This window comes from Metopolophium dirhodum, chromosome 3, assembly GCF_019925205.1.
Source record: "Metopolophium dirhodum isolate CAU chromosome 3, ASM1992520v1, whole genome shotgun sequence".
Taxonomy (NCBI): domain Eukaryota; kingdom Metazoa; phylum Arthropoda; class Insecta; order Hemiptera; family Aphididae; genus Metopolophium; species Metopolophium dirhodum.
Genome location: NC_083562.1, coordinates 9,746,170 through 10,034,527, shown reverse-complemented (window position 1 = coordinate 10,034,527; position 288,358 = coordinate 9,746,170). Strand labels below are relative to the sequence as shown.

At 31.5% G+C, this 288,358-nt stretch overlaps 8 protein-coding genes and 2 pseudogenes across 10 annotated transcripts; 4 read left to right on the top strand and 6 right to left on the bottom strand.

Moving 5' to 3' along the window:
* Window positions 1-6,893: 6,893 nt before the first annotated feature.
* LOC132941031 (forkhead box protein D1-like) lies at window positions 6,894-16,757 on the bottom strand. Its single transcript, XM_061008880.1, has 3 exons — window positions 16,115-16,757; window positions 12,417-13,164; window positions 6,894-8,190 (listed from the first exon to the last, which is right to left on the bottom strand). Exons 1-3 carry the CDS (start codon window positions 16,430-16,432, stop codon window positions 8,048-8,050), a joined length of 1,209 nt encoding a protein of 402 aa, XP_060864863.1. The 5' UTR covers window positions 16,433-16,757; the 3' UTR covers window positions 6,894-8,047.
* A 27,408-nt stretch (window positions 16,758-44,165) lies between these two features.
* Window positions 44,166-45,211, bottom strand: LOC132940325 (uncharacterized; annotated as a pseudogene).
* Window positions 45,212-77,983: 32,772 nt separating this feature from the next.
* LOC132940412 (uncharacterized) lies at window positions 77,984-79,029 on the top strand (annotated as a pseudogene).
* A 24,563-nt stretch (window positions 79,030-103,592) lies between these two features.
* Window positions 103,593-110,658, bottom strand: LOC132941047 (ribosome quality control complex subunit TCF25). Its single transcript, XM_061008895.1, has 11 exons — window positions 110,519-110,658; window positions 109,858-110,013; window positions 109,579-109,770; window positions 109,295-109,515; window positions 108,195-108,280; window positions 107,999-108,129; window positions 107,741-107,934; window positions 105,831-106,241; window positions 105,485-105,737; window positions 104,095-104,270; window positions 103,593-104,028 (listed from the first exon to the last, which is right to left on the bottom strand). The coding sequence occupies exons 1-11, from the start codon at window positions 110,555-110,557 to the stop codon at window positions 103,812-103,814; spliced, it is 2,076 nt and encodes a 691-aa protein (XP_060864878.1). The 5' UTR covers window positions 110,558-110,658; the 3' UTR covers window positions 103,593-103,811.
* LOC132941048 (histidine--tRNA ligase, cytoplasmic) lies at window positions 110,484-112,091 on the top strand. The gene has a single exon (XM_061008896.1). It carries the CDS (start codon window positions 110,499-110,501, stop codon window positions 111,981-111,983), a length of 1,485 nt encoding a protein of 494 aa, XP_060864879.1. The 5' UTR covers window positions 110,484-110,498; the 3' UTR covers window positions 111,984-112,091.
* A 402-nt stretch (window positions 112,092-112,493) lies between these two features.
* LOC132940127 (ankyrin repeat domain-containing protein SOWAHD-like) lies at window positions 112,494-125,730 on the bottom strand. Its single transcript, XM_061007549.1, has 6 exons — window positions 125,674-125,730; window positions 119,933-120,005; window positions 119,460-119,552; window positions 115,528-115,557; window positions 114,594-114,736; window positions 112,494-113,760 (listed from the first exon to the last, which is right to left on the bottom strand). Exons 1-6 carry the CDS (start codon window positions 125,728-125,730, stop codon window positions 113,557-113,559), a joined length of 600 nt encoding a protein of 199 aa, XP_060863532.1. The 3' UTR covers window positions 112,494-113,556.
* A 4,722-nt stretch (window positions 125,731-130,452) lies between these two features.
* LOC132940930 (uncharacterized) lies at window positions 130,453-132,172 on the top strand. Its single transcript, XM_061008732.1, has 2 exons — window positions 130,453-130,747; window positions 131,709-132,172. The coding sequence occupies exons 1-2, from the start codon at window positions 130,453-130,455 to the stop codon at window positions 132,170-132,172; spliced, it is 759 nt and encodes a 252-aa protein (XP_060864715.1).
* Window positions 132,173-145,816: 13,644 nt separating this feature from the next.
* LOC132941049 (ankyrin repeat domain-containing protein SOWAHB-like) lies at window positions 145,817-203,717 on the bottom strand. Of its 2 annotated transcripts, XM_061008897.1 has the most exons (9): window positions 203,408-203,714; window positions 203,277-203,341; window positions 203,002-203,210; window positions 202,757-202,922; window positions 202,447-202,581; window positions 192,262-192,300; window positions 192,099-192,200; window positions 145,977-145,988; window positions 145,817-145,855 (listed from the first exon to the last, which is right to left on the bottom strand). In XM_061008897.1, the coding sequence occupies exons 1-9, from the start codon at window positions 203,532-203,534 to the stop codon at window positions 145,832-145,834; spliced, it is 879 nt and encodes a 292-aa protein (XP_060864880.1). In that variant the 5' UTR covers window positions 203,535-203,714; the 3' UTR covers window positions 145,817-145,831. The 2 variants fall into 2 exon arrangements, with proteins under 2 accessions (XP_060864880.1, XP_060864881.1); XM_061008898.1 differs by lacking the exon at window positions 202,447-202,581 and having other exon boundaries at window positions 203,408-203,717.
* Window positions 203,718-216,550: 12,833 nt separating this feature from the next.
* On the bottom strand, window positions 216,551-217,629 carry LOC132942152 (uncharacterized). The gene is made up of 2 exons (XM_061010462.1): window positions 217,330-217,629; window positions 216,551-217,252 (listed from the first exon to the last, which is right to left on the bottom strand). Exons 1-2 carry the CDS (start codon window positions 217,498-217,500, stop codon window positions 216,623-216,625), a joined length of 801 nt encoding a protein of 266 aa, XP_060866445.1. The 5' UTR covers window positions 217,501-217,629; the 3' UTR covers window positions 216,551-216,622.
* A 4,104-nt stretch (window positions 217,630-221,733) lies between these two features.
* Window positions 221,734-287,649, top strand: LOC132940955 (homeobox protein caupolican-like). Of its 2 annotated transcripts, none has more exons than XM_061008768.1 (8): window positions 221,734-222,679; window positions 268,464-268,787; window positions 277,897-278,009; window positions 279,500-279,843; window positions 282,001-282,331; window positions 282,939-283,436; window positions 283,594-283,709; window positions 286,928-287,649. In XM_061008768.1, exons 1-7 carry the CDS (start codon window positions 222,422-222,424, stop codon window positions 283,682-283,684), a joined length of 1,959 nt encoding a protein of 652 aa, XP_060864751.1. In that variant the 5' UTR covers window positions 221,734-222,421; the 3' UTR covers window positions 283,685-283,709; window positions 286,928-287,649. The 2 variants fall into 2 exon arrangements, with proteins under 2 accessions (XP_060864751.1, XP_060864752.1); XM_061008769.1 differs by lacking the exon at window positions 221,734-222,679 and adding an exon at window positions 256,735-257,314.
* The last annotated feature ends 709 nt before the right edge of the window (window positions 287,650-288,358 follow it).

Genomic DNA, 288,358 nt, shown 5'->3' with positions numbered 1-288,358 from the left:
TTTTAATACCAATGTTAATTAATATTAGTCAATTCATTATTGTTTTTATTTTAAAGTCTTCCAAATGTACTAGACCACTCAAACTCTTCCGCTCGATATGTATATAGTTATATCACACACACACACACACATATATATATATATATATTATAATATAGGTAAATGCTAATAGGTATACTATATACATAACTATATATGTATATATTATAATAGATATAAACTATATTCAGGCTCTAATTGTTAAAAAGTATTTTTGAGCAGATTTTTTATGTGAACAATTATTATTCATTCAGGTCAGAGTTTTTATAATGTAGGTACAATTATAATACTATATAGTATACATACCTACTGTCACAGATAGTTAGAATGTAATTTGTGTTTGAAATTGGGTGAAGCCAAGTTGTGACAGAAGAGGGCCCAGTAGAAATGCATGGGGAAAAATACGTTGGTTTATGACGAGAAAGCATTTATACACGTCTACTTGAATAATTGGAACTTGGGATGTCCGTTATGCAAATTGACGACCCGTTACGACAAAAAACAACATTTAAAAGCTCAAGTTTGGGTATCCGTTTAAGGTTGAAAATATATTTTGTGTCACGCCTCAATGACATTTTTACATTTCAAACCTACCGACGAAAATAATTAAAATAATATAACCTTAACACTCGTAAGGATACTGAAATCTTGTCTCAACTTTACCTTGGTCGTCAAATTGCCAAAAAGAAATTGTTAGAAAATCAAGAGATACATAATATGCACACAGCTGCGGTAGACCCACGATGTACAACGATTATTCAAGTTTGTGAATTTAAAGATTTCAAACGTATCGAGCGAGATAATAGTTGTAGATTATAATATAATATAATGTTATACTATAATATATTATTGTATAAGTAATCGGACGACTTACGTTATTGCCCGTTGCCCAGGTATTTAAATTCGAAGAGGTTGTCAATTCAAACGTTTTGGAAACCCTATCAATTAACATGCTAAATAACTTGTAAGTTAAGCTAAGTCAATTTATTTATGGTAATTCGTAATATATATATAATATATAACGTATATATATATATTTCATCATGATTATAATATAATAATTATTGTCATTGCAGGTATACTATATTAATATTATATATTGTTAACAGAGTTTGAAATATTTTAACTAAAAGGAAAATCTACCAAATACACCATTATCATTATACTGTAATGACTTTTCGTTTTGCGTATTTATTTATGTCGTACCCACATCTATACCTACTATACCTAAACCATATTGTAGTGTGCAGGCGTAGTACAATATTCGTCCACAAAGCTATACCTACAAAAGTAAGTCGGTATACTACACACCTGCAGTGACCTGCGAAATGCGACAATGCGTATAAATGATGGTACGTAATATAATGCAAATAATTATTGTGTATATAATGCACACACAATTATTTATGCAATTTACGACGCGGGTGTAAGATAATCCTTGCCTCCGTCGTTGTTCCTATATATATATATATATATATATATGGATTAATAATTGAACTCGATAACTCGTAATATCATAACGCTATGCATATATTGCACGGTGTCGATAAAAACGTAAGTACAAACCGATAGTATATTTTTCACACTGGTTCAAAAAAAAAAAAATTAAAACACCAGATGTTTAATGGATATCGTTCTCCGATCTAGTCCTTTGTCGGCGGGCCGCTTTGTAATAAAGAGCGGCTCGCGCGGAAGTGTGTCTCCAAATACAGACGGATATTATACGTATACTTGTATAATATGGGGTGAAAAAAATTTAGAGATTCTAAATATGAAATAATGCACATTTATCGGTGGCGGCGTGAAAAAAAAAAACTAAGAATATGATAATAAGTGCTTACTGCGCTCGTACTGCTTAATGTTTTTACTATTTTTTATTTAATGGAACTTTTCCGATATATAGACCTCAATTTTGTTTATTTTTCAATCATCTGCACTACACTGTGGACTGCAATGATAAATAGATTGACTGAACTAGTGTGCAGACGAGATATAATATCGTACAACAGCGTACCTATAGTTAATTTTAAAGAATTCCGGGCATAGGGTATAAGTTTTAATAGGATGAATTATTCAATCAACTATGACTATGATTATTTATCTATAATAATATAATATGCCTACCTACGCCTAATATGAAATAATTCACAATACCTGACCCAGTGACCCTGGTATAATATACATCATCGCCGCTTTCGAATTATTTGCCATTTCAACTTTTTTCGTAATAAATATATTATTATACTGCAGCTGAAGGCAGCATACGAGAGTTTGAAAGATACATGGCGCTTTCATCAACATCATTCCGCATAGTGAGCATTTTTTTTAATTCAGATTTTTTGAATTTTTTTTAATGCTGAAAGACCATATTTTCATACCTATAATTGGATAATTTTACCATTAAGTATAATCTGTGGTAGATCGAAATTCGAACGAGTAGTTCCTGAGCTATTATAATCTTCATGTAGGTACTAAAGACAAAAGTCCTGGTTTGACATAAAGTATAAAATAGGTAGATGTAATATTTAGTCTAGTATTTACGTATAGTAGGTAGTCGATTTTTTTTTTACAAATTATAAGATATTAATAAATTAATATAATTTTCCGATCATCATATAGGTACAACATCTTGTAAAACTATTATTATATGTATATAGTACTAAAAGTTAAGTTAAGTATTGTTAAACTTTCGATTTGGACGGATCAGCGTTTAAAAAATCTTATGTTTAACAATTTACAGTAAAAAAGGAATGGTTCTATTATTTGAAAAATAAGTTTGTAGGTAACCACATGACAAATTATCCTTAAATGGTACAAAAACCTATATACCAATTTTAAAATACGGTCTTACTATAATATATAAATCTATATAACTATATAACCTGATTAAAAATTTCAAAAATCAGAATTTGTAGAAATGCGTTGTTATAGGAAAAAGATAGGCGTGTGTGTGTGTTTGGTGATACCAGACACACCCTGTATATATTTTACACTAAATTTAATATTTGACTGCAGGGGATATCCGATGTATAGTACCTATACAATCGCAACCATCGACTATCGACCACAAGTTTACAAACCACGTTTCGCCAGGTATCATAATCCAGGTATATAATACATTTGCGTGATCGTGACAAAATGTTTTGCTGACATCTCTCAAAAGTGGGCGTGATGAGTGCGTATGTGAATCGGTCAAACAGAAAACGCGTTGAGCTTTGACGTCAGCTGAAATCGATCGAGTGTTTATAAAGGATGTTACTCTACGTCACTACGGGACGTGAATCAGTAATTACTGCAGCCAGTCCAGGTATGATCTTCATATTATATGTAATAGATAGTATTGACGACATTAATAGGTATAATAACCAATAATGAACGATAGCAACAAAATAAAAATTCGAAAAACTTAGTTTGCATATGGTTATGTTGGTACTATTGTATACTATTATACCGTTTATAAGACATAGTATATCATCACATTTATGGACGAAATGTATAACTATATTTCATTCAAAAATATGATGATCGTTGCATATGTCTATAACTATGCATCGCTGCATATATGTAGATGAATAAATCACATTATCATTTATCACCTAAGGAAGAGACCTCGTATCACCATCAAGTGTACTAACAATAGATACAATACGGCTTATAAATATTAGATTCTGAATTTTGAGTGGAACGGTAAATGTATTGGTTTTACAATGATGGTTTTTATTTTTTTTAGTGTTTGCCATCGCTTAATCTTAATTGATTAGTGAAAATACTTAAAAGTTCAATTTTGGGGTGGTTTCTAGTAATAAATTGACAAATTGGATCTACTTGATATTTTGAGGGTCACCAATTTCTAGTACTTCTTTAAATATACCGGAAATAAAAAAAATTAAGAAAAAACTTTTATATTTTGTTTTTTTGTTGTACAGTTTTTTTATCGACTTGTGTATGATACAGTGTTTGTTTTTACGTAAAAAAAACTTAAAAAAGGCTCTTCATAAGCAGTTCTTACCCCAATTAAATGATATTGAAAATTCATACCTATGAACTTGATACATTTTACTATTACTTAAATCACCATTTTATATTCACAATGTATTTTTTAAATAATAAATAAAAAGAACCAAATACGATTACTACATTTTTCAATTTATGTTATAAAATACCTGCCTACAACATTATACTGGTTTATAATAATGCGACGCAAAACCGTTAAATCATTCATTTTATTTTACTATTACAAATTGGTAATTAATGATTATTATATTATGACTGATGCACGTTTTGTCAATAATTTAAATATTAAGACCTAACTATAAATATCTCAGTTATGAAAATATCCCCGAATGTGTCGTAATAAGATATTATAATATCGTACAATATTCAAAACCACTATTATTAATTATGATTTGTCTTATCGTAGTGTAGACACTTTTTTATTTTTTTTATTTTGGCACGGGAAAATGTAAAAACAGTTCGATAGTTTTGCCACACTAGACAACTTATAGCAATGACTGTACTTACACTTCATGGTCGTGCACTATGCACAATATATGTTTCAAAAAAATGTCAGCAATTGTGGCAATAAATATTATTTGTATGTACATAGTGTACACTGCCGGCACAGTTGTAGTTGTTCTAAAATTACTTTTTGACAACACTATTACACTGGTTTGTTGCAATTATATTATTTACGTATCGAACCTGCAATGAGTAAATAATAGTGAAATATAGATAGTAGTTGTTTTTCATATTTATGTATGTACTATATTATTATCTATATGCCTACAAATTCTAGACGAGTTAAAAAAATTAGTTGACTTGCCCAGCCTTGCCAATAATAATATAGTATTTGATCAAAGTAAATCAATTCATAATATTGCTACTAAACAATTATTAAGATCAACTTGGATAAGTTTTTTCTAAGAATTTTCATAATTACTCATTCATTCCTGAATTGTACTGCACATTATGGGGTGTACGTTGAGCATATTTACTTGCATTCAATAATAATAATAATAATAAATAAACAACTTACTTTCGTGTATAATTCCACTGTCTTCCAGCTTCGAATTATTTGTGATTTTTTTTTAATGCGAGATATCAAATCAATTTATATATTATATATTATAATTTCTTACTATATAGGTACCTGCAGTGCTAAAAGTACCCTAAAATGGCTAAAACAGATCACCTATAGGTACTTTGTTTGTATTATTTTAAAAATATCATTAAAATAAACAATACCATTTGAGCCCGATTTAATTTTTTTGGCAAATGTACCTCTAAAGTGAATGGGCTTATTGCGCGTGTTTCTTTTATTTATTATGTATAGTTTGCAATAAAACGGACGGAAAAATATGTACAGTGCTGATGTAGGTACATAATATCGTATTTAATATTTAAATACAGAGGTTTAAGTTGGATAATGGTAGAGACTATATAAAGATAACCTATATGGCTATATATTTACGAAAACGTACGACGTTTATGATATTATTTTCATAGGTAGCATTTAAATAAGGAATGCCCTGTGAATAAAAAATCGATCCATATTTTCTTCTATAACGAGATGTTTTTTTTACGTTCGACGCTCTGAGTTATGTATTGATGCCGAGGGATTTCATCAATTCCACCAATCATATTTTTATTCGAGGAAAAGGTAAGTCGATTCTCACCACAGTATCGATTCCCTCTGTTTTGCATGTACCAATTTGAGCAATCGTTTTCTAAAAAAATGCACCTATGCGCGTTTAATATTATAGTATCATTGGTTGCTTGATACGTGTATTATGTGTATAGAAACGAACAGTTATATTATTCCTAAAAGTTTATTTTTTAGTTAATCATTACTGCAGTTAAGAGTTAAGACAGTTAAGGAGTATCCAGGTAAAAATATATGTGCGTATGGTGATTGGTGGATTGAAAGGTTGCTTTGTAACTACCTGTATGTACTGTTTACAGGCAGAATCGATAGGTTCCCGTTTGCGATACTGGGTACTATTGACAGCATCCTATTCTATAAAGGAAGCAGTCCGCTCCCCCACTATCATCTATATATATTATTTATATTTTTAGTGAACGTAAAATAAAAATAATAAAAGTTCAATCATTCACATAACGTTTATTATAACGTATATACCTATATATATTTTATTTTTTTTTTGCTTCCTTTCGTTTCTTCCGGAGGCGATTTTCATTTTCATTTTTATTTGTATTTTTTTTTATAATATAAAATTAAAGGATACAAAATCGGTACGAATTCTTTGACTCCGGGCCATGTTTACACGAAGGGATTCTGTTTACGTTTCGGATGCGTTTTATTGTCTAGAAGTTCGATGTAGGTACGCGCTCTTGCCTACACTCACACACACACACATGGGGAGTGGAAGAGTGTTGTAAACTATTAAACACGAGACGCGCGCGGGGAAACACATACAACACTACGCGTTAACACATGTTCAGCCAAATCGGCGTTTCTGACGAGAAAAAAATAAAATTAAAACGATTTTTTGTGTATTCCAAAAGTCCGCATGACATGGTAATGTATAATAATATAATATACCATGTATATATTACATATTGTATAAGTGTGTGTGTGTGTGTGTGTGTGTGTGTGTTTGAGTACCACACGTATGGGTCCGGGTGGTCCGTTTGGGTATCTATACGATTATTGAATATATATGTACCTACCGCGTTTACTGTCTTGCACGTTTTAACCTTTTTTTAATTTCCACCTCCAACCATATTTAAAACGCGCTCCGTTTATGTACGCGCAGTGATAAGTGCGTTTGAGATTTCTCCTCGCAAAAAAAGGAAAAAAAATGCTGTTTATAATGTCTACACAGATGCACGGTGAATGGACCTTTAATTATATAATATATATTTTGTACATATATACGCAAAGAACATCAAAACTATATAATATATACACATACTAAAATACATGGTTTTTGTGCGTTATGTTTTATTTCTTAACAAAACGGTTTTAAAAGTACTTAAGATAATTGTATAACTATTTACATATACGTAGTAATACATATTGATTTAAATATACTATTTTCAGCCTTTTAATCAATACAAAATATCGAACATTCACATTTTGTCGATAAATTAATATTATATTATATTATATAGAGACTAGAGACGTTCGATATTCGTATTCGCACAACTGATGGTTGGGCCAATTATTAAATTATTTACAAAATTTTGAAAAAATATATTAATTTATAAATAAATTATATACATCACACTTTAAACTTAAAATTAAAACTTCATGACATATAACTAACATCATGTAATATTTTTGTTGCATACATACTGAGAGATTAAATTAATTTTTGTTCGGTATCTTTAATTTATTATGATTTTTTTTATATCTGTTGGTATAGTTAATATGTGTTCAATTTGTAAAAACAAAAAGTTTCTTTTAAAAAAAAGGATAAACTAAGAAATATGTGTGTTGCTTTAAATGTTTATTTTTAAATAACCTATCATAAATAGATTTAAAATATTATTATTCCGTTACTTATATAATATTATACTGTTCTCACAGCGCACTCCTCACATGCACTGGAGTCAGTTATAAAATGTTGTATGAATGCCTTATGAGCTGATCTGGTTAATCAAATAATTCAGATTAAGGATAACATATTCTGATATTCATTAAAACTTAAAAGTGAAAGACATATTGTTGAAAGGAATCACGCGATAACCTAATGCTTCGATTTGGCTATCCATCCATTTTAATGTTTACGAGCGTCATATACATTTCGTGATGTACGATAATATTAAACATACATTTAGCCAAAATATATCTTATTTTTTATTTATATATACAAAAGAAAATTATAGGTACCCGATTTCAATGAGAAATACTTTTTGAAGTTTCTACGGTTTCTATTGTGTTACTGCGCAGTGTTAATAAACGCTTGATACTTTTTAGAAATGTGAAAGTCCGACGCGTAATATACGTCGTGTACGATATACTCATATTATATAAGACGAAAGCCTAACAAAACTTTGGACAGTCATAATAATGGTGGAGACTTATGTGTTGTGGTAATCCGCTAGTGGTGTTCATAGCGTTGTCCATGACAGTCTGTTGTGTTTGTCCGGCCGCAGTCGCCGATCTTCTAGCAGCCGTACTATAACCTGAAACGAATAGATGGAAAAAAAATAAATATTAAAATTAATAGGTGTTCAATAAATAACAGATTAACGTCGTCGTCGACGTCGACGTCAGACTCTAGACGACTAAAAATATGATATTATATAATGGCTGGCGTCTGCGAGCGTATATACATTTTTCACACCCACTTGGCCACTTGTACCTTTTTGACTTTTAGCCAATGTGTGGCGAAATCGACACGTTTAACTAAGAAGGAAAAAATATGTCATCGTATTTCACAGTCAACAAGTGGTTTTGTTTTAAATTATATATTTCATGTATATATGTACATATATTTTGACAAGGCCACGTGCGTTTCGGAGGACCTACGCGATCGGTGACGAGACCTCTTGACCTTGCATACGAAAATAATTAAATACCTATATATATATATATAATGCGACTGCACGGTGCAGAACACTCGTCGTCATCTTGCACCCAGCTCTGCACATTATATTATTATTATATACCTACTCTCAACTCTCGCTCTCTGTGAGACACCGTATATGTATAATGTATATAATGGTGAGTATTTTACACTGTAGCACACACGACCACACTGCAGTGCTCACCCGAGGGGGTGTCCCACACAATTAGACGTTGCGGTCGTCTAAATACGTGGAGGTCAAAGGGATCGTATCGTACATAATAATAATATGTAGGTCAGAATAAAAAATACAATATCAATATGCATAAAAAACCATGGTTTGACCCATTTATGTTATATATTATATTTATTATAATAAGACAACGAGGTTTTCTTTTTATAGGACACTGTTTGTCAGTCACAACACACTATTTATTGCCAACATGTGATATAAAATTGGTCCACGGGGGTTTATTTTTTATGAATGCACAACGAAACGCATTTAAACGATGCGTGCTCGCGACCTAAACACTGTTCGTAAACAACTAAAAACGCCATGTCGTACGATATAAACGATATGCACACAAAGGTCGCGTTTGTTTCACTTTTTAAAATCGTCGGACTATTATATATTATAATACACACACATATATATAATATATATTATGTATATGTACGTCATGTTTAAAATGCGGTTCAACGAGTATTCAGTAAATCCGAATCGACAAAAACCACATCGATACTACATATTATTTATTACTCTGACAAACAGAAACAATAATGATTTGTTTAAAAAATAAAAAGTGAAAAGTATTACTTTTGAGTACAAGATTCGAAAAAAAAAACTTCGTCCCGGGAGCATATAATATTATGACGGTTATTATAAATACAAAATACCTACGCGTAAATAGACCGTGCAGTTGTTGTAAATCGGTCCGAAGATCCCGATAAAAAATTATCACTATTATTTTAACTTTTAAGAGTGTAATATAGGTACGCGTAATAATACGACGATGATCACTATATATCAGCGCGTTAATTTTATTATTTTAATTCAGGCTCGGGTTATAATACTATTATAGTAATTATTATTATTATTGCTCTGTGCTGCGTTTGGTTTGTGTCCACCCGAAGCGTAGTTTTCTGCGTGGCAATAACAATAACGATAAATACTCGGAGTACTCGTGCCACTTGGTTTCGATATCACAAGTATTAAAATATAGTATGACTATAATAATAATAATAATAATAATATGGCCACAGTGCATAAGGCCCGTGAGGATTATTGTGTTAGCAGCTCGTAATAACCATTAGGCTGTTTTGTGCGTGTGTACCAGTACGGTGTCTGTATAACGACCGAGTTTTAAATTAATATCATTATTATCATTATTATTATTATTATTATTGTTCATGGGTGGTTGGGAGTATTTAGCATTTAAGGTAACATTTTTATTTGATTTGGGGAATAACATAGAGACTTTTGGTAGAGGCTGCTGCAAGTGTGTCGAGTAAAATTATATTTTGTTTGTCATGGCCAGCGGCTGGTAATAAAATAATAATAATAATGTATTAACGTTTAGTTGTTTACTATATTTTTATTTATGTGAAAAGTTTTTAGTTTTGAGAAATTAGAAAAGCATTAGGTTTCTTTATCAAAAATAATTTTTCTTTTGAAACTGTATACAACCCTCTTACAGCGGCGCTTGAAACCCATATATAAAATATATTGTACGACCTGTTATTATTAAATTATTTATATATTACTGACGCCTGATGGAAAATTTCTAAAAGCTTAATGTAGAAAAGCAGTTTCTTTGTAGATAATACATTTAACATGCTTACATATAGTTGAATACATCATATCTTAGAGAGTTCATTTTAAAATTTCCTAGTTTTTTTTATCATAAAATCTTATAAACCTGCTTAATTTATTATTCGGCGAGCATGCTCCAATTTTAAAACAAAATAATTTCCGTTTCTGGATAAACCAAATTCAGAATCGCTTTTAAATGGGTTTTTACTGCGTTTAAATGACTGTACCTGTCAAAACCGTTTTGCATTTTGTTGTTGTAAACTATTTTTACAGAGTGGCATTTATAGTCAATCAATATCTAACCTATAATAGTCCACAGCGAGTTATTAGGTAATTTAAAGTTTTTATGAAAAATAAATATTTTATGATATCAAAGAAAAAGATTATTTTATTATAACTAATATTTTTGAGTCATAAAAAGGTATCCCTACAGGTATGTGTAGTAAACTATTTGAACACATTTGAAGCATTTGAAGCATTTGATCACACTACGCCTGTAAGTATGCTCGGCATATTTGAAATGAATAAAAATTCAAAATTGAATAAATATTAAACTATGAAAGAATACATTTAAAATCATTTTTTTCTTATCGCTGTAATAATAGCAAAACAATAATTAATTTAACGTCTATTAATCTATATAATAATTATATTTTCCCTGTCACAATATCAAAAAATAGATCGTCTTTATTGCTTTATTATTTAATGTAAATTTATGCTTCAAACGCATAGGCGAAACTAGGGTTAAAATTCTGCGGGGGCTAACAAAACTATTTATTAAAAATAACCTATAAGAGGCTTATATCTAAATCAATTAGGGATATTTTTAGGGGGGGCTAAATCTTAGTCAGGGGGGCTAACCCCCCTCCCCCCTAGTTGCGCCAATGTTCAAACGTAAAAAAATCTATTTTTTTCAATATTAATTAAGGTACGATGTTATAATTTACAAAGTACCTATTTTAGGTATCAATACAGTATTTTAACATTACATATACCTATAAATTATAATATATACTATTATAATATAATTATAGTAAATAATGATGCTATAATTAATACATAATATAATATATAATTTACTTTGCATACATGATTTAGATATTATATGTACGCTGTATCTTATTATTATTAAAAAAAAAAAATAGTTAATAGAGGATGCGATCGAAATTTATAATTCTGTTTGTTAATACAATCGATTTAAATTCATTAGTTAGGTAGTTAGGTAGTTAATTTTCAAAGATTTATTTCAAAATTTAAACTGTAATTTATTAGAGTTATCTTATTCTTTATTTAAAAATGCTTTACTAATTAATTTTCTAGTTATACAACTTTAATTAATATACTTATAAGTCTATAGACGTTTGGTTTCTTTTGATTTTTTTGCGAGTTCCAATATTTTATGGAAACAATTTATTAATAAAAACTTTAGAAATATATTCTATAATATTGTATTACACCTTATAATAGGCACAACGCACACATGACATATTATAATGACGTACACTATTAAGCGCTTGAGTATCACGTAATGGATATAGTATATATCATATTATTATATGCATATGGATATTTTTTTCAATAGGATCGTTGACATAAAATGTATTGAATGAAATGCAAAAAATCCTTTACGACCAGACATATAGTTTGTAGGTTAAGACCTGAGATCGAGGTCACCGGAACGCTTGATGTGCAAATTCTTGTTTTGACACAACCTGCAGGTGATGTCGTATAAAGTTCTAATTGAATCGTTATTGCCTCTTGACTCTTCACCTACACGCCACGAGTGGTCAAACACTCCATAGTCCATAGTCACCGCACAATACAACAAACGTGCTCACATATTTGTCGCCGTACTATCCCCCTCAACCATTCATACAAATATGAAATATATACAACGCTATCGATTCAACAACCTCTATAAAGTATACTCGTTTACTACACTGTACAGTATGACTATATAATATGTATAGCTAATGATTTTTATAGATAAAATGGGTTTTACTTGTAAAAAAAATTAAGGAGGTACTCACCATTGTCGTGAGTCAAGTTATACTGGCAACCGTAATCAAACTGTTCTTGGTAACCACCTGCACCTCCGACGTAACCGTCAGACTTTTGGCTTTGCCAAAAGCTGGCCGCAAAATGGTCCAATTGGTCGTTTCTGCTGCAGTACCCTCCACCACCGCTGACACCAATTCCACCATTGCCTGCACCACTACTGTAGTCCTGTTGCTGTTGCTGCTGGTGGTGGTATCCCGCGACCATTGCAGCCGTGGCGTCCTTGTAGTCGTACTGGTCGTGCAGGTAACACGCCGCCGCCTGTGACTGTGGTTGCGGTTGTTGCGTATGCGGTTGAGTGGCAATTGATTGCTGTTGCTGTTGCTGTGGAGGCTGTGATGGCTGTGGAGGTGGCAGAACCGGTGACGGCTGTGTCTGTGGCAACGACTGCGGTTGCTGCTGTTGGACGGACGGATGATGGTGATGCTGTTGCTGTTGCTGCAACTGTAGATTCTGGTGATGGTGATGGTGGTGGAGGTGCTGGTGGTACTGTGACGTTTGGTAACCATTACCGACGCCACCGATCGGTCCAGCAGTCTTCTGTTGGCACTTGCGACGAAATCCCCGGGGTCTTCGCCTGAACGAGCTCTCTTCAAACATCAACTCCGAAGCTGGATCCACCGTCCAGTAGTGACCTTTGCCTGGACGTCCAAGCCCTTTCGGTAGCTTGATGAAACATTCGTTAAGTGATAGGTTATGCCGCACTGAGTTTTTCCATCCCTATGCAAAATCATTAGTTTTACTACATAGTTAAATAGTTTTATATGATATAATATATTTAACAATGTATGCATGAATTCGGATAACGCGTATTTAAATGCCAAACATCAATACTGTAAGTATAACGCACACATAGAAAGGTGCGTAATTTATCATAATATTAAATATAATATTTCCACTTTCATAGGTTTTTATTTTACGTTACGCGATCCGCAGCATAGAATTTATGGTACATACATAAAGAGGAGGAGTGATTCGGAAAAGATAAAAATAAAACGATTTAAAGTAAATGTATAATTAAATATAATTTTATGATTTATTGTATAATACTTAAATATAATTTTCAAATTTTAAGTTTTTTTGAGACGTGCATCTAAAAGCTTGGTGTGCCGCCATGTGAGTATACTTGGTAATCGGTATCCCGGTAAAATATACTATTTCAGGTACGGGAGACATTTAGGATAAAGTGTTTACAGCGAGTACGGAGAATTTACAGGTCAACAGAGTTATGTTTATTAATTTACTTATTTATTTAAACTTAATAAAAAGAATTAGGTATCCACATCTTATATATACGTGAATAATAGTTATATACTATACCTATTATAATGAAAACAATTGAATTACAATCCTTATGATATTGGTTTAGATTGAGTTGGATAATATAGTATAATATTATCAATGGTTGGAACAATTGGAAATCACTATTGTTGATGTATACACTATAGTGCTATACCGTTTTAATGTTACAAAAATATAAATACAAATAAAAAGTTCACTACATTAATAACTACTTTTATGCAAATGTATAGAGCGCTTTATAAAACGAAGTACTTAAGTACTTTTTTTTAGTTTTTTAGCAGCAATAAATGCTGGTAACCGGTGAATAAAAAAAGTCTTAAGTGAAGCTGATATAAGTGGTAACCTTAAACTATCCACAAAAACGGCACAATTTGGATGTTACATAATATTGTAGTATTTTGTTAGAATATAATATTATGATGTGTACCTATAGGTACATTTTTTTATTTAAAATGGATCTTATTCATTAATTTTTAGTACAAATTAATAGAAATACTATACAATTTACGAACTGTAAATGCTTGTAAAAAGTAGTGTTCAAAGAAGTAAAATAGAAATGTTCGCTGTATTTACAATAAACAATTGCTACTGTAGTACTGTAGCTAACTAGTAACTATACTGAAACAACACAGTACAACAATACCTACACCGTTTCAAAAAAAAGTATTGTGCTACTATAGCGACGCTACAACCAGTACACTACTTCTAAGTTCCAACCATTGAAAATATTATAATTTTAAATGGCTATATAACACGCGAGTACAGAAAAACAGCAGACCAGGCGCAAGTAAAAACATTCGTATTATAGTTAAATCGTATTGTTAAATTTTCAAATAGATATGAACCTCGCGTTGAAAACGTAAAGCCGACGTTGGAGTTTTGTACCGATTTTTCCGTCGACATAAATTATTAGTTTTGTTTCGTTTGATCACATAATATTATTATATTAACATCAATTGTTTTCAAAATCACAATACAGTTAGATTCAATTGTAAACGTTACAATATTATCTTAATTCTTAATTATTTGATGCAATTGCAATAAGTAAAATGTTAACTATACAGCATACACATAAAAAATGTCAACACAACACAAATTGTATTAAGTTGATATTTACTTTCGAAAGTCTGGAAAATGTAAAACGAATGAATGCTGTACAAATATAATATAAAATGTAGATACAAACACGAATATCAAGTATTATATATGTACCTAAATGTGAAAAGAGAATTACACATATTTTACAAGAATTCAAATAGAAAAAAATCAAAAAGCTAATGTTTATTTTTGATACCAAGCAGTTTGTTTAAGGAAAAATAAACTAGTTTTATTTTACGTCTTTAATATTTAAAATGTAAAGTTATAAATTATACTAAAAAAGTATTATTTATTTTGTGAGATTTTGAGCTACCTACTAAATGTATTTATAATATTATACATATTTTAAAATGATGAACATAAAACTGGCTATACAAAAAATTTCACCCCGAGAAATTTATGTTTCCTTTTAGTCACCCCCCCCCCCTCCAAAAAAATAAAATATGACTTCTATCACTATTCAGAATTCTCTATAGAATAATACACTTATTTAGGAGTCATCATGGTATAGCATCAAGGTATAGCAATTAACACTCGATTACACTTTAACACAAAAAACTACTGAATTTATACAGGTATTTATTTACCATTTATATTACTATAATAATAATAGTATTTATTGTAAAATAGCCAAAAACAAAGACTGTTTAAAATAAATCAACGAATTTTACATATTATATATTAATACGTTATTATTTATTAATCTTTATATACATAGACATATTATAGCCATATAGGTAGATACTAACATTATAATTTATAATATTATATAGGTACATATTATATAAATATACAGTAGTCAATAATATTATTGTCTTATACACGCAGACAGTTTGAATAATTTACCTAATATGTTTTGACCAACTATAAAACATAAAAATACACCCATAAGTACTGTATACATATTAAACTCGAATCTACTTTTACTATATACACAAACTGCATACCTACTATAAAGTGTATACTACTACACTGTGGGAGAGAAAGAGAATTACTTTTATTTAAAAAAAAAAAAAATACTATAAGTGGGTACCTATCTACGAATAGTTAATTTTATTATTTTCCAAAAAAAAAGGTCGATTGAATATTATTTAAAAGATAAACAATACATTTTAAGTATAGGTACCTCCAAGTATATGTATATCGTGTACTATTATGTATATACCCACTATACTGCAATAGGTAATAGACCTAGCTATACGGTTATACACTGTGATTATTCTTATCATATATTTCAAGTAACAATATATTATGCGGTACGTGTATTTACCTGATAGGAACCTCTGAAGAAAGGGAATCTGTGCTGGAGGAAAGAGTATATTTCGCTGAGGGTGAGCCTTTTCACCGGTGAACTCTGGATTGCCATGACGATTAAAGCTATATACGAGTAGGGTGGTTTTTCGGACCTGCCTGTCCCGACGCCACCAGTTGTTGCCACCGTTTTCGCTGTCGTCCCGACGCCGTTGTTCTTCTTACAATTGTTATTGTTGTTGTTGTTGTTATTGTTGTTGTTATTATTATTGCTGTTGTTGAGAGATTTTCTCTCGTCATTTTCGTCTTCAGTCTTAACGATCATCATAATATCCATACCGTTATTATTTCGATAGCGCTCGCGCTCGAGCGACCGTCGTTTTATTATAATATTATAAGGTACACGCCAATAACCAAAATAATCGTTTTAAAAAAATTTGAAATGCGATTTTTTTTCTATTAATCAAAAAAGTAAAAAATATAAAAATACGCAAAACCGCAACTAATTATTGTTATTGTATTTCATCGAGGCTCGCACGTATAAAATATACACAAAGTTAATATTTACACGAACGAGTACCGTAAACGCGTATACCGGACCGTTAATATTGTTTACACCCGTCGTACACGGTTCACGCATTACCAATGCAACCGGTTGGAGTGACCGGGCGGACTGTCACCCCGGGCGGAGCGGCGGCTGGACCAGAGAGGAAAAAATGGGCAGGACGGTCGTCGGCCAATCCGTGGCCACCGCCGTTCTCGATAATGCGATGATAATAATAATGATGATAATGATTATAGAGGGACACGCAGCCTTCGACGCCGCCGCCGACACCTCGGCGATGTGCCAACACCAAAGCGTGTGCCATACCCATACAACATACGTCATATTATGTTGTCGATTTCATACGAACAAATTTAAAATACCCAATAAGTATAATAACAATAATAGTACACACATAACACTGTAGAAATGTATAATATATATATATATATATATATATGTATATAACTATAATACGTTAATGCTTGTATAATGATGATCATATAGGCGCAAATATAGCGTTTGGGATTTGGAGGGGCCTTACTTTGATAATATCGAATAAGCTTAAAATCAAATAATGTTTGAGGGGGCGGTTTAGCCCCTAAAGCCCTACCCTCTTCGCGCCTGTGATGCGATTGATGGTGAATTATAGCTCCCCGTGCTTAGATTTGGCTATCCCGGTCGAATGCGCAAGTGTGTGCGCTGTGCATTTGAAAACATGTATAACCATATATCCTAAGATATGTCATTCGTTTATATAAATAATAAATATGATATATTCTTATAAACGGACAATTCGATTAACAACCATTGTGTTTATTGTATTACTATAATTTCAATTGCAATACTATGAATGTATATATACTATATATAGTCTGTAATCTATATGACTTCGTAATAACATATCCTAAGATACCTATAATATGTCATAAGAGGAACAAACTATTAAACGCACCGTAAACAACAGACTGAAATGCACAACTATTTTACTCGAGAAATAAATGGCAGTATCAAGATATAAACCCATTGTTATATAACTTGAAGAAAACGTTTATAGGGAAATAAATAATTTAAAATATACGACAATATAGTCAATAATACCAAGCTGAAAGTGAATAGAAGATAAAAAAAAGACTTAAGACTTAATAACACAGAAAAAAATAAATAATAATACGACGAAAGTATTTAAAAAAAAATAGAAGGATAGAGGATATTTATTTTATTGACGCAATTCATGTCAAAAGTTATTTGCTAACATTTTAAGTTTTAACCTTCAGTCCTCAACTGCAAGTAGGTAGGTTACCTCTAAAAGATTAAAATATTAAAAATTATAATTACTTTATATATGTATTATCTATATAGTATATATTATATAAAATACATTTTTCTGACTGACTGATTCATCGCATCAGTTTTTACATTGTTTTAGATTCTGAGCGGATCAATGAATATTATATTAATATAATATGTATAATCAATATTCATTATACTGATTTTAAATAATGTGCAGTGTTTTTATCTTTATTTTTTGTAACTGTCATAACCGTTTTTTTTTATAAAAATCAATAAAATTTTACTTTTTGGGTCAAAAAGCGTGAATATTTAATACAAGGTTACTAAAATATTGTTACAATAGTAGTAGAAAAATATTAAAAATACATATTGGCACAATTTTTTTTTTATAAGAATTTAAATTTGATTTTTGACAACATTTATGAAATTTAAAACTAAAAAAAAGGTGGGAAAAAGGGTATCGCTCTGCTGCACAGAAGGTTATAAGTGGGTCACTATAATGGATAGTGTTAAATTTGAATTCAATGATATAATATCATTGTAGAAGAAAAACGATTCCGAGCGAAGACGGTCAGTCATTGATATTACTAAGTATATATAGTATATTTGATGATATTATTTTGAATAAAGTAATATATATTTAACCTATTTACGTGGAACCTTGTTTTAAATTTTCAATCCTTAACTATAAAAGTTGAACATCTTGTAAATTTTCAATATGAACTTTAAATGATTATAAAAAAAAAAAAAAAACGTGCCTATGTATGATTAATATTTTTTGTCTGCTATTGTAACAATATATCAGGAGCCTTGTATTTTTCACGCTTTTTGACTCACAATTACTATTTTATTGATATTTATGGTAAAAAAATTGAAATTTGAAATTGTCCGTAAACAGCTCAAAACGAGTTAAGATATTTTCAAAACTACGATGTATGAAAAAAGTTTATTACAAAGTCTATACGTATAACAACTATGGAACTAGACATGTGGATATTACGCACACCCTCGCCCTAAAATATTTTAACACCATACTGACTAGCAATGTCCTTTAACGACTTATTTTTGTTTATTCGGTAATCCTATGCAATTACATGTTGTATTTTTTAGTGTTATATAAACTATGCGTTTATGTAGAATATAATAATATGTATCTAAAGTAGGGAAAAAATAAATATATAATAATGTATACATCGGATAAAGTCATAAAGTTAATATATATAGATTTTAGTGACACGGACTTACTTTTTTGAAAGAAGTGGTATAATATTGAGATGGGAAATATAATATATTTGAAATGAGTACAACTGCAGAAGTTGTAGCAATATAAGGAAGGTCAACATCACAATTTTACTTAGATGTCGGTTTGAGATAATCTTAACATTTATTCCACGAAGAGAATATATTATAGAGAGTACATATACGATACTATACGATGCAATAAAATGTTTAAAACTAAAGTTCACACTACATTCTAAGGGGTAAAAGAATGTATAATATGAACAAAAAAAAAAAATATTTAAATTCTTTAAAATAATATAAGGTTTTACCATAATATGAGAAATGCGATTAAATTCTTATAACTATTATAGAGTATAGGTTATGCATAAAAACATTGTTTTTTTTCCATACAGCAGATTATGTTATACTGCAGGGTGATTTTTATAAGCATGCTCGCCCTATTTTTATGATTAAATTTTGATTTTTCGAATTTTCGAATACACTTGAAGACCATACTATCGAATCCTTAAGATTTGTTGAACCGCTTAAGGATGATCCTGTGACAATACAAATTTCCGTTTTTCAAATAGGACCCCCCCCTCCCATTTTTTTCATGTACCTATATAACTTTGTGTACTAAGGATAATAATATATGTCTATATGGTAATGGGTTTAGAAGATGGGGGACGATTTTAAAAAGTTAGTATAATAAAATTACTATCGATTTATGAATATAAACAGTTTGTAAAACAATTTAAGTGTAATAAATACTACATAAATTATTACGTATAGTTTTTATTTTTATAAAACCATTTTTAAGGATTATTATCCTTATAGTATAAACATTTTAATATCTCAGAAATTACTCATTACAATTTTGATTTAGATACATTAAAATGTTCAAAAAAATCATCCGCTAGATAATTTGCAGTTAAAGGGTTATTTGAAAAATAGAAGTTTGTATCGCCACAGGACACTTCTTAAGTGGTACAAAAAATATCAGAAATTTAAAAATATGTTCTTTAGGTACCTACATACTTCAAAATTCTAAAATTCTTATCAGTATTCGAATAAAATATGTAAATGTATAGAAAAAAATGTGAAAAGTGAGCATGCTTAAAAAATCATCCTGTATATCTATAGGGTCTATTAAATAAGACCTTACTGTTTATTTCCATATCTAATCAGTTATCACATATACCTATTAAATAATACTATACATTTGCAATTTACCACTGTATACTAAGTACCTCTACATTGTTTCATAATATTATGTTAGTATTAAGTGACCAATAATCATATTATTGTTTTATATAAATATACAATGCACAATATAAATAATATAAAAGTGTGAGTAGTACCTTCTTGTATTTTTTAACGTTTACCCGGGTAAAAATAATATATCCTGTATAATATGTATATTATATTCCCTACCATAAGTATAGTAGCATTGATAATTGAGTATGGATACATAAAACTATAAAGGTGCACAATATATTGATATATTATGATGGTACTACACATTTTAGATTATGAGCAGAGCGATGAATAATGATGAGTGTTTTTTTTTTTGTAGGTATGTGTAAACGAGTTATAGTAGAAAAAATGTGTTTATTTTCAACTTCAATGTCTTTTCTGCTAGGAAACTGATTTTAGTGATATTTTTGGTAGGTAGAAATTACCATTTACCGGTAGATGTAATTTTCAAAATAATCGGGAAAATTAAAGAAAAAATTAGGGAAAATCGAAATTTGTACGCTTAACCAATTTTTGACAAAATCATTTTTTTTATAATTCAAAAACTAATAACTGTACTACATAGGTACCAACAAGTGTTTTCATTAGTGTTCTATGCATCGTATAATATTCAAAATATTTTGACATTTTCTGAGTCATTTAAAAACAGTTGACATTTTCGATTTTTCAACGAATAATGATTTTAGTTATTTTATTGTGCTGCAATAATTCAAAAATATTTTTCGTGGGGATTCGAAACTGTTACGTATATCATTATATTTTATATTCTCACAATGACATGGCATAAATATATCATAGACTGGCAGACCGTTTTCGCTCAGAATCATTTTTCTCGTGCAATGATTTATCATCGAATTCAAATTCAACACATATATTGTACAGATACTTAAACTCAAGATCTACTACATGTGTAGCAGAGCGCCAGAGCGATTACTTATACATTCCCCATTTTTTGAATCCATGGTAATTAGGTACTGTATAATACACAATTAATAATTAACAAGTATAATTCATAAATTATGTTTAAAGTACATAATATATTATAACCTAGACAATATAATATAATACGATAATTTCGAGTATATAAGTAAAGTGTAAATATTTTTAACATTTATAATTTGTATAATTGTAGGTAGGTACGAGATATAAGTAACGTGATTTTTGGCGCGGACTGTGCATATACCTATAAATAAAGTATTTCGTTGTACTTTGAGTAGACATGTTTATGCTATAGGTTTAATTATATAGTACCCGCTTATAAACAGGATGAAATATTTTAAAAATCGATGTTTTAAATTGTATTACGCTGTATTATATAAAATTTAAAATATCGTATTCGGTGTCGATAATAATTAACGACAGACCACACTCCTACATTCAACTATTTATACCTAAATTTTAGTCATGAATGTGCCACCCCCGAAACGTGATGAATGGCGGTGTACAATATATTATTATATTGTACAGATACGAGAGCAGTATTCATTCAGTCGACCGCGACGGCATGGCGCTGTGAAATTTCAAAATCTTATACCTACGCAGCAGCTGTACCGTAGCAGTATTATAATAGTCTGTACAGTATAATATAAACGCGCGTACAATGCGCAGAGCTTTGCGGCTCGCGATTCGATAATATATTTTTTCCCGTAATAACAACAATGTGTTACGTTATATTATTTATATACGATGCACCAATGAAATATTCAATCGTCGAGAGGACTGTAAACAGTCGGACCGAACAGTCATCGTCTTCCGATCATCAGTTGCCGCCGACCGCGGCCGACAGCTAACACACCAGTTGCGTAGTGTATAATAATAATAATAATAATAATAATAATAGTGTAATATAGGTGCTAGATGTACAATATTGTTCATCTATATATATATATTATATTTTACAGATCAGTTTTCTTCTCCTCGTGTACATAGGCGATCTGTGTTATTATCCGTCGAATTATATATTTAAAAATATACACCGCGCGCGGTCATTAGGGTCGACTATTTATACGGTCTGAATAGACTTTGATTGGTTTATTATTAACGACTCTGACGAAATGTTTTTTTCTCGTTTTTCTGAGCGTGTTATGCCGCGGACCGTAATAATAATAATAATATGTATAATGGTAACGCGGAGAAAACCGTTGGCAACCATACCGTTTTCCTTCAACACCGATCAACGGAAAATATCGCGGTTACTGCTATAGCGTGTAAAGTCGGGTTTCCACTACGTACCGTGTACACAGTTGCATATATAGTTCCTCGTCTTGTAGGTAACCAACACTTTATTTATTTGTTACGTAGGTATTACGACTACGTATTGCGCCCCCCCCCCCCCCCCCGACACGTCGCACATTGAACAAAATAAATATAATATTTTCAATTTGGTTTCGATTAACCGTCAGCGGTTCTTCAGTACAGCGACTTGAGTTACCGGTTACCGTATTTCAGGCCGCGATGCACTGTAACCGTATTCCGTGTAAGCCATGTGCACAACGTGTTACCGCATTATCCCAAAAATAGTTGAACATATTTAACTGCTTCACCACTGAATTAATTTTAACAATATTATATTATAACTTGGCGAATAACATGGAAATTCTGAACGTTGACCACATGGTCTACACGGAACATGATGGTGATAGGTTAATAGTACCCTAGGCACCTAAAACCTGCCCACCTATTAATGTTAAATTAATTTGAATTTCGTACGGCCGCTTAATTAGCGGCGCATATCGTTTGAAATCAATTTCACGACGCGAGCCATACTTCACCCATCATTGTCTGAAGATTGAAACATATCTATTACCTTAACATAAACACAAATTATCAAAATTCATCGTAAACGAAATCAATAACATATAATATAATATTATTATTTATTATGATAAAAATATGACAGGATACCTGTCTAAATACAGGAAGTACAAATCATTTAAGACGGTTTTCGATTTGGGATAATAAATACAATAGTCGCTATGTATAATATGATCGTTTTCAATTTCAATTTTATTCGAATAATAAATTGTTTAAATACTTTTCAGTTATTTTATTTTAGATTAAACAGATTATATTAAGTAGGTATTATAAAAATATTTCGTATTCGTAACACCTATATTATAATAATTGTTTATTATATTAATTATTTAGCCGCTACCTACGCTTACCAAAGCTATATAGTTTGATGTGCCGATGATCGTATAGTTTTCATTCATCGGCTACACAATGAGTGTATGTAACATTTATAGAGTTGGTGACAAGATATAATATGTGATGCGTTTTACAATAAATTAATATCTATCTCGCGTGGTATTGGACGATTTCAAATGTTTATTCGATGCCACAGTGATTCATCGCTTAAAATTAGAGCGTGTTGATGACGTGAAATCTTTGAGCGCGAATTACTACGTAATATTATGTGTATTTTCATTGTAAATTGTATTACTACCAAAAGTCCCCCCTCGGGACTTGTACACAATCGTATAATACAGCATTACACGAATATGTTTTCGATTTATTTCACTGAAAGCTCACACGAGACTTTCGTAATTACACAAACGATTTGGATTTATAATTAATAAGGTTAGTGTTTACCGTTTACACTACGACCATACACACGCTGCTATAACGTGCTCACGTGCTCGACTATTTGATTTTCAATGATGATCGGTTTCGGGAAAAATAATCATTATTTATTTACTTTTTATTATTATTGATCACGTATAATGACACGGTTTCATAACCCAGCAAATAGAGAACATTTCGCAAACGTTCGACGAAAAATCCATTTGAACGTACAACCAGCAGAAAACGATTGTTGGTTTAACTTCCAACATTGGTCATATAATATATATTTACAATCAATGTTTTACTTAGTTATTTGGTATATACAACTACAACAAACAGTGCAAACAACGCAGAGTAAACATTACTGCAGTGACTCAGCGTTCGAAACGTACATTACTGTATATTAGATATTTACAACCAATACCTTTCAACATTTATTATTCAATTCAATTAATCACGTCTTAATCAAAATACTTGTGTAAAAATTTAAAATTGAGACTCAAAATGTCGAATACAAATTACAAACTATAGTTTTTCGTTTTATATATAAACCTACGAGTTTTTTTTTTGTAAATCATACATGCACACGTGGTCATTAGGGCTAACATCATATAGCAGGCCGCAGTCAGATATTATACAATGTAAATACAGGAAACTATAAACTTTTATACATTTATTTGTCTTAAAATTTTTTTACATAACAATTAAATTTTAAAAAGTCGGATTAAAATAACGTTACAACGCATACGTTACAACTATATAATATGCAATATAAATGATAGATAAATATTAAATAGTAAAAAGTAAATACAACACAAGTGTATGGTGGCCTACTAATTTCTCATGAAAATGTATTTTTGTGATCGTACAATTTATTTTGTTGACAAATTTAGTAGGGATTTTAAAACTGTAATATTGTAAATGAAAATATGAAATGTTATATGTCGTTGATAGAAAATTTTGTAGATAGATTTTTATAGGATCTCACAGCGAACACTTTGCGAGATGTTTATGTTTTTTTTATCTTAAGTTTAGCAGAAAGCATTTATCAGCTGGAGCTGTACGGCCGTAATAAGGGTTATAGGTATCTATCCAAATACCTGACAGAGTCCAACCCGTCAAAATAATCGTTAATTGTCTCGAAAACTTAAGTACCAACTTTTTTATCTTGAAAGTTAAATTTTGTAGTAGAGCAGAAAACCAATTGAAAATTTAACGACCAGACCTGAAGTATCTCACTGAAGTAAATCTCGTTTGCAAAATTATTTCATAATTCACAATGACACTATACACACCGACACTATATAGGTGCTGAGGCGCCTACTGCACTATACTGGTCTACTTCTGAAGAAAAATTCCTTTTCGTTGGATAAAGTTTATTACAAAATATACTATATTAATGATTTTTACTTGTCATAGTTCTATAAAAATTAAATTATTATTACAATAAACGTGTTGACGTGTGCACGAAGGTGATTTTAACATACGTTCATAATTTTTGTATTGAACCTTATATAGTATAATATTATGCTTAATGTGCAGTATTATTATATCAATAAAAGTGTATAACGCCTGCACGTTATTTAATTTTAATAAAATAGTAATTAATAACTATATTTTGATATCAGAACCGCATCAACATTTAAGTGTTTGCGTTTGTTTACACAATTACGATTTACTCATGAACCTAATATTTACCTAACCGAAATCTCTACCTATGGATAATATTATATTGTTTTCAATAGATAGATATAGTAGGTATCATTTATGGATTTAAATCAGGAATTATTTAATGAATATTCGAATAATAATTAGTTATCTAAAATACATTAACGGTACACACACAAACTGTTTACAATATAAAGTGCCGATATAATAGACTACAATAATTTGAAAACATAAATTGTAAAATTGATTCACATAAAAACAATAAAAAACGAAAAATTTATCTTTTTGGAAAATTTGACAGTATTATATGATAAATATTTAAAAACATATATTCTAATTATGTTTGCTACGTTTGGAGGAATGCATTCAATAATGTTCGTCGGAGAGAAGATTTTTTTCATCCGCTTTTAAAAAAAAATAACGGACGTTATTTATGGTTCCGAGGTACGTATTTAATACATGGATATAATATTTTCCATAATATAATAAATCGTGAGCAATAATAAATTTTACAATAATTTACGCAACACGATGCCACTAAGTAAGTTTGACACGGTAATTGTTTTCGATATTTTTTTTTCTCGCGAACGACAAATCAAATATTTTTCGGTCTTTGTCAAACCGCCGCGTACTAAGTGCACTCGTTCGCACCTCGTATACACAAACGCGATCCGAATGGCGATCGGGAGAGGGGTGAAATTGGATTATAGAGATAAAAAAAAAAGTCGAAAGGAACAAGAAAAAAATAAAAGCACTTATTGTCACTTTGAATACCGCTGCTGGATCGTCGCGCACGTGCATATATTTTTTATCGATGCCATTATATAGGCCAAACTGCCGAACATATTATTATTTTCTCCTCGGCGCGATCAGCTTTCGTCTGCTGCCCTCTATACGCGCCACGATTATTCCGTACAAAGTATAATGTAATAATATGTATTATTTTCTGCTGTGGAACCATTTATAATAATTATATACATATCATAATATAGCCAGCCATTCAATAGGTCGACTGACACATATTTTATCCTAGGCGCGCTGAGCTCAATTTAGAACCCCGTGGCCTAATATTGTATTTGGTATTAGGTATTCAAGGTGTACGAACATCCCAGCGGAAAATAAAACTACGATATTAACTACAAAACATGTCCACGTTAACATATTTTATAAAAATTATTAAAAATATTATATACGCAAAATATAATACACCTATTATCGATGTTATGTAATATTATATGTATGTTAAAATTTCAATAATAAAAATAATATAGCTTGTTAATTGATATTATAATATATGTATATTATTATCCTATTTTTTTTTGATTTTTATCAATATTTTGTAAAAATGTAGGGGAGACCGGGGCTAGTTGACTCGTTTTTTACATTTGTATTTTTAATTTATTCAGTTTTATGACTTTAAAGCTCAAAATACACCCAACAATTCAGTAACTTGTAAACTACATAATTAATTTAAATTGCCATCTTAATTATTAATTCATAATTGACAAAACAAATAAAACTAAAAAAAAATCAGGCCAACTTACCCCGTACACGGGGGGCAAGTTGAGATGACCACTGGGGCAAGTTGTCACATATATGAATATATTCAGTTTTTCCTCATTTATTAATTTATTTAAATTTAGGTATTGTTAAAATATAACAAACATAATCTTGGTTTTGTGTATCCTATTGGATTATTAAAAATCTCAGAGTTATTAATATATTTTTAAAGTAACGAAATAAAGTTTTTACAGGTATATTAAAATCATCTGACACACTTTTATTAGAACACTTTTCATTCAAATTTTTTTTAACTGCACGTTCCATAACATCATCTGATATATGTCCTCTATCTATCTTGCGTTTGTAATTTCGAACCATCTATATAAACAAATCCAAATTTTTAGTTACATTATTTAAAACAATTTATACAAGACAACATTTTTAGAAGGTCAGCTAGCCTCAAATCATTTTTTTATACTTTTGAAGCAATTATGAACATCATGGATAATATTATGATTAAACAATACCTGAATCGTGTTCTACATACCTTTTATAGTTGTTTTACTCTGCTGCAAACGTTTAAAAAAATACAATTTAACTAGGTAAAAACAACATTTTTAAAACGTTAAAAAAAAACTACAGTTGATAACAATATTTTATTGATTACAAGATTAAGGAATAATCATATAATCACTACGATTCGTACTGTGATAAACAACGATGGTTTTAATGCAATGCTGTTAATGAAGTGTGTCCAACTTAAAAGCTCGATTTTTAAAAATCTACTTGGTCAACTTACCCCGGTACCCAACTAGCCCCGGTCTCCCCTAATAACTAGAAGATATTTTATTATTTATAACAATGATTTGAATCCTGGATTAACAATCATTTGATTTACATATTATGGTGAAAATTTTATTTTACAATTAGGTACCTACATTGATTTGAAATATACAAAAATATCAAATATAACAAATGGTATTCAAAGGTTTCAATACGTCCCACAATGCCTATAATAGAAAATTCCGGATCAAATAACAATAAATAATAATAATAATACTTATTTATATAATACTAGCTGAAACGGCGCACTTCGTTGCCCGTAAAAAATGACAACTCTTAAAACAATTGTGATTGTTCAACTCCTTTTGGGTGTAACTTGCTGCAGGAAGTACAACTCAGCCACCTTTGATGTATGATGTACCTTTATAGTCTATATAAGTAACTGTATGTACAACTACCTAACAATATAAAATTCATCAGTTTTACTGTGTAAAATACTTCTAAGTATACATCCTTTTACGAATAAAAAAATAGAATAAGCGCCTTTTGGAAGAAAAAAACAAATAAATTTATAGCCATCATAATTCCTGACAAATAATTTCCTGAATTAACTATTGTTCTTGACGAAAATTAAGCGCCACTGTTGATAACGGCCATGATGGGCGCTCGGTTACTTGTGTCTCCTACGAGTTGACATCGGCATTCAACGTGCTAATAAAATAACGAATAACTGTGTAGGTAATACCTATTATAATTTTTTTAGAAATATGTTTAATTTATATATATTTTAAGTTTATGACATTTTTATTTTTCATAAATTTAAGAGCGCCTTACCGCCCCCAGACAGCAAATGTTTGCCCAAAAATATTATCATAACATTATAATAATATTATTCGTGATTATAATATTATTATCATGTTGTTATAATATTATCATTTCAAAATGCTGTCTGGGTGCTTTTATACCAACAGCGCCCGTGGCAAGGATACCCACTTGCCTCCCCCTATCAAGATCCTGCACTGCATACATCAGTGACGTAGCCACGCTTATAAAATGGTGGGGGGGGGAGGGTAAGTATAAACTGAACTAAGTTTTTTACAGTTTTCGTTTAATATAATTAATATAGATAATGTATTTAATATGGGAAAATACAATGGGGGGGGGGGGGGTTTGAACACCGAAAATCCCCCTGGCTACGCCACTGTGCATACATTCATACATACATAGTAGTAAGTATAAGTTTGTTGTACATGTGCATACAGACGCCTTCCGTAAGCGCGTAACGAGCGTTCGGGTGTTTATACAAAGTGAGAGCGCATGATGGGTTTCCATGGGCTGCCGTCGACGACCGGTGGCGGCGACTCGATGATTAAAAACAGAACGTCGAGAATTTTTTTCCTCTCGTCCTCCGCACGGACCGAAATATCTGTTCTTCCTGTTTACTCATCACCTCCATAAAAAAAAAAAAAAGGATTTATTGCCAGTGAACGTATACGTGTATAGTATATATATTATATTTACGGGCGTTCGACAGCTCGTCGTCGAAGGGAAATTTCCCTTGTGATTTTTATTGCGCGACCGTCATCGTCGTCGTCACCGATAAAACTGAACAGGGGTAAGTATAGGACGGTAGTTCTGGTTACTTTCGGTCGCGGCCGCCGACACCCGCGTAAATTATTTTTCATTTTTACAACCTCCCCGTACATACCAGACTGTGAAATATCCGTCCAGTATTTTCCTCACCACCCCCCCCCCCCCCCCGCTCGCACGTTCTATATATTATATCAGTTTTCGGTGTAAGACAAAAAATAAACACCGTATATTATATTGTATGGTAAAATCACGACCGCTGTACGGTAGACGTCGATTTTATATCGTCGTTTAGGTTTTTTTTTCCTTACATCTAAGCGTTCGCACATCATAATATACAATGCGTGTGATTTTATTATATAGACGCGGACGACGGAAAAGATTTTTAAAAATAATAATAATAATAATATTATACTACCTACTATACAATATGTATAATAATACACGTGTGGTGGTTCGAGGTCGGACGATCCGCGCCATAAAAGTTTACGACGCATCCGTCGTAGTTGTCATGGAAACTGTATATTATAATGTTATTGTGTCATGTACGCGTCTATAGTCTATAATATTCTTATTATATAGTTATTACATTTACACTATGTTCCTAAAACCTGCAGGTTGTAGTGAGAAGCGCATCGACGAACACCAGGAGCAAAGGGGACGTATAAAACGCTCACTATACAACGGAATCGGCCCAAATCGAATGCAGGGGGGACTATCCAAAATTCCAAGCTCACGTTTGAAAAGTTTGACAACAAAAATAATATATATACATAATGTATTATTATGTATTAGGTTAATACTATTGCCGTAATATAAATACAACATCCTCAAGACTCGAGATAAACATTTTTCTAAACCGAGATTCTTTTCCGGTACCTCTGATCAAGTTTTGTCATATTTATACGTCGCTCCTAAAAAAAAATATAGATCATATATTTATTTTAATATCAACAAAAATAAAGAAAAGTTATTATTGATAGGTATTACCTACGTAATATAAACTGAGTTTTACTAAGTATAATCACGCACAATTATTTACCGTGGATTTAGGACGATACATTTTGCCATCCGCCCATCCCCCGAAAAAACAAATCGACAATTGGCGCCCGTCATAATTGTAGGTATTAAATAATATATACCCAGCAAAATGTGTAGACCGCGTGATATATCTAAAAACAGTTTGTTAAATTATACATTTTATCGGTTGTGTAAGCTATAAATTATAATTTATAGGTCCATTTCAATGGCCCCCCCACTTTCGAAATTTGAACTTCTGACCACGCCAAACGTTTGTGCATCGTTTGCGCAGAAATGTGCACCAAGTCCAATCGTTTGTGCACAAAAACTGAAAGCTCTATCCCCAAAACAAAATGGGGGGGGGGCGTTGAAACGGTAGCACCCCCACATTGAATATTTGGATTTTTGAATGTGCCAAACGTTTGTACATCGTTTGTGCAGAAATGTGCACCAGGTCCCGACGTTTGTGCACAAAAACTCCCAGCGCTATCCAAAAAACAAAGTGAGGGGTATTAACACGAGGGTCCCCCTTTTTTGAAATTTTAAATATAATTGTCATATTAATGAATGTTGTTTACGTACCTAATAGGTTTAATAGAATTTTACTATTGCCATGTAAACGTATGACAAATAAAATCTTCAAATATTTTTAATTTATCAAGAAAGCATTATCTTGTTCTAATGTTTTTGATTTCAAAATTGTATGAATAAATACAGTTTTTTCTTTATGCATTTCTTTACTTTATATTTTATATTATATTTTTCTGATGAAAATGTGTTTATGGACAGGTACCTCAACTCGATGTTGCTGTATGTCCGGTCCAATAATGTAAGTTATAAGTCATTGTGTATATTTTAATACAATAAAAGCATAGTAAAAAAATAATTAATAGACTATATTAATATAGTACCTACTTAATTAATTTAATATACCTAACCGTACCTATATACATATAAAAATATTATAATAATATATTATTTATATTTGAATTCATTAGAACAATGGCGTATCAGATGTCGCTCCCAAACCGGCCGACATCCATCTGCATAACTGTGAGTTGAAAACGTCTATATTTAAAAATTGTTATAGTATAATATTTATCTAATAAATTAATTTTCTTTAGTATTCCGCAAGAATGAGCGGTATAGTTTGAAAACTTACCAAAGTTATCTGGTGGATGTCGGTACGTTGGTGAGCAGCCGTCGCACATAGGTCTGATGTACCTATGGAAAGTTATTATTGGATCGGTCATAATATTACGTTGAGAAGTTATCTGTCCATAAACTTATTTTCAGATTTGTAGGCCAATTCCGTTGCCATTTTTAAATAATTCTTTGTTTTTATTAATGTTGAGGTGTAACAGCATTTTAGGGGCTATTGTAATTCCCACTTCCAGGACTTTATCATACATACAGCCGACAGCCCGATGACCTACATTTTTGTGTATTCTGGTCTACCCTATGATGGCCGCGAAGTAACGATCACGTTACCGTTTATCAGATTGCTCAGTTTGAAAGTATAAGTTTGGGTATAAAGGAAACATATTTTAATCATGCAAAATTAGATAAACTAAAAGACAAAAATAATAAGTAAATACGTCGTGTTAAAAATAGTTTTTAATTAATATAGGTAGGACAGCCAGGACAGGTACCTATTATGTAGGTAGGTACTTATCTAAAACTCGTTTATCAGGAATTAAATAAAAGGGAGGTCAATTAAAAAAAAGTGCAGGGTAAGTGGATATCGCTCTGCTGTACAGTAGGTTACAAGTGGGTCACTGTAATGAATGGTGTTAAATTTGAATTCAAAGATATAATATCATTGTATAAGAAAAACGATTCTGAGCGAAAACGGTCCGTCAGCCGATGATATTACCAAGTATATTTGATGATATTATAGTGAATAAAGTAACTTATATATAACCTATTTACGTGGAACCTTGTTTTAAATTTTTAATCCTTAGCTACAAAAGTTGAACATTTTATAAATTACAAAATAATTATTAAATTATAAATTTGATAAATTTTGTCAAAATTTTAACTTTAAATGCTTATAAATAAGAACCGTGACTAAGGATTTTTAATTTTATACGAAAAACGATTTTAAGTGGAGACGATTTGTCAGCCTAGGATATTGTATACTATATTTATATTGATATTATTAAATATTATTAATACCGTAGCCGGTTAAGTTGAATTATTATTATTTGTTTATTATCGTATTTCTATATGATAATATATTTTAGACGTTTCAATTACCCACGAATAATATTTTTAAAATAGGCATATGTATATATTACAAGTAACAACGAATTAAGAACGATATTGCGAAAAATAATTTCCGGAAATCATTAGTTTTTAACTGAAAACGACAGGGAAGTCTGAACTTGGCGGTCAGTCTTATTTTTAAGTTATATGTATTATAACGAATAGAAATTTTTGGTATTTTCATATGTACCCGGTGTACCACACTGCGCTTGCTCGAACAATTAAAATCAAAAACATCCCTCGACTTGTTATGTAAAACCACCATGGGTGGGTGTCAGAATTATTTTTGCATCATCAATTTTAAAACGTTGATTTACCTAGATTAAAAAAAAAATTAATTTGTAATACTTAAGCTCGGTAAACTTTAAGCGTTGTACAAGTGTGTAAAACACCGAAAATCGTGAACTTCGTAAGCCTATACCATAAAAACCAATGATTTGCAGGTAGTCGAGTTTTGGACAAGTACCTACATAGGTAACTTATAATAATTCATATTGTAAATTAATTAGGTACCAAAAAAATATAACTTCTCAAACACTTTGTCTATTGGCACTGGCGGGAGAATGTATTAGAATGTCTATAAACTTGCGGACCAGTTTGTATAGTTAAATTTGGCATGCGAACTATAATTGAAATAGAAAACCAGAATAGGTGCATTGCAGATCACAAAGATTTCTGTAAAAGAACATACATAAATTTATAAATATACCGTATAGGTATACTGAGTACTTATATAATAATATATAAGTTCATTGGATTTATCATAGTAAATAATATATTTTATAATATCTATGGCATAATATATTTTATAATATCTATGGCAATCGTCAATTGTCGAAATTCGTCGGCGACGGTTAACAATCCTAATAGTTTCAGAAATACTATTGTATTATAAATATAATATATTGTATATTTTGATTTCAGTGAACAAAAAAATAATAGGCCACAAATATAAACGGTCAGTTCGTTAAACCGGATAAGTTGTAACACAAACTCGCAAATTTCGTTTGATCAGGTTATTTTCATAAAATATTTCAATACTTTCAAGTTTCAGCTAATCGGAGTGAGATGAATAGATAAATATGTATGAAGATAGCTGTTTCTTCGGCGATGGCGGCACTCTAGCTACGTTTCACCGGAAGAGTAGATGTTTACGAGTAAGTTTGTTTTCATATTATTACCTACTATTTTACATTTACTTTTTAGACTTAAATTAAATATTTATTGCCACGGACAATCTGTTAACTAGGTGACGTAGAAGCATTTATATCTAAGTTTAATCCCAATAGTGCAATGTATAAAATACGCGAGACCGTCTTCGTTTCACCACGCCAAGTTTAATACGCACCTTTTTGCATGTTATACTATACGCCGGGTATCACCTTAGGTTTGCGCGAAGTATTTAAAACAATATAATGTTATTAATCTTTATATTTTATATTTTTATATACATAAATACATTATACACCTCATATATTTTATTAGCATACTTACACCGTTTTTAGTGTAGCTCATACAATTATGAATTTATAGTTAATGGAAATGCGGATGTTTATACTTCATAGATATTTTTTTAGTTAATAATCGTGTAAATAATTTGATTAAACAATAAGGTACTTACCTACTCATCATTAGTATCAATTTTATTATATTACGTGTAAAATCACCAACACAAGGTGCAGACTGCGTTTAAAAAATTAAAAACATAAAATAAAATATAAAATAATGTTGTAGCAGAAGCTGGAAACTGTAGTTTATTTTAATTTATAATCCAATTAATGTAACCGAGAATGTAACTGTTAAATTCATCATTGAATGATTATTCAGAGATCACTTTGGGATAAATTTAAATTAAATTAAAAATAATTAAAAACATTTTGTGAAAGGAATAAGATTACTGCTAATATTTAAGTCTTAATTATTATTAACAAATAAATACAAATAATAGATTTTTTGATAGGTTTTTACTATTAACATTCAGTGTAAATATAGTTTCTGATCGACTTACCAATATGTAATAAACCTATATGTAATAAAATAATTATTCGTATCAAATAATCCTAACAATTTAATGCAAGGATTCTCATAAATTGATCTTACAGCAGCCTTAAAACACCAAAAATACATTTGTACATCATTTACAAAATTTTAGTTCCCTATTATGGTGTAGGTATTAATACAAACAATAAATTGCTATTCGAAAACACAATTTCGTATACCTATTATTATTTACTAAATACCTACAATTAAATTAAACTAAAAATAAACATATGATTACATACCGAGTGCCTATAATATAATATTATATATGAAAATTGAATCTTTATTACGAATACTTATCGTTTACACAGACCACAAGAAAAAATAATTAAAAATATTAAAAAAAAAAAAACACACATCATTGTAAAAATATAGTTGGTAATATAGTATTTGATGAATTTACTGTATACGTTTATGGCTTTATGTTAACTCTAAAATCCAGTAATCACATTTTTATTTAATAATTCATAAAATACAATATGCTCTTATAAAAATATTCTTGTGCTTCTGATATCTATTCACCACCTTAATCAATAATTAAATTGATAAACGAAAATAATAATTTAAATAATACCTATATCATATTATTATAATTCAAATTCAAAATTATAAACTATTTTGGTTTATTGTCATATCAAATTTCAATGAACAAATTGTTCCTTAACACAGAACTCTTTGATATAAAAAGTTGCATTATATTATATCCGTGGATTCATCATATTGACGTGCCTAGTATAATATCTATCATTTATTTATTTAATCTATGGCAAATCTCCAAGTCGTTGCAGAAGACACAGTCGATTAAAAATTCTAAAATTTCAATAAGCAAAGAAGATATGAGCAAAAAACTTACTGCGTTTCGTATAATTTTATTTTTCATAAATCACAATATTCTAAGTTCTGGCTGTATTCTGGAGCGTTTCCTCGTAGGCGTCGCAGTTCACACACGTCACGGATTCCGCCGAAAGAGTCGATAATTAAAGTAAGTTTGTTTTTATATTCTTTTGGGGCTTAAATTTACTTTTAAGACTTAAAACAAATATTTAATATCACGAAAAATGTGCTATCCAAGTGTTGTAGGCGCATATTTTAGTTCCGGACTAGAAATGTATTAAATACGCGAGATATAAACGTCGTCGTCGTTTTTCCAGTCCCTGTTTGTAGAATAATTATAATTAATAGGGGCATACCTCTATACAGGGTACTTAATATAAATATATAAATATTTTGGTTTAATTTATAGAAATATATGTTATGACTTATAACTGATAATAGCCATAAGATACAATTTTAATTAATAACTGATAATTTTTTTTTCCAAATACAACGTTATAAGTTATAGGTAACTATTAATTTAGTGTCACATACTTAACTTCTATTGTTCACCTAATATCTATATTCTATATCATAGGGATTAGGGATGTATAACCATGTACACATAAAAGTATATTCACGGAATGGTCAACTGCCTATCCTGACGTGTGCGCACTTATGAATAATATACTTACTCATATACTCGTATAGGTATATAAATATACCTATATAAATAGTGTAATACTACATACACGAATGTGTTACCTATTATGTCCCTAAAAGTTCAACAGTTATTATTATATTTATTTATTTTTTAAATATAGGTAGGTACATTATAAGACTAATTAAAATCACATTTTTTTTTATTTTTTTGAACACAATGTTTTAAAAATTATTAATTAATATATAATTTATTGGTATAGTGCTAAATAAATTAATGAAATAAAACAAACACAACTTCTATAATTATTAGTAATAATAATATATCCACGTATAAATTATTAAAATACAAAACGAAAAACGATTCTGAGCAAAGATATCGTTGACTAATAAATAATATTGAGTTTAAAGTAATTTATTTTTTCGGTAGAAAATCGGTATAAATATGAATTGTAAATATTTTTTTTATTTTCATACCATGACGCGTGTCTGAAAAATTGTTTATATTAGGTGTTTAAGATGTTAGATTTCGGTTCGGCTGATTGTCCACCCCCTCACTCTTCAGCATCAATGATTATTTATAATATTTAAATATAAACCGCATTTTCTGAATTTTCTAAAACATTGCTTTCCAAGCAAAGAATTCGTTTCATATATTATCAACGAATTGAAAAATGAAATTAGAACATATATGAGATATTTATTTTATATGGGATATAGTCAATTTTATAAAAACTTATTAGAAAAAAATTAAATACAATTAAATAAAGGTAATTTTTTTTCTTATATTTCTATTTTTTTACGTACCCATTATGTTCGATACTATAACTTCAGTCTTCAGTTATAGAAAACAACACTTGCCAATATGGAATTACTGTCGAATTTTTTTATTTTAAAATATTAAATAGCATCTGATCGACTGATGTGCTATAATGAAACTTAAAATATAACGAATACACTACCTATACACTTATCTAAATTCTATTTTATATTCGTTTAAATTGGACTTTTAATTTTTCTGGCCATTTTATTAAGCTTTGTAATATAAGTGCATTAAATCGTATTTTTAAGGCATTTTTCTTATTTTTAATGCATTTAAATCCACGTCCTATTTATAACTTAACGTTATTTTGTATATACCAATCGATTAGTGTACACAATAAAAAATATAATATTATTGATGGGTTAATAGGTTGATAACTATTATGTAGGTAGGTACAGTTTTGTAAGCTTCAATGTATCGTTCTTATAATTTATAAAGTAACTAAATGAGTCAAATGATTTTGTCAAGGGGTGGGGGGGGGATATGGCTGATTTTTTAACATGCACTATTTCAAGGGCTCTTAACCTAAGGGGCGCACCACTCTAAGGAGGAGTGACACAATTTCGTAAGGGGGGGGGGGGGATGACGTGAAAATGTTTAAAAAAAAAACACGAATTTATTTAGTTATTTTGTTATTTAGGTAATACATATTAATTAATAGGTATTTCTTAAATTTTTTTTATTATTTTATTTGAAACATTATTTTTAAATATTGGGATCAATAAAACTATTTTTATATAATTACTATTTTATATAAATTAGAATTTGTTTATAAACCAAGTAATAAATAAATGGTTACCAAGTAAAAAAAACCATTATCTATATTATAAATTTGAATTCAATTTACCACATTTGCGTCTACTAGAAACAAATAAATGTTTTTTTGAAGATAATGTAAAAATATCCATCATCCATCGGTTAGGACCATATATAATATTATATATATATTCTATGATTAGGACGGTGAGGTTATAATTATAAATAATCTATGGCAAATGACAATCGTTTGAGACGAACAGCGATTCCAATACGTACTCACATATTTCGTTCCATTCTGGTTATTAAGCTAGGAGCCTATTTTTATAAATGTCATTAATCTCAATACTTCCAGACTGAACTTTTGGATCGGAGATATGAAGACGCGCGCTGCATTTTGCTTGGCGGAGACACACAGCTCTGACACTAGACAATATTATACACTCAAACGGAACGCGTTTCGCCGGAAGAATAAATAATTACGTAAGTTTTGTCCTACTACTCTGTTGACGCGGTAGACCTAATTTAAATATTTATTGTCAGACAAACTTATATACCCGCTAGACGTAGAGTAGTTTTTAAAATCCAGTTGTTATAGGTGTACAAAAATTAGGATATTATGAAAAATACCTTAAATTATAATACTTTGCCTACAACTGTTAATTTATTGTTATAGTAGAATAATGTTTAAAATTTTAAATCAATGATTAGGCAATGCTTTTATAAGTAGGAAGGTAGGTTTTTATACCTACCTAACAAAATAAGAAAATACATAATGATTAATGTTATTTAATATGATTTGTAAGTACATAGCAGATTAAACCTATCACCTGGTGACGATTATTTTTGTTTTATACGTTCTTCGTAATTCAGTTCCGTCACGATAGTTTTAGTTTTCGTTAAATGTAAATTGTAAAACATACATTTTCTATGCATACGGGATACCGTCATTAAATATTTGGGTTTTAAGAGAACACCTCAATCGTACGTTTTATTTTGGGAGTTTTGCGGGATATGCCTATAGGAAATTTTCTTCAAATTTTCACATTTCACTATTTGATATTGTGATATTATTTGTACCTAGGTTAAGTTTCTGTTTTAGAATCGATATATATTATGTTACCTAGGTATATCACATTCTTAATTTAAATTCTGGTAGTCGAGTATTGGATAAGTACATTGGCGCAACTAGGTTGATGCACAGGGGACTTGTGCACCCCCAAGTTTAAAATGTGCACCCCCAAAATATAAAAGACTTAATCTATTATATTTTGATTATTTTGAAGTAAAAATTATCAATAAATACAAAAATGCTGACCATACTGTATATTGAGGAATATAATGAGTGGATACTTCACTATTATGTCCTGACATTCCCAGTTATAACTTTATAACCTAATATTATGAAATAACCTTTAGCTTACGTAGGTATTTGATGTTGTATAGAACAGGTTACAATTACGTCGTTATTACTTATTTGTGTAAAAATGATCATAGTACCTAATAATATTTTCTTATAAATTAACAAAATAAATTAGAAAACAGGATAACGATGTTTCTCTTTATCTTTGGCAAAATAAAAGACTGTCCATGATTCATGAATGTGAGCGCGTTTATATTGTTTACTTGTTTATAATTTGTTATAATTCATAAAACAAGTGGGAGCGCGTTAAATAGCCAACAATATTTCAGTTAAATTGTGTTGTTCAAAAAACTGTTATGGTGTTATTTTATGAAAATTAAATATATCAATGTTTATTCAATTATTTATAATATTAAACAAATAATAAGACCTATAGAACCTATATTATTTAAAAGAAAAAGAAAATACAAGAAATTGACAATCTAGATTTTCCAACTTTAAATATAACTTTTGTTCAAATCAATATTTAAAATTTTTTTTTATATATAAAATTAATATTTTTATTTTTTAATATTGAAAATAAAAATTTCAAATTTAATTAAAATTTTTTGGAAAAATTCAAAATAGCCAATTTTGTAAATCAGATTACAAGAATAATTTTAATGGTTAAAACATGTATCTAAGTCAAGTAGTTAATTTTTTAGAATATTTTAAGATATCAATATTTTTTTGAGTAAATTAATTTAGAATGTAATAACTTTTTTTCAAAATATTTTTTCACAATTTTTGTCATACTTTTAAGTAGCGTATTTTATTTTTTTTTTTTGTCAGATCTTTCTATTATACCCTGTATATAGAGTGTGAGTCTGGGAATTCTTTATAATTTGTGCACCCTCAAAAATATAGGGCTAGTTGCGCCTATGGACAAGTACCTACGTAACTTATAATTCGTATCGTAATTTAATAACTAAAGAAATATAATTTCCCCAACAGTGTCTAGAGCCACCGGCAGCAGAATGCATTATAGAATGTCTATAAACTAGTGGTCTAGTATAATTATGGTTAAAATTGGCATGCGACCAACAACTGGGGGCTTGTTCTGGAAACTTTAAATGATCTAATAAGGTTCATCTCATTATTTGAATTTAATTAATTTTTAAGCGATTGTTGTGTTAATCAATTTTTTAATTTATTTCATTCAACACACTCGTCTCAGTTTTCTAGTACCTCTAGATTTCTTACAAAATTCATATCGATCATCTCACAGCTTTCATATTCAAAACCAAAAAAATATGTATTTTTATCTTATTTCAATCTTTTTCATCGAACACCATTATATATTACAGATCATTAAGATACTAGTATTGTATACTAGATAAGTTTTAATTAGCGAGATGTAGAGAGAGATGGAGATGGAGCGAGATGTAGACGGATAAAGATAGCCTAGCTGTTTCTTCGATGACAGCGTGTGCTGCAGTACAGCTAGGTTTCACTGGAAGAGTCGATGTTTATGCGTAAGTTTGTTTTTATATTATTTTGATCTTACATTTACTTTTTAGACTTGAATTAAATATTTATTGTCGCGGAAAATCTGTTAACTAAGTAACGTAGAAGCATATACGTTTACTACTGTCTACCAAAGGCGCAATGTATAATAATAATAAATTATACGCCAGTCCGAATAATCCAAACGCTGTCTTACTCGTAGTCGAGTTCTAGTTGATAACTGACTTGTGAATAAATGTAATTTTTGTTAGGTATAAAAATAAAACTAATAAATCCTTGAATACAACATTTAAAAATACAAACTCTGTGTAATAAAAATTAATATTAGGTATTTATTGGTAGGTTTATATAATATCTGTAGACTGTAACGCATAGGTCATTAGAATATTGTAGAACATTTTACTGCATAAGATGCATGTTATTTCACAAATGGTATTCGTCAGTGAACATTTTCAAACTGGGGATAATATATCATAAGCAGATTGAAATGTGTGAACGTTTCAGTGTTTCGAAGACTAAGTTTCGTAGCAGATTTTGATTCCGTCACGGGGTATGTATTTTCTTATTTCTCAATAGGTTTTTTTTTATTATAGTTAATTGATCAGGGGATGTATTGCCCGAAAATTTTTAATATTTGCATTGTAACTATACTGGTATAACACTATTCGGGCTATCAATAAAGTCGTGTTCAAAATTAGAAAATTGGTGAGGTATGATATTTTTTTAAGCAATTCTTTCGAGTAGGGAATTCGCTCAATAATATTTAAATATTTTCACCGATAATCAAGTACGATGACTTGTAGGTAACTAGAGACTGAGTGAATAGGAATTAGGAAGTGTGTGATATGGCGAAGATAAGGAAATGGGTCAACAGGATTTCAGAATGTTTGGTGTATGAAAGGGAAAGATGAAAAAGAAATGTAAGGTTAGGGTAGGTAAGTGGAGTGAGAGTAGCAGATATGAGAATAATAAGTAAGGTGTGAAGGTACAAAAGAGGATAGAATAAGAAATTAATTAATTAAGGGTAGTGTAGGGTAGTGAAATGATGGACGAGAAGACTGAAGAAGAGATGGATAGACAGAATACCGATCATATGGAGGTGTGGAATGAGAGTGGCTGAACCTGTATATAGCTGTGAGAGACGGGGGAAGAAAAAGTGTAAAGGTAGAATAATTATGTTAACAATGCCGAATACGTAGGAAAAGATCTTGAATTGCAAAAGCCTTATTGACTCTTCGGCTTCAACTAACCATAGGTTTACCTAACTAACTTTCTTATGACTCATTAGGACACTTTGAATAAAAAGATCCTGAGATGCAGGTTGCCGAACTTAAGTGTTTGATTATCAAATTGATCCTTTGATTGTTGACACCTTAATCCATGCTATGGATGAAGCCCATAGATAATAAGACCGCTGATAAGACCATTATGTCCTATCAATATCTTTATTATACTCTGTCCTACGAGAGAACATGCCGGTTCTGCGCATCCCCCTGCGTCACCCTGCTGTCGAAACTGGTTCCCCAGTGACGGGTATGAAGCGTGGGGGGACTAGTTTTGGTCGGTGCGCGGCATGATCTCTCGTGGGACAGAGTATATCTATGATGGAGCCATACCCAGCTCACTCGTGTAAACTTGTTGCCGGTTGGGATGTCAGCGCACTACTTGTTTTCCATCTTTGACCCACGTGTAGCATACCAAATGTAATATTAAGAAAACACTACAATGATTGGGTCAGAGAAAGAAATAAATGGTGCGCTAAAAATCTGACATCCTCTTAGTGTTATCAAGTTGAAGAAGCAGTTGATTGTTGACAATTTGACATTTAACATTAACTGTGGTAGGTATTACGATTGGAAGTAAAAGTGATCAGCAGGGCTGTTTATTTAATGCAAAGATAAAGTGTTAAATATTTGCCTGCATGTATGCACTAAAAACAGGCAAATATATGCACTGAAATATTCAAAAATATGCACTTAAAATTCAAAAAAATACTGAATGAAAACGTTTTTATTAATTTTTTTTTAAATCAATAAATTATAATTCAAATTGGTTTACAAAAAAAATTCTTTATTTACACACTTGGTAGGTAGGTATGTAGGTAGGTAACGGATGAACCGAAAATATAAAAACATTTTAAGAAAATAAGCATAAATACGAAGAAATCATGAGAACATGCAATTATATTAACTAATCCAAAAAAAAACGCATATTGGTAACGGTGTTGTAATAATAGGGATCTCCCAAAAAAAATACGTACTAATAGTTCAAACAAATCATAATAGCTAACTGTAATAAATATTAATTTATGAAAAAGTATATTAAAAAGCATTATTATATTATAAATGAAACAAAACTATGAACTATGGACCGTGACATAATATAGGTATTTCTATATTTTTAGCTCCATAATTTCTGTTAAAATATTAGGAAAATGTATTAAGTACCGTAAAAGTGCTAAATTTGAGCTATTACTTAAAATATTATATTCATAACAAATTATCATAGAAGGTTAGGTACTGTTATTCCACATACTTATTATAGTTTAATTTAACTACAACATTCTAGTAGAGTCTGATAAAATTTGGTTCCACGACTTTGATCATACAAACTTTAAATACTAAACTATGGGTCTGAAATGTAGTTTATATAGATCTAAATAATCCAAAACATATTTAGCTTCAAAATATAAAAATAAAGTGCCTTGTATTGTAGTAGGTAGGTAACTTTCAAAAAAAAAACTAAAAAAAATCATACTTGAAATCTATGTATAATATACGTATATTGTAATAAATGTTCAAATGTTTACTATAGTACATTAAAAAAAATTAACTTAAGTTCAATATAATACATTATAACAGGTGTTCAAATAAACATTTCATACCAAAAATTTTGTTAATTCACACAGTCTCTCTTCAATTTTAAATTTTTCTTCAAATTATCTACAAAATAAAAATGTTTAGTTTTTTTTTTTTTTTTATTAATTAAACATAAGACTTTCCTAGCCTAAGGCTATCTAAATCTAGGGATATTGAAAGTTTACATAATTTTTAACATTATAACATAATAATTAAGATTTTTAAGTACTATGGATAATTACAATTGGTATAAAATATAGTACGACATATAAAATTAATGATATTTGTTATCATGAGCAAAATGTATACAAATAGATAAAATAGCAACGTGTTTATAATATAAACTAAAGTAAATAAAGATAAGTAATTGTAGGTATGGTCTGATATACGATGAAAAGATAGATAAAAAGGGAAAAACCTGTACACTATGGACAGAAACGTTTATTGACAATCTCGGTAAGGAGATTAATTAGTGGAGTAATTAAAGAGTTAAAATTAGAAATAAATTCTGATAAAACATTTGTGATGGATTCCATGGAAGAGGTTACCGTTTTGGTCGCTGCAGCATAGGATTTCCTTGGAAGCTGCCGAGCATGATCTCCTGAGACATCGTTTGACGAAGACTTCGTAGGCGTTGGTACATTTGTATTTTTGCGTTTTTTTGTAACGGATTGATAAACACGGCATCCTTTGTAGTTGGCCGTGTGTACCTCAGAACAGAGCGCGCATTTGGCTGGACTATCTCGGTCCTTTGTGCAGTTCACGGAGCGGTGGTCTCCACCGCATTTGACGCACCTAGATTCAGGTTGACAGTAGTTATCGGTATGGCCGTAGGCTTGACAATTATGGCACTGAGGCGGACCACGGCGGGACAGATGAGGTTTTTCGATTATAACTTTGGTATCAAGTAGCGAAGTGATATTGAAAATATCTTTGTTATTATTCTGACGATATAAATCAACAAAAAATAATGGGAGACCGCGTCTATTTTTATCTTGGACATTGATAACTTGTTTCACAGAATGTCCTTCTTCCGACAAGCCGACAGAAATTACCGTACACAATGTGGAATGGTGGAGATTTCTTATTGCGACTCTTAATGAGCGATTAACGCGAGCTTGAAAAGTATGAAAACTGGAATCAGTTTTATTGAGATGATTCAGAATAGTGTTGTAGTTGAGTACGCCTCTGGGATATACGATCAGGTATGATTTAGTAGACTTACAGGTAAATGCGTTTGGACCGGTCAACCTTGTTAGTTCATTTGTGAAGGCGGAGAAATTTGAGATGTTGGAGATGTAAAACGGAGGTGGCGTGACGTCTTGTGTATCGAGCGTAGGCTGCTCGATATTTTGTTTTGCAGGACCTGATTTTTCGTTGCAAACTGTCGCACTGTTGGTGGATGTATTAAATATGTTGTCACTAGAATCATCAGAGTACAAGGCGGCATACCGATTAGGTGTAACGAATTTTTTTGACTTTTTATCAGCAACTTTTGGCGAAATTGACAAATTTGAAAAATTGCGTTTGTTAGACATTGATGTCTGGAGCGAGTCGCCACCGGTGTCGTGGACTTTGTCTACCATATTATCGAACTGCGAGTGCGATAACGGAGCTCTTAAGCAACTACGTGCGTGCACGTTGAGCGTAATAGCCGGACTTATAAATGTTTAGTAAATTGGAAGACTTGATTAAGTATTTAATCATTTATCTAAAAGAGATGTGCCGGGTCGCCACATTACTATATCGAGGGGCCATTGTGCAAGTGTCGTTCATAAATATCATAACATATAAAATATTAGAAATACAAACTTAATATTTCACTAACAGTAAATATTATAAAAAAATATTACGAAATGTACTATACTCATATTATATTATGATTGTATTAGTTACAAACTCTTGAATTAAGAGTTATGTTTGAGGATTTAATTAATTTCCTAAAAGGAAATGCCTCAAGGTTGCCTCAGTAAGTTGAGGAACCGTAATTAAAGTGCCGTCCACCAATAAAGTACCCGAAAAAAAAACGATTAATTCAAATATAGAAGGTACTTATAATATGATATACTTTTATCAAAGTATGATTGTGTTAGCCACAGTCTTGTGTAAATTATATTGTCTTAAGTTTTCCCAATCTAATAATACAAAATACTGAAAATAAATGAAATCACAAAATTAGTACAATAGAGAGACTGTGCATTGATTTACAAATTTGTCTTAAATTTACTTTTTGCATAGATAATAATATGAAGGTGGGCTGGGCTTTTAATATCAGAGTATGGGGCCCAGACCCACACTGTTTACACGAGTGAGCTGGGTATGGCTCCATCATAGATAATAAAGATATAACATAATGGTCTTAACAGCGGTCTTCGAGGGGAACAATTGAGGCCAAATAAAGTATACCTATATCGAGTATCGACTATCAATATAAAGAAGCCTCAATTTCCTTCCGCGGGAACGCGGCCTCAAATGTATTTAACATAGGCGTGGTCCATCCATATCTTTATTATCTATGGGCTTCACCCATAGCATGGATTAAGGTGTCAACAATCTAAGGATCAACTTGATAATCAAACACTTAAGTTCAGCAACCTGCAAATCAGAATATTTTTATTCAAAGTGTCCTAATAAGTCATAAGAAGGTTAGTTAGGTAAATCTATGGTTAGTTGAAGCTATGGTAATGATAGACGACTACCATCACCGGTCGTGAGCTTTGCGATGATCTCTTCCTACTAACTATCAAGGTAATCGATATTGTAAACATAATAATGAAAGGAAATATTTAAATATTATTAATTTGGTTAGGTTAGGTTAGGTTAGGATAGGGCAGGAAATTAGATGTTAACTAATTATCATAGTTTTTAACACGGTCTTAGACGGTCAGCAAGAGTTGTACCAGTATAGTTATTAAAAACTTAAATACAGCCAACATTAAATAATGATTTTTTTACCACAACAAATTATAAAATGTATTTTAAAATATAACAAAATATTATTTTAAGGTTTTCAATACTTATGAGTTTTTGTAAATAGAAAATGTATAAAATCAATAGTTTTAATTTAATATATGGTTTTGTGTTTTAATATCCTATTGTCAAAGAATTCTCAGGGTTTCCTTTCCACATTTTTTAACATTATACTAAATCTAACTTTTTTCCGCACATATTTACAAAGACTAAAACAGATATCTGACTATGTTTTTATTTGCATTTAGACTTTATAGTTTGTAGTTTAATATTGACTGTAGACCCACCAAACACAATATTATTTTAAATTAAACATTTTATGTCCTTTATAAATTACAATCACATAGTAGAGTTCGTGCAGGACCTTTTATCATTTAATTTCTTTGCATCCTTTATAATTTACATTCATTTTTATACATTTTCTAATACATATATTACCGTGATACACCTCTGATCATAATAACTGTTCGCATTATTATAATGTAAATAACACCTAGTTTTTGGTTTGTAGTTAATATGTATTGCAGTATTTAGCTTCCAGCGTATTCTTTTGTTTAGTGTTATTTCACCCAGATTTCTCAAACAATTTTTTTTTCACTTCATTGAACTCTAGTAGATTTTTTTGTATAAAAATTTTTCAAGATTAACCGGCTATACCTGGGAGTACGCTGAGTACCTGTGTATATAATATATAATTTGAAAAGAGACTGGCTAGGTTCTCTCATGTTCCCCATTCAATTTATTTTTTTATATATTTAACTTTTTTTGATTCTTTTATATATATCTTTTTTTAAAACATTAACAACTTGGTGCCATATGATTTTTTTAAAATTTTTTATCTGCTTCTTAAAATGCGTTTGCTTGCGGTAGCCCACGTTCCCCTTTCAATTTTTTTTCTCAAATTTAATTCAATTGATTTTTAATATGAATATTTTCAAATTTGTGAGTCTTCAGAGAATTTTTTTCTGTTATTTAATTCCTATCTAGATCTTTCTATATAGATTTTTTAAACACTGACAAGCCGGCGCCAACACCCTCCTTCACATTTTTTTTTTGTAATGTAACTCTACTTGAATATTTAGAATTGACGTGAAAATTGATAACTTGGTGCCTGTAAATAATCATTCTTTAATGAACTAAATGTTTTAAATAGTTTTTTCTGTTTAAGATTCTGGGCATTTTCGTTTGAAATTTGTAATGTGTATTCCTACGTAAATTTTTTCAAATTTATTTTTAAGTTTTCTAAAATGGAATTTGCCTGCGGGCGCCAATACCCTCCTTCAATTTTTTTTTTTATGATTTTACCTCTAGCCAAATTTTTTAAACATTGACAACCTTTGAATAATCCTTATCTTTAATGAACTAAATATTTTAAATGGTTTTTTTTGTTTAAGATTCTGTGCATTTTAGTTTGTACTTTGTAATGTGTATTCCTACAGTAAAATGTATTGAAAATTTTTTTTTGGTTAGGTTAGGTTATCTATAATCTAGTACCTCTTGAATAATCCTTATTTAATGAAATAAATATTTTAAATAGTTTTTTCTGTTTAATATTCTAGGCATTTTAGTTTGTACTTTGTAATGTGTATTCCTACGATTAAATTTTTCCAAAATTTTTTTTTGGTTTCCTAAAATGCATTTGCCTGCGGGCGCCAATACCCTCCTTCAACTTTTTTTTTATGATTTTACCTCTAGCTAAATGTTTTAAACATTGACAATCTGGTACCTCTTGAATAATCCTTATCTTTAATGAAATAAATATTTTAAATGGTTTTTTTTTGTTTAAGATTCTGGGCATTTTAGTTTGTACTTTGTAATGTGTATTCCTACAGTTAAATTTTTTCAAAATTTTTTTTTGGTTTCCTAAAAAGCATTTGCCTGCGGGCGCCAACACCCTCCTTCAATTTTTTTTTTATGATTTTACCTCTAGCCAAATTTTTTAAACTTTGACAATCGGGTACCCTTTGAAAAATCCTTGTTTCATGAACTAAATATTTCAAATGGTTTTTTTTTGTTTAAGATTCTAGGCATTTTAGTTTGTACTTTGTAATGTGTATTCCTACAGTTAGTTTTTTCCAAATTTAACCTCTAGCCAATTTTTATAAACGTTTAATGAAATAAATATTTTAAATAGTTTTTTCAGTTAAAGTTGGTTTATTTTAAATTTTTTTTTTGGTTTCCTAAAATGCATTTGCCTGCGGGCGCCAACACCCTCCTTCAATTTTTTTTTAAGTAATGTAACTCTAGTTGAATATTTTGTATTGAATTAAAAATTGATAACTTGGTGCCCTATGAATAATCCTTATATTTAATGAACTAAATATTTTAAATGGTTTTTTTTGTTTATAATTCTGGGCATTTTAGTTTGTACTTTGTAATGTGTATTCCTACAGTTAGTTTTTTTCAAAATTTTTTTTTGGTTTCCTAAAATGCATTTGCTTGCGGGCGCCAATACCCTCCTTCAATTTATTATTTAAATTTTAACTTCTAGCCAAATTTTTTAAACATTGACAATCTGGTACCTCTTGAATAATACTTGTTTAATGAAATAAATATTTTAAATAGTTTTTTCAGTTAAAGTTAGTTTATTTCAAATTTTTTTTTTGGTTTCCTTAAATGCATTTGCCTGCGGGCGCCAACACCCTCCTCCAATTTTTTTTTTTAGGATTTAACCTCTAGCCAAACTTTTTAAACCATGACTATCGGGTACCCTTGAATAATCCTTATCTTTAATGAATTAAATATTTTAAATGGTTTTTTTTGTTTAAGATTCTGGGCATTTTAGTTTGTACTTAGTAATGAGTATTTCTACAGTTAGTTTTTTTCAAAATTTTTTTTTTGTTTCCTAAAAAGCATTTGCCTGCGGGCGCCAACACCCTCCTTCAATTTTTTTTTAAGTAATGTAACTCTAGTTGAATATTTTGTATTGACTTAAAAATTGATAACTTGGTGCCCTATGAATAATCCTTATATTTAATGAACTAAATATTTTAAATAGTTTTTTCTGTTTAAGACACTGGGCATTTTAGTTTGTACTTTGTAATGTGTATTCCTACAGTTAGTTTTTTCCAAATTTAACCTCTAGCCAATTTTTTTAAACGTTTAATGAAATAAATATTTTAAATAGTTTTTTCAGTTAAAGTTGGTTTATTTTAAATTTTTTTTTGGTTTCCTAAAATGCATTTGCCTGCGGGCGCCAACACCCTCCTTCAATTTTTTTTTATTATTTTACATCAAGCCAAGTTTTTAAATTTTGACAATCGGGTACCCTTGAATAATCCTTATCTTTAATGAACTAAATATTTTAAATGGTTTTTTTTGTTTAAGATTCTGGGCATTTTAGTTTGTACTTTGTAATGAGTATTTCTACAGTTAGCTTTTTCAAAATTTTTTTTTTGTTTCCTAAAAAGCATTTGCCTGCGGGCGCCAACACCCTCCTTCAATTTTTTTTTAAGTAATGTAACTCTAGTTGAATATTTTGTATTGAATTAAAAATTGATAACTTGGTGCCCTATGAATAATCCTTATATTTAATGAACTAAATATTTTAAATGGTTTTTTTTGTTTAAAATTCTGGGCATTTTAGTTTGTACTTTGTAATGTGTATTCCTACAGTTAGTTTTTTTCAAAATTTTTTTTTGGTTTCCTAAAATGCATTTGCTTGCGGGCGCCAATACCCTCCTTCAATTTATTATTTAAATTTTAACTTCTAGCCAAATTTTTTAAACATTGACAATCTGGTACCTCTTGAATAATACTTGTTTAATGAAATAAATATTTTAAATAGTTTTTTCAGTTAAAGTTAGTTTATTTCAAATTTTTTTTTTGGTTTCCTTAAATGCATTTGTCTGCGGGCGCCAACACCCTCCTCCAATTTTTTTTTTTTAGGATTTAACCTCTAGCCAAATATTTTAAACATTGACAATCTAGTACCTATTGAATAATCCTTGTTTCATGAACTAAATATTTTAAATGGTTTTTTTTGTTTAAGATTCTGGGCATTTTAGTTTGTACTTTGTAATGCGTATTTCTACAGTATTTCTACAGTTAGTTTTTTTCAAAATTTTTTTTTGGTTTCCTAAAATGCATTTGCCTGCGGGTGCCAACACCCTCTTCAATTTTTTTTTTTATGATTTAACCTCTTGCCAAACTTTTTAAACCATGACTATCGGGTACCCTTGAATAATCCTTATCTTTAATGAATTAAATATTTTGAATAGTTTTTTCTGTTTAAGATTCTGGGCATTTTAGTTTGTACTTTGTAATGAGTATTTCTACAATTAGCTTTTTCAAAATTTTTTTTTTGTTTCCTAAAAAGCATTTGCCTGCGGGCGCCAACACCCTCCTTCAATTTTTTTTTAAGTAATGTAACTCTAGTTGAATATTTTGTATTGAATTAAAAATTGATAACTTGGTGCCTTATGAATAATCCTTATCTTTAATGAATTAAATATTTTGAATAGTTTTTTCTGTTTAAGATTCTGGGCATTTTAGTTTGTACTTTGTAATGTATATTCCTACACTTAATTTTTTTCAAAATTTTTTTTTGGTTTCCTAAAAAGCATTTGCCTGCGGGCGCCAACACCCTCCTTCAATTTTTTTTTTATGATTTTACTTCTAGCCAAATATTTTAAACATTGACAATCTAGTACCTCTTGAATAATCCTTGTTTCATGAACTAAATATTTTAAATGGTTTTTTTTGTTTAAGATTCTGGGCATTTTAGTTTGTACTTTGTAATGCGTATTTCTACAGTATTTCTACAGTTAGTTTTTTTCAAAATTTTTTTTTGGTTTCCTAAAATGCATTTGCCTGCGGGCGCCAATACCCTCCTTCATTTTTTTTTTAATTTATGTAACTCTAGTTGAATATTTTGTATTGACTTGAAAATTGATAATTTGGTGCCCTATTAATAATCCTTATCTTTAATGAACTAAATATTTTGAATGGTTTTTTTTGTTTATAATTCTGGGCATTTTAAATTGTACTTTGTAATGTGTATTCCTACAGTTAGTTTTTTCCAAATTTTTTTTTTGGTCCCCTAAAAGGCAATTGCTTTTATAAATATTGAATATTAAATATTGATTTTGAAGTTTTTTTGAATTATTCAATAATATTTGAAGATGGAAATAGATATTTTTCATAGAATAGCTACATAAATTAATTTTTATATTGGTATCGCCATTCTTATAATTAGTAGGGAATGTTGGTACAGTTGGTTGGGTTTTTAGTTTTTTAATACATGATAAATTCAAAAATGTGTTCAAAATTTAAATTATTCAAAAATTAATTTGGCGGGAATTTTTCTTTTGTCATTCTTAATGTCGATACTTTTTTTAGAATATAAATTTGATTTCAAGGCTTGGCTGCGTTGAATCTTGAAGACTTTAAGCCGATACGACCAATATTGAATGATTTACGTTTTCGATATAATACGAATTTGAAAAATATATCAAACAATTTAAAAGGCTTGACTGCGTTGTATCTTATAGGCTTCAAGTCGATACGACTAATATTGATGAAGTTAGGATTTCAAGTATTTGAAAAAATACTATAAATCTAAAGTTCAATTTTTGGAACTCAAATCAGCTATGATAAATTCTCATTAAGTACCTACTTTAGCAAAAGTATTCAAATACTTTTTAATCACTTGAATACGCGTATTTTACATACTTTTCTAAACAGGTATCTGTATTTGAATACTCTTAAAAAGTATTTTTCTAGTAAGTATTATATTAATTGTTAAACTAACATTCTAATAGATTATAGATTTAAACAATAATTTAACAACTGTCTTCCAGAATACAGAATATAATATATAATGTATTATATATGGATACATTTACGACTTATGTTACACTTATAAGTTATAATATATTTACAAGACTTATATTTATTTATTTGATTTTTTTGTTTATTATAGTCAACAAATAATACCTTTTGGATAAATTAGGTATTCACAGAGTTAATTTAAAATTATTTTAATAAATCATAACATTGTTATTACTTATTTGTTAACTGTTTTCAAAATTTACATTAACAGTAGTAATATTTAAAATAAAATTGTCAAAATTGTACTTCATTGTTAATATAGTCGTTAAACGTCTGTGTTAAAATATTTCCTTATTTATATGAAAAAAACATTATATAGCCATATAGGTAGTATTATTTAAACATTGTTAATTAATCAAAAGTTCATATTATATAATATCCATTTTTAACTTAGAATATAAATTTAAAACCATAGTACATGCAGTGCTTCTCTACCTATGTTGTGTTAAAATAAATTAAATTATTTATCTAAGTAATCACTGTAGCTTATGAAAAAAACAGTCTGTTGTGGCATTGTTCATGTACAAAATGTATCTGAACCACTCAGAACACTCTGAAAAAAAGTTCTTATGATGTGCCTGATAGTTATTAATATAGTATAGTGCAGTGGTCGGCAACCTTTTGAAGAAGGTAAAAAGAAAATAATAACTGTTTAAAACTTTAAAATAATAGAGCATAAAAATTACAGTTTTTAATAATATATTAATTATAATATAAAAGTATGGAAATTACAACTGCTTTAGGCTTAATTTGATTTTTGTTGTTGGATATTGTTTATTATTTTTTAAATTTCCACATTAAAATTTCTTGTGCTGGCTCGAAGTACATGGTGGAGATGGTCATTAATTAAACGTGAACGGTATGGATTTTTAATTTTTTTCATATGAGAAAAGGCCTGTTCACACACGTAAGTGGATCCAAACATACTGAAGTATTTTGCAGCTATATTTTTAATTTTTGAAAATGATGCCAGAAGTTCAACGAAAAACAGTAAAGGAGATGCTTTGAATGAGTCTTTTAAGATATCTTGTGACTGCAAATCTATTATTTCCATTTGAAGCGCAAGATCAACATCTTCATAATCAATATTAAATGGATTGGCGAGTAGTTGAAAAACGCAACGTTTTACTTTACTGAACAGAATAGAAAATTAATATTATAATCCAAATACACTCGTCGTATCTACTCTAGGTATCTTATCGGTAACTGTCAAGGTATATCTACCATTATAAAATATGACTGATAGAAACGTTCAATTATATATTTTCTACAATATGATTTTTTTGATATAATATTCGATTAAATGTCATTGTCGTAGAATATAAAGCGGGCCACCGGTTGCCGACCACTGGTATAGTGTGTACTGAAAGAATTCAGATTTGTTTGTTTGATTAATATAGTATTAAAACAATTTTGTTAATTTAACACAAGAAATCGATAATATTTTTAATATTTTTTAAAAAAATTAACTTAAATTATAAACTTGCTGTATATTTTATTATGATTGCTTCTAACAGTAATTCAAGAAAGATAATGTGTTTATTGGTACAAATGTATGTTTTCTTGCCAATTATAAAAATATTGAGTGCTGAGTGCGTATAATATTACATATAAATAATAATGTTTATTTTAGTAACAGTAAAAAACTGTATGAGGGATACATTTTCAATTCAGAATTAAATTAAAAGTGTAAAATTAAATGTTATACCCAAAATACGTATTATAATATGTAACAACTAATAGTTATTAGGTTATGTTGCGTTCGGTTGTAAATTTAAATTTTCCAAAAAGAGGGTGTCTCGTTTCAATGGCCCCCCCCACTTTATTTTTTGGATAGCGCTGGGAGTTTTAGTGCACAAACGTCGGGACCTGGTGCACATTTCTGCACAAACGATGCACAAACGTTTGGCACATTCAAAAATCCAAATATTCAATGTGGGGGGGGGGGCTACCGTTTCAATGGCCCCCCCCCCATTTTGTTTTAGGGATAGAGCTTTCAGTTTTTGTGCACAAACGATTGGACTTGGTGCACATTTCTGCACAAACGATGCACAAACGTTTGGCGTGGTCAGAAGTTCAAATTTCGAAAGTGGGAGGGGGGGGGGCATTGAAATTGACCTATAATTTATGACCGATTATTATAGTAGTTGGTATATCTTATCCTATTTTAAAATGCGCCTCAGCCCTCAACTGATTGTGTTACACAGTTTTTGTTACTTTGTTAGTGACACTAAGGCCCTGCAGACGCCCACTAATGCAGTAAAAAAAACTGCCATAACCCACTGCATGCGGGGCACTGCACGCCCACTGCAATTATTACCTGAGTGATAGTTTAATTTCAATTTTTTAAATGCATTATGCTTCAAAAAAAAAAAAAAAATTGGCCGTGGACCTTTAACTGTCCTGAATTGTTTAACCGTCACTGCAGAATTCACATGGGTGAGGGTTCTTCTTAATTATCAGTTGGTCAGGTGTAACTTATTCGGAGACAATATTTTATAATATTATTAATTCGTTATTATGTTATGTGGTTTTTCACATCAACGAATTTGATTGAATTTACGAGTATTTAAGTGTTTTGACGTTTCCATATATTTTGCCTGCCATTCATGTTAATTGTATATCTGTAGTATTTATAATATGTCGTATATTTTGTCCGAGAATTGGTGCGTAAGTACGTTTGGGTTGGATATACCTATTTTGTTTTAGCAATTTTGTTGACTTCTATAAAACTGGTGTGGCTGTCGAGTGCCCACCGAGAATGTTATTTCTTTAATTTTTTATTTTGTCCTTTCTTCAAGCTATTGTTATTTGAATGAGCATTACGACGATTTAATTGTATTTATTCCCATATTAAACAATAATGTTCGGTGTTCACGTGTCACATAATATTATTTCATATCTGTTAAATAGATTAAAATGTAACTTAATATAATATATTTCATCGTAATGAACTAATAATATTAGCTTACCTCAGTTACAGGGTGGTTTTGCGGAATCCACTGCACAGCTACTCCGACACAACATACGAACGTTTAAAATGTAGTTCAAGGCTTTTTGCAAGCCTTATACATAAGTACCAAAATTATGTATAGATATAAGGTTAACCGTTAACACTGATCGCGAACGTTGTTTATACTCTTATTACCTACATATTATTACACTATGTATTGTCATATTATATATTACACCGCCAAAATAGTTTCTCTCGTCATACAAATCATCGTTTTCATTGATTTTAGAGTAAAATAATAATCGTACCTATATTCAACTATACGATATTTACAATAATGTAATTATACCTACTGCAATTGTTCTACACACACAATATAACTGCGGCTGTTTCAGCACGTCTCGAGTCGTGATCTGCACGCCTGTCGTTGATGAGTAGACGTTAAGTATAGATCTGCACAAGTGCAGTCAGCGTCGCATATTGTATAGCTTCAGAGATTTTCACTTCCGGGCTTCCGGCATCTATTGTCGTTAACTAGAGCCGCCCGTCGGTTTTCGTCCGTATTCTAACAATGGTTTGAACAGGTTTTGTCTATTATTAGTGCCAACACCAACGGATCGACATAAACTTAACTCAGTCCGTGTAGGTACTATAATACAGAGTGTACGATTTCAATTAGTGTTAACAACGAATTTCGATATCCAATCAACGGATTAGGTTATAGTAGTCTATTTAAGTAAGTGCTCGGTCATAGAATGTGTATCTATAGTATCTATTTGGGGGCGTCGGAGCCGGCGCGTTTTTACCAACATGTCTTACGAGAAAAACCCTCACGCCCTGTACAATAGTCGGATTTCGTTTTTTTCTTTATTATTATTTAAAAGAAGAGAACATATTATTTTATTGTAGGGTTGGATCAAAGCTTGATTTTCAACGTTGTAATTAAAGACGCTAAAATATACTTTTGAATAATACACAATGTTTGTTATTTTTCAAACTTATTTTTCTAGCACAAGTAAAACGAAACTTCGGGTTTTGATCCAAACTGAAAAAAGTTTTCATCTTTCAGAAAAAAAAAAATTATCAAATTTTGATACATCGTGAGGCGTGATAGTTTTTCCGGTGGAATAATTTTTGTTGATACAATGCACTGTATCAACCCTCCCTCTATATTATAGGCATCGGGTAGAAGATTAGTGAAAAACTATTAAAATTAAGGTGGCAACTAAAGTATAAAATTAAGATTTTATAGAACTGTGGAAAATTGGAAAAACCAACATCGACACCTTCAAGTACGCTGCATAACTGGTCGTTTTGGACCATTCAACCAGCATGTACGGGCTGATCCTAATTTTCGTATTTTCGATGACGCTGCGCAGGTATATATGATATTTGTTTTTTTTTTAATTTAATTTTTTTTGTACCTACAATACTTTTGTAGTTTTACTATACACACAGGTATATTCAAGATTTTAAATTAAATAACTAATAAGGTTTCAGGTCAACAATATAGTTCTAATATAGTAGTTAAATCGTGTATTAAATTATATTTACCGGCAACAATAATAAACTATGTCGATCTTGTATTCGAGCATTATTACATGGTAATTTATACATATAATATAATATTTTAATGTTATGATAATAGACACGATTGCTCAGTATTGCGAAACTCACTTAAACGATACCTACATTTTTGAATTTTTCTTTTTTTTTTTTTTATAATTTTTATTTACAATCTGTTACAATAAAATGAACAATAAGTAAAATAGATAATAGAATAAGTGGCTTGAAGAAAGGACGGATTTAAGAAGCCTTCCAGTGAAGACACTTTGTCAGCTGTTTATATACATTTCAATAAGTTTCAATAAGTTAACAATAAAGTTATGAATAGAAATAAAGATTAGGTAGTTAACTAAATAACTAAATTAATAGGTCCCGACACCACCGCCTTTTTAGTCTTTTCCTAGGATTGTCGGGTATGTTTGCCGATGCAAGTCCTTTGATTAGGGGACTATCATGATTTTTAACAGATAAGTTAAATCGTCTATAAAAAGTTCTAGCTACATCACAGACGGGTGAGATGGCGAGATCGTTATGTAGGATCTGGTTGGACACGTAGAAAGGTGCTTTAGTTATGGCTCGGAGCGTTTTGGATTGGAAGCGTTGGATACGGTTAGTGTTAGAAATTTTTGCAGAGCCCCATAATTGAATTCCGTACGTCCACATTGATTTAAGATAAAGTTTATATATTAGAAGCTTGGTTGGTAGTTTTATGTGGTTGGAGGTTAGGAGAGAGCGGAGAAGACGAAATCGATTGTTTAAGGATAGTAGTTTGCTGTTAAGATGAGGAGACCATGTGTGGCGTTGGTCAATAATTATGCCTAGATAGCGAGTGCTCTGCGTGGTTGGCAAGATTTGCTCATTTAAAGTAATAGATGGGCATATTCCCTTCCTAAGAGTGAAGGTACATTGTATAGATTTAGATTTGTTTATTTTCACACCCCACTCCTTATACCATTTTTCGAGGAGGGATAGGTGTTCTTGGATATGCGAGAAAGCAATGGATGGATCATGGTTATTGGTTAAAATAGCTTTATCATCGGCAAAGTCAGCGATGAGGCTAGTGGGCAGCGTGGGTTGATCAGATACGAATATATTAAATAACAGAGGAGCAGTGACTGCGCCCTGGGGGACTCCTGCATTTATGGGTTTTGGTGAGGAATTAGATGAACCATAACGTACCGAGAAGAAACGATCTTCTAGGTAGGACTTGAGTATAAGATAATAAGTAGACGGTAGGTTGAGTTTCAGCTTAAATAAAAGCCCTGCGTGCCAGACTCGGTCAAAGGCTTGAGAAACGTCAAGGAAGGCCCCAGTGCAATATTGTTTTTCTTCTAGAGAAAATGATATTTTATCTACTATACGGTGAATTTGATGTATCGTGGAGTGTTTGGTACGAAAACCAAACTGAGAGTCAGGTAACACTTTGGAGTCAGCGATAATGTTTAAGATTCTTTTTAATAATATTTTTTCAAACACTTTCGACAATATTGGGAGCAGGCTAATAGGTCTATATGATGTTGGACAGTCGGGTGGTTTTTTTGGTTTGAGAATGAGTATGATAGTGGAAAACTTCCATAATATAGGGAAGTAAGATAATCGGAGCATTGAGTTAAATATATAGGTGAGAAGTACGATAACTTTTTTTGGAAGCTGGTTGAGTATTTCAGAAGTTAATAGATCATAGCCAGGAGACTTTTTCCTGGGGGGTTTAGATATTATATAGCGAATTTCAGCAGGAGATATATGCTTCGGTGGGAGAGACATTTGTAATGGTGAGTTGAGAAATTGTTCAACTATATTAATTTTTTCCGGAAGGAGAATGGTATTGTGAGGTTGAAAAGTATCAGCGTGATGGTTTGCAAATATGTTAGCTTTCTCCTCATCAGAGTGTGCCCAGTTTCCATTTGCATTGCGTAGGGTGGCTGGGGGATTTCGTATACGAAGAAGTTGTTTGGTAGCCTTCCAGAGAGAACCGTCCTTAGTCGTAAGCGATTCTAAGTGGTTAGTATAAGATTTGTTTCTATAGTTTGCTAGGGTCCGTTTGAGTTTTTGAGCAAGCATATTGTAGTGGAATTTATCAGTGGGATATTTTGATCTTTGCCATAGGCAGCGAGCGTGACGTTTTTGTGCTATGAGACTACGGATGTAAAGGGGAATGATCATGTTACATGTGTGTGATTGCGTGGGTTGCGCTGATTCCCATGCTGAAGTTTGGATGTTGGATGTAAAAAGATTCACTGCTTCATCGATGTCATTGGTTGTCTTTAGGCGGACTTTTAGACTGGTTTTTTCCAGTATTGACTTATGGAAGTTATCCCAGTTGATATGAGAGTGTAATGGTGTTGGGTTGCGTTGGTTGGATAGAGGCTGGCAGTCGATTGAGAGTAGAATGGGGGAATGATCTGAGCATGGAGCTTGTAGATTTGTAATTAATGAGTGGAGTGTGTTGGGAATTTTGGTTACAAATATAACAAATATATCCGGTCGTTTGAGGTCGTCCAGTGAGATTAATTGTGGGTTTTTGTTTATTACACTATGTAAGAGTAAGTTCCCACGAGGGTTTGTGACCCGGCATCCCCATTGAATGTTTTTAGAGTTTATGTCACCACCAACTATAAAGTTATGTCCGAGGGTATTAAAATAGATATTGAATTGATTAGTGGATATATTATGTTTAGGAGGACAGTAAATGGCTGCTATGGAAACAGGTATATTGTTGATTATTATGGATATAGCGCACGACTGCATATAGTCGGTTTGGAATTTTTGGAGTGGATGAGATGTGAGAGAAGACCTAACATAGATAGCGGATCCTGCATGAGGAGTCCCGTCCGGATGGTTGGTATGATGTAGACGAAAGCCTGGTATATTGAGAGAGTAACTATTAGTGAAATAGGTCTCGGATATTAAAGCGATATCAATTTTTTTTTCTTGAAGTGTTATGAGGAATTCATCTTTATGGTTTTTTAGTCCGTTTGCGTTCCATGAAAGGATCATGATAGAGTTTTGGGTGACTGAGTTATTTGTTGTGTGTGTCATTTAAAAGTTTAGACATGAGTGCTGTGATGAGAGAGATAAGTGGGTTAATTAGACATTTAAGTTCTTCTAAAAATTTTTTTATATCATTATTATCAGGACTGGGTATAGGTAGGGTGTTGGAGGACGGAGTTGGCGGTGGTGCGTTACCTGTATTTGCTGTTGCTTCTGCGTATGATTGGTTTATTCGAGTACTTGGATTTTGCGTTGATGGTTGCGGATTTGACTGGTAATTGGGTTTCGTAGTTCGGTTGGTTGATTGCGATTGGTGATGTTGGTTGTTATGTCTTGAGTTGGCTGGTAGGCGGCGACGTTGTTGCAGCTCTTTGTATATAGCACAGCCTTTGTAGTTGGCTTGGTGTTCGCCTTCACAAAGAGCACATTTGGCCGGCAGGTCAGGTGATTTTGTGCAAGTTGTGGTAAGATGGGTTCCACCGCATTTCACGCAGCGAGGAGAGTGTGAGCAATAGCTTTTTGTATGACCGTAAGTCTGGCAGTTTTGACATTGAGGAATTTCACGGCGTTTATGAGGTTCCTCAACTATGATTTTGGTATTGAGTAGGGCCGTTATGTTGAATATTTCCTTATTAATAGATTCAGGAGCAAATTCGACAAAGAATAAGGGCAGTGGAATTTTGGTTTTTTGGTGTTTTATGTTTGTCACTTGCCTTACGATGAATCCTAATTCTTCAAATGCTGATGCTATTTCAGTAGGATCGGTTGTGTGGTGAATATTTTTAATCACTACTCTGAATGATTTTTCAGATTGAAGCTGAAATGTATGGTATTCTGCTTTCTTATCGTTTAAAAAGTGGATAAGTGTTCTATAGGTATCGGGTGTATTTGTTTGAATTTTTAAATGCGAGGTAGTTGATTTTCAGATAAAACTATCCGGTCCAATTATTTCGGTAAATGCATTTCTAAGATCGGCAAAGTTGATTGTTCCTTTTACGTATAATGGTGGTGGTAGTTCTATTTTTTTTGTTTGAGTAATTACGAGTTCAGATTCATTTTGATTATAAACATCATTATTATCGGCAATATTTGGATCGCTGGAAGGTTCGTCTGTAGATAAAAAGGAGAACCGGTTTGGCGAGAAGAATAATTTTGTTTTTTTTCCCTGGTTGTCGCTTGGAGTAACAGGAGAATTAGGAAGACTACGTTTCGAAGACTTTTGTTGTTGCCATTCAGAGTTTGATAATGTAAAATCATTATTAATTGCATGGGTATCTGATTGTTTTACTATCTTAATTGGCGGTATGGTTTTGGGTAGATTATTTTTAATTGGATTCTTGGGAATGGTGCAGTTGTCTAATCTGTAGTCCAAGGTCACCGTGCTGGCGGCGCCCAACGATGACAGATAGTGAAATTTTGCGTATTTTATAATAATAACTGGTTAATTAATAATTTAATTTTAATATTATATTACATTACTTGAGAGTTGGGATGGCTGCTGGGCAAGTGACTTGCAAGCGTGAGTTTGAAGTTTGTTGTGTATATATATTTTAAAACAAATTAGATTAAAATCCGTTAACGAATATTGCATAAAACGGCTCAGAGACAACGTATCGTACAGAAGAAAAATACATTTCAAAGTTCAAACTAAAATGCCCAGAATATTAAACAGAAAAAACTATTTAAAATATTTATTTCATTAAACAAGGATTATTCAAGTGGTACTAGATTGTCAATGTTTAAAAAATTTGGCTAGAGGTAAAATCATAAAAAAAAATTGAAGGAGGGTATTCGCGCCCGCAGGCAAATTGCATTTTAGAAAACTTAAAAATAAATTTGAAAAAATTTACGTAGGAATACACATTACAAATTTCAAACGAAAATGCCCAGAATCTTAAACAGAAAAAACTATTTAAAACATTTAGTTCATTAAAGAATGATTATTTACAGGCACCAAGTTATCAATGTTCACGTCAATTCTAAATATTCAAGTAGAGTTACATTAAAAAAAAATATGAAGGAGGGTGTTGGCGCCGGCTTGTCAGTGTTAAAAAAAAAATTGAAGGATTGTGTTGGCACCCGCAGGCAAATGCATTTTAGGAAACCAAAAAAAAATTTGGAAAAAATTTTACTGTAGGAATACACATTACAAAGTACAAACTAAAATGCCTAGAATATTAAACAAAAAAAACCATTTAAAATATTTAGTTCAATAAAGATAAGGATTATTCAAGGGTACCTAAATAGTCAATGTTTAAAAAATTTGGCTAGAGGTAAAATCATAAAAAAAAATTGAAGGAGGGTGTTGGCGCCCGCAGGCAAATGCATTTTAGGAAACCAAAAAAAAAATTTGGAAAAAACTAACTTTAACTGAAAAAACTATTTAAAATATTTATTTCATTAAACGTTTAAAAAAATTGGCTAGAAGTTAAATTTAAAAAAAAAATTGAAGGAGGGTATTGGTGCCCGCAGGCAAATACATTTTAGGAAACCAAAAAAAAAATTTGGAAAAAACTAACTGTAGGAATACACATTACAAAGTACAAACTAAAATGCCCAGAGTCTTAAACAGAAAAAACTATTCAAAATATTTAGTTCAATAAAGATAAAGATTATTCAAGGGTACCTAAATTGTCAATGTTTAAAAAATTTGACTAGAGATAAAATCATAAAAAAAAAATTGAAGGAGGGTGTTGGCGCCCACAGGCAAATGCATTTTAGGAAACCAAAAAAAAATTTGAAAAAAAACTAACTGTAGGAATACACATAACAAAGTACAAACTAAAATGCCTAGAATATTAAACACAAAAAACTATTTAAAATATTTATTTCATTAAAGATAAGAATTATTCAAGAGTACCCGATTGTCAGTGTTTAAAAAATTTGGCAAGAGGTAAAATCATAAAAAAAAAGTTGAAGGAGGGTGTTGGTGCCCGCAGGCAAATGCATTTTAGAAAACAAAAAAAAAAATTTGGAAAAAATTTTACAGAAGAAAAATACATTTCAAAGTTCAAACTAAAATGCCCAGAATCTTAAACAGAAAAAACTATTAACATATTTATTTCATTAAAGAATGATTATTCATAGGGCACCAAGTTATCAATTTTCAAGTCAATACAAAATATTCAACTAGAGTTACATTCCTAAAAATTGAAAGAGGGTGTTGGCGCTCACAGGCAAATGCATTTAAGGAAACCAAAAAAAAATTTTGAAAAAAATTAACTGTAGGAATACACATTACAAAGTACAAACTAAAATGCCTAGAATATTAAACAGAAAAAACTATTCAAAATATTTAGTTCATTAAAGAATGATTATTCATATGGCACCAAGTTATCAATTTTCAAGTCAATACAAAACATTCAACTAGTTTTACATAACTAAAAAAAAAATTGAAAGAGGGTGTTGGCGCCTGCAGGCAATTGCATTTTCGGAAATCAAAAAAAATTTTGAAAAAAACTAACTGTAGGAATACACATTACAAAGTACAAACTAAAATGCCCAGAATATTAAACAGAAAAAACTATTTAAAATATTTATTTCATTAAAGATAAGGATTATTCAAGGGTACCCGATTGTCAATGTTTAAAAAATTTGGATAGAGGTAAAATCATAAAAAAAAAAATTGAAGGAGGGTGTTGGCGCCCGCAGGCAAATGCTTTTTAGGAAACCAAAAAAAAAAAATGAAAAAATTTAAATGTAGGAATACACATTACAAAGTACAAACTAAAATGCCCAGAGTCTTAAACAGAAAAAACTATTCAAAATATTTAGTTCATTAAAGAATGATTATTCATAGGGCACCAAGTTATCAATTTTCAAGTCAATACAAAATATTCAACTAGAGTTACAATCCTAAAAAAAAAAAATTGAAAGAAGGTGTTGGCGCCTGCAGGCAATTGCATTTTCGGAAATCAAAAAAAATTTTGAAAAAAACTAACTGTAGGAATACACATTACAAAGTACAAACTAAAATGCCCAGAATATTAAACAGAAAAAACTATTTAAAATATTTATTTCATTAAAGATAAGGATTATTCAAGGGTACCCGATTGTCAATGTTTAAAAAATTTGGATAGAGGTAAAATCATAAAAAAAAAAATTGAAGGAGGGTGTTGGCGCCCGCAGGCAAATGCTTTTTAGGAAACCAAAAAAAAAAAATGAAAAAATTTAAATGTAGGAATACACATTACAAAGTACAAACTAAAATGCCCAGAGTCTTAAACAGAAAAAACTATTCAAAATATTTAGTTCATTAAAGAATGATTATTCATAGGGCACCAAGTTATCAATTTTCAAGTCAATACAAAATATTCAACTAGAGTTACAATCCTAAAAAAAAAAAATTGAAAGAAGGTGTTGGCGCCTGCAGGCAATTGCATTTTCGGAAATCAAAAAAAATTTTGAAAAAAACTAACTGTAGGAATACACATTACAAAGTACAAACTAAAATGCCCAGAATATTAAACAGAAAAAACTATTTAAAATATTTATTTCATTAAAGATAAGGATTATTCAAGGGTACCCGATTGTCAATGTTTAAAAAATTTGGATAGAGGTAAAATCATAAAAAAAAAAATTGAAGGAGGGTGTTGGCGCCCGCAGGCAAATGCTTTTTAGGAAACCAAAAAAAAAAAATGAAAAAATTTAAATGTAGGAATACACATTACAAAGTACAAACTAAAATGCCCAGAGTCTTAAACAGAAAAAACTATTCAAAATATTTAGTTCATTAAAGAATGATTATTCATAGGGCACCAAGTTATCAATTTTCAAGTCAATACAAAATATTCAACTAGAGTTACAATCCTAAAAAAAAAAAATTGAAAGAAGGTGTTGGCGCCTGCAGGCAATTGCATTTTAGGAAACCAAAAAAAATTTAGAAAAAATTTTACAGAAGAAAAATACATTACAAAGTACAAACTAAAATGCCCAGAATATTAAACAGAAAAAACTATTTAAAATATTTTTTTCATTAAACAAGGATTATTCAAGAGGTACTATATTATAGATAACCTAACCTAACCAAAAAAAAATTTTCAATACATTTTACTGTAGGAATACACATTACAAAGTACAAACTAAAATGCCCAGAATCTTAAACAAAAAAAAACCATTTAAAATATTTAGTTCAATAAAGATAAGGATTATTCAAGGGTACCTAAATTGTCAATGTTTAAAAAATTTGGCTAGAGGTAAAATCATAAAAAAAAAATTGAAGGAGGGTGTTTGCGCCCGCAGGCAAATGCATTTTAGGAACCCAAAAAAAAATTTGAAATAAACTAACTGTGGAAATACTCATTACAAAGTACAAACTAAAATGCCCAGAATCTTAAACAGAAAAAACTATTTAAAATATTTATTTCATTAAACAAGGATTATTCAAGAGGTACTAGATTGTCAATGTTTAAAATATTTGGCTAGAAGTAAAATCATAAAAAAAAAATTGAAGGAGGGTGTTGGTGCCCGCAGGCAAATGCTTTTTAGGAAACCAAAAAAAAAAAATGAAAAAATTTAAATGTAGGAATACACATTACAAAGTAAAAACTAAAATGCCCAGAGTCTTAAACAGAAAAAACTATTCAAAATATTTAGTTCATTAAAGAATGATTATTCATAGGGCACCAAGTTATCAATTTTCAAGTCAATACAAAATATTCAACTAGAGTTACAATCCTAAAAAAAAAAAATTGAAAGAGGGTGTTGGCGCCTGCAGGCAATTGCATTTTCGGAAATCAAAAGAAATTTTGAAAAAAACTAACTGTAGGAATACACATTACAAAGTACAAACTAAAATGCCCAGAATATTAAACAGAAGAAACTATTTAAAATATTTATTTCATTAAAGATAAGGATTATTCAAGGGTACCCGATTGTCAATGTTTAAAAAATTTGGATAGAGGTAAAATCATAAAAAAAAAAATTGAAGGAGGGTGTTGGCCCCCGCAGGCAAATGCTTTTTAGGAAACCAAAAAAAAAAAATGAAAAAATTTAAATGTAGGAATACACATTACAAAGTACAAACTAAAATGCCCAGAGTCTTAAACAGAAAAAACTATTCAAAATATTTAGTTCATTAAAGAATGATTATTCATAGGGCACCAAGTTATCAATTTTCAAGTCAATACAAAATATTCAACTAGAGTTACAATCCTAAAAAAAAAAAATTGAAAGAGGGTGTTGGCGCCTGCAGTCAAATGCATTTTAGGAAACCAAAAAAAATTTAGAAAAAATTTTACAGAAGAAAAATACATTACAAAGTACAAACTAAAATGCCCAGAATATTAAACAGAAAAAACTATTTAAAATATTTTTTTCATTAAACAAGGATTATTCAAGAGGTACTATATTATAGATAACCTAACCTAACCAAAAAAAAATTTTCAATACATTTTACTGTAGGAATACACATTACAAAGTACAAACTAAAATGCCCAGAATCTTAAACAAAAAAAACCATTTAAAATATTTAGTTCAATAAAGATAAGGATTATTCAAGGGTACCTAAATTGTCAATGTTTAAAAAATTTGGCTAGAGGTAAAATCATAAAAAAAAAATTGAAGGAGGGTGTTTGCGCCCGCAGGCAAATGCATTTTAGGAACCCAAAAAAAAATTTGAAATAAACTAACTGTGGAAATACTCATTACAAAGTACAAACTAAAATGCCCAGAATCTTAAACAGAAAAAACTATTTAAAATATTTATTTCATTAAACAAGGATTATTCAAGAGGTACTAGATTGTCAATGTTTAAAATATTTGGCTAGAAGTAAAATCATAAAAAAAAAATTGAAGGAGGGTGTTGGTGCCCGCAGGCAAATGCTTTTTAGGAAACCAAAAAAAAAAAATGAAAAAATTTAAATGTAGGAATACACATTACAAAGTAAAAACTAAAATGCCCAGAGTCTTAAACAGAAAAAACTATTCAAAATATTTAGTTCATTAAAGAATGATTATTCATAGGGCACCAAGTTATCAATTTTCAAGTCAATACAAAATATTCAACTAGAGTTACAATCCTAAAAAAAAAAAATTGAAAGAGGGTGTTGGCGCCTGCAGGCAATTGCATTTTCGGAAATCAAAAGAAATTTTGAAAAAAACTAACTGTAGGAATACACATTACAAAGTACAAACTAAAATGCCCAGAATATTAAACAGAAGAAACTATTTAAAATATTTATTTCATTAAAGATAAGGATTATTCAAGGGTACCCGATTGTCAATGTTTAAAAAATTTGGATAGAGGTAAAATCATAAAAAAAAAAATTGAAGGAGGGTGTTGGCCCCCGCAGGCAAATGCTTTTTAGGAAACCAAAAAAAAAAAATGAAAAAATTTAAATGTAGGAATACACATTACAAAGTACAAACTAAAATGCCCAGAGTCTTAAACAGAAAAAACTATTCAAAATATTTAGTTCATTAAAGAATGATTATTCATAGGGCACCAAGTTATCAATTTTCAAGTCAATACAAAATATTCAACTAGAGTTACAATCCTAAAAAAAAAAAATTGAAAGAGGGTGTTGGCGCCTGCAGTCAAATGCATTTTAGGAAACCAAAAAAAATTTAGAAAAAATTTTACAGAAGAAAAATACATTACAAAGTACAAACTAAAATGCCCAGAATATTAAACAGAAAAAACTATTTAAAATATTTTTTTCATTAAACAAGGATTATTCAAGAGGTACTATATTATAGATAACCTAACCTAACCAAAAAAAAATTTTCAATACATTTTACTGTAGGAATACACATTACAAAGTACAAACTAAAATGCCCAGAATCTTAAACAAAAAAAACCATTTAAAATATTTAGTTCAATAAAGATAAGGATTATTCAAGGGTACCTAAATTGTCAATGTTTAAAAAATTTGGCTAGAGGTAAAATCATAAAAAAAAAATTGAAGGAGGGTGTTTGCGCCCGCAGGCAAATGCATTTTAGGAACCCAAAAAAAAATTTGAAATAAACTAACTGTGGAAATACTCATTACAAAGTACAAACTAAAATGCCCAGAATCTTAAACAGAAAAAACTATTTAAAATATTTATTTCATTAAACAAGGATTATTCAAGAGGTACTAGATTGTCAATGTTTAAAATATTTGGCTAGAAGTAAAATCATAAAAAAAAAATTGAAGGAGGGTGTTGGTGCCCGCAGGCAAATGCTTTTTAGGAAACCAAAAAAAAAAAAATGAAAAAATTTAAATGTAGGAATACACATTACAAAGTAAAAACTAAAATGCCCAGAGTCTTAAACAGAAAAAACTATTCAAAATATTTAGTTCATTAAAGAATGATTATTCATAGGGCACCAAGTTATCAATTTTCAAGTCAATACAAAATATTCAACTAGAGTTACAATCCTAAAAAAAAAAAATTGAAAGAGGGTGTTGGCGCCTGCAGGCAATTGCATTTTCGGAAATCAAAAGAAATTTTGAAAAAAACTAACTGTAGGAATACACATTACAAAGTACAAACTAAAATGCCCAGAATATTAAACAGAAGAAACTATTTAAAATATTTATTTCATTAAAGATAAGGATTATTCAAGGGTACCCGATTGTCAATGTTTAAAAAATTTGGATAGAGGTAAAATCATAAAAAAAAAAATTGAAGGAGGGTGTTGGCCCCCGCAGGCAAATGCATTTTAGGAAACCAAAAAAAATTTAGAAAAAATTTTACAGAAGAAAAATACATTACAAAGTACAAACTAAAATGCCCAGAATATTAAACAAAAAAAAACCATTTAAAATATTTAGTTCAATAAAGATAAGGATTATTCAAGGGTACCTAAATTGTCAATGTTTAAAATATTTGGCTAGAAGTAAAATCATAAAAAAAAAATTGAAGGAGGGTGTTGGCGCCCGCAGGCAAATGCTTTTTAGGAAACCAAAAAAAAATTTTGAAAAAAATTAAGTGTAGGAATATACATTACAAAGTACAAACTAAAATGCCCAGAGTCTTAAACAGAAAAAACTATTCAAAATATTTAGTTCATTAAAGAATGATTATTCATAGGGCACCAAGTTATCAATTTTCAAGTCAATACAAAATATTCAACTAGAGTTACAATCCTAAAAAAAAAAAATTGAAAGAAGGTGTTGGCGCCTGCAGGCAATTGCATTTTCGGAAATCAAAAAAAATTTTGAAAAAAACTAACTGTAGGAATACACATTACAAAGTACAAACTAAAATGCCCAGAATATTAAACAGAAAAAACTATTTAAAATATTTATTTCATTAAAGATAAGGATTATTCAAGGGTACCCGATTGTCAATGTTTAAAAAATTTGGATAGAGGTAAAATCATAAAAAAAAAAATTGAAGGAGGGTGTTGGCGCCCGCAGGCAAATGCTTTTTAGGAAACCAAAAAAAAAAAATGAAAAAATTTAAATGTAGGAATACACATTACAAAGTACAAACTAAAATGCCCAGAGTCTTAAACAGAAAAAACTATTCAAAATATTTAGTTCATTAAAGAATGATTATTCATAGGGCACCAAGTTATCAATTTTCAAGTCAATACAAAATATTCAACTAGAGTTACAATCCTAAAAAAAAAAAATTGAAAGAAGGTGTTGGCGCCTGCAGGCAATTGCATTTTCGGAAATCAAAAAAAATTTTGAAAAAAACTAACTGTAGGAATACACATTACAAAGTACAAACTAAAATGCCCAGAATATTAAACAGAAAAAACTATTTAAAATATTTATTTCATTAAAGATAAGGATTATTCAAGGGTACCCGATTGTCAATGTTTAAAAAATTTGGATAGAGGTAAAATCATAAAAAAAAAAATTGAAGGAGGGTGTTGGCGCCCGCAGGCAAATGCTTTTTAGGAAACCAAAAAAAAAAAATGAAAAAATTTAAATGTAGGAATACACATTACAAAGTACAAACTAAAATGCCCAGAGTCTTAAACAGAAAAAACTATTCAAAATATTTAGTTCATTAAAGAATGATTATTCATAGGGCACCAAGTTATCAATTTTCAAGTCAATACAAAATATTCAACTAGAGTTACAATCCTAAAAAAAAAAAATTGAAAGAAGGTGTTGGCGCCTGCAGGCAATTGCATTTTAGGAAACCAAAAAAAATTTAGAAAAAATTTTACAGAAGAAAAATACATTACAAAGTACAAACTAAAATGCCCAGAATATTAAACAGAAAAAACTATTTAAAATATTTTTTTCATTAAACAAGGATTATTCAAGAGGTACTATATTATAGATAACCTAACCTAACCAAAAAAAAATTTTCAATACATTTTACTGTAGGAATACACATTACAAAGTACAAACTAAAATGCCCAGAATCTTAAACAAAAAAAACCATTTAAAATATTTAGTTCAATAAAGATAAGGATTATTCAAGGGTACCTAAATTGTCAATGTTTAAAAAATTTGGCTAGAGGTAAAATCATAAAAAAAAAATTGAAGGAGGGTGTTTGCGCCCGCAGGCAAATGCATTTTAGGAACCCAAAAAAAAATTTGAAATAAACTAACTGTGGAAATACTCATTACAAAGTACAAACTAAAATGCCCAGAATCTTAAACAGAAAAAACTATTTAAAATATTTATTTCATTAAACAAGGATTATTCAAGAGGTACTAGATTGTCAATGTTTAAAATATTTGGCTAGAAGTAAAATCATAAAAAAAAAATTGAAGGAGGGTGTTGGTGCCCGCAGGCAAATGCTTTTTAGGAAACCAAAAAAAAAAAATGAAAAAATTTAAATGTAGGAATACACATTACAAAGTAAAAACTAAAATGCCCAGAGTCTTAAACAGAAAAAACTATTCAAAATATTTAGTTCATTAAAGAATGATTATTCATAGGGCACCAAGTTATCAATTTTCAAGTCAATACAAAATATTCAACTAGAGTTACAATCCTAAAAAAAAAAAATTGAAAGAGGGTGTTGGCGCCTGCAGGCAATTGCATTTTCGGAAATCAAAAGAAATTTTGAAAAAAACTAACTGTAGGAATACACATTACAAAGTACAAACTAAAATGCCCAGAATATTAAACAGAAGAAACTATTTAAAATATTTATTTCATTAAAGATAAGGATTATTCAAGGGTACCCGATTGTCAATGTTTAAAAAATTTGGATAGAGGTAAAATCATAAAAAAAAAAATTGAAGGAGGGTGTTGGCCCCCGCAGGCAAATGCTTTTTAGGAAACCAAAAAAAAAAAATGAAAAAATTTAAATGTAGGAATACACATTACAAAGTACAAACTAAAATGCCCAGAGTCTTAAACAGAAAAAACTATTCAAAATATTTAGTTCATTAAAGAATGATTATTCATAGGGCACCAAGTTATCAATTTTCAAGTCAATACAAAATATTCAACTAGAGTTACAATCCTAAAAAAAAAAAATTGAAAGAGGGTGTTGGCGCCTGCAGTCAAATGCATTTTAGGAAACCAAAAAAAATTTAGAAAAAATTTTACAGAAGAAAAATACATTACAAAGTACAAACTAAAATGCCCAGAATATTAAACAGAAAAAACTATTTAAAATATTTTTTTCATTAAACAAGGATTATTCAAGAGGTACTATATTATAGATAACCTAACCTAACCAAAAAAAAATTTTCAATACATTTTACTGTAGGAATACACATTACAAAGTACAAACTAAAATGCCCAGAATCTTAAACAAAAAAAAACCATTTAAAATATTTAGTTCAATAAAGATAAGGATTATTCAAGGGTACCTAAATTGTCAATGTTTAAAAAATTTGGCTAGAGGTAAAATCATAAAAAAAAAATTGAAGGAGGGTGTTTGCGCCCGCAGGCAAATGCATTTTAGGAACCCAAAAAAAAATTTGAAATAAACTAACTGTGGAAATACTCATTACAAAGTACAAACTAAAATGCCCAGAATCTTAAACAGAAAAAACTATTTAAAATATTTATTTCATTAAACAAGGATTATTCAAGAGGTACTAGATTGTCAATGTTTAAAATATTTGGCTAGAAGTAAAATCATAAAAAAAAAATTGAAGGAGGGTGTTGGTGCCCGCAGGCAAATGCTTTTTAGGAAACCAAAAAAAAAAAATGAAAAAATTTAAATGTAGGAATACACATTACAAAGTAAAAACTAAAATGCCCAGAGTCTTAAACAGAAAAAACTATTCAAAATATTTAGTTCATTAAAGAATGATTATTCATAGGGCACCAAGTTATCAATTTTCAAGTCAATACAAAATATTCAACTAGAGTTACAATCCTAAAAAAAAAAAATTGAAAGAGGGTGTTGGCGCCTGCAGGCAATTGCATTTTCGGAAATCAAAAGAAATTTTGAAAAAAACTAACTGTAGGAATACACATTACAAAGTACAAACTAAAATGCCCAGAATATTAAACAGAAGAAACTATTTAAAATATTTATTTCATTAAAGATAAGGATTATTCAAGGGTACCCGATTGTCAATGTTTAAAAAATTTGGATAGAGGTAAAATCATAAAAAAAAAAATTGAAGGAGGGTGTTGGCCCCCGCAGGCAAATGCTTTTTAGGAAACCAAAAAAAAAAAATGAAAAAATTTAAATGTAGGAATACACATTACAAAGTACAAACTAAAATGCCCAGAGTCTTAAACAGAAAAAACTATTCAAAATATTTAGTTCATTAAAGAATGATTATTCATAGGGCACCAAGTTATCAATTTTCAAGTCAATACAAAATATTCAACTAGAGTTACAATCCTAAAAAAAAAAAATTGAAAGAGGGTGTTGGCGCCTGCAGTCAAATGCATTTTAGGAAACCAAAAAAAATTTAGAAAAAATTTTACAGAAGAAAAATACATTACAAAGTACAAACTAAAATGCCCAGAATATTAAACAGAAAAAACTATTTAAAATATTTTTTTCATTAAACAAGGATTATTCAAGAGGTACTATATTATAGATAACCTAACCTAACCAAAAAAAAATTTTCAATACATTTTACTGTAGGAATACACATTACAAAGTACAAACTAAAATGCCCAGAATCTTAAACAAAAAAAACCATTTAAAATATTTAGTTCAATAAAGATAAGGATTATTCAAGGGTACCTAAATTGTCAATGTTTAAAAAATTTGGCTAGAGGTAAAATCATAAAAAAAAAATTGAAGGAGGGTGTTTGCGCCCGCAGGCAAATGCATTTTAGGAACCCAAAAAAAAATTTGAAATAAACTAACTGTGGAAATACTCATTACAAAGTACAAACTAAAATGCCCAGAATCTTAAACAGAAAAAACTATTTAAAATATTTATTTCATTAAACAAGGATTATTCAAGAGGTACTAGATTGTCAATGTTTAAAATATTTGGCTAGAAGTAAAATCATAAAAAAAAAATTGAAGGAGGGTGTTGGTGCCCGCAGGCAAATGCTTTTTAGGAAACCAAAAAAAAAAAATGAAAAAATTTAAATGTAGGAATACACATTACAAAGTAAAAACTAAAATGCCCAGAGTCTTAAACAGAAAAAACTATTCAAAATATTTAGTTCATTAAAGAATGATTATTCATAGGGCACCAAGTTATCAATTTTCAAGTCAATACAAAATATTCAACTAGAGTTACAATCCTAAAAAAAAAAAATTGAAAGAGGGTGTTGGCGCCTGCAGGCAATTGCATTTTCGGAAATCAAAAGAAATTTTGAAAAAAACTAACTGTAGGAATACACATTACAAAGTACAAACTAAAATGCCCAGAATATTAAACAGAAGAAACTATTTAAAATATTTATTTCATTAAAGATAAGGATTATTCAAGGGTACCCGATTGTCAATGTTTAAAAAATTTGGATAGAGGTAAAATCATAAAAAAAAAAATTGAAGGAGGGTGTTGGCCCCCGCAGGCAAATGCATTTTAGGAAACCAAAAAAAATTTAGAAAAAATTTTACAGAAGAAAAATACATTACAAAGTACAAACTAAAATGCCCAGAATATTAAACAAAAAAAACCATTTAAAATATTTAGTTCAATAAAGATAAGGATTATTCAAGGGTACCTAAATTGTCAATGTTTAAAAAATTTGGCTAGAGGTAAAATCATAAAAAAAAAATTGAAGGAGGGTGTTTGCGCCCGCAGGCAAATGCATTTTAGGAACCCAAAAAAAAATTTGAAATAAACTAACTGTGGAAATACTCATTACAAAGTACAAACTAAAATGCCCAGAATCTTAAACAGAAAAAACTATTTAAAATATTTATTTCATTAAACAAGGATTATTCAAGAGGTACTAGATTGTCAATGTTTAAAATATTTGGCTAGAAGTAAAATCATAAAAAAAAAATTGAAGGAGGGTGTTGGCGCCCGCAGGCAAATGCTTTTTAGGAAACCAAAAAAAAATTTTGAAAAAAATTAAGTGTAGGAATATACATTACAAAGTACAAACTAAAATGCCCAGAATCTTAAACAGAAAAAACTATTCAAAATATTTAATTCATTAAAGATAAGGATTATTCATAAGGCACCAAGTTATCAATTTTTAATTCAATACAAAATATTCAACTAGAGTAACATTACTTAAAAAAAAATTGAAGGAGGGTGTTGGCGCCCGCAGGCAAATGCTTTTTAGGAAACAAAAAAAAAATTTTGAAAAAGCTAATTGTAGAAATACTCATTACAAAGTACAAACTAAAATGCCCAGAATCTTAAACAGAAAAAACTATTCAAAATATTTAATTCATTAAAGATAAGGATTATTCAAGGGTACCCGATAGTCATGGTTTAAAAAGTTTGGCAAGAGGTTAAATCATAAAAAAAAAATTGAAGAGGGTGTTGGCACCCGCAGGCAAATGCATTTTAGGAAACCAAAAAAAAATTTTGAAAAAAACTAACTGTAGAAATACTCATTACAAAGTACAAACTAAAATGCCCAGAATCTTAAACAGAAAAAACTATTTAAAATATTTATTTCATTTAACAAGGATTATTCAAGAGGTACTAGATTGTCAATGTTTAAAATATTTGTCTAGAGGTTAAATCCTAAAAAAAAAAATTGGAGGAGGGTGTTGGCGCCCGCAGGCAAATGCATTTAAGGAAACCAAAAAAAAAATTTGAAATAAACTAACTTTAACTGAAAAAACTATTTAAAATATTTATTTCATTAAACAAGTATTATTCAAGAGGTACCAGATTGTCAATGTTTAAAAAATTTGGCTAGAAGTTAAAATTTAAATAATAAATTGAAGGAGGGTATTGGCGCCCGCAGGCAAATGCTTTTTAGGAAACAAAAAAAAAATTTTAAACAAAAAAATGCCCAGAATCTTAAACAAAAAAAACCATTTAAAATATTTAGTTCATTAAAGATAAGGATTATTCAAAGGTTGTCAATGTTTAAAAAATTTGGCTAGAGGTAAAATCATAAAAAAAAAAATTGAAGGAGGGTATTGGCGCCCGCAGGCAAATTCCATTTTAGAAAACTTAAAAATAAATTTGAAAAAATTTACGTAGGAATACACATTACAAATTTCAAACGAAAATGCCCAGAATCTTAAACAGAAAAAACTATTTAAAACATTTAGTTCATTAAAGAATGATTATTTACAGGCACCAAGTTATCAATTTTCACGTCAATTCTAAATATTCAAGTAGAGTTACATTACAAAAAAAAAATGTGAAGGAGGGTGTTGGCGCCGGCTTGTCAGTGTTTAAAAAATCTATATAGAAAGATCTAGATAGGAATTAAATAACAGAAAAAAATTCTCTGAAGACTCACAAATTTGAAAATATTCATATTAAAAATCAATTGAATTAAATTTGAGAAAAAAAATTGAAAGGGGAACGTGGGCTACCGCAAGCAAACGCATTTTAAGAAGCAGATAAAAAATTTTAAAAAAATCATATGGCACCAAGTTGTTAATGTTTTAAAAAAAGATATATATAAAAGAATCAAAAAAAGTTAAATATATAAAAAAATAAATTGAATGGGGAACATGAGAGAACCTAGCCAGTCTCTTTTCAAATTATATATTATATACACAGGTACTCAGCGTACTCCTAGGTATAGCCGGTTAATCTTGAAAAATTTTTATACAAAAAAATCTACTAGAGTTCAATGAAGTGAAAAAAAAATTGTTTGAGAAATCTGGGTGAAATAACACTAAACAAAAGAATACGCTGGAAGCTAAATACTGCAATACATATTAACTACAAACCAAAAACTAGGTGTTATTTACATTATAATAATGCGAACAGTTATTATGATCAGAGGTGTATCACGGTAATATATGTATTAGAAAATGTATAAAAATGAATGTAAATTATAAAGGATGCAAAGAAATTAAATGATAAAAGGTCCTGCACGAACTCTACTATGTGATTGTAATTTATAAAGGACATAAAATGTTTAATTTAAAATAATATTGTGTTTGGTGGGTCTACAGTCAATATTAAACTACAAACTATAAAGTCTAAATGCAAATAAAAACATAGTCAGATATCTGTTTTAGTCTTTGTAAATATGTGCGGAAAAAAGTTAGATTTAGTATAATGTTAAAAAATGTGGAAAGGAAACCCTGAGAATTCTTTGACAATAGGATATTAAAACACAAAACCATATATTAAATTAAAACTATTGATTTTATACATTTTCTATTTACAAAAACTCATAAGTATTGAAAACCTTAAAATAATATTTTGTTATATTTTAAAATACATTTTATAATTTGTTGTGGTAAAAAAATCATTATTTAATGTTGGCTGTATTTAAGTTTTTAATAACTATACTGGTACAACTCTTGCTGACCGTCTAAGACCGTGTTAAAAACTATGATAATTAGTTAACATCTAATTTCCTGCCCTATCCTAACCTAACCTAACCTAACCAAATTAATAATATTTAAATATTTCCTTTCATTATTATGTTTACAATATCGATTACCTTGATAGTTAGTAGGAAGAGATCATCGCAAAGCTCACGACCGGTGATGGTAGTCGTCTATCATTACCATAGCTTCAACTAACCATAGATTTACCTAACTAACCTTCTTATGACTTATTAGGACACTTTGAATAAAAATATTCTGATTTGCAGGTTGCTGAACTTAAGTGTTTGATTATCAAGTTGATCCTTAGATTGTTGACACCTTAATCCATGCTATGGGTGAAGCCCATAGATAATAAAGATATGGATGGACCACGCCTATGTTAAATACATTTGAGGCCGCGTTCCCGCGGAAGGAAATTGAGGCTTCTTTATATTGATAGTCGATACTCGATATAGGTATACTTTATTTGGCCTCAATTGTTCCCCTCGAAGACCGCTGTTAAGACCATTATGTTATATCTTTATTATCTATGATGGAGCCATACCCAGCTCACTCGTGTAAACAGTGTGGGTCTGGGCCCCATACTCTGATATTAAAAGCCCAGCCCACCTTCATATTATTATCTATGCAAAAAGTAAATTTAAGACAAATTTGTAAATCAATGCACAGTCTCTCTATTGTACTAATTTTGTGATTTCATTTATTTTCAGTATTTTGTATTATTAGATTGGGAAAACTTAAGACAATATAATTTACACAAGACTGTGGCTAACACAATCATACTTTGATAAAAGTATATCATATTATAAGTACCTTCTATATTTGAATTAATCGTTTTTTTTTCGGGTACTTTATTGGTGGACGGCACTTTAATTACGGTTCCTCAACTTACTGAGGCAACCTTGAGGCATTTCCTTTTAGGAAATTAATTAAATCCTCAAACATAACTCTTAATTCAAGAGTTTGTAACTAATACAATCATAATATAATATGAGTATAGTACATTTCGTAATATTTTTTTATAATATTTACTGTTAGTGAAATATTAAGTTTGTATTTCTAATATTTTATATGTTATGATATTTATGAACGACACTTGCACAATGGCCCCTCGATATAGTAATGTGGCGACCCGGCACATCTCTTTTAGATAAATGATTAAATACTTAATCAAGTCTTCCAATTTACTAAACATTTATAAGTCCGGCTATTACGCTCAACGTGCACGCACGTAGTTGCTTAAGAGCTCCGTTATCGCACTCGCAGTTCGATAATATGGTAGACAAAGTCCACGACACCGGTGGCGACTCGCTCCAGACATCAATGTCTAACAAACGCAATTTTTCAAATTTGTCAATTTCGCCAAAAGTTGCTGATAAAAAGTCAAAAAAATTCGTTACACCTAATCGGTATGCCGCCTTGTACTCTGATGATTCTAGTGACAACATATTTAATACATCCACCAACAGTGCGACAGTTTGCAACGAAAAATCAGGTCCTGCAAAACAAAATATCGAGCAGCCTACGCTCGATACACAAGACGTCACGCCACCTCCGTTTTACATCTCCAACATCTCAAATTTCTCCGCCTTCACAAATGAACTAACAAGGTTGACCGGTCCAAACGCATTTACCTGTAAGTCTACTAAATCATACCTGATCGTATATCCCAGAGGCGTACTCAACTACAACACTATTCTGAATCATCTCAATAAAACTGATTCCAGTTTTCATACTTTTCAAGCTCGCGTTAATCGCTCATTAAGAGTCGCAATAAGAAATCTCCACCATTCCACATTGTGTACGGTAATTTCTGTCGGCTTGTCGGAAGAAGGACATTCTGTGAAACAAGTTATCAATGTCCAAGATAAAAATAGACGCGGTCTCCCATTATTTTTTGTTGATTTATATCGTCAGAATAATAACAAAGATATTTTCAATATCACTTCGCTACTTGATACCAAAGTTATAATCGAAAAACCTCATCTGTCCCGCCGTGGTCCGCCTCAGTGCCATAATTGTCAAGCCTACGGCCATACCGATAACTACTGTCAACCTGAATCTAGGTGCGTCAAATGCGGTGGAGACCACCGCTCCGTGAACTGCACAAAGGACCGAGATAGTCCAGCCAAATGCGCGCTCTGTTCTGAGGTACACACGGCCAACTACAAAGGATGCCGTGTTTATCAATCCGTTACAAAAAAACGCAAAAATACAAATGTACCAACGCCTACGAAGTCTTCGTCAAACGATGTCTCAGGAGATCATGCTCGGCAGCTTCCAAGGAAATCCTATGCTGCAGCGACCAAAACGGTAACCTCTTCCATGGAATCCATCACAAATGTTTTATCAGAATTTATTTCTAATTTTAACTCTTTAATTACTCCACTAATTAATCTCCTTACCGAGATTGTCAATAAACGTTTCTGTCCATAGTGTACAGGTTTTTCCCTTTTTATCTATCTTTTCATCGTATATCAGACCATACCTACAATTACTTATCTTTATTTACTTTAGTTTATATTATAAACACGTTGCTATTTTATCTATTTGTATACATTTTGCTCATGATAACAAATATCATTAATTTTATATGTCGTACTATATTTTATACCAATTGTAATTATCCATAGTACTTAAAAATCTTAATTATTATGTTATAATGTTAAAAATTATGTAAACTTTCAATATCCCTAGATTTAGATAGCCTTAGGCTAGGAAAGTCTTATGTTTAATTAATAAAAAAAAAAAAAAAACTAAACATTTTTATTTTGTAGATAATTTGAAGAAAAATTTAAAATTGAAGAGAGACTGTGTGAATTAACAAAATTTTTGGTATGAAATGTTTATTTGAACACCTGTTATAATGTATTATATTGAACTTAAGTTAATTTTTTTTAATGTACTATAGTAAACATTTGAACATTTATTACAATATACGTATATTATACATAGATTTCAAGTATGATTTTTTTTAGTTTTTTTTTTGAAAGTTACCTACCTACTACAATACAAGGCACTTTATTTTTATATTTTGAAGCTAAATATGTTTTGGATTATTTAGATCTATATAAACTACATTTCAGACCCATAGTTTAGTATTTAAAGTTTGTATGATCAAAGTCGTGGAACCAAATTTTATCAGACTCTACTAGAATGTTGTAGTTAAATTAAACTATAATAAGTATGTGGAATAACAGTACCTAACCTTCTATGATAATTTGTTATGAATATAATATTTTAAGTAATAGCTCAAATTTAGCACTTTTACGGTACTTAATACATTTTCCTAATATTTTAACAGAAATTATGGAGCTAAAAATATAGAAATACCTATATTATGTCACGGTCCATAGTTCATAGTTTTGTTTCATTTATAATATAATAATGCTTTTTAATATACTTTTTCATAAATTAATATTTATTACAGTTAGCTATTATGATTTGTTTGAACTATTAGTACGTATTTTTTTTGGGAGATCCCTATTATTACAACACCGTTACCAATATGCGTTTTTTTTTGGATTAGTTAATATAATTGCATGTTCTCATGATTTCTTCGTATTTATGCTTATTTTCTTAAAATGTTTTTATATTTTCGGTTCATCCGTTACCTACCTACATACCTACCTACCAAGTGTGTAAATAAAGAATTTTTTTTGTAAACCAATTTGAATTATAATTTATTGATTTAAAAAAAAATTAATAAAAACGTTTTCATTCAGTATTTTTTTGAATTTTAAGTGCATATTTTTGAATATTTCAGTGCATATATTTGCCTGTTTTTAGTGCATACATGCAGGCAAATATTTAACACTTTATCTTTGCATTAAATAAACAGCCCTGCTGATCACTTTTACTTCCAATCGTAATACCTACCACAGTTAATGTTAAATGTCAAATTGTCAACAATCAACTGCTTCTTCAACTTGATAACACTAAGAGGATGTCAGATTTTTAGCGCACCATTTATTTCTTTCTCTGACCCAATCATTGTAGTGTTTTCTTAATATTACATTTGGTATGCTACACGTGGGTCAAAGATGGAAAACAAGTAGTGCGCTGACATCCCAACCGGCAACAAGTTTACACGAGTGAGCTGGGTATGGCTCCATCATAGATATACTCTGTCCCACGAGAGATCATGCCGCGCACCGACCAAAACTAGTCCCCCCACGCTTCATACCCGTCACTGGGGAACCAGTTTCGACAGCAGGGTGACGCAGGGGGATGCGCAGAACCGGCATGTTCTCTCGTAGGACAGAGTATAATAAAGATATTGATAGGACATAATGGTCTTATCAGCGGTCTTATTATCTATGGGCTTCATCCATAGCATGGATTAAGGTGTCAACAATCAAAGGATCAATTTGATAATCAAACACTTAAGTTCGGCAACCTGCATCTCAGGATCTTTTTATTCAAAGTGTCCTAATGAGTCATAAGAAAGTTAGTTAGGTAAACCTATGGTTAGTTGAAGCCGAAGAGTCAATAAGGCTTTTGCAATTCAAGATCTTTTCCTACGTATTCGGCATTGTTAACATAATTATTCTACCTTTACACTTTTTCTTCCCCCGTCTCTCACAGCTATATACAGGTTCAGCCACTCTCATTCCACACCTCCATATGATCGGTATTCTGTCTATCCATCTCTTCTTCAGTCTTCTCGTCCATCATTTCACTACCCTACACTACCCTTAATTAATTAATTTCTTATTCTATCCTCTTTTGTACCTTCACACCTTACTTATTATTCTCATATCTGCTACTCTCACTCCACTTACCTACCCTAACCTTACATTTCTTTTTCATCTTTCCCTTTCATACACCAAACATTCTGAAATCCTGTTGACCCATTTCCTTATCTTCGCCATATCACACACTTCCTAATTCCTATTCACTCAGTCTCTAGTTACCTACAAGTCATCGTACTTGATTATCGGTGAAAATATTTAAATATTATTGAGCGAATTCCCTACTCGAAAGAATTGCTTAAAAAAATATCATACCTCACCAATTTTCTAATTTTGAACACGACTTTATTGATAGCCCGAATAGTGTTATACCAGTATAGTTACAATGCAAATATTAAAAATTTTCGGGCAATACATCCCCTGATCAATTAACTATAATAAAAAAAAACCTATTGAGAAATAAGAAAATACATACCCCGTGACGGAATCAAAATCTGCTACGAAACTTAGTCTTCGAAACACTGAAACGTTCACACATTTCAATCTGCTTATGATATATTATTCCCAGTTTGAAAATGTTCACTGACGAATACCATTTGTGAAATAACATGCATCTTATGCAGTAAAATGTTCTACAATATTCTAATGACCTATGCGTTACAGTCTACAGATATTATATAAACCTACCAATAAATACCTAATATTAATTTTTATTACACAGAGTTTGTATTTTTAAATGTTGTATTCAAGGATTTATTAGTTTTATTTTTATACCTAACAAAAATTACATTTATTCACAAGTCAGTTATCAACTAGAACTCGACTACGAGTAAGACAGCGTTTGGATTATTCGGACTGGCGTATAATTTATTATTATTATACATTGCGCCTTTGGTAGACAGTAGTAAACGTATATGCTTCTACGTTACTTAGTTAACAGATTTTCCGCGACAATAAATATTTAATTCAAGTCTAAAAAGTAAATGTAAGATCAAAATAATATAAAAACAAACTTACGCATAAACATCGACTCTTCCAGTGAAACCTAGCTGTACTGCAGCACACGCTGTCATCGAAGAAACAGCTAGGCTATCTTTATCCGTCTACATCTCGCTCCATCTCCATCTCTCTCTACATCTCGCTAATTGAAACTTATCTAGTATACAATACTAGTATCTTAATGATCTGTAATATATAATGGTGTTCGATGAAAAAGATTGAAATAAGATAAAAATACATATTTTTTTGGTTTTGAATATGAAAGCTGTGAGATGATCGATATGAATTTTGTAAGAAATCTAGAGGTACTAGAAAACTGAGACGAGTGTGTTGAATGAAATAAATTAAAAAATTGATTAACACAACAATCGCTTAAAAATTAATTAAATTCAAATAATGAGATGAACCTTATTAGATCATTTAAAGTTTCCAGAACAAGCCCCCAGTTGTTGGTCGCATGCCAATTTTAACCATAATTATACTAGACCACTAGTTTATAGACATTCTATAATGCATTCTGCTGCCGGTGGCTCTAGACACTGTTGGGGAAATTATATTTCTTTAGTTATTAAATTACGATACGAATTATAAGTTACGTAGGTACTTGTCCATAGGCGCAACTAGCCCTATATTTTTGAGGGTGCACAAATTATAAAGAATTCCCAGACTCACACTCTATATACAGGGTATAATAGAAAGATCTGACAAAAAAAAAAATAAAATACGCTACTTAAAAGTATGACAAAAATTGTGAAAAAATATTTTGAAAAAAAGTTATTACATTCTAAATTAATTTACTCAAAAAAATATTGATATCTTAAAATATTCTAAAAAATTAACTACTTGACTTAGATACATGTTTTAACCATTAAAATTATTCTTGTAATCTGATTTACAAAATTGGCTATTTTGAATTTTTCCAAAAAATTTTAATTAAATTTGAAATTTTTATTTTCAATATTAAAAAATAAAAATATTAATTTTATATATAAAAAAAAATTTTAAATATTGATTTGAACAAAAGTTATATTTAAAGTTGGAAAATCTAGATTGTCAATTTCTTGTATTTTCTTTTTCTTTTAAATAATATAGGTTCTATAGGTCTTATTATTTGTTTAATATTATAAATAATTGAATAAACATTGATATATTTAATTTTCATAAAATAACACCATAACAGTTTTTTGAACAACACAATTTAACTGAAATATTGTTGGCTATTTAACGCGCTCCCACTTGTTTTATGAATTATAACAAATTATAAACAAGTAAACAATATAAACGCGCTCACATTCAAGAATCATGGACAGTCTTTTATTTTGCCAAAGATAAAGAGAAACATCGTTATCCTGTTTTCTAATTTATTTTGTTAATTTATAAGAAAATATTATTAGGTACTATGATCATTTTTACACAAATAAGTAATAACGACGTAATTGTAACCTGTTCTATACAACATCAAATACCTACGTAAGCTAAAGGTTATTTCATAATATTAGGTTATAAAGTTATAACTGGGAATGTCAGGACATAATAGTGAAGTATCCACTCATTATATTCCTCAATATACAGTATGGTCAGCATTTTTGTATTTATTGATAATTTTTACTTCAAAATAATCAAAATATAATAGATTAAGTCTTTTATATTTTGGGGGTGCACATTTTAAACTTGGGGGTGCACAAGTCCCCTGTGCATCAACCTAGTTGCGCCAATGTACTTATCCAATACTCGACTACCAGAATTTAAATTAAGAATGTGATATACCTAGGTAACATAATATATATCGATTCTAAAACAGAAACTTAACCTAGGTACAAATAATATCACAATATCAAATAGTGAAATGTGAAAATTTGAAGAAAATTTCCTATAGGCATATCCCGCAAAACTCCCAAAATAAAACGTACGATTGAGGTGTTCTCTTAAAACCCAAATATTTAATGACGGTATCCCGTATGCATAGAAAATGTATGTTTTACAATTTACATTTAACGAAAACTAAAACTATCGTGACGGAACTGAATTACGAAGAACGTATAAAACAAAAATAATCGTCACCAGGTGATAGGTTTAATCTGCTATGTACTTACAAATCATATTAAATAACATTAATCATTATGTATTTTCTTATTTTGTTAGGTAGGTATAAAAACCTACCTTCCTACTTATAAAAGCATTGCCTAATCATTGATTTAAAATTTTAAACATTATTCTACTATAACAATAAATTAACAGTTGTAGGCAAAGTATTATAATTTAAGGTATTTTTCATAATATCCTAATTTTTGTACACCTATAACAACTGGATTTTAAAAACTACTCTACGTCTAGCGGGTATATAAGTTTGTCTGACAATAAATATTTAAATTAGGTCTACCGCGTCAACAGAGTAGTAGGACAAAACTTACGTAATTATTTATTCTTCCGGCGAAACGCGTTCCGTTTGAGTGTATAATATTGTCTAGTGTCAGAGCTGTGTGTCTCCGCCAAGCAAAATGCAGCGCGCGTCTTCATATCTCCGATCCAAAAGTTCAGTCTGGAAGTATTGAGATTAATGACATTTATAAAAATAGGCTCCTAGCTTAATAACCAGAATGGAACGAAATATGTGAGTACGTATTGGAATCGCTGTTCGTCTCAAACGATTGTCATTTGCCATAGATTATTTATAATTATAACCTCACCGTCCTAATCATAGAATATATATATAATATTATATATGGTCCTAACCGATGGATGATGGATATTTTTACATTATCTTCAAAAAAACATTTATTTGTTTCTAGTAGACGCAAATGTGGTAAATTGAATTCAAATTTATAATATAGATAATGGTTTTTTTACTTGGTAACCATTTATTTATTACTTGGTTTATAAACAAATTCTAATTTATATAAAATAGTAATTATATAAAAATAGTTTTATTGATCCCAATATTTAAAAATAATGTTTCAAATAAAATAATAAAAAAAATTTAAGAAATACCTATTAATTAATATGTATTACCTAAATAACAAAATAACTAAATAAATTCGTGTTTTTTTTTTAAACATTTTCACGTCATCCCCCCCCCCCCCCTTACGAAATTGTGTCACTCCTCCTTAGAGTGGTGCGCCCCTTAGGTTAAGAGCCCTTGAAATAGTGCATGTTAAAAAATCAGCCATATCCCCCCCCCCACCCCTTGACAAAATCATTTGACTCATTTAGTTACTTTATAAATTATAAGAACGATACATTGAAGCTTACAAAACTGTACCTACCTACATAATAGTTATCAACCTATTAACCCATCAATAATATTATATTTTTTATTGTGTACACTAATCGATTGGTATATACAAAATAACGTTAAGTTATAAATAGGACGTGGATTTAAATGCATTAAAAATAAGAAAAATGCCTTAAAAATACGATTTAATGCACTTATATTACAAAGCTTAATAAAATGGCCAGAAAAATTAAAAGTCCAATTTAAACGAATATAAAATAGAATTTAGATAAGTGTATAGGTAGTGTATTCGTTATATTTTAAGTTTCATTATAGCACATCAGTCGATCAGATGCTATTTAATATTTTAAAATAAAAAAATTCGACAGTAATTCCATATTGGCAAGTGTTGTTTTCTATAACTGAAGACTGAAGTTATAGTATCGAACATAATGGGTACGTAAAAAAATAGAAATATAAGAAAAAAAATTACCTTTATTTAATTGTATTTAATTTTTTTCTAATAAGTTTTTATAAAATTGACTATATCCCATATAAAATAAATATCTCATATATGTTCTAATTTCATTTTTCAATTCGTTGATAATATATGAAACGAATTCTTTGCTTGGAAAGCAATGTTTTAGAAAATTCAGAAAATGCGGTTTATATTTAAATATTATAAATAATCATTGATGCTGAAGAGTGAGGGGGTGGACAATCAGCCGAACCGAAATCTAACATCTTAAACACCTAATATAAACAATTTTTCAGACACGCGTCATGGTATGAAAATAAAAAAAATATTTACAATTCATATTTATACCGATTTTCTACCGAAAAAATAAATTACTTTAAACTCAATATTATTTATTAGTCAACGATATCTTTGCTCAGAATCGTTTTTCGTTTTGTATTTTAATAATTTATACGTGGATATATTATTATTACTAATAATTATAGAAGTTGTGTTTGTTTTATTTCATTAATTTATTTAGCACTATACCAATAAATTATATATTAATTAATAATTTTTAAAACATTGTGTTCAAAAAAATAAAAAAAAATGTGATTTTAATTAGTCTTATAATGTACCTACCTATATTTAAAAAATAAATAAATATAATAATAACTGTTGAACTTTTAGGGACATAATAGGTAACACATTCGTGTATGTAGTATTACACTATTTATATAGGTATATTTATATACCTATACGAGTATATGAGTAAGTATATTATTCATAAGTGCGCACACGTCAGGATAGGCAGTTGACCATTCCGTGAATATACTTTTATGTGTACATGGTTATACATCCCTAATCCCTATGATATAGAATATAGATATTAGGTGAACAATAGAAGTTAAGTATGTGACACTAAATTAATAGTTACCTATAACTTATAACGTTGTATTTGGAAAAAAAAATTATCAGTTATTAATTAAAATTGTATCTTATGGCTATTATCAGTTATAAGTCATAACATATATTTCTATAAATTAAACCAAAATATTTATATATTTATATTAAGTACCCTGTATAGAGGTATGCCCCTATTAATTATAATTATTCTACAAACAGGGACTGGAAAAACGACGACGACGTTTATATCTCGCGTATTTAATACATTTCTAGTCCGGAACTAAAATATGCGCCTACAACACTTGGATAGCACATTTTTCGTGATATTAAATATTTGTTTTAAGTCTTAAAAGTAAATTTAAGCCCCAAAAGAATATAAAAACAAACTTACTTTAATTATCGACTCTTTCGGCGGAATCCGTGACGTGTGTGAACTGCGACGCCTACGAGGAAACGCTCCAGAATACAGCCAGAACTTAGAATATTGTGATTTATGAAAAATAAAATTATACGAAACGCAGTAAGTTTTTTGCTCATATCTTCTTTGCTTATTGAAATTTTAGAATTTTTAATCGACTGTGTCTTCTGCAACGACTTGGAGATTTGCCATAGATTAAATAAATAAATGATAGATATTATACTAGGCACGTCAATATGATGAATCCACGGATATAATATAATGCAACTTTTTATATCAAAGAGTTCTGTGTTAAGGAACAATTTGTTCATTGAAATTTGATATGACAATAAACCAAAATAGTTTATAATTTTGAATTTGAATTATAATAATATGATATAGGTATTATTTAAATTATTATTTTCGTTTATCAATTTAATTATTGATTAAGGTGGTGAATAGATATCAGAAGCACAAGAATATTTTTATAAGAGCATATTGTATTTTATGAATTATTAAATAAAAATGTGATTACTGGATTTTAGAGTTAACATAAAGCCATAAACGTATACAGTAAATTCATCAAATACTATATTACCAACTATATTTTTACAATGATGTGTGTTTTTTTTTTTTTAATATTTTTAATTATTTTTTCTTGTGGTCTGTGTAAACGATAAGTATTCGTAATAAAGATTCAATTTTCATATATAATATTATATTATAGGCACTCGGTATGTAATCATATGTTTATTTTTAGTTTAATTTAATTGTAGGTATTTAGTAAATAATAATAGGTATACGAAATTGTGTTTTCGAATAGCAATTTATTGTTTGTATTAATACCTACACCATAATAGGGAACTAAAATTTTGTAAATGATGTACAAATGTATTTTTGGTGTTTTAAGGCTGCTGTAAGATCAATTTATGAGAATCCTTGCATTAAATTGTTAGGATTATTTGATACGAATAATTATTTTATTACATATAGGTTTATTACATATTGGTAAGTCGATCAGAAACTATATTTACACTGAATGTTAATAGTAAAAACCTATCAAAAAATCTATTATTTGTATTTATTTGTTAATAATAATTAAGACTTAAATATTAGCAGTAATCTTATTCCTTTCACAAAATGTTTTTAATTATTTTTAATTTAATTTAAATTTATCCCAAAGTGATCTCTGAATAATCATTCAATGATGAATTTAACAGTTACATTCTCGGTTACATTAATTGGATTATAAATTAAAATAAACTACAGTTTCCAGCTTCTGCTACAACATTATTTTATATTTTATTTTATGTTTTTAATTTTTTAAACGCAGTCTGCACCTTGTGTTGGTGATTTTACACGTAATATAATAAAATTGATACTAATGATGAGTAGGTAAGTACCTTATTGTTTAATCAAATTATTTACACGATTATTAACTAAAAAAATATCTATGAAGTATAAACATCCGCATTTCCATTAACTATAAATTCATAATTGTATGAGCTACACTAAAAACGGTGTAAGTATGCTAATAAAATATATGAGGTGTATAATGTATTTATGTATATAAAAATATAAAATATAAAGATTAATAACATTATATTGTTTTAAATACTTCGCGCAAACCTAAGGTGATACCCGGCGTATAGTATAACATGCAAAAAGGTGCGTATTAAACTTGGCGTGGTGAAACGAAGACGGTCTCGCGTATTTTATACATTGCACTATTGGGATTAAACTTAGATATAAATGCTTCTACGTCACCTAGTTAACAGATTGTCCGTGGCAATAAATATTTAATTTAAGTCTAAAAAGTAAATGTAAAATAGTAGGTAATAATATGAAAACAAACTTACTCGTAAACATCTACTCTTCCGGTGAAACGTAGCTAGAGTGCCGCCATCGCCGAAGAAACAGCTATCTTCATACATATTTATCTATTCATCTCACTCCGATAAGCTGAAACTTGGAAGTATCGAAATATTTTATGAAAGTAACCTGATCAAACGAAATTTGGCAGTTTGTGTTACAACTTATCCGGTTTAACGAACTGACCGTTTATATTTGTGGCCTATTATTTTTTTGTTCACTGAAATCAAAATATACAATATATTATATTTATAATACAATAGTATTTCTGAAACTATTAGCATTGTTAACCGTCGCCGACGAATTTCGACAATTGACGATTGCCATAGATATTATAAAATATATTATGCCATAGATGTTATAAAATATATTATTTACTATGATAAATCCAATGAACTTATATATTATTATATAAGTACTCAGTATACCTATACGGTATATTTATAAATGTATGTATGTTCTTTTACAGAAATCTTTGTGATCTGCAATGCACCTATTCTGGTTTTCTATTTCAATTATAGTTCGCATGCCAAATTTAACTATACAAACTGGTCCGCAAGTTTATAGACATTCTAATACATTCTCCCACCAGTGCCAATAGACAAAGTGTTTGAGAAGTTATATTTTTTTGGTACCTAATTAATTTACAATATGAATTATTATAAGTTACCTATGTAGGTACTTGTCCAAAACTCGACTACCTGCAAATCATTGGTTTTTATGGTATAGGCTTACGAAGTTCACGATTTTCGGTGTTTTACACACTTGTACAACGCTTAAAGTTTACCGAGCTTAAGTATTACAAATTAATTTTTTTTTTAATCTAGGTAAATCAACGTTTTAAAATTGATGATGCAAAAATAATTCTGACACCCACCCATGGTGGTTTTACATAACAAGTCGAGGGATGTTTTTGATTTTAATTGTTCGAGCAAGCGCAGTGTAGTACACCGGGTACATATGAAAATACCAAAAATTTCTATTAGTTATAATACATATAACTTAAAAATAAGACTGACCGCCAAGTTCAGACTTCCCTGTCGTTTTCAGTTAAAAACTAATGATTTCCGGCAATTATTTTTCGCAATATTGTTCTTAATTCGTTGTTACTTGTAATATATACATATGCCTATTTTAAAAATATTATTCGTGGGTAATTGAAACGTCTAAAATATATTATCATATAGAAATACGATAATAAACAAATAATAATAATTCAACTTAACCGGCTACGGTATTAATAATATTTAATAATATCAATATAAATATAGTATACAATATCCTAGGCTGACAAATCGTCTCCACTTAAAATCGTTTTTCGTATAAAATTAAAAATCCTTAGTCACGGTTCTTATTTATAAGCATTTAAAGTTAAAATTTTGACAAAATTTATCAAATTTATAATTTAATAATTATTTTGTAATTTATAAAATGTTCAACTTTTGTAGCTAAGGATTAAAAATTTAAAACAAGGTTCCACGTAAATAGGTTATATATAAGTTACTTTATTCACTATAATATCATCAAATATACTTGGTAATATCATCGGCTGACGGACCGTTTTCGCTCAGAATCGTTTTTCTTATACAATGATATTATATCTTTGAATTCAAATTTAACACCATCCATTACAGTGACCCACTTGTAACCTACTGTACAGCAGAGCGATATCCACTTACCCTGCACTTTTTTTTAATTGACCTCCCTTTTATTTAATTCCTGATAAACGAGTTTTAGATAAGTACCTACCTACATAATAGGTACCTGTCCTGGCTGTCCTACCTATATTAATTAAAAACTATTTTTAACACGACGTATTTACTTATTATTTTTGTCTTTTAGTTTATCTAATTTTGCATGATTAAAATATGTTTCCTTTATACCCAAATAATTTTTAAGTACCTACAAATAATATAGAACTCAATTTTATTTTAACAATAAATACTTTTATTAATACAGTGTTGACTTTGTAGATGGGTAGTAATAAATTAACTGTACATTCAGGATTACATGCATTCAGGTGAATAATTATAAGAATGCAATGATAGATGTAAGATGTAAGATGTTAGATGTAAGATGTAAGATGTATTGTTGATTCATCAATACGATGCTGGGTGGACTTGAGGACTTCCCATGTTCAGCGACCGGCGTCGACCCGTTTTGTGGCACAGCGGAAACTTCGTACAGCTGACTGTTCGACAAAGACACTGTAATATTATTTGAAAAATATTATTTATACTTAATCGTAATAACTGGGTATAATGAGTTTAATATTATATTATATTACAATACATATTAAGTACCTATATTATTAGCTTCTAATAATTGGGACGTCATTTTTGTAGATATTGATCAGGACAAAATGATGCTGGCCCAGCGCTATGCCACGGTTTATGGCGTACCTATCCGATGAAATTGTTGGAGACTCTTTCAAACTGAGCAATCTGATAAACGGTGACGTGATCGTTACTTCGCGGCCATCATAGGGTAGACCAGAATACACAAACATGTAGGTCATCGGGCTGTCGGCTGTATATATGATAAAGTCCTGGAAGTGGGAATTACAATAGCCCCTAAAATGCTGTTACACCTCAACCTTAATAAAAACAAAGAATTATTAAAAAATGGCAACGGAATTGGCCTACAAATCTGAAAATAAGGTTATGGACAGATAACTTCTCAACGTAATATTATGACCGATCCATTAATAACCTTCCATAGGTACATCAGACCTATGTGCGACGGCTGCTCACCAACGTACCGGCATCCACCAGATAACTTTGGTAAGTTTTCAAACTATACCGCTCATTCTTGCGGAATGCTAAAGAAAATTAATTTATTAGATAAATATTATACTATAACAATTTTTAAATATAGATGTTTTCAACTCACAGTTATGCAGATGGATGTCGGCCGGTTTGGGAGCGACTTCTGATACGCCATTGTTCTAATGAATTCAAACATAAATAATATATTATTATAATATTTTTATATGTATATAGGTACGGTTAGGTATATTAAATTAATTAAGTAGGTACTATATTAATATAGTCTATTAACTGTTTTTTTACTATGCTTTTATTGTATTAAAATATACACAATGACTTATAACTTACATTATTGGACCGGACATACAGCAACATCGAGTTGAGGTACCTGTCCATAAACACATTTTCATCAGCAAAATATAATATAAAATATAAAGTAAAGAAATGCATAAAGAAAAAACTGTATTTATTCATACAATTTTGAAATCAAAAACATTAGAACAAGATAATGCTTTCTTGATAAACTAAAAATATTTGAAGATTTTATTTGTCATACGTTTACATGGCAATAGTAAAATTCTATTAAACCTATTAGGTACGTAAACAACATTTATTAATATGTCAAATATTTAAAATTTCAAAAAAGGGGGACCCTCGTGTTAATACCCCTCACTTTGTTTTTTGGATAGCGCTGGGAGTTTTTGTGCACAAACGTCGGGACCTGGTGCACATTTCTGCACAAACGATGCACAAACGTTTGACACCTTAAAAATTTCAATTTTCCAAAAAGAGGGTGTCTCGTTTCAATGCCCTCCCCCCACTTTGTTTTTTGGATAGCGCTGGGAGTTTTTGTGCACAAACGATGCACAAACGTTTGGCGTGGTCAGAAGTTCAAATTTCGAAAGTGGGGGGGGGGGGGCATTGAAATGGACCTATAATTTATGACCGATTATTACACTAGTTGGTATATCTTATCCTATTTTAAAATGCGCCTCAGCCCTCAACTGATTGTGTTACACAGTTTTTGTTACTTTGTTAGTGACACTAAGGCCCTGCGGACGCCCACCAGTGCAATGAAAAAAAACTGCCATAACCCACTACATGCGGGGCACTGCACGCCCACTGCAATTATTACCTGAGTGATAGTTTAATTTCAATTTTTTAAATGCATTATGCTTCAAAAAAAAAAAAAAATTGGCCGTGGAATTTTAACTGTCCTGAATTGTTTAACCGTCACTGCAGAATTCACATGGGTGAGGGTTCTTCTTAATTATCAGTTGGTCGGGTGTAACTTATTCGGAGACAATATTTTATAATATTATTAATTCGTTATTATGTTATGTGGTTTTTCACATCAACGAATTTGATTGAATTTACGAGTATTTAAGTGTTTTGACGTTTCCATATATTTTGCCTGCCATTCATGTTAATTGTATATCTGTAGTATTTATAATAATATGTCGTATATTTTGTCCGAGAATTGGTGCGTAAGTACGTTTGGGTTGGATATACCTATTTTGTTTTAGCAATTTTGTTGACTTCTATAAAACTGGTGTGGCTGTCGAGTTCCCACCGAGAATGTTATTTCTTTAATTTTTAATTTTGTCCTTTCTTCAAGCTATTGTTATTTGAATGAGCATTACGACGATTAAATTGTATTTAATCCCATATTAAACAATAATGTTCGGTGTTCACGTGTCACATAATATTATTTCATATCTGTTAAATAGATTAAAATGTAACTTAATATAATATATTTCATCGTAATGAACTAATAATATTAGCTTACCTCAAATTTACAGGGTGGTTTTGCGGAATCCACTGCACAGCTACTCCGACACAACATACGGACGTTTAAAATGTAGTTCAAGGCTTTTTGCAAGCCTTATACATAAGTACCAAATTTATGTATAGATATAAGGTTAACCGTTAACACTGATCGCGAACGTTGTTTATACTCTTATTACCTACATATTATTACACTATGTATTGTCATATTATATATTACACCGCCAAAATAGTTTCTCTCGTCATACAAATCATCGTTTTCATTGATTTTAGAGTAAAATAATAATCGTACCTATATTCAACTATACGATATTTACAATAATGTAATTATACCTACTGCAATTGTTCTACACACACAATATAACTGCGGCTGTTTCAGCACGTCTCGAGTCGTGATCTGCATGCCTGTCGTTGATGAGTAGACGTTAAGTATAGATCTGCACAAGTGCAGTCAGCGTCGCATATTGTATAGCTTCAGAGATTTTCACTTCCGGGCTTCCGGCATCTATTGTCGTTAACTATGAGCCGCCCGTCGGTTTTCGTCCGTATCCTAACAATGGTTTGAACAGGTTTTGTCTATTATATTAGTGCCAACACCAACGGATCGATATTAACTTAACTCAGTCCGTGTAGGTACTATAATACAGAGTGTACGATTTCAATTAGTGTTAACAACGAATTTCGATATCCAATCAACGGATTAGGTTATAGTAGTCTATTTAAGTAAGTGCTCGGTCATAGAATGTGTATCTATAGTATCTATTTGGGGGCGTCGGAGCCGGCGCGTTTTTACCAACATGTCTTACGAGGAAAACCCTCACGCCCTGTACAATAGTCGGATTTCGTTTTTTTCTTTATTATTATTTAAAAGAAGAGAACATATTATTTTATTGTAGGGTTGGATCAAAGCTTGATTTTCAACGTTGTAATTAAAGACGCTAAAATATACTTTTGAATAATACACAATGTTTGTTATTTTTCAAACTTATTTTTCTAGCACAAGTAAAACGAAACTTCGGGTTTTGATCCGAACTGAAAAAAGTTTTCATCTTTCAGAAAAAAAAAAATTATCAAATTTTGATACATCGTGAGGCGTGATAGTTTTTCCGGTGGAATAATTTTTGTTGATACAATGCACTGTATCAACCCTTCCTCTATATTATAGGCATCGGGTAGAAGATTAGTGAAAAACTATTAAAATTAAGGTGGCAACTAAAGTATAAAATTAAGATTTTATAGAACTGTGGAAAATTGGAAAAACCAACATCGACACCTTCAAGTACGCTGCATAACTGGTCGTTTTGGACCATTCAACCAGCATGTACGGGCTGATCCTAATTTTCGTATTTTCGATGACGCTGCGCAGGTATATATGATATTTGTTTTTTTTTTTATTTAATTTTTTTTGTACCTACAATACTTTTGTAGTTTTACTATACACACAGGTATATTCAAGATTTTAAATTAAATAACTAATAAGGTTTCAGGTCAACAATATAGTTCTAATATAGTAGGTAAATCGTGTATTAAATTATATTTACCGGCAACAATAATAAACTATGTCGATCTTGTATTCGAGCATTATTACATGGTAATTTATACATATAATATAATATTTTAATGTTATGATAATAGACACGATTGCTCAGTATTGCGAAACTCACTTAAACGACACCTTCATTTTTGAATTTTTCTGTAATCTTGTAAATAGTTTTCAAACAAATTAAAATTTATTAAATAAAGATGCGTTGTAAAAAATAAAACTAAATGTAAACATTAAACCCCGTTATGTTTTAAATTTTCCATCTTCGTATATAGCCATATATTATTATGTAACCCGTAAATTGTAATGTTCACCTACTACCTGTACAATATATTTTAATAAATTATAATACATGCTATGCAATAGTATACATATAACATTGTGTGGCAAGGGCGGGAAGTGAGCTGTTTCAGTCGCGGGCGACGTGTCCGGCACGAACAATAATAATATATATTTTATTATTATTTTTTGCACTACCTACCTATAGTAATAATTATAATCCAATATCAAAAATCTATTGATTAGTACATATTTTGGGCACTGCAGTCAAAATGTCAAACCCAGAAAAACACTCGTACGTACAGTTTTGCGCATGAAATGTTTAATGGCCTTTTAATTGTTAATTAATAATGTATATACAGCGTAATATGTGGTTCGTAAAATATCGCTTTGGCCAACCAATATTAATACGTCTTGTATTCTGCCAAGTCTTTTTAATCAATTATTAATTAATCTCTTAAAATCTGGGAGAAAGAATAATTCATAGTTTTTTTTTTTTTATTTAAATACAATATAGTAGCCGATACAATTAGTAAGAAATGTATTTATTTATGTAATAAAACAATAAAGTATGTCTATCATATTATTATCTAAATTCAATCTTACAAAATCATAATTCATACGACTGTTTGAAAAAACATCTGAAATGATAGTGGCGCTATAGTTAGTGAGAAAACTTTCGAAATTCCTTCAGTGAAAATACAAAAATTATGATGTTACGCGTACATAATATAACGCGTATGGTTATTCCCAGACAGCAATTTTTTGTTCAAAAATATTATTATAACATTACAATAACGAATAGTATTAGTATGATGTTATTATATTATCATTACGAAATGCTGTGTGGGTTACTAATTATTAACACACAAAATATTCTGTTGTTGGTAAAAAAATATGCGTCGGTATTTATTATATATGAATTTCGGGCACTCGTCGTGCATTGAAGTACCTATATAATATATTATTATCGATTGCAACGCCGGAAGCGAGACGTACAAATGTCAATAAGTAGTACTTATTGTAGCCTTATTTGTAACCTTATTAAGTACCTATATCGGTTAGGTGAATGTGAGACGAAAACGTTCTGTTACAATGAAAACGGCGCGTAAAAAGATTTCATCGATATAATACACTACTATGCGTACAATTCCCGCCGCAAATCGGTCGTCGCAAAAAACTTATAAACTTATTATTTTTTATCTATTCGCATAATAAAATCCCAATGGTTCATCACTATAGCGGGGTAGTAGTAGACGCGTGACGTCGAGAGGGGGGCGGGGGAGGCGCAGGACGTACGGTGGTGTACCTGTGTTGTATACTCCTCGTATTGTTGTATTGGCCGGATAATATAATACAATATTAAATAAAAGCCGGCGCAAAAGTCGCGTTGGGTTTGAAACGATCGCTGCACGGTGGCGCCCGGTGTGTGTGTGTGTGCATTCCGTTATAATAATGTACATTAAAAAAGGATACGGAGAAAAAGGCTTCGCAACGATGACGTCAATCCTCGTCCGTCCCAGGATACCATGGTAACCGCGAGTCGCCCGTGACGTCAACCGCGGTGCCGCGGCGGGTCGGCGCACTCGGAAACGCGTACGCACGTTTGGTCGCATAAACTTGCCCCCGTAAAAGGTAACACGCGAAACGATGTTTTCATTGCCCGTGTCGGTGGACGCGACGTGACAACATTGTTGTTGCGATTGTTGTTGACTCGGTGCCGGCTATCCTATATTCGAGGTGTACCCGTGTCGATACACCTTATGGGCGGGTGGTCGTGGACCACGGTGTGGTGTACAGTGGGTAATCATGACTAATGACCCTAAATTAATAAAAACAATATATTTAATAATCCAACCGGTGGCTATAAGTGTAATATATAGTTAAATACGAATAAGAAATATAATATATATATATATATATGTATAGAAATACTATAGGTATAGTTAACACTAAATAGTAAATATCATATTGGACTATTGGACGTAGAAATTGTTGCATTTTCAATGTCTCACATAAACAGTTGAATAAAATTAGCTCAGAACATTATATAATATATTTTTATATTGTGAACATTATATATTGATAAGTATAATCATTAATTAATGTTTATACTTACCTATAGCGGAGATAAGAAAATTTTTATATTTCATTCGTTTCATTTATTCTGTGGCTATAATTAAAATATTATTAGTTATTGTTTGCCGTGCTGTCGTTAATCGTTATTAATTATTATTTATTATTTATTATATTATTGAGTACGAAGTATAATAACTTAACTATTTGAATTTAAAAATACAAAGTTATGTCTGATTGACCATTTTTACATGCAAATATAGTATAAAATAGGGTAGTAAATTGAATAAAAAAATGTTAATTTATTTTAGATTCTGAGTGCAATGATGTGTTATTTTTTTGTGTCTATAGTCATTAAAAGGTATAAAAAAGGCACAATAAAAATGCTTCAATTTTCTTATACAGCATATTTTCTGGTTGGAAAGTGAATCTAGTTGTGTACTTCGGGGGGTCAAAAGTAATGAGAAATAGTTGGGAAAAACAAACAACAAATTAAGGAAATTTGAGATTTTTACACAATACTAGTTTTAAAAAAATAACCGTAGAAGCATCAAATTTTCACAGAATGTTTTATATTAGCAATTTTTATGCACCATAACATTTTCGAAATATCGTGATGCTTTTTTAACTATTTATAAATTATAACCAAAAGAAAATTTCTAGTTTTATTAATTTTTAATTTATCGTTGTCGGTACAACATTTTTAGAAAAACTCAGTTTTTCAGTCGAAAAACTTGAATTCGTAATACATCGGTCCTCATCATGCGTTTTTGTTATACCTAGTGGAAATTAAAAAAAGTTGAGCGTAAATCCACATTAGGTTTTTATGAACGTCTGAACTTAAAATGTTGACAAAATTCATCAAAATCACAAAAATTGGCAATTTAATTCGAGTTAGAAATTCATACAAATTTTTGTATGTATATCTAAGGTTTGAAACTTTGAAAATTACCTTTAAGTTTTTCTACATTTAACAAAACAAAAATGTACGGGAAAGCCAAATTCAATTTTTACGAGTTTTGAGTTAGACATTGGATATTTACCCGTAATTTAACAAATTGTCCTACAATTTTCTTATTTTGTTGTTATTCAAAAACCATTAACCAGTAAGCACTTGACATTTTCATTAAATGATTATTTTATAATTTACTATACATTATAACCTTTTAAAAATATGTTGACTCGCTACGAGGTGTTTATAGACATTTAAAATAATCAATTTTTTTAGTTTTTGATTATATAAATGTTAATAAAAATGTATTCGTTGTGTGAAAAAGCTTGAAAGTTTATCACAAGGTTCCTTATAAGTTGTTAAAATATAGCAGTTGATAAATATTAAAGATTCATAAGCACGTTTTTTTATGAGTATTTAAAGTTCAAATTTTGACAACATTTATCAAAATGTTGAAAATTTTTAAATTGATTTTACTTAGTTGAAAAATTATAAAATGTTGAAATTGATGGTGAAAATGCTGTAAGGATTAAAAAGTTAAAACAAGGATTCTCATAAAAATAGTTCATACTATAACCAAAAAATATAAAAATAAAAACTAGGTTATTTTTTACAGACATTTTAAGTTTGAAAGAAATTACATTTAAAAAAAGAAAATAATGATTTTAGTTATTTTGTTGTAATTTAAAAATGTTATTCGTGGGTAGATGACACTTTTAGAGAGTATTATATTTTTTACAAACAATAATAATTTCAAATGCGATTTTGTTGTAAGATTAATTTAACCTAGGTAATGTTGTACTAATAGTAAAACAAACTACTTTATTCAAAATATTATCAGGTATCATGAAATAAACGGTCTTGGCTTTGAATCGTTTTTTGTAGGTATACAATAATTTTATATTATTGAATTGAAATCTAACACCATCTATTACAGTGACCCACTTGTAACCGGCTACTGCCTACTGTAGAGCAGTGTGACACCCACTTGGTCGCTTTTTTCTTCTTGAATTTGTAGGTGTCTATAGTTTAAAAAAATAAACTATCGGTTACTAAATTGTGTATCAGAGTTGGCGGGTGGGTAATTAAATTCAAAATTTGATACACCTTTATTTTGTTTGATAGCCGCCACTGGACTTGTTGTCGTTGTCGTTGTGGTCGCATTACAATAAATATCCAACGGAGAGTTGCGTTCACCGCAGGCACAATATTGAGACATTCAATTTTTTACCGGACGTTTCCATTTTAAGACCACATATATAAAATATACAACATCATAGTGACGCGAAGATAATAATATATATTTAATAGGTACCCAACTTTGTTCAGAGGTTCAGAGGTGGTTTTGGAATGTAACACAAAATTGTGGGTAAAACTATATACAAAATATATATATATACAATGTAGTGTGTACCCACATAATAATATACATTACAATTTATAATAAAGGTTCACTGCTTCGCAGAAAACATTATAATTATAATCACCGTTGTCCTATTCTCTGAAATTCGAGACGAATCCAAGTGAACAGTTTGGAAATAAAGTCAAAGTCAAACGAAATACAACAATAAATGTGTTTATATCTAAAAAATATTATTCATATTACATTTTTAGATTCTGAGCGGAGCGAGCAAGCTAGTGGTTTTACAATGATGTTTGTTGTTTTTTTTATCCTGTAAACAAAATGTCCAACAGAAGTAGTGCTTCGATTTCAACACATAGTATCTTATCGTTTAGCGAATTGGATCAAGATGGTACCGTAGAGGTCATTTTTCGATTTTCTCAATAGTTTTTTTAACTCTACGGGAAAAATCACAATCATTTAGAAACGAATAAAATTAAAAAAATACCTAATTCCCCACTAGAGGTATATTATATACAATTAATGGTTACTTTTTAGTGCATAACATTTATAATTCTTACATTTCCTTTCGTCAGCTCAGAATCGTTTTTATCGAATGCAATCATTGCATTCAAATCGAAGGCAAATGATGGACATTTTCCCCCGACTGTTTTCGGTTTAGTAATACATCCCCCCCCCCCCCAATATATTTTTGATGCTGACATTTCCACCCCATTTTTTTAAAAAGTTTGTTATTGACTAACAATATTGAATTTAATAATAATTTACTATTTATTAGTTATTATTTAATGTGAATTATTTTTTTTAAATAAAATATAAAAAAGATTTTATATTTTATATAATAGATTATAGATGTATGTGTTTGATCAACTGAACTACTTTAAACAATAAAAATTTAAAAAGAAATAAGTATAAAATAAAAAATAATTAATAAAAATGGCTAAAAATTCAGACAAAAATGATACACTTTGTATCAAACATTTGATTTCTGATTCTTTTGTCAAAACAGTACCAGTTTAGATATTTAACAATTTAATGATTGCTAGTGAATTGTATTCAAGTAGTTCAGTTGATCAAAAATATACATCTATAATTTAATATATTTATGAAAATATTAAATAGTAAATTTAAAAAAAAAATGGGGCGAAAATGTCCGCATCAAAAATATATTGGGGGGAAAAAACACATAAACCGAAGAAAAATGTTTTGTTGAAGTAATAAAATGCAAATGACATGAAAGTACAATCAAAAATTTAAAACTAATTAAATTGGTTTTTTTTTTTCATTTTACTATTTGACGCTGGGTTTGTTCAATTTTATTGTCTCATGAAAAATGTACCTATTATAATCACTTGGTAGATGTTTACGGTCTTACTGTTGTAGAATAACACAACCAGGTGCATAGATAAAGGGGGTATTTTGGGTGTCCAATTTAAAAAATCATGAATAAGCGTCAGATCACAACAGTAAGTAATGTTATTAATTAAATACCTACCTTATTAAACATTTATTTGTTCAGTATAATTTATATAACACCAAAAATAATACATCAAATGAGTATATTTAATACTCCTTGTTACATAAAAATGTTCACTCACGAGTCAGGAGTCTACATAAACAGTGTATGGTGACTGTTTAACATGATTAGTAGAAATGGTGCATAATATTTTAAATGATTGATAAATATTGAATTACATTTAGTAGCTGCATAATAAAAGATGTATATTATCTAAAATAATTAGCAATCGTTAGAATAGTTCTTCCTTTTTTTAAATAATAATTTACACTATTTATAATTTGTATATAGGTATTATATTTGTTACATAATTGTATGATAAATGCATTTGTTTTACAAAATTAATTAGAAAAGTATCTTTTAAATAGAACACAAACTTTTAGACAAAATTAAAGTAATTTAACAAACGTAAAATACTAATATTAGGATCAATATTTGTATTTTTTGAATATTAACAAAAATTATTAGATTTTCATATTGGTACATACCTACTAGTGGTGGTAGGCTAGTACAAATTTTATATTCCAGCACATTCTAAAGTTAAATTTCAAAAACTATAAAATAGTCACTTCTCTTTTCAAAATAAGTTTATGAATACCTACTGAACATTTATAAGTATGCTGAGAATATTTACTAAAATATTTTAAATGATTGATTATTATTACACAAAATATAAATATATAATATATACTATAAGAAAAAAAATGTATTTGTTTAAAATTTGACAAAAGATTGTTAAGATATTCTTTTTTGCTGATTACAAATCAGTAATTTCAATTGAAAAAAATCAAAATGATAAATTGATAATCTACTATACACCACAATAAATTGTATGCACAAATATTTTTAGAGAAAATAGACAAAGGGAAAGGAATTTGAATTTACTTTTGTAAGAAATGAAACAGGCAAGACTATACTATATAGAGCACAAAATAATAAAATAAATTAATATTGTACAAAAATACTCAATATTACATTAAAAAATCTTGAAATTTGGTTATTGATTTTAGTTAATCTTGAAACAAATATAATTTGTTCTACCCACAGTTAAAGTAATCATATAATGATTAAAAAACTTTCTAAATGGGTTTTATATATCAAGCATTGAACCCTTTACCCTCATTAACCTTTCTGAGTGTTAAATTACTTTTGATATACCTACATAATTTGATATACAATATTGTTGAATTTTTATTCTAAAATTAAATACTGTTGAATATATTTGTATAAACTCGTTATAAAATAAAGTACAAAAATGTTTGCTTAAATTTTATAATTATGTTCGATAAACTGTCTTTGTAGTTCCATCTAACTCTTGTGTAACTAGGATTGAATTAGGTAGTAATAATGGCATAAGCTAATAAAAAATTAAGATTGTGTTTGTTCAACTTAAAGTTTTTATGAAATTGTTTAAAATAAATTTATTTTCATTTCATAACCCTAATCAAAAACAGATGAATTTATTATTATACAACATGAATGTATATATTATTTGTATAATTGTTGTACCTATTATGGAAATAGTAGTATAAATACTTCTCAATGAGGCATGATAAACGGCCAATGAAATTAATCAAAAAATCCTCAATATTAGTCTACTGGTGCTCACGGTTGATATTTTTATAAGTAACAATGTGGATTGATTCAATAGTCATGTTTGCATGTTAATTAATGGATTGATTTAGTAGGTCATGTGATAAAAGGTATAGACTATGGGTTGTTAGGTATTTTAAATTGTACTGAATACTATAAGTAATTTTAAGACTTTACTTTAGTTTAGGTCTAAATATAAATTGTAAATTAAAAGGGTGAAAATAAAAATTTCTAATTCTGTGCTCTAATGTTATTTATTTAATACACATTGAGAAGGAGAACAAAAAAAATAAATATAAGTTACAGTGAGACATGATAAATCAAACATAGTTGGATACAATTATCAACTTTTAATATAAGACATACAATAATAGCCTAAAGATTTATTAGTTTTTGTATGCATGAAGAAATAAGAAAATGGTTGTATTGAGTAGTATGGGCAGAGTTAAAATTGTTTGTGATAAAAAAAATAATTAAAAATTTTTTTAATATTTCGTCTATACACAAATTTAATTATATAGACATTTAGTTAAAATAAGATTACAATAGAATATAATACACACATAAGAATGAGCCCAGTCTTCTAATGCAAAATAATTTAAATTTAATCAAACTTAAAAATAATTATAAGATAATTGGAACACAAAAAAAAAATTCTGAAAAATCATTAAGTTTATTAAATGTTACTATTATGCTGTATCCGTGAGCTCAGAATCGTCATCTATATCGCCATCTGCCGGTACATTTGGTGAGTGTACATTGGACAGCAAATCTCTCATGGCGTCCAATAAAGAGTTGACACTTTGACGTAAATCACTCCTCATTTCTTCAATTTGCTCACCGACCATTGTTATTACAGGTCTTGCAACAGCTTCGGCCTCAGCTGCTAACTCTTCGTCAACATTACTGAAAGTTAAAGATAACACACAATTTTATAAAATTGTATCTTTAGATACAATGTTGATAAATTACCTTTCATCAGAAAGGGCTTGAAACACAGGGTTTAGTGACCGGAAGAACGTAGAGAAAAGTGAATGGTTTTCTACAGCCGTTCTACTGATGCTATCATGAGATGATCTGGAATTGTAAAATGATGTACCGTCTGGCGGTGGAAACGGGTCCATAATGAGAATTGGATTTGTCACAGCCTGACAACAAACATAAATTAGAGAAACATTATATATAATTGATGAGTATTTAATAGTATTTATTTTTTTATCAATATTGCTATAAGTAATGTCAATAATTAAAACTAAGAATTATGTACAATGTTACTATTATATATATATTTTTTTAAATAGATTTCTGATTGTATAATTTAATACACAGGTAATTATTTTACTATAAAAGGAAAGAACATTCATTAAATGTGTTTAGCTTACATTTCCAAATAAAATCAACAAAAATAACATATTATATATTAATTAAAAATGTATGTTTTCTAATTCATACTTTTGTTTATTGCAATGTAATAAATATTCCAATTTCATTCAAATTTAATTTCGAAAAAACAAAATTTAAATTTATTTTAATATGATTAATCGTTAATGTCATTACATTATAACATTGGATGGTAAAATTTGTTTAGTCTTTAAAACATGGGTCAGTAACCCACCACATCAAACCAATTGTGTAGCTCGCATAATACATTTATAATTTACATTCAATTAAACATAAAGAAAACATTACTGTGCACATAATCTTAGTAGATGTAAGACTATTTCTTGAATAATTTCCATTTGTAAAATATTGTGTAGTGTACTATATTCTGCAGTGTTTAGCATAAAATGTACTGTTAACGGCTGTCAGTAAAAAATGATTGTCATATACGAATACAATATTAATAAACACCTATCTATCCTAAAAAAACAAGCAAAATGTTATATTTTTGTGGCCCTTGATAAAATTTCTACAAGTGTGGCCGTTCAAAAAAAAAAATTAGAGTGTTGAATATAATACAATTTTAGCGCAAAACTTGGCTCACAGAAAAACACGTTCATCCTTCATTAAATTTTCTTTTTATTAAAAATTAACTTTTTTCAAGTCACATAATTTTGGATTTTAAAAACTAAATTTTCAGAAGATATAATAAATGTCCATATATTATTATTACAGATCTTTGAGTATTTTTGTGGCATTAATTTTAAGTTAAATAAAAAAATCTAAGTCCAATAAAAAACTTAAGGGGCCTCACTACCATGTCTTTTATTGTCAAAAATTACTGTTTCTAATTCCAACAATACATGTCAAAAGAGACTATTCTAAGCGGCACAATAGGTATTTCCCTGTAATTTCTCGACTTTTGTAATTTCAACTACTTTTAGTTAACCAATTTTTAACATATCTATCAATCTAAAATTACCTCAGCTGGTGGTGCGATTGTGTCACTCATGTCTGACAATAACAAATGTCTGTGTATATTCAATGGTGGTTTGGCACTGTATAAAGTGGCTCGTAAATTTTCCATGTTTTTCACTACTGGGTCCTTAGCGTCTACTCTATCAAGTACAATTTGCACGTTGCGTTCAAGCCATGGTAACAGTTGAACTTCTTTCCATATATGATAACTCCTCGTTACATACATGGATATTAAGTAAGACAATGATTTCGGTTGTCTATAAAACCAAATTTTTATAAATTAATGTATGGTCAAACAACTATAATGTGTTATAAGCATTAAATATATATTATTTAATATGTAAACATACGTTTCAGTAGCATAGGTTGTGAAAAAAGAATGTGCATTGACTCTTTTATCAGCCTGGATGGAACACTTTTCTAATAAAGGTATTAGAACTCCAGGAAACATCATTAATGCTTCTTGCAACAATGTATGTGCAGGTTCAACGTCACCTTTCTGCCATTTAGCAACAGCAAGAGAAAACTTGATATTAGGAAGCTGTGTTAGATTTCTTGCGGAATCAAAAGCATTCACAAAATGAATGAACCATGTATATTCGGAAGAACGTAAAGCGTAAAAATCGATACATAGAACTACAGCAAGAGGATCATCCATTGGGGATAAGGACAAAAGAAGTTTGCAGAATTCCAAAGCTGTACGATAACAAGCTCTAAGTCCAACAAATGTTAAATGTCTGTATAAAGTCAGGAACAACGCTCTATAATCAACAATAACATAAAATATAAATAAATTATAAATTTTATATTGACATAATATACACAAATCATACATTTAAACTAAATACCTAAGTAATTATGTTAATATCCATATGTATTTTTACCACATAATATTCATAAAATCCACATTAAAATTAGATTTATCTGTTAAATACAAAAATTAAATTTTTGTTTTTTTTTTTTAATTAACCCAGTTTTTAATAAAATAAAAAGTTTATTGCTGCTTTTTTTTTATTAGAGAAGAAAAGTTTTATTGAAAGTCAATTTGAAATTATATTTACTATTAGAAGATACAGCTATTAAGTCTATCATCTATCAACACTAATCACTATCAAGAAGGCTGCAGCTGGTTTTGTCAAAAGTCAAAACTAATGTAGATTTGACCAATCTAAACATTAATTTTGTTTGTCATAATGTTTTTCAATATATTTATATTTTGTATTATAAAATAAACCTTAAGGGGGCTGGAAGGGGCTCCAGTCAATGAAAAAAAAGTGACTTTTAGATCAATAAGCTAGGCAAAACTGGAAAATTTGGTTTGACAGATTTTAATTTTAAAAACAGATTATGATTGATCAACAAGTTTACTAGAGAATGATTGAGGCGATTTTGAATATTCCAATTATTGTTAGTGTTATAATAAATAATATAAATACAAAAATATCATATTTTTATTCTTGGATATCACAGCTGAAAAAAAATATTCAAAATCACTTCGATCATTCCTTAGTAAACTTGTTGATCATAATCCGTTTTCAAAATTAAAATCTGTCAAACCAAATTCTTCCAGTTTTGTCCAGTTTATTGATCTAAAAGTCACTTTTTTTCATTGGCTGCAGCCCCCTTAAGAGGACCTTATATACACACAGATTTATTAACTGTAATAATGTAGTAACTTTTACATCATTGGAAACAAAATTCTGTACCTCAGATTTATTGTTCTAGTAAATTAACCTAATATTGCTTAAGGTTCAAATAACAACCTAGGAATAATGATCATCATAAGTGTGCACAGTTGGAATCGGCAGGGATAAATAATAGGTAATAGCTAATAAGTATTCACATTTACACTTAAGCAGTCAACTATTGTAGTCAGTAGTTACTAGTTTACATACTCTCATATCAATGATGTATAATTGTATTCCTTATATTATTTCCATACCAAATGTTAACAATTATTTGTATACATTATATACTCCTATTATAAACACTTAATATCTACTACCTATAGGCTATAATATTATAATATTACAATTGTTTACAACTAAAAAAAATATGTTCACAAACTAGACAACAACAATAGTCTACTTTGACTATCTAGTGTGCACACTTATAATGACCAACAATGTATCAAAATCGCCAGGTTTTTAAAATTAAAACTAATATGGATATTTTCAAAAATGTCAGCAGTAATAAACCAAACAATGAAAACCTTAACATACTAATGGACATTAGATACTTATTTAATATAATAAAATACCTATTTTCATGTAAACGGTAGTCTAAACGACATTTTCCATTTGACAAACTAAACATGGGATGGAATGAATTTTCCAATGAGTACAATGCTTGTTCAGTGAGTTCAGCCGCAACTGGCAAGTCTTCACTAAGTCGTGCCCATTCTGTCATTTGTAACAGTACGTCAACGTGGTATGGATGGTTATTGATAATATTCTAGAAATTAAATTAAGATAAGCATAATATCTTCTTTTATAGTTTAAACTTAATTGAAACCAACCACTAGATTTCCCGATGACATATGAGACACAGCTGTGTAGAGTTGCATTTGAACTTGTTGGTATTCTGGACTATGTTCAAAGGCAAAATACATAATACCATTTTTGCTTTCCAAATATTTCATTGTTGAACCTACAATTTATTGTTATTTTTATGCAACTTAAACAAAAATGTTACTTGAGTACCAATGTATGTACCTGATTTTCCGACGGGTGGCCAATTGTCTTTAGGTGTCACCAACCAAGTGGTTTTCAAATGATTTCTTCCTCTAAACTTGCGTTTGCTAAAAATTAAAAACATGTTTATGTTATATTTTCATTCACTTATTAGTTTTTAGTAAGTGTCTATTAAATCAGCAATTATAATTTATTACAATATAAATTAAATGTATACTTAATTAATAATAAGCTCTTGTACAACACCAAAATATGCTCATTCAAACATCTATATCAATACTTCCATTACCATTTATTTAAAAGTAGTAATATAAAAAGGTAAATTAAAAAAAAAGTTGAAAATAGCGTTGTACATGATATATATAGAAAATGTTGCTTTTTAATAATTAATATAAAATTATAAGGAAATTTAATTATATTTTGTAAATTTTAAAATGTTTTATGATACTTGTTAATAAATAAAGTTAATAAATTAAAATGTGAAATTTATATTTTTTCGCCTATTGATATTATTCCAAAGTACATTGATATAGTCATATAATACAATTTATTATTTGGAAATAATTAAATTAAACTTGGTTTAAAATTAAAAAAAAAGGAATAATAATAATATAAATATAACAGAAGCTAAGTTATCCTTAGAAATATAATATATTATGTTGATTCCGTTTCCTTCCTCAAAATCACATTTATGTATTTAATGATTTATTATTGAATGGAAAATTTAATACATCCATTAAAGTTTTTTTCATTACAAATTTAATGACAAGGTGAATTAGGAACCTACTATAAAGCAGAGAAAATTATATTTGTTGTATGCATCATATTATAGACTTAAAGCCTGGCCATTAACGTTACATTTATATACATTTGTAACATTGTTATTTATGTATCTGTTTATAACAAAATAATTTATTTCAAGCGGAAAAAATAGTACAAGTTAAAATATAAAACCGAGGTAAAAATTATTTAGTAATAATACTTATTATCAAAAAATAAATTTTATTACATTTTATTCTAAATATCTTATAATTTGCTATAGTTAATTAAAAAAATTGTATAGGTACAATGTGTTCTCGAAAATTGGGTACACTCAAATCAATGAAATTATTAATTTTTACCTTAACTCAGCTTGATGAACAACACGTCCAAACATTTTGCGCAGTTCATTATTTGGGTTAAGATTTCGATGCTGTACAGACAAAATATTTTTGAAAAATATAGTATCACGGTTGCTCAGCATATTCTGTGAAGAGGTAGCTTCATCATCTTCATCTTCACCTTTGTCGGGTACTTCACCCAATATTTTATTCACTTCACGAACACTTCTTTCCACTTCGTCCTAAAGAAGATAATTTTAAACTAGGTATACTTAATATTATTGTTCAATTTGACATTTACTTACCTCAACATTATCTTCACTGCTACGAGTATGTGATGACAATACTTTACCAGACTTCTTTCTCTTTTTCTTCTTTTTCCTTCTAATGTTCTCTTTATCGTACGACATATTTTCATCTTTCTTGTTTACGGAACCAGTAGTCTCATGGTCATCGTCTTCTTTGACTTCAGACTCAGACATAGAACCATTATTCAACTGAAAAAAAATAATAGTTCACATAACAATAATAACAATATTGTTTGTCAGTAAATGTTTCTATTTCGATAAGACGTTCAAACTCACCAAATCGTACATGTTTAAGTGTCGCTTTTTGTTTACACCACCAGAACTGGTTTCAGTATCATCGCTCGCATCGTCTTTAACAGGTGGCAGGTCACGATCGTCCTGCAAGCCCATTTTTCGCAACACCCTCGAAGACATTGTGAATTTGGTGATTGACTGAAACACTCGGAATTTGTATTCTTACATATTTCGCGATGACATCAAAAAGGAATGGATTCTTTAATCTTTTTTACGGCGTTGGAGATTCAGTGATTGTAATAACTTTTGATAGTGATATATTTTAACGTGATATTACGATAAAATTTTTTTTTGGACTTTAATGAAAACTAACAATATTATAAAGCAATAATAATAATAATAATGAAAAACACCAACAGTCAGTGTCGTGGTAGACGTCACAATAATAATTTACTTAATTTACATTCACACCACTACAATTTTACTGATTGGAATGAAATTTATTTTATCACATATCACAATTATCTTAAATAACAGCTGGACGATTTGTAGGTTAGGTAATTAATTTTAGTAAGCTTATAACCAGTGTCACCAGCACCATGACCACGGCCATATAGATCTATATGGACGTGACCATGACTGATAAGTGATAACCCAGTGATAATCACTAATCAGTTATCAGTATGTTGAAAAATATACTCACGCTTTCACGGTTTTCGAACAAAGTGAAATTGCGTAGCATTCGTTCGTGTCAGAATTTGTATTGTCTCAACATGTCTGACGAACAGGATAAACCTCGGGAAAAGCCGCAGGAGAAGTCTTCCAAAGTCCAATTGAAGACGCCCAAGGGTACACGCGACTACGGCCCCGAACACATGGCCATCCGGAATGACGTACTCGGACGGATTACTGAAGTGTTCAAGCGTCACGGTGCCGTCAACATAGACACACCGATATTTGAGCTCAAAGACGTGCTGACAGGTAAGTACGGCGAGGACTCAAAACTTATCTACGATCTTGCCGATCAAGGTGGCGAATCACTGTCGCTGCGATATGACCTGACCGTGCCGTTTGCACGTTACCTGGCCATGAACAAGATCACCAACATTAAGCGATACCAAATTGCCAAGGTGTACAGGCGAGACAATCCATCCATTACCAGGGGCCGTTACAGGGAATTTTATCAGTGTGATTACGACATAGCTGGCCAATATGACGAGATGATACCGGAAGCCGAATGTGTATTTGTCGCTGCTGAAATAATGAAAACGTTAGACGCAGGCAACTTCAAAGTGAAAGTCAATCACAGGCTCTTGTTGGATGGACTGTTTGAATCATGTGGCGTACCGACAGAGAAGTTTAGGACAATTTGTTCTTCAGTAGACAAACTGGACAAGTCACCGTGGGAAGAAGTTAAAAATGAAATGATTAACGAAAAAGGATTGTCTGAAGAAGTAGCCGATAAAATTGGAACATATGTGCAGATGAACGGAACCGATGAACTGGTCACAGCTCTGTTTAAAGACGATGTGCTTACCAAGTCTACAATGGCAGTACAAGGGCTTGAATCAATGAAACTGTTTTTTGAATACATTAAAGTATTCGGAATTGAAGATCTTGTATCTTTTGATTTAAGTTTAGCTAGAGGTTTAGATTACTATACAGGAATAATTTATGAAGTAGTTTTATTAGATAAAGGCCAATCTGTTGGCAGTGTAGCTGGCGGTGGTCGCTATGATAATCTTGTTGGTATGTTCCATCCAAAAAACAAAACCATACCATGTGTGGGTATATCAATTGGTGTTGAAAGGTTATTCACTGTAATCGAAGCTAAACTTGCTAAAGAGAAACAAAAAATACGTACTACAGAGGTGCAAGTGTTTGTGGCTGCTGCTCAGAAAAATTTGGTCGAACATAGAATGACAGCGTGCAAAGATTTGTGGAATGCCGGTGTTAAAACTGAACATTCGTATAAGAAAAACCCTAAATTGTTGGTTCAACTGCAGCACTGTGAAGAGAATGCGATTCCATGGGCTGTCATAATTGGCGAAGAAGAAGTAGCTAAAGGTGTAGTTAAATTAAGAAATGTTACTACTAGGCAAGAAGAAGAAGTTAAGAGGGAAGACCTCGTTGAAGAAGTATTCAAAAGGTTAAATATTAAAAACTAGTATATTTTTGGTGAAGTACCTACACATTTTGGTATTAAGTAATTTTTTTATGATGTGGTTTGTCAATGGTTGATTCCTAATAAAAATAAAAACAGTTTTTTTTTATTACTTGTTTTGTTATTATTCTCTACATAATATTATATTTGGTTATATACTATAATCCCAAGTTTATGATGCTGCATATTTATTTAATAATCCCAAGTTTCTCATGCTGTATTATTTAAAATGTACATGTTCAAGCGTTTAGTATTTGAATAATCTGTCAATTACATATAATATTGTCTATTATTAATGTTAGTTACATTAAATTTGTCTTGATAGTAAGTTATACACCGTTAAATATATAAGAAGTCACATAACAAAATTGGAAAATTATGGTTTAATGAGGGCATAAGGTTAGGTGAAATTAAGAATTATTCAAAAGGTAGGTAATCTCAGACCTGACCTTAATTATGTTTGTAGTCACTAGTCTGTGGGAAAAAATAGTTATGATATGTAAGTAAACATGGCTGATCAAAAATATTTGTAGATATTTACTGTATATTAATAATTGATGAAAATGTTACGTCCTAAAGTAAATTAATACTTGTACAAATTTAAAGAACTTAACAACAAAATTATAAAATAGATAATATTAATAACAGTGAGCATTTTAACTTTAAATAACCCGATAACATAACCATTATTACTACAATTAATCTTAAAAAAGCTGATCGTCAATAAAATGTAGTATTAATATTGAGAAACAACACGGACTATAATCTATCAAAGTCCGTGGTAACAATGATTGCCTATAATGCTAAAATAATTATAAACAAAATACAATAAATAATATTATATAAGTACAATTGGATATTGAGATATCAATAATAATATATTAAACAGTAGGTATGTAAAATGAAACGCCTTTTTGGTCCTTTGTAAAATATTGTTAATGACATATCAGCAAAGTAAGTAGGTAGCTCAAAAAACGTTTGGTAAAAGTGTCCGCTGAACTGAATACAACATTATATCCGATCAAGTTATTTAAAGTAGGTACAAAAAAAAGTAAAACAAAATGTTAAGCGTTTGCGCACAAAAAATAAAAATAAAATAAAACTTCCTCTGACCGACGACATAAAATCGCAACAGACTAATAGTTATAATATTTATAGTAATAATAATATTAGATAATATCTATATATAGTACACAAACTGTCAGACCGTATGCGTATAGTCAAGTATGTGTCACATAAGACATATTGCCTATTATGTGTGACACGTAAATATCGACTATGCATGTGGACATGGTTGTTACCATAGACCTATTAACTAGTTAATAGGTCTACGGTTGTTACATATTGCTAATAATACTTTGGGTGTGTTGAATGTCGATCGTGATGATATTATGATGTGGATGACTATGGATGAGACAATGATAGAGTATAATAATGAACCCATTGTATTGTTATTTCACCCGAGACCGACTATCTACGCAGCAGAAAAGCGTCTCGAAAGTCGGCAGCAAAGCCCCGCATACCACCGACGACCGACATGGGTATAATACAGTGTGATGTCCGACACGACACGGCGGTCACGACGGTTGATGCCAATTCGTGCCAAATCCGCAGGCCGTGTCCGAGTCCGAGTCGCCAGTGACGACGATTTCCGCGGATTTCCTCTTGTCTGGCGACCGGTCGGCCGGGGCCGAGGCCCTCCTCAGAAAGTCCTGTGGCCGCTTGGACTTCCTCTTCTTAATCGCAACGCTTTTCGGAGGGGGCATTCTCTTGGCGTCGTTCTGCACCGAAAACAAAAATTAACTCGAATTAACACGCTGCACATATTATTATATGATTTGTCCCCTCCCCTCCACCCCCATTCTTAGATTTAGCCCTAAAAAAAATTGTGTACGGTTTTAAAGCCTCAATACCACATTTTATTTTATTTTTTGAAAAATATAATTTATTATATTCGACTTTCTTGTCGAAAACTTTTCTTTGTCAAGAATATTATAGACGACAGACGTAAGGCTATATTGGCTACGTTGAACTATAATACTACAGTTTACAAGTGAGGTTTACAAATTTGGCAAAAGGTAATCATATAATATGTATATTATGTGATTATATAAATATAACAAATATAATACTATAAGTAGTCACTTAGTAGTGACTATAGTGAAGAAATTTGAAATCAATTCACAATAACAGGGCAGAAAATTATTGTTGTTAAATTACCATTACCATTTCAATTATTTTATTCAAATAAAATAATGATTAATATTATAATTTAAGTTTGTTCTGAATTTATTTTGTTTTTACTATGCCTGTTACAACTGATAATTTGTATTTAATAAAATTGAGTGTTGTTGATGGTTTTGATTAAATTAATATTATTTTTTTTTTACTATAGCCAACGTCCCCTAGTATTTTGACCCTAGTTGCGCCTTCAAGTTCCTGCATCAAATATGCGGACACGACACTACCACAACTGTTAAGTCGAATAATAATTGCAGTCAGCAGTTGCAGTAACAGCCGTCGTGACGTGGCGTTGCAATTCAATATTTAGTATTTTTTATTATTATTTATTGATTTATTATCGCCACCGTATAAGGTCGTGCTTTTAGTAAACCTGTTGTATGTTGTCGGCAGAGCCCCAAGTCTTGTGGATCTTTTCCGCGTTGTGTCCGACGCCCAGGAAGTTGCTGAACGCCTCCGTGGTCCGTTTAACGCGCACGTTCAGGGACCCGATCCTCAGAAATCTTAGGTCCTTTTCTGCACGCCGAGAAGGAAAAAATGACAAAACGATAAAACGAAACCGACGAGACGATTTTTTTTAGTAGTAAAAAATTACTGCAGCTCGTTTGGCACATATTATACGTATATATATATATTAATTAATATCATATTATACAGATTAAATATTAAATGAATATAATACGATTTATATAATATTAAATACCTGTTCATTATGAACATAGGGATTGGGTACAATAATTTTAGTTTGCAGACCATGCTGCATAAACCCTTGCGTCTTATTTGAGTATTTATACGATCATTTATTATAATAATAATAATATGTGTATATATATACGATATAATATGGCATAGTGCACTGCAGTGTAAATAATAATAATATATGTTAGGGGCGCCATTTCTAAGTGGGCAAATGTATATAATAGCTAAACTGCTAAGGGACAATGCCCATTTTATCTAGGACGAACTTAATCAGGAATTATCCACTAAAACTATAACCAAAAGTTGATACAGAGATATTTTTTAAAATAACTGAAGAAATACCAGTATAAACTGAATTGAATGTTGAAAATATATAATAATGAATAATTAAAAACGTTCGCTTTTCGGACACATTTCAGAAAAAATTGTTCGCGTCACGCCCAAGAAAGTTGTATATCTATACTTCAAAACCTTAAATAATATGGGTGTAAAAATAAAATCTTGTTCCTCCACCCCCCGAAATGGCGCCACTGTTATATTATATTTATGTATTATATTATTATGTGCTACGTGAAAACATAAAGCGATTAGATGCGCTCGAGACTTACCCATGTGTTTGTGTTTTCGGGCGTTTAGTTCTGCAAACAAACAAACACTACAGTATATTATGAACGAAAGTACAAAAAACGAGATAAACAAAAAAAAAAAAAACACAGAAAAACGTGTCTAGACTTTAAGTAGGAGAAAACTCGATCGGAAACATAAGACAGAAGGTATATGGATATCATTGAAGAGGACAGAGACTGCGGTCTGCGCCGTGTTAACTAATTGTCTAACCGACAGAGCCGTTCGTGCGTGTATGTACATTGTACATATTATATTACAGTAGCTATATATACGTATATTATATTGTTTTCAGCAAACTTTTTAGGCGAAAAGCGTTGTTATGATATTTCTTAAAAGTTTCTATAGCAGAGCTGTTTCAGGTAGGGTAGCATATTATAGTACAGCATGCGCGATTTGTATAATTGCATAGCGTCAGTTTAATGTACATAATATATATATATATATATATTATAACATAGTATAAGAAGAGACTATAGTAATATACATATTATTATTATACATTTATAGGTACACATACACACACACACACACACATACACATTACATGCTGTATAGGTTATACGCTTGTAATAATATAATATTATAATGTCTTTGTGTTATACGGTGCCGAGTACCTATACTGCTACAAGAGCGCATATAGCACAATAATATGTAAGTATGTACATAGAAAATGAAAGCCACACCACTCTTATATAAAAACTGTACTTGCCTTTCCGCGTCCAACAGCCCTATAAGCAAAACAAATAAGTACGGTTAAGTATCGTCGGGTTTCGTCGTAGGTACACTGTAGTAGGGGAGATGACAATTATTATAATACATATTTTCTTAGTATGGGTAAAGTTGATATTATTATATATTATACTATTGTAATATGCATAATATTATATTAAGACATCAAGTCCGGTGCGCGTAGGAGATTAATTTAACAAACGCGAATAGCCTGCAAACGCATTATTCGTTTCGTTAGCGCGCGAAATGTTAACACTATAGTCCAAGTAAAAACATATAATTAGTATTGTTATAATACGGTATTACATAATGGAACAGCAGCCACATGCTTTGCACACGCGCGTCTAAAATAGTATTATACTATGAGGTATTGCAGGCGACACACGTCTCCGCGGTCGTCACAAAACGTAAAACGAAAAAAAACGTGCATTATTAATAACAATTATTACCGTATTTTATACAGTATGACTTACATAATATTATGTTCAGATTTGGTCGTATTATAGTATTACGGACTGTGACTGGCATGCAGCATAAGTAGGTATTAATAACGATATGTACGCATGCAGTGCAACAATATCATGTTCGTTTATTATATATTATATTTTATAGGGCAAAGCAAATCGGTGACTGCAGTTGCTGTAGGATTAGGAAAACGTACGCCAGTGAATATAGCACACGTGAAATGTATTCGTCCAAACCAAATAGTAAAAAAATGTATAGGTTATAATAATTTTTCACCGAACATTTACCAGCAGTTTCACGGACCGGGGAAAAAATATTAAGCGTCTGCCGCTACCCGCTGGCAATTTGTTTGCAGAAAAACTTTATTTACTGTATTAACTTTTTTACGCACTCAATAAACATCATCCCTCGGATTGGGGTTGTTAAGTGGTAGCTTATATATACATACACAATAATATTTGATTTAAACAATTATAAAACTAAAACTTTTTTTTTCTTTTTTCTTTTTTTTTTTTAATCCTGGAATTAATTTGATCAAAACACTTATAGATACCTACACTCTAATTTTTGTACGTAAATTTGAAATTATTCATGTAACGAAGGTACATTTACATAAAACGTCATTTTAACCAAATAATAAAACCACGACAACAAGTATTCAGTTACAAAGTAGGTAATTAAAGTATAATGATTGTTGTTTTATTTTTTTTTCTAGAACTTCTGAAGATAACTTTTTGTAGAGATCAAAAGAGATTTAACAAACATTTTTTATCTTAGGTTTTACGTAGGTATATTAAATTCGCTTTTTATCGATTGTAATAAACTTTATTATTTATAAAGGGCACAAAAGATATCTGTTTTATAATTGAGTGCAAACAAATCTCAGTACGTATATACGTTATTATCTTCAATTAATATTATAATATTCAGATAAGATCGAAAAATTCAGACAGTTGGATGAAGATAAATAATAAGAATTTAATTTAAAAAATGCCTAAACTTCAGTAATATGAAGACATTGAAGTCAATCAATACAATATAAACATTTGTCTAAGAATTCTCGATTTTAGAATAAATTACTTATATAAGATAGGTACTTACAATATTATACAACCAGGATAATAATTGAATAATTATTGTAAATTACGGTCGAAGACAATTATTATGTTGTTGTTATAGAATGGTTTAAAAGAAGCTGGCATTAGCTACCAAATATTGAATTTGTTTTTCCATTATAATAGACTTTGTTTAAATAATTAAGACAGGTAATAATATAAGTAGTAATATATAATACATAATAATTGTATATTGTTAATTTCATTATATGTTCTTGGTTCATCATCGCACAAAAGGTACAATAAAATTAATAAATATACATTTATATTATATATTTATAAAATAGCTTTCTGTGGCTATTCAAATTATGTATATTATATTAACAAAGATGACTCGTGTACAAGTAACGAATTCAAATCAACAATTCTAAACAATTATTAACTAAAACAATAATACATAACATTGATAAAAATTAAAAATGGTTTGATATATTTTAGGGAAATACGCATGTTAAATAATTAATTAGGATTAAACGCCTTGTCCCGGTAACTACTACTAAATGTACAATAATTACTGCGCATATGTGTAAGCAATATTATTAGGTACTTATATAGTTAGTTTGTGAAAGTGAAAACCATGCACCGCGAAAATACGACATATATTATTTGTATTATATACAATACGCTTTACTGTCTATTGCAAATGCATAGTACAGACAAATGCAGCAGAGGGATTGTTTTTGATTTCATTACATGTGTCGCACATTTATTTGGTATTCCGTTACCAAAAAGCGTTTTATAATGTGATTTACCGCAAAACGATATGAAAAGAATGTTTACAAGTTATATACAATAAGGTATTATAACCGTATTGAATTTAAATTAAATTTTATGACACAGTTTGACGGCGGTACCTATATGGGGCTATATTATTATGATATATTATATGTAATAATATTATATCGATTTCGTCAAAGATGTGTACCTATACACTACCTTTGCGTATTATAATAAGATACGTTTTATTATAATATTATTATATTGTGGCGGGAGCTATTATAATATTATATATCTGAACTCGATACGGGCCGACATGTCGGATTACAGAAAAGTCGAGTATTATTATACTATTTATTAAATGTGCGTGTAACGACGATCGGTGTTCGTGTGACGGGCAGGAGGGTGGAGAGAGGGTGTCGAGGGTTGTTGGCGATGCGTGTGGTATAATTATTATTATTGGTGTGTGTACCTATAATATATTATATGCAAATAGGACGTAGGTAAGTCGTACGTCGTATATTATATACATTGTGAATAATACGTATAATGTGGGTTTTACCGATTATATAGACGTGTGTGTGTGTGTGTGTGTGTGTAAACTGTGAATAATATCATATCGTGTTGCGTATCGTTATTATTATTATAGAACTATGACAGGGCGGAGAAGTAGTACAGGGCGGAAGACGGCCTAGCGCCGTCGCCGACACCGTCACCGCAGTGTTTGTCTCTGGCGGATTTGGACGACGGGGCTACTACTTGGACGGCATGCGAGAATGACAAGGAAGACAAGTTGGCGGTTTTTTTAGCGCGCCGCTTCGGCCTCGGCAAAGAGCTGAACAGCAGCAGCTTAGCGGCCGTCGAGGGCTTTTCGCGGGCATACTCACTGCGATAAGTGTCCGCCGACAGGCTCGTGTCCTGGTTCGTCTGGTACTGCCTTGGCTTCCGTCCGCTGTAGTCCCGCACGTTCGGGTCGGCTCCTGAAGCGCCGTTTTAATTATATGTATGTTATATTATTTTAGATCAGTGGCGGATTTAAGGGGTTACCGCCACCGTTATACAGATTAATTCAAGCGCGCCCGCAGAATAAAATCCCACCTGCAGCGAGGAATCCCACCATATGGGGCAAGATAAAAATTACATTTATAATCTATTGTTAGTTAAAGTGATATCGGTATTAAATTAAATGCAATGGCCTCTTTGCCCCCCCCCCCCTCCCTGCGTGCGCCCTTGTAGATCATATTTTAGGTACATATTATAAACTTGATAAATAGACTCGCCGTACTAACGATTGCCATTCTGCAGGCGGCGTTTTTATATTACAGCTATGATATTATTATTGACAGCGTATTTCGCTTACCGTACGACTCGACCAGTATCTTGTAGATCTCTTCGTGTCCGAACTGCAGGGCTAAGTGACACGGCGTGTAACCCTACGGAAATCAATCTCGTCGTTAGAACGAACACGCGATAAATAAATATTATAATACGTTGATTTGCCGCCCTACTCGCTTAAAATCACTTGAAATAATGTTGGAATATTTAAGGGAAATTATTACAATAATCAAAATGTAAAATATTTACATCGATTGACTCTATAATATCACATACATTTTAAATGTATAGGTAAATCGAAAAACTATGAGTAGTAATTATAATATAATATTTAATTATTGTGGTGGCTCTCTAATATAAATAAGTATTATTGTATACATTTTCCAAAATCATATCAGAAATATTTATTAGAAAATATTCATCGACGGGTGATAATGTTGTCGTAGCGGTTATGGCGCTTATAAGAAAAATACACATGGGTTCACCGTTCCCAATTGGAACGTATAGGAAAGTTGCGGAAATATCATTTTGTGGGCGGCAAATATTTGGCCGCCCCACAAACTCCCGTCTGCAGGCAACAACATTATATATAATAATAATAATAATACTATTTTACTACCACTATTATTATATATTATATTAAATATAAACTATAGTTGATAATAATGTTCGACGGTGGAGGTGCCATGGCCGAAGGGGCGAAAGGTATAATGACGAAACTGCATCGCGGTGCATAATAATATGCAGTATAATAATATGATGTATTACATATATTATATTATTATTAATCCTTTATCTAAAGTGTTACCGCAGTTTGACGCGGCGCCTGAGTAATTTTAACCAACGTCAAACACATTCTTTATTGTATACCTACGAAGCTTTTCTGCAGCCCATCGTTTCGGTTTGAATTATTATATATTATTGTAGAGTATTAGAAGGGTCTTTCGTTATAAATATATGTTATAATTGCTAGCGGAAATAAGTAGGAATATATATTATTGCGTATATAATAATAAGTGAATAAGTGCATTGACGCCCAGGAAGGGGTGCGAACATTATTCAACAACAATAATATCTTTTATGCTAATATACACACATATATTATATATATAGATATGTTTATTATATTATGCGATGGCGTTGCTGCAGGGGTGCAGGATTGTCGCGAGAGTGCTATGATTTGTCACCCTTTTTGATTTTTAAATCGTTTCGTAAACGTCCTAGAGGACAATTAAAATTTCGAACAGATGTCGTCGGCCGAGTATTGTATTCTATTTATATATATGGAAATTGAATGAAACGAGCGTACACACACATAAAAAAAAAATGACAACAGTGTCAAGGGGTTTGTACAAAGAGGGTAGGTATACATATTGTATAGTATTATATACGTGATTTTAAATTCTCTCTTGTTTTTCGAATATTATGCGGTTCGTCACGCTTCTCAGTTGTTTATTGTTTAAATGCCAAACCCTTTCTTCGCAGTATTGAAAATTAGTTTTATACTTACTCCATTCTAATTTGTTCCAATTGTTGTGCAAGGATCCATGTAAAAAAAAAAAAAAAAAAACAAAACAAAAATAAGAGCTTGAATTAATATTAAACATTCAGTTGACTCTAGTCGGGATTTTGTTCTGGAAAGGGGGTAAACTTTTGAAATCCCAATGGAAATCCATTTTTGCGTACACAAAATGTGGAACTTTTTACGGTATTCGGTCATACCTTCAAAAAGAAAGCATTTTACTTTTCAAGTACGCTTTTCGACTATCGTGTATATAGAAATCTCAGGTTTAGTTTCGTTCAACTTCAGTTTTTAATAAAACTGAAATATACCAAGTTCAATATTATAATGATTTGCTTAATAGACGTTCTATATAGGAAGAACTTAAATGGAAATATGCAGAGGACTATATTATGTCTATATTAGGTACTATAATAATTAAGCACATAAACGGTGGTAACTTGTAATTAATATATAATGGAGGCCAAAAATCATCCGTTTCGTACACACAAATACACAAATACACATTAATATAATATCCTTTTGTATTATAGGTACAGATTATTTTTCTTAAAATTCTTCTTAAGGATCGTCAGCGTTCAATCACAAATTAAATTACGGGAGACGTAACGCTATAATTTCCACTATCACCTTGTCGTGTATACATTGTCGTGGTTTGGTAAATTATGTTTGGTTACAGTTGTTTTAAGTGGCTATTATAGTGCCTCACTGTTCGAGAACAGCATTTTTCTCGTTCTTCACCAAATTAAATAATATTGTTTAAGATAAAACGATTTCACTAGTCATTAATAAACACATTTATATAACCATATTGAACCACCTAATCCACAGTGGAATAGTTTTAGCTTTTTGGTAGGTCGTAGGTATATAATATGTATTATATACTGTAGTTTATATTGTGGTAACGGGTTGACCACATGGTTCACACGGAATACAATGACAGCCCCTTTACATGGAGACGACGGAGTATTGATAAACACTATAACCACACGTCGATCGGGTTGGGATATTTACTTAAAGGTTACCTGTGGGCTGTGGTATCTATTGATATGTTGGTAGATAACATTAATCGAGCAAGCAATCAGGGAGTATCGTTTCATACGGATAATCGAACACAGGCCAAGTGGAATGGCGCTTTAAACGTTATTAACTTATAAATATTAGCGGAGAAATAACGGGAATCGAGAAAGAGTTTTAGCGAAAGGTTAACACTCCACGACCTCCACAACTCGCGAATAATATTTGTTATATAAGACTATAGGCGGGTTTCCACTAGATACGTGTACGTGTACGTGCATAAAAACACTTTTCTGTGATTGGTTGGTGTACATGGTAAGATTTTGGTATACCAGGGTGTTATACGTTCTTACCACGAGCTTGACCATTTATACCATGAAGTTGGATCCAGTTCAACTTTTCACGTGTACACGGCTCTATATTGATAACATAAGAATATATGAGATAACTAATATGTTACCAATCCTAACCGATCTAACCCATATTAACCGATGGGAAATGTTTGTAAGACCGTTCTTACGCGAACGTATTCGGACCATATATGCACGTAAACGTACACGTATGTAGTGGAAACCCACCTTTATCGCGGTGGTGCAGTATAATGGTATAATATTATGTTTATGATACCTATATTCTGGTGAGCGCTGGTCGTCGTAGTCGGGTCCGCACCGCACTGATCGGTAACACGCGCTGAGATAAGAATGTGCGATACACGCGCTGCCCACAACAACAACAACACACACATAAATTTATTATTATTACGTATTTACGTGTACGGGTTGCAGCAGTGGCGGCGATTTCTATTTTTTTTTCTTTTTAATAAAAATAATTTTTGTTTTACCTCCACCCGCCGACGCCTCCGCGGCACTTTCGTCCCGCCCCGCAGTTTTACTACATGTAAATCGACGAAACTGGCTTAACGGTAGCCGTCGCTTAGATATTATCGCGGTCGCGTATCTGGACGGTGAATCGATATTCGTCGTAAAAACACCACAACGTAAGTACACCTCGTAGGTATATATGAGTATATTATACTGCATTAAACACGGTGCAGCAATGTATAACGGAGCCAGAGCGATCGCTTTATAGCAGTCCCCGGGGGCGTCGTCGTCTTCGTTACGAGGGAAGAACGACTTCTTCGCGTTTTTTCTCCGCAGCAGAGATTAGAATAATATAAGCCGACCGCGTATCTCCGGGGGGGAGTCTTTCCACGGAGGACGACGACGACGACGATGACGACAACGATATCATTATATTGTGTAAAAATGACGGCGCGGACAGACGACGGATATTATAGTAATAATATTATAAAACTGGATACGCAGAGGACGAGGAGCTGATGTGCGGCGTGCGCGAGCGCGAACGGTCGGATCGCGCTGCTATTATATAATTATTATTAAACCGAATCTCTGTATACATATAATTATTGTTATTACTGGAACGCGTATTATTCTACACAGTACACACACACACACACAATCTCTATAATAAAATAATAATATAATATACGTACATACGCGTATACGGTACCACCGGGCGCATATAATATAATATATATATATATTATATAAACGTATATAATGAATAATGTATTATTAAAAATCGTTATAATATTATTATCGCTATAGTTATCTCCTGCGTATAGGGAGCTCGCTCCGTAGGAATGTTACTAAAATATTATATATATTTTATTATTATATTATAATATACTAATCGTTTCGGACCTCGGGCAACGTACATTATATATATATATATGTAATATGCACAGTACACTGCAGTACGGCGACTGGCGAGGACTTCAGGAATTCGGACGATTCGCAAAAGTAATCGTTCGTATATACATAACATATTAACATATAACTATATTTATATAAGTCGTCTCGTCGATTTCAGACGTAAACCTAGTCCAGGTAAACCTGCAGCTCTTTTTTCTGAACGATAGTCTTACAAATTATTATTATTCTTCACTTCTGTTTATAGTTTATACGGATTCATTACAGATACAACTGTATAATATTATAGTAAAGGTCGGTTAGGTCGATAGTAATAAATAATAATGTTGCAGGTTAGGCATATAATATAAATGCGGAAATATCAGTGATTGGTGTATACCTTTTGATGTAATGAGGTACTTCAATACAGTTACCGATGCTTCTATGCAAATTCGTAGGCGCTGCAAAGTAATTTTTAGATTTAGAAAATAAAATTTAGAGCATGGGCTTTTATTGTAGAACGGATAAAGTGAAACTGTGAATTCTGCGATGTCCACAAATTTTCATTTTTTTAAAACACGTCTGTGAACATAACATTTTTGGACACGTGAATGTTTTATAAATTTAGAATGAAAGTTGTTTGTTTTAGTTAAAAACTGCAAAATTATCGAAAAAAGTAGCAAAATATACGTTATTTACATTTACAGTGTACAATTTATTGTTGTGTCCCTAAACGCAAGAGGGAAAACGCCCCAAACAAAGCGGTAGGTACCTATATTCCTAAATACGCTACTTGCATCGGTCCAAAATAGTAGTCTATAATAATAAATTAGAACAGTTCGCTATTTCCAATTACTGATTGTTACAGCATAATTAAAATCACTTTAATCATATATAATATTACCATAGTTTATAATACATCCACTGCAGATGGTTATTATACACTGCACATTCGAATTTTATAATTCAACTCTCAAGAGGAATGAATTTTTCAAAACTATATCATGAATGCAACCTTGCCATCCTAACCCAACCGGCATCATGCTAACACCTGCAGAGCACAAACCACAAAAATGATTGCGATTGTGACTTTGAAATCGAAAAAAAAAATACAATATATATTATATTATAATAACGGATCCAGTGAGTTGCGCAAACCGTTTCCTATTATTGTAATAATACCTATAATATAATATGATGAAAGATTTATTTTATGGATTAAAATCGTCATTTTTCGATGTCCTACACTCCTACGTCTAATCAACAACATAGCTTATATGTAATTATTATTTATTAATTGAAAATCTATACCTGTCACCTGTGTAGTTGTTATGCGTTTCTAAATGATCGTCTATCGGTGCCGACACCCAGTAGGTAATAATAATATTATGACGACTGTGTATTTGTGTGTAAACGATATAGGTACAAAATAATGGTAATTGTCGTGGCTCGCGCACGATGGAAAATAATATAACATAAAAACACGAAAAGCACTCGATCGTTCGTTTTGCTTACCGTTTTAGCGTTGACGTTGGCAGTGTACGTGCCGGCCAACATTTTCACCAGGTCCATGTTTCCGTGTTTCGCCGCCCAGTGTAACGCCGTCTGAAAAAAAAAACGCAACCCGCATTATATTATTATAAATTATAATAATATTATATTAATATTATTTATTTATTTGTTGTGTGTGTGTGTTTACAGTGCGAGTCGTGTATAGTATTATTATTTTACTCGCACGCACATAATAATATTATATATAATATTATAATAGGTATACCTAATCCGCTCGAACGACTAATTAATCTTGCATGTTGCACACTAATTTGTAGGCTATTAGCCACGTAAAACTAGTTCTCGAGGAATAATAATTTTCGTATACACATTTTATTATAATATATTATACGCGCATAGTTTGTTGTTCCCAAACACAACGAGGCATTGTATCAGCTGCTGCCTCTGCAGTTGCCAACTCCTCCTCGGCTCTTCGAACGGCGGTGGCGCGCGCGGCTGTGACGATTCCGAGCGCGGCCCCGGATAATAATAATGATAATAATAATATAATTATTATTATTTTGTTTAATTTACACCTGTACACGACAGCGATAACCCTTTCCCGCGATATTACACGCCGTATAGTAGTGGCGCAGTAGTAGTACAGTTGCAGTAGTTGTGTGTGCAAGAGTATGTATAAACTATATTATATATAGGTACAACGGTACACTCGTTAAACAGATATTACACTATATACGCGCCCCCGAGGGACTCGGTTCATTATTTAATTGCGCACGCACACTGTGTACGAAGACGCACACTCGGGCTTATGATCTATATATTATATAATATACACAACTCGTCATTAGTCTTTTACACTGTATAAAGTATAAACATATAAACGTATTAAAGAAGTATACGTTAAGAGTATATTACGTTATGTAGAACTGTAGAAGTATTATATTCGTGTGTCGTGGGTGAGCTGAATGAACTGAATTGTTCCATAATGTAGTTATACTTTCGTTTCCACCAAACGAAACCTAAAAGGTCTAAGAAGATCAAATGCACAAGTGCACGCAACTACCTCGTATTAAAAGATAAAGATTTTTTTTTCAAATTCGAATAATATGTATTTTGATGATTTTTTTGCTAGAAGGGGGGGGGGGGGGGGGGTTGTGTAATTATGGTGGGAACGAGTTATTCCCTCATCTTAAGTAGGTAGTACTTCTCAAACTGACAAGCTGCAATCGGTCTACTGATTCGTGAATTGAATACATACCTATATAACACATATTATAGGTATATATTATACTTATAGACCCAGATTCGAGAGTATTTACATTATACTATACAGTATATATCCACGCATGAAGTATGAAGTACACTATAAATAAACATACCTACTTGAGCGGTATTCCTCCTCGTTATATACATGTCGGATAATTTTCGTTACGTCTTGAAGCGCGCTTAGACCCAATTAAATTAAAATATAATAACACACTGACGGCCCTCTAAATATATGTATATAGATGTATAACTACTCGTTATTATCCGCACGCATAACTTCATTTTACATTGTAAAAGTTACACGCAGCATACATGTATGCGGATACTTGCGGCGACCGGGAAAATTAACACAATTCGAAGATTATTTAACATAAATATTACATACTTATATTATTGTAGTATTTGAATAAGTTTTGAAAGTTGTAATTTTATTTGTGCGGTAACCAAGTTCATCCGTCGCAATACGGTTTTTTCTTCGCACGTTTTTATATTTGCACATAACTACTTATATACATACGTTTATAATAATATACATACTACGTAATTAAAACAAACAATCTAACAACAATATATAAATATAATAATATATACACACATTTATTATACAAGCACGTCTCCCTCGCCGGTTATTATATGTATATAATATGTATTATATATTATTATACCCACGAAGACCGGGTAGGTACAGGCGGTACAGCAATCGAAATCGCTCGCAAACATTTCGTTCGCGTATGTATACGACAACAATAATAATAATAATTATTATACACAATAGCTCGTTTTGTCCGAATAGAAAAACTATTTATAATCGACCGGTTTGGAAATGCATAAAACTATACGCACACGAATACCTATATAATATTATACAATAATAATTGTATTCCTACTAATGGTTTTTATTATTATTATTATTATTATTATAGGTATATCGTCGCGTATACACCATGGGTCCATATATATATATACAGTTATTTAACTGGTCGTTTATATGATAATTTATAATAATAACGTCGTTGGGCAATATATTTATATGTATATTATAATATGGTGAAATGTATACGATAATGCTGCACAATCCATATACACGGGTACCTAAGTATATTCGATAAATACAATATTGTTGTAATATGTATACGCGGATCGTTAATTAAAAAAAAAGGTCGTCGCAAAGTTCGACTTTGTGTATCTGTTGGCAGTATATTTATGGTATATTGGCATAATGTGTGAACTGTGAGATATTACCGCGCGTTTCTCGGGGAATTCAATTCTCCAAACCAGAAATAATAAATTTTAAAAACAGAAGGCTATAGTGGTACCTATATGTAACCCAATACACATAAAAATTAAAAACGGCTCGTTCGAGACACTTAAATTTCGGTGCGCTGCAAATCGTAACGCTGCCGTGAGCACAAAATAATATAAAGTAATATAAATGCGCCCATGTTGGTTGTAGGACTTTTGAAGGACATGCGGTGGGGGGAGGGTGGTTGTTGGCTGGCTCCCCGAGGACGAGTATAATATAAATCAAAGAGAAAAACGTGTGTACACGAGTCGATTTTTTTTTTGCTCAATATGTTCCCTGCCCGTTGCATCCGCCGAAGACCATATTGCCGTGCCGGGTTCGCGGAAGGATACTGTTCCGTCGTCGTGCATACTGCAGCAATATCGTATATACAGCAGCTCTGCACATTACTGCACGGGCCGACTAAATGATACGCTGACCCGGGACACCAAATGTTTAGACGAGCGTATATACTATACATGCATAAAATAGAATCGGTTGTCTGTGCAATTGGACTCCTCTGAACGAGACGATAAATCGCGGCCGGGTTGTCAACGCTAAAAGGTCGGACGCACGTGTGATTCGGGGAAACGAAAAAAATAAAAACGTTTTTCGGCAGTCTGCAGGGTAATATACCTAGCTGGTTCCGGTGCCGGAAAACGCATCATCGTCGCCGTTTGTACAACGTGACAGTATCCAGACTCTGCGAGCAGCCGTCGCGTCAGGTTTACGACGCGCGCACCTATTAGTAAAATATTATTATAACCTACTATTATTCTATTATACTGTGCGAATAATAAACGGAACGTATATTCCACGGGCGATGCCGAGTTCCAAGATACTTTCCTCGAGTGCGACCATTGTCCGCTGGCTCGCGTGAAACGACTCTATTTCTTCCGGCCATATACCGGTCTTTATATTATTATTGTCCAAGTACACGTGTAGCACAATATATATGATAACAGTGCATATTTGTACGCCACAGCAATTTACTATGACCATACATCGATATATTATAATATACTTATATATTATTACTATTATATTGTACAATGAACGCGCGCGAGGAATATGCGGTGCGACATTTGACCCCATATAATGTATACATACAGATATAGGTAAATACTTATACTTATATTGTGCGAAGCCCGTTCTCGATTTAACACGTGTACCCGCGCAAACGGCTACTATATTATTATATTATATTGTTGTACGGTCGGCGTCGAGTTTTCTAAATAGTTTCTTCTGCAGAAGATCTTCTTATCTCACGTGCACTATCTGCATCGCATTGTGTTATAATATAATAATAATAATAATAATAATAGTGATATTATTATTATTATTATTATATCATCGCTTTGCAGTAGAATATTATACCGGCGGCAGCACAACTCACGAGAGTATACGGCTTGATTACGGCCGCCGTCTGAGCTGCAGGTCGTCGCGTAGTCTTGACCGCGCATTGCAAGCAGTTAATAATAATAATAATAATAATAATAATAATCATAATAATAGTAATGTGTAATACACTTCATGGGGGTTTGCATTGATGTACGATACCCATATATAATACATATATAAATACATTATTATAATGTTATTACACGTACGGGTGTGGCTGATTGAGCAAATGCGTGACGTATATATTTCCGCGCAAAATTTTCATGTTAATCGTGTGAATGTACTCGAGGCGGGTAATACAGAAATTATTAATTTGAAAGTATAAAAATGTATTTTTCAACATTTTATCATATTGGCACAAATATTTTGATTGTGCAGGGGGGTGAAGGGGGTTGCAAAAAATATTTATATAGTAACCTTGTTGACTTATAAAAATACATTTTTAAATAATTTTTTATTGAAAATATGCAATCGACCGTTGGAGCACCGGGCCTAATTCTTTATAATGCGTGTGTGCACGGGCGCGAAAAACCAAGTACCACTTCGTAACCGACAATATTAGTGATATCACTATTATATATACTTATATCCCACAGATATTGTTGATGAGAATTTTTAGACCTGTTCCTTCTCGCAGTTTTTGAGCGTGTATGCCGTCGACATAATGTGGCGTGGTTACCTCGGTGATACAAAACTTGATGACACTATACACGTATAATAATAATAAAATATTATTGTTACATTAGGGACTCAGACCTATCTATATGGAATATACTGCCATTGCATGAATGCACTAGCTGCGTCATATTATAATATTATATCGTTTGAAAATTATGGCTCCGATCGTGGTCAATGCGGCCATGGAACAGTTGACCGTGCACAGTGCCTCCTACCGGCCGCTCCCGCTCCCGTTGCCGGTGCGCCGCTGCCGGACACCTGTTAAACGGTCACTAGCTCCGTCGGTCGTCATCACAGCACACCGAGAAGCATATCGTTGGAGAGACCCACAGGAACCGATTAAGTCGAAGCCACCTCCAGATCACGGGTTCCTGGCCGGAGACGGTGTTGACCGTTTCCACTGCACGTCGTACCAAATGCATTACCCAGTAAAAGACGGATTGCACCGCGGTAATAATTAAAGTCAGCTAGTCGACAATACCGTTCTTCACGATACCGTTCGTTTGCAATCCAGTACAAAACAGCCCCCCCCCCACCTCCCACACAGAGTACTCGGGAAGCATATGATCATTAGTTGTACACATTCATTAGGTTCATGTTTATATAGAATAATATACGATTCAGGAAAAAACGTGTTAACTCTAATCGTTTGAAGTAAATAAAGTATATTATACATATATATATATAATACGAGTATACGACATTATTTTCTTGTATCTATGAAATGTATCAATATTTTATGAGAATTTTGAACAGCTTTATATGTACATAATATTATTTACTTTATTCACCGTGTTACCGTCACTCGAGTAGGGTATATATTATTATATTATGACCTATTGCAATATTGAATATAGGTACACGAGAAAAATGATGATTCGAGAATACAAATTGAATATTATGTTGAATACCTATGTCTATACATAATTTATCGATAACTATAATTCTTTCAAATCTTAATATAAAAATAAATAAAACAATGGATATAGATAAGCTAGAGGTCCTATTTGATAAAAAAAAAACTGTTGAAATCGCTAATTCTTAGATGCCGTAAAATATCGAAAATGTGGTCTTTCAGTATAATATATAATATACAATATATATATGGTCAATGAATTTTAAAAACCACAACTTTAATAAATAGAAGATTATGGATTAACATTACGGTATGGTGGTGGGCGGTAAGTGCTGGTATAAATATCTTGTATATATACGTCGCATATAGTAAAAAGTTGTTAAAAATGCAATAGTATACAATATATTATAGGTATCTATATAGATAGATACGCGGATGGCGGATACGGTGGGTTTCCGAAAAGTTTAAATAATAATATTATAATATAATATGTATACCGTAGACGTCAAACGTGTAATGTCACTGGTAAAATGTTGAAAATATTAATTTTTACAGCTCGACCGGTCACCCCTCCCGGCCGGCCGTCGCTGGTACATATTTCAATGGAAGCCGAGACAACTACAGGTAACGCGTACCGCCGCCCCGCTACAACGAAACTTTGGCGACGCCCTTCGAGTGCCTACAAAGTGTCGCCGGAACCGATGGAAACGACATCAGTGCACCGGGCGAGTTACAAACCTCCACCGTGTAATTTTGACTCAAAGGCAAAGGCTGATATCTGCCCTAGACGCGCTTTTGTCGACGAATCACTAAGGTCCAGGATGCCTATTAAAAGTCACACCACTTACACGACCTCATATTACACGAGCCATCCGAATTTAAAACTTCTAGGACAGATACCAGAAAAATTGGGTCAGATGCAGGGTTCGTCGAATGAAACACCAAGAGCCCTCACCAAAAAAATATTTAATAGCAATAAACTGGTTAAATGTACGAGAAAAATTGAACACACGACATAAATAGCTTATTTGAATAATGATTTTTCAGTTCTAAATTGTAGTTATTACAATATGTAATATTGGGGGACGGAGTGGCCGAGCGGACTTAGGCGTCGGTTACGACGCACACCGACGCCAGTTCAAAACCTCGGCTGCGGGCGGCATTTTTCTTCGGGCAAGTCATGGTGTCCGGGCATGGTAGATGCCTACGGGTGCCCACTAAAAAACCTACCAAACTAACAAACACACGTGTTAAACCTACAGTACCCTCCCCACAGTTAAAAACCACCCAATGGCCTAAGTTGCCGCGGGTTGATAAATGAAAAAAAAAAGAAAAGAATATGTGATATTATGTATATTATATTGATCAACGCTAATAATTAATGCATACATATTACATTGTATATTATGGTCGACAATTAGCAGAAATGGAGTACAGAGAAATACGATGCATATTATATTAAATTTGAAATTAGGATATCAATAGAAAGTTAATTTGAGATTTATTAGACGTTTTAAAACGAATCTCAAAATACTAAATTTGCAGTAACACCCCTTACGTGAACAATAAATTGTGTGCATTATGCGCATAACGCGCGATACATAGTGTTAAATTCTTACACCCCTAAAATGCATCGGCTGTACAAATTATGGCACCCGACACAGCTTCCTGTTGTATATTATATTATAGCTGCACTGTTGCGGTTTGAATGTGCATTTGCATCGTGTGCTTTTCACCCGCACAATTAAGCGCGGCCGGTAAATCACATGGCTATCATCTGTAGCAAATTGCACGCCGTTAATATCCCCCAAAATGCAATTTATACGCAGCTAGTTTTCTCTATAAAGCGAGTGCAATTAAACGCACCGAGCAACAAGTCACACGCGGGTATACCCGCCGTCGTCGCGCAGCATACGCTACTACGCTGAGTAATGAAATATTTTCGAATAATTAAAACGTCTTAGCAACACACGGTACGCAAAATACGACTATTTAGGAAATTCAATTAAAGTCTACAGGTCGACATGCTTACAGATAATATTATATAATCAACTAAATACCATTAAACGCTGTCGGCACTCGTCGAGAATATTATTGTGTACCTACTTTATACACATCTGTACGCGCCGAAAAAGAAAAATGCATTCGAATCTTATCGTACGATATTAGAATATAGTGTGATTTAAGAGGATGTCAGCGCGCTATTGTTTTCTCTCTCTGGCCAACACGCAACATAGAAAAAACGGATTTACGCAGAATCATTTTTTCTATGTTTTTAAGTAATCTTAGTTCACCCATTACAAAAAAGATAGAGAATAATATTTTTGAGGGAATGTCATATCGATTTGTCTAAATATTGTCTCAAAACAATATTTAAACATAATTTAAATGTATAACATTATTTTGTTTATTTTAAAAGTCGAATACAAAGTCAAATAACAATAAAATATAAAATTGATGTCATTCCCTCAAAATATTACTCTCAATCTTTTCTGTACTGGGTGATTTTACTCTAAGATAACTTAAAAAACATAGTAAAAATGATTCTGAGTTAATGTAGGTACCTATTATGTCTACGCTGCGCGTGGGCCAGAGAGTGAAAACAAATAGTGCGTTGACATCCTATTCAAACACCGATTGATGGGGTACGTTCACGTAACATTTTTACAGTTTGTATAATATCCGATTAAAAATATACACTTAATTTTTTTTCCATGTCCGCAACCGCAAGTGTACCTATATACTATACACGATGTACGATTTCCAACACGGTTTAATGTTTAGTATGTATAAATAATATATTTGCACTGCATTACGAGGGGGAAAAAACGTAATTTATATTTAATTTAGGCGACGACGAGGTGGTCAATTTTCGGTGTTGAATTTCGAATCGCTAAAGTTACGACCATAGTGCATATAGCACACAAGCACACACACACACACGTACACACATCCGTACGCGTGTATGCGGTCGCACACAATTCGCGCAGACCTCCCGAAGACCTGAACGGATCTCAATAAATCGAGTGCGGCCCTGTGTACCTGTACGGACCGGGCCCGATAAATCTGTACGATTTTTATCCCCGCGGACGGTCGGTCGTAAGTAAGTACACACATATACTTGTGCGTCAGTGTATATATAATATATACAATAGAGTGCCGACTGCCGAGAGATAACCGGCTGAACGCGCGGTGGTTTATTGCTTCCTCCGCAAACTGGTCTCGTTGCGGCATCGGATCATATGTATATATAATATGCACGCACACATACAAGAGAGACGATATAGTGTACATGCTGTACGGACACAATAAACGACGGGCATAATTTTTTAAGCGGATTTTATACCATTTTAACGAAACGGAGATTTCTCAAAGGGGAACGACGCGAATTACAGCGCACCGTGCCCCTGTATATAACATATTATCAAGTACAACCTTTGTCAGTTTCGTTTCCTCGCGGCGGCGGCCCCATTGGAGTTCAGCGCCCCGTGCGCGATGACACTCGGCGCGGTAAAAGAAAAAAAAGAGCTATAGGGGTTGTTTTGTTTTGTTTTTTCCATTCGGTAGCGGATTTTGCACACACGGACCGCGGCGTTTGACGAACAAAAGTGTGTCGCGGCCAAAGACTGATATAATATAATATTATGGCGCCGACAATGGGCAACGACGAGTTGTTATAATATTATATAAATGGGGGACATCGGCGCGACGGTCTTCAAATGTACGACGACGGATACGATACGCGTCTGCATTATACGCAGTAACGTGCGGCGGGCTGAGGTTTCGACGGGATTACAATTCGTACACGACACAGTGCGCGGGTGTTGTTGTCGATCACAATATACGCATATTATGGTACCTAAGACCGCGATCTATTATGTTGTACACACATGAAAGCGACCGCGGCACACTTAGACACGCGGTTATCCGAAATTATTATTCGTCAACGATTCGGGAGAAATATAATAATAATAGGTACCTAATAATAAGATTACACACCGCGGGTAGGTATATATTATTATTGTTTACGCTGCAGCGGCGTGTGTGTATAAAAAATATATTTAGCGGACGCCGCCGCACGAGATGCGAATCGAAAATTTCAAATGTTTACCGTATATTGCGGCGAATTATCCACAAAGGATGACGCGTATCAACGTATACGCACAATGTATACGTTTATAATACGAACCTACTTATTGAAATATACCTTTTGTCAAAGGAAAACTGTATCCTAAAACCTGCGTACAATTTGATGTTTTGCATTTGTCAAAATACGTTGAATCTCCGGGACTGTACAGTGTGCACTCCACAATAAAAATTGATAGGTAAAATAATATATTATATTATGCGGGTACGGAAGTATTATTCCGTTGTCCGGAAAAAACAGATACTCTAGTCCGTGTGGTAAGTGCGTATGCATATTATGTAAAATGTATATTAAAATAACGATAGCTTGAGCTGAATAATATTATGTCTTTTGACAGATGTTTTTTTTGCATTTCTTAATTTAAAGACATGTGTTTTTTCTATAAGTGTACAACACTAGACATATGAATTAGAACATTAAATTATAGAATATGCACATTATATATTATAATATAATACAAAATGTCTTTCGGGTATTTAAAATGTACAGTGAACGCGTCTAAGTTTTAACAGTTATAAGTTTATAAACTTATGTAAATGTGTTTAGAAAACGGATTTTAATCATTTTTCCATCCGAAAATCTTGAAATTAGGGGGTAGAAATATATTTTGACGTTGAAAAAATCGTTACAAACACGTAGGTACTGACTGATTAAAAAAATGTTTAACACATTGCAAAAAAATGACGATTATACAATTCATGTTTGACAACGACCAGTATAACAGATATTATGTAGAAAACATTTGCATAACTTAAATATGCACAAACTGATATGGAGTCTATAGTTTATGCAATTTTTGAAATGTGCACATAAGTATTATACCTATATATAACGTTGTATGGGAACAACTCTCATGTACATACAACAGAATTCACGATGAATAAATATGATTTTATATCCTGTAGTTGCTCGTTTATATTATTAACTCTACTATTTGCTATAAGCGTGGCGACTGGCGAAGTATATTGGCAGAATATAACATTAATCAATAATCAAGAATAGTATTTTAAGTTTTGCACGACTATACACACGTATACACTATATGTCACTATTATACAGGCACTGATGGTAGGCAGGTGCTTTAGCGGCCTTCAGAAAGGTATCGTTTTTTTTTTTTTTGGTTATAGGTACATAAAGTACTAAAAATAATCGAAAATCATTCTTGAGTAGGCACTAATTGTACGGGCTAACGAATATCGGCTCCAATATCGAATACACAGCTATAGTATAAAAAGTATACATAATATAAGGGTACGCAAACAAAAGCGATCGATGAAAATAACGTTTGATTTTTAAAAATGAATAATATGTACGTTACGGATGTGCAGCGTCACAAACTTAGTGTACTGCAGTACTTTCGACACCCATTGTTTGACACAACTATAAATAATTCGTTACGCCAACTGAAAATTATCTAACTATTTACTACAACCAAATTTAGTTTTCCGTGTGTACAAAGCTGTAACTAGAAAAGGCGAGGTGTGAAAGTAAAAAAAAAAAAAATACGACCTAATAAACGACGTTTTAATAATAATTATGTGTACAGTAATTTTTTTGCACGGAAAAATCAAATATTGTCATAAGGTTAAACACGGTGATTTACACAAAAGATAAACATACTGTATGTACGGGTAGGTATATAATTATTTCAAGTGGTCATTTTCGGTTTTTGTTTTTTTGTGGTTGTTTGTTTGAACGAGACAACTCGAGACACCTGCACGGCCGTCGTAGAAAATGCAAACCGTCCGCTTCTTAATGACTTTTAATAACGAGTTATCGAATTTGACTTTAATTGTAGTAACAGGTGATTTCATAAAACGGGCGGCGGGGTAGAAAAAATAACAGGTGATAATGCATCCTTTATGCAATAAATAGGTTACTCCGGGGGATATATTAGAGACAATTACCGGTGGAAACTCTGGAATTTATAACAACGGCTACCGTGGTGGTGGCGGCATGCATATTAATATGACCCTGCTCGTTTGCTGTATTACTTCATAATATACTATTATTATTATAATTTTACCTGCACACACATATCATTGCGATTATATTATTATTCAGAGTGTATTTTGTCCCCCGGAAAAAGGTTTGCCCACGTGGCATCATAGGTATAAACTTCAATTTTTGTCCCATGATAATATAATATGACCACATTGTTTTATTTTGGAAAATTATATCGTGATGGGCATTAATTATTTCATTAATTTTTCGTCGTACTACAATAAGTCTAAACAGTAATAATTAGTTGTGATCTTTAAAATGTAGGTACTCTAAAAAAAAAAATGTTTTCTTCACGTTATTGTTGGATTTTTTTGTATGGAAAAAAATATTTCTGAATATATTAAAACGTATAGCTATACCTATTCTTCATAAACTTGTTTTAGTTTTTCAATTATTTTATATTTATAATAAAATCTAAAATTGTAATGCATAGGTACGTTTTACATAGTTATTCATACACATATATTTATATATACAATACACGTCTATATATTATATTATATAGTGATAAAGGTATAAGGATATAAGGTATTATATTATATAGTTATATATCTAAAGGTTTATTGTTAAATTGCCGGAAATTATAGTAAAATATATCGCACAAACTGCATATTTTAGAGAACACATTTTAATTACATATTATATCGTGATGTAAAAAACTGCTGAGGGCAAAATAATAATTTTTAATGAACGTTAAAGTCGAACTCCATTACAAAATGAGTGAGATGTTATGAAAGGAAATCAACAAAAATAAAATTATTTTTATATGTGTGGAAATACTATACGTGTAAGCAATAAATGAAATATCGGTTCGTATTTGTAACCAACAATATATACCGCTAAGCAATCGGTTGAACGCATCTTATAAATATGGTATACATATTATAAAAAACCACATAGGGTTATATTGTATTTGATTGTTTTCTAAATTTTTTGTTTTTAAAACAACCATTATGTTTGAGTACCAAATAATAATTAAATTATAGTGCACATTATACAGGCATGTAACAATAAATATACGTCACGCATATAATATAGCTGCCAGAGTACCAAAAATAGTTTTTTTTCTCGAAATGTATTCTTCATTTCTCTTAAAAACACGTTATTGAAACTCTGTATAGCAACTTAGATTAGGGTAAAAGCGATGGGTACGTTTTAAGCCACTAAATATCGATAGTATGATAGCTCTGATACCATATAGTACAATACACATATTTACCTGTACCAATCTACATATTGTATAACATTAATGTAGGTACATATAAATATTATGCATTAGGTATATTGTACCTTTACACTTAACACTTTATAATACGGCTGGTGTGAATATTATCGAAATATGCATTTTTAAATATTTATTATTTTACACTGACCACAAAACACGTGCCGGATAAAGCCATGAACCCGGATGTCGGTGGCGGGGGTGTTTTACATTAGGCCAATAACTTTACAAGTCTGCGCTTGCACTCCTACGAAAACAACCCATAAACTGTAACACGTCCTGACACGGTATATATGATAATCAAACCCTCTCCCTCCCCCACACTCACACATACGACGACTGTATATATACCTGCACGATGTATCGCATTAAACTGTTTAATACGCTTAACTCATATTATACAAATATGATAATTAATTGGAAACAATGGCAGGCCGATTTTAATTAGCATTATTCAACAGTGCGTCGGTGTATGTGAGGAAACTGTCGGTCAAAGTTCCGGTGGTCGCCACTCGGGTACGGGTAGAAATTTTTCTTTCTCACTCCCTCGCCACGTGATTGTGTGCATTTTCAATTGATTAAATTTCTCACAGCGTATACGTATATGGTATAATGGTATGTATGGTAATAATAATAATAATAATATCGTATTTGTATTAAACCATATTATATACATTATTATACTTGGTATAAAAACTAAACTAATAAGTCATATTAAAGAATAATATATTATGGATGTATAATACTCACATACTGTGGTAGATACGGTTGCATGTCCGAATTCATTCGGGAACGGGCGAGTCGTCCACATGGAACAAAACACATTACACAAATTAGTTATAATACACATCCAATATTATGATATTATTATATTGTTTTAAGTATACGGCAATTTGATGTTCAAAACCCATAACTGCCGTCGAGTGTAGCACTTAATAAAGGAACTATATACATTATATATTTATATACATATACAATATAATATAAATTATAAGACACAAAAACACATTTATAAAAACACGGAGATAATAATGATTGTAGGTTAATGATAATAATATGATGTATGTATACAAACTTTCAAAATGTATACATTTTTCTTTTTGATAAATGTCTTTTTTGAATTATGTGCACACTAAAGTACATATTTTATACATAAAAAAATACATGTTTTAACATTTTAATTTATAAACTAATAAATTGTTCGTTCTTTGAAATATGTTTATTACGTCTAAATATATAATTTCGATGGAATTTTTATCATACACCAAATACGCGATTATGTTGGAATTTATTTTAGATTAAATACTTAATATATATTTTATTGATATTCATATAACGTTACAATATTATTAATAAAAAAAATATTAGTAATAAGGAGTGAAATCGAATCCTGCTATGTATGTACCTATATATAAATGAAAATGAAGCAGTACGTTTTTTTGTTTTACATAAAATGTCGTGGGCTTTTTAAAGCCTATGCGCTTATTTCTTAAACATCATATACAACCAGCGACTTCTAATTTATTCTGGGAACGTCATTATTATATTATGGTCGGAAAAATAAAATACAAAAGTCTTAGATATTTTTAGGAAACATAAAGTTTTTTTTTATGTCGCTAAAATCTTTATCTATATACGCCACGGGCACCCGTGTTCCGGGCCGACAGCGCCAAAAATCATGAGCCCATAAATTTCGGGCGAACAAAAATTAAGGACATCCCTTGCGCCGCGAACGCAATAATCGTATATATACGAGCGTCGTATAATAATAATAAAATTATTATTATTACACACACATGCGCACTCATATATGTAATATGTGTATTATACGATAATAATATATAAAATAAACTCATATGTATGTGTGTGCGTGTGTGTGTGTGTTTAGAAGCCAATTTCAAACAACGTCGAAAAATCTCGATTCGTGATAAGAGCCCCACGCCGTAATATCCACGCATGTCTCGTAGGCTACCGTGTTGGTTGAACACACATAAATTATACGCGGATATCTGTGCGGTGGATCTGAATTATGGTGAGCACCACGGTAGAAAACCCGAGGAAACATATATCATAAAAATAAAAAATAAAAAAAAAATATAAATAATAATAATAAAAAAAAAAAATTATACTCGCACAACATTTATATATATTGTTTTACCTCGGCCATATACAGAAACGATGACGCCTACCGAAAAAAGTTTAGCCTACGTGTGTAGACGCTGAGAACGTGGTATGTAAATATTACGTGTACACATATATATTATATATATTATTATAGTATATAAATACACGAGCGCGTATGCGCGTTTGTAAAACCACATTCTTCAGAAATTATGACCGAAAAAATACACACACGCGCGCACTCGTTTGTAAGTTTGCTTATCATTTCGTATTCTAAACGTGCGCGAGCTCTGCATCGTGAAAGATCACCACCGCATTTTCCGAATGTTTTGGTGACGGCGGCGGCGGGGCACGGAAAAATAAGAAGCGAAAGAAAATACACGTTTATATTGTTTGTATATATATAATATTATTTTTTTCCCGTGCTTCTAAAAAATTAATTGGACGGACAACCGACCGGGCGGTTATACATTTCGAAAAAATATTACACAAATATAATATACTTATATACTATATCCTATACTGTTTTGGTTTTTTTTTTTTCGTCTTAATTTTATATATCCCGAGCAATTATCTTATAATCCATCATTACGGCTCGGTTATTCATATACGCATGAAATGTTGGCAATGCAATGTATAGTATTGTGTGTGTGCGTGTGTTTCTGTATAAAAAACACGATCCATCTTTTTTGCAACTGACAAATTCATTTACAACATTCTACATAAATTATACTTGTTTCGTTTCAAAAACAGTAACGAAAAGTTTTATTTGTACAAACAACGCGAGAGATACTCAATTATTGTGCTCTTTCGATATAACTATATTATACAATTGAAAATATTTATATTTATATATTTAAAGATATTTTGAAAAATGTAGTTGTTCGACATTCGAGTGTACTTATAATTAATAATTAATATATGTCCAAGTAAACTATTATTACTACCGCGAATATATACTTTTCTATTGCGTAAATTTCCATAATTTTATCAACATGTTAGTATAGTAATTATAGTTTTATTATGTTCAAATATCTATTTAACGATTGTATTTATACGTAATACATGATAATTATGTTTTAATAATTCAACGAATATTTTAGTAAATTTGCTATTAAGGACTTTTTAATTTTGTAAACATCAACAATTATTAAGAATAACGACCTAAATAGTTTAATATATATACTATTAAGTTAAACCTAGTTGAAATATACCATGAAAGTCGATTTATATACTCAAATAGAACAACATTTCGAAACAAGTACGAATTAATAGTATATTCGATTCCAGTAACTGTAAGTGCTTTGTATTTTCCGTGTGAAATACAAATACTAAAATACAATAAAATGTAATATTCTTGAGCAGTTATTGCAGTTATATACTTATACAGTAATAAATGGTTAAAATAGTGCCAAGACTGGATAAATATAACAAATAAATAAATATTGAAATCATTTATCTCTGTGAGAGTATTTTGAGTGTATACTATATATCCGAATAACACACAACAGAGTGCGGACTCTATAGAATAGAAATATTTTTGGACGATTTTAAAATGATTAGGATTTTTCGAATTTCTCGCGGGGACGCGTCGTGGACAACTGTAAGTCGCAAATACCACTTAATTACGAATGATTTATTACACTACGCTAGAGTACTAAAACGTAAGAATCCTTTTATTTTTAAACGAAAACGAATTCCGGTATGTTAATCACTACACAATAGAGCGCTTTATCGCGTCGACAAGAGGGAGCGGAAAGACACCGACGAATACAAATTATATATATATATATACGCATGTAGTATGGATATCTGACATTTATTATTTTATATTATATAAACAAGACGTATACGCACAATATAATATACAGTCATAATCATCACCACCATCACAATATTATGATTACTAGCTCGGCTAGTACGAGTGCTGCAATAAAGGACACGACTGCATGTCTTCATACGTATACGTACATTACACTCGTACATACGAACACGTCTAATTTCGATCGCGCCGAGTGGGTGTAATTTACTTTGCTGTTTATTTTTCTTCTCATTTTTATAATCGGTGAAAATGTCAACCGTGACATTTGCTGCAGCTACCGTACATCATGGGTACACTGAAAGTATCGTGTAAATAAATACAAAAAATACTATAGTACTATTACTATACTTACTAGTTGGTACTTAGTAGTTATACTGATACATATGCGCTGTATACAGATGACATTTGAAGAGTCACCATATTATATACCATAGGTATATATAATATATAAACCGTTGTTATACAACAATTTCTCGCGAGAATATACAACAAAGTAATAATATCAACACACACACACACACACAAACACACATTATGCGCGTGTGTGTATTATACGTTTTCTAAACGCGGTTATTATAACGTGAAAAAAAAAACAAAAATGTTTATGTAAAATGAATGTAAATTTTATTAGGACAGGTGTCCTCATTAGCATGAACCTAGACCCGGAGGGAGTTATTGCGGCGGCGGGTAGTATACTTACGACGGCGTACACACATGCACATACACACATATTCACATAAATACATAGATACATATATACGTACGTACATACACATATACATATAAATATTACATGTATACTATATAGGAGTAATTTTTTTCCTCATCCGACCCGAAACGGCTTCCGTGGCTTCGTATATTATATGCGTACATCACCTCTTATCGGCACGACGGATCTGACCGAATACCATCCCTGGCCGGCCGGCAGCCCTTGGGCAATCTCGGCCGTCCGTCGTATTAACGCTCTAATTGTCGGTTATATTATATAGACGCGCACCCGACGCCGCAGCCCCCCCCCTCTCCCCCGAGGCCCCCGGCCGGACGCCTTCTCACGCGCGCGCTCGCGGAACAAATTTCAAGGGGGAAAATAAAAAAAAAATATTAAAAATATAATACGTATACATAGGTATACATAATATTATGTTATTTCTTAATAGTCCTCCCGCGGACACTATCGTACGGTTCGATCGCGGAGAACATTTTATAATTTTTTTTTTAATATATATATACAAAAAAAAAGCACGCTACAATGGTTTGTACGCGTTTATTCGTATATAATAAAATATAATATCGGTGCAGTATATAAGTACATTACTGCAGGTATAGGGTATTATCCGTTCCTATACACAATATAATATTATATATTATATAGGTACAGATACAGATACGCCGGTCATCGCGTATATTATATTATGTGCTCCGAATTAATGGCCACCCCGGGCCGGATAACGTTCTAAATATACACACGCATTTAATATATATATATATGAACAAATATTTTTTAAATATCAAAAACGATAGAGATTCCGAAAGATTAGAAAACCCACCTGAAATCATATCTACACGATCGACAACCGGCCGATCATCGGCGGACACGTTATAATACGCGGGTGTAGTGTATTATAATACATGTATAATAATATGCATTATACATTATAATATAGTTTTTACTACTACATAATAATAATATTACAATATATATTATGTCCCTACTACTGGTTATAAACTGGACTTAAAATCTGGACGTCAGCGATACTGTCGTCACGGACAGGATTTAGTTCACTCTATATAGACCTATACCCAACTACTGTTGTAATGTACACAATTCCGTGCACAAACAAAATAGTATACATACACAACGTGAACGATCAAAGTTATCTTCGTAATTTACAGAAGTGTTGATATATCAATATAAAGTATAATATGTATATAAATATATAATGTATGGTATCCTTCAAGTTTATCATGTTGCATACCTATTCTTATCACTACACATCGGCTCGAGTATAATATAATGAGTACCTATATATGATCGCTACTCGTTACTCCCTTTCCGCATGAACTTTAGATTAGGGAAAAAAGATGTTTTGTTCGTTATATTTCATATTGACAATCATAGATTTATAAGAAAAACGGAAACAAAACATTTTTTAGGTATTTAATTATTCAGAGACTAAGCCAACTATAAAGTACTATTGTACTAATCGTAACTTTCATATCATACAGTGCTTAATAATTTTCCAAAATGATATTCAAAAAACCTTATGAACCTTAATATAATAAAAATATGTCAACGGGTGCAGAGTCATAGGCCATAGGTACCTACTATATAATAATATTATAATATATAAGTTTAATCTGCTTCGCAAGTTAATGCGCTTTAATCAAAACTCCTACGAATAGCAAAGTATATTTGTCGGATTTATATAGGAAACGGAAACCGCTCAACGGCTCAAGTACGGTTTGTACTTTAAAGGATTATAATCCAACAACCGTATAATCACACAACAAATTAAGGGAGTATTTACATACACGATATACGAACGGTTTTTGGAACTTTTTTTTTATTGAATTATTAAAATACATACACATGTGTTACGCGTAAACGTACATTTGCAGTTAGTTAATATTCCATTCGGCATAATAATATAACGTGTGTACCTATATTAATTTTATCATCTCTTTACAACGAATATGTTTACAAGTATACTTTTAATCAACAGTTAAACCTACTAAACCGGAACGTTGTTCAGTTCATGTTTCCACTCTGATCGTTTTGTTTTATTATTTATGAAATTGATCAGTTTTTTTTCCCACTGCATTACATATAGTGGACGAAGGTGGAAAAAAATATTGATGAAAACGATATTTTAACACGTCAACAAATATGTCTGAAGAAAAAAAATCTAACCGTATAGGTACGTAAGTCATTTAGATATGCATATAATTCTGTACATTATGTAAATGCAGCCAAGGAAAAAACGCGTTCTGGTTAATGTTGTATAATTATAGAAAAACTGCTGAGAATATCAATCATTAGATAGGTAGATACATTAAAAATTGTCAACAAAAATAAAAAATACCGTCTCTGCATTAAAACCTTAGAATGCTTAATAGTTAATTCTAAACTTTAGAACGTTTACAGGAACACAATACACAAAGGCACATTATTGCTACAGTATATTATAATAGGTAGTGAAGTTATGAAGTTCAAACGTGATTTCTAAGTAGCACATTGATTAAAAAATTCCAACGTATTGATATAAATTAATTATATTCCTAATTTGCATAATACATAGGTTTAGTAAATAGTTTGGTCACTTACCACGCCATTATTCTATTATTAATTATTATAATAGATACTAAATATAACCAATACTCACGCTCTGTTGTAGTATCCGGAAAAAGGCCAAGTCAAACAACAGGTGATGAAAAATGCGAAAACAACAATAATTAATATATACGGTTTCAAATAAGAAATAGGTCGTATAAAAAGTGTTTACTTACAGTGATAGGGTCCTGAGTTTGAGAATAACAAATTTTGACCGGAAACAAAAAAAAACATTTTGAATTAGTATACAATTTAATTGAACTAACTCTTATGTGATATTTATACATATAATATATGGCTACGTATATTATATACGTTTATAAATATTATAACATAAAAAAAAAATATTGTTATAAACCAACAAATTGCCATTGGATTAAAGTAGGTACCTATACCAATATTATATTTTTAAAAATTTAGGCATATATTTTCATTTTTCATATATACTTAATTTTTGTTATTTATATATAAATTATAATTTGCTACCTAAGAAAAAAACATCTAAGAAATAAAAAAAAAAACAAAAGTTATAATTTTTCCAACTGTTTGATAACAATTTATTAGCCGTCAAGACAAACAGCTTTTTTAATATAAAAAAATGGTTTAAGATTAAATTTAATGCATCAATATTCGCCCACACTTAACATTTACTATGTAAAAATATATATTCTATATATTCATGAAGTTACAAATAGAAGACATAAATAATAATTAGAGGTCTGAAACACATGACTTAAAATGTTTAAATATCACTAAATAAATTTAAATACCAATATGTAAGACATATTATAAGTACTGTAAATAATGTTCGTAATTTATCTTATTAACATGATCTTTATTTCACGCAATAAAAGCGTAACCTATCCTGTTAATTACAGAGTTATTAATAACATAATACCTATATTTTGAAACTTAATGTTCGTTTTAATTTATTTACGGTGAATTGCGTATAAAAAAATGTTCATAATAATAAATATCTTTTTTTGGAAACAATGTACTTACATTTGAAATAATATTTACTTAAGGCAAGTATGAAAACATTTTTTTTTTTGTGTAAAATTTTCAAAATTTCTTATAAAATTGAATGTAAATCATAGAAAGAAAACGTGCATATTGATATAAGTAGTTAATAATTGTAGGTAGCTAGATATACTTTAAACTTATTTAATTATAATAATAATATGTATTATACACCTTTACATTTGTTGATTATAATTACACTTAATAAGTGATTGTTCTTTGCCAGTTATATAGCTAGATGTTAATAAAACGAATGATTAACATCATTATAAACGTAATTAAATTAATGAAACAATGAATACCTCAAATGTTTAAAAAGAATAATACTAAAAAAATTAATTAATTTTAAAATGTTTTTATTATTTAGTTTAACTGCAATCAATATAATATATTATGTGTAATACATACAAAATTATATACATATAATATATAAACAAATATCAAATGTATATAAAACAATTCATTATTATATAATGTTTGATTATTGTTAATCAAACGATTTCATCAGTTAGAATTACTATAATTAGTAATTACTATCAATTTTTTTTTAAAATGATCGGAAATGACTACAAATTATACAAGTCAAACAAGTTTTGATATAAACTAAGATAAAGTGGATGTAGGTATATACGTAATATGTTACTAATGTTCCGGCGTCTATAAATCGAAGTTAAAACCAATAGGTAGTCGGATTAATTTTTTTGTTCACTATTTCGGTTAATACAACTTTACTCGTTAATGCGATTAACGCGATAGATACACTATATTACACAAACTATTACACTGTTATACTAATCAACGTTTAAATTGAATGACTAAATTTAAAATGATCGTTGTATCAAAAACTTTTAATTGTTGATCCTGAGTAAAGCTAAGAATATATTAGAGTGTTAGACAATTAACCGATTAAAATAAATAAATAATAAGTATATTGGTACCTACTAGAGAAATGTTATTTTATTTTTATCATTTTTCCTAAGAAAATCTACCAACAATTTGAGGGAAAATTATTAAATTTATGCAGTAAAATCAATTATAATACGAACGTACGCGGTGCAGTCTCAATGTCCCATGTATCTTTTTTTATTCAACGTTTAATCGTTTTAGTCCTTTTACTATTTATGTACTCATTGTAAACTATTTCAGTTTTTAAAATGTGAAACTTTTAACTGCAGATTTTGGTAATTTGGATTTTACGGTCTACTTCATAAATGGAAAACCATATATATACACAGTACACAAGTAACATTATTATAGCATTATCCTATTGCCATAATAATATATTAGCTACATACTTACAGAGCTTAGTGATTAAAATCGTTAAAATTATTAAATAATATTGGATAATATCTTATTTAACCAATGTCGCGTGAAATTTAATTTTAGTGATATTTAAAATAATAATATTCAGTAATTTGTATTTAAATTGTATTATTTCTACAATATTTTCATTAGCTAATTAAAAAAAAACAACACGTGTACATTAGGTTCTTGGTAAATTATTTACCTTGAGTATAATAATTATATTTTCTTACTACCCATTAACTGTTATAAGTACTAATCAGTTCACCCAAAAACATTTTAAAATACAAATAGGAGTAAATAACATTATAATTATCACGTTAAATAAAAATATAGGTACCTAAATATAATATGATACACCGGCAATGGCATAGCAAAACATAGGTAGGTATACTATTATAAAAGGTACAATACGTAGGTTTGCATATATTTTTTACGTATTTGTAAACAATTACCATTTTAACTATAATTACACGAGTATTGCTAATCTATTGAATTTGAAAGATCTTAAGTGTTCCAGACTAACTTGTACAGGTATATCATAGAATTGTGTGCGTCAACGTATACTTAGATCTGTCTGTATAATCTTCACCGTAAAACACCGTCATCACCGCGTGGTTCATCGCACGTTATCGAACGGAGGATAATATAATTCCGACACAAACAGTCATTAAAAAGTTTCGCGCAAGCCATACGGTAGTTTCACGTTTATTATTATTATTGCTTTAACCTACCTACATTATGGAACGAACCGACATCATACTCTCGCCGGGTCGACAATCCGATGAGGCATCAACGTGTCAATTTATACGATTTTCTCACGGTTCGTCGGGTAAAATCCAACGGTATCATAATAAAATATAATAATATACAGCTGGTCGTTGTAGTATTAAAAACACGGGGATAAGCACGCATTATCATTATCGGACTCCAGCGAGCGAGCGCGCGCGTGCGCACGAGAAAAAGAAAGATACCGGCGTCGTGGCCATTGGCGCGCGCGCGAGCTCCCGAGTGGCACTTGATAAAGACGCTCGGCTCGTACGACGCGGAGGCGGCGGCGGATATTTGGGTACCCCGGCAGCATCACCAACAGCATACCGGCAGCAGTGATTAATAGGAAGCAACCCAAATCATTGTAATTTTCGTCGGTAGGCACATATATTATTATGTGTACAACAGTATATAATGTGCACACCGACTGACACTATGTGCGTGTGCGTGCGAGGCTACCGCGAAGGAACAATATACGAAGAAAATATGAAAATACAAATCGTCTGCGCTCAATTACATAGTAAACTATATATATGTACGCTATACCGCGGGTGCCCATTATCTAGTCACCGTCCTAAGTGGATATTAATAACACCTCTCGTAAACGCATCAGTGGCGGGTGCTCTCCGCGCATTTGCGTCTCGACTGCCTATATATATATATATATATATTTACACACGATCACATTACTACTATTATCATCATCATTGTTATTGTTTTATTGTACTATTACAATTATTATTACTATTATATTGTTATTGCAGCTAGCGAGAACACGTGTATACGTTGAGATTATAATATGCGCGTAACCTACCTGTACGTCCATCCTCATTGTCATCATCGTCTCATAACGACACAGACAGCAGCAGTAGGTTTTGCTGTGATTTCGTACATAATATATTATTATGTGCGGTACAACTTAATAAATTTTGTGTTCCTACGTATTATACTTGTACCACAATATACTGTGTCAAGACTTAAGACTCCACCAACGCAATTAGGTCAACGCCACTGACGCAACCGAGTCTACAATATAATATAATGTCTATTCCCACTCGAATAAACATGGTAATAAGCTGCAGACTACGATTTTTTTTTTCGTAGTCTGTTAGAAATTGAAAAGAAATTTTTTCATAACCACTTCAAGTTGTTTCCTAAGTATTATGAATTAAACGTACCTATATAATAAAAACAATTTTCGGTAAATTATTGGCACATAAGAATAATATGACAACTCAACTATAATAATTATAATAAGTTTAAACATAATATCATAAAAAAAATTATGTCTACCTATGTTATACGGTATAGAACCTGAATTTATTCATTATAGGTGTTGTAGAATTGGAAATTTTAACGGTTAAGAAATTGCAATGAATTACAGAAAAATAACTTATTTTTAAAATACTGTTAGACCATTATTTTATTAAATTTGCTAAAGGAGAAAATATGAAAGCTGACCTTTTCTTATCTTTTGTTAAAAACGATAAATATTACTTGAATAAGTAGTAATAGCTATATCGTCAAGTATGATTATGTAAAATGTTTAGTTTAAAGACATTGTAGAGTGTTAACATATTTTTGAGTAAAATACCTGCCAGCTATAAAAAAAATATATATATTGTACATGCATTAATGACTTGCTGAAGTTTGAGATAAAATGAAGCAATAGAGGAATCGAGTTTTTTTTTATAATAATAGAATAATGGTAGTTTTAAGATTGTAAATACATTACTATGAAATACAAATCATTATTTTTTTTTATTTAGTTAATCTAAAGAATAATTGTGTTACCTTTCAGACAAACCAAAAATAGTTTCACTTTGAAAAATATTTTGTCTTTTCTAGAATAAATCTATAGATTACATATTATATGTTATTAAACTTAGTAAGTATTTATGCTTAAAACAAACAAAATATAAAACATGATAATGCATCGGCTTGTATGCAATCGTAATCCTATATTCCTTTAATGGTGTGTACGTATTAGTTTTTCATTTAAACATATACTATATAAAACAACCATTATGTTAATACAACTATTTATTTAGAACCCATTTAAGATTTTTTGTCTGTTTACTTATTGGAATAAACCGTTTTACATAAAAAACGCGGCACTCTATAAAGGTATTCTAATGAAAAAAAGAACTAAGTTTATTATATATAGTAAAATCAAGATAGTAAAAACCTATATGTCGCATAATAAACGTTTCGTATACAAATATATATATACAATATAAGTAAATACTAAATAGTAACTCAACCCATTAATAAAAACAGTGTTCACTAACACACGACAATATTTATCACATCATTAAACGGATTAAAGACAACTCAAGACTCAACATAGATCTAAATAGTAGCCAGTCGACTATGACAAATAGAGATAACACTATGTACAACAATCAGGTATAATAAATGTACCTATATACTTCAGTAAATTAAGATAATACTTTTTGGTTAAATAAGTATAACTTCGTATGATTATAATGTATAATATTATGCATGCATAATCGAAAACAATTGAATTTTTAAAACAGCAATATTTCAATACCTACACAATGCACACTCAAACAGATTAATTAAGGGGATAACGATTTTTTAAGGAGAACCAACCTATAATTACCTACCAAGGATGATTACAAATATATATGAATTTTCAACGGCTTACTAAACTTAATTTTTACCATTTATTTTTAACTACAGGAAAATTCATTAAATAAGTACGATTAAAAATCTAGAAATATATCGCATTCCATATCATCATATACTTACAACAAAATAATGTATACTATAGAGAACTACGACTTAAGGTTTAAATATAGTTGCTCAACCTGCAGCCAAGTTGAAAGTTGCCAAAATATTTAATAAATTCTGCAGTCCGTGCAGGTGACAAAATATAAGGTAAAAGAGGGTGAAAAACACCAAAACGATATTTTGAGAATATACGAATATTATGATATTATAGTCTTAACTACGTGATTACGTATATTATAAAATACAGGGAGGAGGGTGCCCGTAAGTCGTTGGAAAAAAATAAAAATCGTAAACCAGTTCAAAATCGGACGTGGGGTTCTCGTCGTAAACACAGATAGACTCAAATATTGTTTTTTTTTTTTTTTAATTATTATGGTCGATAAAAAAAATGATGCAATAAAACTAAGCTGCAGCAGGATTTACGACGCAGAATAAACAAGAACCGTAAATCATTGCGCGGGCCGCGACTATATTATAATATGTTTAAGAAACAGAGCGTGTTTTTTCGCCGAAAAGTGCATCACAACTATATAATAATAATATACATATTTTATATATATTTATATAAACGCGCGTCTTGTATAATATAGTGACAAAGTCGCTCGAATAATAATAGTAATAATAATAAAAATACTCCTATCAAACGACCGGATGTCGGGAAGAAAGAAAAAGAATCAACCATCAATAAATTACCGGCGTCCGGGACTTTAACGCTTTTTTCTCCTTGGTCCGATTTCTATATAATATTATTATTTTATACCGTGCGCGCGCTCGCTCGCCGCGCCGGACTGCAAGAGAGCATCTCAAATTATTATTACAATATTGTTTATAGACGCACCGTGCGCGAGCCCGTTGTTTAATGGGCTGTTTAATTGCCAGACCGACGACGGCGGCGGCGGCGACGCGACGGCCAGCAAACACCGCGTACAGCCAATACTTTAACTACAGGGTGTCCCTGAAAATAATTGTTTTTTGTAATTGTTCGAGTAATTAAAAACCCGAGATAACCTGATCGTCTAAAGGTCAAATTTGTATGGAAAAGAAATAAATACAATGCACTACAGAATGTATCTATATCCAGTTCTATTAAACGTTTGTATGAAGGATCAGCGTATACCGATTTGAAGTGTATCCACTGTATCCTAGCCGAGTATATTATGCCTATGTGAAATTAATAATAATTTAGCTTTCAAGTTTGATCGAAGAAAAATAGATATTTTAACAACTGCCGTCCGTACATAATATAATCTGATATACATAATATACTGCAGAGAAATGTTATTTGGGTACGGTGTGACTTATATGTATGCGCGGCGAGACGACTGCACACTGTATAATATACGAATTGATATAAGTATTTTTTTTTTTTTTTTTGAGTTTATTGTACACGGTGTGAGTGTGTGCAGTGTGTTTTTGAAGGCGGAAAAAATTATTACACACACATGATATACGTCGTCAAGGGTATCTGTATAATTGTGTGCGCACATATATAATATATAAATATAAAAAAAAACCAAATAAATAAAACAACGGCGCGGCGACGTCTGCTCCGCGGACGGTCGCCGTAGACGGTACGGGTCTTGGCGGCGGGCTTTTAATTACGACGTCGTTTTCGGCTACGTCGACGGTATTTTAGGATTGGGTGTCGGACAGTGGCCCGGTGCCAACAGGACCGAAGATTTAGTGAGCTTAGCTCGCATTCTCCCTCCCCCCCCTCAGCCCCACCAACCCCGACGACGATGACCGGGATTGTGGCACGCGGTTTTCGAACGCCACCGCGATCCGATGGCGCATAATATCGTCGTATAAATATATCATTATTGTTATAGTAATACGTTTGTACGCCGTAGTTGACCACGAATTATACCGTTTCGTATAATATACGTATTTTTATAAGATATTTGTTCACTGCCGGTGGATTGCATCGGACGTTATTGAATCGGGTAAAAGTTATATCAATTCAAGCGGTTAATTCGAAAATCTGACAGTCTCGCTTACGCGCGCGCTGCAGGAGAATATATTATTTGCATATTATAATAGTTGTAACTTGTAATTATTCACTACACATATATATTTTAAGCCACACGTCCACCGTGGTCACGCCACACTGTTGACGATGTCAAGTTACATGTCATCGATTAAACGTATTTAATAACAGAACGCAAGCGATAAATCGTTAAACTTCGTATTATAGCTATAAAATTGTCATATTAAATATTACATAGATGGATAATAGGTACGTCGGTTTAATGTAGGTATATCGACATATCGTATATTCTAAATATATTATAAAGAAACGTTTGTAAATTTGACGCGAAAAACGTCGGATGAGATGACTATAATATTATTATAATTCACGCCTTCTACCTAAATGATCTTTTAGGAGGATTTGCCATACCATATTCGAATGCACTTCGCTCGCAATTCGTATATTGATTTTGTATAAAGTTGTTGTATGGTCGATCACAATGTTGTATACACAACGCGTATATTATGCGTGAAAATGATTTAACCTTATTTACCTTCGTTAAGTATGTACCTTGTTTTCGTATATATATATATATTAATATAAAACAAATAATTGACGCGCGTGGCCGATATTTCACTAGATAGACGGTAATATAGAACAACGACAATATAAAAACGCAACATAGAATTGCACGTCCGGGACGCCGCCGCAAAGTCCGAAAATGTTACCGTCTGTCGGCGGCATCCGCCGATTGCCGAGATTCCATGACGCCCACCGCAAGTGCAACGCGCGTCCCGCCGCAGTGGCCGACCCTCTTCCACCGGAGCGCGGCATCGTCCCCTATTATATTATACAGCCACGCGTTTGTATGCGATAAATAAAATCGGCTACAAAACACACACACACACACACACACACACACACACACACACACACACACACACACACACACACACACACACACACACACACACACATGATTAACATAAATGTGCGGTTAACGACCAAGACCGCGTGATACGGAATATAAGTATGTATATAAAAAAAAAAAAGAAAAAACAATAAATAAATAATAAGAAATAAAGAAGAAATACAAAACAAAACGAAGAGGAGGATAAATACCGAATGGAATTCGAGAGAAAGAGAGAGAGAGAGAGAGACACGGTCTTCGCCGTCGTCGACGCATAGACTTCTCCTCTCCGTATATATATGTATAAATGAACACGCACACATGCGTATAATACATATACTATATATATATATATATATATATATATATTATATAGTGTGCGCGCGTGTGTGTATTGTGTAAAGCTTGGGAACATTATTACCCCTTGCATAGTTGACCGCTCTAAGTGCATTTGCTTGTCGGGACCGACCCCGACCCCGTCCACCGCGGCGGCCCGGCCAATGGAAATATCCTCCTCCGGGTTCGCCGCCGCCGCCGTGCACTGTTTTATTATAAACACACAACAATTAATTACCGGATCAGATACGGATACGGATCGCCGCCGTACGCGATTCTCATTTGAATCGGACGATTTATTATCCGCGAGACTATTTTTTCCCCCCCTTCTACTTTTCTTCTCTATTTTTTTCCTCCTTCAGGTTTCACTCCGTAAAAAAGCGTATGAGCGTGTGTGTGACATTGCGTGGTGTACATAATATATATAGGTATATTATATTATATATTACGTATAATGCTGCAGTATATACCAGATACCTTCACATTTTCAACTCGATGTCTGTAATCACCGCAGGAGATTTTGGCACAAATTTCAAATTTGATATAAACCGCTTTTTTACGATATTTGTCTTATACCACTATCAATGTACCTACACGGATTGTTATCTGTTCATTGTACCTATATAATATTTAATTGTATGGTTAAATACTATATTAGGTATACCTACACATTGTCATTACTATATCAAGTCATTATTTTTCACATTTCTGCAGCACACAATAACGTTATAACGACAATATATAACAAGCAATTGAGAATTATAGTATATAGTAGTAGTCTTTATCGTATTTATTGTTCATCACATAATTATTGAAATGACTTATTGGGTTTATTAGAGAAGCGTATTCATCGTTGTAAAAACAAAATAACATCTAAAACTGTAAGCCATATTTTACTCACAGACGATTTATTCTGAACACGTCAATAGGAAGAAAATTTGCAGTAAGTACCTATATGAAGTCACTCATAATTTCGTTACGCTATCCTAATCATTGAGATAATAATGTAAGTAATTTCTGAAAAATCGTATTGTTCTCTCGTTTTGACGCGTGAATAATTTAATGTGCACAGAGCATTCGAAATCCTCAGGGAATGAATTGTATGAAGCGAAACTTTCCAAAAAGTTTGACTTTTTGCCTTTGTTCGTGAGATTTCTGGACATCTGTTCTTTCGACTTGTTGGAAAACTCGGATTTCCGGTCACGGCCCAAGAAAAGGAAGAGGAAAAAAATCGAAATAGATTAGCCGGTAACAATCCATTATTTTTAGATTAAAGTGTTATTTTATTTATGGTTCACACCACTGCCGCCGTCGCCGGACGGGTTCATGATTAATGACGTTGGGTTAGCTTTATTGGCGTTAAGAGGGGAGATGAAAGAGCGGAGGGGTTGTATGTTAAGAGATACGACGAGGCAAATAATAATATATATATATATTTATAATATATTTTATAATACACACGCATACACGGACACGTTCACATATACACGACGAGACGCCAGTCTAGGATCGGAAATGATAACGACTCGGCCGGATATTTGATTAATCGTACACGGTTTCCTCCGGAGAGACAAAATAAAACTTAATGACAGCCATTAGTTTACGAAACGGGTTAAAGAAAAAAAAATAGTTTTTTTTTTGTCAATAGTAAACGAACGATACACGAGTTGTGCAGGAGTGAGGGTATTAGAAGGAGTGAATTAATTTTTCGTTAAACCGAGGTGGTTTTGGGTGTTTTTTGTAATCGGTTTTTGATTTGACACACAGTCGACCATGAATTTGTTCAACGGAATAATAACGAGTTGAAAACGGACAAGAAAGAGAGATGGATATACTAAACACAGATGGAAAAAATTCCAACAAAAAGCTGTTTCCCGGCCAATCGATTTCGAATCCATCTGAATAATTGAACGCTCCTTATAACGGAGAGGGTCGCATATACATTTCGGAATTTATTTAATAGGATTTAGGGCGGAATTTAATGTATATTTACATTTTATTTTTTATATATTTACGTCATCTTCCCACTGATTTTATATGAACGCTATGTAAATAATCCTTTTAAAATATATTTATAAATTAAGTAAGGTTCACGCACTAGTCCTGGATTAAAGTATATATAATGTGTATACAATATATTATAATTCCTCGAGTGTGTACATAGATTTCAAATGTAATCATCATATTACACGCCGAACGGTATTTCAAACGATTAAAATGATACGAAATCAATTTTAATTTCTCTCGCATATGACATTGTTACAGTTAAAAAATAATTCGAAAAACTAGGTTGTTAATCTTGACATGAAATAACCATGTATTTATACGGCCAAACACGATGTAAACGACTTGTACACCACGATTAGCGTGCGGATAATACGATCGAGTACAAATTTGTGATTGAAAGATTATTATCTACGCTGTATAATGGCGGTAACTTTGTGACTGTCAAAGTTATTGCTATCTCTATAATGAGTGCCGCTTAATCATCAGATAATGCATGGGAACTTTAAAACAGCTAGTTTAATCATTAATTACGACATCAATTCAATGTTATATAATAATAATAATAATACAAATAAAAATACCCAATTAAAAATACTAGCTAATGTGGTAATGAATTCAACTATTGGTATTTATAAATCAATAAAAAAATAAAAATAAAAACATACATAAAAGTATACACATAAATAACCTCTCTTATACTCTCATGTTGAAATTTAAAATATTATCAAGTACATCAGCTGTTGTGTTGGGTATTTAGCGGAACGTTTTGGCAGGGGAAATAAGGTACCTACAAATGTACAATTACCAAACTTTATAACGAATTTTTTTTTTCTTTTTATAAATGTTACAAAAAATGTTTGTTTTAATTTTTAACGTGTAAAGTGAACATTAGAATATAATTTAAAGTACTTACAAACAAAAAATAAGTTTGAATTATATAGTTCAAAAAAATACAGGACTGAATAGATTTGCTTTGCTCACCGCATGACGCTAATGTTATATAATACTGAATAGTGAATATTACAATAAATGTATATATTTATTTATTTATTTCAGCATAACTAAAATATAATACAATAATAATATTAATATATATATATATAATGTATATGTGTTATAAGTATTAGGTATATATTTAAACGTAATGATTATAAATGACTGCAATTTAAAAACAATAGTCGAGATTTAATTTATTATTTATTGAACAATTTTTTTTTTTACTTTCAAGTTCATCATAAAAATAATTTAGAAGTGAAAATTTTGAATATTATATATTAGGTTTGGTAGTGTTTAATTAATATAATTAATTACAATTTTAAAACTAATGTAAAACAAACTAACATATGATAATGTAATTAGAAATTATTTAAAGTGCATTTATTATTAAAATTCATTTTGATATCTATATTTTTTCTATAAATTCACTTCAATCGATACTGTTTAGAAACCATAGATATCATATTATGGGGGATTTAATATTTATGATAAAATTAATAGTGTCACAGATCAGAATGAATTGTAAAGATAGAAAAAATCTTCAGAAAACCAACTAACTCATGGTTACAACGAAATTAATATCCATAGAAATGAGAATGGGAAGAGAGGAGAAGTAAGAAAAATAAAAAACAGAGCTTCAGATATCAAACGTTAAGCAAATTAAATAGCAATTATAAGTAGAATTTTGTTCATTATTTTTAATTTAATTAAAATTATTTACTTATGATAAAGCATGTATATCAGGTGTATGTATTTTAAATAAAAATAATATACGATACACTATAAATTATATTCTGAAACAAATTTATTATTCTAAAAATAAAAAGATAAGTACTGTAAGAATAAATATTCTCAATAAATCGACTGACTCATTATCCACAATCTTAAATTTGTCACGAATAATAATAATAGTAATAGCGTAATTTTACTATTTTAACATCTGATTTTAATATAACTATCGACAGGAGTCGTTTTTTATATTCATCATATGTCTACGTTATTACAGTAGTTATCTATAACTTCAAATATAGTTTAAATGCAGACAGGTGTAAATAAAAAATATTAAAAAATTTGAAATAATCTTTTACAGAAATTAATTTACATATGAATTATGATTGATAGTTTTTTATATGATCTATGTTTCAACTCATCAATTTTTGTTAATTAAATACCCGATTTAACAAGCAACTGACATTATCCACAATGTTGATGGTTTGTAAATAACATAAAATGTAATGCGTTGATGAAGTATATACTATACAATGTAGTCAAAATGAACACACATTAAAACTTACAACACGTCATTCATCATTTGACCAGTGTCATAAATTATGTGTATAGAAAACCTCTTTGGGTAAATAATATTTCATATATTGTTATAAATTAGCTCATTTTATACATTAAGCAACTTTGGTGGTATAAAATTACTAGGATGCTTTAAAATCAGACGGTGAACCAACATTATGTGATGACGGACAATTATACATAATATATATATATATTATATATATTATATAAAATAATTGAGGTCATCTAATGAATAATAAATTATTTATGCATTTGAGATGATAAGTTCTGTATAGTGTATATTTGTTTAGTAAAAATCATGTTTTACAAAATGTCAACGATATATATATATATGTATATTTCCATACAGTTTCAATACAGTTGGAAGCAAATAGGAAGAATCAATGTGAAATAGTTTTTTTTTTGTATTACAGAATAAGATGTATAAGTATAGAGCCAATCGGTGTACAAACGACAAATGTAGGTATATATGTGCACTTAAACTCCCTAAGCGTGCTGAGTGCTGTGGAAGGGTATGCTTTTATCCCTTTCAGTTTTTTTAACTTCTGGATACCGAACCCCTAGGCTATTTTGAAGAACCTTTTTTTGAGAAAAAGTACATACTTGCAAACTTTTCTTTGAGACCCGCCCCTATTCCAACGACACTAACACAGACAGTCACAAACTTGTTTGGACGAAATTAAAACAAATTAAAAAAACGAATTATTGTTACGCATATAAACAATTGTTAAGGTTAATAAAAAGTAAAAACTTCTTATAAAAGTCATTGATAATGTTAAGTAGTCATAAATATTAGTTTTTTTTTAAAATGTGTGTACGATTTGTGATAGGTATCATAAAACACATTCGAAAAGTCTTTTAGTAGTTTATATCAGCATATTATAAAATTATATACAATATATATAATATTAATAATAATCATTTTAAATACATTTTGATTAAAATTTAAAACTGATTATGTACCTATATAGTATATACAGTGCAGTATGATGTTGAAAACGCGTTAAATAAAGGCTACAATAAATGGTTAAATATAATTAATGAATCATATACCAACGAAATGATAATTCAGCAGCGGTCGCACGGTGTAATGTCTTTGTTTTCAGCTAGGTACATTTTCGCAAGAGTCCATAAAGACTTTATAGACCTCGTATAATCGTGTTTATCGTACGAATTGAAAAAAAACCAAAACGTAGGTATATACCTTCACAGCAATCTCTATATAATAACCTCGAGGCAGACACACCGTTTCTACCGGTGCTGCGCGACAATGCAGACGCGGACCGATTTGTATAAAATATAATATCGCCGGCGATCTGCGTGGTGCGGCGGGGGCGGTGCAAAATAATACATAAAATAAAATAATATATCGGACCGGGACTCGGTCGCGCTCTGAATCGCACACACCACACCGCAGCGAGTCCCATATAATATGTATACATGATATAATAGTGTAGATAGACGCGCGCGTAGACCTTTCTCCTCTCCTATATATAAGTATAGATCGTACCTATATATATTTTTTTCGAATTATTATTATTTGTCGCATGCGAAAAGCGTCGGTTGCGGCCGACCGTGACCACTCAATATAACTGCAACAGCCGCGGCGGTTTCCCAAACCCACAACGGTACCTACCTATATATATAATACGCGATAGACACACGTCGCAGGTATATACGTAATATACGTATTAGTAAGCGCGCCCGCGCAGACAGACGTTATAATATCGTACACGGGGCGAAGAGGACGATGGACTACGCTATACAATATGGAGGAAATAATATCGTATGTATAGGCGAAGGGAGAAATCGTGCTTCCAATTACTCGGCAGACCTACACGACGACGACTATACTACTGGTACTACTGTATATTATAAATTGTCGTGTGTGTGTGGGTACTTACACACATACACACACACACACACACATTGCGGCTACTACAATACGGGGACCGCGTAACGTTAATTAGACGTCAGCCCGGGGGACCCACCGCGTCGACCTCGGCGCGCGCTTCGTGTGCACTGCGCTGCAAGTATATACTCGCAGTGTGTACTTATATATTATATGTACCTTAACTCGGCGACCGCTGGCGCCCCGAGACTACCTCTATATATACGAGTATAATAATAATATATGCCTGTATGCATCGCTGCTGGTGCTGCTGCCCCGGCGATCGCAAATTAATACCGTCCGCCGGAGAGAGAGACCGCGGCGCAGTCGCCAATGTCCCGCCACTGAATTAACATACGCCGTGTCACCGCGGTGCCCCTATTGTTGTGCCGCCGCCTTATCGCGGGCCCACATCTCCGGCTCCGGCGGCAGATAGTCGCGCCACATCCGCGGCGTGTGCCCGATTTGCGTGTGTGCAGCGTATAAGAGGAGGTGAAGGTTGGTTATTATGTTGTGATATTCTATATTATGTGTACAGCCGCGGTAGCACGCACCACCCGCAAGTTAGGTTTGATTCGGTTGAGAGAGTGAGATAGATAGATAGAGAGAGAGAGAGAGAGAGAGAGAGAGAGAGAGAGAGAGAGAGTGAGAAGGGCTGGGGGGTTATTTGGAAAGGGAAAGAACCAACCAAAACGATCGATTTTATTCGCTCGCATCGAGTACCTATAGGTATACCTACATATATATACACAGAATATACTACAGCAGATATTTTATCGAAAATTGCGAAGGTATCACACGACTAAGTATACATAGGTGTCGGTGGCATACTCGCGACTTTCTTTCACCGATAGGAAGGGGGATTTTTAATAGATATAAAATACATTATATCCTTTATGTATACAATGACACGTGTTGTAGCCAGAGGCGTGCTAGAGAGTGCCGAGACCCTGGGGTGTCCTATTTGTTAGCCGTTACGTATCTACATAACCTGAGGGAAGACGAAGGAGACATACTACTACATTTAATCTATTGGATTTATTAAATTTATACCTTACAAGTTATAATTATAGTAATAAAATTATAAGAAATTATGTGATTTATGCCAAAATTCAGTTTATACGATCTAAACTCGAATTTTTTTATAATACAAAATAATTTACCTATAATATTATAAGTGAAAAACTATTTTCATATCCACCCTTTCTCTTTAATGGCATATATTTTAACATTACCTTGGGAATTGATATGCATGTACTTTGTACCATACCAAGACCATGGTAACAAGATGAAAGACGCAGTGTAAGTGTTCCATAAGCGTAGGTAAAAGGGGGTACCTAACCCCACTCCGAGGCACCAAGGTTTGTTTTTGCTACCTATACATTTGTTATAGGTATCCACTATTTTATTGTTCAATAATATAATATTATCAACCCCTCTCCACCTCAATTGTTTTATTCTATTTACGCTTATATATGTTTGAAACTAAATAATAATATAATCGAGCGCATACACTCGGCACAATAAAATGGTGAATACGCGATGGTACCATATCGGAATAGGTTCTATAGGTCAACCTGCAGAAAACGAGCAAGCGGAAGACTCGATTTCGACCAGCATATGATATTATGTAAGAGCGAGTTTATTATAATTTTATATAAACATAGGCAACACGTTCGCGCGGTATATATACCATAGCGACATAAGTACTAACTACTAAGTATATACGGCGTGCGTGTACGCGTATATAATAAACGTATACACGATAATAATATTATTGTCTTGGTCCGTTTTCGTTTGGTCGCGTGCATTTTTCTGCGGTCGAAATGTCACGCGAGCATAAATTTATCGCCGGTCCACCATTGTGAACCGCGGGGGTACACGACGACGTCGAACGATCGCGGTCACGATCCCATTGTCGACCGGAGTTGCGGCGGCGGCTGCTGCGGATGACCGTCGAGGCGCAGCAATCGGTCTACATTTTTTTAATTTTTTTTTTTTTTTTAAATTTCCGTAAGATTTCAACTACCGTCTCCCAACACTGGTGTGTGTGTGTGTTATTTTTTCTTTTCTCATTTTTCGTTCAACAGCGCGGTACAGGTGACCAATTAGCAAGCGAAATGAACATGTTCTCGGCGGCGGCGGGAGCATTGTGTGCGCGTGTAATGAACGTTATCTATACACATCGACAGTATATATGTATGATATATATGTATATAAATGTGGATATATAGTGACCAGCAGCCGCCGTGGTCCTGGAAACAATGTGTACGTGTACACATATACATATAATATTATAACCAACCTACCTATATTGCCGTTGCTGTCCAGGGAGCTGAGTTACGACAATATTATTATTATTATTGTTTTTGTTATTATTATTATTATGTGTATATATACGTCCACGGCGGTAATGGCGGCCGTGTGCCCCGGGAGCTGAAAAACATGCGCTTATCTTGGACGAGATTTTTTTTCACAGAAAACGTTGCGATGAAGATGAAATTGGATACTCTGTATGTAATAATAATAATAATAATAATATGTCGTCGTTGCTATTGCTGATGCTGGCGCGTCTATTTCCGTTGTTTTTTGGCTTATTCCGAGGTTTTACGAAGCGATTCTTTTTTATTATTATTATTATTTTAATTCTTTTTTTTTACGTTTCCCTCTTTAAACGACTTGTTGACAGATCCAAACGTCAACAGGGCTGTTATGTCCGTTAGCACGCCGTGATTAAAAATCGTCCTCGCAGTCGGACAATAAACGAAGACGGTGGGTCTGCAGCGTACACACGGTGTGCTCTTCTCTTATATTATTGCTCCGGTTTGACAACAGCGGTTTTATTTTAATCGCACATACGATATTATAACGCGACACGTTTCATGATATCATATAATAACAGTAGCAGTAATTCGTCGGTAAACTTGGCTAGGCTACTCTGTTAGGAATTCACTCAGTGGTTGGTTGAGATGGTGAAGAAAACGCAAAAAAAAAAACAGTATATTATATATTATTATATGTTATTAAACAATTCTCCTATATATTATTACGAAAATGTAGTAAAGTATGTTAAAAATATAAATAATTCAAACTAGTTTAATTCGTTCGTCTGGGAATGCGTGATATTTTTATATACCTATACATATATTACTATACAGTATGATGTATTCATTATCGAGTATAAAATGGAAAAACTGCAGTTTTTAAGTTTCCCTTAACAATATTCAAAAATATATACATCCTAATACATTATTTAAGTTTGATAAGTATCATATTTTCGGGTTGTAGATTAAATTACAATCCATACGAATGCGTATCCTGTGTAATTTAAATATTCAATATAGTAGGTAATTTATATAGGTGTTAGTGTATATAATGTTATAATACAATAATGTTAAAAAATGAAAAATATGTAAAACGAATAAAATTAGATTTAATTCAAATCGTTTTATTTTAAAGATATTATCAATACGTTTATATATAGCAGCGAATGTTATATAGAAAACACATTTGTATATTTCGTGCATGATTTGTAAAAATTTAAATAGCATGGGCAATTAACTTGAATCGTTTAGTTTTAGAATACAACCAATAGTTTTCCTAATGGGTAGCCTTATACTCATGTATTATCCATATTATGCCCATAATCCCTCACTCATTCCATATAATTATTGTATAAACTGTAGAGTGTAGGTACATATTGTATATTTGAAATACAAGAAAAAATGTTTGAGAATACAATGTATAATATGCCGTGTGTCCGCGAAAACTGGTTTACACTCTATAACTCAGAGTACCTACTCAATACATATTTTAGAATTCTGTTTGTGGGGGATTGATGATCCAATAGTCTAGTTTCATGTCCCTCAAACAGAATTAAAAAATATGTATATAGGGTACTAAGTAATATGGGTAATTTAATTATACAGTACCTATAAATACTCATAATTGACATCTTACATAATATTTATAAAAAACTAAAGCCGTACAGATTATACGTTGAACAATATTATTTAGTTCCAAATTTAAGATGTGGAATTATAGGTTAGGTTAGGTTAGGTACTTAAACCTTAAATGCTATCTAAAACACTACAGTATTGTAGATTAGGCAATTATAATTTTAGATAGCTTCAATTACATATAACATATAGAAATATAGAATACAATATCTAAAACATACATTTTAATAACATTATTATCATTTATATCCGCTATATATTATAATAACTACAGTATGTACTATGTAAGACCACAAATTATTGTTATCTTAAGTACTTAAATAAAACTTTAGAAATTAAAAATAAATTACTGACGTTATTATGTATGTTTGAAAATATATAATTGATTTGCAAAACACAATCAATTCAAATTTTAATTTTAACTGTTGATATTTATTATGCTAATATGATTGGAATATAGATTAAATATTTTTTTTTTAGATGCGGTTATACCGTGTTGATTATTTTAGACGAATATTTGAATTGTATACTATTAAACTTAAGTGAAATACGAATAAGTAATAAGTAATATATCAACAGAAAAATATTATTCCGCTCCACTTTTACAAATTTGAAATATAATTGAATATTGCATGTAGTTGCAAGGTGCACCTATATCATTTAATATACATATATTTTTGAAGATCGTATCGAAAACAGTCCATCGTTATCATAATAAAATAATTTAATTCGAATAAATTGTATTAGGTATATAATATGATATTATAGTAATGTATATGGTAGGTATAGACAGAAATTGGGTTTCATTCAATGCGGAATTAGTATACATATTTATTATTACGACCAACAGTGATATCTTGATCAATCCGGTTGTAGGCAGACAGCATTGTTCTCAGGAGCACAAATTAGGATAAAATAACCTAACCAGAAATCTTTTTACAAAAAACAATCATACAAAATATCGGGCAATAAACAGATGGAAAACCAAATATATACAGTATAACTGATGTGACAGACCGATGGCGCCGGCGGCCGGCATGAGGTCTCCCGAATGATTTATGGATCCCGATGGATATCAGAGACTTCCTGTTCGACCCCCAGCACTTGGAACCGATAAAAACCCGGCTGTTTCAGGGTCAGGTTTCGCGCGTGGAATTTTGGGAAAATTATTTCGAAAAATAAACACCGTTAATTGAACTAAGAAGTCAAATTTATAACTGGCGCCCGTAGGTATCATATATAATTTTGTAATAATAAAACAGTGGGACAGGGCGAATGGTGCCAGACAGCTAATAAACTGCCATGCCTGTGCCCACCGTCCGGGGCCCTGGTGTGGTTTTTATTCGATTCGGCTAGCAACGATTTTTATTTTTAGACGTTTTCCTCCAGAATACGACGGCCCCTATTGTTCATCGTGACCGTTTTATTTCGGCGAAAAAAATTTATCACCCATCATAACTCATCGGTCGTCCCACGCCCAACATAATAATCATTCCAAGTTGGCGCTATTTTTGATAAAATAGTTGCAACAAAACCATTACCTTGCGGCTTGAGCCCGAGTAGGTGGCAAGATAAAAATTTGAAAAACAACATATATACTATACAGAACTCAAATGGATTAAAAAAATAATAATAGATACATTTTAAAGATTATTAAAATAGAAAGATACTTAATCATTTCTAAGAAATTAATGTAAAGAGTTTATTTTGGGTTATGACTGCTATAATACAGATTACTTACAATATACAATTAGTATTCCTTACATTAATTATAAAGTTACTGTCGTATTGATAAGTACATAATTCAATATTAGATAAGCTAATAATATAAAACAAATTGTGTATCGAACACCGTTTGAATAAAAAATAATAAACAACAACAAATTGTAAATACATTATTATAGGTACATGCATCTACATATATTGGAATAAAATAATACATTTTTTTTTATCGAAAAACGTAAAACAATAACATAAAACATTAAATAATTCTTATGGACTTAAGGAATTTGTATGTTTTATAAGAGAAACCATTATCATAATATATAAGTGTAATTTTTACCTGGATATTAATTTTACGATGCCACAAATCTTGATATGAAATTTCATTTGATGTAATTCAGGATTTTATTACACATTTTAAAGTTTAAACGAGTTTTATGGGGATATTTTATTATTTTATAGCGAGTTTATTTAAACGTGGTTACAGTGGTAAGATACCTATCATTTAAAATATAATACATTTAATATTAAGATATAAATTATATAGTAATAATAACTATTTAAAGATATTTGTAAATATAACCTAGATCAATTTATTATTCAAGTATAAATATTAAGAATTTAATTTTTTATAATATTTATATACAATATTTGAATTCAAGAAAATAAATAATACGAGATAGAAAATAGACATTACGTATTATGCACAAATTAATCACTATCTTAATCGTAAATAAATATATGTTTTGTAAATTAAACAGTGTTTTCTGTTCTTTTGTGTGCGACAGTTACATTTTATAATATGATTATATAAATGCAGTTAGTAGGTACCTATATTATAATGATACTTTATTACAAATTTACATATGATTGCATACTAAAGACGCCTTAGACGTTTATGAAAGATCCAAAACAAAATAGCATATTACATAAATTAAAATCATATATAATTATTTATTATATACCTAATATAAAATATCTTATTTATTATTACTCAACGGCCCATAGTTCAGTGACAGATGCGGTATCAGCGATCGAGCACATGTTTGTTCCATATAGCTACCAACGCAATACTCGGAAAAACCCATGTAATCAGAAATCCCGTTATCCAAGAACGATATTTTGAAAATTTAATTGTTTGAAGAAAATTATATATTTATAGGTATGTAATGGTAAAAAGTTTCATGTTTCATGTTCAGGACTTAGTTAAGTTAGATCTTAGATATGAGCAATTATTTTTGTATCTCACTTGGAAATTAAAACATTAAAAAAAACAACATTCAAAAGCACAAATAATATTCTTACATAATATAGCACTATAATATGTTTGAAGATAGCCGATAGTTCAATTCATTTTAATATTAAATTAACAACACAAAATTGGTTTTGCTGAACGCACGTTTACCATGACTTACGTAAGACGGAGACAACCCATGCGATGGATATACCGTCCTCTTTATAATTTTTTAATAATTACAACAAAATAACTAAAATCATGATTTATCGTTATTACATCTAATTTTGTTAAAATTTAAACTTCAAATACCTAAAAAAAATGATGAGGAACATGTAATTAACTGTCAAGCTTTTTTAACTGAGAAAATTTCAAATGTCTTTAAAGTTTAAATATTTCTAAAAAAAGTTCATAATATTTTTAAGTTATAAAACGTTTAGAAAACACTAATATATATATTTGGTAAAAATGTCAAGTATATTACATTTTTCTTTTCTGAAAAAAAATTGATTTTGTTGAAAACTAGAGTAGCACAAACTATTCACACCGCTGTTTTAGGTTAGTTTTTCCCAATTATAGAGAAGTTACTCACACATAAATAAATCATAGCTAACCGATCCAACATACATTTCTCGCTCCGCTCAAAGTATAAAATAAATGTAAAATTCCTATATTTTATTTAGGTAAGTTATTATGAATGGACATATAATAAACGACTATGATAAACTGCAACTAAGTAATTTAACTAAGCAGTAGTAGGTAGGTACTGGTACATATTAAATTGCTGACTAACTTTTTTTTGTTTCGTTAAATATACATTTAAAGTGTGCCAACAATGCAGCACAGAAAATAAAATAAACTGGTGACTAAATAGTAAATACGATGAAATTTATAGTAAGAAAGATGAAATGATGGTTATTTTATTGGTCTGGCAAACGTGTTTTTGATTGCGACATCCGATTTGCAACTCGGCGCTGTACGTATACGAGTATATATAGTGTCCTGTGCATTTTCTTCATTTAATAATACCATTGGCCAGTTTTTCCCGTTATCATTAAAAACATTTTGCATTCCGAGGCCTGTACAATTTTATGGAAGCAATAACTGTAGAACAAGTAAGTAAATACGAGAGTATAAATTTAGGTGGTAAGGTAAACTGAATAAAACTACAAATCAGATAAAACATTTTCAAAACTCTAAACCTGTCTGCAGTCCAATGAAACTTCTTATGAATGAAAATAATTCTACGTGTTCATTATAGTAAACTGTATGTATATGCGGTATAGTGGGCACGTTATAAATGTGTTTTTTTCCAGATAAATCAGATGAATAATAATAAGCTGATTTTTTTTCTAGTGGTAGGTATACCATTACCATTATTATTAATATGACAATTATTCAAAGAATAGAGTGGTATATTATTTTGGGTAATCAATTATCATATATTAAGATATGAATCGAATAATTTAAAAACAAACTCTTTTGTAAACGAATGAAACAATACTTTGACTCCTAGTAGGGTATTTCACGTGAGGAAAGTAGAGGGAAGATATATGGTGGGCTGCAGCCTTAGGGGAATTATAATAGGACCCTGTTAGTAAACTAAAAAAAAAAACCATCGTACTGTAGGTAGGTACTATGAATCGTATACAAGGTATATGCGATGAGAGATGATCAATTGTGTTGTTTTCGACAAACCAAATTATAATTGGACTGATTCGTTAACTACTGCATGAAAACAAATATACCTAAATATTATTATCATACATAAACACGTGTTTGTATACATATAACATTATAATTAGTTAAATATAAGACGAAATCTGTTAAAAAATCTGTTTAGTTCATATTGCAATGCTAAATGTTTTAATAAAACAATGATTATGATATTTAATTTGATTAGTTAATTGAATCAGGAGAGCATTGGACCCTAACACGTATGGTATCCCCTTCTATATTGTTCTCGAACATTAGTGTGGGGGTGATACGTTATCTCTAGTTTGCGTCTTTATAGGTATTTAGTTTAAACCCAAAGGGTCTAAGCTTCTAAATTGAAAGGCCTCTCTTCGCACAGAGTAGTCCCGAGGGTAGTATACAACAACTAAAGAAAAAGATAACTTTTACTTGCCCTGCAAAGTAAACGAGAAAAACGAATTCGAAGTTATCTCCTCTTTCGAGTAACTTTAAACAATAAGGGATGTATGGTTACGTGATTTGTTCGAAGTATTGTTTACGAGAACTTATGAAATTTTTACCTAAATAATAAAAAATAAAAATTGGGGATTGTGCCTATAGATAATGCTAAAAATAATAATTATTACTAACACCTAACCTATATTAAACAAATAAGCAATAATTAAAATTGTGCACATAAATATTTATAGAGTATTATACATCCATATTTGTTCATTTAATCCAGTTTAAAATTTAAACGGTCGAGCCCAATAAATTACAGCATAGGTATATAATGTATATTATTATACTCTATAGCATAATAGTATATTATGGTATCTATGAATTAATACTTAAATCGTAGCATAAGTAATAGAAATATATTTGTATCTTAAAATGTATGTTATAGTCATCATACATTAATATAAAATGTATTATAATTACGTTAGTATATATAGGTGGTGGCAACGGTGACGCATTGAAATCGAATATAGCTCAGCCACACTGCAGCCATCAATCTCATATACGCTCACAATAGAGAACCCTATATAGCTATTTATGCAAACATACATCAGATGGCCCGTGTTTTTTTCACTAGACCGTCTTAAAATATGTATCCCAGTTAATTATCCGAAAACCACACACGTATTAAGTCATCTGTTTCACATTCCGGACAGTTAAAAAATGTTTTTTGCTCCCTCCATTTCAGGCATATGTCTTGTTATTTTAAGTAGTCCGAGTCACATTCGTCACTGTTGACTTAAGCACAGATCAGCCCTCCTTAACACACCAATTTAAAAAACGATAAATCCCACACAGGTGTATATATCCAACTGTCTTTGTATATTTTCATGTACAAAGTACATCGCGCGTTACAATGCGGACAGCGATTGTCACAAACGTCACGTTGAATAACCATTTGTCATCTGCTCGTCAAAGCGGCAAACGGACTCGGCCGAAAAGGGATTGACATACAAATACGGGTTTTACACTTGTTATTATTATTTTATTGTCGGCAAATTCGCTAGGGAAAAAAGGTAGGTATGCATTACGTTTCTGAGGGCCGCAAAATTTTGACAACTCTTCAAAAACGTTTACTATAGACCCGATTCCTTTTATTTTGTTGAAAGGGTTTCCGATTCATTTATCACACACACCAGACATAAAAAAATATGATCCAAACGTTTTTCCCATAAAAGGTACACGCGAAGATTTATGGTGAAACTGTCGTGCAAATATGACATACGTGATGTGTACGATGAATCCTATCGGCGGTGACCACACCCACCAAGTGTTCGCACGTACGTCAGGGGACAGTATCTTAATTCATGGGCATGAACAACAAAACTTGACATTGTATAAATTCGATGAACCGTCAATAACAAATTGTATACATACTTGTGGTACGTGAACAAAGAGCTTACCCGAAAATTGGCACTTTAGAGCCTATAATAAATATATTTCCACTGTTGCGAAATTGAATAAAGAAAAACATATGTACAAATGTAAAAATGTCGATAGAAATACTTTAGAACATAAAATAAGTAGGTATACAAAGCGTTATACGAATATTATTGGATTAAAATGTTCACTTATAATATAACATAAATTCAAATAATACAACACTATTATACCTAGTACCTATAGACCACTGTTTAAGCGATACAATTTTAACTAGGTAATCTAAAACAACCAGCATAATTTCTCTGTAATTGATATTTACATTGATACTAAGATTTTAAATTGTATAAAATAGAAAAATGTTAACAAAATACCCATATAAAAAATAAATAACTTAAATAAGTACTAGTTTACCACACACTTGTTCACTTTTCTTATAAATCTAAAAATATGGATTCATTTTATGGTAAATTGTTTTAAAACATAAATAGATTTTGCATTACATACTCTTTATATACGTTTAATGTGTTTCATGGTAGGTACTAATTATTCATTATAATTGTTAGTAAATTATTTTGTGTGTTGCCAGTATTATTCTATTCAAACAAAAATTGTATTAAGTTAGAATTATATAGTATGTTGTAGATTTTACACGTGCAACATTCGCACACATTTCACGGCTCAAGTAGTAGGTATATAGTAAACAACGTAAATACGTAATATAGCAACTGCAAAATCGAACAATTAGAATTAAAGAAAGCGTTTTATATATCGTGCCAAAGAAAGCCATTTGTCTAGTGGCACGCGATATATCACCCAAGGGTTATTTTTGCACAATCCGTCCGCAGTTATACGGAAATACCGGCGTTGGCATGTGACAAGGGAGGCGGAGGGGTAGAGTTTACACAATTGTCGACAATAAATCCGAAAAACCCGACGGGCGACGGGGCGACGACGACGCCAACAACGCGCGAAGGGTAGAAATATTTACTGCGGGGAACCGTAATAAATTTCGGGGGCGCATCGACGCTGCCAAACTTATATATATATAATATACGTAGCGCAGAGCCGCCAGCGAAGGGACAAATAATTAGCTGTGCCGGAGAGACTAGACTACGGTAGCCACACCACTCATTCGATCGGTTATCGTTGAAGTATATTATATTATACTGGTGGGCCTATGCAGATAGACTTGTGTGACGAGGATACGTTTTTACAGGTCTTGACGGTTTTTATTACGTACGAATGTTATGTACACGGATTTTTTTCGACGACGACGATGATATAGAGATTCGTATCGGTCTGGGTATAGGTCAGGGTTGTTTTTTTTATTAGTATTATTATTAAGGTGCAATGATATCATACCGGCGCCCGTCGCGACTTGATGCCCGACGAAGATGTCTGCCGGGAATACGTTTTCATTGACAAACAACTGACCTGTGTATAGAAAGTAAAAATATCTGTACACCCTGCAGTGTATAGCATGAGAACCAAGAAGTAACGAAAAATACCCGAAGGTGTTAAAATGTTATACCTATCTTAAATAAAATAGTTAGTCGATGACATCGTACCGACTGTAAACGTGTTTTGTGTGTAAAATATCACATTTCTTTCAAAATATAATTGAAAATACACATACTTCAAGATTTAGCTTAATTACATAATTCAAAATATTCAATTCACTGTAACTGACAAAAGTAGAGTCAATTTTGCACTTTGCACAAATTATCTAGTGAGCCTTATTTCAATTTCCCCTTAAACTAAAATTATTTTTTAAATTAAGTTTTAAAAATATACATGCATACCGGCCTTGATGGCTATATTATATTGTGCCATTGTACGATTGTAGAGTAATAGAATATTACACATATTATTATCTTCTCTCTGTATAAACTAGTTATTTGTTGTTAAATCGTGGTTAAAGGCGGATTTGTGTAAATCAATCGTAACTATATATTATATATATATATATATATATTACCACTATTATAAATTAGGTAAAGAAACATAATAGTAAAAGTAATAAAATCGTTTTATTTACATACAAAACTATTTTAATGTTTATTCGGATCATAAGAAATCGATTTATATAATATATTCCCGTCGGAAGTTCGTTAAACGTGTATATTTTTCAAAATCAAACTTTATATAGGTAATTGGATGAATTTATGTGTGTACGTTGCCACGATGGGGTAGACAATGGATTACTAACAGTCGGACATTAGATACCGCGTGTGTTTACGACTCCATTAACGCAGATCATGAGGACTAAACGCGGGCAATTCCAGAGGTTTGTTCTTCACACGAGCACATTATTATTGCCACGGGGGCCGAGCCAGATGGGGAGCCGGTTCTGCTGGTCGACTCGAATCAAAACAAACACTGCAGCGCCCCTCAAGAGATTTATTGATATTATTCTTATATCAATTAAATACGTAAAATACGAGAAACGCCTACACAATCATAACAGTGTCCGACGAGAAAATCGATTTCGTAATACAGGGTGGTCTGTTACACAAATGAACTTAACATGAATAAGATTAAATGTAAATAATTTTTCAAGATTTTATTGTTTTTAAAATTAAAAAATTTAAGTATTATTAAGATACCATTATCGTTTCCTATACATATTTAACCTTGAAAATATGTTAAGAAAACTATGCTAAGTATAATAATTAGGCACCTATGCCACTAAATCACTAAATGTTACATATATTGTAGTAATATTTGTAATTCTTACTTTAGTATTAAACATTTAAGTAATTTCTCTTTTAATTACTGCTGGTGTATTTAAACAAATTCAATGATAATGTAAATGTAAATATGTTATCTCAATGCTCTAAAATAATAATATTATGTAATAAACAAATACTATATTTACATTATTATTATGACGACAAAAACTTGTGACAGTGACATATACATAACTTATGTTTGAGAGAAAATCAATGGAAAAATCAAAAAAACACAAGCTACGTATAAAAATTGGCTTTTAAAAAATTTTTTTCTGAAGAAAAGGTCATACTTGTATAAAAAATACTCAAGCTCACAAAATACAGAGGCGAAAGGCTATCACGGCTGTTTATTGTTTATGCAGGCATACATACATAGTTGTACATAAACGACGTATAGATTATTGAGTTTATATAACTACACCTATCTAAACACGTTGATAATAAATAGTAAAACGTACCTATAAATCATATTTAGTTAATGCACACAAATTATAACATTGTGATAGCAATATCATATTATAGTCACACTCCAAACGGTGACAGTTTCCTCTTTAAACCATCATGATAGGTAATAGCTGGTAATTACTATCATCGCGTGAACCTGACCTTAAGAGTACCAGAGCTGTCCATAGGGCAGGGCAAGTTATATAGGTCTATGACCTTATAGGTTATATGTTGGCTGTTGGGGCCCCACAAATTATAAAGACGACCCTGAATTCTAATATTTCAAATTCGTATATTTTCACTATATAATAACCAATTTTTTTTATGAATACGAACAACAATATTATAATTTTAAGATTTTTCAGAAAAACATGTATTTTATAAAATGTATATAAAAAAAGCCATGTCATCTATAATATCCCATGTACATCCTCCTTTTAGTCCTCTGGACCTGATGGACGAGCATACCACCCAGTATATTATACCTACATATAATACGAAATATTATAAGTTGTACAATATATAAATTATTTGAAATTCCCGTAACGTAAGTATTATTTTATCCATCACTAGAAGATTATATCTGTAAGTACACACACCTATAATATGTGTAACGTTGTAATTGCTAATTTCCTTGTTTAGAATAAAATGGGATTTATTACTGAGACGGCCAGTGCAGTTAATTGCACCGGACAATTATTATTTTTTTTCCTTCTATAAATGTACCTATAAGTATTTTTTTTTATTCTACTCTGCTCTCTCATTCTCTATCTCTCTCTTTTTGCAGTACCTATATAATATATATTATACAGGCAACTATTCATGGCTAATCTTCACGATTTTGTACCACATGCCACCGCAGTGAGATAAATAGGCAACAATGCCACACAATTTTCCCACTGAACAATAATAATAACGATAATGAAATCGGTCGCACTATTTCACTGCAATATACACCTACACGCAAAGTTGTATTATATATTATTGCGCACGCCGCGAAACCAGAAGAGCGGATCGTCGGCGGATCTTACGCAGCACATATTATATTATACATATAAAATAAAGTATACACATACACATGCTAATAATGTACCTACTAAACTCTATGGGCAGCAGAAACTGCAGCCAATATGCGTATAATGTATATGAATAACAAAAACATGTTTTCGAATCGATGATAATAGTTTACAGACATATTATAAAAATATTATATCTACAGTTTTTAAAAGTTAATATAAAATGAAAAAGGACGGTCTATTAGCTTTCTTCACTTACAAACACTCAAATGGAAAACGGGGATCTTCTGCGAGTGTGTCCTAAAAGTAAAACGTGGTTAGATGTTCCGTGAAAAATTTGTTTTCATGATTTTAATTTTTTAAATTATACAATATTAATTTAAATTGTAACAATATTTTTAATGATAATTACATCACAAATTTGTTTTTGAATGATGCTTAAATGATATCTTTCAGAAATTAATTCTCTGCGTGTTTCGTGTTTGTAATATTGTCTTCAACGAATTACATTTTTTTCTGACTGACCGATCTGAATGCATGTTTTAATTATCTTATAAGATAATTGGAATTTTACATAAAATTTAATTTTTTTTTAATATTTCTAAACTTGAATTTATGTATATATGCGGATGAGGCGAATAAAATTACGAATTAAAGATATAATTATACGGACGGAGTCTAGCTTTACCGAAAATATCAGTGATAACAATGCGGACCCACTTGGGAAATTAAAAAGTTATAATTTTTAAAACCAGACTCATTCAGGCAACTCTCTGCAAAACTGTACCAGCTATAGTAAAACAAATATTATACTATAATACTGTAAGGTACTATGAACAAAAGAGGACGATTACAACAATTTATTATGATTAGGTACATAATGATTAATAATTATCGCGGAACACAAGTTAAAACTTTATCATTTTTCTAAGAACCTTAAAGTTAATTATTTTAGACTATATATTTGGAAAAAACAATTGGAATTGGAAAAAAAAGTAGTCTAGACCATGGTTAAAATATACAAGGTTATTGCATATATACCCCTTCTCAATCAAATATTTGATGATAAAAATAAAAATGGCAGCGTAAAGGGAGCCAATAATAATAAAATATATATGCGCGGGATTTTAAATTTGTTAGCGTATTTTTGATGATAAGAAAAATTTATAGCTGTGATATCCCTTTACGCAGCCACTTTGTTTCAGATGATAACAATTCGAGTCGATATGCAATAATCTGTATATTTCAACCATGGTCTAGACAGTAGAGACGTAAAAACATACTAAAAAATTATTATTTGAGTCCATGAAGACTTATTCTAGGAAATTTGATAGTGTGGTACAAAATCTAAAATTGATTATGGTACATATTTTATTGGTGTAAAAAAATGTGAAATTTTAACAATGTGGTGCCTAGGAATCACCACCTTGGTGGCGGCAAATATCGTTCAACTGCAAATGTATCTATATATTATAATATGATATACATCTCCCCGGAGCGAATCATTTACAACGCGTATGTGTGTTGTTCGTGTTCCGATAGAGCAATAATTTCCCAGCGGCCAGCGGTATCACTGGTTTCCAAACAAATTGGACGTATCATATTTTACACATAAATAATGGATTATTTGCTTATCCCGGCGGTACGCAAGTGATACGTGGACACATAAATAAAAGGCGCACAATTATCATGCAATACTGCCCGCGGACGTTTACTATAGTGTGGACGCTCAGCGCTTCCGACGACGGTGACCTGGCGTCCTGCTATAATAACCGGCCGACAACCACGCGTATACGAATATTATAAAAATATATTACGTATAGACTACAACCTGCACTGAGTCGGAGGAGTACGACGGTGATAAATGATAATAATAAAAATAAAAATAAAAATAATAATAATAATATACGAATACAAAGTAGCCGTGTTAGTTAATTAAACCCGCCGGAATTGAAATCTGGAATTGGATTCGTGTCGTTATTATTATTATTTTTTACTCGGCCACCTCGTCCGCTCTCGCGCCACTCGCACGAACAATATACCAGTTACGCATGTACAAACGGTGGGCGTGAACCGAGTAATTTTTCCAATCTAAACGTCGATGATATATACAAATATCGAATAGTTTCAACGCGGTCAGCGGTATTTCGATATCATTCACGTACCTACCTAATATTATTATTACGTTGATATTTATCGCGGTGGCTACAGTATATATGCACTATAAATAGGAACCTATACCTACCTACATATATATGGGATTCAAATAAAATTATATCGAAGGGGCATCCACACAGCAGCCTCCCCACACGGTTTGATTTATAACATCATCACTATACGGCCGTCCGTTAACAACCTATTAAAAATATGTTACGTGTACGAATAAAGCATAATATTTTATACGTATACGCGTGCGCGCGTGCACACACATTGTTGCTTATTGTGGAAAAGTAGTGACTACAAATCACACGGACGCACCCGCCGGCGGCAATTTTATTTTTCTGTCTGCCCGCAATATATACAGCTCTAAGCAGCGTTTATAATTTCGGAATTCCGCGAACACGTCCCATTGACTTCGTTCTAACTTGAACCACCTTCGAAAACCACAACACGAATATCATATTCACTGCAGATTGGGGAGGTTCGACCATATTATATACATTCATTTTTAAAACATAATTTACTATAACAAATGCTAATATATCGTATAGTATATTTAATGTTTATATTTTATAATGGAACAACAATAATATTTCATGATATGTTTGAGTATTGAGTTCCTACCTACTATAGCTTAATAGATTTTAAACTAAAGCAGTGTGTAGCCGGTATCTCTATTTTATAGTATATTAACATTATTTTGCCTATTTTCACACATATATAATTTAAATATATACATATATATGATATATGGTTGATTATAATATTTTAGGATCGAAAATGTACAATATGGAGTAGAGTTATTATAAAAAATATTTTTTATTGTATGACATGACTTAAAACATGTATTATTCATACACATTATATTATTTGGAGTCTGCAGGACACTATAATATACACACGAACATAATATATAGTTTTTCATAATAAAACTAAAGAGAATCGATCGATTGTAAGATAATACTACTATAGTACCTACATTTGTACAGATTAACAAAACGAAGAGATTATATATTATATACTTGTTTGTAATTTTGTATTATAGTCGATAGTTATTTATTTCGATATTTTGAAGAAAAAAAATAACGTTTTGATAAATGTTTATTGTGTATATTATTTTTATTTTATACACAGAAATGTTTCGTATTCATTAACATATTATTTTTACATACGGAATACATGCGACACCTTCAATTCGAAAATCGTATTTTTCAGGCTAGTACTTTCGGTCGTCTAGTGACCGTTGTATACACACACATATTTAGTTTTGAGATTGAATAAATTTGCATCGTAAACGCATTAAAAAATATACGACAATAATTCTGGGTGAACAAAAAAAAACAGGTATTTCTCCGTGCGATCAATTTCCGATCGTATCCGACGAGGTGGCGCCAGGGTGCCGCCGCCCGATTTGGGTTCACGATATTATAACGCACCGATAGGTACATTGGCAGTTATTAACTCACAGACGACCGTATATACTTTTGTGTCTGTTTCAAAAAAAATAAATATTTTGTTTGAAAGGGTAAATCTTGAATGAGATTTGTATACGGAATCCGACTTGATATATTACGTATATGACGTATATATGTTTGATATAATTGAGTACAGGTTTATACTAACGACCCCTGTAGAAAAAAAAAGATCCACGTGGAGTCACGCGTTATTCGTTTCCCACGAACCGGACCACGGTATAAGCGCGACCGCGGATCGTCCGGACGTATGCCGTGTCGACGGGTTGTTTGCCTACATATAAGTCGCGGCTAGCGGTGGTGCGAACAAGACGTCTTGAAGACGTGCAGTTTGCTTGTTTAAACCCCAAACAAATTGCGCGAACATGGAAGGCGACACTTTTGCGGAGAACTCGCGTTAATTAGTATAAAAAGGCCACGTGATCTAATACGGCGCCCCCACTCACTCCACCAGAATTACTGACACCAACACATTATTATACGTATGTGCATATGCTCACCGTATATAATAACATGATATACGACCGTCTAATTATGACACACATGGCGAATGCATAAAAACTCACTACAACCCCCTACCCACCCCCACCACTTCTTTCCCCGCTTCCAAGGTTGGACCCGTCAGCCATAGTCATCAGAGCTGCAGGGCTGTGTTTTGACTTGTTTTCTGCAGGTTTAATGGAAATTCTCGACACTGTCGCGCGCGGGGGGGGGGGGATGATGGCTAGTTAATTAGTGGTGAGCGGGACGCGCGCACGGTCGAGGGACTATACTGGGTATATATAATATAATGTAGAGCTGAGTGTGTTAAATATGCGAGTTTTAATTATGCGTACAATGTACGTTTTGTGCTAACGCGGTGTGTGGATATATATATATATATATATTATTTAAACAAGTACAGTAGTCAGACGTCAAGTGCGCGTAGGTATATGTATAATATTATATATGGCTATGAGGATATATCATGCAGAGTGTTATGTATAATATAATAATTATATAGTCATATTTCGAACCGGACGAGCAGAGCACTCGTGCGTGCATATATGTGTGTGTGTGTGTGCGCGCGCGCGAAATAGAGAGAGAGAGAATGAGTGAGACTGCAGAGAATGTGTGTCGTCCTTCACCCAGTCAAAAACAGACAGAAATAATATTTTTGTGTCCTCTGCTCCTTTAGCGTCATAATACTCATAATGATACTATACCCCCCCCCCCTGCAGGCGAAAACCATAGTACTACTAATTAGCTTATATTTTATAATATATATAGGTATGTATACAGAATAGCTCACAATAATATTATTATCGTGTTATTGTTATGTACTGTTTATTATTACGATGATGATTATTGTAACTATTATAATATATTGTATGTATTATAGATATATCGTAATTCGACGTCGTTGTCGTATTGCTTTTTGGACCACTAATTGTGCGCGTAGCCGCGGGCACAGGGAGTATGGTAAAGCATGTACCGCGATGTGGGAGTGGAAAATATGACGTGTTCTCCTCGGGCTACCGTTTTCCAAAACCGTCTTATGAAGTTTTAATCGTTCAAATAATATAATTACGGTTATGCTTAACGATCGCTCGATTCACCGAAATTGCGACTACGATGTATTCTGCAGCTCTGCTGCAGTATATCACAGAGCACATTTTAAAAATAGCATGTGTATAGAATATAGATATAACAACGACAAAAACCCAACGAATGTGATGTAGGTAAACGTAAATCGTAATTACAGTAAAAGGTAAAAATTATCCGCAAAATATGGGTTAGGTTTATTATATCTTGTCAAACGTCATCGATGGACAGATGACCATTAATGCTTCTATATATGTCGTCATCAAGTACGAATATGATTTATTATATAAGAATTCATAACATAAAAACACGCTTTCTTTCATATATTATACGTGTTAATGAATCATATAAGCCTGACACAGGATATTAAACACAAATTATATTGATGTGTTGAGACATTTTAATAAAATATTCATCGAGAAACATTTTAAATTTGATTACCTTTGATTAATAGTTATATCTATTGTTCCTATTGTTTATCCTATTGGTTCATCTACTAATCGTTAAAATAAGTTAAATAATTACGTAACTATGTATATTGGGATTAATAAATTAATTAGGGAAAAAATCCCTCAAAAGTCAAAATAAATATATAAGCTACAAAAGTCAAAAATTAAATATTTTGTCAAATACAACTATTATATCTATTTCACAAATCAAGCGTAAATGGTTTGCACTTAAAAATGCAATTAGGGTCAGGAACTTTTTCCTATGAAACGTCGGAATCTAATTTGGCCGTTTAGTGAAACATTAAGCACTGACAAATATACCAACACCCAAACCTCAAGGGGATTCAACTTTCATAAAATATCCCTGTCAAATATCAATCACTATAATTATAAATCAATTACATATAATATAATATAATCTCTATTTTACCTCCTTAATAATTTCAACCCCCCCACAGCATAACCTATCGGCTATCATACATAACTCAGTATATTTTTATCTCAGTATTTTATGCTTACAATGCGTCTACACACGCCACTAAATTTAAAACTACTAAAATAGAACAAAAATACTATTTTTTTAAATAACTGAACAATATTTCTGCATTTTTACAGAGTTATTAGATTAAAGATGAAACAAATAATTAATCCCAATCCTGCTGTGATAGTGCAATATAATATTTTTAATCGTAAACTATTACCATTAAACTGATTTTCCTCGTTACCTAATTGCCGTAATAAAGTAATCAATCGCATTATTGACATTCATTCTGCAACTATTGAGCAACAAGAAATCATCCAATTCGGCAATAACATATCGAACTCGTTTTGCAGTATGCTGCTATAGTTATAAAGTTATAGGTTATTTTATGTGTCTATATACACCACGTCACGTGAACGAATTTATGATATTATATATTGTATTTTTTTTACCAATAGCATTCCACGTGTCTGTAATATCATAAAAGCATATGCGACGACAAGTGTATTTTTTTATAATTTGCAAACTTGTTTCAACGAGACCATCAATTTTTTTTTTTCGATTATATTGTTATTCCACGAACGGTAAAGATCGGCATTCATTTTTATGATTTTTCCCTCGCATTTGTCCCCCTCCTACATAAGTCAACCCCAGCAATTAATAATTCGGTAATTAACACCAATCTCTTTGATGTACAACAGAAGTTATTGCTACGGGGGTTTTTTTTATTCATCATAAAATACCAAGAAAAATTATGTCTGCATCTGAAATTAATAAATCAATCGACGTTCGTCTATTGTCCAAACTGATTGATTGTCTACAGCCAAAAAAATTGGTATCTCTATACTTATTCCTAAAACATGTATGGTTCATAACATTGTTCTTATTTTCAATTTAATATTTATGCCATGTCAGAAGAACAGATGATAATATTTTACTGAGAATTTTTGATGTTTTTTTTTAACAATTGTGTTTTTAAAGTTTACGTGTGGCCCCGTATCCTAAATCGGGAGTTTGAATAAAAATAGTTGTTTATACGGTTGATTGCCAAAAACCAACGGACGACCGTTAATAATAATATTATTTCGGTGTCGTAACACCGAAGCGACTACTACGTATAAAATACATTGGACGACGGCACGGTGGACAGCGATTAGTCAGTGCCAAAATGTCGCGTGGTATAAAGTAGACGACATTAAATCGTACAACGGAAAGCACTTGTAAACACAGCTTGTTAACCCTCTCCCCCTGTAAAGATACTACTCAGGAAAAAAAATATGAGCTGTTCTACATGTGCAAGTCTTCCAATGCTCTCCCCATCCCCCTATCTTCGTTATGCTATTTTAAAACTACCGATATTAAATGGTTAATTAACTCAGATCGTGTAAAACAGCAGTGGCTACTTGCTCTACGTAACAATCTGGCTTTGGCACATTTCACTAAACTATATTATAATACACATAAAATTTGTACTCGATATATGCAGTGCGTGTAATACAGCAACAAACAATCGGCAATGCTAATGCATTTCATATACAAACAAATGTATCGTTCACGTATAACATCGAATCACAGTGTTATGACTTATGACTATATATTATAATACTATTTTTTTTTTTCGAAATGACTTATTACAATCACTGCACTAATGCGAAGCGCCGGTCGTCGACATTCGAAAAATGTCACGATCCGTAGTGCCGCAATGTAACTGGTTGTATCAACTGCAGATGGACATATTATAAATATTATTCTTTATATTATAATATCAGAGAAACGATGTCACCAACACGTGTTTTCTGACAAAAATTATAAAACTGTATTGAAAATATTATTTATGTTTGCACGTGACATGCGTCGACAAAAAGTGTATGTTATCTATTCTGCCGTCATAATTATCATACATCTTGTAAACAATAGTTTTTACAAACATTTTTTAAGAGACCACATAAAATATAAGAGTGACATATTCAAAACATAAAACAAAATAAATACTAGTCGTGTATTTAGTTAGAGAATTTAGAGTCAAGTTTAAATAATTTAAATTTGTTTTCCCTCTAATCCAAAATGTGGCTTCTTTAAATGGTAGTTATTTAAAAGTTTGGTTACGAAAGAAAATATGTTACAGATTCAATATTATATTGGGTGTAAAAGAATTAATTTATAAAATATAGTACCTATACACGACGCTACATTTTATTTTTAATTTAAAGTACAATTTCTAAATTTGAAAGATTTAAATTTTAACTCTAAATCTATTTATTGTAATAAAACATAATTAAAGCGGTGTTGAAAAATGAATGATTACCAGATGTAACGGCAAATTGAAATAGGATGTCTTATTTCAATGTTCCCGGGTGTTTCACGTTTAAATATATTTTGGAAATAGTATAAGAATATAAAATATGCAAACAAACATAACTTTAGATTAAAATGTACAAATAAACACTATATATGGAGCATTTACTTCAACATCAAGTTATAGTATTATTAATATACAAAAATATTTTTCAAAATTAAATTAATTGAGCCAAACCGACTTCATTTGAATGTTCCTGCCATAAGCAATTATAATGCCACGATGAAAGTCGATCCGAAACACATGTCACAAAAATCCCTAACATACATATTACATAGTTAAACCTAGTCAACCAGTCATGAGTCAAAACGTAAAATAAGGTAATAATTTAGTGTGGATATACCCTTCTTCTCAAATAACACACACTTCTAGAAAAAGTAAACATTTAAATACGTATATATATATATCGTCGGCCTAATTCGCAATAAATTGTCTCAACTCAAAAAATGCAATTCTGGGATTATTTGTGATTAAAATTAAGAAAAAAAAACTGCATCGTATGATAAAGTTGTAACTGAAATTGTAACATTTTATCCTCCATGAAATTGATGATTAGAAATTGTCGTATCTCCGATGTAATGATTTTAACAAACTAGAAAAAGTCATAACTACATATTATCATGGTAAAAATTATAGAGATAGTACATTTGCGAATTGAGAGATGTGATGAGACATTTGCCTAAAAACTAGTCAATATGGAGTTATATGATTTGTGAATTAGGCCGACGATATGGTTTCATAGACCACACTATACTTATAGTACCTATTAAAATATGTTTCCCTATTCCTTAAATTCCTTTAACCGTTACTTAGAATTCATTTTATGTATTGCTAGTTGGTACTATATTAAATACTCACATAGTCAATGATTAAAACATAATTTATATTTATTTACATTCCACAATTTCTTTGCACATCGCACATATTACTTATTATATAATCATAAAAAAATTATTTTAGTCATTAACATATAGTTCAAAATAATATATTTTCGGTGTTGAACTGTCCATGCAAATATTACAGGTATAAAATAAACATTGTATCAATAAGTTTAATCGATATTATACTTTTGGAACTTATTCACCATTCTTTGTAAATAATTTGTTATTTGACAAAAGTTTAAGTATTTATAATGTTCATGTGAAATAAGTTTTAATCCCTTATTCTCTAAATTCTAATTTTTGCTCAACAATTTCACTTTATTATGTAACAAGTAACTACAAATAATATACCTTGAAAGAAAACATAATTATGACACAAGCTTACAAGAAAAGTTAATTATCTAGGTGCTCTTTAAAAAATATTACATTTAGAGCAAGATAAATTTTGAATTTGAATTATTTAAAAATAAATTACTATTATTTACAGTATAATTTAACATAATATTAACTGTGATTATATTATAATCCACCACTATATAAGTAATCAAATCAAAATAAATATAGGTACTATTTATTTCCTATTTATATAGAATTAATTTGAATTATACAGAACAATGCTGTATGTTTATTATTCGAGAATACTCGACAGAATTAGCAGCAATACGAACAAATGAGCGTAGGAGAATCGTATATACGTTAGCATGTTTACCAATGAATTGCAATGAGGTCCAAAAACAGTCGTTCGGATAAGACGTCAATAGGAGCGGGAGAAGGGGTAAAAGAAAAATAGGGGCTGGTTAACGCCTTTCGCTTTCTCCCTCTCACCCATTCGAAACCCCCCTCCAATCCCAGTAGGGGGTCAATGGTGGTATTTTCGGGAACGGGTGGAGGAAATAATATAGGAGGATGGGTGTGTTGCCGAAAAACCATAAATTGGCGGTTTCTCCGCACAACCAATTTATTTGCCGGATAGGCGGCGGCAGAGGCCGCCAGCGAGTATAGCGCGCGCGCTGCTCACTCGCACACAATACGACACGACAACAGATGCAGACTCGGTGTAAAACAAAGGTCCCGCGAGGGCGAAGTGGAAGAGTGCGGCTGCGGATTAAAAGGGTTCGTTGGAGAAGACGGATCGCACTATGACCCGCCTATTCGCTTTGTGACAGCCTCTCCCCGAGGACCATAATAATATATCACCGGCACGCGCTTGAACCATGTATAATATGTATATATATATATATATATACACGTAAACATATATCTACACTACTGCTGCTATGGCTCTGCTATCACGCGCGGTCTCGAGTCAGTGATAATAATATTGAAGTTTGAAGGGTGTCAGAAACGCGTACGGCCACTAAAATAATGGACTTGTTGTTTTTGAAAGGGAACCAAACCATACATTTCCGTTGGGTGCGTCTAAATAAACAACAACGGCCAAACGTTTAATGAATTTTCGTTTTTAAAGATAAAAAAAAACCCGTCACTACGATTGAGTGTCCTGTAAATTGTTTCGTTTTTCAAATTACCATAATCCGCAATGATCTGTTAGGAAGGATTTTTTAAGCCCGAAATCTCTGTTAGTCCGTTAATTCTAAATTGACAGATTGATTCTGTACTACAAAGCCCTATTTAATTGATGTACTTAGTGGTAAGGCTTATTAATGAAATCAATAAGTATTTGAAATTTTCAAGATTAAATAATATATACTCTATGCACACATAAATATACGTATTTCTATTTTACATTTATGTATTAAGAACAAATTAAACACGTTATTGAATATTTGATGTTAACTTATTATTTAATAACAGATATTACATTTATTATATACTTAATTTAAACATTATAAAAATCGAAAAGTTTTAAATTTAACCTAAAAGTTAATAAGTAATATTAGCTAAAACATTAAAATTGTATTTGTGTCTACCAATGCATAACCAAACAATTTGTAAAATATAACTGACTTATATAGACTTTTAAATTTCAACCTAACCCCTATATCAACGACCATTATTCTTAAATAATTCCAGTCATGGGCGAATCTATCGACTTGCAGAGTGAATCGTGCGTTATTTTAGGTCAATCATGAGTTGCCTTTTTCGTTCAACAATTTAGTAACTTTTCGAGTATATTTTAGAAGAAAATTCACAGACATAAATAAGAATTAATTTGAAGTAAGTAGTTAACTGTATATTATACGAGTATATATAATATGACGTAAGATTATTATACTATTATGTTCAATGTTTCAAAACAATATGTTTTGGGTCAATATAAGTAACAGTACTTAAATAATATTATTTTTTCATTAGCTCAGAACAAAACTTTTGGGTTTACGAAAAAATGTTCAACAGAATGATTTAACATATTGGCTAAAATTAAATTAAGTCTTGGACCAACAATTAAATATTTTAATGAGAAATAGAACACAAATAGTGTTGATTTGTAAATGAGGTAATTTAATTAGTATTCACTATTATACCATAATTATTAAAATATATTAAACCTAAACTTAATATTTTTTTAGTAAAAAACTAAAGAGTTTACAAAGAAAACACTGATAAATAATAAAATGTACAATTATCAAAGGTAGTTTGAAAAATGAATATTAAACGATCACTGGTGTATAACTACTGTTTTATAATTTAATTATTTAAAACGTCTTAAGTCATAATATATTAATTTTTTACAAGTAAAAAATTATGTATATGTAGTTATATGAGCACGAAGTTTCAAGTTACTAATAAATAAATTAAATATCCGTTAATTTATCCAACTAGCACTTTACTTCACCCAAATATCTTTAACTTATGAACAAATTAAAAAAAATATTAACTATAAATATTTTATATTTTTTGGAATTTTCATGTACCTAATTAAAACATTTTAATGTCTCATAATAGTCAACAGCATTATTAAGTCATTAATATATACAACATATAAGTATAGACCTCACAATTGGTTTGTCATAATTAGAAACGAAAATCAAATATACTATGTAGGTATAACCAAACACATATATTATTTATTATAATAATATTAGTTTTAAATAGATAATATGTAAAGACCACCATATGCACTTACGAAATATATTTTTAAGTGTGTTGCAAATAATAATGTGTTTATAATTTATATTCAAAACTGTATAATTTTGATCTGAACAGATAATATATAATAATTTGTTATATTATATTATTCACGATATACTAATTATATAATAATACTACTATAATAATTTATCAGGTTAATAAATGTACGTTTTTAAAAATAAAAAAATTCATATAAAAATAGATATTTTACTTGAGATTAAAATTTCTGTCATCACCAAATGTCAGACCATGATAGTTGAATTAAATTGTTTGTATTGAATATTTGTATAATTGTATAGATTCACTGCATTATATTATTAACATATACTAGCGGTATTTCAATATAACAAACGAGTTTGGTAAAATGTTAATATCAATAGGAAGTGTTAATCAAGATTTGTGTTTCAATTAACGCTGTTAACCCTTGTTTCCCTTAATTCTATTACGTCAGATGTATAGAATTTCAAAAACGTTTTAACATGCGAACATATTATATGCAAACTATTTACCAATTCATTATACGAAAGTTAATTATAATAAACATATTATACAGAATATATGGACTGATTGGCCACCTAATTTCGAGAACAACGGATGAGATGGAAGGAGGCGTGTATAGTTTATTGTGAAAATCAATGGGATCGATGGTTTGTTTGGAAGGGACTGGTAGACGGGCGGTGGCGGCGGTGATGGTTGCATTTGGGAAAACCGTGTCCAGCAACGGCGGTGGAATTAATTGAGACCCATGTACGTCCCGGAGGCATCCTGGAGGCCGAATAATATTATTATACACGCGAACTGTACTACCCGTTGGTATTATTCGATAGTACATTGGCCGCGGGCACAGTTATGGGCAAGGGGGTTAGGTATTGTATATTATAGTCAGAGGGATGACAGTAGACTTGTTTTGCGGCGGTTGGCAAGAGATTCCCGCCTTTTGGCACAGGTCCCCCGGTTTTCGGGCCCGGACATTAATTAAAATATCCCCGGGTCCGGCATTTTAATCGCAGGGGACAATTCCCCCCTCTTCCTCTTTAACACTGTTTTCACCACACCACAGAACTCTGTGTCCTCGGGATGATTTAATTACTACGGGTGTGTGTGTGTGTGTGTGTGTGTGTATTTATCGGCCACACAAAGAGGAACGAGGTCCCGGCCGTCAGGATCAATTTACATTTTGGGATTTGCATATTCAAAGCCAACGATTTTGATTATCAAATTTGTTGCGCGCAATATACATATTATACACTATGTATATTCATCGCTTATATATACCCAACCCGGAGACAAGTTTTTACAGTCCCTTTATAATCCGATTGTTGTACGAACGTCCTAAGGTATAAAGTACGAAAAGAAATATAATTCCGGTCCACCGCTGTCGAGTTGAAATTTTGATAACATTTGTGATCGTAAGACCAGATATTTTAAATTCATATATAAATCTATAAAAATCAAAACACTTATTTTGTTCGAATAAAAAACCGTTATCTTATCCGTTGTCTCAATATTTAATCATTTTTTAAAAGGATTTAGGTACGCCAGAATATTTAACTTTATTTAATTACAATATTTAAAATATTTTGATACGTTTGAATAGTTGATTATAATATTTATATCAAAGATCTTGAACAGAGCGATGAATGTGTTAATTTTCAATGATGTGTGTCTTTTTAATTTGTGTATCTATGATTTCTTTTTGGGGTAATAAATATGATTTTAAAGTTTGAGAGAAGGGTCTGGTAACAAATTAGATGTATTGTAATTTAAGTAATTTTCAAAAGTAAAAAATTCAGATACGTTTCAAAATAAAAGGGAAAAACAAAAAAGGAAAAACGTGAAAATTATTGCAAAATTGATTTTGATTATTTGGTGTAACTCAAAAAACTAACCGCATAGATACTCATTTTTTACAAAATGTCTATATTAGCATTTTCTATTCATGGTATAATTTTGAAAAATATTTTTATACTTTTTGATATATTTTTACTTTTTAAATATTAGACATTTTTGATTTGTTTTTTTCTATACATTTCGATTAAAAAACTTTGCACGATAAAAAAGCTTGAACATGTAATACAACGTTCATCATAAATAGTTTATCATATATGTAAAAAATAGCTAAGTTATAATATATAGACACAGCTTATTTTAATGGATATTTTAAATTGAAATTTAGACGAAATTAGATTGAAATTAGATGTTAAAACAAATGTTATTCGTGGGTACCCGAAATTTTTAACGTATATTATTTTATTTTATACACATAATGACATTTTTAAACGCAATGTTTTCAGAAAAAATTAATTCAACCTACCGTATAACGAATTGTAAAATAAATTACTTTACCTAATAGGTGCAATATAAATAAATAATGAAATATATTTAGTAATATAGGCTAACGACCGTCTTTCTCACAGGGTCATATTTCGTATGATTTATTATTATTGAATTCAAATTGAAGACATACATTATAGTGACTTCCTCGATGGCGAGGTACATGAATACCTACTATACAGCAGAGAAAATTGCATACTTTTTAAACTTATAACTAACGACTGAGTGACAGACGGTTTATATAAGCATAACATGTATTTTACGCTCGTCAGTCAAAAAATAAATATATTTAATTTAAAATAGATCAAATTTTTATAAAAGAAATATAGAAAAAAATATAGCCTATGAAAAATAGATCCCTGAATGACGAATGTACAATATAGTATATTGGATCAAAAATGATCCAATTGAATTGCAATCGACCAATTTTTGAAGATTATCATTTATCATCAAATACAAAAAGTAACGTTGGTAGGTTATATACCTATAGTATATACCTATAAGGATTTACAGTCTAAATTGTTACAAAAAATATAATATACAAAATAGTTTATTACTTAGTACCTATAACAAACTAAAATAATAATATAAAGGTTCCAAAACTAGTTAGAAAGTTAACTTTTTATAAATGATAAAATTATGATCAAAAAGTTTAAGACTAAAAAATGTTTTGTATAAATGTTCAAATACAATAGATATAATTTAGAATATAATCTAAATACGTATATTGCATACTTATATATATATATAAAAAACCATTTGATGTTTAATCATAGTAAGTTACACTGATTATGTATTATTTGAATTAAAACTTATCACACACATATATAAACACATAATATATAGGTATATATAAAATATAATATAATATAATAGTATATTATTTACTATATAGTAAATTGAAACTTTAGAATCCATTATAATGATCATTGATCAGTCGCTATACCAAACTATAATAATTCCATTGTTCTTTTATCAATAAAATCGTAAAAACAATAGAATTTCACGATAATGATCAAACGTTTATGTAAATATTAAATTGGCTAAATAAGCATCTTAATAGAAAATAAGTTGCTTGGTCGTTTCTGTAAACCGAATATATTGTATAATATATAATAGTTATATAAAAAAACATTCCTATAATCTAATTAGCAAATACAATTTTATTTCTTTTATTATAATTAAAATATTATATACCTACCTAGCTTATTATCAGTGTTCAATATGTGACAAAAAAAAAGTAATACATACTTATTTTTGTCTTACATTTTATTGTAGATTTGTTGATAATTATTTTCTGATATTCGATTTTTTAATAGAAAATAGAACACATGATTTAAAACGTATAGACAAGTTCACGTTCATTGTATGAATATAGATACAATTTATAACGTATTGTATTTTTAATTCAGATATGTTTAATTATAAAGTAGGTATATTGCTGAATCCCTTCGCCTTAATACTTAATTTCTGTATTTATTTCTTAGAATAATACACTTAGTTTATCATAAGTCATAATAATAAAAAGAATAACTTACCTTGAACTTAGCAATTCGAGGATTTTCAGATGCCAGTTTTGCCAAAGCTTGATAGTCACATTTTGCTGATTTGACGACCCATTCTTTAGTCTTGGGATCTAACTGTTAGAAATTAATAATCGGTTAACATTAAAATATTATCACATGTATACTCTACATTTACCGATGTCATAGAAATAGTGTCTTCTTCGTCTTTATCGTTCTGTAAAAAAAAGCAAACAATTATGTGTAGGTAATGAGTAATGACATAGACCAATATAATATTGAAACAGTCGAACTGTGGTTTGTGAACCCGAAAACATTGGTCAGCAATTAAATTAACTTGCGAGTTTTCGTAAGCCTATTGCGTATTTATGACCTCGATACAGTTTTCGACACATAGACATGTATAAGTACACATTGTATATATTTGGCTATTTGCCCCATGCCCCCTATATATATTTTAAACCCTCTTTTTCTGGCTGCCAGTTATTAATTACTCTAATAGCCAGTAGGGAGAGAATTTCAAGACCTCTTTATGTTGTCACTCTATTAATCTTCGGAGGGCGCGACGACCAGGAGATTTATGGTTTATTCTCTATATTTTATACATGAGAAATAGTCAGTTTTCGTATAAATACGTAGAGCGCAACAGACACATTTTTATATTATATTTATAAACCGGCTCAATTATCTAAAATGAGTATACTCTGGTAAATTTTGTGTTACATCATCCGAAATTAACATAAATAATAAACGCATACCTATACGATTTATGTATATATATAGATACCTATACTATTAAGTCTAAATAAAGAATAAAAAAACAACATAATAATACTCCAGTAGAATGCGCATGTATATATAGATACTAACATACAAACATAGTGTGAACAAATTATAATCGGTGACGTGAAAAATTTCGTCATCATGACCCATGACAAATTTCTTATAGTCATCGAATGGCTGAAGTGGGTTGCAAAAACTAATGGACACGTGTACGATGCACGTGTATTTAGGGGAGAAAAATATTAAAAGCTAACGTCTTCGGGCGGCGTGCGGACACGCGGCAACAGCGTCGAAGCCGCCGGGCAACTTGTTGCCGCGGATCATTAGATTTTCGCATTGCACTCGAAACCGCACGGTAAGTGGCGGTTTTCCTTTCATATTTTCCCCCCGGAGGCCATATCTCGTTAGTATCGTTATTATTATAAAATGTGAGTACGGATTAAAAGTTTAGAAAAAAATATAATAACAACAGTATAGTAATGACTAATAATCATAAAAAAAAATGCAGTGATAGAACTGAAAGGGAAATTTTGTTATAGAATTATAAATAAGTGACTCGATCATATATACATATATGTTTAAAATAAAAATATCAATAAAAATGTATAAATGACTACTTGGTACTATGAGAAATATTTTTAGGCTAATTTATAAAATAAAAATTTGAAAATCATTGTACCTGCGTCCTGCCTATTTTGAACTAAATAAATAATACTGAGAATGTAAAATTTAAGAATTCGATATTTTATTTTTTTATCTAGAAGTATTGACATATTGACATTTGTAAAATACATTATACTTCGACGACAAATATTACGTTATTAAATTCAGATAATAGTTCAGAGTAAATACCCATAAAAATCTCTTACAAATAGTTTTTGTAACATTTAATTAATTAATTAAGTTTACGATAATATATTATACTATAATTACATATTTTATAATTATATCAAAACCAATATAACATCAATTTGACAACATTAAGTAAATTAAATAAATATCTTCATCCATTTATATAAAATACAGTACTTAAAAATAAAGATATATATATAATATATTCATGTGTATAATAAATAATAATTATAAAAAAAAAGTGTAAAAAGACAATTTAGTATTGACCTATACAATTTGTTTGAACTCGATGAGAATAAACTACTAAACAAGATGTGAGCAATCTTTTTCCATTTAACTATCTAAAACTGTGATGAATTAAATTATTTGATATTGGATATATAAAGAGAACTAAACCCAAAATTTCATACAGCTGAATATGTTTTTGATTAAAATCTAATATAATGTATAGGTACTTACATTAGCCTGATGTACCTATCTACGAACAAAATAATTTTTTTTATAACCCTGCATAAGAAACGGGTTGGTACCTACACTTTAATTTTATAATATTGTAATATATTACATTTACACACAACCACTGAATTGACTAACTATACCGTGGTAACTTATCATAGTTCTTCTATTTCTATTTTATAGTACTTAAAATGTCTAACCATCTATGGTTCAATATTCTAATCTTATATAGTATAAATGCATTTGTATAAATAACAGTTGACAACTTGTTTTTAAGACATTTTAAAAATTGAAATATACAAGTATTTAATAACAATTAGAATTATAAAAGCTAGTCCTATGGTCTAATTAAAAAAACTATTGGTTAAATGTAGATACAATAATTGTGAATTGTTTTAAATATTTCAAAAGTAAAAATGAATAGTTTTGATACGAGTCATTAGTTTAAATTAACCAACTTGATGCCACGTCTTCAATTAAGTGTTAATATTTTGTTATAAAATAAATATATTATTTCCTAAGGTGTTGTAGTTTTAAATAAGTGCAAAATAAGCTAAATAAACTCTTATAGGAAATGATAGTTTACAAATTTAAATATATTTTCTAAATCACGGTAAAACTAAATTTTTTAAATTACGCGATAACCATTAATTATTCAAACTACCTATGTTAGTTTAAGTAGTTATGTGGTTATAGTGTTAATTTTAATTTCAAGAAGATAAATATTTTACCTACATAAAATTTACAGAAATAGCGTTCTTAAAAGTATTAAACACTGTTGGAGACGATAAATGTTTGGCTTCTATTGTTTTAAATGGCTTCTTTATGTGCACAATGCACAAATTATCTGAATTTTATATCCGTCGCCAAATAATCCCCTCGTGCAATATTGACAGAATCAATATATCATAAGGTTTCGCACAGCCAATAAAACACGCACAATGCTGGTAACACTATAACGAATTGATATTCCGCGTTTCAAAACACCTTGTAAGCAAAATCAGTAAAACTGAACTGTAATCCAATTGATAAATAAATTTAATATTGAAATAAGGTTTCGATTTGAATTTACCCCAACAAGATATTTACTAGGTATTGATTTTGTTTATTGTTGTACCAACATTGTTCAGGTCATAATTTATTACGACATAGCACCTATAAATAGGAGAGGGGAAAGAGGTAATTTAAAATAAAATAATTGCTCGTGACCGTAAATCACGGACAATATAGTTGAAAAGCTGTTCAGCCGTCTGATGTCAAATGGTTTTAAGAATTACATAAATCTTGGCTGAAAACTACGTTTTGATAATTTATATGTAATGGCAAGATTATTTATTTTTAATTTAATAACGAAAATTTGTCAAAACGGAAAATATCTTATCTATCAAACCTTGTTCGTATTAAATTGAATAAAACATTTGGTTTTTTGTAAATTTGCCAATTTTCTATTAAAGTAGTTTGATAAAAACACAAAATATTTTAAGATTTTTTCAGTAGCATTTATATTATGTTGAACATTACAAAAAAAATATCTGATAAAGCGAAATATGTATTATCACCCTATGGATTAATCAAATTATTTAAATTTTTTAAGTATAATGGATGTATATATATTTATTAAACTATACGCTATATCAATGACGAGTGCAATAATAATCATAAACAAAGCCACATTGTATATACAAGCACAAACACACACACCACCTATATATAATAATCATATAATGTAGACAATTTGTTACCCAACTACCGCCCGAAGATGCACCTTAATGTTAGTTGTAACATAGATGTTCTCTAATTGCAGAGAAAATAAATAGAAGATAATAAGAAAGTTAATAAAACTAGACAATTATTAACATTGATGAAACAATTTTAAAACTATATTTTGTTGATTTGTTCACATCAATTTTTTTTCTTAACGACACGTGTTATTTTTACAACTTAAAATATTAACTTATTAATGTTCTTCATTGGACCGTGGGAATATTTAAAAACCTTATCTTCCCAACTTAAAATAAATGTCATAATAATGCCTTTTTACTAATGGTAGTATAATTTCTAACCAATAAAAAAATGTTAATTCAAATACAAACTTAATAATTTTAAATCTAACCCACAACATTGATGTCGAAAACTCTTTAGATACAGCTCAAATGAAACTTGGTTATTATGTAAACTAAAATTATCCATAGGGTGCCTAAAAAAAATTATTTCTATAAATTTCAGTAACTTACCAGACTGCGTATTTTTGTTTGCGAATAATTAAAATACATTTTTTCGTCATCGTATTTATTTTGAATTACATTCAAGTCGGTTCTTTTGTGGCTCATCGAAAGCCACTTATTCAAAAAAACTAAACTCCACCACATATTTTAGAAGTTGATTTAATTTTTTACTGAATAATGAATATATATATATATATACAGACAATAAAATGAATAATTGATTAAACACGTCTTAGAACATAGAATGAACTATAATATTATGTTAATTTCATTCGGAAATAAGGCATACACTATGTATGAAATGATCTAACAAAACTACAAAAACAGAAACATATAATTATCAAAATAATGGTTTAAATCATTAGATATTGGGTATCTTAATGTTTAACGTTTAAATATGACTAATCAATGTTATTCATAAATCAACTACTTCAATAACAATACGTTATTAAACGTTGTTTGACATTTTGTGTATATATATATAATATACACACACGTCACACATCATAAAATAAATAATACACTCAATAAAAATAAATACGAATTGTATTTGTAGATAATATGTAGGTACCCATTACCCACATAAAATATAGTAACATAAAATAAAATGTATGATAAACATATAAATAAATGTTGCGTTTAATTTCTCAGAAGTTATGGATTCCGAAATTACGATATGCAATGAAATTGGTTAATAATTCGTAAAAGGTAGTATAAAAGTATAACATAGTAATAGTAAAATCAGTATGCTCTGTTTGATTTCTAGATTATTAATTAATGCTAGATTGATTTAACATTTAAATATCCTCGCATTAGATCAAACATTCAAACTACATTTCCCCAAATATGACGAGTAGAAAAAAATCCATTATCTGCCGGGACAGCTTTGGCAGCCAAAGAGCCATAGTTTCATTAAAAATAATAATAATTCACTGTTCATATGTTTTTAAATTTTTTTTAAGTTTAATGTAACTTAATTGTTATTTATTGGTAGAAAGTAATTTATTAGCCAAAATTAATGCACGTTACTGTTGATTATGAAGAGAGTACCTATGTGTAGTTATGTATTCAAAGCCAGTTATGTATATAACTCCGACATACAGAAAAAAATATACACACATATCCTCGGGAATACACGTTTTAATGATTACAATGGGTATTTTTCTGTAAAAAAAAATATATGCATATATATATATATAATGTGACGGTAGCGGTGGTGTGGAGCTCTATACTAATGAATGTTACACTTTTCTCTACCCCCGCCGACCCAAAATTTCAATCGAGTTCATTAAGTCCCGCGGTGTATTTAATTAATTAAAATTATCCGCTCTAGGTGGCCATGACGTGGACGATAAATAACAGTGGCTGTGGCCCTTGCCCAATAAATTATATAAACCGAATGTTGGGAGTGGACTTTGCCATAATGTGTCACCGGCCGGCAGCAGCGTCGACGGCAATGGCAATGATGGCGTGCAGCAGTATATAGTATTATGAATAACAACGGTATATTCGTCGGTCATGTTAAACGGAAAATTTACTGGAAAGCTCATCGTCGCTCAATAATAATAATTATAATAATTTATAACAATAATAATAACGACCATGCAGCCGACTCTCTGTTTTGAATATCAAATTCGTATGCTATTAATTCGGAATAACGTACATATTATATTGTACGATGGCGGATAATAATATGATGGCAGAAAACGTAACAAGCGCTCAAGTGCGCCGACACCGGACGGAACGTCCTATATGCGACACAAACACTATATACGCGCGGGTTAGAGTAGTGGCAGCCGGTGGCAGCAACTTACCGGCGCGCATTGGGGTATGTTTTATACGGTTTGGCTTGGCTGATTTATAGCTCATCGTCCCCCATGCCCACCCACCCAGCTGGCTCTCACTGATTTCATAATAAACTATATTATATATTGTATACATGTTTACGATTTTTTTTTCTTCTTTTAACTAACCCGATGTTTATATAGAAAGGAAACCGTTTCATTTTTAATGAGAGCATTACGTGTAGGTATATACTTATACGGATGCAGTAATTTTTAGTCAACCATTATTGTGACAATGTTTTTGAGACTACACACACACCGGGCGGATAACGCTCAGAAAAAGACGAATGATCACGTAGAAATTTAAACCCTACGTACATACCTCGATGGTTGGCAAATATCCAAAAGAAATATTAATTTGTCATATAGACCCGACACAATATTAAGACAAAAATATCCAAAATGTATACATTATAAGGCACAAGCCTGTAATAATTAATATTGAGACCTCAGCAGAGTGTTTAAAAACAGTAATTTGTTTATGTTATTCAAACCAAATAAAATTTGGATTTCTGATAAACAGAGCGAAGATACCTAGAATTGACATTTTACACCAAACCAATAATAGGTTGAGTTTTTTTAAAAATTATTCTAGTATTCCTATACATAATACATCAATTAATTATTAGTTATAATATCAAGTCTATATTATGATTGTAAGTAATAGTCTTTGAATCACAACCAAATAACCAAAGTTTTTCCAAATTTCTTTTTAAAAAAATAGTTACGGACTTTTAAAAGTTTTATAAATTGTTGGTAGTTTTTTGTTACAATTAGATAATTACTAAATCAGGGCTATCGTTTGAATTATATAATAGGTACCAACTGTATTGAATCAGGTGACTTCACAGAGGAAAAAAAGAATAATAAACAAACAGAATGATATTTTTAAAAGGAAACTTTCTAGCCCATGACAACCAAATTAAATAATAATAATAACTAACTGTTTTTTTTCTTTTTAACTAATGGCAACCAGAAATAATTATCTATAGGTACTAATATTATAAAGAGGAAAGATTTGATTGTTTGTATTGAATAGGCTCCGAAACTACTGGACAGATTTTAAAAATTTTTTTACCATTAGATGCCGACATTATTATTGATGAATATAGGCTAATTAAAAAAGGGAATTGATCACCCAAAGGAGGTGCTCAAACTGGAATTTTGAGTTTTACGATAGAAATTTGTGTTTAAAAATAGTTGCCATGGGTTTTAAAGCTATTATAATAATAAATAATAACAAATAATAATAATAAATAATAATAATAATAATAATAAATCACAGATAGTGATTTTCCACAACAATTGCTAAAAATTGGGGAAGGAATTTTTCCCACTCCAAATTTAAGAGAAAATTGTGACATCCTTCTGGATGAGTCACTAGGCCAGATAGTCCATAATTTAGATAATTTAATAGATGCAGTTTACCCTGACATGAAGAAGTTGCACGAAAAGGACTATCATTGGTTGTGTTCGAGGGCAATAGTGTCACCTAGGAATGATACTGTCAACGAAATAAACAATATGATTTTACAAAAAGTTTCTGGCCGAATAAAAATCTACAGATCGATCGACACCGTCACGAACATCGAAGACGCAGTGCATTATCCACAGGAATTTTTAAATTCACTGAATCCTTCTGGACTGCCACCACACGAATTGACGTTAAAAATCGGAATTCCAATCATGCTTTTGAGAAATTTAAGCCCTCCGAGTATGTGTAAAGGAACAAGACTGCTTACTAAGGAATTAAAGGACAATTTAATTGTAGCGACCATTATTACCAGCCCGGCAGCTGGTCAGCTAGCTCATATTCCGAGGATACCGATGATCCCAACTGATCTGCCAATCCCGTTTAAACGGTTTCAATTTCCGGTGAAAATATCTTTCGCGTTGACTACTAACAAGTCCCAAGGTCAAACCTTCGAATTAGTAGGGATCGACCTACAAAAGGAATGTTTTACTCTTGGCCAACTGTGGGCCTATCACGAGTTGGATCTGCTGATAATCAATTTATTTTGCTGCCACAAAATAAAACAACATCAAATATCGTTTACAGAGAAGCTCTAACCCAATAAATTTAATTGATATATGATTGAATATTATTTTATTTTATTTTATTTTCAATATATGATTAATAAAAATTTTTCCATAATATAATTTATTTTCATTCGATACATGTTATTAAGTTCTACAACAATAATAAAAATGTAAATTGTATTTGACTTGCAATTCTTTTCACATATAAATATATGTCTATGGCATTAAAAGTTACGTTTTACGACGGATGTATTATTTAATGTATCATCTCACAATGTTCTGTTATGTTACATGTTACATCCAAAAAGATTTAAACAATCACACATTTTTAAGGGCATCGAAGTGCACGGGATCAGCTGGTAAATAATAATTTAAGAACAAAATTAATGTATGTGGTTTGTGGCTCATACCACTATAATATAAATTTTAAATTCCTAGATAAAATGTAGCCTAGATCAGGGGCGGCTCCAGCGGGGGCCGCTCCTCCTCCCAAAATCTGTATTTTTAAACAATTTTATACTATTAAAAACAAAATAACAAAATAATATCAACGACATTTTCTGAAAATTATCACTTCCCCCACCCCCAACCATGTCACTGGAGCTGCCCTTGGCCTAGATCACTTCTTGGGAAGTCTATACTTCCCTCTACATGTCAGTGAAAATCTTGTCAAAACGATTTAGCTATTTCAAAGATTACGAAGCACACATTCAATCAAACTACAAAAATAATCTAATAACAGACTACAGGAATTTTATTAGCTAAAATAAAATTTTAAAACATTCATTAAATTACAAAATGTGTTATTCAGTTAGAATCTCATCAACATAAAATATTACACTATAAGTGATGTTTTTATCCTCAAAAATAATAAAATATGAATAGTTTTTAACAATTAATTAAATACAAAATGTATGTGACATGATTTAATACATAAAGTATAATAATTAATATATTTTAGGCAGTTAAGGATTTTAATAATTTCAAATGATTAAAAAAATCATATAATTTAAAAACCTATCACTACTCGTTATTTCCTTCCCCTAGACACATAAATACATACATACATACATATTTCAAACACACATGACACACCAGTACTTAATTCATTATTATGTTTCTATAAATATAATATGAGGTAAAGTCAATTAAGTAATCTTGGTAATTATTGTCCCTATTACAATTTCAACAAATAAAATGTATTCCATCTAAAGTTAAAATAATATACATACTTACTTAACTTGTTTTATTTTATGACATGTATACTACTAACTTAGACGTCTAATTACACAGAAACCTGAATCATTTTTTATTAACGGTAAACAAAAATGATTACTTTTTATAGATATTTTAATAAGGTGTCATCTGTAAAATGTTGATATAGGTACAATCTTACAAACAATACATCTGACTTCGAGGATATTAGAAACTTAATATGGTTAAAGCTTTATATACATAAAATAATTAAAGGAATATACTTAATTTCCAAAATAATAAATTTATTCTGTAGGTACCTACTACCTACATAATTATAGTAAAATAAAAAATTATTAGGACTAATATTATAAATTTAGATCAAAACTAAAATACATAATTTACAATAAATCTTTCTGTCTATAACAATTATATACCTACATATTATTGATTATAAACATTATAAAATTATTACTATAATATTTATAATCAATGCTATTATGTAAAAAAAAATGATTTAAATAAAGCTGCCTACCTACATGGCTACATAAAATAATATCAATGACTGAATGACCAAAGACTAAACTATAATTTATAACTCACATAATATTACCTATCCGCTATTATTATTTTTTCATAATATTTTTAGTTAATACCTATATTTTATTATAAATACCCATAGATATATATATTTTTTTGGGTATTACACAATTTAATTATTCCTTAAATGATGACCTTATTTAATTCTAATATCTAAAATTAAATTTAAAAAAAATCTAAATAGGTACTAATATACAATACTAACGCAATTTAATAATGCAAAAAATTTTAAATTTACCTGAGTACATAAAGAAAAAAGCAACAAATTTAAATTTGATAAACATGAATACTCTTCATACTACATAAACTAACTTAGTAAATATGACTAATATAGAACATAAATCAAGCAAATGAATTAGTATAAATTACCTTATCTATTTTCTTCTTATTTGGCGATGGTAGTTGACTAGCTAAGTGTAAAGCATTTTCAGATGCTATCCGGTTAAATTTTTGAGTTCGGTCTTTTACACTTATCTGAGGCTGTTGAGGTTGATCGTTTTCTTTCTATACATTACATACACGCAAAAGCAAAACACAAAATAATAATGAAATAAGCTAAACACATAAACATAAAAAAGATAAGCAAAATAATCCGGCTGTGCTACTTTTAACCATTTGAAAACAAATCCGTAAAAAGAGATAACCAAAAAGAAAATAAATATAAACATTGTTTACTTACATAATTATCCTTAGAATTTACTATAACATTGTCACTTAATTCAATCAATTTAATTTTTTCAGAACTTCTACGCCTTGGAGGAACAGGCGGTGCAGCTTCTTTAGTTGGTGAGCATTCTTTAGGCGATGCAATAGGAGAAGGTGGTGGACGATATGGAGGGGGTTGTCTAAAGAATGAAATTTAAAACAAATTGAACATTTAATGAATTGTATATAACACTTTGATTAATTATTTGTCGTTCATACCTAGCTGATGGTGATACCATTGGTGATCTTTGTTGGAATCTAGGAGGGTCAATAAGAGAATCTTGAGATAATGAATGATGTACTGAAGATAAACCTGGATAAGAGGTTAGTGAAGTTAGAGAAGAGGCTGTGCTCATGGAGGGTTCTAATGATAAGCCAATACAACCAGCTACTCGAAAGCGACGTTTAAGCATTAAATACTTTTCTCCCTAAAAATTATAAATAGTTATCTTAATAGTTATAATTATACAAGAATGACTAAATTGTTGTATTACATCTTCTCCACAAGTAACGGTAGCCACAGTATTAACAATTTCTTTAAACTGATGTCTTGCTTCAGCTAGAAAACAATAAAATTTTAACTAACTGTAATATTGTTATAATAATTAAAACAGTAAGGATTTACCTCTATTTTGTGGATTTGTTAGAAAATATTTAAAGTGAGTCACTAGGTCATGATTAGTAACTCTACCATCGTTCATAATCATGAAATCACGGACGGATTCCAAACTTAACTCATTCGGAACGGCCATAATCCCAATATAATTTTACTAATAATATAACAATCTAAAAATGAATTTAAATGTATGAAAAATGATATGAAAATTACAATGTAAATTGCCAAAACACAAGTCATAAAGAAGTTTAACACAAATTTCAACGCAGATAACTACTAAAATTATTTAAATTCAAAACAATTATTAAATAGTAAATACTGATAACAAAAAAAAAGACAAGAACCCGTTATCAATTTATTGTGATAATATGATGGAATCGGCAGACTACATTATGAACACCGGAACGTCCGTAACGTACGTCATGGTTCGTACATCCATTCAGGGGTTCTCATATCTCATTTATACAAAATAATATAAAAATTATTATTGAAGAATTTTTTATTATATTAAAATCTAATAATGTAATACCTACTGATTACCTAGTATACTAAATTGAATGCTATTTTTTTTTTTTCATTGATGGAAAAGAAGTTAAACAATCAACGCATTAATAAAGGATTTGTATACAATATTATACCCGATTAATGAATAGGAAAATTCATAGAGGTATAATAAGGTAGGTAAGTATAACTTAATATTTTATACAAAAACCTAGTGACTATTCACAACTTACCTGATCCTTTAAAGGGCTGCGAATTCCATCTGAAAATAATATTAATGGTTTGATCTTTTCAAATAGTTTTAGTTTCTCCTACATTAATTTCCATGATACCTAACAACCAAAATACTCAGAAATAAATGTATCTATGTAGGTACAGTCACGCAAAGTCAGATATATCTATATATACCCCATGTCTCCACATAGTACAGTACGTGCCTACGTATCAAATACTAGCTATACCTGTCTAAAAATATTTTATAATAGAATGCATTTATCAGAAAATAGGTAGGTACTAAAAATTACAAAATAAAAATTTGAAGTGTCCGACGATTCAAACCTTGTCATACAAAATAACTACCTAGATACCTAGTTCTTATGTTATTCAAAACAACTAATTGTCTTAAGCTACAATTAATGATTTATACTGTCACCATGTACCTACGTCCTACATAATTACCTATATAAAAATAATTAATTTAAAATCCCTTTAGGTAAGTATAATATTAATAATTCGTCATAGTTTTATGATTTTTATACTATGAAGTATGCTCATAATATATTATTATATTTGACTATTTTGTATTATGTGATTATTATTATTAGAATAGCCTAACAAATAACTATGGCTTAGGTTTAGGTAGGTATTATAATGCCTTATATAATAATATATTGACACCACTACTCACTAGTATACTGTACCCATGTGATAATCCTCTTCCCTGTAGGATAACACACTTTACTACTTTATACTTAGGTATACAAGCTATTCTTTAGACTTAGGTAATTGTTTAGTATATACGACTTTACAATTTTAGATTTATACAACATGAACAATAGTTGACAGTATACAATATACATACTAACATACTTACATGTCCCAGTGTCCTACCACTTATAGTACCTACATATTCATATAGGAACCTACAGCATGTTTAAGTCCTCTTTAGGTATTAGGTTGAAGGAGCACCCAAGTCACATATTTGGATATACATATTATATTATTAGGAAGTAGGAACATCGCTCATAATATACTATATACATGGTATAATATACAGAGTGATCAATTTAAGTGCCTACAATATTGACTTTTAAAAGTTTCAACTTGTTTGGGAATATTTTTTTTTACATAATTTAAGGTGCCAGATGCTATAATTATTCAAATTTCCGCAATTCTATAAAATGTTAAAAATTATATTTTATATTTTAGGTGCCACCTTAGTTATAATACTTTTCCACTAATCTACTGCCCGATACCTATGTAGGAGGTTGATACGTTGTATTATATCGAAAAAAATAACTTCACAGGAATAATTCTCAGACCTTGTAAAATTGTCAGATTTTGATAAATATTTTTTTATTTGAAAGAAGAAGACTTCCTACACGCCTCATTGAACTCTGATTTTTATTTTATTTCAAATAATGGTATAATATAATTTGTAAAAAAAAAGCTTAAAGTTGTATTATTTTTGAAGACAAATTTTAAAGTTTGAGATTAAAATGATGAAAAACGGAATTTAATGTGAGTTATAGAATATTACCACCTATTAGTTTAAAAAAAAAAAAATGTTTAATTTGGTTGATTCTACAGAACAGAACATTATTCCCGTAGAGTGTATTTTTGTGGACATAATTACGTTGGCATATTAATCATTATCGTAATATTTTTTTATATTTTTGTTTTTTTAATGATAACATAAATTTTTTATTTCATATTCCGAAGCAGAATATTATTCGGAGCATTTCAACTCATGAAGATCAAATTTCGGACAAATAGTTAATTTGTTATAATCATTTAAAGTTTCGATTGATCGGAGTATAATGGTACTCTCAAAATGTTGTCCACTACTCCACTAATCTAAACTTTAAATACTTATAACATTATAAGTTATAAATAATGAACTAATTTACTGTCCAAATTTTGGTTTTAATAGATTAAAATATTCCTAATCATATTCTACATCGGGATATGAAATGAAAAATGTATGGTGTTGTTCAAAAAAGTAAAAACTTAAAAAACGATAACGATAATAGAAAATAGTAAAAATATATTATATTATCTTCAGAAATTTTGTTTTGAAATGACACAATAATTATATAAAAAGAATATTTTCTAAAAAGTTCAAACTTTTTGAAATAATGAGTGGGTGAACTTAAATGGATCACCTAATGTAATATTATATTATATGATTAAGATTGACTTGGTTATTATTAGTTAAATCAGTTCGTCCTAACTATAATTACTTAGCAAAAAATGTTGACAATTTTTTTAAAAATATATTACAACTATATTATTATTATGTGGTGTATTGTACGGATAAACATATAATAACAATTATTGTTCTACCTATATCCATTTTTTTAAATTTAAAAATGGATCCACGTTTCACTGTTTCTGGTCCTATTTTTGTGTGATTGGGCATGTGTATACTTACTATTTTTTTTTATACCAGTAGCTGTTTATGGACTAAAATTGAATCAATATGTTAGAAAATAATCAATTATGTAGTTTTATTATTATAATTATAATATAATATCTTTATCCCAAAAATATTTCCTACCATGTTTGTTTCGTGAAAAAATCTGTTTAAAAATCTTATAAATAAAAAAATATCGTTAAAATGAACATAAAATGTCCGATGAATACGTTTTTTAAAATAAATTCAAATACGGTACGTGTACTTCAGAATTTATTTTTTTTTTAAGTAGAACTTGCACATATTATTAAATTATGTAATATATTAAGTAAAATATTTTTTATATTTTATTTAAAAATAGTCACTAAAAAAAATAATATTATGATAATATATTAGTATATATTCTATATGATTTTATTTAAATATCATTAAAAAAGTATTACAACATTATACTGAATTCATTTCGACTATTGTTCTTATTACAATTATCATAATTCTTTACAAATGTTTTACAACAATCGGTTGTTGTTATTACATACCAATATAATTATAAAAGGTACAATGTATTTTTTGTTTTTAATTTTACGGTTTTATTTATATAATGGTGTATTGGTATTAACCTGGTGTATTATTGTAAACAAGCAGGCGATAATTAAATATGTATCTATTCTAAATACTGGGTACCTACGGCATTGCTATGTAATATCTGGAATACTGGATGTAATATTTATAGTGGGTGGTAGGGAAGGTATGCCATGTGAATTACCAAAATAATAACTATAATTTAAAATATCGCTGCATTATTATATATGTAGATATTATAAAGGTATTGTAAAATCAAATGTAGAGTGTAGACAACATAATATTATACAGTAGGAAGCGGTATTATTATACACGTAACGGAATCAGGAAATAACTTCATTACAGGTATTCATATAAAAGTATCTATATAATATTAGGAATATTAGGAACATGTTAGGAAAAAAGAACTGAGGAATACTGCTGAATACGATTCTGCTGAATTTGGTTTTAACTTTCAAGTATACGTGTACTATCGTGTACTATCAAGTGTACCTCGTCATTGAGTAGGTTATAGCTAGGTCACTATAATTTATATTATATTAAATTTGAATTCGATGATAAATTATTATGGGTACACAAGAAATCACTCAAGTAGACGTGTGAATTAGTATTATTTCTGAGGATAGTTTATGTTGTATTATATTTATCTATATATAAAAATGAGTGTATGTCTGTCCTAAGCGGCTGGACCGATGTTGATGAAATTTGGTACAGGGATAGATTAGAGCAGAAGATACGCCAATTTAAAAAGGGAGAGGATCAAACACGGGTTGCATCAAAAAGCTACATCAAAAAGTGTCTAAATATTTTGAAAATTATAAATATTTAGGGAAAATATCAAATAGTCTCATCAATTATTCCTCTATGAATAAAATTATATAAAACAAAATTCATTATTTCAAAAATGTATGTTGTGTACATATTAACCTTATCATATGTCCCACTCCCAAATGTGACGACTTACTCAAACAACAACAACAATAACAACACATGATTTTAAAAACTATATAAACTCCGCTCAGTTTCTATAAAAACCAATCGACTTAAAACAAAAATTGTCAAATAATAAGTTCAATATTCAACAGAAAAATTAATAAATTTATGTAAGCACTTAACACATATTTAATACTATTGTATGTATGAAATATTAAGTATTTAAGTTTATTTTTACTCTCCTCATTTTATACAAAACAATACTATGAATATTACTAAAGATTAAATAAACGAGTACCTACCTATAATAAATGTATGACGTATTTATTGGTTCTACAATAATTCAATTTATTAGTTTATGCCGTTAATAAAATGTATGCCATGTAAAATATGGCTCGGGCGAGGTAGCTGGGCAATACCTCTTTAAATGATTTATGAAATATGTCTCTATAGAGTCCTGTATGGTATTGAGAATGGGCAGAATGGTGACATATAAGAAGATTAATTAAGTTATTTTTAGAATGTAGTACAATTTATGCGTGGGACGTTGTTTGTAAAATATTTCAAATGTTTAGAATAAGTAACTATACCTAACTATTCTTAAATGTTTTGGAAAATAAAATTGATATTATATGCAGCTGAAAATTATTAGTGTAAATAATATGTACTTACAACTAAGTACTTGGTAAGATTATTAAACATTTTTTTTTTTAATAATTACTTACTATAGTTGTTAAGCATTTGTTATATTATACTTGTTAATAATCGTAAACTTACTCTAAGTCATATTTTATAATATATAATTTCTGATGTTGAATGTACCGTTCGAATTTTTAATAATTGTATAACCGTACTAATATTAATACAATATATATAATGTTCACAATTTCTATAAACTGCAGATATGTTGCTTCTGTCACATATTATGAATATTGAATTATGGTAGATGTATAATGTTTAGTATAATTAATGTACGTTTGATATTTGCATAATAATGTAATAATGATAAATCTATATCATCGAAAGCCCAAGTGCCCAACTGGGTAATAGGACATAGCCACAATAAAGCCACATAGGTAGGTACATTGATATTATGCATAGGTATAATAATATGTGAGCTTAATAACGTAAACGGTAAGAAGTAAGAACGCGTTGTTGTACCTACAATATTAATGGTTTTGAATTTTGACGTCGTAAGAAGTCTATTTTCGTATAGATACTATTACATAATATTATATAGTACCCCCTATTGTACCTATTAAGTATTTTACCTACGCATTAAATTCGTTAGCTCGGTCCCCGGATATCTATTTAAAGGTTTAGTGACCGCATTGTGATGGTCGAAAATATATTAATAATTGTCCTAACTCCTAAGGCTAAACAAACAATAGGAAAGTGGTATAATAATATTAAAACGGTCAGTCGCACTATTTAAACGCCCCAACGTAAAACAATATAATATATATTGTATGCAGTGTATGTGAAACAAACGCATTGCGGAAAACACTACACACACGAACACATATAAAACAGGTGTTACACACACACAATCTCGTTTTCAGGAAATTCGACCGCTTTTCCCATTCCACTCAGGAAATGACGGTACACGGCAATTCGATTAAAAACCGTTTCGTACAGAAGCTTTTATGGACCGGCTTGTTAAACAGAGTGCCTACGATCATCTATGTGTTTTCGGGTAATGGATATACAGTAGTTTGTTAATTTTTTTTTCAGTATTGTTTTGTTTCAATTCGAAAAACCTGTTCGTTTTGTTGTTTAACCTGTGTAACGCATTTTTTATGTTTTATGGACAAACGGCGGAAATTTGCGTGGATTACCGGCAGTACCTATATACTGTTATATAGTCTGTGAAAATGGGGTGCCGTTTTAAAAAGAAATAAAAAAAAAAGGCGAACAACACAGTTCTGACAGGAAAAGGACATTGACAATACTTCAATGGTTATAGAGTCCCTATTACCCATTTTGGTAGTGTCTTATACGTCCGGAAAACGATATTTCATTTGGTTTCAAATAAAATTGTCTGTAAAACACTTTTGGGTAAAGTTGTTCCTAGTGTATTATTAAAAAAAAAAAAGAAAACGCGTTTTGATTTAAAACATACTCATATTTTAAAAAACAAAATAATATTATGTGTTTAACAGTATAGGTGTATATTATACCCGTCCACACATATAAATATGTATATATTTGAAATATAAACATATTTAACGCATGTATAAATTTGTATCATGATATAAATGTATTTAAATTTAAAAAAATGTTACTCAAGTACCTACTGAATACTAGGTATGTTATAATTATATATTTCAAATATATTGAAAAAGTTTTCCAATACCCAGTATACTAACTATAGTTATATAGTTATAGTATTGTATATTAATATATTATAATAATAATAGTCTAGATTAATTAATTAATCAAACGGTTACTATGTTTAGCATTAGCATATATACTATGCATATTGCATACTATTGAACGCATTTTATTTATGTTTTTTAACCTAGCATTCTAGGAAGTAAAGTAATTATTATAGAATTGTATTTATACATATATATATATACAGTGGCGTAGCCAGGTATTGAAATGGGGGGAGGGATTAAGTATAAATTAAACCAAGTTTTTACAGTTTTCGTAAATAAATAATACATTTATTTGAAGGGAAATTTCAATGTGGGGGGGGGGGGGGGGTAAACACTTTAAAAAACCCTGGCTACGCTACTGTATATATATATTATAGTTATTACGTATTACTTATATTATGCATATTGTATAATAATATAGTATATGTAAAAACAAAGCATATTATACGTACGTATATGTATCTAAAATCTAAATACATATAATTATAGGCAAACAACAGTTGAAACTTTTGAAACCACACGGGCATAGCTGTATGCCTGTATGTTATAAGTTACGTCTTATAGACTCGTTTTGAAATTTTAACACGGCGCTTATACATGATGTTATTTTCGGTAAAACGTTTTTGAGGTATAAGAAATTTCGTATAACATTATAGGTAAGTACCTACTCAATTCTATAGAATTTTATCCGAGGGCTACTCGCATCTCCATAACATATAACATTGTACATAATTCGTACAGACATTATACACATATGCTCAGTTGAAAACAAGTTCGGTGTGACACATATGGTACACGTACTAGTGTACTACACAACATTCGTCTTCGCCCCCCAAGATTTCAGCCACCGCCTCCGTGGTTCGTAACTGCAGATACGATATACGTCGCGGCGTCAGATAGTACGTATATATAGACTATATAGCTAGTAATAATGGTAGTAATATTACATGGTATATAGTCGTCAGCATCTGACAGTCGCTGCGGCGTTGCTTGAGGTGAATATTTACAACTTTACTCGGGAAAATAAAGAGTAAGGGAGATGGAGAGTGTTTCCGTCGGTCCGCGATATGGGAACAGAGGTGGCGGCTATAGGTTGGGCGGAATAGACGATGGAGAAGAAGACACCGCGACGAGATGGAGAGTAAAGTATTATTATTATTAAGAGTTAGGTACCGCGTATATATACACGTAAATTCGTAATATACTTATACTCGTATAATATAATATTACGAGCAGCGCACCAACATGTACCTATACATTTATATACATATATATATATATATATAAGTATTCATGTTTAATACGCATATGGAAGTATTCGTCATATATATATATATAACCTGCGTATAGGTACTTCTGTATATATATATATATTGTGTTATAACGGTAGTAACTGCAGGCGGTAGCGTGGTGTATTTTCATCGCGTACACTACATTATAATGTTGGAAAGTACAACGGCAACGTTGATAGCCTAAGGACGCGCGGGCGGGATAAATAAAATGTTAATTAGTCGACAACACGACGGGGCCCGGCGAAAGTTCGCCGTAAAATTGAACTTCGCGGGCGTGCACGCGCACGGGTTTGTGTTTAGGTATAAGTGTGCGCAAGATAATACGGTCCCTCTCTGTGAAGGGTATCATTACTAATATTACTACACTATATACACAGACACCTGGGGCGAATATGTATACACACAGTTCGCCGTATATATATATATATATATATATATATTATACTGTTATAACTATACTGTTAAGCGCGAGGTATACGGGGTTAATTATGACAATAGTAATAACTAATAATGGTAATGGTAAATATCGTAATATAGAGAAGGATGGAGCGAGAGAGAGGGAGTGATAGACAGAGAAAAAGTGTAAGTGAAAGGTCGTGGGGAGCTACAGTGGTGTGATGATGGTTGTCGAGGGATGTATATACGGACGGAGAGAGAGAAAGAGACGAGAAGCTGAAGACGACGAAGAAAAAGGACAAGGACCGGTCGAAGTGGAAAAGGGCTAGAAAGTTTTAAAAGGATTTTAGCCTCCCTACTGCACCTTGTGACGCGGCGGTCCCGCTAGTTGATATTACCGCCGAGCTCAAAACATTTGCGTGGAAATATGAGAACAGCAACACCATAATAATATTATATAGTTAGTATTATTATAATACACAAGAAAACTGTTGAACATTCGCATGTGGTTTCGCTTTTAAACTGTTGACGAAGCCGCTGCCGTGTACACGAGCTAGTCAGCGCGTTAAGGTCTCGTGCGTTTTCCAAAACGCTTCTGAAGTAATATACACTTAAGGATATAATATTATAATGCTTGCGTAATACCTGCAGGTGGCAGAAAGATACGACGTAGATTGCCCGAATAATAGCGAAGAAATACAATATATCATTATCGTATAGGTATACATATTACATATTGTAAGTACCTACTACAACTGTATAATATTATGTTATAAATATTCTAAGTATTACACACGCACGCACGATTACAATTCACAGTTGTAAATCTTATTACGAGTAATCGCGTACGGCCGTAAGTATAATAAACGTGTTAACATATAATATTGTAATATAGAATGTACACAAAAAAAAACATCAATTGCTAACACTTTTTTTTTTATATATTTTAATGCGATAAATAATAATATAGTGTGTCTGTGTGTACTATAATATACGTACATTAATTATTCAAAGTTTTGAGCATATTATATTAAATAACTTGCTGAATTACCCGGCTAGGCTAGGCTAGGCAAAAATTGTGATTGTTCAACTCCTTTTGGGTATAAAACGCTGTGGAGCAATGTCTTTTTAAGTGTAAATAATATTATATTTTAATGTTTATACCCATCCCGACCGGCGTTGTCCGTGAGATTCGCTTGTGATTATGCAGTATATTAACAGGTAGGCAATCTACCTGCGTGGTAGATCACGGACCCCGTGTGGTATGTACCATGTGGTATGTAAGTGTATAATTGAACTCTAAATAGTATCAAAGTTATACCAAGTTTGTCGTTTTTACTTAATTTAACATACGGTAGATTAATACAATCAATAAATACAAAATCCTAACCTAACTTAGGTAACCGTACTAAAATCCGATGAATAAAAAAGACAAAAATTCGCGTAGGTTAGGTATGTGTATAGATAAAGAAGAAAAATAAAAAAGTAAAAATATGAAAAAAAATTGGTCTACTTATAAGGAAATTTGTTTATTTTAAATTTAACTATATAGGTTTGAATAAAACATTGCAAGTTTAGTATCTCACAAGTTATGATACGAAAAATACTGAAGATATATTAAATTGGAATGTGAGAATAATTTAAAATATGATAGTATTTGAGTACTTTTTAGATTCTGAGCGAAGCGATGAATGTATTGATTTTACAATGATGTGTGTTTTTTTTAATTTTTTTTAATTTTTGTGTCTGTCATCACCTTTTAGGACAGTAAAAGTGCTTGGATTTTCTTCAACAGTAACTTTTCTGATGGGAAAGTGAATCTAGTTGATACTTTGGGGTACTTAAAAATTTCCTAGTAGTTTTCAAAAGCGACGTGAAAAACAAAAGAAAAATTAAGGAAAAATGGGAAAATTGACAAAATACGAAAAAATCACGAAAATTAGCAAATTATTTTGAGTTGAGAATTCATTCAAATTTTCCTTTTTCAATCTAAGATTTGAAAATGTAATACAAAATTATCTATAAGTTTATCTACCTAAATCAAAAAAAAAATGTCTACAAGAAAGTCAAATTCAATTTTTATGAGCGTTTGAAATTCATATTTTTACAACATTTTACAACATTTTTACTCGATTTCTCGTGTAACGGATTTTCTTATTTTGTTGTAATTAAAAAACGTATGACTGCAGATACTTGAAAATTGCACTGAATGTTTGTACTAGCATTTTCTAAACACGATAAAATTTTGAAAATAATTTGACTCTTTTTGAGCTGTTTACGGACATTGTCAGTTTTCAATTTTTTTAGTTTTTTTTTATAATTATCAATAAAATTTTATTGTTGGGTAAAAAAGCGTGAATTTAATGCAAGGCTCCTGATATATTCTTATAGTTGAAAAATATTAAAAATACATAGGCACAATTTTTTTTTTATAAGCATTTAAAGTTTGAATTTTGACAACATTTATCAAGTTTAAAATGTAATAATTATTTTGTAGTTAAAAATTTATAAAATGTTCAACTTTTGTAGCCAAGGATTGAAAATTTAAAACAAGATTCCACGTAAATAAGTAAATATATAAATTACTTTATTCACAATAATATCATCAAATATACTTAGTAATATCATAGGCTGACTGACCGTTTTCGCTCAGAATCGTTTTTCTCATACAATGATATTATATCATTGAATTCAAATTTAACACCACCCATTACAGTGACCCACTTGTCACCTACTGTACAGCAGAGTGACAGCCACTTACCCACCTTCTTATTTATAAAAATCAGAGTAAAAGTCACGAAGTTCTTAAGTATAATTCGAACGACTTTGGATTAAAATAGATGATATGTCTCGCACGAAATGTTTGACTTTATAGTAATACTGTAACCTTTCGATAATCGATAAGTATTGTTTACAGAAATTATTATTTATTTTTATTCGATTTATAGCTAGTAGCGTTATAGTAAGTTATCGGCTGGAGTCGTAAAATCTAAATTATTATATGTATCTATCGAAGTAACAAATCTTTTCGTTCTTTCACTCTGGTGCAAGTTCTACCGGATGTTATTGATCTAATATCGTAATATGTTATAATATCGTTTAATCAGTAACTATATATACATATAGGTATATCAATGATATTATGTGATTAAAAATGATATTTTATGGTGATTAGCACCAGTGAAGAATATTATTCGTACTTCATGAGACCTATTGTGACATGTATAGTACGTGACCTGGAAAAACTGGCGTACTCATGTGCAATGTACAATAGGTACATACGTTTAATGTGCATATTATAATGTGCTACAAAAAGGATCGTGTAAACTAGGCCGTTGGCTTGATAAACCATTTTTTTAACCATCGAGTATTTATATATAGAGCATTGTTCACAAAATGGGATTCGTGTTTCAAAAGCTTTTAAGTTCTAAAAAGTCACAAATGTTACAAACCCGGTATGTAATCGCGTGGCATATTTGAAAATTTACCTATAAGACTACATTTATTTTGTTCTTGTTATTTACATAATTTCATATTTAATTTTATCCATAATAAATATATTTTTAAACATTTAAATACATTTTTTTTTTCAAAAATATGGTTTAAATTTGGGTAAGTATTTAATATTTCATCGTAACGTCGAGTTTTTTGTAAAATATGATAATTTAATTTGTAATTTCAACTGAACGGTTCATTGCTTAATAATTTGTTCAAGTTCGATTAGAATGTAATGAGGATGTATCATGCATTCTTTATCTAGCTCAGGGTAATTTTACTTAATATAAAAATACAAAGTGATTTAAAAAAATAGAAAATAATTGTTTGCTAGTAAAGACACACGGTTTGCTAAATACATATCTATCGCTACTTATATTCTAACATACTATAAATGTTGTTACATTTTAAATATTTGTTTGTAAATATTAATTATTACTGTCGATCATATTTTTATCGATTACTACAAACTACCTATATGCGATATTTAAATTACGTTAAAAATGTCATACTTCAAAATTCATAAATGTTCAATAACGGAAATTTGCTGTGATAAAGTTTGATGGGATTTTACTTGACAGCTGATGAAAAAAAAAAATATAACTTTAACACTTAAAATAAACCACTATCTATGGAGTCTATCTTTCCTCCATACAATTTATACAAGTACATGATGCATTTACCTTTTAGTAAGTATGCATAAAATAATATTATTTTCTATTACTTATTACTTAGTTATAAGTATTTATACACAAATAAACTAAATAAATTATTATATCTATCGCGTTTTCGAAGAAATAATTTCAAAATAGTTTTCACATCGACAAGTATTTATTAATATTGAGCAGTACTTAAACAATACTTTATACATTTATATATATAAACATATTTTACATTTTATTATATTACAATAAGTATAGGTTCAATAATTAATAATTTACAAGAATAGTTATTTAGAAAACATATAGAGGTACATAGGTAGATAATAATTGAAAATGATATACAGTTTTTACACGCTTGTTCTGCAGTGAACTGGGCCCACGTAGTATGTTGGCGGCGGCGGCGGTCGCGGAAACCCGAAGCTAGGGGCTGGCACACTCACCATTCTCGGGGGCTGTGCAGGTTGCCACGTCGTGTACACGGCCGGGCCGAAGTCTTGCATCGGCAGCGTCGGTGGTGGAAACCTTAAGGGAGCTGCGGCCACGTGTCCCATAGCGAAATCCTGTGGCTGCCACGTCGTGTAGACAGCCGGGCCGAAGTTTTGTACCGGCAGAGGCGGTAAGTCGGAGCGAGCGACGGCTACGGTTTCAGTGGCGAAATCCTGTGGCTGCCACGTCGTGTAGACAGCCGGGCCGAAGTCTTGTACCGGCAGAGGCGGTAAGTCGGAGCGAGCGACGGCTACAGTTTCAGTGGCGAAATCCTGTGGCTGCCACGTCGTGTAGACAGCCGGGCCGAAGTCTTGTACCGGCAGAGGCGGTAAGTCGGAGTGAGCGACGGCTACGGTTTCAGTGGCGAAATCCTGTGGCTGCCACGTGGATTTTTTAGAGCGGCGGCCGCGGCGTCGGCGGGGCCACGATCCCGGAAGATCTACTTGCGTGAATGCGTCCCTCTTTATCCTTCCTTCGGTCTCGTCGTTCGCCTTAAACACAAGAATAATCAAATAAATTATTATAATGTTATTATTACGAAGTCGGTGTTGCAATTCGCTTGACCAACCGGCGTGTCCCACGATTTGCAACAGCCGCAAACCAGATCAAATCTGGGGTCACTGTTTTCCAATACAATCCAGTTTTGGTAAAATGTGCGCACAATATCAGTAATTTTTCGTAAGTTCAACAATACGGTGATCAGCAACAGCCGGACGGTGAACTCGTTTACACAGTACATTGTTATAAGTTATAATATTGTAGACAAAATATTAGAACGACTAACAGTTAGGCTGCAGAATAACAAATGATGACGTTTTTCAAAAAACCATTTTAAGGCTTGACTTAATAATATGATATACGTTGTCATGTTTTCTGATTTAAGCCAGAAAACAAAAATGATTTTAAACATAATACTATTATTTAATATCGAAAAATTAAAAATAGGTGGGAATTTTAAATCTTCGTACACGCGTAGGTACAATATAATTAGATATACCTATAAATACTTCATTATGCGTTATCATGATTATGTATGAGATACTTATTACAAGCACTTATGTTTTTGTTTAGTTGAATATTATAAAAATCGAACCTCAGAACTTATACCTATTAAAGTAAATAGGCATACAAATATTTTATAACCAAGCTCAGTAATTTTATTTGCGATAAAATATAAGTTGCGATTTATATTACTTTATTGAAAAATACATAGGCACAATTTTTTATTATAAGCATTTAAAGTTCAAATTTTGACAACATTTATCAAATTTATATATTAATTATTTTGTAGTTAAAAATGTATAAAATGTTTAATTTTTATGGCTAAGGATTGAAAATTTAAAACAAGGCTCTACGTAAATAGGTTATATATAAATTACTTTATTCACAATAATATCATCAAATATACTTATTTCATAGGCTCCTATCATAGGCTGACTGACCGTTTTCGCTCAGAATCGTTTTTCTTATACAATGATATTATATCATTGAATTCAAATTTAACACCATCCATTACAGTGACCCACTTGTAACCTACTGCACAGCAGAGCGACCTCCACTTATCCACATTTTTTGTAGATTAGGTTAGAAGAAACTAATATGCTAAATTACACCTGTCAACTATACCTTTCATTTTAAAGAACAAAAAATAATTAACCGATTTTCTAATGTATACACAATATATAAATCATATATACTATTTATATTTATATGCCTATAAATTGTTTGTTCATTTTAATGATTTTTATCGATTGTACAAGTAACAAATATTGGACAGTTGTTTAACTTATATGACATCATAATAGTGGGTACCTACCCCGAAGGTTAGATTCCTGATCTACAAAAATATTTAGAAAATGTCAACCACCCTTTTAGTCACATTCCTTTTAGAAATTATCGTTCTTATTGTCTAGACGAAATATGTCCTTGGTAACAACCGTACAATAAAAAAATCAATAATCTTGATTATTTATTTTCATTCTGGTCATGTTTATTTTTAATATTTTAGTTACAATATTATAACATTTTAAATATACTATAATATATAACACAGTGTATTTGTGCTTGTTACTACAATGTTATAAGATCAGAAAAAAATGTATTTATAATTTAAATATATACCTATGATATAATACATTATAAAGTTATAATTATCAGTTTAATATTTAAATTAAATCATCATATTGATATTTTTTTATTGATTCGTTGATAGTTAAAATGTTTACTTTTTAATATTAACCATTTACAATAGTTTATTATAATAATATTCATTTCATTTCATTTCAAAAGTTTAATGGTAAACATTACTTTGTTTGGCGTTTCCCTTTACATCAGTTGAATTCTAAAATAATAATGGTATTGTATGAAAAAGATATTTTAAAAAAATTACTTCTCTTAAAACAAACAAGTTTACTTTTATAGTTATTAATAGATTGAATTATTTGAAAGCAAAGGAGATTTTTTAAGAAGTAATCAGAAAAGTTTCCACGCGAAAAAAATATAATTATAAAACTAAGGCAGTAAGGTATAATACACAATAAAATAATATAATAATATAATTCGTAAAATATATTAATAATTATAATTTTTTTTTAAATAATATTAACATCAGTATATTGACGGTTAATAATTTGTTATCATTTTTGCGCATTCTCAAATACAAATTATTTCTAGTTCAAAGTATTAGACATATTTAAAACAAACGATATGTTTTAAAAATGTCCCTTATCGTTTATATAAAGTTAAATATGTATTATTGACTATTGCGTGATAAATCTTTATAGTATTCGTACTAACATTTTTCAGATATAACAGTTTTCAAGTCAACAACTGAAAAAAGCAATTGCATATTAACATAATATATATAGAAAAAATAAAAATCAAAATAAAAAGTAAAACAAAAATATAGGTGGTAAAAAAATATTAAACTCTAAGTATATTTTATATTATAATGTTTTCTTAGATGATTAAACTTTCCAAATATTTTTAATAGGTAGGTAAAAGGTAGGTAAATATTTTTAATAGGTACCTATACCTTGAAACATTTAATAAATAATAGGTACTCAATAAACTATGCTTTAACCAGATTAAAGTTAAAATATGAACTTTTCATTTTAATCTTCTAAGTATACAGTCCACGATAAGAAAATAAACAACCAAATACGACTAATAACGGCTAACACAAAAACATTTGAGAATGGCAAGCGAGTTAGTTTAAAGCTACAGTTCAAAAGTTGTCCGCTTAAACCTTAGTTATTTTAATTATTATTGACATTTGATCTATTTTGATTAATTGTTTTCCTAAATTTTTTACCATGAAATTTAATGAGGTACACAAATATATTTAACACATGAAGAGCTTATATACAAAAAATGGTTTTCTGATGTTTTTATGAGTTTCAAACTATTAAGAATCTCTATGAATTAAAACTAACTTTTATATAGTGTTAAAAATGTATGCATATAATTGAGTTTTAACAATAATTCCAAACCTTTTTTTACAATTATTTATTTCCGGGGTTTTTCTCGATAGCAAAATAATTCAATTTGTATTTTCAGTATCTCTTTTAGTTATATGGAAAACTACAATATACATTGTATACTGTATAGTGTTGTTTAAGGTAAAAGGGACGTAATTGTTTGTTACCCTCGTAGCCAAAAGTATCGAATGGTTGGAAAAACTGATGATGCGGATATTTTGGTAACAATTGAGCATAGAATGACCCTCTTAGACGAGGTTATAGAAGCTTGAAACGGTTAGAACTGAAAAACGTAGTTAAAGCTAAAAAAAAAATAACCATGGTTAAACTGCAAACATGCTGAAGTTACGATTTATAGGACAAATAAATGTAGTTACATGAGGACAACGTAAATAATAATGCAAATTTACAATAAATTGTGTTAGTTAAATTGTAAAATGTATGTAATACTGCCTTATTAAACAGATGACAATTCATTTTTTAATTAATTTTAAATTATAAATTATCATCCCGTTAAAAAATCTTGATTAAAATTTTGGCGCCATTTAGCATTTTAAGTTAATTAGGAACACGTTTGACAGAGAAAAGAAAATTAAATCTTTCCGACTCCTTAATACACCTATCTACCTAATCATTATATTATATTGTTTTATTGTAATGTACCTATGTATATATAGTATTCAGAATCATTCAAAGTTTTCATTCAAGTCGACATTGATAAAATACAACAAATCGTTCAAATGTTAAGGTGTTTGAAAAGTGCTTCAACATAATATTATTATAAAATTCTAACCGCGAGTATATTATTATATAATCGAAGTGATGTAAGCAATTTGGAATGTATTCGCATAAATATATAGTATATACGATATTATGAAGAACATATTACAGAAAAAGCATTTCCACTTTGTTAAAAGTATTGTTCGTTGTATACTACACTACCAGGCGGTATATGTTATATACCTATATTGATACAGTCGTATATGTATAATTTATTATAAATAGGTATTATATTATATAGAGGTGGTGACGACGACCGATGTATATACCTAAATGTGTAGTAAAAAAAAAAAATCTGTGGCGAAAGGATGTGCGGTGGTTATAGTGACCGTATTAATATTGGAAGAGCTTGTTGTGGAGTAGGGGGTGTAAGAAAGGAGTGGATTTAGTGTTTAGGGGTTGTTTTATGCGGAAAGTGGCGCCCGGGGCAATTTGTCGTTAATCCAAACGTACACGGGTATCACACACGCACGCACGCGCGCGAACACTCACGTGACACACTCGCACACACGGCACACACACACGGCACACTCACGCACACACCCAGACATCGTCAGCATGCGTATGTATCGGGGCGAACGGTGACGTAATCAACCTATCAACGAGCGGAACGCGCGCGCCCGTACGGGGCCGGGCCAGCTCCCACACACACACACGCACACACACGCGGTCTCGCACGTTACGCGGACCCACACACACACACACACGCACGTTGTCCGTCGGTCGCGCGCGTCGTGCTTACCCGTCGTCGTCGTCGTCGTATAGTGTATAATATAGTCGTCGCCGACGTCAAAGTTTCCCGTCTTTTTCTCTCTCTCACTCTCTCTCTCCCTCTCACTCATACGTACGCCGAGTCCGAATTTTTTTTTTTTTTTTTGTTAATTATTATTTCACTTCTCGCGTGTGTTTCCGATATCGCTAAAATATTCCATAAAATACAATAAATATTATATTATTATTGTTATTTAGACGGTTATTATAATATATTGTACCTAAATATATATAACATTAATTTTTTTTCGCGCGCCTTCACTGCGTACATCCCCTATACACTCTGATCCCAGAATCCGTCACTGCTGTCGTCGCGTCTCAGAAGTCTCAACCCCCGCCCGCAATAGAAAAATAATATTAATACAATATAACGCACGTGTGTGCACGCGTGTGCACGATGACCTAACCGCGTACGACCGCCGCCGCCGCCGCGCCGTACGAACCGCAACGACGTCGACGTCGACGACGACGACGCCGCCGCCGCTTGACGCTTGACGCGCGCCAACCGTCTGTAATAGATTGCACACAAACGTGCCACGCCGGGTCGTGCTGAAGTGCGATATATAATAGTGAGTACGAGCGTCTATATAAAATATATATTATAATATTTCGCGGCCGGCCACCGTCACCATGATGGACCCTTTCTACTGGGATCACCACCAACAGCAGCAGCCTCACCACTATCACCATCACCTGCACCAGCAGCATCACCAGCCGCCGCCACCGCCGCCACCGCCGCCGTCGGTGCTGCCGCCACAGCCTCACCTGCAGCAGATGGACCACCCGCAGAGATTGCAGGACGGTGTTTCCTCCGCCGTCGCCGCCGATACTCGCGGTCAGAATGACACTGATAACGCGTCCGACGATTCGTACCTGACGTCTTCGCACGTGAGTACGACCGTGACACACTATATGACCCACGAGCATTCATTATAGGTACCATAGTGATATTGCCAAAGAAAAACTGCGTAAAATATGTATTGCGAGTTTCAAACGGGTTTTTTTTTTTTGCCGATTGTCGACGACCGAATATTCGAATTTATCAATTTTTGCATACCTATACCTATAATATAGGTACCCACAAACATGAACACAATAAATACGGTGCACGTAGATATATGGGTACATCATAATATATAGTACGCGTGAACAAGTCGCATTCCTTTTCAGTGGCATATCCGTTTAATAATAACGCATTTTTCTTCTATCTATCGTCGTCGAAAGTTATATAGTATAAGAGTAACACTGCACCATTAGGTATGTTTTATATTTGTTTGTTTGTAACACGCGGTGAATCGCTGTCAAATAGTTTTGAAATACCAACATCAAACTTTTATCGAACCTGGCAACTTTTTTTGTGTCACAAATAAAATATGATTTGAGATGTTCATAACTTGTTTGGTGCTATACACGACCGAATACGCTATAATGCTTAGGTATTATTCTATCATTCCCAGTGATCTGCCATGATCATTTTGAAATTTAAAAATGTTAATTTTTTTGTTTCATTGCTAAAAAAATTTTCCGTGTACCTATTTCAATTATTAGTCTTAAAAAAATATATAAAATAGTAAATTCTTGTTTTATTTTACATATTATATTTTTCCAATGTTTTTTTTATGTTAAATTAGATACGTTTAAAAAAAATTACGAATCTTATAATATTTATTTATGTTCTTAATATTTATTACTAAAAGTTATTAGGTATACATTTATGATATATATATATATATAATGTTGCTATAAAAGTTGCGATGTATAAACAGTATATATAGGTACCTACAAGTTTTTAACCAGACGTAATAAAACGTAATATTAAAACGGATTTAAGTTTAAAGGTCTGTTACCCTTATACTACTAATCAATTCGTCACGCTAATTTGATGCTTTTAAATGTTTTGTCAGCATGTTTATAATAGGATTTCTATTCCCCTCTATACGTATCGAATAACAAGTCTTCGCAAATATCACAGTTCAATAAAAACGCACAAATGTTAAAAGTATATTTTTCATACCTAATGGTTCCAGGCCGTCGCGCGTCGCACTTTTTTTTTAGACGATTGTTTTTATTAATTGTAGGTGATTATATATTAGTACAAATTTCAATATTAATTATCGAGTAAAATACTTTGTATGAATATAAGTTAGATAATTAAATTGTCATACTATACAGTTACGGGACCGGGTGAATTATTATGGCAATACAAATAACTGTTGTTGTTAATTAATTAATCATTATCAGAATTAGTTAATAATGAAGATTTATTTACCTATTTCTTTTTTTTTGATTTATTAGTTTTGAAAAAATAATAAATAGCAGCCATCGTTATTGCTTTCCAATTTTTACCCCACGCAACCACTATATTACTATAATATGGATGGGCGTGTTGATGTGTGCCCAAACGTATTATTTAACAATTTTCTATATATTTTATTCACTTGTATTAAACCAGTGTTGGCGTTTGATTGGAATCTCTGTTGAAATCTATTAAGTATTTTGTTAACATAATATATTATTAAATGTAGGTATAGGTAGCATTAAAAAAATCTAAGTACTAATTTAATATTTGAACTATATAATATTATCAAGATTAGTATTTTATATTTAAATACAAATAAAGCATTTGATAGTTAAAATACTTATTGACGTATAAATTGTACACACACATTATAGTATTACAATATTTAAAGTATACCTGCTAGTACCGAAAACCTGTATAAAAATTTAATAAACGTACAATTAATGTCAATAATTATTGTCAATTTGTAATTTATTAACTGCGTTTCAATGTGTGCATTAGACGCATTTATTAGAATTAGTCATGAACAACATCGTTTATTGATACATCATTTATAAATTATGAAACCATATTACCATGGAAAATTGCATCTTATAAGATGTAAATTACTTTGTAATTTATATTAAATAGCGCAATCATTATGCGTTAATGTGTGTATGTTGTGAGAATATTTCATTATGAATCATAAAATGTTTAAAGTAAATAAAGTTAGCACCTGCAGCAGTCATCAATTAGAATAAATAACTATTAAAACTGTATTTATGTCTAATGATACAACATTTTAGTATGCTAAAAAATATTTTAATTATTTCATACCTAGATTATTAACAATTCTAAGAACAATTGGGTTCAAATTGACTTTAATTATATTCAAAAACTACAAATACATGAACTTTGCGTGAACTTCTATAAAAGTATCAAATTATGTGTAAAAAATGTGTAAAAAATGTTGTTAGCTAACACCTGACAAAATATATAAAATGAGTTTGTTTCCGTTGCTAAGAAATATGCAAAACATTTACATTGTAGATTGATAGGGTAATGGATTTTACAAAATTCGTTCCAACGTTAATATACAAGTGTACTTACATAGGAGGTGTCGTGAAAACAGCAATAAACAGTATGTGAAATGACGCGATTTGTCAACAACTGATTTGAATAAGTACTGAATTATTTGTATGGGTATTTGATAATTTTTAAAAAAAATTTCTTGAAATTCAACACAGTATATTATTATGTATAACATGGTGGTATCCAATTAACCGAAGATTATGAGAAAATTAAATGTTAATATAAATCTTATTATTTTATTAAAATAATTTATCTAATATTCCAATAGGTATAACACGCAATCGTACCGTTATTTTGTAATCGTATTTCAAATAATAAAAAAAAAACAATTAAATAGGTAAGCCATAGAAATTATTACACATGAAATAATCAAAATTAATAAGCTGGTTAAATGAATTGTATTTTATTGGTAGTATTTAAAACTTTTTTGTTATTTTTAATCACCATTGTAAAACATTTTTAATGAGAGATATCAGCTGCTTGTATATTATGGTTTATCAATTCCTGGTACTTTTATGTTAAAATGGTATAATAAAGGAAAATCCGGTATTTCAAGTATTATAGCGCCACTATTTGTTTATATATTATATTATATATTTATATTACACATAAATGTAGTAGGCGCCGCCAGTTTTTTGTAAGAATAAGTCGTAAAGTTTTTCAACCCAGATAATAATATGAAAACTGGCCCTTTTAATTTAAACAGGAATAACAGGGTGGAAAGAAATGAGCATTAAGATGGCAGATATAAACAGAAGAATAAAATAAAATTGACCATACCATATTAAGTATTTATCAATTCTGAATATACCACGGATATTAGCATATTATATTACCTAATGTGTATTAATTAATAGGAATTATATATATATATATATAAAAATTAAAATATATTAATGTCATCATTATATGATTATGTATATATTATACTATTTAGGTAAAAATGTAATTAGAAAATAATATAATAAGCTATAATGACCAATGTCACCAAAACTAAGTTCAAAAATGAAAAACAATTTATCAATTTATTGTACGTATTTTAATTTTCCTAATTAAATTAACCAATATGGTACTGGTCGTTTATTTTCATGAATTATGACTATATAATGAACATATAATAAATTGCACTATTGTTGAATAGATAATATTTAATGTAACAATTTTGTTTTCCTATACCTCTACATTAAATATTTACAATTTATTATAATATTTAATTATAGTCCAATGTTACAATAATATAATATTCATAATTTCATATACTTACAATTCATTTTAAAATTAATACAATTAACAAATAGAAAATAGTTCGAAGTGATAATATATTAAGCGATTACCGATATAATATTAAAGCATTTAACACTGTATATAATATTTTTATTATATATTCACAGTTTGAATTTAATATTTTTTTTTTACATGCATTAAATATGAATATATAGCTATACTGTATATATATATATATATATTATTTTAAATTTCTATACTCTATGTGCATCAGGTTTTTTCCACTTTTACGTTATTATATGCATATGTTATTATTATTTGTATTAAATTTAATGAAGCAGCTAAAATATAAATTATCACAAATAGCTGATACAACACTATAATAAGTAAGTTGTTTTATACATTTTCAACAAATATATAAAACAATACCAAAAAATTACGATAAAAGTATAATACTGTGCATTATTGTATATTTTTAATATCAATTTTTTTTTATTTTCAACTCATTAAATAATATACCCAATGTATTAAATAAGTACTTATTATATTATTTTATTTTTTTGTTTTTCATTTATTAACATTTTACGGGACAAGCCCTTTAGATACAGAAACATATGATGATAAAAAATAAAATTACATTAGGTATTAAAAACAATAGGTAATAATAATTTTACATATTTTTACTTGAGTAATTTTTCAAATGAGAAATTTACATATATGGACACCCTACAATATCTTTTGATTTTCGTCATTTATTTGATTTGATCTTTGTAAAAATGTACAATTTTAGTCTTATAATTTCAAAATATGTATAAGTCATATTATTATATATTAGGTAGGTATCTATCAACTACAATGCTCTCAAAAATATTTAAGTACTTTCATTTTATTTTTTCATAAAGTGTACACCGGCTACTTTTTAAAGATCAACGATGATTTAAATAAGCTTATTTTTTAGAGACTTAAAATTTGAGCATTAAATTTATGTTATTGGTTATATAGGATGAGGTACCTTCATTAAATATTTAAATAACTAAATTTTTTAAATCTTAACTTATAAGCCGTACATTTTTTAAACACTACTTACATTTTTAAAAAAGTCCTATAAAAATAAAATATAAAATAAAAATATTGGTATGTAATTATAGGTGTACATATCTAACCAAACGTAGGTATATGTTATAACCAATAGCTGTTATATATCTATATAAATTATAAATTATATTATAGTAAACCGATTTTTACTCAGAATAAATGTTTTGAAATGAGATGATTTATAATTGATTTTATTTGTTAAACTGGTACTTCATATATAATATATATATACCTAACAGGTGTAATAGGTATACTGCATTTATAATAATAATAATATTGCTCGGGCTCGTGCAGACTCCGGAGGTGAGCGAAGCGCACGAGTATACCACATCACTTTCTATAAGTCGTGCAGCTCACGGTAGGTACTTTTTGAAAATTACGCGAGTTATGTATTATATATTTACGTGTTTCTTGTTTTGAGTGTAGTTACCTATATAGTAAAAAAAAAACTAGATAAATGAAAAACAAAGTTTTCCGACAGTTTTTACATAGGTACACATATATATACGCTTATATACACATGCGTACCCTGTCAATGGTTTCTTGTAAGTATAAGAACACATATAGACTTACACGAATCCCCGGCGTACATATAAGTACCTATATATGTTGACTTTTGGTGAAACTTGTTTTGTTTCCTCGTCAGGCGCACAATGAGAGAGAAAGATAAATAGAGAGAGAGAGTGTGAAAGAGAGAGTGAGTGAGTGAGAGAGAGAGATGTGAAAAACTGCGATAAATTTACAAGGGCGACGATTTCAACGGTAATCCGAGCATCATACACTTACAGTTTAATAATATTATACACACATATAATAATATAATATATATATATAAATTACATTCACGCATACATATGGGGCCCCGATATAAATGCATATATACTTAAATATATATCTATACGTGTGTGTGTAATGGTGAAATTTATAGCCGGTACCTGTGTCAACTTAATAGGGGTCTTCGGGGTCAGGTGGTTTTCCCTTGGCCATCGTGCTCGCGGGGGGTTTTGTGCCGGCCACCTGCAGCGGGATATTCTGTTTATATGGCCGTTTTATACACACACACACACACGCTGGCTTTGGTAGTGTCTTTAAACGTACACACGCAAACACACACATAAATGTGAATATATATGTACATTATGTGCGTATATAGTATACCACGCTACACCCGGGGGTAAATGAACAATAGGGGCACATACACACGACGGCGACGTTCGCACACAAACGGGGAAGTTAACTTTTGACACCGACCCAGGAAGTCCGTGCAAACGGTAAATTTTATAATTAAAAACGGTTACTTAATATTCATGTGCTTGCGTTTACGCCCCATTTTGCTCATTCTGTGCACCCGTGGGAATCACACACGCACATAACAACACACACACACACACACACTTCAGTGCTTCCTACACACGCATCGATCCCGTTTAATCGGATATTAATATTTGGACAATAATATTATTATGTACTGCAATAACCCATCATTATTTCACATTGTTGTAGTATCCTTTTTGGAGTTGTGATGAACTCAAAGAAAGTATGTTGTTAAATTACTTAATTTAAATACGAATCATCGAATATACAATGAATATAATAATGTTTAAATAAATATTTCATTATAATTTTTCAACCGTATGTGATGTAAATTAATTAGAAAAAATATTTATATTTAAATAGGTGCTTAAAAGTTGCATGATGATGTAGTCAAATTTTATATAGGTAGGTTTATCATAAGATAACATATCCGTACGATCAAAATCGAAGAATTCAAATTAATAACATTTAAAATATATAATTCCAACATGTAAAATTGGTACCTATTATGAAATTCAGAAAACTATATACTCGACACTAAAAAATAATATTAAGCGGTGAATAAAGAACTTCATGAAAATTCTAAAGGTAGATTTACATAACAGCGTAAAATAATAAAATACAGTTAATTTATTCATTAACCTATAATACTTCGTGTATTATATTTGATAGTCTTAGGATAAGAGTAACATTTTCATAATGCACTTCATTATATTAATTTAACACGAAAGCTGAATATAGTATCAAAAAGTTCTATTTTTATTTCCGATTTATTCACGAACAAGAATATTAATTTACTATAGATATATATATATATATACATTTTATATGGTGACATATTTTTTAGCAAAAGAAGAATCAAACTTTATTATTATTTTATTTTTAAGCTACATCAATGATTTTTACCTATACTGTCGCTTTTCATACTAAATAATATTATGTACCTATATAAAGGCTTGAAATATAAAAAATGGACACATTATACAGCATTAAAGGACTTTGACGGCTTTGTTGTAAAACGTATGTTTTATTTGCATTCACATATTGTATAGGTTTATTCCCTAATAAATACCTGCTCCTGCAGATATATAATAATTACTCGCTTATATTAAATTAAATATTTTTTCATATACATATACGAGTATAATCAGCTAATCCACAGAGGATTTGAATCTCGCACCCTAATTCAGACTTTATCAACAATAAATATAGGGGTAAATGTGAACAATACGCAAATATTAAACCCGCGTCACATATACGCTGAGAAAATAACGCGATAAAAATAAATATTAAAAAAAGGAGGCGATATTGGTTCAATCGTATAATACATATTATTATTATAACTTAAGGGTAAAAGTCCGTTTTATAGTTTGAAAAAATGTCAAATTATAGGTACCACGACTGTCTTAGTGTTTTTACCTTGTGTAACAATTTATGACCTAACGAATACTCTCGTGCCTACAATATATAGATAAGAAACACAAAACATTCAAACGACCTGGCGTCGGGGTTTTTTGTTCAATTCGAAAGCGATTCTAGATCGCAATCAGAAAACGCATAAAAAATATTATAGCCGTTTTATTGGACCTCTCTTATTGGGGTCTCATACACTATTCCTTTTACCTGACTAAAATGTAAGTGTTGTTAAGTTATTATACATTTATAATACATATTATATTAATATATATGTATAACTGATATCGTTATTCAGATCAAAAAAGTTTTACTATCTGTATTGTTTAGTTCTAATGAATCTTTCTCACACAACCTGCAGATGTCAGGTACAATTTCATAAATACCTATAACATTAAAATATAATATATATGACATATATTTTACGATATTAGATATATCATATTAATTTTATTGATAATACTTACTAAACCATAATATCCCATATATGGCATGTTGACGGTGTTTCTGAAAATGGAATCTTAAACACGTGGTGAAATACGAATTCACATTAAGAAACACTCAACATTTTATAAGGCTTGGAAATACGGTAGACAATTTTTTTTATAATATAATAATATATACCTAGTATTATGTTATCGGTTAACACGTCATTTCGGTTAGTACGCAAAAAGTCCCATGCTGAATTTCCCATGTTTTCTGTGTATCGTTTTGTATAACCCATTTGATGCTCAATTCGACCAAACTTGGTCCTTTTGATTTTGCCTCAACTATAACGCAGTTTCTGCTGTATATATGTCTGTGTATTATAATGTATAAACATTTTGAATGAACGTTTTTTTAAGTAAAATATAATATAGGAACCCCATATATAAGACACATTAGTTTTCATGGGCGTTCCGGAGTTTCCTATTTCTTCCAAGGAAAAAGGTGGACCGAAATAGTCACAAAAATAATAATTGTTGACGTGTAGAACTGAGAGGTAGAACATAATATATATTGTAAGGATCAACATATTTGGATATTGGGATTATGGCATATGGATCGACGATCGACTGACTCCTATTTAGTTCTCACCTGCAGGTTCCGAGATCATCAACACGATTCGCACGTTATCTCGCCACGTTTTATTGCTTCATCGATCAGCGGCAGGTTCTCTGTAATTTAATTTACCATTGAAATCCGCATGCTTCCGATTTGGCTGTTTACTAGCGTACAATTTGAAGACTTTTCGTGAAAAATCATTGCAGGGTTTAGTTGTTTATGGTTCTTTTTTTTTTATTTGCTTTGGTTTTTTTTTTATTTACTCGAATAAAAACGCCCAAGTACACTATATACACCTTGTGTACAGCTATTTCCAACAGTGAACATAAAAAAAAAAAAAAAAAATCATAAAATCATAATAATAAAACCCCATCAAGGTGTATAATAATATTATTATTATTATAATAATATAATAATAAAATATACATTGTGTGATGGTCGTCGCAGTGGGTCGGTCGGAGCGGACGGCGATGGGTGGACTGGACGATCGAAGGGGCGTGCAGCGTGGTGACATATTACGGGCCTAGGGGCACAATGCCACTTATGGTGTAGCCCTTCATAATTCATTAGCAACGGACGAGGCGGTGCAGGGCGCGGGAAACAATTCAGTAGCCCATCATTAGCAAGTGGACGGTATTAATTAACGGGTTTTGAAAAGGGACACGGGCAACAGCGCAGTTGCGGCGGGGGCGCGTGGTGTGTGTGCACTACAGGGACAACGGTCAATATGTCACACAACCCTTCACCGTGAGTGACCACTACCACCTCCAAAACTGCCGTCATCCCCCTCCTGCCACCCCCCCCCCCCCTCACGACTCCGTCTGTCGTATATGCTCGCCCACTCATCCTCGTCACTGTCGCGATCGCTATTTTTAGTTATACGAAATATCTATAGATGACATGGGTGTGCTTATATGTATACACCGTATACATTATATGTGTAGTGCACGAGTTTGTGCAGTGTGAGTGTAACACATGCCATCATCAATCATCTCCGTTCCACTGATATATTTATGCTCGAAATTATTTAACTAAGAGTATCATCCACATCAAAAACATTAAACAATTTTGAATTTTGGGGTTTTTTTTGTTGGTAAAATAATTTACTAGGTAGATATATATATATTATATATCCCCGTATCGAGGCAAGTCATATATGCTCGTTCTAGTTGATCTCGTGTGGACGCGATTAACAAAATACAAATTCTCTATTTTATACAATCGTCTCTGCACGTACAAATCGTAATAATAGGTAAAATGATTGTAGTTATTTACTTATTCACAATGAAGTATCTTCATACCTAGTTTAATATAACTTCTGACTTTTACGATGGAGATTCTGCATTAGTTGTAAAAAATATATATCTGTACAATTTATGGAAATTCTTATCTAAAAATAATATACCATTGTACCAATAATAATCAAAATATTATATATATATTTAGGGCTAGATTTAGGGGGGAGGACACTGGGGCCAGTTCCGGGGCCCCCTCCAATATTCAATTAATAAGAGGCTCCCACAAAATAACCCACAACCCTTAATCCGGCCCTTTATAATAATAATAATAATAATAATAATATTGTTAATCACGGAAAAAATTAAAAATTATTTGGTCATAACATTTCATTTGAAAAAATCATAGCAGCTGCCTAAGTATGGGCAATTTCATCCCGGTAAGGAATATCATTGAACTTTAAGGAATCATAAAGACACTGCGATATAATTTACACATCATACGGCTAAAATATAAAGGCGTGAGATTTCAACATCCAAATATATAATAACTATTAAATTTAAAATTGAAAAAAAAAACACTTATACCGCTAAAAAAATAAAAACAAAACATAAGGTTACAATCGGTATGTGTACAACTTGCAGTATTGGCGAGTGGCGGGAATGACGCTATATGGGTGGAACTGATGAGTCACATTACAATTAACCGATTTTTATCACATTAATACAAAAAAATTAATAAACTTTGTATATAGGAACTAAATAACAATTTAATCTAACAAATCTTTTATAATATTGTTAATAATAAATAATATGTTATACAGTTTAAATTATATTACCAGCTGACTTGACCCGATTTAACAATAATTGTAAAATACCCGGCACTCGGTGTATTTTTGTTTTAGTACACCTTAGTTCACGGGCATGTCCTGGTCAGTGTACCTACCTCGTTCTGTGAACAAATCCGGCTGAAGTGGCCATAATATACGCCTGCGGCGAATTGAATACAAGTATACAAGGATCGGTGTATTTCGGTTAAGTGTAATAACTTCACGAGTTAATCGGTTTAGACGTACCTTTGCCCGCGAAAATGAATAATTCTTAAATACGGCACTTGTTATTATTGTCAGTATATAGTACTATAGAAGTTTATGTTGCATCAACCGTCCGAGTATCCCTATAAGAAAAACTCTGAAATTTCCGTATATAGTTCCAAACCTATTATTTATTATATATATATATATATATTTACCTATACAATAAATAAATAAATTTATTTTTATTTTTAACTCCAACATTTTAATTTATTCATTTTTTACACTAAAATATGATTTAATATGAGTAGGTGCATAATAATATATAATATTATTATCTTCTGTCTAAGTTGATTTTTCTTCAAATATCCGCTTGGATAGCTACTGTATATTTTATACTAATACCCCTCGGTGGCTCATGTGCAGTGTGAAATAATAATCCCCTTAACGTGTGTTGTATAAAATAATATAATAAGGTTGAATTTACCTGCGTTTAATGTTTAAATATATTTTGAATAATACGATTTGTATTTTAAATTAAGAATATACTTCGTGGAGCAAAAGTTTTGCAGTATATTATATTTCGCAGCGTATAGCTATATTTCATAAAATATATTTTCAACGTTGAAATTTCGGTTTATACCCGTACTTAGATTCCTATGTATTATATGTATATGTATAACACAAACACAAATTATATCGTACCCTGTTATAGTGTAACTTTTTAAACTAAAGAGTACCTGCCTAATAATAAGTAGGATGAATTTTTGGTCGAACAAATTATTATAAGATTCATATTATATTAGATGGGTACTAATACGTTTATTATGAATAGTTAGTCAATGAGAATGTTTTTCCATAAGTATCCATAAGTACATTTTTGAATGTTTAAAATTAATATTATTATGTGCATGTGCATACTGAATACAATGTGTAAATACGGTGCAGTACTGCAGCGTGTGTATTATTGTGTTGCATTACGTAACGCATTATTATAAACATAATACTATTATGTGTATTGTATGTTTTTATAATGACAGTAACAATTACGTTCTCTTTTACATTTTCTCGGGCGATCTATCATATGCGCGCGGACCGGACATTTGCATATTAACATAACATATATATATAATGTGCCGAGAGCGTCGAACAAATATTTTGGCGAAAGGAAAGTTTCCGGGGTAAATTCACTTTTAGTGAACCACATAAATGTATTATTGAAATCCGACGTGATGTATCGGTCCCGGTTAAAATGGCGGGTATTTCACAAATTCACCACATTAAAATAATATGTTATATCACAATAACAGTGCCCATCATAATAATATTATATTATATTATAATAAACACTCCAAACATCCGCGCTTAATACGGGAGTCACATAAATTAGGTTCATATAATAAATAATAATATGAGGACGATCTACATTCGCACACAGCTCGAGAAAAAAAAACAAAAACCGAAAAAACACGGATAAATTAATAGCATAAATGTATATATATAGGTACATGGTGTAACAGATAGAACTCGCTTTTGGAATAACTTTTGTTCTAATCAATATTTAAATTTTTTTTACGTATATAATTTATAATCACTTGCGTTACACATATATTATATAAAAAATTTAAAATTTGTTTTAAATTTGTTTGTATATAATCATATTAGCCAATTTGTGAATCTGATTATAATAACAATTTTGATGGTAAAAACATTTATGCAAGTCAAGTAGTTTATTTTTCAGAATTTTTTTAAATATCAATATTTTTTGATTAAATGAATTTGGAACGTAATAAGAAAATTTTTTTAAAATATTTTTTTGGGGGATTGGCTGACATGAGTATATTTATTAAATTATTTACTAATCATATAATTTTAACAATTTTTGTCATACGTTTAAGTAGCATAATTTTTTTTTCCTCAAGTCTTTCTGTTACTGCACCTTGTATACCTAATATCCGCATAATATATTATTATGTATAAAAAAAACACCGAAGCGGAGTATAGCGGACAGTCCATTATTATATTCTTGTAGCGTCGTCGCCGAAGTCGTTATACTTTCACTGCGTATTATATTATTATATTATTTCAGTCATTTGTTACGCGTGCCTAATAGAATCGTGATCGACCAATAATAATAATATTGTCGTGCAGATACCACCGGGCGTCTCGTCTTGACGATTTGTATTCGTTTCTTTTTTCGCTCTGTTGGCGATCTCGTAAAACGTCATTCCGTTCGAATGTAGGTATAAGGTACCCGTATATAGGTTTTAGATGCAACCAGCGACAGAGGAAGAATGCGTACAATACAGAAATGCACATTTTGCCGGCGTCGACTGTGCAGTGCAGTGTTTGTGTATAGGACGTGTGGGGAGGTACACCGAAAGGCCGACCTACATAACCGTTGAAAACTTGCGAAATAAATATGTACCTGCGACATTGAATTTGAAACGTCAATATTTATCGACTATTGTCCGCGTGTACAATATCCGTGTCACGTAGGTATTTTGAAAATTCTTCGAAGTAACCAGTGCAAAAATGTCCGTCACTTGTAGTCACTTGGACAATGCGGAAGGACCCATCTCGTATATATAGTTCGTATTATATTGTTATTATATTATTCATTTCCATTTTAGACGTTTTTGTAAACGTCATTCCTCTATATACATTCTCACGGCTTCAATACCTAAGTTAGATACCTAACAGCTATACACTTTAATAAACAACGATATGTCATAGGTGTACAGTATAATATTATTATAATATATAATATACGGTGTACGATATAGATAAAAGGTACATCATTAATATCAATTTTCAGTAGGTTTACTGACAGTTTTGATTCTTTATGGCTATTTTGATGCATCTGTGATACCTTTATGAAAAAAAACCCCTTTAATAAAATAACCATCAATATATTAGTGTTTATGCTATAAAAATAATCTTTTATTAAGTGCTTATTTTATGTGGTTGCCTATATTTTTTTTTTGGTTGTTTTATAAAAACTATTCATTTCTTTTTGATGGGTGTTTTTGATACTACTGCAGACGACGGTGCTAAATATTTTTAAGTTTTTTGGACGATGTAACTACTATCATACATTTCTATAGTTTCCTACTGTCTTGTAATGAAAATATGAAATATATGTAAGATCATATTTCCAAGACAGATGTAAAATATATTTTTTAAATCTATTAATAACGAAAAAAATATAATTATAAATTTTAACTCAGCGCTCCAAAAGTATATATTCATATAGAGCGTTTTCCGTATTTGCCCCTCCTTCTTAGCATAGACCTGATTAAATTATTGCCAATGTTACGCAAATGGTTAAAAATAATACCCACTGATCAATGAATAGTGTAACGCGTTGAAAATATGTCGCTAAATATTTCGTGGTCGGTTTTTTTTCATCAAATCGCAACTTTTTATTTAATTTGACGTTGCGTCCACAACGAAACGACACAAAACAAAACTATTTAATATTATGCAGTTGCGACCATTTGTGAGTGTTGCGACTGAGTAGGTATAACTACATCAGTTCCTATATTATAGGCAATTCGCTGCGGCAGGTTCAACGATGTAGCATTTTCTCCGTCGTGCACAGTGTTACTACGATTTGGAAAAAATTCGCCCAAACCGCAGCGGCGGCCATCGTAAAATTATAGTATAATATTGTCCGCGGACACGGCGAACAGTTGACCGACCGACCGAATATTATTAAATCGTTAGCTGCAGCGCGCGTGCACAATCATAATACAGTAAAACCCTATCCAAAATGTATATATTATATTATATTGTATAATAATTATATTCTAATGTCCGCGAGCGTATATACGATTTGATATTAATAATGCATTAATGATGTTATATACCGACACGATCGCCGCACACCACTGCCGCCGCAGAAACCCTGTGGCACGCCGCTGCACCTGTGTCCGAAACGATGCCGAAAAAACCAGTGACATCCGCCGCTCGTGTTTTTTTTTTTTAAACTATTTTCACTATGCATTATATTAATGCGCATAATGTATGTGTGTGTGTGTTAATGTGTATAGTCTATGTAGTGCACGATTTACTGTATCATACCGTTCCGACACTTTTGCGCGACACTGTTTTCCGGTGTCGGACACATATACACACTATATGTCACATAAAATGTATTATTACATTCACCTAGAGATATATGTATATGTGTAACTATACATTATTTTTTTGTTTTTTTTTTTTCGGCTGCTCGGGACCGTCGGAAAAAATAAAACCTTTCCACCGTGAGGCAGCGGAAAATGTGTTAACCGCATTGTATAGGTATAAATTATATGATATATATATATATATATGCCTATACGACGTGCAGGCTAATAACACCTTTTCGGGTGAAACGAATAACATAAACGCATTGTTCAAACACCATTAAGAGGTCACATTATAATGGCGTTTCACACTGATGCGGCTCCGCGCACGGTGGACAGTGGTCGTAGCGTGTTGGGTCAGTAATAGTATGAGTATGTATATACCTATAATATTATATTATATAGTAGCTGGAACAGTACACCTATTACAGTGTATTACCTGCAGCATTGTGGGTACCTATACTATAAGCATATGCGCGTTTATTATTATATTATATTATTATGTATTATTATATTGTATTATATACGCGCACGCCACCGGCGGTAGTGGCGACGGACAAACGGGCGATATCGTATCGTTTTAATTGCTGCGAGTCACGGGTGGTGTTCAACGCCGTATAAATTATTCGAAAAATTCGTTTTTATGTTTTTGTTTTTTTCACTACGGTCCTATATATGTGTTCCGAAAGTAACACACCTACCTGTCTTCAATGTTTCTTTTAGAAAATTTTGACTTTGGCCGTGTATCTAACCCGACCTTTCTAATTTCGCAGTTGTGAACAAAGTTAACGTTATACTTTGATAGTATTATTATTCACGTACCAGAGAGACCTATTAAATTAGACGTACATAAAAACTTCAAAAAAAAAAATTAAAAAGTGCCAAGGTTGAAGTACCAAGCCACACGCACAAAAAATTGTCTCCGGCCGTGAATAAGAACCCCGGTGGGCGCCGCTGTCGTATACCTATTTCTCGATGGTACACAAAACAATCGATGACATTATTCACTGCACTATTAAAATATAACTTTATTATTAAACATAAAACAAATACACAAAAATACGAGTCTCGATGGATCGCTTACGAACATACGGGCCTCGCTCGAGGACCCGCACTGTCCCTCTACCGTGGTGCTCACGTCCTTAAATATTATTTTACTAAGTGCTGCCTCAGCTCATTTGCTTCGTTGGCCTGTTATTACGAATATGAAACATTAAACTATTTAAGCAGAAAGTATAATATTGGCACATTCAACAGTAAATACAATCGAATTAATGTATAATACATCAATTATACGTTTCGCCGGTCAATTATTATTATTATAAAAGTATATAGGTAGTACTAATAAGTAATGGGTAATAGGTATATAATATACAAGACCTACAATTTCCAAGTATCTATATAATAGGTATTACTTCCAATGTCCAAACAATATACCTACTTTAAAATCAATTTAACTACACGTTTTAAATCAATATTTACAGATAATATAATATACTAATTTAGTGTATAGGTTCACAGTTATCGTTCTCTCTCATTGTCCGTTTCTCTTTTTTTACGATCCCTCGGACCCTCAATTCAGACAGTCTTACGACCATTGTTAAAATGATATCGTATACAGTTTTCGGGTTTTTTTCCCCTGCAATACATCAGTAAAATATAAAGTGATTTTTTCGCAAACGCAGTCCTGTCCATTTGTATGCAAATAATACAAATGTATAATAATACACAGTGATTTCGTAGGTCCACAGATAGAATGAGTTTACGTATATATTATATTTAACTATTACACGATGGAAAAGTAACAGCGACGAGCCACATGCAAATTTTTCGCGACTTAATGCAATTGTTATATAAGTTTGTTGTCCCGCAATAAAACGCGTTGCTCAGTAACTGTTTTTTTTATATACATAATATCCATAAGTATATACATACACTGCAGCAGGAAATGTTTTTTTTTAAAGAATATAGGTACAATAATAAACCACATCATATTTCCAACAGGCGATACTTTATAAACCTAACTGAAATATTATATAAGTGCAGTTGTACGTTGTACATCATATACTGTTAGCCGACAAGCCACGGGGGAATATATTTACAGTGGAATAATAATTTAAATTATATCTATTTGCTTATATTGTATTATAATATGTTTGCAGGCTGCTTGCGATCATCGTTTGCAGTTTTCAGTTTTCTTATATATATACACCTGTACGGTTACCCGTGACCTATACCTAACTTAACCGCGAAAATATAATGTCATAATATAGGTAGGTGGTATGCATTCATTAATATGAAATGATAGTAATATATTATTAATGTTTAATACACCAAGTGGACAGTGGCAAAAAAGGTCATTTCTCATTACTCATATTCAGTATAATATAGGCGAGACCCAGTAAGCTCCATAGACCATAACTTTTAAGTTCTAGTTACGCCTATATAAACGCAGTAATATAATATTATATAGTTATACAATTTACCTATGAATTGTTGAGTATATAGGTTAGGTTAGGTTAGTGTACCATAGAGCAGTACCACAATTATTTTAAATAGGGTAAAAAGAGCAAGTTTAAATAAACAATAAGAATACATATCATGCGACATTGTGACAGGATATTGTTCTCAAGGTGACATCCTCTTTAAACTATCATGATATCAGCTATCACGATTACGAGTTACAACTAACACATTTTCCTATCATAATGTGGACCTGGCTTAGGGTATAGATGTATCAAATTCATATATATTATATTGCCGCTATATGTAGCCATGTAGGTATTATAATTTATAGTATATGAAACATGAATTATAATTAAATAACACGTTTGAAAAGAATATTAATATCAATATTAAATTTATCTTCTTTTGAAAAATATTATTTTATACAATGCCTTTTCTCCACATTATCCCTACATCAATCCTCGTATATGGGGCACCCCCTCCCTGTATCACACCAGAAGTATACTCATATATCAGTAAGTAGTAATAATAGTAATAGGTACCAGTAAGATAGTAAGATGTACACATGTGTAATAATTTAAATACCTATACTGCGAAACGTACAGTGTTAACGGACACATGTTTACATAGCAGACACCTCTCTCGAACGGACAATATGATAATGTTCGACATAAAGATATAGGCAATGTGCCTGTTTATAACGGACACTTTTGATGGTCCGTCACGGTCCGTTATATATGTATACCTACAGGTTTCACTGTACCTATATACATCTCATATAACTGCGCAAAATAAACATTACCTCTGATCAAATCGAAATAATGAATGGCGTGTGCATGAACACATTCTTATATTTACTTTTCGCACTTTCGTAGACTAAATAAGCAATCGCGTTAATAGAGGTAGGTATCATTGATGTCTGCTGTAGACTTGTAGCTGTTTAATAAACAATAATTCATCTTATATTCTCATGAACGGACGATTGTACATCATATTTTGTCTATTATGTTCAAAATCAAAATCGAACGGTGCGCTAAATGTGTAAAAATTAATATAGGTAACATGATGTATGAGTCTCTGCACGGATGTCGTGAACATTTCTAGTACTTATATGAATTTGGAAAATTTGGTGAGGAATAATAATTCGACGTTATTATACGGTGTATATGTGTCTGGACTAGGAACTGGAGTCTGGAACCTTTTTGATGTTTTCTGCTTCAGTTTGATATTTCTACAAAATTTAATTTCCTGATCTTTAAAATTAAAAAATGTTTGTTTTGATTAATACCAATTTTAACCATTTCTAATAATGTTATATTATAATTTATATAGGTAGGCACACTTGTCGTCAAAAAAAAAAAAAAAAACAAATCAAAGTGATAAAAGCTAGGTATGTAAAATAACTTTGATTCCCTCATCGGTCCGAGCTTATAAAATATTAAAAAATAAGGGCTCCGTGATCGAGGTTCCGGTTCCAATAATATCAAAGTTATTTTCAGTGCGGCTCCAGTTCTTGGGTAATATACTAATATTATTAATATGTGGCACGTTCAAAATATAAGTTATAGGTTCCTATATAATATGGGTACTGTGACATTTTTCGTATAGGAGGTATACTCTGCGCTGCTTCATAATAATATATTCATAATATGACGTATCATACTTTAATACCACAGCTAGTACCTTCGAGTATGTATATAATATGGTCAGGTCGTCCGTCGTGGAATGGTTTGTATTATACAATACAATAATAATAATTGTGAAACGGATACCGTACAAATCACGATCGAACAACGAGTACTGTTATACCGCGTCGCATACCAATATATTACAATAATAATAATAATAATGCGGTTGACGATAGGAGGTCCCGACGGCTATAGCATAGGTATTCTATAGATCCTGAACTGCAGTACACACACACGCATAATATATTATATTTTATATTAATATCGTATTTTATATGAATTATGACAGCAGTGCGCACTGCAGCGCGTTATCACGTGCGGTGTGCGCATTGCAGCGGTCGCACAAATCATTACACACGCATAATATGCAGCATTTATATGGGTAAGATAAAACCCACGGGTACGAGGCCGTCGCGGATTCATAATCGACGATTGTCCGACGGTAAAATATTATTTATAATATAATAATAATATGCGAGTCGTTCAGTCGGCAGCGGCGCCCGAAATTTAATCGCTCGTCGTCGATATAATATTATAATATTAAATATATTGCACGCGTACACATTAATATAATGTATAGGTATAATAGGTATGTGTATAGGTAGGTATAGGTATAATAGGTATACCTATAGGCTATACGGTCTCGCACGACGGCCACTATATGTGTCCAACTGCTGTATAGTTGTGCACACGGTAGTGAAAACGATATAATAAAAAGAACACGTGTAATTTATGATAATAGAACACGTTTAAAAGAAACAAAAACCAAAACAATACCGTAACTAATTAGAAAAATACGACGATATATATATATATATATTATATATTAATAGTAATAGGTACATGCACACATATTATATATATATATTCAATACAATGCACACCGCCCGGGCAGTAAGATTTTATATATTATTCTTTGTGGTTAATTGGTCTGTATCGCGCGTATCTATATATTATTATTATTATTATTATTATTGTGTGCGTGCGCAGACTACCTATTTATATATATATATATATATATATATTATAAAATACGCCGACAAACCGCTTCTTTTAATTGCAGCCTCCGCCGCCGCCGCCGCCGCTTTTTCCCGCAATTAAAAAAACACACACACGCGCGCGCGCGCGTTAGTTCGCTCGTACTGCAGCGTACATACGTGTACAGCGTAATAATAATAATAATAATAATAATAATACAACATAATATAATGTGTGCAGCGAGCACGCCGTATTCATATTATGTAATTTCCGACAAGGTCGCGCGCGGCTGCAGCTCCGGTGCACAGCAGTCAATCAGTATACCGGCGCAAGTCTTCGGTTTTATTGGCCGTGTGGACGTGGCCAAAAGCGACTTCGCCATTTTATACGTACACGCATACCCGCACACACGCCAGCGCGCCCAACCGCCGGTATATATCATGTGTGCGTATACCTGTGTGATGATGTTTGTGCGCGTGTATGTTTGTGCGTGTGTGTTTGTGTGCAAAGTACATACTATACTTTAGGCGGCGGCGGCGCGCGAGGGGCGAAGTGCAGGACGAGACGGTGAAAAATAATATTTTAATATACACCGCATATAGCATATACTCTCGTCGTATATATACCTACCTATATATAGGTTTTTTTTACATACCTACTTATAGCCACGGTACGAAATACTACCCACTCGGATCGGTGTGCGCCGCCGTCGCCGCCGCCGAGGACCCGACCAGTTAATAATTTTACCTTTTTTTTTTTCCTTATTCATTTTATAATATGTATCAGAGAAGCCCGATCGGGTTTTGAATGGAAATCGAAGGAGTATATTATTATTATTATTATATACGTGCAGCGGGGTACACGGCCACGGCGTCGCACAGACATATTATATAGGTGCGGCCGAACTGCGGATTTATAACGTATATATAATACGACACACACACACACACACACACACACACACACACACACACACACACACCCATCGACCGTATTGCGCTCGCGCGGTGCGGCACCAGCTCGCTGTCTCCCCGAATAAGAGATATCGGTTTCCAAGCTCTTGTTGTGTGTGTGTGTCCTTCTGCGAGTGTTTCTATATACCTCTATACCTGTATAATATACGTATTTAAACACACATATTATACGCATAAGTATATTATATGTCACCGGTGCCGCCGCGGGATTATAACGCGCGCACGCACACACGCACACACAATCACATTATTATGTGTATATGTTATAATATATATCATGTGTGTGTGTGTGTGTGTGTAGTTTTTTATGCGTGCGCGTATATGTGTGTGTCCAGATGAAAACCGGTATCGGTTTCCGCCCGTCTGTCCCCGAAAATTTGTCACACAACTCACCTGCGCCAGACTCTGTCGCGGTATATTTACGTTTTTTGTTGATGTTGTTGTTGTTCTTCTCCGTTTCGACAGCTCGGGATCGGGTTGTATACGCCTATATGATATACGTTATATATTATTACGGTGTGCGAAGAAGACCTTTTCGATTATATATATATATATATACCTCTCAATATATATATATACAGTATGGTTACATACAATATGTATAGGTAGGTAATATATTTAGGTACATATATACAACATCGGGTGTCATAGGTAAACATATTCATCTGCAGCGCACGCGTGACGCGAATACCCGCTCGGTAGGTGTATACATGCCACACAATCTTTTATATACATACGCGCAATAGGTATATAATGTAAGAGCGTTTGCCACACACGGACATGATAATAGGTACGTCCGAAATCTTTCGACCGTCACGAAGACCCAAAAATCATCATGTCAAATTGACAGGTAACATATTATATTGTATTTAGGTATGTTGGATGGACACTTATTACCGTACGAAAACACGATTATTGTAAAAGTGGTCGAACCATACCTATATTTTATAAATATACATTATTGTTTGTCACCACTCACGACAATTAATTAAATTTGATCGTTTCCGCTATCTTTAATATAGGCACGTTTAAATGTAATGAAATATATTTTATATACTATAATAATCTATTATATTATAATGAGTGGCGGGTACAACTTAATTATTATATAAATATTGTTTCTATGATTTCCATAACAATATACTTAATAATAACTGATATTCTATACGAGTAATAAATAAATTACTTGTATTATATTATACTTCGTGAAATAGGATTCGCGTGTAATGAGTTATCGCCACTTATCCACTCATCAACGTTTTTAACCGTACGCACGTATACAGTTCGTTAACATTTTGATAGTATATTAACAAATACAAAAAATAAAAAACCGTTTATTTATATGCGTGTACTCTATAATTTGTTACGATGATATTGTTTTTTTTTCGCCCAGTTAATCGGTTTGAAGATTATGTCGAGTGTCGGAGTGTCATATTATTGCCATTTAATTCATATACATATTATATGTGTGTGTGTGTGTGTGTGTGTGTGTGTGTGTGTGTGTATACAGTACAGACATAATAGTAATATACCAACAGAAAAAAAAGTGTAATTCGGGTTTAAATTGTTTTTTTTACGCGCATTGATATGAATGGTATTGTAAAAATAAAAACGTACAAAATAATATTATATAATATATATATATATATTTATAACACTCACGCGTTTAGTTCTGGATAACAAATGGAAATATAGCATCTCCTCCCCTTTTTTCGGGTGATATATTATATATATATAATATGTAGGTAGGTATATATAATTACTATACATGTTACCATCTATATATCATATTAGTTAGATGCGCATCATCAACTTGGTAACCACGGTTTTCCGTTATAATATGCACCGCACAAATAGTTTATTATCGTTCTGTTCAATTTCAATATACACACAGATACTTAAACACATTATTTTATACTATAGTAATATTATATACCATACCTACAATGTATATATTGTATGTATGGCCCATATTTGTTTACGTATACACGAGTGAATGAATATCCGTCATTAATTTGCACCCAAAAAACGTTATATTTATTATATTACGTGCATGAATAGTGCTTATACCTTAAGAGGACGCCACACCCGCGTGTGTTTTCTCTGTCTTATACGAACGCGTAACATACCAAATTTACGCTCAGAAATTCAAGTTTTATGCCGTTAGCTTAAAAATTAGAGTGAATCAACGTATTATGAAACTTAATGGTAAGAATATTATCTGTGTTTTGTTGGAAGTTTTTTTACGATAAATTCAATTTTTAAGTAAGTTATAGCGTGTAAATTAAAAATGTAAATTAAAAATGCTTATAACTCACTTAAAAACTGAATTATCGTAAAAAATCTTCCAACAAAACACAGATAATGTTCTTACCATCAAGTTTCGTAATAGGTCGATTAACTCTAATTTTTAAGCTAGAGGCATACAACTTGAATTTCTAAGCGTAAATTTAATATTTTTCGCGTTTGTAAGACTGAGACAACACATGCGGATGTGGCGTTTTCTTAAACAAAATCTGACCATAACACTAGTAACTCGAAAATAATTAGAGAGAACTATTCAATCTTCATGCTTGTATATATATATATAGGTACATATTATTATTGGTAACTACATCCTACATATAATAAGCATATAATATGTGTGTTAATATTTTGTAGCCACCGTAAAATCCATTTATAGTTACTTACCTATAGGCCATATTATGTACCACTAAAGTTAACGTGCACGCGACAATCCACAAATAATATATACCTATTATATAATATTTTATATAAAATGTCAATAATAATAATAATTTAACATTTATTTACCAACAAAAAAATATTTGATTCAATTAAGATTACATGAAATATTACAAGGTTATGGCTATGGCCGTGGTGTGAGTATAGGGTTCAAGTTAAAACAAAAACAAACCAAAAATAATTATACATAAATATACAATAAAACTAAATTATTAATATTTTTCAATTAATTTAAATACCACATAATATAATATAATAGTTTTTAAGACTACATAATTATGTTATTCTTCGATATTATACACATTAAAATTGTATTTTATATACACGTTAAAGTGCAGTGCTTGAATTTAAAAATTAAAGAAAAAAAGTCCCTCTAAGATTCTAAGAATTTGAAAATAATTAGCTTCCCCGTATGATTCAAATCAACTTAACTTGTTTGGGCCCAAACTCAACGGGGAGTTGGGGAGTCGGGGAAATGGAGTACCCCCCAAACAATCAATCTTCAAATAATTACAATATAATTTACAAGTATGTCAGCTACTTACCTATATGAGCGATTAAAATCAATATTTTTACAATTATTAATTTCCGAAATAATGTCTGTTTCCTTAATATATATTTTGGATCCATGACCCACATATTTGTCTCTTGGATAAAATAGTATGGTCAATACTCTATGGAAAAGTCACCATACATTTTTCTTTTAGTGGTAATTTCTACATTTATAAGATACATTTGAGATGAAAATCTGATTACAGGGAATATAAAATTGGTTTATTGGCAGCCGTACATCGATTTTATATATGCTTTTCACTTTAAGTTTTATTGGGCAGTCCTATTTATATTATTTTGTCCTGTAAATTACAAAATTATCTTAAAATAATATAACGCACCTGTGGTTGTCACAATAACATAATTGAGTTTACCGAAAAATGGTAAAGGTAGTCGTGATAACCGATATGTAATATGTATACCTCTTATTCAATTCAATTTATTTTGCAAACTATAAAAATTAGATAAATAATGTCCACCTGTATTTAAAATGGTTTGTAAAAAATACCTTACCTTATATACCTACTATACTTCTGTGCCTATATTGTAATAATAGCTGATACTTATATGTGTATAATATAATATATTATTATAATCAAATCAACCAGTAATATTTCTTCAAACAATGAATTCACATTGAATTTCCAAAGAGTGATACTATAATATGAATAATATATATGATAGGTACATACATATTATATAATTACTAAACGATGAATACATCATACCTTAGGTATACGTATACCTATATAGCCTTAATTTATTAATTTATTGTAAAGTAATAATATAATTACCTGTTTAAATTTCGTTAGGAATTTTGTGAGACGATACAACTGAAACATTTCCTCCGATGAAATCTAATAATAGGTACCTATCCGTTTTAGTTATATAATAATAAGTTATCTGTGTATGTGTGTGTGGTAGTAAATGCAGCAACTTCCGTGTGAAATCCTAGTGTACGCGTATCGAAGACTATAATATAATATAAACAAACATAATATATCCATTATTATAAATGAATAAAAGTGGATTATATACGGTATACCAATATTATTGGTAACTAATTATTGGTAACCAATACCACTAATAGTTTAATTCATCTCGTGAACTGATTATATCGTATATTTACGCACCATATTGTCAAGATCAAATATTGAACGCATAGTTTTAAACTTAGTGAGGCCTATAGTAATCTTGTCTGATATTAAAAAAAATTTGTAGGAACGCGATAATGAGAAAATTCTTAGGACCTAGAGAAAAAAACCTTTAGAAAATTAACCAAATTCACCTCTTAAAATGTTAATCATAAAGTAATTTCTCCTATATATAACTGCAGTAATAATTGTATTGATCTTAAAAACTGTTTGTTGAATTAATAAGTACCTAAAATTTATCAAAATATCATAATATATTTTGAATGTGTAGTAAATTATGGTGTTAAATTTACAGTTTTCAATTTCATACTCCAGAGTCCAGACAATAATAGATATCTCGACGCCTAACCCGTAATAATGTGTTTAAAGATTGGTACACATAATAGCTATATATATACCTAGCTACTCGTATATTATATTCTATATGAGTTGAATTTAACAGGGAAGATTGTAATTCATGATTTCCGCGTCTTAGACGAGGAATAATGACTTGACATGATTATATTCGACGTGTCGTAATTATAGTTAGGCCTATAGGCACTGGAACTTTTACAACTCCTCCAATCCAATTTGTTGATTTCTAGAAAACAAAATTTCAATTTCATTTCTTCTTCTTTAAAATTAAAAGTTTAGGTGGCAGTTAAAAATGTCTATTGATTACCTTATACCGGTTTTAATTAGTAAACCTAATATTATATAATTGTTTTAATATATATAATATAAATACATGACTGAAACAGCAATGTTTGGGAAGTTTGGTTAAGTACCTATACATTTTCACGGCTGCATATGAATTGATTTCCAACGAAACATCAACATATATTTTGAACGAATTGAGAGTCCCAAGTTGTTTTAGGTATACACATATGACATATTATATAGGTACTAATTACTAATTGAGTCACATGAACTTTAAAATAAAATATTAATTATTTACGATAATCTTTGTAATTAGGTATTCTTATCTTGCAAGTTTTTTTAATTTAACAGTTGAATTTTTTTCTAATTTATTTTTCATTTCATTTCATTTATTATTTATACGAGTACCTATTTCTCATTTTTACATAACATACAATCTTTATTTTTATCCAATTAAAGACATATACATTATAAGAACGATATCACTTGGTAGTCGTATAAAACGTATATATGTATGCCGTACATATTTATAATTTACTTTTTCAAACGCTGAGTCAATTAGTATATTTTTGTTTCCCAATTGCTGACTCAATAGGTTCATTAGTTTTTCCCCATTCAGGTACTGAGACTCAATTAGTATACCTATTCACCACTTTTCACTTCCATTTATTTACTGAAAAATTACCAACCATAATAATAGGTATATTATACATATATATTATGAATTTTTCTCGGTGAATATTTTACCTTTTTGTTTTTGGTAAGTATCATTTTACAACCAGAATTACGATTTACTATGTGAATTATAATAGGCACACACATATTATAGTACTACAGTACCTATATATACATACATACTGTACACAATACCTGTAGTATGGTACCTACTTTATATTATATAAAATATATAAAGTAATTAATTATATACTCGTTACTCGTGTTGTAGTGGCGGTATAAAGGAAGGACTAATAAAACTAGCTAGGTAGTAATATGCATGATGATAATATTGTAGTCCGGACTAAAGTCGGTATAGTAAATTATAACTAGGCACGTAATAATATATACTCGCTGTCTCGGTGTCTCCACGGTATTGTTTCATATAGGTACATTTATGAATGCATATACTGTACATAGTCTATGCACATATATATATACCTATACATGTTGGAAAACGTTTGTTTAACTGTCCGTAAACTATATAATATACATGCACGCATATATATAATTAAATATGGCTGTTATTCTTTTCGCATTTTGTCTACAAAAAATGTATAGAAGATGTACTTATAATATTATGTATATATTAAAATAAAATGTTGTTATCTTTGTGTATATGATCTTGTTTTGGACGTGTACACCCGTAATTAGCAATTATATACCATAGTTATACAATGTAGACATCAGAGGTCGCGATGTAAAAATATATTTATACATAATAATACACACACACACAAACGAATATTTAGTCTAATTAAAAATGCACCCACCTATATACTTATGTACCTATATATAGCTGGTAAATCTATTATATTATAATAATATGTATCATTGTATATAACTACACGAATTATTGTGATTTATTTTTCTACAACAAGTTTGACGAAAAGCAACCACGCGCATTAGGCACGCATTAGAATTAAAACAAAAATAATTAAACTACAATTACATTTTACATAGAATAATAATAATAATAATAATACCATTATTATTGTTGCCTAATATAGTGTTCATGTGTTTCCCTAAAACGATATATATATTATTAAGTATAAGCGCTGATTGCTGTTAAACGTGTTTACATTAAAACGTATTGTTCTACATGCTAATTTATAATTTATTTTTCCTGGAATAAATGAGTAGGTACCTACATAATATAATATATATGTATACACTGATGCACTTATCCGACATATCGTTATATGACTATTTAGTATTTAGATACATTATAATAATGACAAATAGATTACTATATGTGGTATGTTGTATTTGTGACGTCTCGACATTTGTATATTATATATGTATATATTATATTTCAATATAATATGTTGCACTGTTGCATAATAAAGCGCGTATACCTACCATCGTTTCGATTACCTATATGGCTATAAAATATAGTGTATACCTAGAAATAGGTACCTACTTTGTAATAATATAATATGTAACTGATGATCGTCATTAATTATGAATTAATAACCCAATAATTATATATTATGTAGGTATATTAAGATCACCGAGTGCCTATAGGTACATGTATTTTTGCAGACATCATGTACAATAAATTTGTAGGCACTACAAATGCGTTCATAATTTTGCGACAATGCGACGTATTATAAAAACTATAAGCATGTCTATATTATATTAAACTGCGATTGAAAATTTGATATGCACAACTGCATAAGACTGCGTTACACACAATAATAATAGTTTAATAATACTCTTCCAAATTTTCTGTACGGTTGTCCATACATAAACGTACATCGCAAACCTCGTGACGCAATGGACCATTGCGGACCGCCCGAGTGGTATCAGTGCGGTATCGCGGGTAGATATAAATATAAATATTCTTTATTATGGTTCTGTGACTAGTTCAGAAATCCCTCGCACAGTTCTCCATGACGTAGCGCCGCCGTGGTTTAAGGGTGTTCAATAGAAGCTATTTTCCTTTGTTGTTAAGAGGGGACTAGAAATTCAGATGGGTTTAAAAAAAATTAAGTGAAACACAATAAAACCTTTTATATACAATAGCGTGTACGGTGGTGTTTTCCCTTATCGATAAGAGAGTAAAATCGGGTTTAATACACGCGTATATTATATTATTATAACGACGCAAATATAATGCTCACAATCGTATCGACCTATTTACTCCAAAAATATCACCACCACGATTATGTTCATATTCAATTGTATATAATATATACCTTCTTATAATCTATATTCTATATGAATAGGTAATTTGCATAAATTATTGCGCTACTCACGATAAATGTTACATTTATATGGGTACCTATAGTACCTGCCTATTATAGACAAATTGATTCCATTTTAGTGGATTGTATATTTCTGAATGATTGACACTCCTATAAATGTATCCATATGGTCGTTTACGTTAACGTTCCTCATGTAAATAATATGATAATATTTAATATAGGAATAGGGTTTAATAATATTTTATGTGAGTGGCTAAGTAGGTTTAGCCCCCTTCATTTGGACATGTTACATAATAATGATTCTACCTATTGACATCAACGAAGTATAATCAATACAGATTTCCAAGACAAAATCAAAGGTTAGAATGTTGGTTGAAAATTGGTCAAAAAGAAATTCACCATGATTATATTTTAATTATATGTACTAAAATTATTAAACTGTTTTATCTGAAAAAATGTAGACCCCTCTCCCCGATTCAGATTTCTAGATCCGTGCCTTCAGTATATAAGTCTATTTATTAAGATGGATTATATGTTTCTATACTGCTGTACTTATACTTAGGATTTTCAAACAATAATTAAGAGCTCGTACTTATATAGGTATAGTGTGCACAATGATATATGTAATGTATATATAGGTAGGTAATATAATATATATGATATTTACCCAATAAAAAACTCAAGATTTAGATAGTGTAACTCTCGTCTAAATATATATTATTCAGTGTTATATACCTATACAATTATGCAAACGAACTTTATTGTGTCTGATTAAAATTGGCATTGCTACAAAAAAATCATGTTTAAATATGTGTATATATGAATATATTTGGTCTATGACCGTTAATATATATAAATAAAAATGTATAAATAAATAATGTCAAAATATATAATAATATATATACCTATGGCACCTATTTACCTATATCGATATGACGTTATTTTAAGTATACGTACCTATATATGGCTATATATTATACCATCATACAATTGACTCCAACATTTTAGACGTTGATTAATTTATAGATAACTTGTTACATGTGTACCTATTTATCAAACATTTATTTAATTCGTATAAAACGTATACGATTTAAAAATTGTAACATAATTTATGTAAATAGATACGGCCCAAACTGTAATTGAAATTAATTAACAATGTAATGGAGTATATATTAAAACATAAAATACTAAGTCAAAAACGTATACCTACCAATAAATATAATATACAAATATTCCTACTATTATAAAAATAATATTTCTAGTTTTTATTATAGTTTCACAAATTATAACATCATTATTAATGTTAATATCGTTATTCGTTCCTACTATAATAACATGTAAGTATAACCGTACCTATATATATTATATTAGTCCATGATACTTATATGTTAGTATATAAACATAATTATGTATCTATATATATATATAGATGTATTATGTACGTAATTATGCATATAGATACATGATATATACATACCTACCTATAGCATTAATTTGTACAAGTTATAAACGTATATATATAGTAATAGGTATACCTATATATTGTTTCTATTATAAATATATTCTTATAATATTTTCTAATATTTTATTAGATACCTATCTACAAGTAATATTATTGCTAAGATTTTTTTTAACTTTTTGTAGATATTATATACTATTTTATAAATGGAAAATAAGAATGTTGGTTTTCATATATAAAATTATGAAAAACAGATAGAATTAAATTAAGTTTTTAATTTAATGTATACACTTATAAATTATAATAGGTTATTTTACAGAATATATTAGTTATAAGATTTTATAGACTATAATAGAGTGTATACAGTATTATATACATAGGTATAATAAGCATTAGCGGGTACATTGAAGTAGTATAAATATTGTACACAATATTTATAATTATTACAATTTGTACCTTCACCTAATTCTGCGAAATCGTAATTAAATAATTTAACGGGTAGTTTTTAATTACCATGCCCTAATAGTACTGTAGTATACTATACATATTTAATATTTAAAAGGCTGACGTTTTCTATCCCAAATTATGTATGCTTTTATATTATGCATATATAAACTATAAAGTGCATGCACTTGTATAAAATAAGAAATATTGGTGCTTTGCACATAAAATGTATAGTGTGAAAAATGAATATTTTATGTTCATTATTTAAGATAATAAAGGTAGGCGATTAAAAAAAATTTATGCACAATAATATTTATATGAAATAAAATATAAAAAAAAAAATTTAACATTGCCTAATTAGGTATATAGTGTTATTGAACATAATATATTTAAACATAACGCGTTTGTCCACGAAAACTGAATACACTCCATACCTCAGTTACCTATACATTACTCTGCGGTACCCTATACATATTTTAGAATTCTGTCAGCAATAGATTGATGATCCAATGACCAATCGAAATATAGAATATATAGTACCTACCTACCATGTCCCGCAAACAGAATTCAAAAATATTTATAGATTACTAAACAATATGCCACCATATGGGTAATTAAATTATAATTAAGTGTACACTGTTTTCGCGGACACATGCGATATAATAATATGTATATTTATTATTAATAGATCATTATATCACATAATATTCTGTGATATTTCCAAACAATATTAATATGAAAAAACGGTTCGTCCTTATCCCTATGTGCGATACGCCCCAATATATATAATATTATATTTAGTTTGGGTTTAACAATAATATAGTACCTATATTATTGCGTGAATTCCAGATTATAATTATTTACTTATGTCTTAAACTATGTATATATAAATCAGTAATCTTACACAATTAGTATATTATTACGATATAATATAAAAATGTATTTAAATTAAATTAAAACCCAATTATTGTTATAATTTGCTATATAAATTTCAATTTGTTTATTAAATATATTATCGCGATTCAATTTAGGTTCAACGTTTTAAATACTTAAATAGTTATTACTTATTATATAACTGCGGATATGCGGTATATATAACAATGTATGTATATATATTAACTATACTGCAGGCATACAGCCTATAGGCATAGAAAAATTAAATTTACTTAAACAAATAAGTTTTGTCATTAAAATATTCGGAAAAAAAGACGTTTAATATATATGAATCTCATTTTTGACGCCCATTTGGGTATTTATTTGAATGTATATAGCTGTGTATAGCCGTGTGGCCGTGTGGGTATATAAATATATTAGATACCTACACGCATTTATATACATACAGCTGAAAATAAACCTTATATATTTATACTTTAAATTATTATAACAAGTCCACATTTTTTATCCGGTTAAAGAAAACCATGATGATTTATTTTACCTAATATATAGAAAATTCGAAATAGGTATACCTAGATGTATTATGTAGTTTTATCCTCCACGATAGGATTTAACCCACTTTTAAATTAATATGTATTGCTATATAATATATTTACCCTTAGAATTAGTTTAATTGAATATCAATTAGGTGCTAGGTAAATATATAATAAGTATAGATATACTTATTCATAATAGAAATGTATTTTTAGTCTTTTGAACAGTTTAATTTATGCGCATCATTCGAAGAGTCCGGTTACAATAATTTATACCTACTATAGAATACCTATAGATAATGTGTATGTATATAGATATATAAATATAAATATAACCTAATAAGCAATAATATTATATAAAATGTACTATGTATAGGGTACTATAATATACGCATAACCTATACGGGTTATATATAAAAACAACAAGCAGGAGACGTCGGCTGCGATAAATACGTGAGTCTGACAATATAATAATTTCCTCCGCAGGTCGTCGCGCGTATTCTCCTCCTCGCAACCCCTCGCGAACCTTCATCAGACTCCGTTACCATCACCATCGCCACCCACCCAAGAGTCCATACAGTATCTACAGTCTACACCACATATATACATATCATATACATATATACCTACAGCACACTGATCAAAGGAATTTCCCGACCGTTTGCCGGCAGATTATTTAATAATATATGTACCTATATATTATTTTATAGTAGCCGTCGTGCAGCTCGTTGAGTATACATGGGTAGGTACGTATATAAATATACAGCAATACAGCATGTATGTATATATATATGTATATAGGTACGTGCGTATACGCGCAATAATATAAATTTCCACCGATCAAATACTTATATACCTATACTTGAATATAATATATAATATGATGGTAGACTGCTGTGAGTGGGAGAGATTAATATATTGGATGACAATATTATATAGGTATATATTATATATATAGTGCCTATACCTATACTTATAAACACTGGATCGTTTTTATAAGTAAACTTATTTATTTATAGGAATTAACGCCATTATATATTTTGTAAAATGTATAGGTAGGTATATTATATACCTACATTAAATTAATACACCTATATATAAATAAAATATTGGTGTGTGGACATAAAAATTTCAGAAAACTGTCTTCGTCGGTGGCTGTTTTTTTATGTTGTGTACCTAGACAGATATACTTATATATAATGTGATACCTATACCAAAGTTAATACCTATATTCTATATTTATAAGCATTTGTCAAATTTATAATTTATTGGCGATGATCATCGACGACGACGCCGACGCCGCCACCGCTCGACTTGGACGGCGCGTGCACTTGGCGACGTCCGTCCGTGTTTCAATAAAATAAAATCGGAAAAAAAGTGTATAAAAAAAACACACACACACACAAACACAAACACAAACACATAATAATAAAACTACACCGCAAACATTGTGGCGGCGGCGGCGATCGTGATCGGGGGTAGTGTGGGGGTGCGGGCGGTCGCGTCTCAGCCATTGGACGGCGCGGGCCACGTCCACGCGTGGCCCGGTGGGCGGGTCGCGCTACCGAGCGCGGAGTGCGGAGTGGGGGCGGCCGAGTGGCGGTCCGTCGGCCGTCGCCACCGCCGCCGCAACCGTCGTTCAGTCGCCGTCCAGAGACCGTACCGTGCGCGTCCCATCGAGCGTGCGCCCGCCGTCACACTCACACTCTCTAACGTGACACGCACACACACACACACAATTACTGTACCATTATAATATTGTCGCGTATACAACCCCGCGCGCCATCCCTCGACCGCGCCGGAGAGGGTAGTTGTTGTCGTCGTCGCCGTCGTCGTGACATTGCTTAATTTCGGAATTTTTTTTCCACCCTCTCGCTCCAACCATGGAGATCAGATAACGAACCGTGTTTTATTTTTCAAATCCGTTTTCGCACGTCGTTTTTTTTTTCATTTTGATCACTCGGTCCGTCGTAGATAAGATATATATATATATTATATATTATATAATATACTCCACACACGCGGGGCGCACTCGCGGTTTAAGTTCGCGTGCGAAAACAGTTTAATATAATATTATTATATACTCGTACTTCCGATTTATATAGAAGTATACGTTATATTTGCACAAACCGGTACAAATACAACTCAACACAAATGGTTACTATGTCGGCGTATTCTCAGTTCGGTTACGCGTATCCAACCCCCGGACAACAGGTAAGAGATACAAATATATAATAGTGGTGTAATAATAGGTATACTAATAGGTAGTGTTTCAATTTATATTTTTACTATTATTCGTTACATCTCATAATAATAATATAATAATGTGAACAGCAGTCTATACTTACAGTTTATGGATAGGTACCTACCGATTATTTTCTTTACACGCGTATTATAAGCATAGGTTCTTACATTTATTTTAGTTTTTAAGATCAATAAGATCTAATAACCGTGTCATGTGTCCATGTTATAACAATTCAATATATAGGTAAATATTTATGCGTGAACAGTATTTTCCTTAAATTATTATTAACATTTATGATGCCGTGGTATAGATAGGAAGGTTAGCTAAACTTATATTAACCTAACTCGAATACGTGCAATCTATTTATATATAATTTTTGATGAACCAAATACTAATATTATAATATTTTTCTTTCATTTTTGATTCACATATTTATGATTTACAAAGTAAGTTCTTATATAGATTCAAATAGTAGGTAAAACTAAATTTTAGTTAGGTTTTTAATGTTATGTTATAAATTATAAGAGTACAACATTAAATTATTTTCACGAGTTTAAATTTCTGGTTCGAACCATTTAAAAAAATATTTTTATGGGAAAACTAATTTAAATCAGAGAAACTATTATCTATATTTAATTATTTGTTTTAAAATGTTTAGTTTTTAGCAAGCTATTTTCTATACTTACAGTCTTAATCAGGCTAAGTACCTATATAGAAAGCTATACTTACAATTTGAGTTTGTAATATTTATATACAATTAATTAAGTTCTAACTTATTTTTCAATATGTATTTTATTCCAAATAATGTCGAGTCCTATGTATTTTAATTAAATTGGTTTGTTTAAAATGTCACTTATTCTGATCATACTAAACTGCATCTTATGTACCTATAGGTACGACATCTATATCTATTATTTTATCAAAGCTAATAAAAAACTATAGTCATAACTATGAAAACAAATAATATTAACGATTAAGTAAGTATAAGCATAATATTTACAAAAGTCCAAAGGTATTTGTATTTTATATCCCAAATCTTAAATTAGTTTATTACTACTATAGTGTACAGATACAATAATACTTCATATTGCAGGGTTAAGTACATTACGTGTGTAGGACTAGAGAATATACCTAAACTAAGTATACCTAATAACAAAGCTACCTATAATATAATATAATATAAATAATATATCAGCTATATGTCGAAAATTTAAAACGCATAATTGTCTTTTAACGGATCTATAATAATAAAGTAATAAATAGTAGGTAATTATAATAAGTATACCTAATGATAATATTATAATGTATACAGACTAATAAAAATACAAATTTGATAACATATTATGTTTCTTTTTACTAGCAATCAATATATTCATAGTACCTAATAGGTAGTTGCCTACAGTTTGATATTTATAATTATCGGATATGAATAATAATTTGTTATTTCTTATTTGATATCAGAAAATGTTATCTCACAAGGTTGCTATAAGGTGACCCTACATTAAAACTTTGACTAATTACATTATATTATTATATTATATTGCTTAAACAATAAAGTAAAATTAATATTAGGTACCTATAGAAGTACCTATGGGTCGTTATAATTTATTTTAAACATGTTTAAATATAATATATATATTTTTTTTAATTTGAAATTCTTTTAATAAAATTAGTTTATATTTTAAACTGAAATTATTATTAGTTATTAAATATCAAGTTATAACTTAAAAGTTTAATGATATAGTTACATGTAGGTACTTACTTATACATGGTACTGTACAGTATGTACCTACTATTATATCTATTACACTGTGAATCTACATTCAATCTACAAAAAATATAATATTCGTTAACTATTTAATACCATTTCAGTTCATCAAACATTATATATGATGTATATAAATATTAAATATATATGTATATAATATATATTATATATTATTATGTGTATAAATAATTTCCAATCCTATAATAATATGACAAAACGTATTAATGTAGGTATATAAGGACATACTGAGATGTTCAAAAGTTATATAAAATGGCATCCCCTATCTGTTCAGTATTTTATGCACCTCACCGGTTTATTGTGAGGGTGAGATGAAAGGATTATTATAGTGTTGGACATAGATGAAGTCCTGCGAGCTTTGAAATTGTAATATATTCGCACTGGTAACCTATATATATATATAATGCTACCGATAATAATATAAACAATGGTTAATATTGGGATGATTAAAATTGTAGCTTATCTATAAAACTTGTATACCTAACAACAATGTAAAAAATCTTAAAAGGGACTCCGGGGGTAGTACCATGTTTTCTAAATGATCGTCGGAGGTTGACGAAAGCGTTTATTAATACGTGCAGATTGCAGGCAACCCGCGCCACCCCAATCGAAATATTTATTAACTCCAAACAAAAACTATAAGCTGCTCGTTATTTAGCCATCAAAGCGGTCGATCGCATTATATAGTGTTTTCGAAATACTCACCGCAATGCGTATAATATGAGTAATAAATTAAATTAAAATTGTGATTTCATTAATATATAAAGGACATGACAAATAATCGAAAAATAGAATGATTAATTCAACGGGGAATATATAATGTTATGTTTGTATTATATAGCTACATTATAGTGTTCAACTATTATAATAGTGATTAATGCGTTTATTATTTACAAGTCCGTGCAAACTGTCTATGTAGGTAACTATGTATTGTAGGGTTAAGGTTATATTAGGAATAATTTAAAGAAACATTTGACCCCATCCCACTCACCCGAAATTGGTTTTCTGCAGTTACCACCATCATATTAATAACACATGTAGGTACTTTTATTTATAGGTTTTTGTAAGATAACATACGTTTATATACCAATATTATAGGTGTAAGATTTATCACTAAAATTGTTTTGAATGCGCAGTATTCGTACCCATTCGAAGTATAAATATAATATTCTGTATGTAAGTAGGAAGCTATATAGGGTTATTCAATATAAGTATAGGTAATATATATCTTACATATGCAGGATTTAGGATTTGGAGCTTACTGTAGGGTCAATGTGAGCTGGGACACTAACGAGATTTCGAATTTGTATTATATAATATAAGGGCGACAGCGTTCTAACCTAACCTAACCTAACCTGCACCTTTCTGGGTCCTTCGGCGAGCACCGACGATTGAAACAATGCACGCGGACTCTGGGACAGATTACCGCGCGAAAACCCGCCGGGAGTGTATACCTATCCCCCTTATTTGTGCGCGCATATACATATATATATATATATATATATTATGTATGTATATAATACGTTCGTAGGTACGTATTATTATAATCGACGACAACAATGGGCGCGCAGCAGCAGATGAAATCGGATATTGTGCGCGCGCGGCGCCACAGTCTTCGTCGTCGTGACGCGTATATAAGGTAGGTATATAATATGTATATTTATGTATTATATATATATATACCTCTGTGGCTCCTATATCCCCACCGCTGCTGCCGTCGTCTTCATATATTCTATGAATTCTCGTCGTGTAGTTAGTCTCTTTCGTCAAAATCCTTATTTTTACCGCCGCCGATACGCATTACAATAATATAACTATATATAGTTACCTATGGGTACTGGCCACAACTGTAAGTAGACTGCAGTGCTTGTCCTGACACGGGTTCCATGTGTGGCGCCAACGGCACAGCCACCGCCGCGATAGACTAACACAGATAACGACGATTGTTAAAATAAAAAAAAATAATACAACTTATTATACCATTATAATAATATCAGCTACCGCATAAAAATGACCTTATTAATTTAAAAAAATATAACGTTTTGTAAACTCTTCTCTGGTGCGCTGCTGCTCGTTTTATTTTTTATATTTTTTTATCAACGTTTTGTATTGCACAAAGGCTGTGCCGTCTAATTAAAATACCTACCGTGTATAATAATTAATACCATACTAATATATATATATATAAGTGCTAAGTAGTTAATAATATGTATATACCAACGCGGATGAAAACATTTGTTGTTTACCGCAAACGCCGCCGTGCCATGTTAATAAATGTCGGCCGTTATCGGTTTGGACTATGGTTTTCTAATTGGAACTCATGTTCCCAATTCACTTATAATATGTGTATATATAGGTATATATATATATATATGCGTGTATGATTGTATGTATATATGTGTGTACGTGTGTATACAGAGCGTATAAAATACTAAAATAAACTGTGTTACATGCAGGTCTAAAAGTCGTGTTTACGACTTTATACTGTGTGTTATACACAGTCATTTAAATCGGTTATAATATATTATGACAAGCATAAATAAATTGTCCATACAAGATTCGTGATAATCGACGTTTTATATGTTTGTATAAAATATTTACCTCACGAGAAAAAACTAAATTACGCACTTACACACATTTAGCCATTTAGGTATAGATACTATATTATAAACATTAAAACATGTATAGGTACAGTGTATACATACTACACAACAAGTCGTATTGATAAAACTCATGTTTTAACAAATTACCAATACCGCGAATAATTTTAAATCAATTACCTAATAAAGTATAAATTAATCATTAAACATTTATCTATATCTACTCGGACGTTACTATAAAGAACCGTTTTAACTCCTTAATTAAAAATAGTAATATGTTTATAAAACAAATTAATTAACATATTGGAAGTTAGATTAGATTTTATTTTTTATTTTATATTTAATATACAACTAAATTCGTTTAAGAGGCGAGATCGTTGCCGCATTTGTGATGTCTTCGTCTTACTTGGAAACGCAAAATTACATATATTATATTATATACATATACCGAATTGTACAAAATAATTAATTTTATTGATTTTACTTTGTTATTTTAAAGATATATTTTAGTTAATTATAGCAAATTAAATCATTTAATGGTTGATAAGAACAGGGTCCCACATAAGCTTTTTTCATATTTTAATTTTAAAGCAAGTTATGGGCATTTTAATGTTATTTAAAATGTGGTCTGCGAAATATATTTCAATAAAATGTTATGAACAAAATATTAATGTTTTTATTAAAGCAAATGTATGAATGATATTATATTTGGATACAAAAAATACATCACTTTTACAGAACGTTAATTATATAATGTAGGTAATTTGGTTTTGACGAGAAAACAAACATCAAGGCTGAAATATATCATATCTTTTGAACTCATCGGAACTATGTCCAACGCATTACAAAATCACGCTTCCATGGATGTCATAATGTATAGTTGTATTAGGTATATACAATGAAATTATACTAATAGCTCAACAGCCAGAAGGATTTATATGATCCCGAATGGTTTATACTTATTACAATATTATACAATGTTTTATTGGACTGCATGCGGTTGATGTACTATATAAACATTAAATATGCTTAAATATTAATTATCGCTGAATTGTCCGTCATTGTGAACGCACAAAATTGAATTTATTAATAAACGTACATAATATATAATACCTATATGTAAATAATATGTGTAGTAAATAATATATAATATAATATTATATTGTATTGTTTCGACAAACACGATTTTCGTATAACTTCCGGTTTTACGCTGGGTTGAAGTTCTAATGGGAAATTGTTGTAAAACAGTTTGTTACGGTTTGTTTTTCGCGTAATATATATAGAATATAGATAGGTATATATTATACTGCCACGTAGCTTTTTAATTATCGCACATAACGTGCTTCGGTACATATTATAGCCTATAGGTATCGTAGGTACAATATAATATACATCACACGCGCGCGCCAGTTACTGACAAGTTATGGTTTTTAATTAAAACATTTTTATTCTTAGCGTGGGAATTACTAATTATCTCAATTTAGAATCGTCGTGGGTCTATCCACTGGAGCAATAACGGCCCGATTTTACTCAGCATAATTTTCGGATTTTTTTTTTTTGGCAATTAATAATAATTATTAACCCAAAAACGATAGGAACCTCGTTACGGCGAACCGCTCACGTATATACGCATTTTATATAATATAATATATAGTTATTAAATAGGAAATACAATAAAAAAAATATATACGGTCACTCTGTGTGGTGGTCATAATATTGCTGTACATTTTCCCGTTTTTTTCCGTTTCAATAACATTTTCCGTTTTTTTTTGTTCTATAATAAATCATATAGTACAATAAATTATACATTATACCTCAATGACATCGTTTAGCCGCCAATATTGAAAGAGTCGTTTTTCTCGAGTCTATTTGATGCGACGAGGTCGCTCGTGACTAGCAATTCGAGCTGCAGGCAGTGCATAGAGTGTATATAATAAATATATATATACTTACCTATAACTAATTGCATTCCTACTTTACACACAATGTCTACCGTAAGTTTTGCGGCGTGCATATATATATACATTAAACGCGTGCAGTTGCGGGTGTATAATATGTAAGTAGTATAAGTACGAAAATCAGCAGTCGAAGCTTCACGGTCTACCGATCGGCTACCGACAATTTATTATACGTATATTTATAATATAAAGCTAGGTGTATACTATTTTTTTTTTATTACATTGTTTTCACGGCAATAGGATATGCGACTTTTAATTATTGTTTCTCGCGTGCTAACAGAATACAATAAACTCGACGTCGTTTTGATTATATTTTTCATTTTCCACCCAACGAACATCGAATTCGAATATTAACCTATAGGTATAATACCTATATTATATGTGCAATGTATATATTATATACTTCGAAAAGTTTTGATTTCATTATACATACAATGTTATCTATTATATGCCGCCGTGCAGGTCGGACACGATATATTATGAATATTATAAAATATGTTTATATATAATGTATTGTATACCGATTTCGGCGCAAATGAATCATTTCGGATGGCGGCGGTGACCTGCGGGAGATGGTCGTCGGGCAGCGGGGTAGACGTACGCGTATATTGCGGGAGAGCGGAAAAAAAGTATAATATATTAATATAATAAATAATCGTAAAAAAACGGTCACAGCGCCGGGTGTGTGTATATATATATATATATATAATATACGATAATCTTGTCAACGTTTTTTTCTACTTTTTAATATTATTATTTTCCAACAATAAGCTCGTATATTATTTCGTTCATGTCGTGTGGGACGTTAAGTATGTAAACAATGTGTCAACAGCTCTCTCGGAAAGAGATGGAAAAAAATAAACAGGAGACTTTTTTCTCTCTTTCTATTTATCCATCTCTATATATAATAATATACAACTTAAAATATTCCACGAAAAAACAATATCATATTATATTTTATACTCTCGAGCAAGGCAATTATGGGTGAGAGGGGTGGATGAGGGCGATGGCTATTCTTGCACGCCTAGGTTTTGAGTTATGACACATGTTTCTTATACATATATGTAGTAAAAAAACACGAGTTTTCCCTTACCCACAACGTAGTTGATTGATAACCCGGCGAAATTCGCCTATCGCCCGCGTTGCAATTAAAACGCGTTACGCATGACGACCTCGACGATGATGTCGTATATTCGTATATATGTGTATTACAAATTATAAGTATCATAAGTACACTTAATATATGTACATACAGTGTATAGTTACTATTGAAAATGTTAATTAACAAAAGCACATTTTAGCACATTTATAATATATAGGCACCATAGTAAGGTATAATAGAGTATTAGAGTGCAAGCAGCAGTGTAGAATGCAAAAAAAATAAAATAAAATATAAAATACGCGCGTGTGGGTATTTTATGTTATATGTATATTATGTACGCGTATAATATATATTTATAATATATAACCGTAATAATGGCTGTTATCAGTACGACGATCAAACGCATCGCGTATATATACACACGGTGGTGGTGTGTTGTATATACGCACGTATATAGCCCACGAAAACGGGTTCATAAATATTTATGAATTGTTACTGCGTGTATAAATTATATAGAATTTTATTACGTTACTATACACCCCACCATTGGCCTCCTACCCGTTTGTATACGGTATTATATATAGTGTCCGGGACATAGGCTAGCCTGACGCCGGGTGTCCGTGTGTGTAGTATATCTTTATAGATATGTTTAATATTATATATATATATAATATGATGCATAGATATGTTTAATATTATATAATATGTATACTGTATAAGTTTTATCCGTTTAAAATAATATTATAAATTACAATAATAATACGATCGGCGAGTTGTTATTATAATACTGCTAGAATAAAAAAAAATAAAACGCGGGCGAATACTTGACTAATTTTTGCCGGCATATTTGCACTCGTATAGGTATACTCATTTAATAATAATCAAATAGTTAGGTTCCTATATTATTATATTATTATAATTTATAACGGAAAACCAAATCGATTCTCGACATGACAGCGTGCAATAATAATTACGCACATGGTGCTCGCGAAATTTAAATTCTGATTTACGATAGGTATAAACATTATAGGTATACCTACTATTATATTCATCTATCGGCGTGCGTGTTTGATATTATGCGTCGGCAACCGATAATATTTCGCGTGCCACAACAATAGTGTTTAATAAATAATAGTAAATTATAATATAATATTAATGCGCGTATAATCGTGTAAAGGTTTCGATAAACACGGGCATCGACACCTGCCTACGGTTTCCATCGAACCGACGTCGCTTCGCGTTTGTTCCGCGTCGTAGTAGACAATAATATTATATATACACATATATGATTTTATATAAAAAAAAAAAAAACTGCGGCGGCCTATACAGGTATCTATGCGTATATAATAATATATCGCCTATAGGTGTGTATGTACGCATAATATATTGTTATATTTTCATTATTGTCTACCGCCCGGCCATTCCGGTCTATTGGTTTTTGCGGTCGAGTTGGTGTCGACGACGACGACGACCAGATATAGATAATATAATATATTAATATACGTAAGTACGTATAATATATATATATATATGTATATAATATACCTTTCTTGAAAACCCGACGAAGCGCTTTCGGGTTCACACCTCACAACCGGTCTACTCGCCACCGTCCACACACACACACCACACTATGACTGGTATCGAATGGCCAATTAAAATAATTATACGACGACAGACGCCCGCCGCCCGCAGACGGGACTGTCCGCGCGAGTAATAACGTCGTCGTAGCCGCCCGTCGTAATACTATGCGTGCGCACACCTAAACCGAGGTGACGACGGCGTTTAATGTTACGAAACGTATCAATTTCCTTTGAGCACGTAGATTTTGCGCGAAAACGACGGGTTGTACTGCATATATCTACGTGTGTAATATTATTATCTATATAAAAAAAATTATATAACGCGCAAATTTCATTATACCGACATAATAGTAATATGCATTACGATGGTTTTGTTTGGCCAGAGTGTACGCCCGGTGTGTGGATGCAGTGTTTGTGTACAAACAAACTCGTTTTTGCGACAACAATACGTTACATTATTATTATTATTAATATTATTTTCATCATCGGCTACGCTTTTTCTCGGATGAATATTTAAATCAATCGTCACGTATATTATATTTTAATAGTAATATGTATAATAATATGTTAATATTATGCCTTCATTCGTTTCCCCCGCGGTTCTTGATTAAAACCAGCTGTCATAACTCGTGATCAACTTTTACCTCGCACCCTCATTAACTCACGATTATTTCGTAATTCAGATTCCTCATAAACTATAATAATACCTACAGATAAAGTACAAGCTACATAATATTATACTTCAATTGTTCTCTCAACATTTCGGTGTAAATATCATTATTACTATTATTACCTAACATAAACATTAAAATAACAATGTCTTACTATTATTATATAGATGTAACTGTATGTATATAAATAAAACGATATCTAAACTTTTAAAGTTGTTAGTCTGCTATAATCTGTATTCTTTAGAATACTTCCACTGTTCTTGTTTTCTCTTTTGCGTGGTTGTTAGTAAAGTATTACATATTCATATAATGTATAGTGAAGGTACGTCTGATAGATTGTCCTGTCTTAAAACCGATCGCTATTTCTTCCTCTGCACTTCCCACCACCCATTACCCACAAACCCTATATAACTTTTTCTCTCTTTCTCCCTTTATATTTCCGTGGCTGTGACTCCTGAATATGCGCGTTCCGACTCATTTGAATGGATCCTCTTGTTGCGCACTATAAGTGTATATAATATTATAGTCTACGTCATAATATAATATATAGGTAAGAAAGTGGTATTTTGGTTTTCAGTACACCAATACCTATATTTAATTTCAACCATGAAAATTTGGTTTCAATTTGGAAAGTTTCAACCACCAAAAATTATTAACAGTATGTAGTTTTTACAATTAAATTTATTTAAAAGCTCTGAGGTGATAACTTTACATTTTTTAAATGTTATGACTTATATTAGAACGGCATAGGTGTAGTATCAATCATATTATTTTGTACGTATTATTAGGTATTTAATAATTTTGTTTTTAAATTTTTTTTTTTCCATTCGGCTTATAAAATGTATCGAACACTAAGTAAATGTAAAGATATGCACTTATGGAAAAAAAAACATGGTTCTCCATGAATGAAGAATGAAGATGTAACTTTCAGTGGGGATGGCATGCTGAAGTCGGCGTTGAAGAGTATTATTGTGTGCACTCCTTCACTATGTGTTTGATGGTTAATGCAGTGTGAAATGAGTCGCATATTAGTTGGGGTTCTTTGCTAATTAAATATGATTGGATGAGGGGAGTGTCCGATTCTGGTGCGGATGATTGCGTAAAATAACTTTATTTCTCAAGTATATTGATATGTATAGAACTCAGTGAAGGAAAACCAATGTATTTACTATTTATTCATATGTAGTATAAATATTTGATATTTATGAAAGCTAATATACCCTATAAGCTGTACCAAGAATAAAAAATAAATTAATAAATACCTATATTCTTAAGTTGATAATATTTTATAAGTATATATGGGCTACTAAATATCCAGTGGAGGCATATAATTATAATACACCTGTTGGCTATTATAATCTGTAATATCAGATATTATGATTTTTTATAATAATATAATGTTTTTATTTTTATTTTCGCAGAGCGCGATGACGGCAGAGTCGGTATCACCGCCGTTGGCCGCCGGTGGCGGAGGCGGCGGCTTATCGCCCGACGTTATGGGCGCCGCCGGGTGCGGCACGTGCTGTACCGCCGCCACTGTCGGCGGCGTGACGGGCGACCGCAACGCCGGTTCCGAGTCCGCTGTGGCCGTGTGCTCGTGCCACCTGGCCGCGGCCGCGTCGCTGCCACCGCACTACGCCAGCCACCGTAGCACACCGGCCACAACGGCCGTGTACGCGCCGTACCCGTCCACCGACCAGAACCCGTATCCGAGCATCGACACGTCATCATTTTACCCGCACTTGGTAAGTTTCAAAACCGTATTGTACAATATTAAAGGTAGCGATTTTATTGTAATATTGGGTGAGTGTAGATATTATATGTAGGTATATCGGATACCATACTGAGAGGAGGGGCGTTTTGTACCTCCCCACCACCGGCTGTGTTCACCGCTGATCAATAAAGTTACGGGATTTGTACATTATTACTGGTTTAAGTATTGGGACAAGAGTGTAGGTTTTTCAAACTTATTTAGGAAAGAAAATATATCACCGTCTTTATCGATCGAACGCTGTCGATAAATTTGCAATCGTTTGCGTGCATACAATATCGTTGTTGTTAAATTAAAATAAATTAGATTTCGCGTATTTCGAATTTGTCGTGTTTACCCTGCGCGCGTGGAGACACGTCATTGTTCGGTGATTTCACGCAATGGATCTCGGTTTTTTTCTGCAGTATCTTTTTTTTCTTTAATGGCCCTTTTAACGCGAGCCCATAAGTCAAGTCGCCTATATAATCCAGTATCAATTATATTCGATTATTTGGGGTGCGCTCAGAAATAAAAAGCCTTTACGCGCGCAAAGGTTTACTATTATATTATATATATATATGATCGGGCCGCGTGTATATATAAACTCCAGCGGCGGCGGCGGCGAGAGAAGAAGCTTTGGCGCGCGCGAAGTGCAACGTTCATAAATCAATCCGCTCCCGCCACAGCCTCCGGTTAACCGTAGAGAGGGGATGACGCCCATCTACCGCCGTCTCCGTTGCTGAAGGGGTGGAAATCGGCGTGGGACGTGATTTATCGACGGGCGGAGGAGAGTGCGGTGGCGGTGATTTCGCGAACTGTTGTGCTGTGCGCCTCTCTCTTTGTATACGCGCAGTATGTATATGTGTATATACACCACTTCCACGATACTACCCTATATACACCCTACTCGTTTGCGCAGGCAGACGTGTGTGTGTGCGCGCACGAGAGAACCGCAACTGCCTGGGCGGAGGCTTCATTAACGAGCGGAAAATTGACGGCGGCAGCACCGAGAGAGCCTTTTTGGGGGAGCGAAAAAATAAATAAAGAGAGAAGCTTATGACTTTATATATATATATATATATGCGATCGAGTATAAAGAGGGTAGTAAACGCCGCCGCCGCGTGAAAAATAACCGTATATATACGAGGGGTGGATTGATGAATATAAACACGAGCATCTTTTATATCAATGAGTTTATACACACACAAAGTGAGATAATGGTAGGAGGAGGAGAGAGAGAGAGAGAGAGAGAGAGACGGTAATGGGTGTGTATATAACGTGATCGTATGCAGTTGATTGATACGTTATCCCACTGACACGTATTATTATTGTATGCGCTACCGCGTCTATACGCGTGCGATGACGTCGAAAACAATAACACACTTAACCGTCGTGTGCACGATGACGCGACGGATATTTTGTGTAACTTGCACGCCGAGCCCTAATTATCTATGCAAGGTAGGAAATAGTTATCGAATGTTTTTCAATCACTTGTAACGTAAATTCGTCCCTGAGTATGTAAAATTATACATTGTTACTTATTATTATATTTTAGTAAAATTACAGAATTAAATTCGATTACAGTAATTTGCAGGTAGTATTTTTTTAATTTTTTTTTTTTTTTTTTGAAGGACAAAACTACACTAACTGCAGTACCACTACCCCCTGGGTATACATAATCTTGTTTAACATTTGTATTTTAATAGAAGTAATAGCTGATAATAATTATAATTAATTAAACAGAATAATATGTACAAATTACTTTTTACCGCCATAAAATATTTGTCGTATTTGTCAAATGTTAATACTTCAAGTTGATAAAGTCTTTAATTGAAAATGTTTTAACTCTCCCAAAGGACTCTGTATTTAAATATCCATTGTTGTGCAGTCTGGCATTCAATACGTCGGTCAACAATAACACAATATGATATAAAGGTACCTATATAGAGAGCACGTCTTATAATATATTTGCAGTACGCCTGACTAGAGTACATGTAAAGCGCGTATTTTGCACCCTTATATACGTCTGGCATAGGACCGTATCCTCGAAAAACGCATCTATAAATTATATGATGGGGGGAAAAAAATGGAATTGACCTTTCAAGTTGACCGGGTGCAGAGCTTTTGAGTGGTAGGCGAGTCTTCTGGAAATATGCGGTTTACATATTATACAATATACACCGCAGTACACACGTACATCCACCCACACACACACACACACACACACACACACACGATCGCACGCCCTTTGTCACGATTTCCAGTCACGTATTCGGCCACGGATTTACACTCGGCCGTAGAAGGGATTTATATTTTTATATACTGTGCGCGCTGACCGGCCGGCACGATCCTGAAGGAATAAGAGGTATTACTCGGTGATGGCGCGGAGAGAGAATTCGAAAGCGGGAAAAAAATACATTTATATACGCACATAGTATAACATTGTTCAGACTAAGTTTGGCGCCACAATATATATATATATATATTAGGTATACTCTTCCTCTTCTCGTTTCTTCCAACACGGGACAATCGTGTACGCACGCACACATAGCAAGCCGTAATACGAGTTCCCACAACGTATTGACCTGTTGTCGACTTTAATGGTGTGCCTCCCCCTCCCCCCGTCATCCTGCCACACCCTCGCCGGCCGCCCCCCGTGCAAACCCTTCGTTTCTACTTACGTCCACCATAACTCATGCGCGGCGGCGGCGACGACGACGACGACGACGACGACATCGACCATTGTGGCGGCCGTGTTTTACATAATAATATCGTATTAAATGTTGGTATATTATTTCTTGTTTTACAACCGACGCTAATTGTAGACGAGTGCAAAAATAATAATAACAACAGTACTGGCTAATGAAAAAGTGGCGGAGGAAAAAAAAATAACAAACAATAGACGCCGCCGCGACGACGGTCTCTCGTCTGCCGAGCGGTGATTACATTTGCTGAAAGTTTCTTCGTCGTTCTCTGTGTGGCCTGCAATGGCTATACGACGTGTACTAATACCGCCGCTATAATAATATAATGGTATAGTACTGTATGTGTATAAATATAGTTGTCTGGAAAGAATTTTTTCGCTCTAAACAGTCTAAACACGTCGCGCAAAACGAATTTCCATTTACGTACCATGCCTATACATATAATATCTATACGCATGACATATATATATATAAGTAGGTGTATTAGTACGTCGTGAAACTCGTTCCATGTCATACGTATTAGATGTATAATATTGTATTATATACTATACATCATAGGTACAGTATCGTGTGCGGCTTATTATTATTACCGATATTATTCCATACCGTCGCCGTATCGTTCCAGTTGTACAATATAATATAATTTATAAAATAATGGTATACCGTTTTGTTATACTCACTCCTAATTATACTCATTATTATTACAGTCCTGGATCGATATATTATATAATATATGTGACGGCGGACACGCGCTCTTTTGAATAGATTTTACCCGTTCACATCGAGGCAGTTCGCACTGCTATATAATAATATAATATAAATATATATTATTACATTATTCACGCATTAATTTCATTTTCGGCACATTCTTGTACCTTGTTTTTTTTTTATATATTATTCAATATAGGGACATTATATACGTGTGTATATAACAATATTTTCCAGGTGAAAATAATATATCGTGCACATAATATATTACTTTGTGTATACCTTTACTATTTTATTTCGTTGCCGTGTTCCAAGGTCGTTCACGCACCCTCGTCCGAAATCACGCAACTTAATAGTTAACATACATGGCATCTATACATAATATATGTTTTATAAATAAAAGAAAATGTATGCGATAAATTGCTTGCACCAATATACTTCAAAAGAGCCGATCTTATGAACGCAGGCGTCTTATATGATACAAACCGCTCAGTGCTTTTATGTAATATAATACAATATCCAAACATATTATACACATTTTTATATATCGATATAATACGTATATACTAAATATATATATGTACCTATAAGTGTTGAATTTTTTTTAAGCGTAAAAGTGGATTTTGGTGGTGCTTGGAAATAGTTTTTATTTCCGCTTACATTTTCGAATCTCTCGGCGATTGATCACCCCGCGGGAAAAACGCGTGGGGCCATTAACACCACGCGATAAACCACTCCACCGACAAACAGGTGCGATTTCCCAAACACCATATCGTATACCTATACATATATATATATATATTCGTGTAGCGATTTTCCCGGCGGCGGCGGTGGTAACGTTAAAAGCCCACCACCGCGCATAAATTCAAAGCGTTTCTCAATATACGTATAATGCATATATATTATATATATATATATATATATATATATACACAACGTCGAAATTTATAGTGAAGGACGCGAGAACGCTTTCAGAATGTCTATATATATATAGTATATACAGCATAGGTGTTTAGTGTGTGTGAGAGAGGATAGAGTAGGTATATGTGTGTGTGCAGAATCCATCCGACGTCAGTGCTCTTGGGGGACACGCAGAGATGGGGTTGAAAAAGGGGTATGCGCACGTCGAAAAATAACGACTTGGATAAAGCTAAACCGTGTTTGGCGCGCGCGACGGGTTCTCTTTTATAGTGGCGCACGGCGTTGGACATCCGACCGAGCTTTCATCGCTTACACAATATGATATATATATATATATATTATATTATATATTGTTATATTTTTCGTTTAGGAAAGTGCTGCGGGCGTGCGTTTAGCGGGCCGAGTCTACTATATTTATCCGTACACGACGACGACGCATACGTTCGGTAAAAATCGACAGGACTATATTATAGAAGTGTGGTGTAGATAAAATAAAAAAAAATACTCTTCCCGGATAAATTCCGTATTTATGGGAACGGGCGGACATAATTTCCCACCGGATTTCCGGCCACCACCGCTCGTAAGCGACTCGATGTTTCTGTAAGATAAACCTTGTTTAGATATTTATTTTTTGGTTCTTTTCGTGTTTTAACGCGACAACGATGCGTAACGCCGTCGGTTAACACGATGTAATATACTGAACGATGTTTTTCGTCGCAGCAAAGCAGTCGTTAGTATACCTATACAGAAATGCCTATCATAATTTCCGATGAATTAATTGTAGCTATGTATAACGAGGGTGTATATATAATATGTACATATGTACAATATAATCAGAGATTGAAAGTATTAACGCGCCGACGCTACAGTAGCGCTCTACTAATTTGGGGCGGCGCAAATAGAGTAGTTTTGTTTTAATATTACTATTTAGGAACAGTGATATAGGTAATAATTTTTCACCGAAAATTGCACGTCGAGTTATTGAAAGTAGCGCACAATTTTTGGCGATGCTACAGTTTAATATTAAATTACTTTGATTGGAGCGATACAAGGAACATAATATAAGTATATAGTTACAGCTTTGTTTCGGTGTAGCAAACGTGACACTATAATTTTCATATAAATCGCTACACTGGATTATACTTTCTACAACCATCAATAATTTCTAATTTAACTAAGACAAAATATACATGTTAACCCTCTACTAAAAAAATGTTTAGGTACACATCCCAACAAAATGTTGAATAAACATCCCAGAACCTATAATGTATAATATACATAATATTATTATTGTCTAACTATAAAAACAAAAAAAGTAGCGTATTAAGAGACGTTATTTACATTAATTGTACATAATTAGTGTTATTTACATAAGTGATGATTGTAGGTAGTGTATTTTTAAAATTATTATGTAGCGATGGCCACACTATATCAAATGTAGCTGTCATATAAATTCCGTATAAATTATTAATTTTGATGATTTCTCACGCTGTATGGTTTTCCATTGTGGACTATCACACAAACGTGGGGTATTATGTATTATGTATTTGTTATACTTCGCGGCCAACGAATATATTGTAGTGTAATAAAAAATTGTAACGGTATACGCAGCATATTTCATAAAACATAATTATGTTATTTTTATATACACAGAGTGTCAGACAAGCGTTGTGTAGAAACGAGTATAATATACGTAATGGTGCTCAGCTACCGATATATTATAATGTAGGTATAGGTAAATTGTATATAACACTATAACAGTAGGTGTACCTACTCAAGTATAAGCCGACGACCGATAGTCGTAGTTCGTCTTTCCCGCGCAACATCAGCCGTGGTTATAACTTATAAAGCACTGGGCGGTGCTTATTGTCGTGCGTTTATTATATTGTGACAATTAACCTATTATAGTACTGCGTCAATGAATCGCTCGTACGCGATTGTCGCATCACGTTTCCTTGGCACGTAATTGTGCAGCAGGATATTATTATGTATTTTCGTCGAATCGATTGCGTTACGCCCTCGGGCTAGTCCAGCCGACTCCGCGGTCAGCTATGTGTACGAACGAAATTTCACACGCCGCCTGACTGTATAAAGATAACGTTATCGTACAATAATAACGTATACCTACTTACTGTAGTAACTGTATGCGTCGTCAACGTCGTCGATAAATTTCAATATATATACGCGTGGGGCTCGTAGCCGACGGGTCGTCATCCCCCTCCGCCATTATATATTATATGCGTATTATATACATCTAATAATAATAATAATATATACGCGAGCAGCTAAAACCGGGAAGCCGTGAAATTCCTCCGAGGGTGCTGCACATCGCGGCACTATATATATTTAATATTAAAAGCGTATATCCCACAGGGTGGCTTCTTAACGCCCCGCCGCCGCCGCCGCCGATCCCCGGGGAGCCGTATCTAACACTTAACCCCGACGCACGATATAGTAAGCTTCACCACGCCTGACCCAGCTGCTGCTTCCAGACCAAATATTTGCACACTCCCACACACACGCGCGCTCACACCCTCTCCGTGTCATCATCTATATACCGTGGTATATACACCCGCCCGTTAAACCGGTTATTAAAATCGTATTACTTCATTAAACACTATGTGTACGATATATATATATAAATACACACTGGCGTGTGCGTCTTCATCCGCGAACGTGTGAGTGTGTGCGCGCGTTTATACGAATTACGCGAGCTTCCCTCCGATTAAATTCCAAACACGATTATATATTAATAAAATATAATATATAATATTTAATATAAGACGGTCGGTCGAAGGAAAAAAAAAATCGCGAAATATTATTATTGACTACGTGACTGAACGCACTCGCGCGTATCTATAATATAATATTTTGTATACGTATATATATTATTATAATGTATTATATTGCGTACAATATTATTGTGTACACGCGCGAGAAGCTTTTGACGATAGGTCGTCGTTGTCGTCGTCGTCGTCGTCGTCGTCGTCGTCTTGTTTTCAATAAAATATTCATCTGATTTATATGTTTAGCGCTTATACATCATTTATATGAATATATAATAATATGCCAAAGACGACGCTCGAGTGGCGAAAAAAGAACACGATTGCTTATAGAGTCTCCATGGTAGCCCGTACAGAATTTTGCCTCCAAGTTAAAAATATCAAAATGTTCTACAACTGCCTATTTTTTATACTGTGTAGTAATATAGTATAAATAACAGTCTAATTTTTTGCCATCCTATTATATCATTATATTTAGTTACGTTTTATCATACGCCGTGTTCGCCATTCATTTATAAGAAGCCGCATATTCTTCTCGTGATGCGATTGAAGAAACAAAAAACAAAAAAAAAAACGTATAACAGGAATTCGTTAATGTTGGCGATTGTCAATCGGAGGACGGGAATAAAAAATCGCGAGTATAGGTTCCTGTATATAATAGGAACACAGTGCAGCATTATTATTAATCGATACGAGTGGCAAGTATTCGTATAATGTCGTTATTAGTCTGCGAGTTTGTCGATTTATATGTGTGGCGTGAAATCGTTTGCCGAGATCATTCACTTTACGACCGTGTATCAAGTTACAGCAATAATAATACATCTGTGTGCCACAACTATTAAACGCACGATTATATCATATCGACAATCCATCTGTATAATAAAAAATAAAATGTTCAACTAATATTTTAACAGCTTCGCCATAATATATTATTAATCGAGTGTAGGTATATACACTTTTACCGTCTCGACTGTAGCGATCTACAAGGGACATAAAACCATAATATATGATATACCGGGGACTACAAGAATAAGTGATTGATCATTATTATTATTATTATTATTATTATTATTCATGTACAGAATAAAGGCAAAAACAATTAGATAGGGCATCTATCTATATGTATAGATACGCACATAAATTGTTATCGATGTGTATCAATTAAAAAATAAATGATCGTAAAACAAATAAACCGTATAATTTTGTGAGCCACGACTATAATGTATAGAATATATATTAATATACCTAATATATTATCGGACGAAGTAGGAGGCAAAACCTGTTCTGAATTCGTAAAAACGTTTTCTGCGGTTTAGCATATTATACAATTATATTATTCTATTAAATAAAAAAGTACAAACTAATTTTGAACTACGAATAACCTGTTTTTTTCAATTTTGAATCCGTCGCACTGAGCTCGCCTACGCTACAGGTATTATATTATTATAGATTTCTCGTCGGCCAGTCAGAATAAAGTTTCGACTTTGCCGGTATACAACATATGACGTGGTTACCCGAAGCATTTAAAATAGATCGATCGTTGGATCTCCGGAGCGCCACCGCCGCTTGTCACAATATACTCTGCTCGTTCCGACGTCATATAGACGACAATATAACAACAACAACAGTAATAATAATAATAATAAAAATATAAGGACACTGCGCAACCTTATGACGTTGATGGGTCGGACCTCCTGGGCAAATTGTGTATACGCAAACGGGGGGGATTACCTCTCGACCAGTTTCATATGCATTATTATAAGCCGCCTTATATACGGAATCGTCGATTTATAGACTCGACCTAACCTGATTGTCGTGTCCGCGTGTTTGAAAAAACTTGCGCGCACGTTTCGTCGTCGTCGTCGTTGTATTATAAATAAATAAATATATATATATATTATATTGTCCCGGGTAAAAAGAAAAATTGCTCGTACGTATCACTTTTTTCATTCGCTTTATTGGTTTTTTTTTTTTTAAATTTTTGCAGAGCAACCCGTACGGACTGAAAGACTCGACGGGCTCGTCGGACATGTGGTCCAGCGCCAGTCTGCAACCGTCCACCGGCTACTATCATTACGACTCCACTCTGGCCGCTTACGGGTGAGCAGTGTTTATTTTTATACTTAACTACTTACTCATCGTTTACACGCGCTTGAACTTTGTTTTATTACCAACCGTTCCTCAGCTCTTTTGCGTCGAGCGCGCGGGTAGATCATCGTAGTCTGCATGATAATAAAATGAGTGTATAATTATTAAAAGGCAATGGCAGTAATACTACTTTAATTGTACGTATATGTATAGTGTTATATTATAGTAGTTACTAGTTATAGTACTACTACTACTACTACTACTACTACTACTACTATACTACTACCCAAGACAAAATGGCCGGTTGGCGATAATATCGATTACTCGGCGCCACCGCCGTCACGCACCGGTTATACCGAGGCCATATATAGAGAGAAAACACGATCGCCGCCGCGGAATTCCCGACTAAACTCAAAGGGCATTGATTTTTTTTATTATTATTATTTCTATTCCGTTTACCCCGTTTTTACGCTTTTATTTTTATTGTTTGTATATATAATAATATAGTCGTCGGTGGCAGCTTTCCTTTTACATAATAAAACCCGCAGGTACATACAACAGATATATATTTCTATATTATTATGCTGCACCACCGAACCGCGGGGTTGTGTTGTTTGCGCTCACGGAACAGTTCTGCTCTCCAACACCCCTCACCACCACCACAGCCGATCATTATATATTATATACGACAAATAATCCCCAGAGCTTTTGTTGTGTTCGTATATATACCTATGTATTATTATGTACGCGTAGCGAGCTTCGGCCATTGATTCCCGGCGAAGACTTAATGGACTTCTGCTCTCCAGGTCTCCTCTCCGCCACCGAGACGGATCTCACCGTCTCTGTTTACGTCTCGCTCTCTGTATAGTATACATCTGTTCTATCCCAGTGCGCGTCTCTGTCGGGCGCGATTATACAAATTAGGCGGTGGATGTGCGGCCCCCGTTATTATTCATATTATTATAATATTAATATACAATAATATGATATAATACGCGCGTGGATGACATGTTGTGACAACCCGGCGGGAGACTCGCCGGACCGGGTGCCGTTCGGGGGAGGAGGGGGGGCGGGGGTGGTGAGGCGGACGAAAAAATAATTTATTTTTTATCCGAATAGACGCCACAGAGACGGAGAAACAATAATAATAAAAGCGCGCGTGTGTGCTGCAGACGAATATCATATGCGCCCGTCGTCGTCGTCGTCGAGCATAAATTACGCGTCGTACGCACACACGCGTGTTCGTTATACACACACATAGGCGCACGAACACGCGTTTACGTCCCGGTGCGGGGTCAAGCGCGTATGGATGCATAAATCTAACCGGTATTGATCATAAATCTTCTATGCGCGCGCGAGATCCACGCGTCCCCTCGACCGCGGCCGCCGCCGAACCGGACGACGCGCGGCGCGTCCTCTCCGCAACTGCGTCCCCACGTCTTACCTACACGCGTTCCCCGTGTCAATATTTCGCATATCTGACCGGACGTCCGTTTTCGCAGGTACAGCGCGGGATACGACTTGGCGGCCAGGCGGAAGAACGCCACCCGGGAGTCGACGGCCACGCTCAAGTCGTGGCTCAACGAGCATAAGAAGAACCCGTACCCGACCAAGGGCGAGAAGATCATGCTGGCCATCATCACCAAGATGACGCTCACGCAGGTCAGCACGTGGTTCGCCAACGCCCGGAGGCGGCTGAAGAAGGAGAACAAGATGACGTGGGAGCCCAAGAACAAGACGGACGACGACGACGACGACGACGCCGGGTCGTCCGACTGCGAGGACAAGGACAAGGACGACATGCTGATGGGCGACGAGAAACACTGCAACAAGGACGTCAGAAAAGGTATGCGCCGCAATATCACTATACTTACGCCGCGCGAATATTATGCATTGCGTCACTGTTAGAGTGTTTTTTTTTTTTGTTTGTGCTCGCGGAAAAACGGCGCAGAACGGTGCGTAACGCATTACCGTAATTGGCGCAACCCCTCCGTGATGTGTTTAATAGAGAAATCGGACGAGGATGACACTTGTGGAATATAATATGTGTGAGTGGCGGACCCTGCAATATATACGTATACATATTTTATTCGTCGAAAATTATATAAGAGCTTTTATACGGTCGCGCCGTGCACCCTAAACGGTTAATATGTGTGCGCGCGGAGAAGGCGCGATACGGTGAGAGGGTATGTGCGATGATAGAGAGAGAGAGAGAGAGAGTGAGTGGCGGTCGTCGGGCATATTATTACCATTTCGAAGCTATTAACGAAAAGTATTTTTATTTTTTTCCTATAATATAACGACAATCCCATATAATGCGGGCGCTTGCGAGGGGGCCACCAATGCACCGTAATAATAATAATATTGTAATATTATTATGTGCGCCGTTTAAAAACTGCGGCGACGGGGTCGTCTCTCGCGGGAACGCCGCCCGAGCCATTTACACTCGGGCGGCGGATGAATCATTGTCGCCTCCGCGGGACGTGCCCATTTGTATATATGTATATAGCCCTCTTGTACATTATTATTATATAAACGTATACTATGTGCATGTGTGTATTATCGTATTTTATTCATGGCCGTAGTGTATATTATATTATTGTAGTATTGTGCAGCGCGCGCGTACTCGAAACGGTAGGGCTTTCGCCTTTATCTCGGCCATCTCCCGGTCACGACCGGCGCGCGATCCGTTTCACACCCAGACCGCGTGTTGGAAAAAAATATATAAATATAAAATGTACACACACGCGAGCGCGTAAGGTAATTTATTCCCGTTTCTTCTCGTATGTGTTATATTATTATTATTATTATAAAGATGTCATGAGTCGTATATGCGCACGTATATATATATAGGTACGTGTAACGCCGTGTGAATCGGCCGCTCGCGACTATTATAATAATATAATATTATGCGAGCGGCGGCGGCGGCTGCTGCTGCTACTCCTGCTGCTCCGGCGGATGCTGTTGGCCGGTCGATTCGTGAGCGCGTTTGTGTACGAAATTTGCATATCCGCGCAATTACACGCTCACACGCCGTATACACACACAATATATAATATAAAATGTGTGTGTGTGTGTGTGTGTGTGTATGTAGGCTACATACGCTTCTAAACGTGTGTCTGATAATAATAATAATAATAATATATAAACAATACACGCGAGTCGTGAAAATTCCTATTATATTATTATTATTATTATTTCGACGATAGTAATATTATATACGCCTAATAATGTATGATATTATTCTCCGCGATTGTGCTATATTATGTCCTGTTCTTGCCGCGCGGACGTGTGCGATTTTCTTTACGCTCACGCATATAGCACACATTATACGTCAGACGTCCGTCACATCATCGTATGGCATTTAGGACGGGGTGACTATATACATTATGTTTCGCATATATCATTATGTATGACAACGGTTTATTTCCCGACTAGTACTGTTGCACGTCTGTACCTCGTACCTGCACGCTAAATGCCCGCGATATCCATAAATTACCTTCATGTTCGCTATATAACATATACATTACACCCGTGACCGTAATATTCGTATCGGATTTCCACGGTTGGGTTCTCGTCAATTTTTGCTCCGGACGTCGAGCGGTCCGACCGTGGATATTTTATATTTTCTGATGGATAATGGTATAGGAAAAGAAGCGCGACGATGACATAAGTCAAAAATGGACTTCCAAAAGGAGCCATGGCTATTCCGTACTATTATTTCGAGCGACCATAATTATTATTCTAAAGCCTATTTTCGCTCAGACAAGTTTCAAAGTTATTAACTGTATGAGCGTTAGATATTTTAAATCGAATGCTAGATTTTGCTGGAACGCAATAATATCACTATAGGCACTACTACATCCTCGTTTGCCAACTCAACCTCGCGAGATCGAGTTCCCGGCCTGCAAACACTGGAACCCGATCTCCCGACTTTCTCTCGTGTTCGCAACCGAACGGAATGATCATTACGGGTTTTTTTTTTTTTTATGTGCGACATCAGATAGTCACGGGGATCACATGATGGGCCAAGGCGTCATGTCGGACGGCGACGACGATCGCAAGCCGATGCTCCAACACCTGTACCACCCCGATCAGATGCACCACATGAAGGTGCACCACCATCACGTCATGCAGGACGATCACCATCAGGACTGCGGTATACCGTTGCCGCCCACCAAGCCGAAAATATGGTCACTGGCCGACACCGCCGCGTCCAAGACTCCGCCGCCCGGACACCAGTGGCCGAACGTCATCAGTCCGAGCCTGGCTTCGCCCGGTTTCACCATGCCCAACACCTCGTCGCTGTCGCCGTCTGGGTCGTCTTACTCCAGGTGAGCTAGGTTTGAGCTACGTATACGTACAATAACGTGACACGCAGTCAATAACACAAAAACATCTAAGACTAGAATTTTTTCTTTCGTCCCTTGAAAGTTCCTATACACTCGATACTGTAAACAACTCTATTTTATATAGCTTGAAAAACTCATAAGTCAAATTTTTTATTATTAGCCTTGATGTTCGAGTTATCAGGACTTTACTGTGTACGTACCAATTAATGTAATAACGCGAAGCATAGCTTAACATAATAATAGTCTTGGTGGCGAACATAACGGGGGACCGCGCAGACGCGACCGGCCACGATGACTTTTCCATTGTTTTACACCTTTCCCCTCTCCTGTATAGTATATATATATATATATGTGTGTCTTGTACACAGATTTTATTACATGTCAAAGTATGATAAACAACAACTTTAGGTGATAAGCTACCGATAATATGTTTCGCAATTAAAAAAGATTTGGCTCACATAATATCACATTCGTGGGTTTTATCTATTATTAGGTCGGGTCGTCCTACTAAATCGAAACCGCGTGCAAATAATAATTGATCGAAATTAATATTTTTCTATGACCATTTTAACCGTATTTCTGTGCACAGGTACGGCGCCAACGGGTTTTACGGCAGTGGTTACAATGGCGGCAACAGTAATTCGTCGTCGTCGTCGGCCCAGCAAATGGCCGGATATCCGGACGTGCAGACCGACACGCCACCGCAGACCCCGCCCAACATGAAGTTACCGCTGTCCGCCTCTTCCGGTCAACAGCAACAACAGCAGTTTGGCGGCCATCAGGGCACTTACAACGGGTACCATCACCAGCAGCAACAGCAACAGCAGCACCAGCAACAACAGCAGCACAACAACTATCACCACCGGCAACACGTTCCGCCGCTCCAGCAACAACAGCAGCACGATGTGGTCAGGTCGGCCCAAGAAGTACTGCAGCAGCAGCAGCAGCAACAGCAGCAATATCATCAACAGCACGTCGCGCTCAGCCAACACAACAACAATAACAACTCAAACACAAACAACAACAACCATCAGATGGCGGTTGTGGCCAACGACGCGAGTACGGCGTTCAAACCGTTTTACAAGACGTGAGTATACAGTGTGCCGGGCGTAAAATATCAGCAGCTTGCGATCGCGGATCGACAGGTTGCCGGAATCGGTGGACATCTATCGATTTTTACGCTACATAAAACGATGACAGTTAATATATTATCATAATCTCACACGTCGCCGTGCATTTTACAGGCCTTCGCAACAACCGCATCAACAGCCGCATCAGCAACAGCACCAGCAACAGCAGCACAGACAGATGAACGGTTACGTGTCGCCCGTGTAATTTACACCACCGATTGTCATTTCGGGTACGTTATAGTGGACGACATATATATATATATATATATATATGCGTGTTTTTCTGCGGTGGAAAGCGATGGAAAACCGAATAAGAATTATTGTTGATATTGCGATATAATTGATGTTTTGCGGTGAACGTGTATCTCTACACAGGCTGACGCGTAATGTGATAGCGAAAACCCACTCAACGATAGGCACACAATCGTAGAAAAGATAATTACGGTTTTATTTGGTTCGAGGGACTTCATCGTATTTTTTACGATTTTAGTTCTGTTTTGGATTTCTCAATGACAACCGGCCATGACTATTTCAATGTTTTGAAAAAAACATATTCATTTAATATATCATATAATGTCAACATTTTTAGAAAAATATTCAGATAAAATAACACACCATAAAAATTGCTTTTTATCAAAACAGAAGTGTTATTAATAATCGCGTATACCTATAATATAATGTTATACATTCGCACAATCACATAATAGCAAGTACTATATATTATTTAAAAACACACGGCGACAAGACTATAAATAAATGCCACCTAAACGGATCACTCGGTTAGTGTTACCGCATGTGTACACGCCTATATTGTTTACGAGCACCTGCTCGGGTCCTTCGGCGTACGATATCTGTTCGGACGATGTATCATAATAATATGGCGTGTACCTCGCTACGTACGTACAATATTGCCGTGCCATTATAATCCGTGGACAGAAGTGCAGTATGATATGGAACGAGCGCGAGAGATCGCGATGAGGGGGGGGCATAGGAGAAGTGGTGGGGGGGGCGAGTGACGCCGCCGGAGGAGGAGTGTGCAGTGTATAATAAACCTACAAGATAAAAACACACGGTCGGACTGCGAGAGGGGAGGTCGTGTGGAGAATCGGGTGGGTACAGAGTGGTTCGAACGCTGCTGCTGCTGCTGCTGCAAGTGTTGACACTGACAGATGAGCAGAGATTAAGATCGGTGAATGGGTTACCTCCGTCTGCGTTTCCGTCCGTCCGTCTGTGTGTGTGTGTGTGTGTGTGTGTGAACAACACATATAGAGAGGTCTATCTACCTACCTACTACCCGTATTATGCATTATAATAATATTGTATATAAATACGCGTCAGACTGCATATTATAAACGCATTTAAATGCACACGCTCGCTCCGTCCGTACACGCTGCACTCTCGGCGACGCGAAGCGCGTCTACTCGATTACCTCACGCCCCGTCGGCGTTAAGGCATTTTCCGTGGTGCGCATATTACGACTGCAGTTTAGGCATACAACAATATGCCCATTGGCTGTGTTGCGCACCCCCCCGCGGCCATCGTTATCGTCTGCACGCTAAATATTATTGTCGGCGTTACCGCACTTGGATTTCACAATAAAAGCAGTCCGCCGTAGACGCGCAACCGTTCACAACGTAATAGCGGTGCTATCATATTTCCGTGTCGCGAAATTTCGTTAGCGTTTTATAATGGTTAACAAGGGGTAACCTAACCTATAATGGGTAACGATAACAGTTGTTCGGTCACGCGCAGTACCTATTATAGGAGGCGCGATATAGGGCCGGCCCTAAATTTTACGCCGCTCCTCGGGATGAAAATAATTTCTCTTTTTCCATGATGTTTTCGCCCGAAAATTGTGTAATACACTAATAAATACACTAATCATCGGTGTTACGTTCCATATTTCCATATACAATCTTATACGTATTACCTCCTGCACCCGTTAAAATTATGCTGCAGTAGGCAGCGGGTTTACCAATATAATTAATTGATATGACTGAATTTGCCATTATTATGTACACAAATAATATATTATGTATCAAGATACTAGTAATTCCTGTTTAGTATGATAAGTAAGCAATAGTCAATAATATGTCCAATACCTTTTAACGCAACATAATAGTCTAAAAACAAAGAAAAATTGAATAGATAGGTAGAACTGAACACGAATGTATCTGTACTATTAAATCATAATATAATATTTTTGTAGACATTCTTAACATCAGCTACTTATTACTTGTCGTTACTATCAATGTTTGGTTTTATGGATTGTAATATAGAATATTCTATGTCAACGTATACAAATAATAGATCGTACTATTGTCTCTCACTGGAAAGTTTTTTCATTTAAATTTCTGATGGTGGTAGGTCGTCGCAGATACTGCGGACAAATGTCCCAGTCGAACATCTACCAACATATACCCGGACAGTACACCCGTGTCAATTTCAAGACGTAATATGCTTGCAAATAATAAGTTTACCAGTTGGCTGGGAATATACGAAATTCTCGTCGGACCCGCCTCGTCTCGGTGCAATAATAACCGTCTCGTTTTTGCCCGGCGCTTTTGCCGTCTTGTCGGCTAACTGACGTCGTGTTTAGCCTTTTTTAATTCGACCGTCGCTGCATGCAGCTGTACACGTCATCGAGGAAAAGCCCGTGCGAATTCGGCTCGAGGTGCTCAGCTGTTAAAACTATCTTGGCGGACCGAAAGTTTTGCGGGACGAGAAAAAAAAAAACGCTCGGAAAAGCGAAGCCACTCGGCCGCTCTTATTTTTTCGCCTCCGACTGCTTTTCGCGCAGATACGACACAGATGCGTCCGTTTCTCATCGCATCGGGCCGGGTCTCGCACCCCGCGACGTAACACACGCATTATTATATGTTATTCTTATTGAAATACTTTACAAACGCAATATACAGGAGGTATACCCGATTATATGATAATATTATATAGGCGAGGTACGACCACGTGCAGTGCGACTGTATAACAATAATTATAGTACCTGATATGATGTAAGAAATACGCCATTTATATTGTTTGCGCCACCGACCGCGCACGTTGGTGTTGAGATTTCTCGCGGGGACCAATGCACCCGAAAACTCAATACCCCTCCCCCCCGCACTGTTCTCCACATCCCAGTGGTATCAATACGAGACATACCAATGTATACCACCTATACGAGTGTAATAAGTTTTATGGTATATCCATATGGCGAGAGATGTGAGAAGAAAATATGATATTTTATTATACGCGCCCTGGCGAGTCTTGGGGAGGGGATGGTCGCTGATAGGCTATTATAGGATTTATTACATTCGCAGTAGAAATATATATACCTATAGGTACGTTTCGCTCCACCGCAATATGACGTATTAATAATTTTTTTTTTTTGTCCGATGTTATCGTCGACGACGGCTGATTTATTGTATTTTTTGCGATTTTTAATTTTCAGGACGTTCGGACGACTGAACCTCCAGACACTGCTGCTGCGCGGTCGATCGCTCGCGCTCGCCAACACGGGAAACGGAAATTCTTCGACTACTCTATACATATTATATATATATTATTGTACTGGTCGCCGCTGCCGCCGCGTCGGTCGCTTTAAAGCATATGTATATATATATATACATTATACATATATTATTATATATATATATATTGAATAAAAATATATAAACGACTCCGCGCGGGAATTAAGAAATAATTTTAACTGTTCTAACATTCTTCTGTAGATTTGTAAAAGCTAACATATACTATTATTATTATTATTATTATTATCATATTATCATTATTATCATTATTATTATTATTATTATTTTTACCTATACATAAAATATCGGTATTGTATATTGTTAAAAAATTATATAATATGTTTGTGTTCTCAGAATAATATATATTATATTAGCCCCTCGTACGCATCATATATACAAAATTATATAACGTATATGGGATGTAAATAAGTTGGATTGCTCTACACGCATTTATGTATCGACAAAAAAATTATGTTATCTATTATAAATAATTTGTAAATATGAATTTATATTTTAAAAATCGATTTGGAGTGCAATTTGGGGATAAGAATAAAAGCATATAATATGTTTATTATTAGTTATGGATTTTCGTTGTTTATTTAATTAGTTTTTTTTTTTTATATATATAATATTATTATTATTATTATTATTATTATTTACTGTGTACAAAAAACAAAAAAAAACGAAATAGAAATCGATTAATTTTCTCTCTGAAAAAAATGTATTGTTCGTGTATATCATATTATCGTACCTATAAATACTTTTACATTATATATTATTCTTTATATAAATGAACACTACTATTGGTCGTCTGACGCGATTTGACAAATGTTCTCCGCAGTCGCAGTTTTATCGTCATCACCATATTATACATGTCGTTATATACCGGATTTCTGCGTTGAGGGCAGAGACTTGAACTATAAAAAAAAATTAACAATTATATAATACTAGAATGGAACCTCGACTAAACCCACGATTTTGTTAAAAAAAAAAAAATGGTTACCGAAATTTTGAGAGTAATAGTGATACTTACTTCTCTAGGTAGATACTTTCCAAAGTAATTTTTCCATGGTTAAGGGTTTTGATAGATTTTATTTGTTCCAACAATTTGGTCTAATCTATAAGATCCGTATCGTAACCGGAACCGACATTTATGTTCTTGTAGGAACAAAACTTAAACTGAAAAAAAAAATCACATAGTGTACAGAGTGTAGCAGGAAGACCTGATAGATGAAAGAACTTTTGTTCTAATCGATAGTTTATGTCATTTTATATATAATTTATAGTCACTTGCGCTACACGTATAATTAAAATTAATTTATATTTATAATTTGAATTAAATTTTTTTGAAA

Excerpts from the sequence above, each read along its gene's own strand:
- LOC132941049 (XM_061008897.1), bottom strand. The coding sequence starts at position 203,534 with ATGGCCGTTCCGAATGAGTTAAGTTTGGAATCCGTCCGTGATTTCATG. Across the intron at positions 192,301-202,446 it reads ATAAGAAGAAAATAGATAAG|AACGATAAAGACGAAGAAGA; the intron begins GTAATTTATACT and ends TTTTTTTTACAG. Across the intron at positions 192,201-192,261 it reads ACACTATTTCTATGACATCG|TTAGATCCCAAGACTAAAGA; the intron begins GTAAATGTAGAG and ends AATTTCTAACAG.
- LOC132940127 (XM_061007549.1), bottom strand. The coding sequence starts at position 125,730 with ATGGACCTGGTGAAAATGTTGGCCGGCACGTACACTGCCAACGTCAAC. Across the intron at positions 115,558-119,459 it reads GTCGGCGGACACTTATCGCA|AACTAAACGCCCGAAAACAC; the intron begins GTGAGTATGCCC and ends GTTTGTTTGCAG. Across the intron at positions 114,737-115,527 it reads CCGAAAACACAAACACATGG|AAAAGGACCTAAGATTTCTG; the intron begins GTAAGTCTCGAG and ends CTCGGCGTGCAG.
- LOC132941048 (XM_061008896.1), top strand. The coding sequence starts at position 110,499 with ATGTTGAAAAATATACTCACGCTTTCACGGTTTTCGAACAAAGTGAAA.
- LOC132940930 (XM_061008732.1), top strand. The coding sequence starts at position 130,453 with ATGGCTCCGATCGTGGTCAATGCGGCCATGGAACAGTTGACCGTGCAC. Across the intron at positions 130,748-131,708 it reads AAAAGACGGATTGCACCGCG|CTCGACCGGTCACCCCTCCC; the intron begins GTAATAATTAAA and ends TAATTTTTACAG.
- LOC132940955 (XM_061008768.1), top strand. The coding sequence starts at position 222,422 with ATGATGGACCCTTTCTACTGGGATCACCACCAACAGCAGCAGCCTCAC. Across the intron at positions 222,680-268,463 it reads CGTACCTGACGTCTTCGCAC|AGCGCGATGACGGCAGAGTC; the intron begins GTGAGTACGACC and ends TTATTTTCGCAG. Across the intron at positions 282,332-282,938 it reads TCTGGGTCGTCTTACTCCAG|GTACGGCGCCAACGGGTTTT; the intron begins GTGAGCTAGGTT and ends TTCTGTGCACAG.
- LOC132942152 (XM_061010462.1), bottom strand. The coding sequence starts at position 217,500 with ATGTACTGTGTAAACGAGTTCACCGTCCGGCTGTTGCTGATCACCGTA. Across the intron at positions 217,253-217,329 it reads GCAAATCGTGGGACACGCCG|GCGAACGACGAGACCGAAGG; the intron begins GTTGGTCAAGCG and ends CTTGTGTTTAAG.
- LOC132941031 (XM_061008880.1), bottom strand. The coding sequence starts at position 16,432 with ATGGATATTATGATGATCGTTAAGACTGAAGACGAAAATGACGAGAGA. Across the intron at positions 13,165-16,114 it reads TCTTCAGAGGTTCCTATCAG|GGATGGAAAAACTCAGTGCG; the intron begins GTAAATACACGT and ends GATTTTGCATAG. Across the intron at positions 8,191-12,416 it reads TAACTTGACTCACGACAATG|GTTATAGTACGGCTGCTAGA; the intron begins GTGAGTACCTCC and ends TATTCGTTTCAG.
- LOC132941047 (XM_061008895.1), bottom strand. The coding sequence starts at position 110,557 with ATGCTACGCAATTTCACTTTGTTCGAAAACCGTGAAAGC. Across the intron at positions 108,130-108,194 it reads GCCACCCGTCGGAAAATCAG|GTTCAACAATGAAATATTTG; the intron begins GTACATACATTG and ends AATAAATTGTAG. Across the intron at positions 104,029-104,094 it reads CAAGCCCTTTCTGATGAAAG|TAATGTTGACGAAGAGTTAG; the intron begins GTAATTTATCAA and ends TTTAACTTTCAG.